Below are 267,355 nucleotides of genomic sequence, written 5' to 3' on the forward strand. Positions count from 1 at the left end.
GAGTGTTTGTCCTGGTTAAGACTGCCACTACCTACTTTTCTACCTTGTACCAGTCATTTAACCTCTCAGGGTCCAGTTTTCTCACCAATAAAATGAGAGAGTTGGATTAGAAGATTTTTAGGGTCCCTTCCAGTTCTGAGATTTAATTAATATATGACTAATGAGAGAAAATATTTTGTACTTGGGGGAAAAATCATTTTATGTATATAGAGAGCTTTTATAAATTCAGATAATTTGGATGAGGGCTAGTGTGAATTGGTTAAAGGTCTGAATTCTAGAATACTAAATCAATACACTTACTACAATTGTTCAAGTTAAGCTTTAACTTAAATTAGCCTAGCAGTATTAACATGTAGAGAAATCTTTGGAAAACCTGCTGCTTTGGATAATTCTGACTTAGAATACAAATTATTTTGGTAATTTAATAGTTTCTAAAGTAGCTTAAGTATTGCAGTAATCTTTACCAACCTTTTAAAAACATGTGGCTTAAAGGTAAACTTCAGCCCCTGAATGCTGAAAAGAATTGAACATGAATTCTAGTACTTGCGAATCACCTTGTATGAGACAAAGGAGTAGCTTCAAGGTTTAGGGTTGTTTCCTCCCCCTAAACGTAAATAAACCTATGTTAATCTTAAAAAATAGAATTCTATTTTTGATAGTCTTAGCTGACATTGGAACTCCATCACAAGGTTATTTTCTTGGCAGAATATGTTTATTGTTTTGTGCCTCTGAACAAGCACATATGTCCCAGTTAACATTTAGTGCTTTTTAATGAAAAAGAACATGTATTGCTCAACGCACATCTGGTTTCTGATTACTTGGCTCCAGATTATTTGAGCTATGGATCTGTAGTGACACCTAGTGGGTGACAAGGATATGAGCATCAGTGATTGAAATGAATTTCAGTCAACTTCTAGGGCCTTTGGGTATCATGCACTTGCCTTACTGTTCCATTTCTATCACAGTTTTCATTGATGGGAATCTGGCTGTTGGGAAATGAAAAGGATTCCCAATGTTGCCACATTATGGTGAAATATGAAAATGCCTATTGCTCTCACTACCTCAGTCAGAATTACTAAGGTGAGAGTGGATCTTCAAGATATGTAATCCAATCTCCCCATTTTTAAGATGAGAAAACAAACTGAAGCCAAAAGAAAAGTGGCTGATGTGAAGTGATACCAGTAAGGGATGAAACCTAAACTTGAGCCTCCGTCATCGAATCCCAAGCTTTCTGCCATACCCTACGCAGGTGAATTTAAGTTTGAGTTTTCTTTTTAGTTTGAGACTTCGGTTTAGATGGAGTAGGTATTCAGTGTATTCTCAGCAGAACCATTACTGATACGTTAAGGCAGATTTTCTTTCAATAATAGGAGTTGGGCTTCAAAATAGAGCTGTTGATAAACGCAATCAAATGCTCTCCCCATTAGTGAACATGCGTGACTAGAGCACACGAGCAGGAAGGGCTGTCGTGGATGTCAGAGGAGCTGCTTGCATTGAGGGAGGGTGGTGGTGGGGGGGGAAGATTGCATTAGACCTTTAAGCACCCTTCTGGGATTCTGTGACTTTTTTCTGGCAAGGTAGAAAGCCTCTCTGTTCAAATTACCTTTATTTTCTAGGGTATAGCAGGAGAATTGGTATTAAAATAAAAACTCATAATCCTTTTAGGGTTTGTGGCACATTGTTTAATCCAGATTGGATACATCAGGTACAGCAGTGGCACATGACTCAGTACTGTAAATGATAGACGTTTTAACATATGCACTACAGTTTCAAAAGAAGACGACAGGAAACGCAAGAGTTTTTCTTCCATAGAAAGTTTTCACATGTTTATCTTCCTGCAGTTTTGTACAGTATTTCTTCTTTGCCCTTGTGATGTTGGTAAGCAAAGCCCATTTATTGTACGAAAATAGAAAAGAACACACTTGATGTTTCTCACGATAACGTTAATGGGAGAGGGGTGACCTCTAAGGAAAACATTACATTGGAATGTCTGATTATCAAAAATATACCATCCCTCCCACCTCCCAGGTTTGTAAAATAGTCTATTGGTCCAAGGAGCCCCCCAGGACTTGGGTCAGTGTCCTACACTGGTTAGAGTGACACCATCCAGTGTAGGTAAGTAACCTGCTAAGATAAATGTCATTCCCACACTAGATGAGAAAAACACAGAACGTTCTGAATAGAAAACAAGACTCAAAAGGAACCCCTTTAAAGCTATTTCTTTTTCTTATAGCCACTTTCTCTTAGTTCTAATGACGCGTTTCATGATGCTGTTTAGGCTCCAAGGGTCACGGGTCATAACAATGGTTTTCCTTCATCCAGTCATTTTAAAGCTTTGCAAATGATGAGATTTCATAAGGGAAAATAGAAGTCTTTCGGGTTCCTCTTTGTCATGGTTACCATGTCAATTAGTTTAGAAGGGAAACTAATATTGCCTTAGATTAACAGCATTGGGATCTTTCTGCCTTGTAGTTACCTGGTAATTGAAGTGAGGGAGCCTGGACAACTAGAATTCATTAATAACCTCAAAATCTAGGTTTAGCTCAATTTCAACCACTACCTCTGCAAAGTTAAAAAAAAACGACAAGGAGAAAATCTAGGTACATGTTTCAGTGTACACCACCTATATTCTAACAAGCGACGTGACCCTGAACTGCAGGAATCATAGTTTGAAAACTGGGTAAAGTCCTCAGCATATCCATGAATTGACTTTTTTGTTAACCATGGATCAGTGTTAACTGTCCACTTTAATTTCTGTTAAAATTCTTTGTTTTTCTTAATTTCACTTTTCTACTTGCTGGCCTTATACTCCTGTGTGATAGTAGACTGATGTGTTCAATTGTCATTGAGAATATCTGTCTTTCGAACAGGAGTGTATGCCGTTGGTCCTGAGCTTGACACTAGCCGTGAAATTTGGGGATGAAGGAGAAAGAGTACAGAGTTTGCTTCTGGGCCCGGGATCAGGGTGGCTCTGAATGTTTTGCTTCCTCCCCCTAATCGCCACCCTTGAAATCCAGGTATTAAAAATATAAGCAAGCCTCAGAGTAATGCAGTGTGATGTGGAGGAACAACCCCAGGACAAGCTGGCTGACCCGGACTGCAATCTGAGATCTGCCACTAACCTGCCATGTGAACTGGCATAGGTCACGCAGCTTCTTCTTGCCTCTTTTCCTCTCTGTGAACCAAGGATTTAGTTGCTTCATCTAGGCTCATCAGAGGTTGTAGTGAGAATCGAAAGGACTACAGAAGGTATCCTTTGAAATGTCATCCCAGCCCTCTCTTTATTGAGAAGAGAGAGCTTTTGACTGAAAAAACCTGACCACTTGTTCACCTATTCTTTTTTTATAAGATTGGCACCTGAGCTAACATCTATTGCCAATCTTTTATTTTCCTCTTCTCCCTAAAGCCCCCCAGTACACAGTTGTATATTCTAGTTGTGAATCCCTCTGGTTGTGGCATGCGGGATGCCGCCTCAGCATGGCTTGATGAAGGGTGCCATGTCTGCACCCAGGATCCAAACCGGTGAAACCTTGGGCCGCCGAAGTGAAGCGCATGAACTTAACCACTCAGCCACGGGGCTGGCCCTACTGTTGACCTATTTTTGACAGCATTGATAGTCCATAGCTGGTGCTACCCAGGGAACGGCAATTTCCAATATATGGTTTGTATTAGTACAATCAGGTGGTGTCCAAGGGCTGTGCCCAAGTCGTGCTGGTATTTACATAAGACGGTGTCTCTAGTTATGGCGTGTATTTTTTGATGGGTCTTCTCGGAAGCATCAGTGCTCTGAGAGGCAGTGGGTATAGTGGAAAAAGCGTTCGACTATTACCCAAGAGACTTGTGTTCTGGTCCCAGCTCTGTCATTAAATGACTGCATGACCTTGAGCAAGTCACTTAATTTCTCTGTCTCTCAGCTTTCTACACTGTAAAATGAATTAGATATTCTTGAATCTCTCCTGGTCCTAATATGCTCTTAATAGTATTTTTTCTAAGTTTCTATTCATTTGAATGTAGCCTATTAGTTGCTTTTTTTTTTTAAGCTCCCTAATGCTGAGTGGGATTGAATGAAAGAGGTGGTTTTGGGAATCTTCTGTTATGCTGAAGTGGTTCGTGAACTATGAAAGCTCAAGAGTCATTGTACCAGAAAGCCATTGCCCCCAGAAAACTCTGATATCCTGGTTCTTCAGTTGCTGGCCAGTGAGTTAGACTTATTAAACTGATTCAGCACACTTTGGTCCTTTTGTTAACTTACAAATGCCCTTTAGCAGTGGAATCTGGCTGTGTTCTGTCGTGTAGGTCAGCCATTTTTCTGGGTTGACATCTTCTTTTGGATCAGGAGTGAGCCGGGTCTCTTTTCCCTGGCTAAGTCTACACTGTGGAATGGAGATTAAGAAGATAGTCTAATGGTCTTCTAGGAACTGACATAATGTGGGATTTGGTAATGAAATTGAAGGAATAGAAAACATTCAGTTCCTTAGGGTAAAAAAATGGGAGGTTATTTGAGACATAATTTTTTTAAATTGCTTCATTAATTTTTGTGGAAACCATGAATATGCTCCCTTGGTGCACTGTCAAACGGATCCTGGGCTGGATCAGTCATTATTCTAACCCTGTGGTGACCTGTTCTTAAACACAGGGAGTTTGTATGTGTAGGCAGCCATGTTCTTATTTACTTCTGTATCCCTTACCCCACTCAGTAGTTATGATGTAAACTTAGATACTTAGACATCCCTAACTTTGTTCTGTTACCCACTCTTTCAAAAGAAAAATTCCTTTTTAGTCCTCTGCTTTCCCTGATGAGATGTGTGTATAAAATGAATGGATTTAGTACTTACTCTTAGGTGTGTTTATGTTGTGTGTGTACATATGTATTCCTCTTCCTCTTAGACCATAAGTTCAGAGGGCCAGAACCACCCCATTCTCATGTTAGGGAGAAATCCTTGAGGCCAGATCCAGAGAAAGGACTCAGTCAGTGGTCAACAAGGAAAAGCATAAGGAGATAAAGGTCGAAGACTCCCTCTCTTCTGCCCTCTCCCCACCTTTTGGTTAGGTGCTGCCTTATAACCCTTTGGCTTTCCCCTTCTACAAGGTCACTAGAGCTAGGGTCATAGGGAAGCCCACTGAAGGTGTGTTTTGGTTCCTGGCTAGTGCAACTCGTCTAGATGGCTGTGGTGGGCAGAGAAATTCTTGGCTTAAAATTAAACAGCTAATGATTAAGCTGTAGAATGGACAAGGAGCTCCTGAGGAACTCTTGTATCTCAGAGCCCAGGCTAGTGAGATTGCAATAGGGGAGTTGGGGATTGGGGAGGGCAGGAAGGGGCTTGTCACTAACCCTGAGGCCCACCTTCTCTGCTACAAGCCATCAAAATGGATAGGAAGATTCCAGAAATGCTGTTCCTGGCCCCCACCAGCGTGCAAGCCACTTGAACAGAAATAATGTCCCGGTTCTCCAGAAATAATATTCACTCCCTCACTTGCATGAAGGTGATCAGGCTTCTCCCGTTTCAGTTATCTTCAGGGACATCAGGCTTGAAGACTTCAGGCCTCAAGGCATCTTTCAGACCAGGTAAGAATCATCTAGAATCTCTTACTTGCTTTCACACTTTGGAGCATCCTTCATGAGGCACACAGGCTTAACCTGCAGCCTCCATGTGGGAGTTGCCTCGGGTGGGAGATAAGTCAGTAGCTTGGTTCCCATACCACTGCCCCCTCTGCAGGAAACTGCTCATGGGGCCTCTTGGCAGAGCTCTGGATGAGCTTTATGGTGGGTCCTGAAAGACGGGCACATAGCAAGGTGCCACGGGGGCCAACTGCTGCTGTGAGCCCTAGGTTCTTCTGGTCTTGCTTCACTGGCACCCACCAGAGTTGACTGTGCTTCTCAGGTGTTGGCTCTTTCCTTTTCAAGATCCCAGTGTGATCAGTCCAGTCATTCCCTCTCTCCCCCAGAAATGGAAACTGCAAACACCAGTGGTTCCAACCACAAGGGAAGCACTTTCTTCTATAAAGTAGACTTCCCTCATCCCTCAACTCTCCTGTTTTCCCTTCATTGTTTGCTCTTACACAGTTGCGTTCACACAATACAGCTCCCAGGCACAAGTCTGCGGTGCCTGGCAGTGGAGAAGCCTTTACTAACATCTCTCAGGATCGCGGGGGTCCATGTAGAGACAGATGGCTGGACACAGAGAAATACAGCCAGGGAGTGAAGCTAAGAAGTACAGAGACACAGAAGACAGGGACAGACACAGGGGAAGTGTAGCTGTGTGGTCACTTGGCAGCTCTGCAGGTCAGCTGGGCAGTGGGGGCCCTGGCTCAGTTGACCTGACCCACCTGGGGGAATGGAGAGAGAACTCAGCTATAACTGACTTCTTAGCCTAAAAGCTTTTGCTATAAAAGGAGAAGAAAAAAAAAAAAAACCTCACAAAATGCATTGTTTTGGTTGAAAGGTATTGGGTCCATGGAGAAAAACATTTCACAAAAATCCATTGGTGTTTTTGTTTTCCACCTTTTCCCATGAATAAATATTATCCATTAAGAGCCTTGAAAAAGGTGCTTAATTACACAGTGTTATATTTTCTTCCTGTTTTGCATGTGACAACTCGGCCTCTGTGCTGCTCTTGGTCTTGGATCTTCCTCACTGGGTCTCCAGAAACAACGTTATTTGGTCTGAGGCTCCCCCCTCCAGGCCCTGTCCTGGCACGCAGCCTATACCCCCGCCATCCCATCCCCTACCCCACCCACCCTCCCTTCCTCTGGCCCCAGTGAGATGCAGTGTCACAGGGCTGTGTCCACGCCAGCAGCAGTGAGCCTCAGGTGCCCCTTCGCTGCCTCTTTTTCCTTCCAGGCACAAGTTTCAGTGCTAGGGGTGCAACGGGGCAGGCAGAAAGAGTGGGGAAGGGGGGAGGGAGTGGTCCCAGTGGCCACCCACCAACATGCCAGCCCCCTTCGCTCCCACTCCCCGCACTGGCCCTCCATCCAGTGGTTTTACAAGGCGGAGACCTTGACGACATTGCTGGCTACAGAGGGAATGTTCGTGTTGGGCCCGGGGCTGGCAGGGGGTGGCCGACTTTCCCCCTCTGGGGTCAGCGCTGGGGGAGTGGGGATGCTGATGATGGCTGTGGTGATCTGGGATGTTTTGCAGTTTGGTCTCAGTCCGTCGTCTGCTTTCAAATTAAGGCTGGATCGACTGGGATAAAAAAAGAGTGAGTTGATGATGGTTCCTCTTGCTCGTGTCCCAAAGCTTCCCTAGCCTCCTACAGCTCTCGCTCACAGCAACTAGGAGGAGCTTTCAGTGTCCTCCTGGCTCTGCTTTTGGTAATCAGCCTACAATGATCTATTCTAGTTGTTATTCCTCAACTACCAACAACTGCAAAGTCATGGATGTTGGGCTTTGCCATTCAGAGTATACATTGTTCCCTCCAGTGGATTTTTACCTATCATTTATGGCATCTGACTTTTGCTTTCTCTGAATTCCTTGCAACTCACTGGAGGTAGTGAGAAGTGGCCTAAATATAAGCAGAGAAAGGAGGAAAAAGTCAGTCTAGGATTCAAAATCAGCCTTGGGTAAGCCATGTGTCACACAATTGTGAAAATTATTTCCTCGAGAAAATGGTTCATTTATTCTTTGCACCAGGGTGGGTCATTTTTGGATTTTTAAAAATTTTTTTCTGGTATCTAACCCCACATTGTGCCTAAACTTGCTGTGGTATCCTCCTAAGCATTTGAAGGGCCTTTGGGTCAACTTTCAAGGATGAGAGGGAAGGTGGAGGGAGGAAGGAGGAGGCTCACGCATTAGATAAGGGAGAGGGAGAGCAAGAGGACCCTCCAGCTTCTCCTAATGCTGAGATTGTTTTGTTCTGTGAATGAACGACTCAAGCCTTTGGGAGTGATGGGGATGGAAGCCACTCACCTAGTAGTGAGGGAGGGCTGCTCGCTGCCCTGGATGTGGATCGTGCTGAGCTCTTGCATGCTGCGCAGGCGAGTGGCCGGCAGGTTGGAATTGGGCAGGTGTGTGGTCTTCTTATTACGACGGGAGCAGCAGGTGGTAGTGAGGCCCGGGTGGCTGGACAGTGAGGGGCTCCTTGTGGACGGGTAGTTCTGCATTGAACTCTCCATGCAGTTCTGCTCAAACATCTGCTCATCTATAAATTCATGGTTCTGTGGGAAGCGGAAGGAGAGGAAGTAGGAAAAGGAGATAGGAAGGAGGGGATGAGCCCCCATACTCTGTATGGCTGCCTGTCTCTGTCCTGGGCCTTGAGAGAAGGGCTCCCAGCTGCCTGGAGCACAAATAAGCATTCAGGAGGGGTGATGTCCCACAGGTATCAAATGAAGAAACAAAGAGATTCCTATTGGCAGCCCTGGCCATCAGATTGAAGGGTGGGCACTGCGGTTGTTAAATCATGACGTGACGTACACTCTACAGCTTTGAGCTTAAGGGACACAGAGGACATGGAGGAATTCAGTGGCATCAGCAGAACTAGAAGCAAAGACTTGACTTTGCAGGCTTTGCACAGGACCTCCTGGGGGTGGCAGATAAGGAGTCACTGAATACGAGTTGTGGGTATGCTAAGTTGTCTTGTCTGGATTTAATGAGTGAGATCCTTATGAATCTTGGGTAAGCGTGAGACTTTTGAAGGCACTGGATTATTCTTGGAATTGGGAGAACTTTGCTCTTGAAGGCCAATGGGGTCAAACTGTTGGGGTTATGATTTCTTTTAACTATTGTTTTTTTCATCTGATTATGAGATATGGATTATTAATATACCTGGAGGCACAGGATTCCCTAAGTCAAGTGTAAGCATGGGAAGGGAATGCTAATAGCCTCCTGACTGGAGGCCATCAGGATGGGGTGGAGCTGAACCCAGGATAACTAAAAAATGTCTGTTTGGCTAAGGTGACTGAATTTATGGCATTAATGTTCTGGCCAAGGCTGCCAGAGTGTGGCGAAAGTCTGAAGAGAAGTAGCATGAGAACAGAGTTCAGAGAGAGACTAACCCTGACAGCCAATACCAGGAGTCCCCAAGGAACTGGGGAGGTGGCACAGACCGATGTGGTACTGGACACTCACAGGATACCCACATTGGTGCCATGTTTCACCACCCCCTCCAAGCCCCTGGGGAGATCAAAAGAGGGAATCAGAAAGGCAGTTGGGTAGTTCAGCATAAAAAACTGTAAGCCTGAGCTGGTACTGGGTGTGGCAGCAGGGTTAGGATAAGCCCCAGAAGAATTGACAGCACATGCAGAGAACCAGACCAGGGGGTAAAAAGAGGAGAATCCACAGACTCAGAAGAATCAGAGAGAAAAACATCAATTGAATTTTTAAAAAGTTATACCTTGATGGTGGAGGTTCGTACAGATAACAGGGGATCATCCACAAGATAGGACAACCCCTACAGGACAACATGCCAACAGAAGATAAAAACACCATTGATTGTACATTCCAGCATTCCCAAGCTCAGTTTTGACATTCAGTCTCTCAATCCCAGCATTCCACCCTTTCAGTCCAACATTCCATCCCTCGTTCCCAGCATTCTCCCCGCTTTGTCCCAACGTTCTACCCCTTGGCTCCAACACGACCCTGCTCAAACCCAACATTCATTCCCTTCATCCCAACATTCTGCCTCTTTTATCCCAACCTTCCACCCCTTGAGTCCAACATTCCTCCCCTGAAATCCAGCATTCCATCTCTTTAATACCAATATCCCACCCCCACAATCCAACATTCTTTCCCTCAAATTCAGCATTCCACCCTTTCAATGCCAGCATTCCATCCCTCAATTCCAAAATCTCATTTCATCAGTGCCAACATTCCAGCCCTTCGAACCCAAATATTTTCACCCATATCCTTTCAATTTATACATTCCACCCAGCACATGCAACTTGGAAAGGGCAGTGGGGTCTGGGCCTATCCCTTTGGCAAGCTCTGAGTCTCTGAGAGAAATTCTAGATAGGTACATACAGTTCTTGACACTAAGAAATATTTGATAAATCCTGGAAACTAGAGTTTTCAGAGTACCTTCCCATTTTGGAAGTCCTCATTGGTTCAACTGCCGTCCACAGTGTTCACATTTGGCTCATATTAAGAGTCATCTAACACCTATTCCCCCTGCATTAGGGAGACCAGGATATGGAACATTCAGAATTAGAAAGCTCCTTCCTTGGTGTGTTGAGCTCTGACTATTGGCTCTTTGGGGAGGGAGGTTCTAGAAAGGGACAGGAAAGGGTTTCACTTTGGCTGTCCACCCTGACTTCTCCTCCCTCCCTACTGTTGCTAGCACTTGTTGCCAAGGGTCCAGGGTTGGCCCTACTGCCCTTCTTTTCAGTCTGTTGATGAGGCACAAGCATCATTCCACATTCCAGCTATGGTACCCTAGACAATGACTCTATTTTAACAATAAGCCTTTCAGAATCTGAACTCCCTGAGAATTGCAGGGTGACTAAGTGGGGGTGGTACTGATAAAATCCCTGGCTAGAGAAGTATATGCACTGCCTCCTTCATTCACTGTCTCCTGTTCCAAGGGGAACATAGGGAGCAAAGAGGCCCACAGATTGCATCAACCTAGATCCAGGGATGGGACAAGAATTAATACCCTTCTCTACTGTGCTATAGCAATGTAGCGTAATTTCAGCCCTAGTTTTGAAGAGTGATGCCCATCATAACTGAGAAACCGAAAGGCAGAGCCCTTAGCCCTCTCTAACCAAGAAATGGGCCGTGGGGACTGGTGCAGGGGTGCACAGGAAGGCTGGGGGTAATGGCCTACTCTATGCAGCTGCGGGACAGAGCTGGCCTCGCGACCCTGGTGACATTGCCCCACTGCTTGAGGCCTTCCTCCTGGGGCTGGAGGAGACCTCATCACTACTTTTTGGATCTGAAGGGGACAGACTTTGTCTTCTGAAACTTGGGTCCAAGGTGAGGATACGAGTACAGAGGTCTCGCTCTGTGAGTTCTGACCCTCCAAAAGGGTCAGGGGTCAGGGAAGAGAAAGGAAGTGGCAATGGGCTGCGACTCACAGTGGTTTTTTCCAGGCAGTGCAGCAGGTGATGGTGCTGACTCTCGATGAGTGAGGTGGACTTGCCCATATGCTCCTCTTCCGGGGTGCCCTAGGAGGAAACGAAGAGAGAATGAATATAAAGCTGGTGGCTCTTCCTCTCTCCATCATCTTCATTTCTCTACAGAAGTTAGGAGGGCACCAGAAAAAGCTAGATGAACCAAATTTATAGAACATGCCAGCCTTTGGCCTGGGGGCCCTTGGTCTAAAGCTGGTTTAGGGGTAGTGGTGATAATCCCACTTAGGGGGAGGTTTGTGGAGAGGGGCGGCTACCTGGGGAAAGTTGGAAACATGTCCTTTTCAGGGTTCAAATTGGGGCTTTGGGGTGGGAGTCCGGTACCCTCAGGAAGAGAAAACAAGCCCACCTTCCCCTGCATCTCCCCCAGCCCGGGTCCTCTGGGACCTACCATCAGCTCCAGGGCCTCGTTGAGGAGTCCATTGCGCTTGCTGTGCAGGTAGGCATTGGAGCTGCCTGTTTTGGCCACACGGATCCTGGCAAGACGGGCCTTCTGTGATCGGCAGAGATAATAAAAGAGTGAGGGGGACTGAGAGACAAAAGGACTGCAAGCCTGGCCATGCCCGTGACAGTGGGCTGTCCCGGTGAGGCTGCGTTCCCAGGTGATGGCTGATGAAGGGGAGGGAGGAAGCTCCTTCTTCCCAGCCTCGTGGGCCCGGGACTGGGTCTGAGACGCTGTGTGCCGGCTTTGTGCAGCCTGGGCACGGTCAGAGTTCCTAGGGCTTCCCACGCATCTCTGCAGCCTGGGCGTGATCCTGGCAGGAGAAATACCACTCGTCAGAGGCCTCCCTCCTTCCACAAGCTTCATGACCTCTGCCTCCTCAGTATCTACTGGAGTGTTTCTCCTCTCTAACTGGACTGCAGGCTCTCCAAAGGAGCACATGCTACAGCTCTCCTGATGCTCCCCTAGGGACCAGTGAGTTCCCTGCATGCGGCAGGGGTCCAAATCCCAGTTAATTATGAGAAAAGCAAGGAGTGTGCACATGTGCCCCTCAACACTTCTTAACTCCTTCCCCTCTTTCTATTTTTCCTCAGCACTTACTACTAAGGGAGTGTATGTGTTATAGATTTATCTGCTACTGTCTCTCTCCCCTACCAGAATGTAAACTCCTTGAGGGCAGGAGTTTTTGTTTTGTTCACTCATGTATCCTCAGTGCCTGGTAATTTTTAAATTAATGAATGAATTTATAATTGCATGCCTGTCTTTGGGAGTGGATTCATGTGTGGATGCATCACTGTGTTTTGTCATGCATGTCTATGGGAACGAGTGTAGGTGCAGGTGCATGTGACAAGTTGGCGCGATGTGTGTGTGTAAGAGAGGGGAGGATGGAACACATTTCCATACACCACTTTGGCTTAACTAGGACAACTGAAAATCTCCCCAGCTCCAACCTGGGGAGCCTTCAGCAGACTTCCTGCAGGAGGGCTGCATGATATCTCAATGCAAGCTCAGCTCTCCTGCTTGCAGAGGCAGCGGGAGAGGCTGGGCACACTGCACATGCTGGCTGCTCTTCTCCTTCCTGATAACCATAATCAGTGTCACCACAACAGCAGCACAACCACAGAGGGAGGCCTAGGAGGAAAGAGTCTTCGGGAGATAGGGAGAAGAGATGAGTAGAGGGTTCCTGCTGGTTTAAAAAAACACAGCTTGAGGTTTGGGCTCTTGTCGATCTAGCCTCAGCTCCAGACCCTTGCTACTGGAAGCAGAAGAGCCCACACGACTCACAGATCCATCCTGGGGGAGAGGGCTCCTCCTGTCTCTGGGAAAGTCCACCTGCAACTTCGTCATGGACTCTGAGCAGAAGAGTCCTTGGAAAATTGTGGAAATTTCCATTTCTTATCACCCTTTCCCCAACACAGGGAAGTGTCTCCTGCAGGTGTCCTGCTGGGCTGGTTCATCTGCTAAAAGGAGGCCAGGGACTCAGATTCAGGCTGTCCACAGAAGCACAAGGACGTACTATATCTCTTGTTTCCTGGGAAGTTCCCCTGTGGCCAGCGTGTCCTTGTAGGGACAATTCTGCTCCCTTCCCTGGCTTCTAAATATGAGGAAGAGGTCAGGACTTGAGCCTGGAAGATCTGCCTGTAAATCTGAGGAAGAACGCTCCTCTAGACGGAGAGCATGAAAAGGGGAACGTGGGAGAGAAAGGATCCTGAGTCAGCCATATCATTTCCCTACTCTCTGAGCAACGAACATTCATTCAAGCTCCAGGACAATTCTCCTCCCTGGGACTCCTGCTCCAGCCCTCCCCTCAGCTGGATGTCTACATTCAAGCTAGTTCCTCATCATCTGAGGATGTGGCTGTTATTGTTTTGGATGAGTACTGGATGTTGAGAGCTGCATATGGAAACCCAATTGTGTCAAGCTCATTATAGCCTTCTGTAATTTGATTGTACCACTTACAGCCAGACCTTTCTCGTGTCTGGGGTCTGTCTTCATTACTTTCTGGAGATGAAAGATTCTCCTGTTCTCCTTTGTGGCACTTCTTTTAATCTTATCTTACCCTGGGCTCTATTAAAGCAACAGATTGTCATATCAAATGCACTATATCATTTAATCATTTCCCACACAGGATAAAGAGGTTTGCAATATATTTACGGAACCATAACCAGCATATGAAATTTGGTGAGGATTTTTGGCTTGACTTTGAGCTCCTGAAGGCCAGAGTCTGTGGCTCATGCATATTTTTATGTTCAGCACCTTGCACAGAGCTTTGCACTGAGCAGGTGCTCAGGCAAGTCTCATGATGGCCCAGGAAGGAAGATGAACCTATGCAGTTGGTCAGAAATCCATGTTAATAAAGGCAGTTAATGGGCTCAATCCTTGTATGGACTGGTCAGCCGTGACACTCTTCTATGGCCATCCATACAACATCAGAGTTAAGAGAGAATGTAGAGGGGCTAGCCCCATGGCTTAGTAGTTAATTCTGGTGTGCTCTGCTTTGGCAGCCTGGGTTCACGGGTTCGGATCCTGGGTGTGGACCTACACCACTTGTCAGCTATGCTGTGGTGAAGACTCACATATCAAGTCAAGAAAGATTGGCACAGATGTTAGCTGAGGGCTAATCTTCCTCAAGCAAAAAAAGAGGAAGACTGAATGTAGAGATCATCTAGGCTATTTCAAAGACAAGAAAATGAAGGATGTGAGGGGAAGCGACTTATCCAGGGCAAGGCAGTGGACTAGCAAGACTTCAGCTCAGGTCTTCCAACCTTCAGGCCAAGGGCTGTTTCCACAGCACCCCTCTTCTCCTTCCCTGAATTTCAACTCCTGTCAGGTAAGTTTCTAAACTTGATGAGCAAAGCCCAGGAAGTTGCACTTGCAACGGGTGTGCAGATTCCAGGGTTGGAGAAGAGGTCTGGAAGGAGGAGGCTGCCACCCGGGGTCCAGTTCCAGGTGGAGTCTCTGCTCAAGAAATCTGTTGGTTCACGAGAAGCCTTTCATGACTAAGCACTTCCTGGCTGTCTGGCTAGCAGGTGCCTTTGGGCCACGAGTACGGACATCTCTTGCCCTGGGAGAGGCAGAAGGAAAGAGAGGGAGAAATGGAAAAGCCAAAAGGAAACATGGGCAATTGCACTCTTAGGCATTTTCCCAGAGAAATTAAAACTTACGTTCACACAAAAACCTGTACATGAATGTTCACAGTAGCTGTATTTATAGTAACCCCAAACTGGAATCATCCCAGATGTCCCTCAACAGACGAACGGTTAAACAAACTGTGATACATCCATATGATGGGATACTGCTCAGCAAGAAAAAGGAGCGCACCATTGATACACACAACTTGGATGAATCTCCAGGAATCCCAAGGAATGAAAACAGCCAGTCTCCGGAGGTTACCTACTGGATGAGTCCATTTATATAACATTTTTGTAATAAAAACATTTTATAAATGGAGGACAGATAAACAGGTAGTGGGTTAAGGACTGGGTGGAGGAAGGGTGGGAGGGTGTGGTTATAAAAGGGCACCATGAGGGATCCTTGTGGTGTTGGAACTGTCTGGTACCTTGACTGAGGTGATGGATGCAGGAACCTGCATAGGTGATGAAACTGTATAAAATTCACACACACACCAGTAGAAATAAAACTGAGGAAGTCTGGGTGGGGTTGGAGGATTGTATCAATGTTCATACTCTGGTTGTGATAATCTCATAACTACTTGTGAATCTACAGTGATCTCAACAAAAATTTCCATTAAAAAAGGCCCCCACGCCAGACGTTCCTCTCTCTCTGTCCGCTGCTAGACCTCCTTACTCCATCTCCAATTCACCCGGCTCAGAGAACACAGTCTCTGAAGCAAACAGTCATGGAGTCATTTTAGTAATAACCCTAAGCGAACCAGTCATGATGGGAAAGGATGCTGAGCTTTTGAGCCTTTCCTTACACCTGAAGCACGGGGGCTGGCGCTCACCTTCATGGCTGTGTAGCTCCTGAGTCTGGGGTGTGGGCTGAGAACTATTAGCTTCCCTGACCTCCTTCCTGTCTTGTTCTCCACTAATCCCTGGACCTGCCTTCCTTGCCTCGCGGTGACAGACTCAGTGCTGGAAGCCGGCAGTATTCTTGGTATTGTACCCTTTTTTTCTTCCCCCTCTCACAGGAAGCCCAAGGTGAAAGAGAAAGGGGCCTAGCAACCTTGAGGAGAGACAGTAACCAGGCGAGGTGCAAACACTGTAAATAATTACCTTGATTTCAAAGGGAGAGTGAAGAGGGGAGGGAGGAGGGTGAGGCAGGAGGCGGAAGGGAAGGAGTCTCATCTTTAGCGGCTGGAGGGAGGAATACACCAAAGCCGATTCCTTCTGGATTTTTAATTACACAGGATGAGCTCTGTAAAGTCCCATGGGGAAATGGTCACTTCTACTTTTTGCAGGGGCAAACGACTGTGGACGAGATGCTCTAAGAGGTAGGTAAGGGTGTGGGCACGGAGAGGAAGGTAGTGCAGGAGCTGCCTACACAGCTCAGCGGGGCTGCTGTGGGCACAGCCGCAGGCTAGCGTGTGAGCTGAGGGCTCCTCTGAACCTCACTTGCTGGCCAAGAACCTGTGTCAGTCCTAGGCCGTGGGGGTGGGGTTGCTCTAGGACCCCTGGCCCTTCAGAACCTCAGGCTCCTTGATTTGGGAAGGAGATCCCAGTTTCTCCCTGCTCCTTTCTTTAAGACTGTATGATGAATTTAGATATTGTTCACATTTGCCAGCTGACCTGAAGAGGGAAAGAGATAAGACTTCTATTTCTGGGATGGCTAGCAGAGGACAGGGGCTGGGGAAACCCCGACCTTGGATGAAGAGGTAGAAAGTGGGTGCTGTGGGGGATAGAGAGGACAGCACAGAGCCAGAAGATCAATCTAAGGCAAACTGGCCAGACCCAGGTCAAGACAAGTCAAAATATATTCCAGCACAAGTAGAGGGAGACAGAAGGGTGAGGAGGGGGTGACCCCAGGGTACACAAGGGGGATGTGCTGGAAGTGGGAACCAACTGGATTTATGATATAATTATATAATGTATATTATGTTGTTATGATATGTAAATTACCACACATTTCTGAGCTGACTCTCATGAACTCTGTGACTTTGTTTCAATCGGCATACACAAATCTGTTCTGAAGTTCTGAATTCCTCTGATATGCCAAAGAAGCCCTGCTACTTGGAGGTTGTCCTTGCAAGTGGAAAGCCAGGACAGGGGTCATGTGGTGAGGAAGTACCCAGCTACAGCACAGGGCAGGACACACAGGAGGTGCGCAGAAATGTTTGTGGAATGAATGAATGAAAGAAAGAAGAAAATAAGGACACCAAATCTCAGACCTCCACAAGTCACTCTTTCAATGAGGTCCCCCTGTCCACTGTACCCCATGGAGGTTGAGATGATGCTGAAGGGGCACCATGTTTCAGCCTAGATCAGAAGAGAGATGAGAAACTTTCCCCTCAGTCCTCTTCTTTCCTGATGGGAATCTGGTAAAAGTCACCTCCCAAGAACCGTCACTAGCCAGACCCCCTAAAAAGGCAGGTAGACGACAGCTGGCTGAGTGGGTGAGTTTTCTGCATGGAAGGCGGAGGGCCAATCAGGAAAGGAGGCCCCTGTCCAGGCACCAAAGCCTCAGATACTTTTCCTCATTCTGTGGGCTGCGGGACCCCTGCCCTGCCTTCTTCCGCAGAGTCCGCAGGGCATCGTGAGAACGTTTCTCAGGCCCAAGGGTCTTCTCCTGACCATCAACTGCAGTTCTGTGCTGCACTCACCCTGACGTGACTAAGGCCTGTTGTGCCGTTTGTCCCTCAACTCAATGGCCTCAGAATGTTCTCCTTTCAGAGTATTCATTTTTCTTTCCAGCAAATTTATTTTCGTCACTATGTTTTGCATAGATTATTATAGGGTATTGAGAAGCGATTCTGTTCCCCGTAAGCTCTTGGCTGTGAGAGGGAGGAGACCAGGGCACTGCCTAGAGTTGGTGGCCGAGGTCTTGGAGGGGGAGCCAGCGCCCAAAGAAATTACAGAGAATAGCCAAAAGGGAGATAATCAGCTTACGGATAATTGAGGGTTTGTTGCATTTTGCAGCTGACTGGGGCTGGAGTGCAGGACACGGCTGTGTAGGAAGGGACATGAGCTGCTTTACCTTCCACAGCCAGAGGCTGTCTGTGCAGTGGTTCTCCGGGGACTCCAGGCCTGGCGACGTGACTGTGAGAGCCGCACAAGGTGAAGGGCCAGGCCCCTCTCTCATGCCCACCCCCTGGGTCTGTGGCTTACCTTCTGTGCCCTGCGTTTATCAGCTCTCTGATTCTGGTGGTAAATCCGGCTAAAGTTGGAAACGATCACAGGCACTGGCAGGGCAATGACCAGGACGCCACTCAGGGAGCAGATGGAGCCGAAGATCTTCCCTGCAATTGTCTTGGGCACCATGTCTCCATAGCTGAGACAGAGAGACAGAGAGATGGGTGTAAGGAAGGGGCCACTTGGGAAACAAGGCAGCCTTCCCTGCCAATCATTCACCTATGCATGCATGCATCCATGCATTCAATGATTAAGTTTAGAGTGCCTACTATGTGTCAGGTATGTGATAGGACCTGGGAGTGAACAAAACAGACAAGATGTTTATGTTCATGGAGCCAACTTTCTACAAGGGGAAGACCGTAAACGAGTAAAATGAATCCATAACAACATTGCGACTTGTGGTTCTTTCTATGAAGAGAGTAGACAGGTGCCAGGTGGGTGGAGTGTGCTCAGGAAGGGTCTCTCTGAGGAAATAACATTTAAGCTGAGATCTGAAGGTAAAGGATCCAGCCATGCAACACACTTGGGGAAGAGTGTGCCAGGCAGAGGGAACAGAAATACGGAGGTCCTGAGGTAGGAAGGAGCTCAGCCTGTTCTAAAGGGCCAGCGGGGCTGGAGCACAGTGAGGGATGGGGAGGTTGAGGCAGCAGGCAGGGGCCAGAGTGTGCAGTGTCTAGTGGCCACGACAAGGAGTATGGATTTCCTCCCAAGTGCAATGAGGAGCTGTGGACGAGCTTTAAGCAGAAGAGCAACACGATCTCATTTATGACGATAAAAATAATAAATAGTAAACCCACCTTCTATCCATGTGGAGGTTCACAATTTACAAAGCACGCTGACACATTTCCCCCACATAAGCCCCATGAACCCCATGAGCTTTCTATCCTTATCCCCATGGGACAGACGCAGGAACCGAGGCTCAGAGACCTGAAGTGGACCGCCCACGTTTGGGTGCGCCTGGATCAAAACCCACTCCTCTTGCTTTTCTCTCTTTTCTGCTAACTGCACTGTCTTAGAGGGAGACCACGAACTCTGAAACTCAGTCCCCTTAGCTGTGAAGCCATTTGGGGATGGTGGTGGCAGCTCTCAGAGCTTGGAGAAACTCTCTTAAGTACTTCACACCCCGGCATTGGCCCCCTGGGGCCCGATTGGCCTGGCTCCCGCTCCACCCCAGGTAGGCAGGCCGGAGCCTCTCTCCTCCAATCAATAAGACACTCTCCACAGCGGTTAAGTGTTTAGCCTCTTCTTTATTGAGATCACTTAAAGGCCTTATTAAGCAAAGATCTGTGATGACTCCTTTGGCCAAAGCCAGAAATACCACCTCCCCTGCCTCTGTGCCCTCTGGGTGTAGGATGAGCAGGAATTGTTGCTGCTGAAATAGTGAGGCTCAAAGTCACTTTTCCTGAGGGAACCCAGGTGTCCCAGGGCTCCAGAGAGGATGGGGACAGGGATGGGAGGAGCTGTTTCAGAAGTATGAGGTCCTCACCTCCTAAACATCTTTGTGGAGGGTAGGCCAATGGCTGATCCGCATTTGCTGAGTGAATGAATGATCTCATTCAGGCCTCTCAACATGCGATGAAGGGGACTCTGTTTTGAGAACTGTCTTCCTTCTCCTCAGTGTCCGAGCCCTTTGTCCTGGCTCAAGCTGTCTCAGTCATGCCACTGACATTAAGGCCTGTAATGTCTCCTTCTGGAATTTTGCTGCTGGCTTGCCTTCTCAGCCATGATGCTCAGGAGTGGCCTCCAGTGAAATGGTTGGGACCTTGGCTTCTGGAGTTAGATGACCTGGGTTCAAGACCCACCAAGCTCCACCACAAAATAACTGCATGACCTTGTGGGAATGTTACTTTGGGCCTGGTTTCCTTGTGTATAAAGTGAAGATAATAAGAGCAACCTGTATCATAATCCTATTGTGACATATATAGCCCTTTAAACAATAAATACTACTACGTTTACCTAGCCATTCTGGAAACCAGGGTATCTGTGGCTGGGAAGCTCTAAAAACACAGCTGATTGTCCCAAGTTCAAATAATCCCAATGATGAAGAAAAGGGCACTAACCCTAGAGGTGAATCACATAGCTGGGATTTTCCGATGATGTGACTGAAATGCGGACATTAGGCACATGACCATAGATGAAAATGAGGCATGGCAAGAGTATGTCAGAACAGTGTCAGGAAGGCTGCATTACAAAGTGACAGAGGCTGGTGAAAAATACTAAGGACAACAGAAAGTTTGCTTTATCCACTGGAAGAAAGCACGAGGAGGAAAGTCATGCCTACTGCTGGGGCAGATGGTCTGCTGGTAACAGATGTCAGAGAGAAAGCAGAACAACTCAACTCCCGTGTGCTCTCTGCTTTCTCCGCTGGGAACACGCTTTATCTTGGAAAGGCTCGCACAAATGCGGCTAAGAAGGATTTGGAGCTTGAGGCGGGTAGAGAGGGGGAAGGCAGGCAAGTGCCCAGCTGTCTTCCATGGATTCACATCACAGGCCCACGTGGATCCCCACCCCCCAGGAGACAGAAGGGATGTGCAGATGGGGTTGTAGAACCACTGCCCACGAGGGTCGAGAAATCAAATACCAAGAGACTAGTGAGGGAAAACTGTCGTATTGATATTTTTGAAGAAGGGGAAAGGAGGTCTGAGAAAGCACAGACCAACAGGCTTGGCATCCATCAATTCTGCCATCAAATCGCTGGCAGCATTCGAGAGCAGATTATTAAGTAGACAGCTTGAGAACATTTGGAAAATAAGCTGTATTGGTTCACTGAGCACACATCTTGCCAAATTAACCTTATTTCTTGTTTTGAGAGGGTTAACTGGCTAGTGGATGAGGAGACCTACTGCATCATGATTTTAGCAAGACGGGTTCTTGGCCCAGTTCTTTCTACCCTTCACGAGCTGGAGGAATGTGGTGTGGGTAGCAGGTGGGCAGCAGTAGGGGTTGAACCACCATCTCTAGTCCTCTGGCGCTTCTTAAAGATTATCAGCAGTGGTCCTATGCCAGCAAAAAGTTCATGGTGTTCATGTTCGAAGGGTCTCCTTTAGTGAAAGTGTAAATAAGTATATGAAATAAAGAACGGATCTAAAGTTAGGTCTCCAGTGGTGTGTTCTAGAATTTTTCAACAACTTATATAAAGCCAGAGGGAGGCAGCATGGCCTAATGATTGAGAGAAGAGATTGGGGTCAGATCTGGGGTTAAACCCTAGACCCACATTATTACTTACTAACTAGTTAAGTGACCTTAGGAAAGTTATTTAACCTGACCCTCTACCAGCATAAAATGGGTCTCATATACCTAACTTACAGGGTTGTTGTGATAATTAATGAGATAATTCAGAAGAAGCACTTAATGTGTGTCTGGGTAACTATAAATTCTCTATAAATACTCAGTGTGATGGGCACCTATTGCTCTGTCACTTAACACCCTAGCCCATCTAGGAACTGTGCTCCTCTTTCCGCCTCATGACATAAACTCCGTCCAGAGGAGCTGGTTCTCAGAGGAGCTGCCATATTCTAACAAACCTCTCCCTGTGCCCCTGCCCTCACCACAGTTAGTAAGTTCAGAACAGGGCACCTGACTCCAGCTAGGTCAATGAGTTCCTTTCCTGGATTCATTTTTTAATAGCTTTATTGAGATATAATTTATATACGATAAAATTCATCCATTTAAATTATACGATTCAATGGTTTCTAGTTTATTTACAGAGTTATGCTACCATCACCACAGTCTAATTTTAGAACATTTTCACCATCCCCAAAAGAAACCTCACACCACACCATTCCACACCCCACTCCTCAGCCCTAGGCAACCACTATTCTACTTTCTATCTCTATAGATTTCCTTATTTTGGATGTTTCATATGAATGGAATCATACAATATGTGGCCTTCTGTGTCTGACTTCTTTCACTTAGCATAATGTGCTAAGGTTCATCCATGTTGTAGCATGTGCCACTACTCCATTCCTTTTTATGGCTGAGTAATATTCCATTGTATGGATATACCACATTTTGTTCACTCATTCATCAGCTGTAGACATTTGGGTCATTTTCACTTGTTGGTTATTATGAATAAATTCTGATATAAAAATTTGCATACAAGTTTTTGTGTGGACGTATGTTTTTGTTTCTCTACAAGTCATATGGTAACTCTAAGTTTAACAATTTGAGAAACTGTCAAACTATTTTCTAAAGTGGTTGTCCCATTTTACAATCCCACCAGAAATAAATGGGAGTTTCAATTTCTCCATATCTTCACCAACATTTGTCACTATCTTTTTGGTGTTTTTATTTGTGAAGAAGATGGTTGCTGAGCTAACATCTGTGCTAATCTTCCTCTACTTTTTGTATACAGGACGCTGCCACAGCATGGCTTGATGAGCAGTAGGCTTGCACCCAGGATCCAAACCCATGAACCCCAGGCTGCCAAAGTGGAGCACACAAACTTAACCACTATGCCACCAGGCGTTTCTTTTGATTCTAGCTCTCCTAGTGGGTGTGAAGTGGTATCTCTGTGGTTTTGATTTGCATTTCCCAGTTGGCAAATAATGTTGAGCCACTTTTCCCCTTCTCTGGATTTTTACCCTTGAGCCCAGAGCAATCTCTTTCAAAGATGTCAAAACTGCAACGAGCAAAGCTCCCGAGCTGCTGGCAGTCATGCTTGCTGCCACGGGAAAAAGCCAGATTGTAGCTGGAGAGCGAGAGGGCTGATACAGAGGAGATGGGAGACGGAAAGGGAGTCTGACGGAGTTCGAGTTCCTGTCCTAATTATTCCTGAGGACCAGTTACTTTCGCCTTTCCTGTGGCTTAGTTGTTCCATCCTTCCTTTGACTCTGCATACCGACAATTATTGTTCTTGTTTAACCTTCTTTCATTTAGATCCCAAGATACTGGGGATGATGATGGTGATGATAACGCCACTGCTGATTATTTTTAAGCAAGTTCTTCACATTTCTAAATGACAGAGCTACTGTGAAATGAGGTCTTTAGGAGTCAAAAGGATTTTTAACAGGTTGTAATCATGGGTGAAGCCAACCTGATTAACTTTAACAAATATAAATCACAGCACCGGTATTTTGATTCAAATAATCAATGACTTGTATAGCTAACGGGAGAGACCAGCTTAAAAGCCATCCATGTTAAAAATCACTGGGAGGATTTAACTTCAACATCAGCCACCAGTGTAATGTGGCTGCTAAAAACTTAATGCCACGTTAGGCTAGATAGATGGGAATACAGTGTCCAGAAAAAGGGAGGGGCTGGTCATACTCTGCTCCTAGAAGCAGACCACTTCTAGGCTGCTGTGTGGAGTTTTGAGCACCATCTATTCTACAGGACAGTGAGTAACTGGATCACATCCACAGAAGGGAGCTTGGGATGGTGAATTGTCTGGAAATCCTTCATATGGGAAACAATCAAAGGGTTGGGAATGTTTAGCCTCAAGAAGAGGGCATGGGGAATGGAAGGATGGAGGGAACAATGTACCAGAGCCTGTGCTAGGAGCTTTATTTGTGTTAGTGGGTCTCTCAATAACCCTGTCAGGTAGGGTTAACCCTCCTTAGGGATGAGGAGCTGAAGCCCAGAGAGAACAGGGACTTGTTCAAGGTCCTCAAGCAGTAAGAGGCAGAGCTGTCAGGGTTAAAGCCCGGGTCGGTCTGTTTCCATCGCCCTGCTCTGTCCTTCACATCTTGCTCCTCTGAGGGAGTGGGTGGGGTCGGGAGAGAATGGTGGTGGGAGACGGCTCTGAGGAGTCAGCTGGAGCTCACCCCCTTCTGTCTGTCCCCGCTGCCTCGGTGGCAGCAGTACAGCACAGCAGTGAAAAGCGTGACTCTGAGTGTCAGGCCACTGGGGGCAAATCCCGGCTCTGCTGCTCGTTAGCTGGGTGTCTTTGGGCACGTTACTCTTGTCCTCAGTTTCCTGCGATTGATAAAAGAATAGTATCTACTTCACAGGGTTGTTGTGAGGGATTCACTGTTTGCAAAAGTGCTCAATTCTGGCATACAGTAAGAACTTGTAAGAGTTTATTAAATAAATCCTGGGCCCAGACCATCATTGTTTCTAGACTGGACTCCTGCAAAAGCCTCTTAACCAGACATCCCACTTCCACTTTTGTTTCCCTTTAATTCACTAAGAAGCTTACCACGTATCCTGAAAACGCAAATCCAAGCCTGTCATTCCCCTGCTCGAAGCACTTCAACAAATGTTGGTCGAATGAACATGTGAGTTAATAAGTAAAACCGTGCTTGCAATGCTGTTGCCGAGACTACATGCCTGTTACACAGTGAACACCCATTAAACAGCAGCTAATTATGACCGTAATGACCAGGATGGGCAGTGGCCTGTATCCCACAGCCCCTCCTGGGGCCCACCTGGACAGGAGCACCGAGGGGCAGGAGCTGATGGTGATCCTCTAAGTCCTAAGGGTGTCAATGGCTTATTTCCTCTGTGGAATTTTGAAGAAAGAGAGGGATGAGGAAAGAAAAAGCAGAAAATGTCTTGGCCTAGAAAATAAAAAGCCATAGCCTTATTTCCATTTTGTCTTCCTCTTCTCATGCAAATAAGGGCTCCCCTCCCCCACCCCCTCTTGGCTCTGTGGGTAGGGGAAAGTAAGGGACAAGAGAGTCCCTCTTGGAGGTGACATCTTACATATAGGTGAGCTATGGTGCTCACCCCAGACTTAGAACTCACACCCAGACCTGCCCTGGGGCCACGTGGAGGCAGCTGTCTGCTGCTGCCCAGGTGGGGCTCAGGGATGCTGTGCTGCTCTGCCTGCTTCTCTCTCCCAGCACATCCTCGGTAATCCGCAGTGATGTCTGGGCTGTGGCAAGAGCATGGAAGCTTACCCTCCTAATATGGAAGGCTAATTAATTTGTATTAGGGCTCAGGAATAATTAAACTTTTTATCTGAACTTAAGCTGCACAAACCACCCGCCTTGTACAATTAATTGCTGCCTTCATTTCCTCCTCCAGGTGCCAAGAGATAAGTGCAAGCCAGGCTCCTCCGTCTGGCTCTGCCTGCCTCTCAGGCAGGGGCGAGGCTGCCCGTTGGTGGGGAGTCCATTCTTTCTCAGAGGCCAGGGCACTGTCCATTCAGGGCCCAGCTGCTGGGAGCTCGGTCAAGGACAGCTGACCTTGAGGAGTTTCTACAAGGAGGAAGTTTCAGCCTCATGGCCACAGCCACTCCTGCACCCGCCTTTTCCACTGGGAGGCCCCCTGAACTTAGCTTCTGCCTCTGCTCCTGGAGCCCTGGGGACAGGGATGCAGCTGGGGGATGGACACTGTCCTGGTGGGTGGGGCAGGGTGAGGAAAGGAGTTCTCAGAGCAGGCTGGGTACCACTGTGAGTTCCAGGGACTCAGACCCCTGTGGCTGCCTCCTTGTCCAGGGGCAAAGGACGACAGTAGACCACCCTGGAGGACACTAAAACACCAGCCCAGCTGATGAGTTCATCCCTTGACAAAAATCTGGTCAGCTTCTTTTCACATGCAAATCCCCTCCCATGGAGGAGCGCTGCTGTACTTTTTTTTTTCTTTTTTGAGCTCTTATAGCATGTCAGATACTGTGAATACATGATCTCATTTGCTCCTCCCAGCAATCCTACGAAATAGATGCAATTATTCTCATTTTATAGAAGAGGGAACCGAGGCACAGAGTGGTTAAGCAATATGCCTGAGGTCACTTGGTTAGCCAGATGCAGAACTGGGACATGGACCAGGTCTTTCAGATTCCAAAGTCCCTACACACAACTGCTAGTTACTACAGCCCAAAGCTATGGTCCCTGAGGAGCCAACATAGTGGCCAGCAGCTCTGTTAGAGAGCAAGGGAGGGAACTTCAGAGGCCACCGGATGTAGGGCAGCAGCCTCGCCAGGCCCTTACAAATGACTTTAGCCCTGTGCTGTTGATTCTCAAGGATGAGGACTTGGGAAATAAAATGAAAGCCCTGTATTACTCCTCCTTCCTACCACATGCACCCTCTCCGAAACAAAACAAAACAAAAAACCCGCATCTCTGATCATGTCCCTGCAGCTAGGCACCCTCCTGGGATCTCCTGCAGAGTGAGCCCCAGCAGTGAGCCAGGAGCCAAAAGGATGAGTTGGCCTTTTGGAACCTTGAGGCTCCTCTGAAGACCCCAGCAGGGGGCGGACCTGGAGCAGGGGAATCTAATAACATCAGAGTGACAATTCAGTAAGAGTTTATTTTTATTTGGCATCAATACGTGCCATTCAATCTTCCTGACAACCTTACAAGGTATTATTAGCCCCATTTTTGAGACGAGGAATCTGAAGCACAGAGAGGTTAACTAACCTGCTCAGGATCTTAGCTTATCCAAGCCAGTATTCCAAATCAGGCTTGTCTGACTTCAGAGCACCCCTCTTTCTCACTATGCACTACTCAGGAAGAGAGAAATGAGCCAAAAGACTTCTCTAATCCACACTAGAAAGAACAGCCTGAAGCAGACAGAGAAACTGTCAAGGTGGTGTGAGCCGAGACATCCTGTGGAAGCTCTCGGGGCTAAGGGAGGTGTTTCTGGGTTCTGCCAGCAAACGGTCCTGAGAAAAGGGGACCGTGACCCTCCCAGGCCATTGCTGTGGTTGGCCTGCCCTGCAGAGTCACAGCCAGTCACAGCTGCATGCTCTTGGCCACTGGGATTCTGTGGTGATAATCTCCTTGTCTTGCCACCTCGATGGCAATTGTGCTGGGGGACAAAGCTCTTCTTCTAAACCAGTGGTTCTCAAACTTTAGTGTGCATCACAATTGTCTGGAAGACTTGCAAAAACAGACTGCTGGGCCCTAACCTCAGATTTCTGATTCTGTAGGTCTGGAGTGAGACCTGAGAATCTGCCTTCTAACCAAGTTCCTAAGTGACACTGATGTTGGTGACCTGGGGAACACACTTTGAGAACCACTGCTCTCAACCATCCTCTCTCCACAGGTTGCAGATCTGCAGACTCACAGAATGTCACGGCTGGAGAAAGGTTGCAGCAACCAGCCTCAGACCAGTCATTGCACCTAGGAGGAAACTGAGACCCTAAGGTCATAAGTCAGGAGGCAGAGCCTGCCTCATTGCCCACAGCGATGCCCTGCCCAACCTGTTTACTCTGCACGCACACAGCTGCCTGGGCCCACACGTTTCCACCCCTGGCCCTCTGGATTGACCGATTCATCAGACACCTGCTGGGTGTTTACTTCATGTCTGTCACTTTGCTAGGTGCTGGGGATACAAAGCTAAATAGACAAGCATGTCCTCTGCTCTCAGGGAGCTCACAGTCTCTTAGGGAAAACAGACAAGTAAATCATGACGACAGTTCAATGTCATAACGCCACGAGAAGCATGGATACAGGGTCCTGTGTGAGCATGAAGGAGGGGCCTCTAAGTCAAGCTGAAGTGTGGTCAGAGGACCTCTCAGAGGTAGCAGCACAGGCTGATTTCTTGAGCTGTGAAGCAGAAGGGCTCACCTGAGGAACTATAAGAAATTACTGGCCAGAGGAAGGGGTAGATGGGAGACGAGGCTGGGGACGTGGCCACAGGAAGGTCCTTCTGGGTTCATCCAAGGAACGAGAACTTTCTCCTGAAAGCTATGGGAGCCAGTGAAGGATTTTAAGCAGAGGAGTAATATGATCAAATATTCATCTTCGAAAGATCACCCTGAAGAGTGGAGGATGGACCAGATGAGGATGAAGGTAGAGGCAGGAAAACTAGTTAAGAGGCCACTGTGCCAGTCCAGGATCACTCATTCCTGTGTCTTTCTGCCTCCATCAGAACACTTAGTCCTTTGTGTCTGGATATACCTCCTGAAACGGCCACTTTCCCCATTGGGATAAGTGTAGTCTGAGCACAGGGCGATCTCTTTCTGCATCCTGGGTGCCTGGAATTTTGCATAATGCATAATAGGGACTCAAGAGTTCAGAGTGAATAAGAGAAAAAGCAGCTCCTCTGGTGTGGGTTCCAGGACTGGAGTGGCCCCCTGGGACTGACTTCTTCTAGAATCAGACTGCAAGCTCCAGGAGGGAGGAGCCTGAATCCTCAGTACCCAGAACCATGCCTGGCTTATGCTGGGCGCTCAGGATGTTTGTTGAATGAGTGAATGAACCGTGAACAGATTAGCAATAGAACCGCTGATGTCAACAGACCAGATCATCATGGAGCCCTTCTGTTGAAAAACATCTAAATCCTAAATAAAATATACTTTTGATGCATTGCTGGGTTCACTTGAAGTAGGGGAAACCTATCTTACCCCTGATATAAAGAAACAAACCACAAGGGAAAACCACAGGTGGCAGGAGGGAGCAGTAAGCAGAGGGAGGAACACTGTTGTTCTGAGGGCACATGCCAATGACAGCCCGGTGATCTGTGACTTGTCATTGGGAACATGAACCTTGGGCCAAGAGCCAAAAGGAACTCCGTCTCAGAGTCTTCAAGTGAAGCCAGGGCCCACATGTGTGCTAAACTGCTCCCAAGATGGTTGTACTACCTGGCTTGTGGGCAAACCAGATTTAAGTTCTGTCTAAGGAAAATATCCTTAACCTTGGACTTCAGGATTCCTACAGATTAAGATCAAGTAAGCATGAGTTTGCCTAAAAAAAAAAGTCATAAGGAAGCAAGCAACCACCAGTGAGAGTCAACAGAAAAAACAAACAATAGATTTAGGCCTCCTAAAAAACTTCAGATACTGGAATTGATAGATACAGAAGAGATTGTATGAAATGTTTGTTCAAAATAAAGGGTGGAGTCACAAAGATGAGCTAGCAATAAGACACTATCAGAAATCACCAGGCAGTTATGGAAAAGAACCAAATGGAGTTTCTAGACGTGAAAAAGTTAAATGCTCAAATTAAATATGACTGAATGTAATTTCTTAAACCAACTGGTTATTCTTAATGAGTTCAGCTTTTTGAGTAAACCTTCTCTTCCCCACCTAATCCTTGAGGATCCTGATATTGTCACTTGGTCCAAAAATCCTCGTACCTGAGTCTATTGCTGTCATGACTAGTAGGAGGGCAGTAAGGACCAAGAAGCTGCCTGCAACAGCCTCGTCACCAGAAGAGGTGATTGCTGTGGCTGTGTCACATTGCTGAAAGAAGCTTGGTTCCTGTAGAGACATGATCCCTTTTGCTCACATGGCTCCCAGGAAAGACACAGTGACACAGATGAGCATATGGAGGGTAAGCAGACAGCAAAACAAAGACAGCAAACCAAGGTTATAACTAGACATGAATGGTGCCAGCCAGTCAGCCACCAGTGTGTAAAAACCAGGGAAGGAGATGTAATCATGTCCACTACTGGTCTCCTGTCAATGGGAAACATTCAAATGAAATTGGGATTTGGTTATTTCTGGTGGCACTTCCTGAATATCCAGTCAGTTGTTCCCTGCACTCTGAATGGGCTTTCTCAGAGCGAGGTCTGCAAGGACATTTATCTTTTTGAAGCCCAAAGTCGAAAGGCTGAGGCCCCAGGGCCTGTGAAACAACGCAGTCCTGACTGGACTCAGCCCTGAGGATGAGCCTCATCAGATCTGGAGAGGGCATGTGTCCTGACCTGAGGCATCTGTGGGCTGGGAGTCACATTGGCATGTCTAAAGTCCTAGCTCCAAACTTGACAGGCATGCTTTTCTGGAAATTGGGCCTTGCTCAGTTCTTCTCCCAACCTCAGACCCCAGGAGACTTGTCCCCGTCTACCCTCTCCACACTCTTGGGAGTAGAGGTTGACAAGAAAGAGCCATGAGGAATAGCAGATGCGTCTGGTCAAACCACGGTGCTCCCTCAGAGACCTTGTCCCACAGGCCTGCGCCATCTGCTTCTCTTTCTCCATATGTTCATCACAACAGCCCTTCTCCCTGGGGCAGAGTCGTGGCCTTCTGCCACCTTGGGCTAGTAAGCATTTCCCAGAAAGGGATGAGCTGCCTCAACTACAAAGTGGAGCACTAGCCATGACAAGCCTTTGCTTAGTGCCAGAGTGGGCACGTATTGCAGAAGAGCAGGCCGATCTTGGGAGAAAGTGGGAAGGGTCCCACAAAGTCTGTACAACAGAGGTGGGGTGTGGCCGGGGCCAGACACCAGATGGTACACCCAAAGGGAATGGAGCACTGAGGTTAAAGCCCATGTCGCTGACGGAGAGCTAGGATGCAGAAGCTGGGACAATTACGGGATAAACCAGACAAATTTGTGTGGACCGAATATCATTGATGCAGACCTCAGCAGGCCCAGTCTTGCCTCGGCTAGCACACCTCCGATTCCCTCTCCGCTGGGATGGGGGTAGAAGTAGTGATAAGTGGGAGGAGAAGTGGGCAAGAGGCAAGGACCGAGGGCTGAGAGGAGTCTTAGTCCCAGCTAGGACAGATGGAGGTGCTGAGTGACTTGGCCACTTGACCCTATATCCGGCCACCAAGTGTCCCTACTCTTCACAGCACTCTGTGCTCTGCTGCCCATAGGGTAGGTCCAAGCTGTCCAACTGCCCTTTCCAGGTCTTACCTGGCCTTCCTCCGCTCTACCCTTGTCTTGGGTGTTTTCCCTTCCCCTCCTCACCCAGCCTCACCCTCAAGGGACCAGGAGACATCCTCCCTCTTCCATGAAGCCTTATCTGAACCGCTCTTGAGTCCTCATGGTCTCAGAGACTCTGAGAGAATCTTGAAGGGTCTTATAGGGGGGCACGCCCAGTCCCAACGCAACATGGGAACTCTCTCCACAGTCGCCTCTCAGCCTCTGCTCCGTCCTCCAGGGGCTCCCCAGCACAGCTTTAGAGTCACACAGACCTGCGCTTACGTCCTTGCTCTCCTTACTCAGCCAAGGGAGCCCAGGCAATCACGAACTTCCTGGGCCTCAGTTTACTCACCTGAAAAATGGAATAGCAATGACCTGCCTCACAGGGTTGTTATGAAAGTGATGTCTGTGAAAACACTTTACAAACTGTGAGGTGGGCTCAGTTATAGCTAGTTTTATATATATACACACACATATTTATGTCTGTATAACCAATTATAGTTATATATAGTACTAGTTCTAATTATATAATTGTATATAACTAGTCATAACTCAGTTATAACTGAGAGCATCGTTATTCTTCTGTATGAAGCAACGTGGGTCATAGGTGGGCTGTTCACCCTGTCAGTTCACCTGTAACCTGTACCTGTAAGTCCTGGCTGTGCCCTCAGGAGCCCCAGACTACGTCTGTCGCTCTGCCAGCACGACAGCCCTCCTCAGGGCTCCTGAGGCACACCCAGCTCCTCCTCTCATGTGGCCTGCGCTGGTGGCCAGTGTTTCACAGCTACCTGTCCTCTCTGCCCTGGCAGGCCTAAGCTTGGGAGAACGCAGTATCATGCAGAGAACACAGGCTTTGGAATAGAAGCCCCTGGAATGCAAACCTGCTTCTCTCTCTCGGGCTGGTGGCTTTGCTCTCTAAGCCTTAGATCCCTCAGGAATGAGGTCTCCTTACAGGGAACGGTTACCCCGCACTCACAGACCCACGGCAAGGCGTGTATGTGATTGTCGGATTAACATCTTTATTAAAGCTCTGTGAGAGCAGGCCTGGCACAGAACTAGGCACACAGGACACAGCAGGTGCCTCAGGAATCTAATGGCATCATCTTGAAGAAGGGTCCTTCATTTCTGTTATTTCAGCACTTCTGTCATACTGGACACGTAGGGGGCTGTTCCAAGGATACTTTTGGGGTGGTGGACTAAATTCAGTCATCATTTCTAAGGCAGGTTTCCCCCAAGCCTGTAGCAGGATGAAAATCCTGGTCCCCGAGACACTTAACTATTACCTCCAACCTCATCTCAGGCACTTAAATCCTGCTCCAGGGCCTGAGGCCATTTGATCATTTCCGCCCAGCTGTGGAAAACCCAGAAGAATCCTTGCGCATCTTACGCATTGCCAGCCCCGGGCTCAGTGCTTCTGGGTTTGGTTTGATTCAGCTCAGTACGTTTGCTGGGCCTTGATCATTCCCCGGAAGTGTGTCTCTTGCTTTGGAAGGTGGAAATGAGCTGTGGGCTGGACTCCATCTTGCCTGACCCACTGGAGGCCTGCCAGGGGGAGGGAAGGGTGAGGAGGCTGCCATGGCGGCCCTCAGCAGGTGCCTGCCTGCCAGGGACAGGAGCCCGGCCTCCTTGGCCTCCATCTTTAGTCTCTAGGTATCTGAGCCTTGCCTCCCTCTCTCTCTCTGTGTCTTACCCTCCACTTCTGGGTGGGATGGCTCTCAGGTGTGATACCAGAACAGCACTCTCCCCCAGGACATACCAGCCCATTTGCTATTTGCCCCCCATTAGCACCCTGTGTCCCCATGTAAGCTGGTGACAGCAGGAGCTTAGCCTGCCTGGGTCACCTCTGCTCTTTCAGTGCCTAGCACTGCACCTGCCAGGTGGTAGGGTTGTTACATGTTTTATGAAGAAATGGATGTTCATCTGACTCATGTCCAAGCTGTTTCAGCCCACCTTGCCTGGGTTGAGACCAGCTAGGATCAGTAAAGATAGTTTTGGGGCGATTAGAGGTGGTCCTCATGGCTGCTGGCTGTGTGTGTGTGTGTGTGTGTGTGTGTGTGTGTGTGTGTGTAAAATAGCACTCCCCACATACACCAACCCCCAAATGGACACCACACTCTCTCCTCCCCTCTTCAGAGAAACACTGTGACATTCTCCATCACACACACACTCGCAGCAGGTCAGAGCTGGAAGAAACTTTAAAAGTCATCTGTTCCATGTGTACTGAAGTATTTATGTGTGAAATGACACATTTCTGGAATTTGCTTTAAAATACTCCAGGAAAAAAAGGCGAGTGAGGAGAAACAAGATGGCACCAGGGACGGGTATGTAGGCACACGGGGTTTCATTTACCACTCTCGCTACTTTTGTACGTGCTTGAAATTTTCCATAATAAAAAATTAAAGCCCAACTAAGTTACGAGAAGAACCACCTCCTCCGACACCCTCACCTTCGGGGCGTTGAAGCCCCTGCTCACTGTCCACGTCTGACAAACGGCCCGCAAACCCCGCTGTTGCTTATTTAATGCTTCATTTGTGTGGGGCTCGTGCTGCCAGCTAGATTCTTGCTTCCTGAGGGCAGGGCTGTGTCCTTTGCTCGTTTATATCTTCTTGCAGAGCTTAAAATAGGGCTGGTGTATTGGAAAGTACTCCATAAACCTCGTTGGTGGGACCTGCTGGCCCTGCCCCTTGGACCAAGGCCTCCTTTCCTGTCTGCATGTCCTTGGCATTTCACCCTCCTCCACCCTCACCCACCCCACCCCAGCTCCTCTCTGGCTTTTGTCAAGGTGACAGGGGACACCGTGGTCAAGGGCTCCCTGTTTCCTTCCTTCAGCCCTGGCAGCGGGCTCTCCTCGTCAATATTTAACTTAATCAGATCCCAATGGAGGGAGGCAGGTGGGCTCGGGGGTGCTACAGGGCTGGCAGGGCCTGTCTGCCAGGCTCCCCCAAAGCCTGGTGTGATTGCACACACATTACGTTGTAACGGAGTCTCTGTACTCCGAACCCTCCTTTTACATTTTTGTCCTCTGCCCTTCAATTAACCTTGGGAGCCATGGCCAGATGGGCTGCAGCCTGCAGGGAAGGGAGCAACAGGGGTCAGTCCCACGGCTCCACACGGCTTCTGGGCGGCCTGCAGCCTCTGTGGGAGACACAATGCTGCTCCAAGTGAAGGCGATGGGGGTGCTTGACTCCACCGTGGGAGGAGAATGTGAGCAACACTAACATGTGAATGCTTACTATGTGCCAGGCACTGGCCCAAGTATCTGTGAGTATTCATTTATTTAATTCTCCCAACAACCCCAGGAAGTAGGGTCTATGATGGTCCCCATTTTGCAGGCTAGGAAATTAAGGCTCAGAGAGGTTAAGTAACCCATCCCCAAATCACACAAGCAGTAATCGGCGGAGCTGGAACCTGAGCCCAGGCCCTCTGCTTCCAGAGCCGATGCTGTCGACCACTGCCTTTCAGTGAGGGAAGTGGCTGGCCCCGCCCAGGCCATCCAGGCTCTGAGGTTCCACTGCCCGCCCCACCTGGCCCCTCTGCCCCTCAGGGGCCTTGTGTGCATGCTGACAGGACGGGCGAGCCTGCTGCAGGGGCGGTGTATCAGATAAAGGGCAGAGGGCTTCTCAGCTACACTGCAGAGCCCTGTGGCATGAGGAAAGGGCGGCCCAAGCTGACAGGCTCGGCTTATTTATGTGCTTTTTCTTCATCGAAGGGCTCCTTTAAAAATGACTCAATCGGCTATTAATCTTGATGGAACATCAACCCCAACAGGGAAAAAAAAAGAGTTAGAAAATCTGCAAGAGGAGAACGCCTGTGGCTCGGCCTCAGGCCACCTGAGAGGGGACACTTGGGGACACTGCGGGGAGGAAATCTTCCAGGGCTTGCCAAGGATCCGTGACCACGACCTGGGTGTGCACCCGGCACCAGGCTTGGTCCTCTCGTCCCTTCCCCCTGCCTTGACTGGCTTCCCAGCTGCTGGGGTTCCACTGGGCCCCATCACAGTCAGACTGACACACACCCTGTGCGTGTTAATGAGACTCCTGTGGGGAGGGTGTGAAAATTAATCTTAGGAATATTACCAAGTGCAAGAGGAAAGTCCTAGAGGGGCATAAATCCATGCCCTTTGAAGAGCTTGGCTCAGCAGAGACCCTAAACTTTAGGGAGAAAGCAAACTTTCCTTGAGAGCAAGACAAGAGCTAAGAGGGTAGGGGGCAGGGGGCTCCTGCTGTCTGCTTGGCTTGGGGGACGTGCCTGAGGAGAAGTTCCCCTGCCACTGCAGTCAAAAAGGCCACAACTGGCTTGTGGCAGAAAAGTAATTACACAGTGTGTTTATGTTTTCACCAACTCCAAGGTCTGGGACCAAGGTGTATTGGAGAGCTTGCTGGGTGACTTCCTGGTGGTAGGAAGAGGATGAGAAGGGCAGGAAGAGAAAAGAGAGAGGAATGCGAGTTAGCAAGCACCCTGAGTTCCCATCAGGTGGAATCCTAAATGCTGGGTCTGGCCTTCCTCCCAGGCCCTTCCACCGAGCGACAATCTGACTCTCCCGTGGGGCACTCTCTGCCCTGGGAGCACGTCTGCTCCACCCTGGGCTCCCAGCTGCTTCTTGGACACGGCAGCTCCAGTGGGAGCATCTGTCTCCCCAAGGACAGAGTCACTTGAGGTGGGCACGTCTGTTTCGACAGGAACCCCTGCTCCATTGGAGAGCGCCTGCTTAGCCTGCTTCCATTTCCATTGAGGATTTTTCTTTGGCTATGGAGGTTCCACTTTGTGGGTGCGTCTGCTCAGGGGCGCTCACTGCCCAGCTCTCTCCTTTTCCTCTGAACTTTGCACATGCCTTCCCCAGATACTTCAAATAGCTTTTCTGCTCCCCTCTCCATTCCCAAGCATGGTAAGCTGGGAAAACTGTGGGCTCTGAGCTCAGAACAATCTTGATTCAACTCTCGAGTCCTTCAATTGGGGAGCACTTGACTTGGGCAAAGTTTCTAACACTTATTTTCTCATCTGTAAAATGGGAATATTCATATCTACTCACTGACACAGTCATTGTGAGGAAAAATGAGAGAAGGGACATCCGCTTCCAGTAATGGAAGCTAAGCAATTTGAATAAACCTTTCTGCTGAGGACAAATAAAAAGCTGGATGAAATACAATAAACATTTTCTTAGGACTGACAAAGAGGTGACAACGTAATGGGGATTCATGGGCCATAATCTCTGAGAGCTCAGAGAGGTAAGCCCGGTACTCGACACCATCCTTGCCTTTGAAAAGTACGTAAATCCAGAAGTAACAGTGACAAAAACGAGCAGTGGTTTTTGCAGACCCTTGCCACCCACCCCGCCCTGCCGAAGGTGGGCAGCCTGAATGAATCCTCTCCATCTCTCAAAGTCGGGATCTTGAAGGCCTTCACCCTCAGGGGAAGATGACCTGGAAGTCAATATGCTCTCTCATGGATCTGCTGTCTTGATTTGGGTGAGGGAATTCGAATTAAGGTGGTCCTAGACTGGCTGCATCCCCAGGTGTCTGGCAGAAGCAAACTGAAATCCCCTTTGGAGGAAGAATATTCATCCTAAACACAGATTATTCCTTCAAATAATGTTCAAATACACCAACCGGCAGAGTCAAAGATAAGCAAGTATACAAGGAAAGGAGACACTATGAGCGAGAACCAGGAGAAAGAAAGCAAAGAGATCCACAAACACTTGAAATATCAGAATTATCACACACAGACAGTTATGTTTACAATTCGAAGAAATAAAAGGCGGGCTTGAAAATTTTCTCAGGGAATAGAAACCAAAAAGTGACTTAGCAATTTTGAAGAAATTCAAATAGAAATTCCGGATCTAAAAAAATACAACCACTAAAATTAAGTACTCCATGGATCAGGTTAAGTGTAGATTAAACACAGCTGAAGAGAAAATGAGTGCTCTGCAAGTTAGAAGGAACTACCCAGAACACAGCACAAGGGACAAGAGAGAAAACACATGTGCCTTGTTCAATGCCTGACATATGGAAGTAGGAACTCAGTAAAGGTTAGTTTCATTCCTTTTCCTCTTTTTCTGGGTCTAGGTAACTGCTGACCAAGAGCCACTGTAAATGCTCCCGGGTTCAGGGTCAACAGGGAACATGTGCAGGTTCTCTTAGGCCCCGCTTTCCTTCTGGTCTAAGCTCATTCTGGAAATTCTGATGAGCAAAGCTGGTGAGTGGCAGTGGCTATAGATCGCCATTAATGAGACCAACAAAATCACCAGCCCCAAAGAGGACGCTGTCAACTCTGTAAGTTGACAACCTCTGTTCTGTAGCTCCCAGCTGCCTAGGGACTTTGAGCATCACAGTGGGCCTCACCAGAGATGCCTCCTGCACATCGGCTTAAAGCGTCTGCCCTTCATTTCCAAGCACTGGAACAAGAGGGACAGAGACGCCCTGAACAGTCCCACCCCTTTCCCTATCTGGGTCATCTCAGACCCCTGGATGCAGGGACACAACCAGACAGAACTGAGGCAGAACCAGGTCCAATGGCTTGACTCCCCTTCAACAGGCCTGCAGTGTAAGGGAGAAGAGCTGGCATTGGCCCTGGGAGAGAAAGAGAAGGGAGAAGCTGTGGAAGCCTGGCTGCTGGGTGTGTTGAGTTGAAGCGAGGCTGGCGAGGCGCCCTGCAGGGGTTTGGGGGTGGGTGCCGGGCTGCTGTAGCAGGTGGGGGTGGGAGGCCAGGGAGGTGCTTCACACAGGCAGCAAAGAGAAATTTTGTGTTTTGATTAGTAAGAGCCTGAGGGGACTACAGAATCCAATGCCCTGATCTCACCTGTTCCATTTCAACAGCAGAATATTTTTCTAGACTTAGAAAAAATTGCGTCACATTTGCTCTGTGTGGGGGGTGTGCGTGTGCTTGTGTATATGTGCTTGCACACGCACTGACCTACTCATTTGATCAAGGGTTCTCTAAGACCAAGGCCGCAGGTCTCAGTTAAAACAAGATTGATTGATGGCCTTTGTGTGTCAGGCCCTGGGCTGAGCGCTTGGGACTCAACAATGATCAAGACATGTTCCCCGCCCGCCCTCAGGATGTTCCTGGGCTCCAGGGAGATGCAGGCGCTCTTGATGGCTCCTCGCTGTGCCTGCTGCTCTAGGGCTCTCTTCACTCACTGATTGGTATCTGGTCTGGACAAAATGGTTTTTCACAGCCCCTCCTTGGCTCCAAAGGCAGTACCGGAAATTTCAAGCAAGAAACCACTTCCTGGTCCAGCATTGCCCAGTGTGGACAGGATATTACTGAGATGGAGGATGGATGAGCTGCTCAGGCTCCTGTCTGCCCCTTCTGCCCAGGATGTGGAGCAGGAGATAACCAAAGGGTCAGGGGGGATGGGCCTCCTGAATGGACTCGTGGCTCTGACTTGAGTAAACTGCGTGAGTGGTATGTCTCTTACTCCCCCTTCTAGCTTTTATTTCCTCCTTCTGATTCTGGGTCTGGATTAGATGCTTGCATCCAGTGCCATTTAGCTTCTTCCAGTTCTCGATCCTTTAGAATCAGCTTTTATCTTGCTGGAGGAGGGCAGGTCCCTCATGCTGAGCCCGAACATGTTGAGAGGAGCTGCTCCTGGTTGCCCTGGGACCCATAGGGCACGGAGGAAGGAGCCGTGCTCGGACTCCATTCACCCACTTTGCCCAGAGGCTGCGCCCAACAGTCCACGCTGGGTATAGGCTGATATGACCTAAACTTCGCTCCAAGTGTCCATCTTGGCTGGGGAGACAGCAGGTGTCTTGGAACTGTCCTTTCTCCTCTCAGTGATGATCTAGAGCCAATTAGTTGAGCCCAGGAAAGGGGAAAATGCTTCTCTCCAGCCCTGGAGCAAACAGCAAATCCAGTGCTTCTTGTAGACATCTCTGCCAAGAGCGAGGATGGAGTAACCTCCCAGGACCCCGGGAGCTGGTTTGCGGCCATCAACCCAAGGCTTTAATAACAGAAACGGCAAAGGAACACTGAGTAGCTTAAAATAAAAGTAAAACTTGGCCATATCGTTTCCAGGCGGTGTCTGGGTTTCTTTGTGCAAAGAGCAGGAACTCTCCCTGGGGTCCAACAAATTGGGGTCTTTGCTGTGAAGGGCTGTGGCAGCTGTAAAAGGAGGCAAGCTAATAACTGGGGGCTAAAATAATTGGTCTCAGTACGTACCCGCCCTCTAGCCTCCGCCTGTCACTCCCTCCAGCTGCTGGGGCCTCAGGCAGCCTGACTCACACACCGGCTGGGCTGTAACACATCCCGACACCACCATCAATATTGAGTTTAAGCAGATTTTATCTGTATACAGCTATTGCATAGAGGGAGTGGGGATCTAGCTGGACAGCGTGACTCGTGACTCGAGGGGAGGTCCTGGTCCTGTCACTCCCCTGCAGTGTGAATTTCAACAAGTTATCTTCCTTTTGTGCTTTACTTCCTCATTCCTCACCAGGTTGGGTGGCCCCTGCATCACTAGTGCACAGGAAGAAAAGGAGATTCATGCTCACGGAGTGGGGCAACAGTGCGCCAGATCCAGGGCCGGGTGTTTTACATACATCGTTCCACTGACAGTATTACAGCGAGGATCAAATGGGATAAAAGACGTCAAGGAATTTAGACAAAATCAGAAAACACTATACAAATATGGGAACTGATATGTTTTTACTGTTTGCTGCCCAAACCCAGGCAACCCTGACAGTGCTTGGCATAGAGTAGGTGCTCAAGAAAAGTGCTGAGTGAATGAGCCCTGGGTTATCTGTGGTGTGTCCATCCTTGCCTTCCCCATGTACCGGGCTCAGCAAAGGGTGACTGGCTAAGGGATGAGAGATGGGAGGGTGGGAGGGTGAGCCTATCCACAAGGTTTGGTCCCCGGGTGAATGCCATCAGGAACTCCCGAGCCAAATGACCTCTCAGGACCGTCCTCTTAGGGGATCGCCAGTCCGTCCCTCTGCCCTCTCCACCAGCACCCAGCAGTCAGTCTTGGCTGCAGAGGACTAAGGCTTGATTGTTTTTAGAAATCGATCGGCTCCATTAAGGTATGACTAAAGTTCTATTTTAAACTTCCCCTGGAGAGATGTTACTCACCGGGAAGAGGTGAGTAACATTGGTATTTTTTCTTTTTTTTGAGAGTTGGGGGCCTAGAGAATTTAGACTTGGACATCTCTTTTCCTTTTTCCCACTTGCCTCCTCCTAGACCCAGCACAGAGTGATTGAAGGCACTGAGAGGCAGCGCAGAGCAGTGCGGGGATTAAGAACTGGCCGGAGCGGCTCTGGCTGTTACCTGCAGTGTCACGTGGGGCCGGTCTCTCTGAATTTCGTTTTTCTCCTCTGAGAATTGGAGAGGATGTTAATTCCTGGGTTGGGTGACGCTCCTATGGTGCCGGTGCTTGGTAAGTGCTCCGTGAGCAGCGGCTGTGCTGTGCCTGGTGGGCTTGCCAAGCTTCACCAACCGTGATAACAAGGAGGGAAGAGGATGTTGTCAGGATCGGTTCCCTGGCTCCACTGGGAGCACTGGAGAAGCTGGTTTTCACAGCCCAAGGCTCAGCAACTCAGTTGGTTTTGCCCCTACACCAAGTGGCCTCGTGTGCCACACCCTGCATTGGGCATTTGGAAAACTCAGAAATGATGATGGGGTCCCTGGCCGCCCAACACGGAACAATCAGAGGCTTCTGTGTTGATGATTAGTGTTAAGGGGCGATCAGATGACCATGCAGCTTTCCTCCAGGGCGAGCCGGGGCAGGACCCCTGCACAAAGTAGGTAGTCAATAACACTAAGGGTAGTGAACATTTATTGAGTGCTTACTGTATGCCAAGCACTGTGCTGGCACTTTCTTTACTTGGACCTCTTACACTTTGCACAAGGGCTCAATGAAGTAGGCTCTCTTATCATCCCCATTTCACAGATGGTGACACTAGGACTCATTTGTTTACTACCTCTACTGAGGTCACCCAACTTGTAGGGAGTAGAACCAGGATTCACACCAGCATCTGATCCAGGGCCCCAGCAGCCCTGGGGCTGTTGGACACAGGCTGCCAGGAGGCGAGCCAGGACCAGTCCCTGCCGCACACACCCCCTGGCTCCCATCCCTCCAACTCCTCTCACTCTGCCCCTGGGGGCATTCAGAAAGGTGTTCTTCCAGCATGCTCTGCCCCTCACGCCCCACCAGGGCAGGGCCTGCCACCTAGAGCCACAGACGCAGGGGCAGCTGGTTCAGGTTCCGGGGTGAAGGGGAGGGTAGGAGTGGGCGCCCCCCATGCAGGTGAAGAAACCTCAGGCTTCTGGGAAGGCAGCTGGAGAAGAGCAGGGTCAGCGCAGCTGACGGCCGCTGGGTGCAAGTGCCCTCCATGTGGAGCAGGAATGGGGAAGAGGTCACATAGGGGTGACCCCAGATCCCCCCCTGAATGCCAGCGAGGATTAGAAGCCAGCAGTTCTGGTGCCAGCCCCATCAGACTACCGTCCCTCAAATTACTGCACAATCCAATTTAATTTCCCTTTAGGAAATTATGTATTTTTAAAAAATACATGAAGAGTCAGAAAGGAGCCATGGCAACCAGGAGGCTGAGCATCAGAGCCGAGGCCAAACCTCTTCTCTCTCAGCTGTGGCATCTGGTCTTCCAGGTCAGAGCCTCCCACCCTCTTCATGTCATAGCACATGTGCAGAATGGTAATATTTGTCCAGGACACTGGGGTCGGCAGGGCGGCTCTCTGCAGCCAGGGGCAAGCGGGCCGAGGCTCTAGTTGGCCTAGGCTGGCTTGGCCACAGTGAGGGTGGAGAGGCCCATGTCCCCGCACACCTGTGCCTGGTGAGGAGGCTCTGCTCTGGGTGTCTCCCCAAGCCACGCACTGGCTCTGTAGCTGGTCAAAGGGTGCTGGATGGGTTCAGCTGACACTGACTGGGACCTGTTGGGAGCCAAGCAGGCTTCACCCACAAGAAACCTGTGGCAGCTGGGATTCCTCTCCCATTTTACAGATGAGGAAACTGAGGCTCAAGGTAACAATACTAGTATTCGTTGTTGTTAGGTGCCAAGTCGGCTCTGACTCCTGGTGACCCTATGAATGAGTGATGGCCACAATGTCCTGTCCTCAACAGCCCCACTCAGCTCCTATAGACTCATGCCCACGGCTTCCTTTATGGAGTCAATCCATCTCATATTTGGTCTTCCTCTTTTCCTGCTGCCTCCTACTTTTCCCAGCATTATTGTCTTTTCCAAAGAATCCTGTCTTCTCACGATATCGTCAAAGTAGGACAGCTTCAGTTTTGTCATTTTTGCCTCCAGCGATAGTTCAGGCTTAATCTGCTCTAGGACCCACTTGCTCGTCTTTCTGGCAGTATCTCTACAGCTCTCCTCCAGGACTATATTTCAAATGAATCCATTTTTCTCCCATCGGCCCTCTTCACCGTCCAGCTTTTGCACTCGTACACAGTAACTGGCAATATGAGGGTGTGGAGAATCTTGGTGTAGGTCTCTAACGACACGTCCTTACACTTGATGATCTTTCCTAATTCTTTCATTGCTGCCCTTCCAAGTCTCAGCCTTCTCTTGATTTCTTGGCTGCATCTCCATTTCAGTTGATGCCTGAGCCAGGGTAAACAAAACCTTTAACAATTTCACTGTCTTCATTGTCTATGTTAAAGTTGTGTGTTCTTCTATTGTCGTGATCTTGGTCTTCTTGATGTTCAAATGCTATCCTGCTTTGGCACTTCTTTCACTTCCATCAGAAGTCGTTTCACGTCATTGCTGCTCTGCCAGTAGGATGGGGTCATCAGCATGTCTTAGACTGTTGATGTTTCTTCCACCAATTTTCACTCCTCCTTCATCTGAGTCTAGCCCCGTTTTTCATATGATATGTTCTGTGTACAGGTTAAACAGATGGGGAGAAAAAAAGGCACCCTAGTCTGACACCTCTGCCTATGGGAAACCATTGCGTCTCTCCATATTCTGTCCTGACAGTGGCTTCTTGTCCACAATACAGGTTACACATCAGGACAACCAAGTGCTGAGGCATGCTTGTTTCTTTCCAAGCAGCCCATAGCGTTTCATGATCCATAGTATTCGGTGAGTGCTTATTCTTTGTCAGGCACCATGCTGAATGCTTTATACACATCATCTCCCTCTGTTGAGGGGCCCTACTCCACCTACACACTGGGATCTGTCTGAGCTTTCACAAAATTTACTGAATGCACCAGTCACTCATCAAATGAAGAGAACTTACAATGTGTTGGGCCCTAGGGTCTCCAATGCAGAGATAAACAAAGGAAAGGGGCCTGCCCTCGGGAGCCCACCATCTGAGATGGATATATAGCCTTCCAACACCAACAGGCATTTATTCATCTGTGCCATGTGCAAAGCATTGTCTAGACACTGGGCACAGAGAGATGGAACAGTAAGTCATGGTGCTTATCCTAGGAAGGGGCAGACTAGTGGAGGGGCCCAACTGATAAATTATGATGCAGCATGCCAAGCTCCATGATAGAGGCAGCAACAAACTGAAGTGGGGCCTAGAGGAGGTGACCCCAAGTTTTCTGGGGACCCCTGGGAAAACAGTGCAGATTCCACACTGTGATAAGAGAAAACAATATGTACTGAGCATCCACTGTGAGATCCATGCAAACAAGACGTGAGCGTGTCTTGAGGACCAGATCGTGTCTGCCTTTATCCAGCCTGAGTTCTGCATACACTGGGTGCCGCACGAGGGATCTGCTGAGTGATGAGCGATTGCGGTGCCTCTGTCATCTTCTTTTCTTATCTCTCAGATTAATCTGGCTTTAACAAATGCTTAAAGCAGAAAATGTTACTAGAGAAACCCCTATTGCTGGGGTAAAGATCTGCTTTGGGACCCTGGGGGTTATTGCCAGAGAACTGATCCTAACATAGTCCCCAGTTTCTTCAGATGTCTTGCTGGCGTAGGTGACACAGGCCCAATTTCTAGTGGTGGCCGACTTTCCCCTCATCTATGTCCCCAGCGCGCAGCTTTGCTGTCTAAGCCACGTGACCATTTATGTTCTTTGCCTGAGTCCCTAGGATGTGTCTGCTCAGCCACATTAGGAAGGCCCAGTGCCCTAATATTTTTATCAAATACTGGAATACCTGGCTATATTTGTACCTGGACTCATGTGGTGCCTTTGTTCCAAAGAACACAAAGCGATTGGCGGACTTTTGGAGGAAAGACAGTTTAGCTTCCTCCTGCCTCTGAGAGGAACAATCAATTCTCTCCCTTTGGCAGAGGGAACAGCTGAGGCTCGGGGAATGTGTCTGAACCCCCAGGGCCTTGGTGGCAGCTCCTGGACTAGACTCTAAGGGGTGGGCTGTCCAGACTGCATTCAGGGAAACTGAGCCCTACCCTCTCTGTGCCCTCTCCAGCTCTCTGGGGGCCAGGCTGACTTTCAGAGCAGCCCCTTTGCCCCTTGATAAAGCTCATTCATCAAACAGCACAATGACCTTCCCTCTCTGTCCTCCCTTCCCCTCTCCCTCCCTCCCTCTTCTCCTTTTTGATCAGTCATTTCCCTTCATGATACCTACAGTTCACAAGCACACTCTCAGAGAGGTCAAGACAGAAGGTGGGAGGAATTTCTGGGTTTTCCTGGATGTGCCCAGCCAGAAAACATCTTCCTCCCTGGGATGCCACCCAGCCCCCACCTCTACTACCAGGACCCTGGGGAGGAAGTGAGGGAAGACCAGGGCGGCTGGCGTTACAGTGGGAATAATAGTAGCTAACTTTGCTGAGCACTTACACTGTGACAGGCAGTAAGAGGTTTTCATGAATTATCCTTGCAGCAGTCTATGAGGAAGGTGTTGCCAATACTCCCGTTTTATAGATGAGGAAGCTGAGGCAGAGAGAGTTTAAATAACTTGGCCCAGCCACACAGCTCAGAGGTGGGGCGGGGATGTGAATCCAGGCAGCCTGGCCCCAGAGCCTGCACTCAACCACTGCTGCCTCCCTGGACAGGTGTGAGTCGCTGCTCCAGCCTCTCTCCTTGAGGACACCTGGCAGCAGTGCCCCACCTGCCCTCCTGCTAGTGCCCAGCCCCTCCCTCTCTCTCAGGAGTATGCATCGTATTCACAAAAGGAGTGGGCCATGTCAGGTTGGAAAGGGTCACCTACAGACCTGGCAGGCCCGCGAGTCCTTGGGGAAGATAAGGCTGATTGGAGTGGAATTAACTTAGAGCCTCTTGTTTCTTCCGGTAGAGCCCCCCATGCACTCATATAGATATTCTTTCACTCATTCCACAAACATCTGCAGAACCTGGAGAATGAGTTGGGCTCTTTACTAGTGACAGAGGACCCACAAGAGGCTGGCATGGCTCCCCAGGAGGTCATAATGGGTCTTTACCAATGTCCAAACATGCCCACCTTTACACCCCAAACTGGGGAGAGACAAGGGGAACTCTTATTGGGGGGGCTTCTGTTGTATCTTCATTGGTTCGTGTAATATTCTCCGCGATCCCATGCCATAGATATTATTATCCCCATTTCACAGATGAGGACACAAAGACTTGAAGGGCAAGGAACCGGCCCCAACTCAGACAGCTACTGACTCAGTAACACAGAACCTGAGTCCGAAAGATTCCACAGCTCACATTCTTCCCTCTTCACTTCCTTGTCTCCCACAAGAAAGGGAAAATAATCACGCATCACAACTACATGCACTCACATCTACAAACGCACAAACGGAAGCATCTGATCTCTGAGATGCTTGTATAGCCCACAAAGTCACACACACACACACACACACACACACACACACACAGAGCATGTTCCACATGCCCACATATATCCATGCACAAATCAACGCTTCTTCTAACTTTTAAATACTGTGAATATTACAACTAGTCAATAAGCACATGGAAAAATATCCAACTTACTATATACTAAAAAATATGAATTAAGGCAGCAAGGAACTACCACCATTTTAGCCTATCAAATTAGCAAAAATGAAGAAAAAAAAGAGAAAACAGTCCTGAGAAGGATGCACTGAAATGGACATTCTCCTACCCTGCTGATTGGTACAAGTCTTTTGGAAGGTGACTTGGCAATATCCAACAACAGATTTAAAAGCGTCCAAGACTGTTGTCCCAGTAATTTCTCCTGAGTGTCATTCAGAAGTAAATACATAAAAATGTTCAACAGCATTATTTTAGCACAAACTTGATACTGACGCAATGACTTACACTAGGGGATTCGCCAATGAAATGATGCAAAGGGAACGACTGAAAACAAACAGGAAATGCAAAAAATGTTCATAGTGGTTGAGTTAGGTGATCAGAAATCATGGTTAATTTCTTTCCCTACCTATCCACTTTATTTCTTCTGGTTTTCTGTATTTTTCAATGAAAAAAGAGCATGCCTCACATTTCCAATAAAGCTAAACTTTAAGATAAAAGTAGAGAGCAGATCCCAACACTGAGTGATAGAAAGCTGAGTGTATGGACACAGAATGCAATGTTGTAATCAAGTGAAACCTACGACAGAAATGATCTATCACATCAATAACGAGCAAAAGCGCCACTGTGCATCGTTATTGGACATAAATAGTGAAGTGTGCTCATAAAGAGCTGTAATTAGTTTGGCTTTTATACCACAAAACCAGTTTTTAGTTTTCCCCTTTGTAGTTAGTTCTTCTAACATCTGTTAACCACATGGGGGCTAACAGTTTAGCCTAATACCAGGTGTGAGCTGTTCCTACAGGCGTATGCACGTGCATACATCCCCTCCCCCCCCCCCCCCCCCCCCCCCCCCCCCCCCACACACACACCGCTACACACACACACATTTCTATAAGGCAATTGTCTTCTCAGCCAGCATTCAGGGCTGGACTTCATGAACCTCTCTCCTGGGCTGGCGGGATCTACGCAGCTGAAGCTGCTGCAGAAGATGCAGTTGGGATGGGGAGGAGGTTTGGTGGGAGGTGGGCTCTGGGCAGAGGGGGAGGAGGACCAGGGCTGGGAGGACCAAAGAGGATCTGCCTGTGCCTGGACTGAGCCCCTGGCTCCTCCTCCCAGGAGGAGAAGAACAAATTTCCACGGGCTTTGGCCAAATGTACACTGAAGTGCAACATGACTAACGTCAGATCAAGGCTAAAAGCAGATGGGAGCCAGGCAGAGAGAGCTGGAGAGTCCCCGGCAGCTGAAAGGCTGAGAGGAGGCCGGGGAGAAACCGCCTGACATTCTACCAGGGAGGGACTTACCTCTCCCAGAGCCTCCTCTGCTTTTCTCCTATGGACTGATCAATTATGCAATCACCGGGCTTTTTCATATCCCTTAGAGACTGGGCTAAGGCCCCAGGGGGAGAGATGTAAGTGAGGGGACTGTGACGTTCTCCAAACTTCCTGGGTGCAGGTGAGACTGTATGCCTTCCCCCTAAATCGCCTGCTTGCCCAAGCCCTGGGCTGGCTATTCCAAGGGGCCTCCCCACTTTCTCCTCCGGGTCAGCGGGACAGGTCTGCGCCTCCTCCCTGCAGAGCCTTTCTGGCTCACACCAGCAGGTGCACAAGCCTCAGGCTCCATCCCACTTGAGGGGATCCTGGGAAGGCTCCGAGACACAAGGCCCAGAGGAGGCCCAGCCCCACCCCATGGCTCCTGGAAAGAAGAGACCCAAGAAAAGAAAGAAGCCCCTGCCTCAACTCAAGACGAGAAGCAACTTCCGGTTTGCATTTGCATCCAGACAGGGCCTCTTTGCTTTCAGGAGAGCTTACACGTCCCTACGTGTGGCCACATGTGTGTACACACAGCCTCTCACTTGCACGCATTCACATGCGTGCACACACAAGTACACACACACCTCTCTCTACCTTCATATGGTTCAATTCTGCCTAGATGGTAGCCGTGAAAAGTACACAGTGGGTCTTCTCAGCTCTGAGGAACCAGGAGGAAAAAAGGTACAGCATGGCTGGAATTCAGATTAGAGATATGAAACAAAAAAACCCCAAGCCCAACCTAGAAAAAAAAGCTCATTAATGTCTCTGTTCCCCTCCTCATTAAGCAAGAGCTCGCTCATAAATATTCAGAGAATTCTAAAGTAAGATCGAGGTGAAAGTTAAGTTAATGCGCAACAATTAAGACTGCTCACAGCTCTTGAGCAGCCTGACCGGGCTCTCACATCCTGAAAGTGCCAGAGATCTGGGATGCTCCTGGTCTCCTAGGGGGCAGCAGAGGAAGGCAGGGGTCAGGGCAAAGGTTTGAGCTGAAGATTCGCCCCAATCCCACCCCCCAGATGCCCCTGTGAAAGCAGTTCCCAGGCACTGCTGGCGTCTTCTTAGGCTAGAATACCTTTCTCCTGGGAGGATCTTAAAGATGCCCAGTGCCCTCATGGGACACGCTATCTTTTTTTTTTGGTTTCAGCTTTATTGAGGTATAATTGACAAATAAAATTTTAAGATATTTAAAGTGTATATTGTGATGATTTGATATATGTATATATTGTGAAAGGATTTCCCCTGTCTAGTTAATTAACAGATCCATCATCTCATATATTTATCTTTTTTTTAGTGAGAACATTTAAGTTCTACTTTCTCAGCAAATTTCAATTGTATAATGCAACGTTGTCAACTATAGTCACCATGTTTTACATTAGATCCTCAGACCTTATTCATCTTATAGCAGAAATTTTGTACCGTTTTACCAACCTCTTCCTATTCCCCCCCACCGCCCCCAGCCCTTGGCAACCACTTTTCTACTCTGTTTCTGTGAGTTGGACTTTTTTTTTAGGCTCCACATATAAGTGAGACCACTCAGTATTGTCTTTCTCCCTCTGGATTATTTCACTTGGCCACCCATCGTATAATGAGGTAGCCGCAACTGGGGAGGGCACACAACTTGTCCCAGGTGGCCATGACAAGCCATGACTGAGTCCCAGGGCACTTTCCAGAACCCACTGTCAGCCTTTAGCCAGGACCAGAAAAGCTCTCACCTCCCATGGGGATCTCCTCACATTTCGAGCCCTCATCTCTCGCTGCTCCAGAGCTCTCTGATCCTGCACGCTGCAGCCAGATTAATTTTCTCAAATGCAGGTTTAATTGCATCACCCCTTCCAAAAAACATTCATTGGCTCCCCACTGACTACGAATTAAGTGCAAACTCCTTATGTTTTGTGGTCCAAATGCTCCTTTACAACTTCAATTAGCATTACTCTTTATTCTTTTCCCAACGTTCCAGCCAAAGGGAACTTGGAGCCCTTCTCCCAACATGCTTTAGACTTTCCTGCCTCCGAGCCTCGTTCATGTAGCCCCCACTTTCTGGAATTCCCTCCCCTGCCAGCTCTACCTGTCAAAATCCTACCATCTTTCCAAGACCTGTTTCAAATGTCATCTCTTCCATTACACTAATCGTGTTTCTCACAGTCTGATGTAATCTCCCTCCAGGGTATCTTGCTGGAACCTCCTATGCTACAGTTGCACACAGCTGCTACATCTTGCAGTTCAGCTAATAATAATAATGATGATGACAATAACAGTTATAACAATATTAGTCACTACTTAACTGAGTGCCTACTCTGTGCCAGTTGCCTTGCATATATTATATCCTGCAAGGGAGAGACTGTTATCCCATTTTACAGTTGGCTACACTGAGGGTCTGAGAGGGTAAGAAGACCAGCTCTATCTGGCCCTAAAGTTTTTGCTTTCTCCTTTGCTCCAGTGTTTCACTCTTGCTTTTGGAAGCTCCTGGGTTGAACTGTGTCCCTCAACAAGTTATACTAGAAGTTCCCCAGAACCGGTGAACGTGACCTTTAGAATTTAGAATAGGGTCTTTGTGGATGTAATCAAGTTAAGATGAGGACATATTGCATTGAGGTGGCCCCTAATCCAATGACTGGTGTCCTCACAAGAAGAGGAAAGTTTGGACACAGACACACAGAGGGAAGATGGCTATGTGAAGACGGAGGCAGAGATCGGAGTGATGCAGCTACAGGTTGAGGACAGCCGACAACCATCAGAAGCCAGGAGAGGGGCCGGGACAGGGCTCTCCCTGAGAGCCCCGAAAAGGAACCAATCCTGCGACATCTTGATTTCTAGCTTCTAGCCACGGGAACTGTGGGAGAATAAATCCTGTTGTTCTAAGGCACCCAGGTGGTGGTACTTGGCTACAGCAGCCCTAGGAAAGTACTCATTCCCCAAGGGCAGCATCATTACCCTTCTCAGACCAGCACACTGTCTTCACATGGCAGGTGCCCAGTGAATGGAGATTTCCACTCCCTGCCTGCAGAGGTCCCAGGAACTGGGAATAGATTGAGCATTTTATTGATGGGCATTAGAGTCCCAGAGAGGTCAGTCACTTTATAGCTAGTTGGCAGTGGAGTTGGTCTCCTGTCCTGGGTCTTGGTAGCTAGGCAATATGGCACCTGGTGTGACCTGTCTCCAGATGTGAGGTCAGCCCAGCCCAAGGCCTTGAAAGTGCATGTGGATTTCTTGGCACCCTCACCTGTAAGCCATCTGAATGTCTGGGCCCCTTGGTGGTGCTGGAGAGAGGACTCGGGAATGCTTGGTTTCCTGCCTGCTCAGGAGGCCCAGGCTGGCCAGCTCGGGTTGTAGGCCTCAGAGTTGCTCTGGGATTCGGGTCTTTCGGGAGACGGCCTGAAGGCTGTGGGGCTCAGGACACCTTCTGGAAGCACCCAGTAGTGAGCCTCCCCCTCCGATTGAAGGTCCAGCTGGTGTCCTCTCCTCCTGCAGCACTGGCAGCCAGGTGCCCCCTTACCTGAGGCTCCTATTACCTCTGTCAGCAGGCAGTGGGCTCCTGCCGCTCCTGGGAGGCGGGCCGGGGAGCAGTCCTGGGACCAGGAGCATCCTGCAGCCCCACTGCTGTTTGGAAGGGGGATGGTGAGCATGGCTGGCTCAGAGGGGTGCCTGTGTGCTGATGGTACAGAAGTCAGGAAGTGGGGCTCATCTCCTGTGTTGTTTACCCCCTCCCAGAACTGTGAGTGTTGAGGGTTCCTTTCAGGAAGTATAAGCAACACTCTGAGTTCCCCCCTAGGGCCTTGTCTCTCTATGCCCTTGACAATGAGCCATGATGAATTATATATCTACTCCCCTCTTCGTGTGAAGTCTCAGGCAGTCTTCTTCTTCTTCCTTTTTCTTTTTCTTTCTTTCTTTTTTTTTTTTTTTGGTGTTAAAAACCATAATCTTTTTATTCTAAGATTTGCATGATTTATACATTTTAATATTCCTGAAATCATGTCACGGCCTAAAATTAAGGTGTACTTTTTTTTATGTAAGCAATTTTTCTTATTGCAGTAAAATATTTATAAAATTTACCATTTTGGCCATTTTTATGTGTACAGTTCAACGGCATTAAATAAATTAAATTTACTTTGTGCAACCATCATCACCATCTACCTCTAGAACTTTTTCATCTTCCCAAACTGAAACTGTATACCCATCAAACAACAATTTCCCATTGCCTCTTCTCCCTAGCCCCTGGCAACCACCATTCTACCCTCTGTCTCTATGACTTTGACTACTCTAGGTACCTCATATAAGTGGAATCATGTGATATTTGTCCTCTGTGTCTGGCTTATTTCACTTAGCATAACATCTTCAAGGTTCATCTATATTGTAGCATGTGCCAGAATTTCCTTCCTTTTTAAGGCTGAATAATGTTCCATTGTCTGTATAAACCACATTTTGTCTATCCATTCAGCTGTCAATGGATATTTGGGTTGCTTCTACCTTTTGGCCATTGTGAATAGTGTTGCTATGAATATTGGTGTACAAACATCTGTTTGAGTACCTGCTTTCAATTCTTTTGAGTATACACCCAGAAACGGGATTACTGCATCCTTTGGGAGTCTATGTTTAATTTCTCAGAAAGCTGTCTTATTTTTTTTTAAGATTGGCACCTGAGCTAACATCTGTTGCCAATCTTTTATTTGTTTTTCTTTTCTTCTTCTCCCCAAAGCACCAACTATATAGTTGTATATTATAGTTGTGAGTGCCTCTGATTGTGCTATGTATGACGCCACCCCAGCATGGCCTGATGAGCGGTGCCACGTCTATGCCCAGGATCTGAACCAGTGAAACCCCGGGCCGCTGAAGCAGCATGCACGAACTCAACCACTCGGCCACGGAGCTGGCCCCTGTCTTCTTTTTATAATCAGAAATAGGGATATGAGAAGAGGAGAAGGGAAAAGAACTAACATCTCTTGAACACATACTTTGTGCTAAGAATTTTATGTCATCTTATCTAAACTTCACAACAAGACTATGAGTGAGATATCATTTCCATTTTACAGATGGGAAAGCCAAGACACAGCCCTTTGCACAAGGTCACGTGGTTTGTAAGTGTGGGGCCACAATGTGGACCCAGGCAGATTGTGGTGGGGCCCAGCTGGTGGCTGAGCTATGGGTGGAATCACAGAAATGGGAGGGCGGGGCTCTTACTGCTCTATGGTCTCTCCACTTCCCCCCCATCACTGCCAAGGGGGCTACTGGGGAGATGGTGAGCTTCTCTCAAAGATCCTGAAAAGTGTCCTTGGGGGCTGGGCAGGGTGAGGAGAGGGAGAGAGAGATGAGTTCCATGATTTGGAGGTTCTTGGAGGAATCCCTAATTCTAAGCAGGCAGTGGCATGTGTGCCATCCTTCAGGTCTTATCTAAATTTCCCAGTTTCTTTCAATGCTTTCTCACATGTGACAGTGGCTAAAGCCCCCACTGTCCCTCCTGTTCTCCCTCCATTGAACCTGCCCTGGTCCCCAACACCACACAGCCTGATGCATCACATCACAGCCCTGCAGATCAGGCCTGATGGTTCTAAGGCACCGAGGGACTGGGTTCATTTAAATAGTGAACTACTCTCTCTTTGCTCCTATTTTGAGCCTTAGTTCTCTTTTTTTAATGGTGCTAGTTTTACACTTTCCAACCTGAAGAACATTTTCCTTGATGGGAAAAGCAAAAGGAAAATAGGAGCTGAATAACGCATTCATTGTGGTGTGTATTATGCCCTACAAAGCCCTTTCTGACAACCGGCTCATCTGGTCCTCACTGCCATCCTGGGAGCTAAGTGGGGCAGTGGCCTTACCCCTTCAGCGAAGTTGAATGACTGGCACAAGGTCCCTCAGCTAGTTAGCAGCCCAGGCAAGACCTGAGGCATGAACCCATGAGACTCTTGAGGGAAATTCTTTTTTTTTTTTTTTTTTCTGCTTTATTTCCCAAACCCCCCTGATACATAGTTGCATATCTTAGTTGCAGGTCCTTCTAGTTGTGGGATGTGGGACACCGCCTCAACGTGGCCTGACGAGTGGTGCCATGTCCGCGCCCAGGATCCGAACCCTGGGCCGCCGCAGCGGAGCACGCAAACTTAACCACTCGGCCACGGAGCTGGCCCCTTGGGGGAAATTCTGATGACACAAGCGCAAATAATCCCAATCAGGAGGCATCTACAGACACTCGTGTGGCCATGCTGGGCAATCTCTGACAAGTCCACCTTTGAAAACCAAAACCAAAAACAAAAGCCTGCTTTCATTGTAAATAGATGAATCCCAGCACTGGGGAGCAGTGTGGTCCCCAAAGAAGAATGTGGAAGATGCTGGCTTTTTAGGAAAAGTGCAGAGGCAAACTAAAAATGTTTCTAGTTGTGCTGACAGCATGATCCTGCGCCTTCCCCTACTCAAAAAAAAAAAAAAAAAAAAAAAAAGCCCAAGAACAAACCAAACCAAACCAAACCAAACAAGAAATAACAACTACACAAAGGACAAGACAGGATAAGTCTGCTGCTTAGAGAAGAGTGGAGAAGTGCTGACCTAGAGGAGTCAGCTCCATGGAGGGCAGGAGACTGTGGGGGAGAGAGTTCCTAGCTGACGGGGGGTGTCAGGCTCAGTCAGCCACTGGCCATCCTGGTGACTCATAGCAAGCCATCCCACCTCCCTGACTCCTCATGTTCCAGATGCCCAGGGTTCTGGACTCAGTGTTTACCATACTTCACCCATCCTTCTGCCCTGGCTTTTTGGCTATGTCCACACACTGCCTGCATCATGAAATTCCAGCCAGATGCTGTTGCCTGCATAAAGTACTGAGCTCAAAGCTTGCTCACGCTTTGTCAGAAAGAGAGATTAGCAAGGCTTAGAGAGGGGATAAAGATATTCTAGCACCGAACTAAGACTTTCTCTTTGGTACAACTGGAAAGATTGAAAGAAGATCGAAAAAGAAAAAACATAGTAATTCCATATCCATGCACCACCTAAATTGCTTCAAGCTTCATTTAGAGTCCTTCTGAGGACCACCAGTGGTCCAGGGTCTATACTTTAGGGAGCAGTGGACTACGTTGGAGATCACTGATGTTTCAATGCTGTTAGGATTTTTTGACCCATAGGTCTGTCAGAGTCCAGGATTCTCCTCACTTTCTAGCACAACGGCCCATTTGCACTCAGGATTTCCTGTCAATTCTGCACACGCTTCCCAGGCAGCACACCCATCCCTGCCATGTTCACGTTCTTGGGAGAACACATTACAAGTCCCTCCTGTTGATCACAGCGCTTCTCACAAGCCAGACCCACTTAAAGCCTGAGGTTCCCCGACCCTGGGCCACAGGTTCACGCTGTCTGTTGGATTTGTCTGATTATGGGAAGCCTCTTCCTCGTCCTTCCATAGCTCCAGGATTTTTAAACAGTTTATTTTCCCCATAATAAAAGTAATGCATGTTCATTGCAAAAAACCTGATCATCAAGCAGAAATGCAGAAAGAACTAATCGTCCATTGTTCCATCACCCAAAGATACCACTGTCAGCACTTTGTTTTCTATCACTTTTTTCAAAATAATAGTTGTTAACATATTATTTATGCAATCTTGTCTCCTGCCTTTTCCCATACTACCATGAATTCATCATAAATACCATTTTACATGGCTGCATTTTGATTATTTGTGATTTTTGCTTGTACAATAACAATATTAAAAACAGTACTTCTGAACCAGCACTATTTCCTTAGGCTAGATTGAAGAAGTGACGTTCCTGGGTGCCATATTTCACCTGCAATGTCTGAATGGGACTATTTGCTGCACCCTTACCAGATTTGGTACTCATTAAAAATCAAAATTGAAATCTTTGCTAATTTACAAGGCAAAAGCAATTATCTAGTTGTTTGAATTTTCATTGTAATTATTAGTAAGATGGGCGAATTTCCATCTTTTGGAAAGCTGGCTTTATTTCTTCTTCTTTTTTTTTTCTTTTTTCTTTTTCTCCCCAAAGCCTGCCAGTACATAGTTGTATATTCTAGTTGTTAGTGCCTCTGGTTGTGCTATGTGGGACGCTGCCCCAGCATGGCCTGATGAGCGGTGCCATGTCGGCACCCAGGATCTGAACTAGCCAAACCCTGGGCCACTGAAGCGGAGCGTGTGAACTCAACCACTCAGCCATGAGCTGGCCCCTATTTCTCCTTTAGTGAATCGTTTATCACATCCTTGGCTCACTTTCCCATTGTGTCTTAGGGGTTTTATTATTGATTTGTAGGAGCTTTTTATATGTTAAAGATATTAACCATTTATCCAATATTTGCTGCAAATACACTTTTCCCAGTTTGACTAGGTTCATTAGAGTTTTCCCATGAAGGCACACTGATTTCTTTAGATGCCCCATTTTCTTTCTCGTTGGAATTATATGTGATTTTTATTGTTACAATTCATTTTTAGAGTCTCTCATTCCTTTTGAGCTGGGTTTTCTTCTCAGGTTTGCAGCCACGGGACCAGAATCACTTTACTTCTAACTTTAAAGTCTAGGAAGCATGACTGCCATCATCCAGCATGTTCTTCCATCAAGTGCCCATTCCCCTCCACCCCGTCAGGACACACAGACACACTCAGGCCTCAGGCCCTCAGGTGTCCTTCCAGCCTTTTATTCTTTCTATTGTTAATGTTTATTGGAGGCTTATGACAGGAGGTTTATGACCACTGGTTCCCGAAGTCATAGTTTCTGAAAGTTTCCTCAGGCTAAAGAGTCCTTTCGGGTTTTTGTAGGACAGTGGCACCTCAGAGCAAAATCCCTACTCATGGAGACGTGGACAGTAATAGTCATCACAGCTCACAGTGAAGGAGCATTTCAAATATGCCAGTTGCGGTTCTAAGGGCTTCACATGAAGGACCTGCTTTGATCTCCAACAACCCTATAAGGCTGGTACTATTATTATTCCCAATTTTCAGATGAGAAAACCAAGGCACAGAGCAGTTGAGTAATTTGCCAAGCGCACAGCAGAGCTGGCAGACAGGCACTTGTAGTGTGTGCTGCTGAGAGAACCGATGAGGATGATGGCAGGAATTTCCCGGAGTGAGTGAGGAACGAGAAGTGCTGAGAGGAGAGAGAAGGCAGCCCTTGGCTTCCGGGGGGCAAGACTGAGTGAGCGTCCCCTGCATCCTGGGGCCCCCCGTGGCTCCTTGACCCTCAGTGGGCTCATACTGTAGGAACTGGTCTTGCACAGGAATCGGAGCTCTCCCCAGTGGCCCCAGAATGCTGAGCAGACAGACTTTGGATGCCTGCCTACATTGCAAGTTAAGTATTGGGATTCCTAAGCACAATGAGGGCAGGGGACAGATAATCATGGTGGCTGTAGCCGAGCTGCAGCGAGCACTTACTACCCAGCAAGCACTGGGCTAAGAACTTTACATGCAGTGTCTTATGCACTCCTTAGAACAATCCTGTGAGGCTGCTACCATTGTTATACCCATCTGAGGCTCAGAGAGGTTACACAGCTCTAATTGGCAGAACTGGCAAGACTCCCAAGTCTATATATCATTTCTGCTTCCCTCTGCTGCCTGCTCCCCCAGGTGGCTGGTGTTGGTCCTATCTAGCTCCTCTCTCCCTCCTGCTCTGGGATACCCTGATGATCAGCCAGGGCTGAGCAGAGTAAGAAGAAAGGGGACTCCAAGGGACCCAGCAGGGGACCCTGCCATTCTCTAGAGCCCTGAGACAGAGAACAAGTAAGAAAATAACATTTTCAGTTTCCAGGTTGTTCTATTTCATCTCCTTCCCATTAATGAAAACTGGCACCTGCTATGGATTCCTGGAGGTGGGGGCACTGTCTTCTGCTCCGGGGCTACTGGAAGCAGCTTCTCCAGAGGAGCAGTGTGGAGCCCGCCGCTTACCCCTCTGCCACGAGCAGCATGTCCTGACAGGGCGTACCTGCGTGTGGGAGGCAACTCCCCCAGTGATCACGGTTCCAGCCACGTTCGCTGGGCTCAGGGCTGTGTCTGGTGCTGGCAGCAAGATCTGACAAAGGCTTTTTCCTTCCCTCACAGAGCTTGGCATTCACACAATGCCCCCGTGGCTTTGTGAACAAAGATGGGACCCAGCCTTTACTTCCATCTACCTGCGGCTGTCTCACAATAATTGTCTCGCTTTATGAGTTTCTGTCTCGGCTCTTAGCTTGTTACTGCTCTGGTTTGAATAGACAAAGAGGAGTGCGTCTACACTATTGAGCTCCGTCTCCCATTAGTCACAATGCGAGGCCTCTGCCCTGGCTGGGCCAGCTCCCTCCCTGTCTCCCCAAGCAACAAATGCCATCTGTGTGCCTCAGGTGTCGTCAGCTGCTGCCTCCCCGAGCCCTCTGCTTGGAAGGCTCTGAGGTATTCATTTTAGGTCACCCGAGGAGGCTCGGTAATCCTGGGTCCTAGGCCCATCCTGAGAGGACACATCTTCACTGTCCCCTCAGGTGAGCTCTGGGGCTATTATGTGCCACAAGCCTGGCGTGCGGGGGCATGGGGGGAGCCTACCCACAAGCTCTGCTCAGCTTTCTCTCCTCTCGTCCAGCCACTCAGCTTTGCTCTTTGCTGTTGTCACCCAGCTCCTCCACACCAGCCACTGCTGGGGGCTTTCCCTGAACAAGTGAGCCACCTGGAACCAGCTTACCACCGCCACCTGCCTTTGAGTGTTGCAATGCTTATAGCCCTTTGCAGCCTTGTCTGCAGCCCAGGCTGGAGGGCCTTTGGCCCTAATGCTGGGTAGCCTGGCTGGGAGAGCCACTTTCTTAGCCCTGGTCCTCGGCTTTCTTCCCATTAAACCAATTAGGTTGAGGTCTTGCAATCAATCAGGAACTACCCAGAAACGAGGGCCACAAAGACAAATCAACATATTTCCTGCTGTCATGTGGCTTTCACTTTAGTAAGGGGGAAAGTCACGTGAACAAATAGTTGCAGGACAGTGTTGTGAACGCTAGAACAGAGTCCTGGTGAGGTAGATTGGGAAGTAAGGGACAGAATGACCAACTACTAATGGTCTGATGGTGTGTGGTTGTGTGCAGCCGGAGGTGGGTGGAAGACCGACAGTGGAAGGGGGTGCTTGGGCAGGTCTTGAAGAATGAGTAGGAATTCTCTAGGTGGACAAGTTTCTGATGAGTGGTAGGGGTAAAGCAAGTGGGCTTTCCTGACAGAGAACAGAGTGGAAGAGTAAAGAAGCAATTTAGGGGTGTAGAGGGTAAGGGAGGGAGAGCTGGGCAGATCATGAAGCCATGCTAGATGAGGACTGAGCAAGAGGGAACATCTGGGGTGATAACAATGACACAGTTACAGTATCATCAACTAAGATGGAGAACAGTCTTCAGGGGTCGGGGGAGACAAAGTGTCTGACTTTGGATATGTTGAGTTCAAGGCAGGTGGCAGGAATAGGTGGATAAGTGTTAGTGCCCCTCGGCTGTCTTCTCTCCTCACTTGGAGCACTGTTCCTGGGTGAGTTATCCACTCACCACCAGAGTAAGTGACAACTCTTACTCTCAATCCCCACTCCAGTCCTCTGTCTTGAGAGTCAGACCCATACAATCCAACAACTTGCTGGACATCTGCACCTGAATGACCCCACTCTCCCAGGCACCTCAAACTCAGCAGGTTGCTAATTGAGCTGATTGTCCTTCCCCACCAAATGCTTCTCCTCGTGGATGCTCCATATCAGAAGACAGGACACCCAGTTGCCTGAGTTAGCAAGCTGGGCACCAGCCTGGGCGCCCTCACAGTAACACAGCCTAATGTTGCCCCTCCTTCTAACATTCTCTCCCACTCATTCTACTGCTGCTCCCTGGTCACCAGCATCTCTTCTTTGGACAATCTTTACAACTGTCTGAACTCTCCTCCCCTTAGCCCGCCTCTCCGACAGTCCATCCTCCATTGCCAGCAGGGTGGCTCTATACACTTGTAGTTATTTATTTCCTTCTGTTCCACTAGAATATAAGCTCCATGAAGGCAGAAACCTTCTCTATGTACTGTTAGCCCCAGTGCTTGGCACACATTAGGAGCTTAATAAATACCATTTGAACAAACGAAGGAAGCTACAAAGGCAAATCCAATCGCATCACTCCCCAGCTTGAGCCTCTTGCGTGCCTCACAGCCTTCAGGATACAGGCCAGTTCCTTAGTGCAGCATATAAGGCTCGCTCAGGTCTGGCCCCAGCTCAGTTCTTCAGCCTCTTGTACTCACTCATTACTCTTTGTATCTCAGCCGACATTCCGGCTTTGACAACCTCCCTGCAGTTCCTGGAGCATCTCTTAAACCAGCAATTTTCAAAGTACGGTCCGTAGAGCCCTGAGAGTCTTGAGACTCTTTCAGAGTCAGTGGATATGTGTAAAAGATCTATTCAAAGTGCAAGAATGACCGGTAGGTCTTAAGGCAATGGGGTATGAAAAATACATTGGTATGGTTCAGATTCAACAATGCAACTAACCCACTACTTGTTGTGTTTTGGTGTGGTATCAAAAAAGAATATGCGCCACTACCTGACAAGGCTATGAAAGCACTCCTTGATCTTCCAACTCACCATCTGTGTGACAGGGCTGGGACTAAAGTGAGGCAAGTGAAACCCGAGAGCAAAATTAAGGGGGCCCTCCCTCTGAGGGCTGACCTCGCACTGGCACAACCCGGAGAGAGGGTGCTGCCTTAAATTTTGTTTCCTAGGTGCCCTGCTTGTCCCACCTGAGTCCTGGCCTTGCTGTGTGGGTCTGGGTCTTCTTCATACACCTCAACCAAAGCCACATACAACAACAGATGGAGTGCAGACGTAGATGTGAGAAACTAGTGGTCTTCTATTAAGCCAGACCTTAAAGAGACTTGCAAAAATATAAAACAATACCACTCTTCTCACTAGTTTTTAAAAAAAATATAGTTATTTTTCATAAAATTTATGTTAACATGCAATGGATTTATTATTTTAAAAGGAATTAAGAATTACATATTTTCAAGCACTTTAAAAATTCGTAGTTTTAATTTCTAGTACTGTATATATCCCACAAAAATAAAAGCTCTTTGGGGTCCTTGATAATTTTTTTGAGACCAAAAAGTTTGAGAACTGCTCCGTTAAACTAGAAGATTTGGGAAAACATTGTTTTTTATGTTAGAATAAGCATAGTTTGCATGAATTTTATGATTAAATAGGACTTCAGAGAAACTTCGGTGGATTGATTGAGGCAGCGCCCCTGCTGGCCTCAAAGGTTTGCGATACTCACTTTCCTCATTGTTGGCTGTGTGAACTCCCCCTTTCACCCTCCCGGAAGAAGGAAAGTGACGGAGGTTTCTCCCTTCCCACAGGCTCAAATCTCTTGCCTTGAATGCTCTGACTCACTCCGCTTCCTCATTTTTGCTCATCCTGTCCTTTGCCTGCTGGCCCATTCTACTTTTCCCTTTAAGGTGCAACTCAGATCTTACCTACGCCAGGAGGTCACTGACTGTCCCAGGCCCCATGTTCCCAAATGTGGGTCGGCAGATCCATGGGGGCCGGCCCATGAGAATCACCTGGGGAGCAATTAAAATACACAAACTCTCTGAGTCCAGCCCAGCCCAGATTATGACTCACACAGGGGCAGGGAGATGTATTTCTGAACCTCTCTGGGAGACCCCTGCAGCCAAAGGTGGGAACCGCTGAGTGTGTAAGTGGCACTACCTTGAAGTTTTTCCTTCAACAAGGCTGTAATCTCCTGGAGCACAGGGGTTAGAGTGGCTCCTTCCTCTGTGTCCCCAGAACTATGAGCACAGAGCTGTGCACAGGGCTCAAGGCATAGTTATGGAATCCCACTGAATCGAGATTGTCAACACAGTGAATACACTCCTGCAACCTCACCTCCTACCCTGATGCCCACATCCCGGGCCTCCCCTTACTCAGGAAGTCTCAGGGAGCTCAGCAAGCTCCACCCTCACTCAAGCTTGTCTATACCTCCCCAGCTAATGGTCGGGAAGCTAATGACAAGGCCTCTTGAAAAGGGGGGTGTATGCAGTCCCAAGCGTGTGCATGCGCAAAGCATAGAGACATAAGGAGGCAGGACCCGTGGCTTTTAGTTCTGGGACTAGCCTGGATGCTGAGTGACAATGTGGGTCAGATCTGGCAATTCTTTTTTTGTTCTTTTCTAGAGACTTTCTAAGTCCCAGAAAAGCTTCCAGGGAGGGTTTTGTCAAAGGTATCTTTAATAAACATGAGTGCAATTCTCCAATCATCTCTTCTATAATGTTACATTTCTCCATTCTCTGAACCCCTTTCCCCTTTTCTGAAAATGTCTCCAACCTCACCCCTCTTCCCTACCCTAAAGGGTAGGGCAGCTAGAGTTATTTCTGAGACCAGTATAGGAAAAAGTGACCATGGAGGGCTCCCCAGGTCCTGCTTTTTCCTTAGACCAACAACTGCTCCATCTAAAAACTGAGGCTTCGATTCAGATAGAGCTTCTCTCTGTGTCACACCCCCCTAACCCCTAAATGCAGTGGCAGAGTGACAGATGTGGTGCTGGAGATAACTAGGCCAAAGGGAGGTGTAGTTCTAATGGAATAAAAACATCTTTTGGTAAATCTTCCCACCAAGATATCTTTATAACTAAAAACAGCCACTCTATTCCCCGTGGTTGCTGTGAAGGCTGATGGGCTTTTGTATTTCTATGGGAGCTATCTCTCTCCCTCCTCCAGCTCCCCACCAGCACACAGGCATCATACTGGGTCCAGGAGGTAATTAACGTTTCAGGGGCAGGTGGGAGGCAAGAGGGGAGAGAGCCAGGAAAGCAGTAAGACTACACATGGGTAGCGTTGCCAAACTGGCCTTGGTCCCTGGTTCCTGGTGACAGCCGAGCACCACATTCACTCATTTTTATGGAGATTAAGAAGAAATGGAGGCTTTGCTTTTTGCCAGTTTTGACACCTCTCTGCTTTGCACATTAACAGGCTTGCCGCTTGACACCATGTCTGATCCATCCACTGCTCTGCGGAGGTGTCAAGCAAACCTGCTACAGATACTAGGGCCCAATTATGGCACCCAGTTTACACTCGGATCTTGACGGATGCTGGAAACCTTTTAGACTCTGGGATGATTAGTGCAGACCTTTCCCTTGCTTGCAAGCAGCCTGGAACCCTTGTACCTGTTTTGTCGGCATCCAATGTATCCTTAATGAGTGGCCTTTCCCAGTGTGGCCCATAGGGGCATCAAAGGCTCAATGACAAGGAGCCCGAGGCCCAGAAAGGAAAGCTGACTTACTTGAAATTATACTTCAAGCCTGTAACAAGTCCTCAGTTCCTTAGGAATCATGCTCCAAAACAAGAAATTCAGACAGGTCAAACAAGAGTAGCAAGCCAGCCATAATTTGTTGGATGAAGAAAAGAGAACAAATTAAGGGGGACACTGTCCAAACATTGGTGGTACTGATTTCTGGCACAAGTACTCTACCTTCTGCTGTCCATACACGAAGGCCAGGGAGCCCAAAATAGAGTCTCTTGATATCATTTTTAAAGTAAATTCCTTAATCCATGTGGGCATATAACCAAACATACAGCTGATAAATGATTGGTAGGTAGGTGTTCAGGGAAGATGGTGGGGGGTATGGTGGTTGAAAACCCTTAAAAGAACAAACTAGTCTGTTTAAAGAAACTGAAAAAGAAAGAGTGAAGAAAACCCAACAAGAAGTGGCACTGAACAGGGCTAATTCAGGAGGGAAATGGACTGGCCAGGGTACAGGTGGAGCGCCCAGGGCACACAGGCTGGGAGTAGGGGGAAGAGCAGTTACCCACAGATGTGGGTGAACCCTTGACAAGGTGGGAAGTAGGGCTCTGCGTCATTTGAGATGGTGATAAATGGCCTAATTCCATTTCTCTGCTCCGCCTTTTCACATGGGCCCAGATCAAGGCTTTGACCCATGGAGGGGATTAGGTCTCTTCATCCAGCTCTCTCCCTGTTCCTGTGACCACATTAAAAGTGGACAAGATGCTAAGGCCCAGGGAATGAAAGTAGCCACTTGTACCCAATGGAATTTGGAGACAGCTTCCCTATGAGGAGCAGGTGTCTTGAACACCCAAACAGAAGCCAAGTCTGGTGCTGAGGCTCAGACTCAGATTTACTGACCCTTCTGTTAAAAAGAGCTTGAAAAACAAAACATGAGAGCTTAAAACCAAAACTCCAGACTTACTAAACTTAAGGATTTTCTCCCAGCTCTACATGCTCATCTCAGTTCTTTCTGGCTGAGCTGTGATTCTCAGTTTCTGCTCTCTCCACTTACTGAGAACACACAAACACATAGTCTGAAGGTTGGAAAGGAATTTAGAGATCTTCTCATGCACTCTTTCATCCAAAGTGGAACCCCTCAACAGCAACCTTGACAGGAGGACATCTAGTCTTTCCACTCTCGCCATAATGAAGAGCTAATTGCTTTTCCAGGCAATCCGATTATCAGAGGCAACAACTGTGAGGAAGTCTTCCTTACGATCGAGCTAAAATCTGCCTCCCTCTAACTTGCATACCCGGGTCCTACCTCTGCCCTCTAAGGAAACATGGAGGAAGTCTATTACATCTTTTATATGACCACTCTGCAGGTATTTGAGACAGCCAGCAGGACCCTCTGACTCTTCCTTCAACTTTAGCTGTATGACATGGTCCAGGCCCCCCACCAGCCAGGTTGCCCAACTGTGGACATGCTTCAGTCTGTCAAAATCTTTCTTAAAGTGCAGGATCCTGATCTGAGTACAGATAACCTGATTTGTCTGCACCCAGTGGGTTCAGACCAACTTGCAAGGACAGGTAGCAAGTTGGATCCCGGTGGCTTAGAGGGTGCTCGGTCCATCTAAGAGTTAAGCTAAGAGCTGTTTCTCAGAGAAACTCTAGGCTGATCATCCTCCAGAGCAACCTGCAGAGAGGGAGGCAGTGCTGGCAGGGGATCTGGGAGGGAATCAGCCAAACCTGACAAGGGTTTAACTCCTGACCTTTGGGCACTCTGTGTTCACACCTTTGTGCAGCCCCTGCTGGGAGCTGCATTTTAGTTGCTGATTTTATCAAAAAATATTCAGAAAATCAGTGTCTATGTCATTTTATGTAAATCCAGATCCATCTGTCACTGTCTATTGTACCTCCAGCTTTGTAAATTTTTTGCATACATTGTCGTTTTTTTCCAAAGGCATGCAGTAACATCTTTAGATGTTTAGAAATTTAGAAATCTCCGGTGTAAGGAGATCCAGGCATAATGTGTGGCTCCGTGGCCTGAATGATGTTGAAATGCACATGGGGGGATGCTAGGCAAGAGACTTTTGCTCATCTGAGATATGTGACAAGTCAACACGAATCCTGAAGGACCAAGTCACTCATACTCCCTCTGCCATGTCCCTGTCACTATGCTGCCTCTGGGACTGGGCACTGCCAGTTTGGGCCACATGACTTCTCTCCATGTTTCCTTCTAAGCCATATTCATCACTGGGTTGTTTTGCCGTGCCTGTCCATCTCTCTAACCAACCCAATCCCTTCCTTCCCAGTAATCTGACTCCCTCTGGCCCCTGATTTTACCGGGTATCTCCTCCACTGTTAAGAGCTCTGTAAAGAGGGGTGTTAAAGTGTCTGGGATGGGTTGTTATTCTCAGTCTGTACTCCATCGACACAGACTCTTTGCTGTTCTCAGGCTGTTTCCCTGCACCTTCTAGTTTGTATCCCATGAGTGTAGGCCTTTCCCCCACTACCTGCAGGAGCCCCCAAGGGCAGTGACCATTTCACCTGACAGGCCCTATGGATGGAGTACTCAGAACACCACCATTTCCCCAGAGCTGCTGGCGGGGCAGGTTACAATAGCAGCCACCACTGAGCAAGCGCTCACCGGGGGCCGGCCCATTCATGCACATCATCCCGCAGCAACCCTGGGAGGTTGCAGCGATGATCTCCATCTCACAGACGAGGATGCTGAGGTTTGAAGAAGTTGGGTAAATCTCCAATGCCTGTGCGTTCTCTCCAGCCCAGCCTCTGCTTCTCCGTGAGCTCATGACACCAGACTCCATCCCTGAAGAGAAGCCTGTGCCCTCGATTTGCCCCGATAGCTTTGCATTTAAAAGAAAGTAAGCGTTTCAAATAGCATTTTCTTGTTCTTGTCCCCATCCCGTGAACTGGCACAACAGGAAACACACATTTAAGGTAGTTTTCATAACAGCACATGTTTATAACAATGGTTGCTTTACATTCAGTGTGCTTTTATATTTATTAACTCATTTTATCCTCTCAGTCACCCTGCAGAACTGACTGAAAGGTGTCCTTAGCTGTATTTTGACAAAAATGGAGCAAAGATCCAGACAGGTTTAGGGACATACTTAGAGTTTTAGTAAATTGATGACCAAGACTGTCCCTTCTACCTGCTGCTCTCACTCTGCCATGAAGCACTAAGTCTCCCGGTCCAGGCTTTTCTCCAAGGTAGACATCAGGAGTACCCCATCACTCCCTCATCTGACGCTATTCTCTGAGATACTCCCTCAGAAATAAGGCTTACTCTAAAAGTAAGGTGCAGGGCCTGCCCTGCCCCCGTCAGACTCTGTCACCCACAGAGATCCAGTACTGAGCAGTCACTACGGGCCAGGGGATTTGCTCTGCCCGGTGGCTCTAGGAGGTAGTTGCCATCATTGACCCACTCTGCAGATGAGGAAACTGAGGAGTAGGGAAGTTAAGTGACTTGACCAGGTTCCGACAGCTGGTATGTGGCAGAGCCTGGACTTGAACCCAGGAAGTTTGGGCTCTAGAGTTGAGACTCTGCCTGTGTCTGAGCAACAGAACCGCCAAGCTGCCTGATCCAGCCTCTGAGGTGCTGTTGGAGCAGCACAGGGTTACCCCTCCTTCCGCATCCACTCTGCCCGGTGCCACAGATTGAGACTGTGGGCCAATTAAATTTCCCATAGGCTGTGTTTCGTTTGGATGTCTCCCAGGGTATATTTACATAATAAGTCATTTTTTACGCTAAATGCAGGAGTTTACACTTATATCTATTGCATTTTTTAAAGAAACTTTTAAAATTTTAGAATAGTTATAGATTTACAGAAAAATTGTGAAGACAGTACAGAGTTCCCATCTATTCCATACCAGTTTCTCTATTATGAACATCTTACATTGCAGTATGGTGCATTTTTTCACAATTAATGAACCCATATTGATATATTATCATGTAAAGTCCATCCTATATTGAGATTTCCTTAGTTTTTACCTAGGATCCCATTTAGGATATCACATTACATTTAGTTCTCCTGTCTCCTTAGGCTACTAGACCGTGGAAGTTTCTTAGATTTTCTTTGTTTTTGATGACCTTGAGAGTTTTGAGGAGTCCTGGTCAGGTATTTTGTACAATGTCCCTTGATTGGGATTTGTCTAACATTTCCTGATAATGAGGTTGAAGTTATAGGTTTTGGGGAAGAAGACCGCAGAAGTGAAGCGCCATTCTCATCACATCATATCAAAGGTACATGCTTTCAATATGACTTACCACTGCTGGTGTCAACCTTGCTCACCTGGCTGAGGTAGTGTTTGTCAGATTTCTCTGCTGTAAAGTTAAAGTTACTCTCCCCCCTCCGGCCCCCGGCTTTTCCCTACTGTACCATTTGGAAGGAAGTCATTGTGCAAAGGCCACGCTTAAGGAGTAGGGAGTTATATTCCACCTCCTTCGGGGGGGGGGGTATCTATAGAAATTACTTGGAATTCTTCTGCATTTCTCCATTACATTTTATTCAGTGTAAGCCCATCATTTCAGGTGGTGGAGACCTTTTTGGATCCTGATATTGTATCCATTTGGTAATTCACCTTTCCTGGGTATGTGGTATCTATGTATCTATTAGCATGACTTCTGTGACACTTACAAAAACATTGAACAGACAAGACCAAAACCAGAGACCTGCACAGACCACCTTTTAAGAGATTTTCCTGACACTTGGGGAGAACAATTGGCATTTTGGGGGGGCATTTTTGAAGTTACATCATTGTACTATTGTCCAGATCACATTTCTCCATTTTATCTACAATGGGATAAGGAGTGACTCCATTAAATGTTTTCCTGAAATCAAACTATATGCCAATCATGTTCCTCTGGTATTCTAAAAAAACCTACTAAAAATCATTTTAGTTTTGTATGATTTATTTTGAGTGATTCCCTGCTGGCTCCTGGGTATCTATTTCTTTTCTAGTGCATACAATCTATTTACCACTGTATCTTTTTAGAATTTCATGAGTTTGACATCAGGCTAATCAATCCAGAACTTCTAGAATCTTGTTTTGAAGAGTGAGATGTTTCCAGTCTTTGAGCATCTCTTCTGCTCCACGTGGTTTCTCAACAATTACCAGCAATGTTTCCGCCATTGTATCTGGAAATTCTTTCACTCCCAGGACATCAAGCATCTTAGTCTGGAGTCTTGAGCTCATATAAGGATGATAGATATGCTCTTCCTGACATGTCAGATCAAAAATTGTTCCCTTTGGTGACAAAGATGGAAGCAAAACAAGAGGCAAGTGGTTCTCTGTCTCGCTCTTCTCCAGGGGCACGGTTCTCCGTGCAGTGCATGTGCCGTATTCCTTTCCTGCCCTTCAGGGCCTCCCCCATTCCCTTTGGTTAGATATTTCTTTTGAACAAAGTTAATATTACATCATCTTCCCCAAGGAGCAGTCCTTTATCTTGCTCATTTTCCTGCTTCAGACATTACTTAAAAATAACAAAAACCACTAAAAGCTAACCTTTATAGCAGGGTTTGAAAGTCAGAAGAGGAGAGCAAGGGCATTACAAGCAGAGACTGATAATAATAATAACAATGGGGAATATGTATGGAAGCAAATGTGCCAGGCACCAGGCCAAGCACCTCACATGCATTATTGAATTTATTATTTACAATAACCCTTTGGGAATAGATAGCACCCCCATTTTACAGATAAGGAAACTGATGCTTGGCAAAGTTAAAGAGCTTGTCCAAGGTCACAAGCTGAGATTCAAACCAGGTGGGTCTGTTTCCCTAATTCTTGCTCTTAGCACTAACTACAGAAACACCAAAAGTGCCTTTTTGCTGTCTAGGTTTTTAAAAAATGGTTTCTTCTGGGCCTAGACCTCTGGACACAGTTCTTGCGGCTGCGGTGCCCTCCTTGCTAGGGAGCCTTCCATCTTCTGACGTGGCTGGCACCCCTTCCCAGCAGGAACTCCTCAGAAGTATTCTCTGCACCTTCATTGGCTCCTTGATGTTAGATCTTCTTAACACGAGGTCTCCAGCCCCTCCTAAAATTACACACAATGCCTTGTAGAGATGTGCATTTTTTTTTCTCTTGGTGAGAGGGTCTATAGCTTTCATTAGATTCTCAAAGTGACTCATTATCCACACCCTCATTAAAAAGTGTACAAGTCGTTGCTTTTGATGTCTCTCTTTTTCCTTAGCTAGAGATGGTCTGTGACTGTATTAGATATTTTAGTGTCCTAATCTCCCTGACCCTCCCGTATTCCATTTCAGCACCTCTGGCCATGGAACTGAACTTACTGCTCCACTGCACTCTCTAGACAATTCCTTTACAAAACTTCAGGCTGAGGTCTGAAAATGCCAGTGCTCCCCTCCCAGGCTATCCCTTGCAACGCTGTGCTAAGATGATGAGGCTATCTCCTCCTGGTTCCTGCCCCTGTTCTTCTTGTACAGTGAACAAATAATTTTGCAGCCACAGTGTGCCAGGCACTGTTCTAGGCAGAGAGGATTCTGTGGTGAACAAAACAGACACAGTCCTTGCCCCTGGGAAGCAGCATCCTTCACAGCAACAAGTACTTCTCTTCTGTGGATCGCAGTTCAGTCTAGACTTCATGCCCCTATTTGCCTGTTCTACCTTTTAAGGGATAAAATTATTAGCAGGTCAAGTAAAAAATTTATCAGCTCTTCTGCTTTTAGCAGAATGATATTTGCAGTCGCCTAATTAGTCAGAGGCCCCATCATTATTCCGTTCCGTCCTGTGCTGTTGGGGCCTCATTCCGGGACCCCATCTGGCAGGCACTTGGTGGCATACTCCCACTCAAATCCTCTCACCCGGGCCGCCCTCTGGCTCACAGGCTTCAGACACGCAGGCACTTTCCTGGCGCATAGTGGTTCCCTCTCGCTACGTGGTTAGAACTTACCTTTCCGTGCGCTCCAGGCATGAGTTCCACGCAGGCGGGGGACCCGTGAGCTTACAAGCTAGTTTGTCCCACTCTACCTGTTAGTAGGTGGATATTGGAGAACCTAACTGCCCCTGAGTCTTCCACTGCTACTTCCTGAGGCTTCCTGGACACCTCTTCTGGAAAGTTCTTCTTTCTCCAGAATCAGCGTGTTCAACTTACTCTCCACGTGACATTGGGCAGGTTGAATTTTCTGAGGTTTCTTCATTTCCACGACAAGGATAATAATGCTCATCTCATGGAGCCAACATGAGGAGTAAATAAGACAATGCTAAGTAGCTAAAGTGCCAGCTGCACAATGAAGCCCCCTGGAAGGGCACAACCCATGTCAGCTCTCCAGCGTTCCCGGCTCTGGCAGACCTGTCTTCCTCTGGGTAGCTGGCCTCTTCTGGGCATTTTACCCCCTCTGCTTTCACTTTAAAATCTTTTTTCAGGGTTTGCTTGTTTGGGGCTGTTTAGATTAGAAAGAACTTATAAGCATGCCCTAAAACGGTCAGGGGGGCAGGGGCTATGCCAAGGTGCCCTGGGAGTCCAGGCCCTGGGGGCCATTAGACATCTCTTCATTCAGACATGCCATTTCCAACAAGTCCTGATGCCCAGCCCTGCCTCTAGGCGAGGGCACACTGGGGCTTTGCAGTGTGGAAACAGCCCGGAGAGAAGCTGGGCAGCTGGGAAGCCAAGCACCTGAGAGGCCATAGAGGTATCAGTCTGGGTTCCAAATGCCAGCCAGGAAAGGGCCCAGGTGTCCTGGATTCAGGATTGCTCCTGCTAAGCTGGGCATTCATGGGGGACACGTACTTTGTAGACTCCCAGCAGAAGCGCCACTGTGAGGGTGAGGCAGTGCCGAGCTCCACTGAGTCAACGGCTCAGACTCTCCACCTGCTGGGAGTGGCCCACCCTGGCCAGAAGACTGCCTGTCCTTTGGTTCAGTTGCCTCATTTTAGTGTTCCCCTGAGGAGCAGCCTTGGGGACAGGAGGGACTCCCTATAGATGCCAGGGCCAAAGAGTGGGACACAGGATGTCACTGTCCATGGAGAGGTCCAGCAAGGCTCTGACCAGTAAATGTCACTGAGAGGTGTCCAGACTGCAAAAGACCCAGCTGACTCTGGGAAGCCTAGAAAAAAGATTTCGGTCTAGGCCTGGGTGACTAGCGAGCAGGGACAGAACACGACTCCAAACAGAGTCTTCACTCTGGACAATGACTATCGGGGCTCCACGGAGCAGCCAATTAATGCCGTGAAGATCTGCCAAGGTGAGTGACACCCACCTCCATCTGTAGAACTGTGTCTGTATGGCAGGTGCCCTCACAATTCAGTTATGTGTAGGGGCCGAGAACATGTGGCAGACAGGATGAACCAGGGGGAGTTGCCAGAGAAGAGAAAAAACGGGGAGAAACTACAAACCCAGGAATTCAGTTCAGGAAGAAGAAATACCAGCTTTTCCAGCCCCATTCCCCACCTCCTCTGCTTTTGGTCCTCGGATCCTGGCAATCCTGTGATTGGTTATGGGATAGAGACCAACAGTATCGCATCTGGAGGGCAAAGATTATGCTATGATCATTTCTGGCATCCTTAGCATCTTTACAGGCATGTGTTCCACCCTCTGCTGAGTGAATGAATAAATGATGCTCTTTATTACATTGTCTGGGTTGAACTCAACTGGGAGCCTCTTTATTGCTTTCATTGCCCTTTACCCTCTGAGTTACAGATTTGTTCCAGTCCTATGGGAAGCTCAAGCTGAGCTCAGAAAAATGCTTGCTGGGATTGCAGAGTCATAACAGCCCCTGGAGTTTGGGGCTCTCATAGCAAGGTGCTTGGAGGCCCCATCAGAGCCAAAGCCCTGGGCATCGGGCTGACCACTGTGGTTCTGGGAGACTCTGGTCCCACTGGAGGCCCCACCACATGGATTTCCTGACTTGGAAAGTGTGGACATGGAGAGGGCTGTGTTCTCCTAACTTTTCATCATGAGTGGCGTGAGAAGACAAGCCCTGCCTACTCCCTTCACTATGGCCAGATGGTGTGGGCCCCAAGCTCTCTGTTTTCAGAAAGTGGGGCAGGGCTCAGGGACCCATAGGGGAGCTAAAAATAAAGTTGGTATGTTTCTGCTCCCTTGGTGGGAATCTGGGTGGCCAGTGGGGATAGATGGGGAGCTATGGTCCTCCTTGCCTGGGCGACCTCTTGCTTCGTTTTGCCCCTGGGAGCTAGTGAAGCACTGTCTGCCCTGCATTTCAGGGTTCTCTGATCAAGCTATTGGTGCCAGGCTGGGAAGTAAGGAAGAAGATCGTGATAGGACAAAATACGTCCAATTGAGAAACTAGATCTCTGGTTGCAAAAAGCCAAGGCTCCTCAAATTTGAACTGTTTCTCCTTACACTGTGTCACCCCTGCTCCTTCGGCTACACATTGCAATGTTACTGAGAGTCACTGAAAACCCAATGGCTGGCAGACCTTGTAGCAATCATTCTAAGTTGGCATAAAATGAGGTTGGGAATGGAGCTGGGTGGGTTGGCAAGTTTCATGCTCTCTGGGACTTTGGGTCTCCCTGAGAGTGACAACAACACCTCCCTTTCCCCTTTCTCTGCCTTCTAATCCCACATATGGCTCCTGAGAAGAGAGTGGCCCCCACACACAGAGGCTTGGCAGGGACTTGTCAGGGACAGGAAGAGGCAAGGTCCAGAGCAAGAAACATGGGTAACATGGAAGCGACTCTCAGGATAGGAGCAAGGGATTCATTCATTCATTCATTCATTCACTCAACTGGCCAATATTTTTAAACAACCTACTAAACATGCCAGATGGGTAGGAAAATGAGGCAAAGGCAAACTTGGCACAGATTCTGCCTTCAAGTTCATCACGTCCCTGCAGACCTCTCTAGAAGGAGATGCTCATTTTCTAGGAGGTAGGGAGGCCCCCTCCTTGATAACCAATGCCACTTCAAAATTATTTGTCTGTTGTCAAGTTTTTAAAAAGCATCCTGCTACTTTGATGCTGGATATACACTTTTTCTATCCTTTTGTTGGTCTCTGTCATTTATCAACTTTGTGCTCACTGAAAACCATGGCATTTAATCTCACTCCACTGAAGCCCTGCCATCATCCCAGGTGATCACAGGATCCACAGGGACCACTGTAACAATCACATGCCTCCCATTTTTCATTCCTAATACAGCTTTTTCACATGTTCACCCTTTCCTCAAGCCTCCTTACTCCTATCCCTTCCCTTCATTGGAGGTCTTGCCTCCAACGTTCCAGAGAAAACGGTGCCAGCTGCCTGCTTGGCACACCCACACAAAGTTATCTGTCTCTCGACTCGTCCTCATCTCTCCCCTCCATCTCACTATGGAAGGCAGCCTTCCTCCTGTCAGAGCTAATCCTGCCAGTATACCCAGCATCTCATCTCCTCCTGCCTCCTCAAGGATTTTCCTCCATCAATTATGCCTTTATGTGACATCTTCTTCAACCTCTCTATCTCTACTGTTCTCTCTCGAGCTCAAAGCTCTACTCCTTAAAGATGAATACACCTCTCCTGACACTACACTCCACTGTGGTACTCATTGTCCCTTTCCTTTGCAGCCAAGCTTCTTAAAAGCAGTCCACACACGTTCCTTCCACTTCCTTGTCTTCCATGCACACTGCAAGCCCTACCATCCACCGTGAAACGCGCCCATCAAGGCCAGCAATGGCCTCTGCAGCTAGATCCAGCAGGCGCTCTTCATCTCTGAATTTCCCAGCCCTGCTGCAGCATCTGCTGCTGTTGACAACTCCCTCCTTGTTGAAATTCAATCCTTCCTTGGCTTCTGGGAAATAATTCTTTCCTGGTTTTTCTCCTGCCTTTCTGATCATGCCTCAGATCCCTTCCTGGGTTCTTCTCCATCTGTGACTTAAAGGCTGCTGCTCCTAGGGTTCTCTGGGCACTTCTCTCCTACTCCATCCACCCTGGCTATGTGTGGATGACGTCAAGGTTGGAATCTTCAGTCCAGACCTTCCCTGCAAGCCAGACTTGGCACATCCAGCTACCCATCCGCTATTTCCCATAACCTCTGACACCTCAACTCCAGCATATCCCAAACGGGGTTTACCTTGCCTGCGTCTTCCATCCCCGCATCTCTTCCTGTTCTCAAGCTCAAGGAATGTGTCCATTGCAGTGACCCAAGCCAGAGACCAAGTCATCCCTGATTAGTCCCAACTGCCTTTTGTATGAACTCTATGTAATGCTCACACCACCCTGTGAGATGGCTCTATATTACACCTTCTTCAGAGACAAAGAAATTGAGATATAGAGAAATTAAATAATTTACACAAGGTCATGTAGCTACTAAGTGAGTGACCTGGGATTTGAACCCAGAATACCTGGCGCCAGAGGCCATGCACTTACCCACTAACCCTACAGCCTCTCTGTAACCAAAGCCTATGGATTCTACTTCCTTAATAATTCAACATCATCGTGCCCCTGGACCACTGCATCCTAAAGGTCTGGTTGGCCTCAGCCTTGTCTCCCTATCATTCATTCCTCAGTGGGTCCCATGTCCTTCAGGATGAAATCAGAGTCCTCGGGTGGGTTAGCAAAGCCCTGTTGTTACCTCTCCAGTACCAGCACGTGAGAATTACGGTGACCATATAATTCATCATACTAGGACCAACTAGGATCATCTGAGAGTGAACAAGGGACTATTTATAATTAAGCTGGGCCACTAGGTGTAACCCAGGACGGTCCCAGGCAAATGAGGATATATGGTCTCCCTAACTATCATCTATTTAGATTGAAATATTTGCTGTTCTCTGAACACATTGTGTTCTTTCACCCCTGGGCCTCTGAACACACAGTTCCCTCTACTAGAAAAAGGCCATTTATCCTCTTTCAGGAATTCTTCCTTGATGTCACTTCCCCCCAGGTTATGTAAGGCACCGTCCCTCTGTGCACCCATGTCACTCTCTGCTGCTACTGCTGCTGCTGATAAAAGAAGGGGAGCCAGCGTTACCTGGGGGTGGGGGTGCAATAGCAGAGTGGTTGAGCATACGGGCAAGGGAGCCAGACTGCCTGGGATTGATCTCAGCTTACTGTGTGACCCCAATTAAGTTAGCCTCTCCATGCCTCTGTTTCCTCGTCAGGTTCTCGTGAGGGTGACATGGGCTAGTCAACATGAAATCTGCCTGGTATACAGTAAACAGTCATGAAGCACAGCTGCTTTACTCACTGAGCACTGGCTGCATACCAGGCATGGCTGGGCACCTGACATGCATCGTCTCATGTACCATCTGTCACAACAGTTCTGTGGCATATGTATTGTTATCATCTTAATTTTGCAACTGAGGAAACTGAGTCTTAAAGAAATTCCTTGTCCTGGGTAACAAAGCAGCTTTGGCAAGTGCAGGACCCCAGGTTTGAACCCAGGCCCTCTGGAGCCACAGCATGTATGGTACTTGTGGTTTTCTACCCGGGTTTCCCTCTATAGTCTCTGAGTCACCTGAGGGCAGAGACGGCATCGTTTGCCTCTGTCTTCTCAGCCTGGCCAAGGTGCCAGGTCCAATCCAGTAGATGTTTACTGAATGAAGGAAGGCACTTACAAGTGGGTGACAATGAGAAGGCACGCTCATGCTCACGCCAAAATCACATGTCAAGAATGTGGAGAGAGGCAGGGCCCAGGGCCTGGGAACCGAGAGGTGGGAATGATGCCTTCCACCAGGTGATGGAGGGGCCATCTTCTCACAGGGTTTGGGTATTTATATCACAGACATAGAGAGAAGAGACACTTCTGTAACTCCCTTCCTCCCGGAATTTAGGTTTTAGAAATACATTTATTTGGGAGGAGGGAGGAAAACAGTACATGAATGTGTCTCTGTGTCTATGTGTGTGTATGTGTGTGTGTGTGTGTTTTGCTGCAATTTGGGCTCCTCTATGCCTCTTATCCAAGGTAAAAATAGCCAAAATAAAATAAACCTCCTTCAACCATTTCCTTGTTTTTTTTTTTTTCTGGAATAAAAGCTGCAGGAAGGACAGCCCAGACTACTACGGGCCTTAGATGAGCATTGATAGTAATTCAGCTACAATGAAGACATGCACGTGCATGTGTGTGCGTGTGTGTGTGCGTGTGTAGGGGGTGCTCTAGGTGGGGGTTGGCATATCAGTCCCCATTCCTGAGGCTAAGCAGCAGCAAATTAACAAAAAAATATTCCTACCAGGCCTCACACTGCTAAAGAGTAAATATAATTATCCTTAATCAATACAGGCCCTTCAGCACTAGCTAATGGCTATGCTGGGCTAATTGTCCGCAGCAGCTGCGGAGGGAGGACAGAGGGAACAGAGTCCTCCAGCTTCCCTCTAGCGGGGCAGGGTGTCCTGGAGCTGCAGGCAGAATCCCCGGGATGGGACGTGTGAAGGGGAAAGATGGAGATAGAGGCAGGCCAGGAGACGCTCTGGACAAGATTTGCCCAGATTGAGTGCATGCAGGGGCCAGCAGCCGTCTCATACCCTTCGGATGCAGCATGTGTCTCGTGAACACCTACTGTGTTCCAGGTGCTGAAGGGGACAGACGACAAAAGGAGGCACACCCTGCCTTGAGCAGCTCTCGCACAGCCCACTCCTCAGTGACCGGCTCTCCTGGCAGAGGGACCCTGCGGGTCCTCAGCGGACAGATGCTGTCTGAGTCTCAACCCTGAGGTCAGAGCTCATGTCACTGCAGCTGCTCTGGAGATTTCTGGGGTCCCTGACAGAGGGCGCCCTGGTGTCCTCAGAGGGGTGTAGTTGTGGGTGGGAGGGTGGTGGTGGGTCTATGAGACCTTCTATATTCCAGAAAGTCCAATGGAACTTCACAGTGTCAGAGCTTTGAGTGCCAACTGCTTGTCCCCCGTGCCTGCATCCCTTCCTGCCCTCCTCTCCCTGGGGGCGGATCTCTGCCCTGAGGTCACTCTCAGGTGTCTGTTGGTATAGCTGCAACAAATGGGCTCAAGCTCACCCAAAGGCCTCAGAAACCCTGGATTCTGTTCCCTGGGCTTTGCACATGCCCAGGAGGGCTACACCCAAACTGTCACCCGGACTCAGTTTCCACGTGTGACCCCTGGGGCTGGCCTGCCCCACACAGTCCTGGCTCCCCACTTCTTGGTTCTGAGAACTTGAGGGAATTTTTGCACCTCTCTGTGCGTCAGTTCCTGTGTCAGTTCCTGTCTGTAAGACATGGATAACAAGAGTCCCCACCTCGAGCCAGGGACAGGGGAAGAACTTCCTACGGGAAGCGCTGGCTGCCCTATCCAGAGGCTGCCAGTGCTGTCCTCCGCTCGCTCCTTCCGTCTTTCCAGTCTCCAGTTCTGGTCTCTACCTCTCCCTCCCTATCCTTCTCTCCTCTCCACCTCCTCTCCTTTCCCCCAGCCTCTCCTCCAGACAAGGCCATAGGAAGGACGGAAGCACACTTGTGCTCCTGCTTGTGTTTATACCTGGCCAGGTGCAGGCGGCCCTCGGAGTCTGGCGGCATTGTATTGATTGAGCCTGAACATGTCTAGACGGGGCAAACCTCTCGAAGTGGGCACTCGCAACACTATCACCAAAAACTCCTCAGTGACTCTCGGCACTTACCTCCCCCTGCCCTTGGCGGACTGAGCGGACCACAGAAGACTGGGGCTGCGATCTGCCAAGCCACTAGCCTCCTGCTGCCCCCAGAAATAGCCCCCAGCCTCCAGCAACCACTGGGAAGGGTCCACAAGGACCTGGCTCAGGGTCCCCAGGCCAGCCCATCCTCCTCCCTGAACCCCTGACACGGGGCTTCTGCTCCCTGAAGAGTCAGATAACCTAGCTCTTGGCAAGGAATACCTGTGGCTCTATGCCTGGGCAGAAGCCCCCTGAGTCCCTCTCCATCAGTGGGTGGTGCCACCCTTAGAGGCAGGCCAGGCCACGCTCTGGGAACGATCTTATTTCTAGACAGGAGGATGCGGAGGAGTTCAAGGTCAACCATTTAGGAGCTTAGGCCCAAGGCCATGTGTTCCACTGCGCAGGTCCTGGCTAGCCAAGGGGCTGCAATCTGTGTGCTGCACCTGTGCGGGCCGGGGGTGTGTGCACCTTTTCTAATCCACATGATGATGGCATTTAGCCTGGCCTGGCCCTGTTCGGTCTGGAGTCTGTTTGTTGGTTCTCCTCAGAACATGGTGGCCCGGTTCCCTGCTTGGACTTGTTTCCTCTGTGACTAGGCTCCTTCTTCCGTCCCTCTGTCCATTCATTTAGGGACCAAGGAGTGCTCCAGCCCCCTTGTTACTGGATTCCTCATCCAAGCCCCAGTCTCCTGATCCCGGCCCTCCGTATCCTCCATCGGACCTACATGTAGTTGCCATCAGACCTCCTGTCTCATTGCTCTTTTGGAAGGCAAAGGAGGGTCTACCTTGTGCTGCAGGGAATCCGCCAGAGAGGCCCATTACTCGTCGGCCATCTCACCATGTTCCTTCCTGCTCGATCTTAGCACCTCTTCCTCTTGTCCTTTTCTCTGCAGGGCTGGAAAATATCTGCTTCTCCTCCGATCAACCCCTGCCCAAGAATGCCATCTTTCCTGGTCCATCCTAACAGGCTCTGTGTAGCATTTCAAATCCCCTGGCACCCTCGGTTGGCCTGTTCTCTGCTCCCTGATTAGAGAAACCCAAATTGCCTGAGTGCTAAGAATAGCAGCTTCATCAGGACTAAACAACCTGACAAACAGCAGCCCCCACTTCCCGCTGCCCAGCGTGTGTGGGGACACGTCTCCCGAGCCTCTGCTCCCTCGGGAATCCTTGGAGGCTGCAGCACTATCTGGGGACCTTCAGAGCTGACCCAAGGCTTCGCTTCCCTTGGGACATACCCCTCCTCGTGACCAGAAGGATAACCAAGGTAGGGTCATGTGATCAACGGGTCTCATCACAGTCACTCTGGGGAAGGAGCTTAAAACACAGAGACCCCGGGCCACAGCCTGGGCACGCTAAATGGGAATGTCCAGGAGAACGGCAAGGAGTGTGCGTTAACAGGCGATTCTGACACAGCTGGTTCAGTCACGGGCCTCTGGGGGCCACTGGACCAGCTGACTTTCCTAGGTTTGCCTTCAACTAATAGGAAGCCCAGGGTAGGGTCACTACCGGTGATATCACTAGGGGCAGAAGAAAGCCAGCTTCATGTTCAAATGCCCCCATAACACATCCACATAGGGCTCAAACCACAGTCGCTAAGACTGAACTGGGTGCGTCTCTCACGTGCAGAGGAAATTGCATAGGGTTTATTCTCCATGACAGTCATTTGGCACTTACAGGTCTGCCTTCAATGCTGGGAGGTCTTATGCATCTCTCATTTGATTACTGTTGAGCTCCTGTATTGCCCAACTGTTTATGTCCTTGTAAACATCCCCACTGACATTATAACCTGCCATTTTTGACCTGGAAACTCCTAATCATCCTTCAAAACCCAACTTGGACATAAGCATCCCTACGAAGTCTTTCCTGAGCTGCTATTCTCCCCACTCCACACAAGTAATTGTTCCTCTCTATATCTTGAAAAGGCTCTTCTTGCAATGGACATATTCCACTCACTTAGAATGTATTTTGTTTGTCTGTCTGTCTCCCCTCAAGACCAGGGCAGTGGTCATATCTAACCATCTTTGTATCTTCTGAGTCTAGCACAGCCTCTGGTATACACTAGGCGCTCAGGAAATGCTTGTTGAGTAAATGAGTGCCATGTGAGTCCTTCCATCTAGAGCACAGGCTCCTTGAGGGACCATACATCTTCCAGGAGCCAGCATAATGCTTAGCACACAGTGCACACATACTTCTGTGGAATAAAGGAAATATTTTGCTCTCGTTCTTCCCCTAAAATCATCTGTACTCAATGAAAATCTCAACAATCTCACTACTGACTCCTGGCAAATTTAGTCATCCCCTTCTCTGTGTTCAAACCTCTGTAAACACGCCAGCATTGTGGTATTTATCCTACTGTATCGCAACCATTTGTTTACATATCTGTCTTCCCCACTAGACATGAGCTCCTCGGGGACCAAGTGTGTTTCTCATCCTTCTTTGTATTCCCCATCCCAGCACCTCGCAGGGGATCTGGCGCCATGTAGGTGCTCAGTGCCTGCGTACGGAGTAAATCACCACTGTGGCTGTGGCTTTGGGACCAAGAGTGGCTCATAGCTCCATGGAGATCCTGGACTGAGACCGATGTGGCTCTGGATTCTCATAGAACAACCTTTCCAAGAGCCATTGCCCACTTGCTGAGGGCAGTAAAGTGCTAGGGAAGTTTAGAAAGATGGCTAGCTTCTTGGTATGGTTCCCCATAACCTCTTCTTGTCCTTGGCCCTTAGCCCCCAAGAATACCTGACCCACCAACCTTTATAGCTGCCACTGTCTGGATAAGTGACTATTTGTGGAGGTCATGGAAAATGTGGGTACAGGGTCAGGTGTCTATCCCAGAGGGTTAAAGGAGCATCCCTTTGTCCTCTTTCCATCCTAACCATCTCTTGCTCAATATTAATCAGGTGCCCACTATGTCTAAGTCCCTGTTCCAGGAGCTGAAAGCACTTTTCTGGAAAGAGAGCCTCAGTGTTCAGTGGCTGTCATGGTTGGAGGGAGGCTGGCAAGGAGAAATTGTGGTGGGGGCTGGACCACCAAAGGAAGTCCAGGAACAACAAATGACAGATGCCAGAAAAACAGCTTCCGCGCCTTCAGGGCAGCCCAAAGCTCTCTGTGGGCTTCGTCTGCAGCATGCCTGAGGCTGGGCGCCCCTTCTGGGAGCTGGCAAGGGCGGGCGGGGGACCCACACTCAGCACTGGGCAATGTCGGTGTCGGCCGGAGCTGGCCCAGACGGCTTCCTGCCTGGTTCTAAGCTCTGTCCCCAGCACCTCGCTTAAGGGTAATCATTTTAATAAATATGAATTGTGGGACTCTTGCCTGCGAGTGAAACTGAAATCGAATCCATAATCCAGACAGAGAGTGCAGCTGCACCGGGTTAATTACGCTCACGCCAAGCATATGGCGGCGCACCTCCAGACCAGCAGGCGGAGAGCGCTCTTTGGGACGCAATTAGCTCCTGTGCATGCATAAAAAATGAGCCAGCGCCTCCAAAAGAAAAACAAAATTGCTGCAGTCGTAACCTCAAAACAGTGTAATTACAATCACGGAGTCGCGCCACTGAGGTTTAAGCAACGTTTACTCATCCACTCACATGCAGGTGGGCTTGCCTGCGGTGGTTCTCTCCATGTTCATCTGCTGTGCTTCCTCCACTTCCCCGACGTCTGCTCTCCCAGCGCATCCTTTCCTTCCCCAGGTCCTGGGCACCACACTGCCTAACCCTGGTCCTCCAGGGGGATCAACGGCATGAATGTGCTGAGTCTGGCACTTTCCATGTATTATCTACTAATCTTCATAGCAAGGCTATGAGGTAGGTAATAATACTCACCCCACTTCTCAGGTGGGGATACTGAGGCTTAGGAAGCGAGAGAAGTTGTACGAGGCCACACTTTAGGCAAAATCCCAGCCCTGGCACTTTAGGCAAGTCATTTCATCTTTTTGAGTCATTTCATCTTTCCTCTCTGGAAAAGTGTGATAATAAAACTTACCTTCAGGGCTGCTCGGATGTGGGGATTAATGGAAATCATGGATGTGAAAGGGACAGGCAGGAAGCAGGCCTGCCATCAAGTTCTGGTGGGCAGGAACGCACAGTGATTAGGAACCGGCTGCTAGAACCCCAGCCGAGTTGAGGGCTGAATCTCCTCTTGGCTTCTTCCTGTCCTACCCTCACTTCCTTCACGTCTTTGCTCAAATGGCACCTGGTCAGGGGCCTTCCCTGACCATGCTAATTTGAGCTACAACTCCCACCACGGGCAGTTCACAGCCTTATACTCTGCTACATTTTTCTCACAACACTTACCACCTTTGCATATGGTAGCCATCATCCTGTGTTTATGCCTGTCTCCCCCAGCCCTGTTCCCCACTGAAGTGTAAGTCCCATGAGGGCAGAGTGTCTGCCTGTTCTGTTCACTATGTATTCCCAGCACCAAGAACAGTGCCTGGCGTCTAGTAGGTGATCAATAAACATTTGGTGACTGAAGGAACCAATGATTAACCTCAACGAACCTCAGTTTCGTCATCTGTAAAGTACCACCCCGACCCTGGGTTTTGTGGGGACAACATGAGATAGCTTCTGGAGTGCTTCACAGAGCCTGACGTTGGGTGCTTGCGGCAAACGTGACGGTTACGAGACAAGACTTTGCTAATTTTCCATTCACCACGGTGACTCAGCACGCAGGAGAGTGAGAGGTCCAAGCAGATGTTCACTAAACGTCTGCTGAGTGGATTATTGTCTGAAGCTCCTCTGAGTCTGAAAATGGGGAGGAGGATTATTCGAACACGAGGCCCCTGAGGTCCCCCACACTACAGGACGGCCTCTGGCTCCCAGAGGGGCATAGCCGAGTGTGTGGTACTGCTCAGGGCACGGCACTCGCCAGGCCAGGCCCCCGCAGCTGCCTCTGTTGGGAGCCTTCTTTGCTGGTGGTAGGATTGTTAGATAAAATACTGGATGCCCAGTAAAATTCGAATTTCAGATAAATGCGAATCATTTTTTAGTATAGGTATGTCCTAGGCAATATCTGGGACACACTTATACTGAAAAAGGTAGTCACGGTCCTGTATTTTTATTTGCTAAATCTGCCATCCTCAGCTGAGGGACCCTGAGAAGATGGAGGCATCAGGAACATCCCCTCGGCTACAGCCACAGCTCCTCCTCGGCTGTGGCTGGGGGGCCTGGGTGGGGGCTTTGATGAGCTCAGAGGGACAGAGAGAGGCAGGAGGAGGGGTCAGGGAAGCATGGAAAGGGGGAGACACTGACCTCTGCCAACGGGCAGAGGCTGCTCTGGGGGAGTGGTGTAAACAGGTGTCGAAAGGGTATCTCCCTTGTGACACAGACATCCCTGCTTTCAGTTGCTGTTGGCTACGGAAACGCCTCCCCCATCTGCAAATGCCGTCATCCATCAGTCTCAGGGTAGGTGTCACCTCCACTGCAGAGATGAGGGAATGAAGGCCTTGAGCCACCAAAAGCACTGCCTGTGTTACCCAGCCGGTTAGCTGCTGAGCAGGGATGTGGCTTCAGTCTCCTGATGCTGAACTCCTGTTTGAAAAGGGGTAAAACTAGCTCACACTGCCTAGTCTGTGCCATGAGTGAACTCTGGAGCACCCAGAGAATTCCACTAACACTTCTTGGGGGCCTCTCATGTCCCAGACACTGTGTCGTAGACAGAGTTGGGTGCTTGCAGCTCTGTGGTGTGGCCAGTCCTACAGGCTGGGTTTGTACTCCACTGTGTTCCGTCTGTCTCCATGCTGGCCTGGAGGGCTGCTCTCGTCATCTCTGGGGGCCATTGTGTGGAGCTGAGGTCCTTAGCCCATGGGGAAAGTCAGGCTGATGTCAAACCCAGACTCAGACCTCAGAACCAGAGACGCAGCCCACACTAGGCTGTGGGAGTGAGACCGCTGTCTCCCCCTCGCCCACCACCATGTTCTGGGCTCCAAGGCCTGGGCTGCTCCTCAATCCTGAAATGCCTCAGAATGTCCAGTTGGGCAGCCTCCAGGACTCCCCAGTCTGCTCCATCCCCCTCATCAGGGCAAGCCCACCTATCTCCCTCCTGAGTATTAGAGTTCTTAATGCCCATTATCCAAAAGTTAACTAATCTTACCCCCCTCCAAGAGTCAGAGAAGCAAGTTCCAGCCAGCGAGACCCAGGGTGATTCTAATCACCAGCCAGTAATTACTTTTCACACCCCAGCTGCATCTTGATGGTCCTCTTTGAGCAAAGAGTCCGTGTCTTATGCTAATGACCACATACCAGGCAGGTGTGGGAGGGCTGTGGTGGGAGCACGGAGGCTGGTGGGACCTTCTTCCAAATGTTGGAATTGGGGGAAGCTGTGAGGTACATATCCTTGTGAAATGGGCCAGAGTCAGCGTCCTCTCTCCATCTAGGTCTGGGAGGGCCATACATCTCTTCTTAGATCTTTTCCATAACCTCCTTCTGCACCCACATGGCTGATTGACGGCACACTCAAATAAGGGTAACTGGGAAGTTTGACAAAGGATGTATGCGCAGAGGCTCGGGCAGGGTCTGCCGAAACCATGAGGGACAGCACGGTATGCCAGGGCAAGTAAAGCAGGGCTGTCACCAACGCCCGCCAAAGGGATGAGGGGAGGGTGTGGCACCAAAACCCAAGGAAAGAATCATGTGGAAAGGTCCCCCTTGAGAGGAGCTCTGGCCTTTAGGTGTGGGACAGAGCCAGCCCCAGCTGCCCGCAGGGCATAGCTGAGGGGACACCTCCAATTTCCTCTCTTCCCTCCCTCCCAGCTTTTGCCAGGACTCCCCATTGGCAAACCCAATCGGAAGCAGAGAGCAGAGAGGAGAGGATGGTGAGCAGCCTGGAGGGAGCCCTCTGGCCCACTCGCTCCGGAAACCCTACCCACCCACTCAGGACGAGAAATAAGAGGGAGGACGGCAGAGAGCATTTCTGTTCTCCACTTTAGATTCTGTGAGGGCACTGATGTGGTGTGGGTAGATGTTTTTAGCAGTTCCAGGAAAAGGAACACACAATCTGCTCTCAGAAGCCTTGGGACCTTGAACTGTGTGTGTGACCTTGGAAAGGTCACTTACCCTCTTCGCGTCTGTGCTCTTACCTGTAAAGAACAATGCTGACCTCCCAGGCCCATTGTGAGGATTACAGAGGATAACTCTCGGCACCGTGCAGGCACATAGTTGGTGTGCAGTGAGCACGACCTGAATCTAACGCCAGCGGAAGGCTGTCTGCTGACCTGTGCCTCCCTCCAGTCCCCAGCTTCCTGTTGGCAATCTCTCCAGCCTCCCTCCTGCCAGGAGCCCCTTGCACATGTGGATCCTAAGCCTCTGCCAGCCTGGGGTCCAGAAAGCTGGTTGCCAGCCATACCAGCCAGTTTCCAGCCTGACACTTGCTAGTGCCCATCCCATCCCAGCATCCATCCCTGTTTGCTGATGAATACTGGCTCCATGCTCCAAGTGACTGGCTGTGTTGCTGAGCACCAGGTGAGCAGGAGGGAAGCCAGAGGAGGGAGGGTGACCCTCCCTGCAGGGTCCTGTCCCTGGTACCCTGGGGGAGCAGCTAAGCAGGGCAGCAAGAGCGAGGAGGGCCCTTCCTGCCAGGGAGAAACCAGCAGCTGCTTGTCTCCCACGTTAACCGGAGCACAATTAAGGCAGTTAGGAGTCGGAGGATATCTCATGTTTATTCATGTACCTTCCACACACTGTCTCTCCATGTTGGTCATTGTCCCTGGGGCGCTTTGTGGCCACTCCCGCTTCTTTAACTTTCTCTGCCTCCACCCAGTTCCTGGGCAAGCATCTTGCACCTTGTCTCATGGACTGATTTACGAATTGTAAATGAACATCTGTATAATGTCTTACAGTTTACAAAGCACTTTCCACATCCATTACTTTGGGTAAGTCTCACAGCAGTCTGCACAGTTCCGTTATTACCATCATCCCCATTTTACAGATGCTCCGCTCCGCTGGGGGCTCCACGCCCGCAGGAAAGAGGGGAGACTGTCTGCTGGCTCAGCCCCGGGGTCTCCACGGGCGGCCAGGAGAACAGAGCCCTCTGCACTATTCTCCATCCGCTCTCTGGATGCCTGGGGCTGGTTTTGCTGATCCAGGTAGTGCAGACTGGAGACAAGTGTTCCGGTGGGCCGATGCAGGGGACGTCTCCAGGCGTGCTGTCGTCCTCCTCTTCTCCTGGCTGAGCTCCGGGGGAACCTTTGCTAGCAGTGCAGCAGGGAGAAGTAAATACCCATCACTTATTGGCGGGGGGGAGGGGGGAGTGAGGGGGTGCTGGCAACCCTCTGTTGGGAGAACAGTGTGGTAATTGTTGCCGCCTCAGCAAAACTCCGCCTCTGACAACCGCTTTGCTTGGTTGGGGCTCCAAGGTATTTCAGCCGCTTTCTCTGCTCCACTCCACTGGGGTCCCCAGCACTCCCAGCCAGGCATGCCCCCTTCCTCAGTGGAAGGGCCGCCCCAGCCATAGGTGAGCTCACCTTTCCCCACATGCCTTTCCTGGGAGGCTTTCTCTGGCCACCTAGCTAAAGAGCCCCCTCCACGACTCTCTATCTTCTTACATGATTTTTCTCAATAGTTCATATTCACCCCAACAATCTATGATTTTCATTTCTTTACTGTCTGTCCCTCCCACCAGAATACAAGTTTCAGGAAGGAAGGGTACTAAATAAGTATTTCGTGACTGAATGTATAAATGAATGAATTCAATTCATATCTGTGAGCAACTGTGATGCACCAGGCATTTTTATTTGGGTTATTTAATTAATTTTTTTCCAGGGAGAGATTTGCCCTGAGCTCACATCTGTTGCCAATCATCCTCTGTTTCTTTTCCTCCCCAAAGCCCTAGTACATATTGTATATTCTAGTTGTAAGTCCTTCTAGTTCTTCTATGTGAGTCACCACCAAAGCATGGCTACTGACAGATGAGTGGTGTGGTTCCCAAGAACCGAACCCGGGCCACAGAAGCAGCGAGAGCACCGAACTTGAATCACTAGGCCATCAGGGCTGCATCTTTCAGTTTGTACAATATTGCCAGGAGACAGCTTTTGGCACTCCCATTTTAGAGATAAGCAGACATGCTCAGAAGGATGACCTGACTTGCCCAAGGTCACAGTGGCTGCCAAGCTCATCACAGCAAAAGGCGCCATTAAACGTGTGGCTGCCCATGTCCCTGAACTGAGAGTGCTGCCCCTTTCATCTCCTCCCCTCCCCCCACATACGCATGGACACAATCATCAAGTCTTGTCAGCTCCATCACTAGAACATTTCTTGGCTCCATCCAATCCATTCTCCCTTGCCATTTTCCTAGGCCAACCCACCGTCACCTCTCGGGGCTGCCTTATCTTGACCCCGCAGGGTCTCAGTTTTCTTCTCTGTAAAATGGGGGTAAGTTCAACCAACCCTGAGTCAAAGTCCCCCCAAAGGCCCACCAAGTAGGTGACTAACCGTCTTGGTTTTCACGGCTGCATGATGACTTTTGTGGGCCCTTTGCCTTCATAGTCTTCTTCCTCCATTAAAAAAAATTAAAAATTATACTTTACAATTGCATTGGTATTAAGATAATATACTCTGGGCTGGATTTATTATTATATATTCATTATGATCATAATCATTGTTTTCTTCTGATTCAAAAAAGTTAAAATATTTTTGTGGGTCTCTAAAAGTATTGTGGCCCCTAAGCACTGTGTCTGTCATGCCTGATGGGTCAGCTGGTTCTGTTGGCTTCAGCACTGAAAGTCCCACATCCCAGGAAATCCCTCAGTCCCCAGCACACTGGGACGGTTGGTCATTCTACTATAAGCCATCCCTTGATCAGGTTCCCCATTGCCTCTCTGACCTCAATGTCTACTCCCTCCCCTTGGCTAGTTCTACTCCAGACACACTGGCTTCCCTGCTGGTCCTTGATCAGACTGGGCACACTCCTGCCTCAGGGCCTTTGGACATACTCCTCCCTCTGCCTGGCATAAACCCTTGGGTAACTTCATTCAGATCTTTTCTTAAATGTCACCTTGTCAGTGTAGCCTTCTTGACCACCAGTGCAATAGCTCTGTCACTGGTCTCCCTTCTACACACGTCCAGTTCTTTCTCCACACAGTAGCCAGAGTGACCTTTCAAAAAAGATCATGTCTGTCTCCTGTTTAAAAAGGTTTCTTGGTTCTCCTTGCTTTTAGAAGATCCAAACTCCCTAACATAGCCTACAGGGCCCTGAGGAGCTGATGCTACACTTCAGGCTTCTGCTGGGAGACATTCCAGTTGGGAGCTACAGAGCTGACCCTTTGAAGTTCCTTTTCTCCCAAGACCCTCCCAGCACACAGCCTGCATGGATAGCCTTGCAAGAAGCTCTCCTGGGGAGCTGAGCCTCAGCATTACCACATCTAAGAAGAGAAGAAACCTCAGTGTGCCAAGGGAAGGCTGGGGACCGGTGCTGACGGGAAGCAAACGGGTGGATGGGATGACCCGGCGAGGCCCTGCAAGTTTGGGATTTTACTCTCCCTGAGCCCAGGTGGAACCTCTGGGGAGACCCTGAGGGACACGGGCAAGGGAAGCAGCGCCACAATTTTGCTTGGAGACATTTGCTCTCTTACCTCTGGGCATTGTTTGAGGCTGGACAGCGCTTTCCAGAAGTCATAGAAGAGGGCATTTATGGGATACAATTAGGAAGTGCTTCCTTGTGCCTGCCCTACATCTTGCATGCTACAATTTCACTCCTCAGTGGAAATGGAAAGCCAGAGATCCTCCCACCACAAAGCCCTTGGTTTCCATGAGAGCTGGGGCCTACCAAAACAATAAAAAGGAACGTTTACCAAGGCTTTATCATGTGCCAACCACTGTCTTTAGTGGTTTCCATGAATACAGTCATTTATTCCTCACAAAAGCCCTAGAGTGGGTACTATTTGGTGAGACGAGAGTTGGGCGCTACAGTCTCCCTTACCCTATGAAGCCGGGGGGCAGGAGGTGTGGGAAAGTCTTTCCCCACCCACAAGCCCTCCTGGGGAGGAAGCCTCTGCATCCTCCAGGAAAGCACCCTAAGGCCAATCGGGGACAGTGCTGAGGGGACCACCTTGTTGGTGCTGTTCTGCCACAGCTACACAGCCCTACAATCTTAGGTACTGCCCACAACAGTGGCCAGAACGGTGCCTGGAATACGGTGGGCACTTAAAAAAATACTCGGTGAATCAATGAATTCACTGAGCATCTGCTTGCTGCCAGGGCTCTGAAAGATCATTGGCACACACCGTCTCATGTAAGCCACACGAAACCCCTACGGAGTAGCTATTGTGAATTCTGTTTAATAGAGGAGGATATAGCAGCTCAGAGAAAATAAGTAGCTCAATGGAGGCCACACGACCAATAAATGTTGAAGCTGGGATTTGTCTCCAGGACCATCTGACCTGCCACAAACAGCTTCGGTGCTTGATTAATACTTGTTAGGTGGCTAATGAAAACTGGGCCGCTGACAGCTCCACCTGGCATAAAGACACCACATCCACGTCGTGCGTCCAGCCCCTGGGGAAGAGGCGTTCTGGGAGTGGGAGAGGGACCTGGAGCACGGCTGCGGCTTCTAGGTCTTCCCACCCCACCTCCCTGGCTTGGGCTTCAGCCCTGTCCACACTGCTAATGGATGACCCACGCTCCCAACTTTCCTCCCAGCCCTACCCAGCCTTGAGCTGCAGCTGTGAAATCGTAGTGACAGATCCAGTTTAGTTCCCAGGATGAGCCTGTGATTATGTCTGCCTCAGCAGGGAGGAGACCCCTTCTCCGTCCTTGCCCTGTGACAAACGAGCTCTCCTTTCTCATTCAGGTAGCTCTGAAACATCATCTCCTCCATCAAGCCTTCCCGGATTGACGAGATGTCAGCTGGCAGCTGATGGAGGTCCTTCTACCCATCCAGAGAAAGCTTGGAGCCCAGATCTCAGCCAGCATCTGTCCCTGTCTTCTTGGATTATTCATGGGGCATCTCTGTGAAGGTTTAGGTCCCAGCAAGGAAGTCTCCCTATTGTTCCAGAGGGGAGTCCTCTTTCAAGCAGAGCCTGTCTCACCAGCTCCCATTTCCCAAGGGCCTCATGGGGTAAACCCAGGAGACGAGGGTGCCTTGTGAAAGCCAAGGGGCAGAAACAGGGAGAGAGGGAAAGAAAGGGAGAGAGAAGGAGAGGGGGAAAGAGAGAAGTAGATGGCATAGAGGCACAGATAACAACTTTTTGGGGAAAATTTTTCTTTAAAAAGAGAAAGCAGAGTTTTCTAGAGGATGCACTGCTGAGGGTCCTGGATAAGGCCAAACAACCTGAGGTTACACCCTGGGTTCCCATGAAAATGCACCCTAACTCCGGGCTCAGAGATTTTGGCACATGGAGGCACTTTATATTTAGATTTTGGGATTCTTCTAGACTTTGGCTGTGCAAATCCCTTTCCTTTCCCTCCCTTGGCACAGTCTCAGAAACTTGGAATAGTAAGGTTTTTGAGATCACTTTACAAGCCTTCTCATGTCACAGATAGGAAAACTGAGGTCCTAAGACTTGCCGCAGGCCCACAGCAGGACCCTCTTTGCAGGCAGCTCACTGCTCCCCATGTTCACGGAGGGAGGCCATCAAGGGGGCCGCTGGGGATGGGACGGAACGCGTCCTCTCGTTCCTCACTTCCTGAGGCAGCATTTCTAGGCGGGCAGAGCAGGGGTGGGGTGCAGGGAGGGCTCTGCAGGGAAGGGGGGCCTGCAGGGCTGGGATGGACACCAGTGACAAGAGCAATTTATTTCAGAGGCATGGATTAGACAGCAACTGAGAAATTCTCCCTCTGCCATCCATCAGCTGGCAGCCTCCGGCAACTTCTGTGGGGTCAGGAAATTTGTCTTGACTGCACTGCTCTGCCACTTGATTTGGGTTCCCGTGGCTCAAGTCATGTCAGAGACCCCCAAACCAGCGGAAGGAATCAAACCCAAAGACCAACCATGGAGCTAGTAGCTTACAAACTATACCTGCCTGCTCCCCGCTGGGCTGCACAGACTCCCGGAGGCCACGATGCATTTCCCCACGGCCTCAGGGAACAAGGGACTTCCATTAGTGCTCTGCACTGGGTGGGCAGGGAGCAGCCCCTGGAGACTGCCCAGGGGTCCGGGATCATTGGGATTTTCCCAGCCTGCTTTGAAAAGCAGGCGTTGGCTAAAAGTACTATGAGCTGAAGGGGTTGGCAAACTTTTTCTATAAAGGGGCAGATACTAAATATTTTAGGCATGCAGGCCATAAGGCCTCTATCACAACCACTGAGCTCTGCCACTGTAGTGCAGAGGCAGCCACAGACAACACAGAAATGAATAGAGTAGCCATATTCCAATAAAACTTTATTTACAAAAAAAACCAAGTGACTGGCTCATGGGCCGAAGGCTAATGTCCCCAAACCTTTGGGAATTTGGAAAGCCTCCACCTCTTAAATAGATTTATCAATTACTATGGGGGCAGCCCCGTGGCCGAGTGGTTAAGTTTGCTCATTGCACTTTGGCGGCCTGGGGTTCACCCGGTTCAGATCCTGGGCATGGAAGTACACACTGCTCATCAAGCCATGCTGTGGCTGTGGCAGCATCCCACATAGAAGAACTAGAAGGATACACAACTAAGATATACAACTATGTACTCAGGCTTTGAGGAGAAAAAAAAAGAAGAAGATTGGGAACAGATGTTAGCTCAGGGCCAATCTTCCTCACTAAAAAAAAAAGCACACCTAAATAAAAGATATATCAATTAATAATCATCATGATAATTTTTACAATGAAAAACTGTAAATCAAACAATGGGGCCATTGGAGTTTCAGAAACCATGGGATCTGTTCTTTTGCCGATTTGGGGCTATTCTCTTTGGCAACACCCTTAATCAGTGTTGGACAGAAGTGTGTAGGGGTTCACAGAACAGGCTCCAGAGTCATTCGTCCTTACTCTCCTACTTACTAGCTGTATGACCTTAACCTCGCCTGTCTCAGTTGCCTCACCTGTAAAAGGGGGACAATAACAGTTCGCCCTCACAAGGTCATTGTGAAGCTGAAGGAGTTATTATAGGTAAAGCACGGGCAGAGTGGCTCGTGGTCAGTCCTCACACGTAACTGCTGCCAGACCCTAGTTGACCTTCACTAAAGGCTGACCAGCGCTGGCTGGCCTTGGGTGGTGTGAGAGGCTGAGGTGTGAGAACACTATTCCCACCAGACGGGCAATAAATGACTGTCCCTACCCAGGCAGCTAGGCATTGGGCATTTGGGATTTCTCTTTTTCCATTGCCGATTTTAATTAAAATAGAATTATAGCAAAGAGAAGACTGAAGAGAAAAGACTTGGAAACTACATTCATTGAGTTGCTACAATGGGCTGATTAGGGCGAAGTGCTTTACATCTTTTATTTCATAAATCTACACAACAACCCTGCAAGGTAGGCATTACTGTCCTCATTTTATAGACAAAGAAAAGTAAGTCTCAGAAAGGTTATGTGACATGTTCAAGGTCACTCAGACTGCCTAATTACAAGTTCATTCTTTCATCAAATATCTCCTTTTCACCAATTGTGTGTCAGACATACATACTTTGGGAAAGAGACATAGATAAGACCAGCTTGTGGTCTAGATGGGTGAGGTAAGGATTTAAATCAATCACTAAGGTGGGATTGATTGCAAAGGAGAGTTTGGGGAAGCAGAAAGTCTTCACCAAGGAGGAGACACACAAGCTGAGTCTAGAAGGATGAATCGGAGTCCACGGGGAAGACAAGGGAGAAGGGCATTCCAAGGAGCCGTCACATCATATGCAAACACACGGAGGCATTAAATAACATCGTGCTCCTGAGAAGGTCATCCACTTGCTCTGGAGGGTTGCAAGGGCACGCAGTGGGCAATGACGGTGGAGAGGCAGGTTGCAGGGGCTCAAGCAGGCCCTTGTGCATCGTGATGAATGGTATGAACTCGATTCTGCATGCGATGGGGAGAGATTAAAAGGGTTTTAAGCAGGGCAGCAACAGAACCCAATTGTGTTTTAGAAATAAAAAATGGAGGTTGGACTGGAAGGTGAATGAGACAGGAAGCAGGGAGACCATCTGAAAGACAACTAGAATACTCCTGGGAAGAAATGGAGGGGGGGGGGTGGTTAACTAAAAAGCGGCAGTGAGTCTAAGGAGGAGGAGATTGTTGAGAGATAGCGAGGAGGTAGAATCAGCTGGATCTGATGATTGAAATTAGGGATGCAGTGGGGAGGAAAGAATGGAGTCTAGGGTGACTTGGAGCCTTGGGTGATGAGATGAATAGATGCAACCTTGACTGGTATGGGGAATAGAAGAGGAGGAGTAGGATTTTACAGAACAATTTCCATTTTGGACACGCTGAGGATGGCTAGTGTTGGAGTTAGATGTGGTGGAGGGTGTGGGAGTCTGGATGGCTGAATTGGAGACAAGAGAAGGACACACATTCTTCTCTTGATCCCATGTGGCCCTCACTGGTAAGAGCCGAGAAACAGTACATTCATGAGGCATACATAACCAACTTTGGGGGAACAGTGGAGTGTACCCCCAAGGTTTCTCTCTGTGGGGTAGCCTCTACCTTCTGCTCTGGAGAAGGATCTTGGAGTGGGAGAAACCATGAGTTGGAATCCTCCTTTCTTAAGAAATTGGTTTGGTGTGGACAACTTCCATTTCCTTTTCACTTCTTTTTTCATACTTCAGTAAAATGTAAATTCTGATGTCATGCTAGGACCCAGTTATCTGGCTTTTAAAGGGCCAAACAAAGATGAACAAATTGACCTTCCTTGTACCCAGCCTTCCTTTCATGTAGCTTGAAAATATTTACCCAACTCTCCCCATCCTCCAAGACTCCAGTCATTGCTGGCTGCCACTGCACTGCCTCCCAGGACATTTCCTGGGACCACAGAAGGCATCTCGAGAGGAACTCCTGACTCATCAATGTCAGGCAGTTTCCCAAACTATGCCCTTCAGAATGACTCACTGCAGTCCTCAGCCCTGACCTCATAGAAGGGCACATCAGGAGTAAGGGCAAGGATTTTCCAAGGACTAACAGAATAGTGTGCATGCTTGTCTGTGTGTTTGTGTGTGTAGGGGGAGGGGAGGAAGGGAAGGGAAGGGAAGGGAAGGCAAAGACACAGGAGACAAATACAGTCAAGGAGAACGCTCAAATACAAGAGAGGCACGATGTGAAATTGTAGACAGACACAGGGTGGTGGAACTAGGAGAAAATAGGAGACAGGAAATAGGAGAAATAGGAGACAGATATGGGGTGGGGGTGGTGGTGTATCAGGGACAGCCAGAAATTCGATAACTAGTCTTGGTCTTAAAGTGTCCTCATCTTGAGCTTAAAGTGTCTCTGGCCATGGTGCTGAACTCTAAGCCCTGTTAGGTAGAAGCAGGTGAACCATGCTACGACTTTAAGCTACTATATTCACCAGATTCCTTATTATAGTTATTGAGTTCCTACTGTATGCCAGACACTCTGATACTTTCTTTCACACATAGTATCTCATTTAATCGCACAACTTTCTAAAACAATAATTCAAAGAACTGCCAATGATTGCCTTCACTTACTCAAACTAAACCATAGTAGGGAGTGGGTACTGACTAAAAGTATCTTACTTTGTTATAAGGACCATAAAAAAAGGCAAAGGAGGAAGGGAGAGACCTGGTCTCTGGTTATATTTAAATGATGACCAAAGGAGTCAGGGCTACTCAGAGAGCAAGCCAGTGTGCATTTTGACAGGGATGGGTCCCACTAGAATACTGCATGTCTGTGCTTATAGGGGCAAGGTTCTGGGGAATTTTACATGTTACCACAAATTACTGTCGTTAAAAGAGCGTAGAAATGATGTATCCAAAAGAGAATCTTTTACAGTAGAGAATCTAGCAGCTCTAACTCATTCCAACTATGTTGCTATATTTCAAAACAGTTTGGACTCTTTTTTTTTTTTGTTTTGGTTTTTTTAAAGACATTTATCTATATGTTTTCAAGTCTAAAAATTCTTCAGTTGGTGGGTGCAAATTATTTTTAAAATAAAATATTTTTTATCATTTTATTTTTATTGAAAAATTGTTAATAGATTTTATTTTTAGAGCAGTTTTAGGTTCACAGCAAAATCGAGAGGATATCATTTTATTTTTCTGTGTTGTTTCTGTGAATTTGTTTGTTTCCTTAAACACACACACTGTGGCTGAGAAGCAGAGCAGTGCTATTTTGGGTCGAAAACAAGGTGTGACTCTAATATATTAAGGCTGACTTTCCTATTTAATTCTAAATCGGCTCTAATGGTCGTTTCCAGAGAGCGTTCCCACAACCTATCAGCAATACCAGGACCACTGAATTAAGTATGCAGCCTCCCAAGGAAGAGCTCTGAGGGGCACTGCAATCTTCTAAATGCACATCATGGAAAGATTCCTATGTGTGCTTGTTTTAAAAAAATCTTATTGCTATAAAGTCCTGGCTCTGCCACTTACCCACCTGCCTGACCTTGGATAAATTACCTAACTTCTTTGTGCCCCTGTTCCTTCATCTGTAGAAAGGGGATAGTAATAGTTGCTAATAAGTTGATACAAGTAAAATGTGCTTAGAACAATGCCCGGCCCACAGTAAGCACACAGTCGACAGTCACTTTCAACCATCCTACCCCACACCTTCTCATCCTTCATCTTCTAGGCACATCCCCAGGTAGAAAACCCGGTGAGTGAAAGCATGTTAGGCAGCTTGGTCCAGAGTCTGGCACCAGGTAGGTGCTCAATATGTGTCTGTTGATCTAACTAGAACTCAACATAGCCCCTTTACAAGCAGGGGGGCTTACATTAGGATTTACTGAAGACAGAAAACTCTCTCGGATAGATTTCTAAGAGGAACATGTTTTGGATATTATTGGAATATGCCGAGCATCCCAATCCAGGGTCACAGATGGGCGAGACTGTGAAGCTGGAAGGGAAGCCTGCCTCAGGGTCCTCCCTGAGCTAACATCCATGCCCATCTTCCTCTACTTTCTATGTGGGACACGTACCACAGCATGGCTTGCCAAGCAGTGCCACGTTGCACCCGGGATCCGAACCGGCGGACCCTGGGCCACCGAAGTGGAACATGCACACTTAACTGCTGTGGCACCGGGCCAGCCCCTAGCATTGTATAAGACATTGTTTTAGTGGTAAGAACACAGGTTGCGGTGTCAGGCAGCCCTTGGTTCCAATTCTGCCTCCAACATACACAAACTGTGTGACCTGGAGGAAGCTGCTCCTTGCTCTACACCCCGTGCCTCATCTCTCAAACAGGGCTCATCCTAGCATCTCTCATTGGGCTTTCACAGGATCTCAATGAAGTAAGGCCTGTAGAGCACTTAGCAGAGTGCCTTGCACACAGGAAGCTCTCTAGAAGTGGTCATCACTATTACTCTAAGTGGTTGACAGCTACCATTTATTGAGCACTTACTGAATGCCAAACATTCTGCTAAATTGCTTTATACACATTATTTTATTTAAACTCCACAATAACCCCTTGAGGTATCATTCCCATTTTACAGTTGAGGAAACTGAGGCCAGGGAATTCAGGTGGTTTTATCCCAGAGTCATACAACTATTAAGTGGGGAACCAGGATTTGAACCCGTGATTCCTTGACCCCAAAGCCCATGCTCTTAAGCCCCATGATGGTCACCTTCCATAAGCCACATGTTCTACCCACAAGCCCTCTGACAACAGGGACACCAGCGTACTTGACTGAAATCAGAACACTTCTTTCCCCCTTTCCTTTTCTTATGATAATATTTCCTCTTGAAAAATCTGCTTAACATTCACAGACTGCAGACCCTTTCAAATGAGCTCATGAGACAGAAAGATATAAGCTGTTAGAATATCCTATAGAAACAGAACTCCTAGGGCCCCTGCCCCAGCCTCCAGCATCCCCAGGAATCCTGATACGAGCTTCTCCCTAGCTTTCATTCCAAATATGTCCACCAGCTAGAATGTTCCTCACCAGCTGGAACAGCATGGCCTCATCCTCTCCCATCCCTCGTGTCACTATAGGATCCAGAATGAGTTGGGGCTATGGTCACTTTACATACACTAGCCCACATCTTCTTCCAGGGATCTTGTAGTCCCTGTTTACAGACTGAAAACAGAGAAATAGAAGCTAAGACTAAAAGTGAACAAGGAGGCAGAGATGGGAGCAGAGCTCTCATTCTGCTAAGCCAAACCTTGTCCTGGACCGCTCCTAGATCTCTCTCATCCCTGAACGTAATCTGCATGATGGCCCTTGTGAGTACCTATTTGCACATGACATTGCCTAGCCGGACAGTAAACAGGGAGCTCAAAGCTCGATATATAATATGTCCTCAGTCAGGAAGGAAGAGAGGAGTGAAACCAACACAGTGAGCAGCCACTGTGTCTTGGACCCTGTGCCAGGCAGTGTCACATGTATCATCTCATTTAATAATCATGCAAGGAGGTAGTGTCAGCCTGCTTTTCCAGATGAATAAATTGGAATTCATAGAGATTAACATGCAGCCAGTGAGTGGTGGATCTAGGTTTTGAATTCACATCTGATACAGTCTGTGCACGTGTGTGTGTGTGTGTGTTTTTTTTCCCAACTACCTTCCAAAAGAATGAATGAACAGGCACACACAGAGTCAGGCACTGAAATAAAGTGATTGTATCAAATCAATATCAAGGATAACTGTGTTATGTGTGTTATTGGGACAAGTGAAATGGGAAGCAAAGTGATCAACTGAGATGCATACTGGCAGAATAATGACAGGTAAAATTTATTGAGCACTTGCTGTGTACCAGCACTGTTCTAAGTGTTTTCTATGTATTAGCTCATTTAAGTAAGCCTCACAAAGATCCTATGAAGTAGGTATGATGGTTACACCCATTTTAAAGATGAGAAAACTGAAGCACAGAGAAGGTAAGCCACCTGCCCAAGATTAAAGAGCTAGCAAGTAGTTGTGCCAGTGATTGACCTCCTGCTCCAGCTCCAGCCATTTTCCATTCTCTATCCTAAGCTGGACTCCATGGCCTCCCTTGATAACCAGCTTCCTATCAGACTTTGCTAACAGCTGGCATTAGAAGGATACTGGAAAGCTGGAGGAAGGGAACAGGCAACTTTTTTCCCCCTATTTTTCCTGTTCCTGTCAGTGTAGCTCTAGCAGTGGCTCTTAGCTCCAGCCACTAACTCTTCTGGGCATTCCAGAACCTCTGTGCTCCATTGAGGACCAGCAGCAGCCCGGTGGCAGCATCTCCTCAGGGGTCTGAACACCAGCTCCTCTGAGCTGTAGGTTCTGGTAACTCTCCCCGCCTGTCCACTGAGTCCTAGTGATGGTAGCTGCTTCCTGCATTTATTATCTCTGGCTCACTTCATTGTTCCCTTTCTGCTCTTCCAGCTTTCCAACGGTTGTGTAACAAACTCCCTGTATTAAATCTCCTCTGTTTGAAATACCGAGGGGGGCTTCTTTTTTCCCTGACTAGACCTTGACTACTACAGTACTTGGATCCAGTAGCTTGTCTCCAGAGCATGCTCTCTTAGCCACTAGTGTCTTACTTACCTCTCGGTAACTGTGGGAATTTCAAACCCCTCCAGGCAGGATCACAGAAGTCATTTTTACTATTTCATATTTTCCCCAGATGCTAAAGTCACTTCTTACGAATAAACATTTACAATTTCTTAGCAGACCACAGGCATAGGCTTCACTGTGAAGATTTTCAGTTATGGGAATCCTGGTTGAGGATACCTGGGCATGGTGGGCACTGAGAGCTGCCAGTCTGATTTTGACTCCCCTTATTCTGATGCTAGGCACTAAAGTCTCTCTTCCACAGAATCAGACTGAGCCCAAAGTAAGAGGACAGATGGTCACTTTGACACTGAAAGAAATTACTGGGTATAATAAAGGCTTATGGCTTTAATTAGAGGGCTGGCTGGTGTTGGTACCATTTTGAAGACATGGGAATCAGGCACTCAAAGTGGGGCACAGCTTGGAGAGCTTTCAGCTAGGGTGCCTTGTTAACAGAGCTTTGATCAGGGAAGAGGGGGCACTATGTCCAAGATTTGGAATGGTAGCCATGTAAGCCAATGAGTATGGTGCTACAGGGTCTCTTGTCTAAGGTGGTACATGGGGTTGCACCTAATGACAGACATAAAAACACAAAAAGAGGAAAGAGGTGGCCTCCATCCAACGGCCTGTCCATTCATCCAATCATCAATCTATCAGTTCATTCATTCTTTAACAAACATCTATTGAGCTACTATCCTGTGCAAAGTGTATGTGGGATGGGAGACAGAGACGAGTCAGACCTGTCCTGAAGGAATATAATCTCCAGCAGGTGAGATCAGAAAAGGAAAAGGTAACCTCTAGTAGAGGCAACTGTGACATCACAAAGGAAGTAGCAACCAAGATGAGGAGGAAAGGGTGGGGCATATGTGAGGCATGTTGAGAAATTCCATGGGTTGTGGTGAAGGCTTTGTGAAGAGAAGTCATGGGTGGTAAGACTGGAAAGAGAGCTGAGATCACATTGTAAAAGGCGCCGTGTCTCAATTTTGTTCCATAGGTAGAAGAGAGTAACTGAATGTTTCAAGCAGGATATGAGATGCTGAAAATTGTTTTTTAGAAGCGTATTCTAGAAGCACAGTGTAAAATGGACTGTAGTCGGGACATCAGTTAAGAATTGTTATGATAGTCAAAGCAATAAGGGATTAATGAAGGAGTGAATCATGGAAGAGTCAGAGAAAATGCAGACAAGGAGATGGAGTTTAGAGCAAGATGGCAACACAATTGGTAGGCTCTGGCAAGAGGAGGGGAGGAATCCAGCTTGGTTTCCTGGTGGTGGAGAGGACAATTGTGTTGCTGAGAGAAATAGGGAGCAGGAAAGAAAGAGCAAAGTTAAAGGGGTCAGGCTGTGAGTTCAGCTCTGGACACACTGAGTTTGAGGGGCTGTGGGGAATGAAGGCTGGGATGTCCAGCACACGGTTGGAAAGAAGGACAGCTTGGAGCTCAGGAGAGGAGTTGGGGATGGGACATTAATTTGGGTACTATCTGCCCTCACCAAGGTGAGCAGATGAAGCTCTGAAATTGGATATGATTTCCCAAGGAAAGAGTGCTGAGAAAGAGCAAAAAAGAGCCCAGAATGATTCTTGGATAAAACCTAAGTTTATAAAGTAGAGGAAAGGAGGAGCCAAAGGAGCAATGGCCAGAAGAGCAGGAGGGCAACAGGAGAGAAGTCCGAGGAGAGGGGTGAGCATCAGGGAATGGGAGAATAGACATCAAATGCTGCCCAAGGCCAAGGAGAGGAGGAATAAGAACGGGCCACTGGACTCAGGGTGGAGAAGTGACCAGTGACTGTCAAGAGAGCAAGTTCAGTGGAGTGGTGAAGCCCAGAGCTAGATTAAAAAGTTAGCCAGAAATAATAATAAAAATAATAAAACATTTATTTGATGCTTAGTAAGTGCCAGGCACTTTCTGAACACATTACACGTACTAATTCACTTAATCTGCACCACAACTCTGTGAGGTGAGTTGTATTAGAATCCCCATGTTAGAGATATGGGAGACGGAGCATTGAAGAAGACAAGACGAAAGGAAAAGACTGTAGATTTCCAAAGTGTGTTCAGCAGAAGACGCACCACAGGTGAAGTAAATTTGCCATCTCTCCTTTTAGGAATGCAGATTAGCATATTAAAGACAGAAACTCTGCTCTGAAGAAACTTGTTTTTGTGAAACCCAGTGTTTTCTAGATTTATTCAACCTGTAAACCTTCAGACCATTACCATTTTATAGAACAATGTTCTACATGGCACACTTTGGGAAATGCTGGTGTGGAAGACTCTTTCATAAAGTCATGGACTTAACAGGAACTTAAGAGGAAAAGACACATGGGACAGAAATGCGAGGAGGCTGGGGGCACTGCTCTTTTTTGCTGAGGAGCAAAGGGTGTTTGCTTTTTATGATGGGGAGCAAAATTTGGGGGCGAGCTAAAGGAAGTGAGTGTGAGAGATAATGGGAAACAAGGAATCTTAGTGCCAGACAATCAATCAACAATACATTTATGGAGCTTTGAGCTGAGATTCTTGGAAGAGAGACAATGAGAGAGCAGATTATTACCAAGTGCACTTGAGGCTCTTTAAGTTGGCCAGTCCACTCCCATGTACCCACTGAACACGCTCAGCAGTTTTACAAAGGCAGATGCCCCCATGGTTTTAAGGAGCAATCTGATTATTCTGAATCTTCTTCCTCATTCATTCATTCAACAAATACAGACTGGACTTAGTCTGGGCCAGGGCCAGTTTTAGACATTGCTCTCACTCTGACACTGCTCTTCTCAACTCTCAGCTCTTGGTTCTGCAGCCTGGATTGTGTTCCCATCTCTGATCCTTTGAACTTGAAGCTGTGTTGGTCTTCCCAGAGTCTGAGATCAGTTCCTAGCTAGCCTCTGGCTTATGCCTCATTGGCTCCCAGTGCCCCATGAAGCTTCAGGTTAAGAATGCTGATCCAGTCCCCTGGGTCATCCACCCCTGACGTTGTCTAAAACCAGTTCTGAGCCATCCACCCCTGACATTGTCCCCTTGTGCAGTGTCCTAGCCTGTCCTGCCTTGAACTGTCCCTGTCCTCTGCCAGGCGGTGTGTGTGCTCAGGGGGTGAGATGGGGGTGGTGCTGCAAAGGATAAGGGCACTCGGACAAGAATAGACCCTGCCCTCGAGGTGACACATGCTCTCCTTAGGATTGTCTGCCTAGCAGAAGATAAACTAGGCATGTAATGGTGTAGAACACGGCACAAAGCAAGCATGGTATGACAGATGGCAGGAATTACTGAGTGAAGACTTCCGAAGCAAGGAGTCTTAAACTAGTAGCCCCAATTGGGGGCAGGGAACTGTGGGCAGAAGGAGGTCTGGTTGGAAATCCTACTTCGTGAATCAGAGACTGCCTATTTGGGCCAGATCTGTTCCATGGAGAAAGAAATGCTGGTCACTCCACCTGGGAAGACAGGCTACGTGTATTTAAATGTGCAGCTGCAGTCCCAGCCCAGGGCCCCAGTCAGGCCCAGGGCGTCTGGCTGGAGAGGGTCTCCTTTAAGCAGATGCTTATTATAGACATTCTGAGCACTTCACATGCCTTCTTTTTCCCAGCTGCTAAATGCCCATTTCCAAGTTATTGAAATTCACCGGGAAGTGTGGTTAATATAAGAATATAGATTAGCCCCCTTGCCACCGATGCAAAGCTGCCTGCTTGGCAGCCTCTGGTACTCAAGATTCATGAAATATCTGGCACAAGCAGGGAAGAACGGAGAAGGACTGGACGGGGGTAGGGATGGGGGGTAGGTTTAATTCTCGGGCTGCTAATGAATCTGACTGCAGCCAACACTTGATTATACCCAGGTGGATCACACACTCAGCAAGTTGTCTGGAGAAAATGTTAAATCCCCTGAGATTTTCCCCATTGCTCCACATACCCAAAAAGCTTTCAAGCACCCTGACCCAGCCATTAATTGCCGTTCACTCACAGCCAGACAGCTCATTTCCATATGGTTCAAGAGAAACATAATTAGGAAGGCAAACTGTAAGATATGGACAATATCCATATATCCTTCCACACATAGGAAGTCAAACAACAGTGAGCTTTTTGGTTATCCGCTGTGTTGAATTAATCACCCCGCTGCTCTTCCCCGTCAGAATGAACCAACGAGAAGGAACTGCAGGCCACGAGGCTGTTTTAATGAACATCTGAGAATCCGAGAACATCCACATTCAAGTGTGTTGTTCTTTCAAAACAGTCACCTTGAGACTGAGCTGCTCCCTTGCTTAAGACACTTCTGGAAGTTCTTATTTTTTTGTGGCTGGACTTGGGAGCTTCTTGCTCATTCGTTTAGGTGCCTGTCTTCTTAGGGGGCAGATCTCTGACTTGGGAGAGCAGGACTGATGTTCAGTGACAGCAGAAAGCATTTCGGAGCCAAGTGTGGTGAGTCTAGCGCCATCTTATAGTTCCTACTCATAAAGGATTTGTTTTCCCACTTCCTTCTTTTCTTTTTTTTCAGGGAAGTAGTTTAAGATGAACTTTGCATTTGTGAGCATTGCCTAAGCAAGGGGTGAGCTCATCAGTACTCCCTTGAACAAAATGAGCGAGAGAAAACCAAGCCCCCCAACAATGACACACGTATCTTTTTTCTCTTCTGAGCACACGGCTCTCAGCCTGGCATCCACTGACAGCCACCCGGGCACAACAACATCTAACTAGCCCCCAGGGCCTCTTCTTTGTGAGCTGCTAAAACACTGCTTCAAACATCGCTCCAGACCAGCTTCCCTTGCCACCCACCCATCTCCTCACCCACCTCCCAGGGCCACTCATCAGCCTGCGCCTGGAAAGGCAAATTCATGTGAATGTCAATGTCCAAAGTAATCAGGAGGCTGAAACCACAGCACAGCCTTCAGTGAATGAACCAAATGTCCCAAGGAGACATTTGGGGTCCAGAGGGGCAATGTGGACTGCTGTGACCTGGGACTGGACACTTTGCCAAAGGAAGCACATCAAAGCTGTTCCAGGAGATGGTAGTGGCTACAATGGGTGGATCCCCAAAAGGACCTCCCAGGGGATTTCAAGCCTCCTCATTGGATTTAGGACTTCTGATGTATCGGGTAAAAAATAAATCAAATGTTTTTGTTTATAGTCAGATGGGCTGCTGTGCCAGGTGAGAGACAGTGGGCACTGTTGGGGTGGCTATATGCTTGGTAATTCTGTTTTTAATTTATCAAGTGCAAGACACCCTAGGTCCATTATCAGGTTTCTAGGAAGACAGGGGAGCTATTCCCAAGACCCTGCTCAATTTCCCTAAATCAACCTCCTTCCCTTTAAAATATCTATGTTGTAGGTGCTACTTTGGGGACTGGTTATTCTGTGCCAAGGAAAGAGTGAGATTTCCAAGGATAAAAATTTAGAAAGCCAGACCCCAAGGGGAAGGGGGGGTCTGCAGATCAGGGAGAATTCTCCGTGGAAGCTACAGCCCCTGCTGTATTCTTTCTGGAGATCTACAACCTCTGCCGGCACCAGTCCCTGGAGATTTTCCCTGACACAGGGGAGAGGCGAATTCTGGGGTTCTCCCTAGCTTCTCCTCCCCCAGGGGTGCTCTACAACCAGCTCCAACAATTTCCATGTCTTCATTTCCCCGGACACGGAGCCTCCAGATTCAGAGAAACCAGAATCCCATTCTTTCCTCCAAGGAAAACCATTAGACCTGCACTTAGCAACCACCAGGAGAGTATTTTTAGCTCCCTGGCAGAAGTGTAATGTACAAAATGTAATAATCTCGGCCTTGAAGTTCCTCACAGCCCCATTCAACATGAAATTGTGGCTGATGGATGTTCATGGAGAGAGCAGAAAAGCAGGGCCAGTGAGCTTGTCTGCTGTTTGCCTTCTCTGTTCAGGATGTAGGGCCCAGAAACGGCAGTGAACTCAGGAACACACAGACTAAGGAAGTCCACTCTTCACCGGCAGGGAAACTAGCCCCCAAGCATCCGTTCCTTCCTTTGGTCAAGTGGGCTACACGCACTAAGCTGACATTTCTCAAGGCACCAGTTTCCCGGACCCCTTCCCCTGACTTGTGCTGCGCCCTTGGACAAATCCCTTCACCTGTCTGGGCCTCAATTTCCACATCTGTAAAATGATCCTTTTCAGCTAGGACACTCTATGATTCCAAGGCATGGAAGTGATTCAAGACAAACCTCACAAGTGGGCAATCAACCCGTGCACTCATAGGACTTATCTGAGGTCAAAGAAAGGTGATTTTGGATTAGTTAGTATTTTCAGACAACCTAGGGGTAGGGAAGGAGACAAATTTTGTTCTCCCTCTTCTGACCATGCTCTTCCCAAGGCAGAAGAGGCAAGAAGATGGGAGGAAGAGGAGCAAAGGGAAATTAATCAGGAGAAGAGGGAGGAGCATCTGGAGCTGTCTCTCCTGCCTGGAAGTGGGGGAGGAGGTAAAGATGGTGAGAGCCATTCCCTGGTTCTACTCCTCCAACAAGCTCCCGGAGATCCTCACCATCTTTCTGTCTCCAGGTAGGATGGCTTCGCATCTACATGGACTGATTGGGATCCTGTCTCAGAGCTCCATCATTCATTCATTCACTCATTTATTCAAATGCATTTAGAAAAGCACCTACTATGTGCCAGGGTCTGTGCTAGGCTTACAAGTTGTCTTTGTTTAGAGTACCACTGATCTCTAGTGGAGTCAGGATGAGGTATCTCTATGTCTTAAATTTGCCTATATCCAAAAATACTTGAAATTCCATCAAACCAGCATCTCCAACACTTTTGATTCTTGTGCGCCTGTGTGTACACACTTGAGAAGTAAGGGTGGGGCTTGGGGAGGGAGAGGCAGGGAGAAGACACTGTGAGTTGCCTATAGGAGGGGAGTAGGTCATTTACTTCTCCTATGATCATCACCAGTGAGGAAGGCCCAAGGAAGACTATGCAGGGCTTCAGGACTGGAGGGGCATGGAGGGAGGGGGAACAGATATAGGAACAGATATGGTTCTAGCTTGTGTATTGAAGACCCATAGCAATTCTTTCAAAGAAGGATCTTATATATTATTCCCAAACTCACCAAGCCCGTGGCTGTTGACCCTCAGCCTCATGAGATGTAATGAGGGCAGTGGGAGAGTCCTTGACCTTCCTCTTGGAATGTGTTCATTTCCCCAGAGCACACATTTGGCTGCTGGGGGAGCCAGCCTAGGACTTCAAATTGTTGTGGATATTCCACTAGCAGAAAACTAAATCTCCAAACCTCAGGAAGCAAAAGGAGGCTGATGGGCATTAACATTAGCTAATATTTATTGGGGCCCTGCTATGTGCCAGGCATTTTTTAAAGCCATCTCTCTCTCTCTCTCTCTCTCTCTCTCTATATATATATATATATTTACCTAATTCTCACAAAAATAATCCTATGGAGTAGGTGTTGTTATTATTGTCAGTTTTTCAAATGAGAAAGCTAAGGTATGGAAAGGTTAAACAACTTGCCCAAGGTCGCGCAGCTGGTAGACAGAGGACGAGATGTGCCGGGGACAAAAGCTCCCCTATGAACTTCTGTGCTCTCTCGCCTCTGGGTTACTGGAAAGGGAAGTTTGTACTTATCTCCTCTGGCTTGTTGCCATTGCCAACTTTCAGACTAGCAGGCAGAGAAGCATGTACATGAAACCTCTTCCTGTCTGTTTGCCGAATCCCATTTCCAAGAGTGTGAAATGAGCTTCCCTCCTGCCAGCCACAATATGGCCTTATTATGCCTAATAAGACACAGGGCTTCTAGTCAGCATGAGCTCAGATGCTGAGCAAAGGGGAGACATGGGGACTCTGCTTGCACTCCAGCGTCTTCCCATCCAGGGCACCCAGGTCTGAGGCCCACGGCCACAGACAGGGCAGGACATATGTGTGGACCCTTCTCCCCATCCCTTGCTTTTCTATTCCATTACCCCTGGTAGTGTGGGGTCTGGGGAGGAAAAGAGCGGGTAAGGAGTGGAGAGAGGTACTCCCACTGTCATGGACTGGGGCTTTAACCTACACAGCTGGCTGCTGAAGATGACAGATGTGGGAGGCCAACGGAAAGGGCAGCCTCATTAGTGGAGCTAATGGGATGCTCTAAGCATTCTCCCACACACCTGCCTCCTAGAGCATCAGTTGGAGGGCAAGGGGTAGGGAATGCAGAGTTGGCTGCACCAGGTAGGGGCACTGTGATGGTTAATTTCATGTGTCAACTTGACTGGGCCATGGGATGTTCAGATATTTGGTCCGACATTGTTCTGGGTGTGTCTGTGAGGGTGTTTCTCAATGAAATTAATGTTTGAATCTGTAGACTGAGGAAAGTAGACTGCCCTCCCCAATGTGATTGGCCTTTCTCCAGTTGGTTGAAGACCTGCATAGAACAAAAAGGCTCACCCTCCTACAAATTACAGGGAAACTACTCCTCTCTGATGGTTTGAACTGGGACACAGGTGTTTTCCGGCCTTCGGACCTAAACTGAAACGTCAGCTCTTCTTGAACTGACACCATCAATGCTCCTGGTTCTCAGGCCTTCAGCCTCAGACTGGAACTACACATTGCCTCTCCTGAGTCTCCAGCTTGCCAAATGCCCATCTTGGGACTTCTCGGCCTCCATAACTGCATGAGCCAATTCCTTATAATCATGGATCTGTCAGTGTTAGTACGTGGATGATTTGAAGACAGACATGTACGTAATCCATTGACTTTTAAAGAACAAAGAGGTTGGCCTCAGTTTAGGCGGGGAAGAAGATTGCAGATCTATTGTATTTTCTACAGATTTTATATTTTTAGTAATTTTCTGGTAGAAGGAAACTGCACAATACAATGATTTGGTTTGCTAAAAACTTAGATATATATGTTTTATATATATGTACACACGTATTATATATGTATTTCTATATGTGTATATACATACACATACATCCTATTGGTTCTTTCCCTGGAGAACTCTGACTCATACAAGCACCATAAATATTCAGTGGTGGGGACCTGGCTTGGAGCTTGGGGGTTTGGGTTTATGCATGCAGCTGAAGGTTCTGAGTCAATGCATTTACACTCTTGCCTCTCAGCTCCCAGGGATTACTCTAATGGGCCCTGAAATGCAGCCTTGAGCAGGACTCTGAGCAAGAAGGCACTTCTCTGGCCAAAGGTTCCTAGATATGACCTGTTCTTCAAAGCTTGAAATTATAGAGTCCTTGTGCCGAGCTCTTCATTCTTGCCCAGCTCTGCATGTGCTACAGGGCTGAAAAGAACAATATGGCATGAAAGGTTGAACATGCTTTATCTCAGCCTTGCAGAGAGAAGCTTGCTTGGGTGTCCAGATGCAAGTATAGCCTGGGAGGACAATGGCTGGATTCAATGGGGCTGTCTTCGCCAGCTTCCTGCCTCCAAGAGGAAGGGCTCTCATCCGCACAGGTAGCCTGTGCAGTTCCTCAAAGTCTCCGAGAGAAGTACCACCACAAGCTTCCAGGCTCACTTATTCCAGTGTTGGCCTATCCAGAAGATCTCAAATGCTTTAATTCTAAGGAAAGTCAACGGTTCTGCACTGCGGACTTGAGCAGATGAAGCCAAGACAGGCTGGCGAGCAGTGTGGTAGTGAGGAGTCGGCACTTGGCTGGAGCTATGCTGTCTGAGTCAGTCCCAGCTCTGACACTTACCACCTATGTATGAGATCTTGGGCAAGTTACTTAATCTCCTTGGACCTCAGTTTCCTCATCTGAAAAAGCAGTAACCACTCTTACGGTTGTTGTGAGGTTTAAATGAACTAACATATATGTATGTATGCACATATGTATATAGCTTAGTAAAATGGCTGGCCTATAGTAGCACCACATACATTTTAGCTATTATTGGATATCTAAAGGTTGGCAGAATAGTTTACCCTTCTTTGTATGCCCCTCTAAGCCTAGAACTTGCCTAGTATTCAAAGAGTTATACATATGACAACAATACAGGGAGATGCTAAACATTCTGATTTCAGACATTACCCACTGCCAGGATCCCAGCCCAACCTAGACTCAGCAAGGGGATACTTGAGACATGGTCTCGATCATCAAGGACTTATAAACTGGGTTATGGGAGCTCATCCACTCTCACAGGGTTACAAATTGGTGACTACAACTGAAGGAGGTGCAACTGAGAACATGGGGGCCCGAGAAGAGTTGAGCCAGCCTGGCTGGAATCTACCCGGGGCACCTTTGGGATGCAAGGTGAGAACCCATGCCCTCAGGTTAACCCAGCTAATGTCTCAGGTGAATGCAGGGCACCCATCTCCTCTGGGGCATGGATTAGAAAAGCGGCATTCCGAACAGTAACAAAGTTTTGAAGTTTCCTGCTGGGACTTCTTTGCTGGTGCCATATAAATACGGCATAGGAGCACAACGTCTTAAGTAATAAAGGAAGAGGAAAAAATAATCCAGAGAGAAATCAACTTATGGTTCATTTAAACCTTATTGAAATTTCTACTGTGGAAACATTTAAATATCATAGTTACTGCCGTGTGTCTTCGCTCCTGCTATCCCCGGGTGGATGTTTCGTTGCGCATTTGGTTGGGAAGGAGAACAATAAAGCTGCTTGGAAATTGCTTTCCCACTGCTAGGTAATTACAACAGGTTTTTATTCCAAATGTAAAGAATGAGCTGTTATTTTTTTAATAAAGGGAGATCTCGGTTGGTCCAGCCCCCTCTGCCCCCCAGCCTCAGGCTGCACTGGCTCCCACATCCTCTGCTGCATTCCTCAACGTGCCTCCTCTGTTTCCTGCCTTTTCCCTAAGAGAGGCAGCTGGAAGGAGCTCTGCGGGCTCGGCGGCTGGCCCCGCTGTCTCCCAGCCCGGGAGCCTTGCGTGTTACTGTTTAGAGAAAGGGACGGCCCCCTCCAGGTCTCTGTCAAGAACATTAAATATTTAGCCTGACTCCATCCAGGCCATCAAACACACTCCTGTCTCCCTTTCCTACCCAAAGTGACACATTTCCCCACCTCCATCTATTTTTTAATCCCAAGCAAGCGATCCGGGATTAACTCGGCATTTGTCAGCTCTGTCTGAGCACAGGCGTGAGCTCACTGGCTCTCTTTCACCAGACAGAGCACAGAAAGTGCCTTTTGTGCTCTCAGATGCACAGTTCAGCCTGGCAGCCAAGTGAGCACCTGCCCAAGGCCGCATCAGCTCAAGTCCCCACCAGCTGCCTACATGTGGCTGCTCTCCTCTGGTTTCTCAGGGTTAACTCTGGGCCAGCTTCCCCCATCACCTGACACGCTTCTTTCTTTCCTAACCCCTCTGACTCTGGCTACTGTGTGCTGGGAAAACAAATTATCTTTATGCTATGTCACCTCCAATGTCACCTGGAGGGAGAAACCATGGTGGTTGTATCTACACCTCATGTGACATAATGGCAGTCCGGGTGGCCTCCGAGGCAGGGCAGAGCACAGGGCCCTCGAGGTCTGCCCGTCGTTCCACAGCCGTGTGGCTCTGAATGACCCCTTCCCCTCTCTGGGCCTCAGTTTCCCTCTCTGTAAAATAAGAGAGGTAGGCTAGATATTTTTGCCTCCCTTTGAACTATAATACTTCACGACTTGACATTTCAATAATATCCATTTCGATCCATTATCTGCTGTTTTGCCTTATTCATGCCCATAAGCCCTTCCCTGAGTCTAAAGGAGCATGGCTGGAGCCAGACAAAAGCACTGTGCTAGCCTCAGAGTCACATGGCTCCGAGGGGGCAAGTGTCTGCAATGATCAGGTTTATTCCAGGGAAAGGAGGAGAGTGAGGACTGTCATGGTGCCCCTATGGACTGAAGAAACAGGAATGGAGACCCAGCAGCTTTGGAGGGAGGCAGGCGGGTGCCTCTTCAGGACAGACTAGCTGCTGCTTTTGGAGCTGGCTCCTGCACTCAGTTTCTGGCTCTGACCTTTGGGGAAGCCACTTAACCTCTCTGAATTTTGGTTTTCTTCATGGGTTTAATGGGATGACATTATCCAGGCTCCCAATTTAGGAGCATCAATGAGGAAATTAAAAAATGTTCTGGAGGAAGGAAAAGAAGCCAGAGGGCCAATGGGGAAACTGAGGCATGGGGTCTTCCACATAAGTCTATGTGGAAGAACTGACTAACACTCCACCCTGGAGCGCTCCGGTGCCCAGGTTATATGTTCATCAGGCAGGGTCCCTGTGCTTCTGGAGGTCAGGGTCAGTGAGCAGAGAGACCATCTACTGCCAGTGTCTCCCTGCCCTGGGCCCAGAACCCTCAGGGGAGGAGACCACTGTGGTGTGAACGGCCAAGTAGGGGCCTGGAAGAGAAGGTCTGCTGTCTGCTGTGGGTCTGGAGCGTGTGTGGGTGACAGCGAGGAAGGAGTCTCAGTGTGTGAGCCAAGGCAGTGTCCCAGGCCCAAGAGGCCCTGAGGCTGGTTTTGGAGGTGTGGTCGGGGAGGGGGTGGGGGATGGGAGCAGAGCAGCGGCTGTGCTGGGGGCGGACAAAGGGAGAAGACAAAGATTATTTTAAACCTGTATTAATCACTGCTCCAAACAGGGACTGGGGGTGGGAGCCGCAGCTGTCACAGGCAGGCTGGTGAGGCTGGGGGAAGAGAGTCCAGCAGGGAGCGGCCGGAACTCATCCCTCCCCACCAGGACCTTGGCCGGGGCCGGCCCAGCTGTGAGCGTGGCCTGGCCGAATCTCTGTGGCTTGCTCCAGGGTCCAAAGCAAATCAATGGTAAAAACTAAACTACAGCCCAGTTTTCTGGGCCAACTGGCCTCCCTGCCTCCAGGCACCCTCCTCGCCAGCCTACCCTCCACATTGTTGCAAAGGGTTAGCCTAAAACAGCTGGGATCATGTCACTTTTCCCAAAAGCTCGTAATGGCTTCCCATTGCCCAAACAACTGGCCTCCTCCTTGGCCTGGCATATAAGGCCCTTGACAACTGCCCATCTGGACCTTCCAGCCCGAAGATTAAGCCCTGAGCCACAGGTGTAACAGTGACTGTCCATTAAGCACTTACTGTGAGCCAGGCACTGAGCTAAATGGTTTCATACATTACTTCACTGAATACCCACAGCCACCCCACAGGTTATTTTTTACAGTTGAAGAACCTGAAGCTCAGAGAGCTTAGATAACTTGACCGAGGTCTGCCTGACACCCAAAGCTTACGTTCTTAACTCCTAGAGAGTTCCACCAACATTCACGGCTCCCTGCTTTGCTCAGCTCCCGCCTCACCCTGAGCAGTCTTCTTGGCCCTTTCTGCCCTTACGAACATCATCCTCATGCCACAGGGCTGGCCTCAAAGTCCACCTATTTCAAGAAGTCTCCCTGGTTGAAGTCTCCTGGACTCCATAAGCATTTATGTAACATTTACTGCTGTTTAGGGAGGTCTTATTATCTCTATTTTATAGATGAAAAACCAGAGGCTTAGTGAAACGAAGCAACGTATCCACGTTTACACAGCTACTAAGTGATAGAGGAGGGATTCAAAGCCACGTCTTCCAATGATTCCAAGTTCGGCGTTCTTCCAAACACTTTCAACTGTTTTAATGACCCTTCCTTTATGTGTCCACAGGCCTGCCTTTGCGCCTTTATTTAGTGCTTATCAGATTCTGCGTGTCTAATATCTGTACTAGGATATTAGAGGACTCAATAACAACTACAATATTGACTTCTTACTATGTGCACGAGGCATTTCAGACGCCTATTCTCATTTCATTTCACAACCATGAGATAGCTATTGCTATCTCTACTCTTACAGAGCAGAAACTGACACTTCAAGGCATTAAGTATTGTGTCCCGTTAACACGGTCTCACCATCTCTGTGGGATTCGGATGCAGGTCTGTCCCAAGTTCACGCTTTCCCACTATACAGGCTGCCTCTTGTAAGCTCTTCAAGAGCTGAGCCCATGCTTTATTTATCCCTGAATGAATAGGGCCCTAACAGCGTTTTGGATGCAGTAGGAGCTCAGTGAATACGGAGATGGACTACCTCTAGCTCGGAGGCCTGGTCACTATGGTCTTCTGGACGAACCTGGGGCTCTGGGTTCTGCTGGACACCAACAGCTCCTTCTTCAAAGTTTCAACTCAATTTTCTTTACACTTAGTCTTCTAAAGAGGTGTGGGAAGTGCTTTTTAAATTTTTTTCCATTTGTCAAGGTTTTGAGATGTGCATTTGGGAACACTGACACCTCCCTAAGTGGGAAATGAGCACATTTAAAGAGGAAAAGAGAGCTACTCTCCCGGGCCTGTTCCCTTGTTACTGACATTTTTGTATGACTTCCTAATTTTCCATGGATTCTGTGCCATTCCTGATTGGGGCGGGGGCATTGGAGGGAGAGAAGCCAGAACTGAAGTCACCACCAGGAATGTGAGCAGTCCTGCGAAAGAGGAGAGAAAACACTAGAGAGGAAACTCTCCCGCTGAGAGATCACCACGGAGCAGGGCAGGCCTGCAGGAACTTATTCCGCACGACAGGAGCAGTCCCCCAGATCTGGGGAGTCTCTCCACGACACTGGAGAGTCCAGATGATTTTTCACTCCATGAGAGGATTCTCTCTTGCCCAAAAAGAATTGTATGTTAATGTAACTTTTGAGAAGTGATGATTATTAAGAACCAGTAAGAATTTATTAAAACCAGGCAACACCAAATTAATCTTTAACATTTTTTTTATTTTGGTAAGCTTCTAGATCAGGTTTTCTCAACCTTGGCACTACTGACATTTAGACCTGGTAATTCTCTGTTGTGGGGGTGGGGCGGGGGCTGCCCTGTGCCTTGTAGGATGCTCAGCTGCACCCTGGCCTCTACCCACTAGATGCCAGTAGCAGCCCCTCCTCCGCAGCACACATAGTCGGTTGTGACAATGAGGAATGTCTCCAGACATTGTCAAACGTCCCCTAGGGGAAAAATCTTCTCTAGTTGAGAACTACTGTTCCAGACGGATAAACCACAAAGCTTCTATACACCTAGTTGTTTAGTGAGGTATGTGACACATCTGCATGTTTTTCCTTGAAAAGAACAAGGGGAAAAATGGGCTGGGAATCAGCCCAGTTAGTTGTCCCAGTAACTGGTAGGACATTGTGCACAGTAGCGTTGACTTCTCAATGGATATCGGCCTGGGGCGTGTCCATGGTGACAGGGCTCTGGGCTCCAGACATTCCTATCAACAATTTGGATAAAGACACTGATGACATGCTTGCTTTATGTACAAATGTCACAAGTCTGGTAGATGTGAAACTACGTCAGATTAAGGACTGAGGATTCAAAAGGATCTCAGACATGGTTAGGTGAAAAAAGCAAGCTTTGGAGCAGTGTGTACCATAGGCTACCCTTTGTGTAAAAACCAGGTGAACTATAAGAACCGATATTGGTACTGGCTTGTACCTGCATCAAGAAACTCCAGAAGGATACATAAGAAACTAAGAATGTGGTCACTACCTATGTGGGGAGAGAGAAGTTGGGAAGATGGGGTGGCGTGGGAACTCTTCACAGTTTACCCTGTTACATTTTTTGATTTCTAAATATAAAAGTGTATTATCTATTCAAATAATGAAATTAAAAACAGATTTTCAAGCTACAGTAGGGGTCAAAATAAATACAATGCAACTGAATAGACACAACATCCATCCTGCATTAGTTCAAAAAATTAATTCGGCACTTAGGATGAGAGCAGGCTTGAGAGGTTCATGGGAAAATCAGGCATTTTTAGTTGGTCACAGGTTGCCAAGGCAACCAATCAACAAACAGACACACCAATACTCACTAAGGAAGGCTTTGACTGTCCACAGCATCCTGATCAAGGGCGACACAGTCCCATTTGCATCCTGGGTAGGTCAGATCAAATTCATAGTCACACCGTCACTTCCGTATGTTTTATTTTTGGAAAGGCATTGACAAGCGCGTACAAAGGACAGTGACCTAGATGGCAAGGGGCCTGGAAACCATGAAAAATACGAGGCATAGGTGATGAAACTAGGGGTACTTAAATTGAAGAAGAGAAGATTTAGAAGGGGCGTGAAAGCTGTCTTCCAACACTGAAGGGCTGTCCCATATAAGAGGGAACAGGTGCCTTCCGTGAGCTCCAGACTGCAGAACAGGCCTCTTCAACGTCCTGGAAGGCCAAGTTCAGTTCAGAGCCATGCAACCCTGCCTTGTGAGATGAGAATAAAATAGCTAACACTTATGAGCACTCACAAAGCATCAGGCCCCAGGATAAGCACTTCCCCTGCATTATCTCCCTGACTTTTCACCACACCCTGACCAAGGTATTTTTTTTCATTGTTATTTTAACAAAGGAGAAAACTGAGACTTAGAGAGGTTAAGTAAATGTGCCTGAAGTGACACAACCAATAGATGGTAGATTCGAGTGACCTCAAATATGCATATACTTGACCACTAAGTCTACCGCCTAAAGGTAGTGAGCTGTCCATCGTGACCAGCATTCAACAGAGATGTAAACACTGCCTGGCCATGATGCTATGAGGCAACTCCTGCTGCATGTAGGAGAGGCCTGTTTTATGCCCAGCGCACTGTAGTCCTGTAAGAAGATCAGCGCTGTGTGCCTGAGAATGCCAGGGGCCGGAGCGAGGCACATAGAGAGAGAGGCAAGCAGACTCCTGTTCATATCTCTCTTGTGGCAAAATTGGGGGTTTTGGTGGGGGTGGTATGAGAAGTCAAAGAGGTGAGGGCCAATGAGAAACACTGCCCCAGCACTGGACAGCTGTGCCTTGTGTCCAAAGAGGCTGTGACGGCACTGACACACCATGTGTTACTATGCTTTCCAATTCGCCAAGCCCCTTCATGGACAGGATCTCATTTAAGTGTGCAACAGCCTTGCAAGAAAATACCCCTCTGACAGGTGGGGGTGAGGAGGGATGGGAAGAACACCTCCAGGGACAAGGGGAGAATGACAAAAATAGAGACCAATTGAGCAGTGGTCATACTAGACCTGCTCTGCTGCCTTCTAGCAGTTAATATTTCCAAATGAAACAAGCCCCCAAAAGGAAAGGAGCCCAAGCGCCCCATGCTTCCTCCATCACGGAGCAGCAGAGGTGAACATTTACTGGTTGGAAAAAAGAAGAGCCAGCAAGTGAGCCAGATTTAAAACTGGCTGAATTGAAGCAAATAAACCAGAGGCAGGGGCTAAGTTTTATAAAGTTGTCCAGCATGCTGGCTATAACACAGAGAGGAAGGCAGGACTTCATATGACAAGGAATCACTTTGGAGTGCCCAGAAATGGAAGATCCATGCTCAGTGGGGAGGAGCTGCAGAGAAGGATTCGTAATTCGGAGGGGGCTTTCCCAGGGGACTCACGTACAAAAGAGACTCAAACAATGAGCACGAAGTCTTGAAGGAAAACCTCGTACCTTAGACCCAACTACAGGGTCAGCCCTGGCGAAAGAAGGAAATTCTCAGGTCCTGGCAAAGGCTGTGGGCCACCAGACAAGCCAGTGCAGTGGGGCTGGGACAAGGCCACCCTGAGGGGGTGGACGGCAGCTTTGGCAGAGCAAGGTGCAGAGAGGGCAGAGGAGCTGGGAGGGCCGGGATTGACTGCAGGCTCTGCTCAACCCCAGGCAGTGTCGCGGATGGAAATCCTAACTATGGGGTTGGACGGAGAAGACGAAGGACTTTCCAGTGGACAGTTGGTGAGGGGACGCTGATCATTGCCCCCCAACGGCCAGAGGCCAAGAGAAGAAGCCAGAGTGTGTGTGTTGGGTAATTATAGGAGAGGAAGGCGAGGATTCTGAGGGAGAGGACAACAGAGAGAGAGGCTGTGAAAAAGGGAGAGTTGGAAAGGAGGAGGAGGGCAAAGAACAGAGAAGGAGCCAGAGAAAAGCAGTCAGTGAGACTGAGCCCCAGATACAGAGAAACTCAAAGATAGAGAGAGAGAGAAACCTCTTAGGGGGTACAGAGAGAAGGGACAATGGAGAAGCAGCAAAAGAAAGAGGCAAACACACCTATAGAGAAAGAAGAGAAGAAACTGGTGGACAGACACAGGAACCATGGGGTCTGGCGCGGTGGGGACTGCAGGCGAGAGGATGAAGCCCTTTAGCTGTCTCAAGTCCCATCACTACCCATTTCCCCATCACTCACTGGCAGCAGCTTTGCTGACACAGGGCTTGTCTCTGGTTGTGTCTGTGAGGGAAGCGGGGGACGTGCAGAGGTCCGTTTGTCACTCTTTAGACCATGGCTGCGTGTTTATCTCAATGTAATGGGTCTGTGTGGGTAAAGGGAGGTGGCATGGCCGCTGGGCTGGTTTTACTATGCTGTGCTCAGTGCCTTGCTGCTGAGCCTGAGCCAGGCCACAAACACCACCCCATACATGAACAGAGGCCTGCCAGGAAATGCGGTGGGCAGACAGTGCAGCCTTGCCAGCGGGTCTGCCCCATGGGCAAACTCATGGACCCTGACCCTGCATGAGCAGGGAAGGAGGACGCGACGGGACCCTGGCACCCAACGGTCCCCCTGCCTCAAATGCCTTCACCCAGATAAGCACTCAGTAGGCATTTACGGAGCACCGTCTCTGCCAGGTTCTGTCCTAGGTGCTTAGAATATCGCTGCACCAAACAAAGATTCCTGCTCCCATGGAGCTCACATCCCAGTGAGGGGAGGTTTACTTAAATAAGTAAACCATACCATATGTGAGAGAGCGAAAGTGCTGTGGAGAAGAAAACAGAGCAGGGGAAGGGGGAGGAGGAAATCTGGGGAGGTCGGGGAGGCTCCATCCAAAGGGTGACATCTCAGGGAGTTGGCCCTGAGGGCATCAAGGGGTGAACATCTGGGGCAAAGGGAACAGCCAAGAGCAAAGCCCTAAGGTGGGAGAGTTCTTGGAATGCTGAGGGACAGCCAACAGAACGGCTGACACGGAGGGACCCAAAGGGGAGTCACAAGAATTCAGAGAGGCTAGGGGGATGGAATCATGAAAGGCCTTGGGGACACTCTAAAGACTTTGGCTGTGCCTCTGGATGAAATGGGGAGCCATCAGAGGGTTCTGAGCAGAGGAAAACATTCTCTGGCTGAAGTTTTAAAAGGGTCACGTTGGCTGCTGTGACGAGCAGACAAGCAGTCAAGGATGCAGGTGGGAGGCCAGTTAGAAGGACATGACAGAAAGCCAGAGATGAGGGTGGCCGGCACCAACATGGCAGGAGTGGAGATGGCAAGAAGTGGTGAGGTTCTGTATGCACTCTGAAGGAAGAGTCAGCAAGATTTCTTGACAGATGGAACGTGGGGTGTGGGATGAACAGAGGAGTCAAGGACGACTCTGAGGCTTTTGGCTTGAGTATCTGAAAGGATGGAGTTTTCCATCAACAGAGAACATGGGCGGAGCAGGTCGGGGCCAGGCAGGGTAGGGGGAGGAAATAGGTTCAGTGGACACGTTGAATCTGAGATGTCTATCCGATACTCAAGTGGAGATGTGAAAAACTCTGATGGATCTGGAATTTTGGGGTTTGGGGAAGGGGTCTGCACTGGAATTATAAATCTGGGAGTCTTAGCGTGCAGAGTATCTAAAGCCAAGAGACTAGATGAGATGACCAAGGAGTGAGTAGAGATGGAGAAAAAGATGAAGGACCCACTTCTGGGCTCTCCCATATCCAAAGGTTGGGGAGGAGGGAAGCCAACAAAGGAAACTGACAGGGAGTGAAAGTGAGGTGGGAGGACCAGGTAAGAGAGGAGTCCTGGAAGCCTGGAGAAGAAAGCGTGTCAAGGAGGAGATGAATCAGATGCCATCCTTGCCCTTGTTCAGTCGACTTCTTGTGTGTGTGTGTGTGTTTGTGTATGTCAGGGGAGAAGACATAAAAGGCATTCCAAAGCTGTGTGATAAGTCTTACAAGAGATGGAAGTCCAGGGCCCTACGGCCTTGAGCCTGTGGACAGGGAAAAGCTTCCTGGAGAAGGAGCACCTGGAACCCGGCAAGCAAACCCAAGATGGCCCAGTGCGATGAAGGGGTAGAGTCTGGTGCTTCAGGTGGAGGAGCAACACGGGCAAAGCCCTGGCGACGGGAGGGAGGGTCCAAAGCTCGCCTCAGCCCTCTGCCCTCCATAAAGCCTGCCCTGCCACCGGCCCCCACACCCCTCTGCTCCCACCCTCCCACACCTGTTGCATCATTCACTGGGCATCGCCCTGACCTGTGAGCCAACCACGCAAGGTGTGAGTCTTAAGACCTCCGGAAAAGGGTTTGCCTCCTAAGGGAAGGGGTGATGGAGCCCACAGCAACAATTTATACATAGGAAGAGCTCAGGAATGACTTGCTCACAAAATAATTCCTAAGGGCCCACCACATGTCAGGCACTGTTCCAGGCACTCGGGAGGCAGCCACGAGTGAGACAGACCAGGTCCTGCTTCCTGGAACTTACGTTGTATTTGGGAAGATTATATAATAAATAAATAAGCAGTAGGTGAAAGCTAATACAGAACCATGCAGAGAATAACCATGGGTGGGAGTGTGGGGCTCCTCGAGACTGTAATGGGGAAGACATCTCTGACATTTAAGCTGAGACTGAATGATAACCATCTACTGAACCGTTTAATGAACAAAAGGGGAGTAGGCAGAAAGACCTTCCGAAAACCACTTCCAGGGAGGGATGGAATTCAAACAGGGAGCCCAAGGGCTGAGAGGACACAGCAAAGTATCCTCTAAAATCAAAGAAGACTTCCTGGAGGAGGTGAGTTTTGCTCAGGCCTTCACCTGAATGGTGAGCCTCAGATTTGCAAACATGATTAGAGAGCTTGGCTTTTAACTGAAATGAAGACCAAGAGGGAAGGTTGTGTGTCAACAGATGCTTGTGGAGTAGCTGCTCTGGGATGGGCTGGCTGAGGACAGGAAGATGGTGAAAGAAGCCAGTCGCTGCCTTCTGGGGCTTCCCGGTTCTGCAGAGACGGGCAGGCAAACAGATGATTACAAAGCAGAGTGACAAGGGCTGTGGCAGCTACACAAGCACAGGGCAGCTCTGAGCAGAAAGCTACAAACTCTACCTGGGCAGCAGGCTGAGGGAGGGGAGGTGGGGTCTGAGGACACTCAGCAGAGAAGGTGACATTTATGCTAGTCCTTGAAGGATGACGAGAAGTGTGCCGGGGACTGGGGGAGAAGCCCCTGAGGAGGTGTTCAGAGAGGGGGAACATGGAGGAAGCCTAGGAGGCGTGACACGGCCTCCCACAGGAAGCTCAGGACTTATAAGGAGGTGAGGCTGGAGAAACAAGGAGTCTGTGTGTTGGGGGGTGATATTTAAAAAGCTCCCTCAAATCCTTAAAGAGTTCCGATGCAAAGGGAGCCCTTTCTACAGTAAAGGCAGCCAGAAACCCCAGCAAATGCTCCTCTGGCCCCTGCTCTGCGCCCCAACCCATGTCAGGCCTCCCAGGGGGTCGTGTCTTCTCTTGCGAAGACTAGCATCCAGATGGCCAAGCCGAGCCAGGCCTCACCCCTCTGAGAGGAACACCCCAGGGCCAAGGGGCCATGATGAGAAGCACTCAGTCTGGGGGAATGTTCAGAGGTCAAGCCGGTGTTGGAGCTGGACAACAGAGCAACCTCTGGGAACGGACAACAGGGGTGAATGGTGGTACCATTGACTTGGGGCTCAGTCAGATTTGGGGAGGTGGGAATCAACAGCTCCATCCTGGACCTGTGTGCGAGGTGGGAGGTGCCTGAAGCTCAGGGGAGGGAGCCGGATGGAAGCGCGAGGTCTAAGCCCCCCACTACATCTGCAGCAGCCTCCTCACTGGGCACCCGCCCCTCCCACTCCCCACAACCCATCCTTCACTCATCAGCCAGAGTCAGCTTTTTAAAACACAAACCAGATCAAATCTCCCGCTGCTTCAAACCCTCCAACGGCTTTCCGTTACATCTAAAATACATTCCAAATCCTCCCTTGGCCTCTGAGTGAGTGGGTGCCCTGTGGTCTGAGGCTTGGGGCCTCCTCACTTCACTCAGCTCCAGCCCCATGGGCCTTCCTCCAGTCTCTCAGACTGGCCACACTCCTTCCCATCTAGGGCCTCTGCTGGGTGCCGTGTCTTCTTTCTGCCTGGAATGTCCTTCCTCTGAATCTGTGCAGAACAAACTCCTTCTACCAGGGCCCCAGCCCTTGGTCGGCAGCCTAGCTAAAGCTGTCTTTCTTACTCTCCCCTCTTCCATCTCCTTCATAGCACTTTGACATCCCGCCCACCCATCCACCTATCACTAGCATGCAGGAGCAGGAACGGCTGCTCCCAATCCCAGCATGGTCCCTGCCACACAGTAAACTCTGACTGACTCTCCTCAGGAGCGAAGGACGGCAGGAATAACAGCTACCAGACTGGGCTGGGCAGTGGCGGCGTGGGAAGCTCCTAGTTGGGGTTGGTGGAGGCTGCCCTGCAAAGGCTGGCCCAGGGTCACAAGGCCAGGAACCATCTAGGTCCTGAGTCTATGGGGAGAGAGATCCTTCTGGCTCCAAGAATGTGCCCTTGAGGCAGGGTTCTGGGTCGTGTCTGCCTGACCTTTCTGAGGATTCTTTCTCCTAAACAATTACCCAAAGAGAATCTTCCTCAGCAGCAAGACAGAGCAGTGCCATGGGGGGCCTTGGAGACCTCAGTTCATGATGACTTCCAACTGCCACAGGGCAGAAGCCACAGTCAGAGCAGGTGGAGGAGGAGGGAGAGGTGAGGGAGGGAAGACGGAGAGGAGGAGGGAAGAGAAGGAGGGAAGAAGAGGAGGAGGAAAATGAGGAGGGAGGAGAGGAGGAGAAAGAGGGAGGGGAGCAAGCATGAGGAAGGAAGAAAGGGAGGCCAGAGAGGGAAGAGAAGGCGGAAAAGAAGGGGGGGGGAGGGAGGGGGAGGAGGAGGGAGGGGTCTGCCCAGCGATGGGACGAGGCTGTGGACCAGACTGGAACCCTGGGGGCTTCTTTCCTTTACTTTGAAGGTCAGAGCAAGCAGGACACGCATGTACCCTTCCTTGGCCTCACAGAGCAAAGTGCATACCAAATGGGGAGGTGGAGAAAGGGGTAATAAAAATTAAATTAAAAAAAATTTTTGAAGTTGGAAGAACAAATTATTTGGAGACGAAGCAAAAATATCTGTGACATACCGAGCACTGTTTTAATGACAGCCCGTGTGGGAGGACAGTTTAGTCATATTTTTCATTTTTCTCTTCCCCGGGGAGCCGCGTTCCAGTGATCAGGCCCTGATATCAAACTGGCATGTTCCCTAAATCAGTCACCTCCTCGGATTATTCAGCGGCACGATGAGTCAGGGGGCTGCCGAGTAACCCCTTCTCCATATGCTCAGGATGCGGCTGTCGGCCCTCTGTGGGGGGCGGTGGGGGCCCGGCAGCTGAATGGGGAGAGGCCAGGGCCCAGTGGATGGGCAGGAAGCTCAGGAGGAAGAGCTGCCAGCTCCCAGCTCCCAGGCAGGGCCAGGTGAGGCTCCTGCTGGTGTGTCCACGCCTCCTGCAAACTCCTGGGGGTAAGGATATGACTAGCCCCCCATCTGGGGCCACAGCAAGTGTGGGAAAAGATTTCTTCGAAGAAAGCTTGGTCAGATGCCAGAAGGAAGAAGTTCAGGAAGCAGTCGCGCCATCCCCTCAGGCACGAGCATTTCCAGGACTAAAGATAAAAATAATGAGGATAATTTTAAGCAACTACCAGGATGCAAGCGCTCACTGTGGGCAGACACTCCTCACGCATTCCTTCACGTCTGCTCACAACAGCCCTGGAAGCAGGTATAGCTCCCCCAACTCCCATGACACGTGGGGAAACAGGCTCAGAGGGTGAAGTGACTTCCCCAGGAATGGAGCTGCTTCGTGTCAGAGCAGAAGAGGAATCCAGGTCTGCGGGGTTCCAGAGCCCCTCGCCTGCCTGCAGAGCATAGTGGTCAAGAGCTCCCTTCTCTTCTGAGTCAGATGTGGTGAAAATACAAGACAGGGGCACTGGGAGGGGACCTATTCCTGGCTGTGGCTCCTTGAGGAGGGTTGGGTCTGTCTTGTGCACTGTGACACCCCCAGTGCTGAGCACACTGGTAGGCCCAGAGGTGGAGTGTGCATACGCTGGGTAAGTGGAGGGGTGGACCCCAGCACGGGCCCTCCTTCAGGACGCGCCCTGCGCAGCATTCCTGAAGACCTTCTGAAGTCCTTGCCAGCAGTTGGCGTTTGTGCAGTTCTTTGGGTTGCCACCTTCTCAGCTGTAACAGTTAAGTGGCTCCACTGCCCCAAAGCCCTCAGCCCCAGGGCCTGGCTGCCAGCCCCCTGGTGGCCCTGAGCCCAGAGAGGTGAAGGGAGACCTCTCCATCCTCCATGGTTGGCTCTCTCCTTAGTCTCACCTCAGAAAACTGCTGACCCTGAGTCCTGGGTAAGGTGCCTGGACCTGAGGCCCAAATGTCCTTTAGACTTGGCCCTGGTTTTGTGTGTGGTGGGGCATATGTATACACCCATGTGACTGTGGGGGGACATTGGGAGCACCAGGGGTGGGAGAGTGTGGAGCTGGGTACCCGTGTGCCCACAGATACGGGATCATGTGGGCCGTGCATGTGGGGCTGGGAGGTGTGCACTGAGATGAGGCAAAGACAGATGGGCCCATGTGTAGGTGTCTGGGGTGCAGGAAGAGGCTAGGTCATCTGTATGCAGGTGAGGAGGTTGGGTGTAGGTGCAGGTGTGTATATGGAGGGGAGGGGCAGGAATGAAAAGAGTGTTCGGTCCTGGTCCCCAGAGTCAGGTCTACAAGACAGAGACAGACACCTATTATTTTATTTCCATAAGGAATCTGAAGGATGGATAAACATGGGTCAGTCATAAAGCAAAAAATACTATTTCCAAATATGCCTTAGACTGCCAAACCCTTTGGGACATCAGAGATCTCATAAAACATAACATCTCTCCCTCCCTAGCCTCACCAGTCCTTGGGCATCCTTATAAGTTCAGCCATGAAACCTGACTGCCTGGGTTTGTATCCCAGCCCCACGCTTTACCTGCGGCCCCAGGCACACTATTGATCCTCTCTGGCTCAGTTTCCTGTCTGTTAAATAAGGCCACAATAGCACGCCTCTGGGTGGGTTGTGGGGATGAAGGAATTGATCCATGGGGAGCGCTTAGAGAGTGAAGGACTCACATCTACTTTATCTCTTATTGTCTTAGTCTTTATCTCGATTGTACACCAGGGGCAGGAAACAAAAATAGACTCCCCAAAGTCCAGCCACCTGCTCCAAGAAGGCTTCCTCAAATCTACTAGCCAGGGCTAACTGCTCCCACAGCTCAAAGCCAGGACCTCCATGCGCCTGGCACAGAGGACGTGGTCGAAAAGTGCAGCCATAATTATGACCCTCCTCTGACGTTGATTGCACAGATTGCAGCTGGAGGGGTGTGTAGCCATCTACACTGGGAGACTAAGCTTCCTGAGGGCCAGGACTCTTTATTCGTCATGGGGTCTGTGGGGTCTGGCATAGGTGACTTTCAGTAAGTACTCAGTGAATTGAAAACTCGAGTACAGTGGCACTGTAAATGTGTTTTTACTCAGTTATTTCTTGAGTGTGGGGCTTCAACTGTAAACAAAGCATAGGCCTTGCCCTCTAAGAGCTCAGGGGCCCAGGGGAGGGGCAAAAGGGCGACAGAGAGGGAAAGAGCAGAGACCACACCATGTGGGGTCAGGGACAGCTTCCCAGAGGAAGCCAGGTCTGAACTGAGGTCACAGTGAGCCGAGGGCAGGGAGGGGAGGGGACTTACTCCAGGTCTCGCAGGAGACGCTCTCCCCACACGGATGACCACAGCCGCCTCCAGCCCTTGGGAATGGGGACCACCAGACAGTAGAATGTGGTCATCCCCTGGTCCTCTATTTCAGGACCAGGGTTTGCCAGGGCTCAGCACCATTTCAAGCGTTCCCTTCCTGTGATCAGTGATAGTGGCTGTCATACTAGTGCCCGAAGGGGCGGGACAATCCTGTCCCCTCCTCCTAGCAGCTGTGGTAGCAGTGCCCGCTTCTCCCTCTCCCAAACGTCCAAGAATAAGGGCTCGGGCTCCATTCTTCTCCCAAAGGGCTTCTAGCCGCTGCTTTGCCCACGCAGGGCTCACTAGCGGACCTTTGTTCAGTCTCTTCCTCGCTTCTGGCTCAACCCCTAGCTTATCGCTGTTCCAACCACGACCCCACCAAGCAGGGACTCACACTGATCCCTCAGCGGTTCTTGTGAGGACTAAACAAGCACGGACCAAAAGGCCTGAGGTCAAGCCTACAAGAAGCCTCGGCAACGTTAGCCCCTCGCCCTTCCCTCCTTTGTCCCCCCCCTTTTCCTGATGTACATCCATCTGAAAAGGCCTTTCTGCCCAGTTTCTTGGCCTGGGGCTGCGGCTGGGGTCGGGGAGGACAGGGTGGCCCTGGCTCTCTGCCTCTCTCCAGGTGACAGGAATGACATGTCTGCAGTAAGACCTAACCGAGTTCCACACCAACCACATACCTCAACCCCAACACCTGCGGTTTCCCACTCTCTCAGCCAATTGCAGTGGGTCCACCACAGCGGGAGACTGAATTCCATTAGCTGTACAGACCTGGGAAGGTTGAGTCAGATCCAGGAAGGTTGTTTTCAATTTCCCCTTAGAATGTGTGTGAGCACACATGTGTATGTGTGAGTGTGGGGTGTGAACACACATGTGCATGTGTGAGTATAGGTTGGTGGCAAAGGGCAAAGGAGGACAGAGGGAACTGGAAGAGCTGGACACCCCCATGTGAGCCACCTGACCGTGAGGGTGTAGGTATGAGTGGGCACTTAGATGGGTCGCGCCCTGATGACAGGGAAGGGGCAGGAGCGCTCACGACACAGCGGTCTGGGACTCCACAGGCTCCACGGGAGTCCCTGGGGGACCACCACATCCATGCTATGCCTTCTAGGGACTTTGTTCAACATGGCCTGGAGCAGGGGGAAATCAGGCCATTGGCAGTGCTGCTGGTCACCTCACCCGTGCCTCCTTGGAGCCTCTGCCCAGAGACCCCCACCCAAGCCTTCCCTTCCCTCCCCAGCACATGATGCGGCTTCCTCGTGCCACCTCAGGCAGGAAAGAGAAGCTCTATTTCCTGTGAAAGCCCTGCTGATGCTGTATCTGAGAGCAGGGTGCAGCAGCATTTCCCCAATCCCTTCACCCGCCCCCCGGAGAGAGCATTCCAGGCACTGCTGGCAAGTGTGTTTACTGCTAAACATCCATTTGCACGAGACACTGTCAGTTTCTAGAGGAACTGAACAGCACTCGCCACCCTGTAAACTAGCTACAAACTTGAGTTGGCAGAGGGGGCCCCATTTCCCTGATGCAGTGATGGAGAGAGATGATTCAGATGCAGTGCTGCCACTTAGGAGCTTTGTGATCGCAGGCAAGTGGCTGAGAGTCCCCGAGTCCATTTCCTCATCTGTAGAATGGGGAAAATGAAACCGTGTTTATCTCGTCCGGCACTGCGTGCTCACAGCCTCCAAACCGTGAGGGCTCCAAGGAGATCGGCCGACTGGTGAATAAATGAATGTAGAAGGACTGGCCCTGGGATTAAAGGAGAGGACGGAAGTACCGCATGTATCACAGTGACGTCACATATGAAGCATTCAGTCCAAGGTAGTTATTACTGCTAGTGATTATCCAGGAGCAAAATCTTCTCATCCAGTCAGCCTGGTTCCCAGAGCTAATATAAAATCAGTAATTAAGGCTAAATAGTGACTTGCCCTAAAGATTCTAAGCAATTGCCCCTAGAGTCCAAAGGGTGATATGTTGTATTCCATCCTATTTATTTTAACAAGTTTACATTGAGCACATCTTTGTGCCCAGAACAGGTGAGATCCTATGCAAGATACAGAAGAATTAAGCCCAGCCACCCTCCTAAAGGAGTTACTTTCCAGTTGGAGAGGCAAGATCAACACTCATTAGCATAAATGGCTTCCAGTTTGAGCCAGACACAGACTGCATTCTAAAGGCCACTGAGAAACTCATTTATTTCTTGGACAAATATTCACAGTGCACTCACTGTGTAGTGGCAGGCCCGTGGCTAGGCACTGGGGACACTGGGATAAAGACAATGAATTAGAGAAACCGCTCCCAGACCTGAGAATGAGATCTCATGAAAATGGGTCAGGACATCAATGCTAAAGCAGAGCGCTGAACCCAGAGCCCCAGCTCTGAGTAGGGTGGGGAGGTTCGTTCCCAGGACTTTTGGGGAAGGGGTTAGGAAGAACGCTTTCTCTTCTCTGGGAGATGTGCTAATACAGACCCAGGCCAACCCTCTTGACTGGGGCCGGCTCCAAAGCCCCAGCCTGACCTCACGCTGGCTGGAGAACCAGGCTGTCAGTCCAGGCACCCCATGTGGACCCCGAGAGCAGCCTCTCCCATCGTGGCCTTTTGGCCCCAGGTTCCAGGGGCCCCGGGACCAGGAGAATCCTGGAGCATCCATGCCAGAGAGAACTCAGAGACCATCCTAATGAAGGTGGAGCCTCACAGAGGGTGAGGACCCCAAACTACTCCATCAGGTAGTGACAAAGCCCTGTATGTTCCCATGAGTCTGATGCCCAAGCGAGTGCTCAATTTCTAAAGCACTAAAATGACTGAGGGTTCAGAATCTCCCAGAGTGCCCCCCCACTCCCACCCCCTATTCACTCGGACGGCCCCTGTCAGATGCAGCAGGTGATTGAGGAGCGATGGGTCCCTGCTCCCAGCGCCTCGACAGTGGGCGTAAGACAGGCATGGACACAAATGAGCAGTGAGGGGGAGGCCAGTCCCAGGATGGGCCTCTGCCTCTGGATATCTAATATGTGGGGCACCTTGTACTGCAAGTCAGGGAATCTAGGGTGCAGGGAGGAAAGGGGTGGAGGAAAGAGCAGATGAGGGGTCAGCGACTTCATGAAACACTTGTTTCCAATAGCAACTGCCCTGCATTTTGACAGGACCCTGGAGTAACAGACTGCAATTTGGTGAGAGAAGAGGTGCCGTGGGACAAAGGTGAGTACGGATGAGAGACAAGGATGCACGGCCAAGATGGGCCCCCAACACCGTGCTCACTGGCGTCCTGGCCAGGACCCTGGATCTGGCCTGCACTCCTTCAGAGACAAGATGACTCTCCCCTCCCTCCTCGCCTCTCTGTGATTACAGCGGGTCGTGACTGTGCCTGTCTATGCTCAGTGCACACTAGTGTGAGAGCTCCTGAAGGCAGGGCCATATGTAATTCATGGCTGGTGGTTCAGGGCTCCCAGCCAGCAGAGGCTTTGGGTTCAAGTCTGAGGTTTGCCAGCCACTTTCCAGTGTGTGGCCCTGGGCAAGTTTAACCTCTCTGATCCTTAGTTTCCTCATCTGCAAAATGGGGTTAACACCTCGAGGTTGTTGTGAGGCATAAACTAAAATGCATGGGTGTCAAGCACCTAACACAGTGCCTGGAATATACTAGTGCTCAGCAAATAATGTGATGACTATCTTTGTAGACTCCCCTGCCCATTTTCAACACACTTTGGAGAATAGCAAAGTGCTTTGCTCATAGTAGGTGCTCAATAAATATTTTTAAAGATACATATTTACATGTACACAGACATATGGTTACATAATAAATATACATATATGTAAATGCTTGCACATATACTTAAGTATAGGCTGCAGGAGCTCAGAAATAGGCCAGAAGGAATTCTTCCACCCAATACGCTTTGGGGCAGGGCTAGGCTGTCCAGAGAGGGAGGTGGGACCCTTTCTCTTTGGCTTCAGTCTGTGACATACGCTTGGCCTGGATCACTGTCCCTGAGAGGCTGGTGACCATCAGACCAGGGGGAGCAGAACGGAAGTGCCAGTTCCAGGGCCTGTCTGTTTTCGGCGGTCTTCCTTGGTGCCTACTTATTGCCACCAGGTAAGAGTTAGGGCAGGAAAGGCAGAGCAGGTAGCAGGTGGGCAGGGGAGGGTCATGCAACATGAATGTACTGGGGGAGGGAAGATGTCCAAACGTCCCAGCTCACACAAAACTGAGCCTTCTGGAGACTACACCCATTCGGTGCATCCCGGGCCAGCTGCAGTTCAGCCCTCTGCAGGCTGTTTCTCCCCAAGGCTCACAGCGACTCTACGGAGCAAAGACTCCAGGAGAGAAGCCATCGACTTCTGATCTGTCTTTTAACTTGCTTAGTAAGCAGCAGGGTCATTTGCATCTGCTGCTATTATCTGAGCAAAATTTGAACAATGATAAGGAACTCGGCATGAACCCCTCACCTGGCATCGCTGACATCCCTGAAGAATGCCAGGACGGCTAGATACTCCCCATACAGACTGGCTGCGGAGGGGGTGCAAGACCTGAGTCAGGGCGTCCCCCACTTTTAGTCCCAGTTCTCTGGACCCACTGGCCGCTTCTCCCACGGCCCCTCCTGCAGTTTACGTTACACTCATTTGCACCAGCGTTTGTGTGTCTGTCCTTCGGTCTCCTTTTCATGCCTGTGTTCCTGGGAGCTCAGGAACCTCGAGGGCCAGAGCCTTAATTTCTCCTGTGCTTCTCCCTCCACAGCTCCCTGGACTGAGGGAGCTCAGTCCAGGCCACTGGATGGGCCACAGCCTGGGCAGCAGAAGCAAGGCAAGGGACATGCAATTACCTGGTGAATTCAAGCAAATAAACCATTTGCTGGCCCCCAGCTTCCCTGGTGTGCTGAATCCCTTTCATGTGTCGTTGGAGGGCTCTGGGGTGGGAGGGGGAGCAGCTCAGAGCAAATCCCCAGGCTGTCAGGCCACTGACCTGAATTTCCAGTGACCTGAGTCCCTCTTGTGCCCCCTTCCAAGCGTGGAGCTCCTCCAAAGGGTCATTCTCTAGGGCCCTGGGGCAAATACTCAATTGCCCCAGGCTCTGCCTCTGCTCTGGGACCAAACTGACTGCTCAACAATCCGGAGAATCCCATTCCCTGACGCTCCTGCCCAACGCCTGCCCCCTCTACCTCCCTCCACCGTCAGCGGGTCCAGGCACGGGGCTGGGTTGGGGGGCGGTGGAGGAGCTGTTTAGGGGCAGTTCCCTTGTTGCTATAAATCAGCTTAGCTTTGTTGTTTTCTTCCCTCTTGCTTTCCTTTTTATCTTTTTTTTTGAACCCTCTTTTTTTTAACCCTCTCAATGGGCAAAACCCAGCCCCACGTAGAGCGTACCTAACTGAGGAATGTTAAACCTTCCCATGCTGGGCTGGATGTTAGCCTCTTTCGAAGCTGTCCACCGGGATGTACTAGTGCAGGAGCTAAATATAGAAAGGGCTCCCTCCTCCCCCAGCCTCTCTCGTCCTCTGTGGGCACGGGCACAGGCGAGAATCGATGCTGCGCTTGGCAGCGGCAGGCTGCGTGACAGCCGCCCCTGCTTAGAGACCCTTATCTGCACCTGCCGCCGATTGGCTCTGATAGAGCCCTGACATACCCGGGACAGGAAGTCACCATGGCGACCTCGCACAGCCGAGGGGGGAGGGGGCAGGGGTTTGGCTGTCACGAGCAGACTCAGGATGCACCCTCGTGGGCTTGTCCCTCTGCCCTGGCCACTCCAGGCTGGCAGCTTTGTGTCCAGGCCACTTGCGGGGGGCAGCCCTCCTGGCGATGGTGGGGGAGGCAGGTGGTGTTATTCATGCCGGAAGTCCACGACATTCTCAGGGGCCTCTTCCGTGTGCCTCCCCAGAACACAGAGAATGTATGAATCAGTCCCAGCTCATCAGAGCCTTTCATGCTAAACCAGCCCAAATGACTGATTTAGAAACTGCGTGGTCTTGTTCTTTCAGTGGATTTCTGAGGCACACTCCAGAGAGGCCCAGGTCTTCATTATCTCCGTCCACACCCTTTGATTAAGCATCTGTGACCGCACAGCACTGAGTGCTGGGTGCTGGGTGCTGGGTGCTGTACCCAAAGAGGCACAGAGCGGGATACACTGATGTGGAATCACGTACCCAGAACACTCAGGCAGCAGGAAAATAATAAAAACAGTAACACCATCTGTACCAATGTCTCAGTTGATCATCACAACCCTGTGAGGAATTGCTGTAATTCTAATTTGACCAGAGAACAGAGGGGGTCAGTGTGTTTCACAAGGATACCCAGCAAGTGATAGAATGCCCACATTCAAGTTTTGCAACTCCAATGCTGGGTAAGAACACCTGGTGTTTTGCCAACTCTGGACTGTGAACCTGGGGCATCAGAGACACCTGGGGAGATTCCTAAATGCAGATTCCTGGGCCTTCCCCGACCTGGAGATTCTGTGTCAGGAGGTAGAGGTGGTGTTTATCAGTCCCCAGGTGACTGTGCTGTGAAGCCCACTGGGAGTCACATGTGAACCTGGCAATGCTTCCAGTCGGCGAGCACGTGGTCCAGTGGTTCTCGGCCCCAGCAGCACGTCGGAATCCCAGGTCAGTTTAAAGCAACAGTAATGCCCAGGCCCTTAAAGAGGATCCCTCGTGATGGAGCCGGGGCATCACCCACTGCAGAAGATTCCTTGGGTGACTCTATCGAGCAGCCAGAGCTGAGAACCACCTTTTTAGGCCCCTTCACTTTACAGAAGAGGACCCCAAAGCTCTGTGAGGGAGAGTGAGTTGTCAGCAGTCATAACCAGCTGGGTAGAGAACCAGGAGAAACCCAGGTGTCCCGTCTCTCATTTCAGAGGTCTCACCACTCCAGGCTCTGTGTTCTTGGGGCTGTGAGCCCAGAAGTAGCCATGGGAATCCCATACTTGAAGGAGCGATGTGTGGGGAGGATGCTAATTTTCCTTTCCTGGACTCAAAAATTTGAAGAAAGAGCTATCAGGCTAGGAAAGTGGGTAGAGACAGACACATGGAAGTCTGCTCTGAAGTGCACATGGGAGTCTGAAGAGCCCACCCTATCAGTGCCTCTGACCCCTAGCCTCTGGGGGCAGCATCTGTGATTAGAAACACATCTGACCATTTGTGCTGCTTCCCCTGCCTGGGACACAGCACCGCATCCTGCCTAGGAAACCTCCTGCCCATGCTGTGGGGCCCACGCACAGAAGCACCTTGTCCAGACCACTCTGGAAGGAGAAGCTTCATGCTCTCTGATCTTATATGACCCAATGTCAGCATCAGTTATGTGGCAGTTGGCCATTTATCTGTGGCTTATGACACCTGGCATATCGCTGTATTATTTTTAACAACCCAAACATAACTCTGTTCCTGTCTTATCAAACCAAACTAGCGACTTATTTTTGAATGTTGCCATAGCCTTGCCCTGGTTCTTTCAGGACACTGCTTCTTACACCTTGCTCCTCAGCCGTACCCTGGGCTGAGGGACATCCCCTCAACCCTAGCTGTTGGGGTTGGGGGATCAGGTGGTGCTGATCATTCATTCTTTCCTTATTCCAGCTCTGCCTGTGCACAGGGCATCCACTCAATCCAGTTTGACCAAAGCCATCAAGATGGAGCCAAAGGGAACCAGAGAATTAGCTCCCCACTTAACTCCTGGGCAGCTGTACTTCCAAAGTTTTCCATGCTCCTCTGACTCTCCCATATTCCAACAGCCTCAAAGCCTTTGTTGTCCCCCACACATGACACCTTTCTTCCTTATGAACTCCTTTCACTGTCCCCACTGACTGAACACCCACTCCCACTTCTGGCTAACCTCCCCTTGTCCTTCAGGACCGGTTCAGGATTTGCTCTATGGGATGACATCCCTGACCTCATTCCCTCACCCTGGGCTCCTGTTCCCTTGTGTTCAGCCATCTATCATGATCTCTGCCACACTTCAGAGGGCACAATGCTCAGTAAAGATTGATGAACTAAACTGATCCCCACAAGGGAAGAGACTTGTCGCTGAGGTGTGCTCAGGAAGTCCCAGATGCTGTCCTCATACCCAGAAGACTTAGCAGACAATGTTTGCTTTATGCGTGTGCAAAATAACAAAGGGAAAAGGACTTTCAGTCCAGCGTACTGTAGTTCTCCTTTCTGATTGTTGGACTTGGAAGAAAAAGCATCCTGCGTCCTATGGTGGGCAGCCTCTAAGACGGTCCCCCATGATCCCTGCCTCCAGGTATTCACATTTTGTGTATTGCCCTTGCGCATGGGCAGGACTTAAAGACGTGCTTCTAACTCACAGAATATGGCAGAAGTGATGGGATCTCACTTCCAAGATTACAAAAAGACTGGGGTGTCCATCTTGGGCTCTCTCTCCTAGATCGATTGCCCTGGGGAAGCCAGCTGCCATATCAAGAGGCAGGTCACCTGCTGAGGGACTGAGATGGGCCAGCAACCACATGAGTCAAGCCTTTAGATGAAAACAGCTCTGGCCGACACCTTGACTATAACTACATGAGGGTCCTTGAGCCAGAGGCACCCAATTAAGCCATACCTGGATTCTTGACCCACAGAGTCTGTGAGTAATAAGTGTTTATTGTTTTAAGTAGCTAAGTTTTGGCGTCCTTTGTTATGCAGCAATAGATAGCTAATACATATCTTCTGTATTCCTCCTCCTATATGCACATATGCTGTGGGCATGGCAAGAGTAAGGGGTGCCTGGTGGGGCTCAGGGCAGGCCGGTGGACTGGGAGAGAGCTTCAGATCCCTGCCCTCTGGGGACTCAGTACTCAGAAGCAGAGCCCGGATGAAGACGAGCAGGTACAAGTCTACTTTGAAAGCCTGCGCACATCCCGGCTCCTCTACCCACCTTTGTAATCATTCTAGCGCTCCCCCTGGATTCCACCGCTCCGTAACGTCTCCAGCACACACTGCCTGTATTAGCACTTCACTGTCTTTCTCCTTGAAATTCATTCATTGATTCATTTATTCAACAAGTATGTGCAGAATACCTACTATGGACCTAGCCCTGGTGGCAGTGCAGGGGACTCGCGGTTCACAGTGCAGACGGCATTGTTTTCCCTGCTTTGTTCTGCTTCCCTTGGATACCCTGAAAGCACCTTCGGGCAGGACATTCTCTCTGCACTTGTGGACTCTGCACAGCACCCAGCCTACTTCAGCACTCTGCAAATATTTGATGATCGAGGAGGAGACAAATGAAGAATCGCCTGTCAGAGGGATTTTAAAAGTATGTATTTGTGTGGGATGGGAGAGAAGATGGGTGGCTGAGAGTTTTAAGAGCCTCTTTACTCTTTTCTCCCTTTAGAATAATAGATCAAGATTTGACTGACATTTATTTGGCACCTACTGTATGTCTGGAAAGCAGCAGCTAGGCACTCTCCCAACATTAGCTTATTAAATCCTTACAAATATTTGCCTGTGAGACAAATATAATTCCCATTTTACTAGTGAGTAAATCAAGGCTCAGAGAGGTAAAATCACTCTGTGCAGTTCAAGCTGCACAGTAAAAATAACAGCTACCGCTTATGGAGTGTTCTGAGTTAGCTCATCTCATCGTCCTCCAGCCCACACTGAGGAGAATACATAGAGGTCACTTGCCCAGGCTTACACGTGTAAGCAAGGAATGGAACCTGAGAGTCTGACTCTAGAACTCTTACTATTAACCACACTAACGGTCGCAGCGGAACTGAAACTCACACTCAGTCGGAGCTGCTCCTGCCGCTCCCGCCCCGGCCCCCCAGCGTCCACACAACACATCCCCCAGCTTCAGGCTGCTCCATGTTCCAGCTTCTTCCAATTTGACGATGGATTCACTTGAGTCTTTCTTTGATTTAATTCAACACTTTTTGTCTCAAAAAGTAAAGAAATCAGAGGTCTTATTCTAAGTTATCATGGAAATGCTCCCCATTGCCTTCCCCAACGTTTTGGAGGTTGTGCTGTTGTGTGTGAAGAAAAGGAGAGGGAGGAGGGAAGCTGAGAGAAGAATTCAAAAAAACTAAAGTAACAAGGAGTTTCTCATCTCCGAGGAGAAGTTTTGGTTCAAAATGAGTCTAAAGCCCTGGTCCTGTGTATTTTTTTTTTTTTTGGTAAGACTGTGTCAGTAGGAGAATAATGTGACCTGGCAAGTAATAAATAAAGTTTCCACTGGCATCGGGTAGGAACTTAAAATTCAGAAGGCAGGTTCCTCAATTCTGAATTAACTTCCTTTCTTCTCAGGCACAAGAAGGTCTGTGTTTCTCTCGTCTTCTCTCCAGCCTCACACATGCTCTTTCATGCAAGTCAACATTGCAGCCCCACAATAGGTGTGATTGCTTCCCATCACGTTGTCATGGCAATATCTATCGCCATGTGGGGGTGGGGAGGTGGCAGCTGACACCAATGAGTGGCCAATCAGGCTTTCCAGGAAAGTCTCATAATGGCCCACTGCTCATTGCCAGGTGCTGGAGCTGCACGGAATAAAGGTTAGTGTACGAGGACCCTATTAATGAGGCACAGTGATGGTCCCCCCTCCCTATCCGACTGAGGCGCAATGAGTCCACGTTAATGTGCATTTGCTGATTGATGGATTATTGATCAGTGTGAGAAGGGAGATACGACCAGCAAATAGCAACAAGAAAAGCAAAAGGCCCATCAATGTTGTGTTACATGATTTGTATGAAAGACACATGGGGCTAATTCTTTGCTCTGCCAGGATATGTGGAAGATTATAGAACCTCAGTGTCACTATGGTCACTGCCAACCCCCCTGCCCAGAAAGAAATGGAGAAGTCCTATTGTCAAGACCTCTGAAGACAAGAGTGAGTGAGGCCTTGGCTCCGGTAACAGACATGCTGTGTTCTGAGGGATCGGCCAGTTAGCAGCTGCATGGCCTCTCGGCTATTGACATCTCTCAGCTCCAGTTTTCTCCTTTATGAGATGTGGATCATAACACCACATTGCTCATGGGGTTGTTGTGAGGATTAAATGAAGTAATGCACAGGTAATGCACAAGTAATGCCTGCCTCATGGTAAGTACTCAATAGATGTTAGCCATTATTATTATGAGGGACCAAAGATGCTTGGTGCTGTCAGGGATGGTGCAGTGTCTCCTCATCTCCATTCTAGGTTCTGTGTTCTGGTGAACACACACAGCAGGAATGACTTTTCAGTGGCCCACGAGCCATAGCCATAGCCCTTCACTATAGACTCCAAAACCCTCTTCAACCCCCTAAGTGGGAGACAGCCATTGTCATTCTCTCCTGGGAAGAGAGGAGGTTGACAGCTTGGCATTCCTCTTTAGAACAGTTGTTGATTTCAGATCACCATCAACTGAAGAGTTCTTTTAACTCCACCTGGGGAAGGTCTATGGCATGGAATGGGCCTTACCTTAAAAATGAAGCAGAGCACCATCCACGGTACCTCTGTGAGCGTTCATGGGAAATCTCTCAAGGCTCAGATCAAGATGTCTCCGGCTCACGCTCCTGTCCCAACGCCCAGTGCCCGACACTGAGCCCCTGGGGCTTTCTGATCAAAACTGGGGAGGACAGTCAGCCAGAGGAGGCAGCTGAGGTCGACTAGAGCAATTAATCCTAAAGGTTATCGGAGCCTGTCCTGCTGGGGAGCAGGAATCCAATTACCCACAGTGACAGCAGCTTTGTCCCCAGGGAGACACTTGTCTGCAGGGTGGCCTGACAAGCTGTCTGCTTGAAACCTTCCTGACAAGTAGTCTCCTACCCCCTCCACATACCCCAGCTGGGCACAGACCTCAGTGGACCAGGCCCTCACCCCACCACAGTGCACAGACTGTGGAGCAAAGGAGGGAATTCTGGGAGGCCGGACCAGGAGCAGACTAAAGGCCTCCTGAGAAAGCCCATTTGCCCTGTAGAAACAAAGACCAGAGGAACTAGTCATTCTCCCACGCTGAGCCAGACCTGTATGATACATCAAAAGCAGGAGGTAAAGAAGGAGTGAGAGAATCCAAATAACTTTACTTGGCTATAAAATAAATATGCAAAATTATGCAGATGTGGAAATGGGCATATAATTTTCAATCAATTGCTCTGCCATCATCCGAAACAGAATTATAGTCCTGGATAAGGCGACCACTGAGAGGGAATTCTGGCTCCTTTTCCTCCACCATGCCAAAAAATGCAGGGTGGGGAGCAGAGAGGTTAGACGGAGGTGTACTATTCCAGATGACCTTTTTTTCTCTTTCTCATCTCGGCCCTGACTCAGACCAAGATGGGTTCCTAATTGTCCAGGACTTCCAGGCTGGACAAAAATGAAAAAGAGGCCAAGTCTTTTGCGTGGCTGCCACTGGGGAAAGGAATTTGACTTTTGTAATGCAAATTGGCTTTCTGCTTGAAAGTGCATGATTGAAATGATATGTTTCAATATCAGAGCCAGGCAGCAGATTTGGTATTAGAAAGCGGCAGCTGCTGCTCACACACAGGAGTACATGCAAGGTGCGCGCAGAGGCAGGTAAAGAAGTATTTGTTGGGGCTTGGAGACCCTAGGACTTGCTAATCAGCATACACCACTCAAGTGGGATTATATAAACACATCCTGGGTGTATTAGAAGAAAGGCAAAGCACCTTCTCTCTCCTTCCTGGGAGGAGCCCCATTCAGTCCCAAATTGGTCAATCAATTATTCATTTATTCAACAGCATTTATTAAGTACCAACCCTGTGTACCAGGTACTGTGCTAGGTGCCTAGTTTATAGCAGTGAAGAAGACAGGCAAGACCTCAAGGAGCTGAAAGTTTAGTGGAGAATGCTGACCAGGACTCAAATCTGACTGCCACCTAAGGATAATGTTACCTTGGGCAAGTTACTTAACCACTCTCTGCCTCAGTTTCCTCATCTTTAAAATACGCATAATGAAAATATATACTGCCACTTCAGCTTCCAGCCATGATAGAGGGACAGGAACTGAATTTATCCTCCTGTCTTAAACAACTAGACAATCATATAAGATATATAAAACAAATAATTCTAGACATCAGACAACAAGCAGTACAGGACTGTGTTCCCAGAAAGGAAGGAATCAAAGAAGGAGGTGCCTACAATTTCCCCACCTTACTGCCTGGACCCAGTTTCCAGGCTGCAGTACAGGGAAAGGAAACGCAAACAGAGGCCAGCCTCTGGGAGTTCAAGAAGTCTGAGGCAGCTAGAATGTTCAGGGCAGAATACTAGAAAGACCTCCGGATATCTGAGAGAGATGCTCTTAAATCTTTAGCTAAATACCGATTTGCACATACAAAGAATGAAACTCCCTGAGGCTGGGGAAAGAACCACCACAAAGCAGCAGGCTGAACAATTTCCAGAGCTTAAAAGGGCTGGGAAAAGCTCATGTTCCCAAGAGCCAGGGTAGACAGATCTTACAATACATGCACAAAGCATCAGGTAGTGTCCTCAGAAATGGACCATCTTAGTAGTGGGGCTAAAAGGCAGCTCCAGTATCACCCATGAGAGCTTGAAAACAAGCCTTGAAAGGATCAAACTGATCCCAAGTAATTTAACTATATGCCAGAACAAAGTCCAGCACTGTTTAAGGAAAAAAAATTAGCACCCAACAAAGTAAAATTCACAAGGTCTGGCATCTAACAAATAAATAACAAGGCAAGCAAAAAAGCAGAAAAAATGACCAATAACCAGGAGAAAAATTAATCAATAGAAAATGACTCAGAAATCACAGAGATGATGGATTAGCATTCAAGACTATTAAAACTACTATAACAAATACACTATATATGCTCAGCAATGTAGAAGAAAATATGAACACAATGATGCTAGACATGGAAGATATACATATGACCCAGATGAAACATCTAGGAATGAAAAATTACAATAAGTAAAATGAAAAATATAATGAATGAGATTAACAGCTGAGCAGATACATCAGGAAAAAAAGCTCAGCGAATTTGAAGATACAGCAATAGAATATATCTGAAATAGAGCAGAGAGAGAGAAAAAAAGAACATGGCATCAGTGACCTATAGGACAATATCAAGTGATCTAACATATGTGTAATTGGAGTCTCCAGAAAAGAAGGGGAGACAGAAAATAATATTTGAAGAAATGGTCGAAATTTTTCAAAATTTGGTGAAACCTATAAACCCACTGATCCAAGAGGCTCGTTGAACTCCAAGCAGAGTAAAGATAAAAAAACAAACACCTAAACCAAGACACAATATAAATAAGTTGCTGAAAACCAGTGATAAAGAGAAAATCCTAAAAGCAGCCAGTGGGAAAAGGACATTACATACAAAGGAACAAAGGCAAGGTGGCAGACCTCTTGTCATAAACATAAAGCATGCAAACCATAAAATAATGATAGCTTAACCACTGGAAAAAAAACCTGTCAGCCTAGAATTCTATATCCAGCAAAAATATCTTTCAAAAATGGAAGCAGATTATACATTTTCAGATCAAAGCTGAAATAATTTATCACCAGCAGACCTGTCTATAAGAAGTGTTAAAGAAAGTTCTCCAGGATAAAAAATAAAATGATAGTAGATGGAAATGTGGATCTGCACATAGAACGGAAAAGAACTTGGAATAGTAGATATGCGGGTAAATTGAAATACATTGTTACTCATTTTTGAAATCTCTTTAAAAATGCTAACTATTTAGAGCACAAAAATTTTCACTGTACTGTGAGATTTATAAATTTAGAAGTAAAACGTATGACAACTGTATCACAAAGAACAAGTGTCAGAAAATAGAATATGTAGCTACAAGATTCTTTGTACTGTGTGTGAAGTCATATATTATTCTAAGACAGATTTTGACATGTTAAAATCAATAAAACATTTATATTTATAATAAAATATGTTGTAAACTATAGATTAATCACTAAAAAATAAAACAAAGAGACACAGCCAATAAGTCAGCAACACAGATGAAATGGAATCATAAAAATACTCAATTAATACACAATAAGGCAGAAGAAGGAGAAAACAGGAACAAAGCGCAGATGGGATAATTAGGAAATAAATAGCAAGAAAGTACATAAACTCAACCATGTCAATAATTACATTAAATATAAATGGTCTACGAACTTTAATTAAGATGCAGAGATTGTCATATTGGATTTTTTAAAAAGGCAAGATCTAACTATATGCTCTCTCCAAGAAACAGACCTTAAATATGAAGACAAAGATAGGTTAAAAATAAAAAGATGAAACAAGACACACCAAGGAAACACTGATCAAAACAAAACTAAGGTGACTATACCAGACAAAGTAGACTCTAGAACAAGGAATACTATCAGGGATAATGAGGGATATTTCATAAGGATAAAGGAGGAAATTTACCAAAAGGATATAACAACCTTAAATGTACATGCACTATTAATAGAGCTTCAGATCCATGATATAAGCAAAAACTGATAAAAGCAAAAGGAGAAATAGACACATCCACAACTATAGCTGGAAATTTAAACCTTCTTCTCCCAGTAATTGATAGAAAAAGTAGACTAAACATGAGTAGGGATGTAAAAGACTCAAACCCATCAAGCGTCCTGTGCCAACTGACGTAACCAGAACACTCCACCCAACAGCAGCACAATGCACACTGTCCTCAGGTGCATACAAATCACTTACAAAGACGGGCCAGATGCTGGACCACAAAACAAGTCTCAATATATTGTAATGTATTGAAATCATACAAAGTCTTTCCTTTGACCATAATAGAATTAAACTAGAAATTTTTTTAAAAAGGTATGTGAAAAGTCCTCAGATATTAGGAGATTAAACAATGCACTTCTAAATAACCCATGGATCAAAGAAAAGCATCACAAGGGAAATTAGAAAATATTTTGAACTGAATAAAAATGAACACAACATACCAAACTTAGTAATAGCTAAGCAATGTAATAGCTAAAGCAATGATTAGAGAGAAATTTATAGCATTAAATGTTTATAGTGAAAAAAACAGAAGTCTCAAATCAATGATCTAAGCTTCAACCATAAGAAACCAGGGGGAAAAAAAAGAGAATTAAAACCAAAGTAAGCAGAAGGAAAGAAAGAATAAAGAAAAGGGCATAAATCAATGAAATGGAAAACAGAAAAGCAAAGACAGATTCAATGAAACTGAAAGCTCTTTGATTAAAAACATGAATATAATTGAAAAAGTGCCAGACTGATCAAGGGGAAAAAAAATCACAAAATCACCAACATCAGATACAAAAGACTGAAGCACAGCTTCTACACACTTCAAAAATAAGAGAATATTATAAACGAGTTTATGCAACAAATTCAAAAATTTAGATGAAATGGACAAATTCCTTGAAAGACAGCTACTAAACTGTCAAAACTCACTCAAGAAGAAACAGATAACCTGAATAGCCTTATAGCTACTAAATAAACTGAATTCCTAGTTTAAAATAGTTCCACAAATAAAATTTCAGGTACAGATGGCTTCACTGATAAATTCTACCAAACACTTAGGTTAGAAACAATACCAATTTTATACAAACTCTTCACCACAGTAATTCACCACATCAATACACTAAAAAAGAAAGATCATATGCTCATCTCAATAAATGTCATTTTAACAAAATGTAACACCCTTTTATAAGTATAAAAACAAACTCTCAGCAAATCTCCTCAACTGGAAAAAAGGCATCCATAAAAAAACCTATAGGTAACGTACTTAACAGTGACAGACTAGACTCCCTTAGACTGGTAACAAGGCAAGGATGTCTGCTTTCACCATTTCTATTTCTTTCAACATTTCTTTCATCTTTCAATCACCATTTCTTTCAACATTTCATTCAACATTGTACTAAAAGTCCTAGCTGGTATAGCAAGGCAAGAAAAAACATAAAAAAGCATACAGATTGGAAATGAAGAAGTAACACTGTCTTTATCACAGCCTCCATGCTCACCTATGTAAAGGTACCCACTTCCTAGGGAAGGTGGAAGGACTGAGCTAATCCATACAGAGTGCTTAGAATGGTTCCAGGCACACGATAGAGGCTCAGTCAATGTTCACTATTATTGTTCATCCTAATGATTACAGAACAGAACTGAGCCCATAGGATGGGGGTCTAGCCTGGTTGGAGGAGGGGGTTGTGAGAAAATGCCTGGTTGCCTCAGAGGCAACAGATGCTCACACATGTCGGGGGGATGGGGGGGTCACTGCAGGACAGGGAAAAAATGATCCCTCATATTTGTACTCCTCATAAACGCCTTTGGGATGCAAAATCTTATGTAATCCCTTAATGGTCTTGGGAAGAGACAGGCAGATGAATTCTCTTCATCCTAAGGATGGGGGAATGTAGGTGGAGAAAGACAGCACAGACCTAGTCCTGAGGTCTCCACCCTAGACCACTGCGCTTGCCATTGCACCGTCCCTCCTTCCACTGGACAGGTCACATCCAGGGTGCTTCCTGCTGCCGCAGATGGCGTTGGAATTTTGACAGTCTGCGGGGGCACAGGTATGAGAAGGCTGGTCTGGAACAGAAGTGGACCTTAATATTGAATGGCGGGCTGGGGAACTGGGAATAGGGGGCCCTGGGGATCTGCCTTCTTCCCTTTGCGAGGCTGTCCTACCCTGGATGGTCGGCAGGGCTCCCGCCAGGAGGCGGCTGGAAGACTAAAACGTAAAACCCCCAAATCCAGTCATGACAGTAGTAAGTGCTCAGCGAGTGTTTGCTTAGAAACTCCCACTCGACTGGGGCCCAGAGGAGACACAAGTGGCTTAGAGATGAGGCAATGATTGTGCACAGGAAAACTACTTTGCAAACTGTAAAGTGCTGTACACATGCTGATGTCTATGCTAGCAATTGCCTGAAAAGATGATGAGACCGAAAAAGAAGACCTGAGCAAACTGTCATTTGGGTGAGTGTGGGAGTAGAGTGGGAAGAGACTTGGAAACTTCTAGAAAAATAGGGTTCGAAAAGCATGTTGTAAATAGAGTGACGGGAATGGGGTTTGGGGAGAGAAGAAAGTTTCCTGGCATCTCTTGGGGATGGGTCTGCCCTTAGTGCTGGGCAGACAGAGATAAAAGGCACAGCCCCACCACTAAGGAGCTCATGGCCTGTGGAGGCAAGAGGCACACGGGCACTTTGCACACATTACAGTTAGTGCAGCAGCGCTAGCAAGTCCACAGGGCTTGGGAGCAGAGGCATTCTGGGAAGGGCAGCAAGAAGCTGCTACTGAGATGAGCAAAGAGCACAGGTAGAAAGAGCAGGTTTTTTTGTTTGCTTTTTGGTGAGGAAGACTGGCCCTGAACTAACCTCTCTTGCCAATCCTCCTCTTTTTGCTTGAGGAAGACTGGCCCTGAGCGAACATCTGTGCCAATCTTCCTCTATTTTGTATGTGGGATGCCACCACAGTGTGGCTTGATGAGCAGTGTGTAGGTTTGCACCCAGGATCCGAACCCACAAACCTGGGCTGCCAAAGCAGAGTGCACAAACTTAATCACAACGCCACTGGGCCAGCCCCAAAAGAGTAGTTTTAATATGAAAATGTGGGGCTGAATGGAGCCAGATGAAAAGCAAACAAAACCAAAAACTTAATTCCCCTTGTTGCCAAAAGGAACTATGAGGAAGTACTCTCCCAGGCTGGAGGCAGCGAATGATGAACCAGGAAGCACAACTAGAGACGACAGCACGGGTTTGTCAGTCATGAGATTATTTTTCTGTGTATGGGTGACACCCTCAAGATGTTGCCACCGAATGTTCAGACGTTTTCTGCCTTTTCAGTGCTGTGTGTAGAAGGCACTGCGGGGGAGAGGCAGCCGAGGGAGGGTGAGCAGGGAAGCTGTCCAGCAGAGATGATAAATCGGATGAGAGCACCCGGAGTGGAGCGGCGCTAGCCCCAGAGCCTAAGCCCAGGGAATCGTTGGACCACAAGGCCCCATTCATTCATTAATTCATCAGCAAAGATTTCTTGAGCACCTTTGTGCCAGGCATTCTCGTAGATGCAGGGGAGGTGGCAGTAGACACGACAGAGTCCTTGTCCTCAATATGCTTAAATTCTAGATGGGGGAGACACAGTAAACAAATACACAAATCATGAATAAGATAAATATAGATATGATAGGTGCTATGAATGAAGAAAAAGAGGGTGATAGGACCAAAGAGAGCCTGATGGTGGGCACACGGCTGGGTGGCGTTCAGGGAAGGCCTCTCCAAGGACAGGATATTTGCCCAAGACCTGAATAAGGAGAAGAGGCAGCCCTGTGAAGGTCTGGGGGAAGTAGAAGCAACAGCCAGTGCAACGGTCCTGAGGCAGGCATGAGACCAGCATGTGCAAGTGTGCAAGGTCTGGAAAGAAGGCCAGAGGGGCTAAAGCCCTGAGGACAAGGGGGCATGGTAGGAGACGGGTTAGGAGAGGAGGCAGGGGTCTCATCAGATAAGGACTGGAATGCCAGGGTAAACGGTTTGGATTTTATCCTAAGTGCCTCATTTTGTCCCTCACCAAAGTGGCCCTAATCCTGATTGGATGATGTCCCTCAAGCAGGCCGGGCAAATTCACACATTAATAAATACAAAATCTCACAATTTAAAGTTCTTCTAGTCAAACCCATGCTGGAGTCCCCTCAGCCACAGTCTTACCAAGGGACTAACCCAGCCAGAGCTGGCACCCACTGCATCCTGAGACGGCATCTTTGGACCATTAGGACTGGAATTGATTAGAAACAAGTGCCACTCTGGATTCTAGGCAGTGTCAGAAGGAATGACATTGTCTTTGAAGGAGCCAACCCGGATGGAGGGGAACAGGGACTATTCCAAGGTTTGTATTGGGAGCTCAGGTTGTTGCTGCACCGTCCCCTCTCCTCTCTGCATCTAAGCCTCCTTGGGTACAGGGAGCGAAGGACAGCTTTGCCCCCAGGCCACTGGACAAACGCCCATCTGACATCCTGGAGAGCGTGAGGGAGGGGGAGGACTCCACCAGCCCCTCCGGCTGGTGGCTAAAACGGAGGCCCTCGCTCCCTGCCGATGTTCCATCTGGGAAAGGTCACCCAGACCCTGGACTCACAACCAGCTGGGCAGAAACAAACCCTGCGGGAGAGTGGAGTGCACAGCGTGTGGGCGCTACCTGCACGTGCGTGCTGACCCAGGCAAGGAGAGGTCGCCCTCCCACAGCCCAACCTCACGCATTCCTTCAGCATCTCTGCGAAATCATCACACTCCCCACACTGAAGAAACACAGTCAACAGATTCTGGTTTCCTAGATACGCCAGTGGCTTCTAAAAATAGCCAGGCAATGACAAAGCAAATTGGCATATGGACTGCAAATAATTCCAGTACCAGCTTGCTTGGCAGCACTCAAGCCTCCCCGTGCTGGGCGCTTCCTCCTCTTCCCTCTCCTGTTTCTGAAACAGTGTCTTGTTGCTGCATACCCCAGGCCAAGTGTGAGCTGGAGGGGCAGCTGGAGCCCCCACAGTGGGTCCTGCTGGGGGCTGGTGCATTCTGCTGGGCCAGAGCCGCCCCTGGCTCCTCCCTCGTCCCTCATGTCCACCTCATGCCCTCTGCCACTCCACACTCACCCTGCAGGGCCATCCTGGAGCTGTGTGCCCTACATCCTCCTTAGCAATCAGCCCTTCCCTTTTTGCAACCACACGTGGCTGCCCTGGCATTCCCACCCTGGCTCCTCTTCTGCGGATAGGTCACCATTCATGGCACATCTCACTTTGACCCAGTCCCTCTCCTGGCCCCAGGAGGGAGACTTCACAAAGTATCCTCCTCGTCTCAGCTCCTTCACTCCCCACACCCTGCCTATGGGTGACGCTGACTCCACCAGGCCCTGTGGTGGCACACCCAGCGGTGAGGATTCCAAGAGGAAAAAGACAGGATCCTCCGTGCCCGAAAGAGCAAGGAAGACCAACAGGATTGAGCTCCTGCTACAGGCCGCTCTGCTCAGTGCCCTTCACAAGTCATCTCATTAATTTCTCATTCAGCCTCTATAATGACCCCGCAATGTGGGGATTCTTATCTCTTACCATCTTCTTATCTCTATCCTTATTCTTAACTCTGTAAACCAACTGAGGAAAGCAGCTCAGAAGTGTTGAGTGATTTACCCAAGGCTACAGCTGGAAAAAGTTTGGCTGCCATTTGCTTTGACAGCCCTGTGGCCTAAAGGCACTCACAGCCGCCACTGAAGGACACCCGCTCTTCAGGGAGGAGGCCAGGCAGTTAACAGAGCCATTTCAGAGAGGCGAGAAGCACTGATGAAAGGACCATTTACAGAGGTGGGAGCCGATTACTGGGCCCAACAAGGGCTGCTAGGCACCCAGGGACTAGCAGAGGCCAGAGGCTGTCATTCCCCCCAGGCGGATGGGACAGGGGAGGGAGCAGGAGAGCCAGGGTGGGAGGAGGGCTGCCCCGCAGGAGCTAACCATGGAGGGGTGCCCAGAAAGTGAGGAATTGGGGAGGACAGACCCCATCCTCTCTGCCTGCCCACCCTCAGGCCGCCTGCTGTAACTCAACTGGATGCCAGACAGCAAGGGGACACTGGGGACACAGCCCAGGGCACAGAGCAGCCGAGGAGGGTGGAGGAGGGATCCTCGGGGAACAAACAGAACGACCTGTACATGAACGAAGTAAGATACCCAACAGCTCAGGCCACAGACCCTCGATGTTCAGAGCTCAAGTCAGAGTCAAGATAAGGCAGGGGAATCAGGTGTGGATTAAAAGGAGAGGAATGAAGAGAAGGACACACAGCAAAGCTCGGAAACACGAGCTCTGGTCTGGGTCTCTTTGGACGAAACCCTCAATTTGGCAAATAATTAAAAAATTATTTTAAAAAATCATTTGACTGCAAAAACTACCATTTAATCTGCAGTCTATGCCTGGATCACATTTTTTGCATCTCTGTTTCCCTTGGGCTTAGCACGGTATCTGTTATTTAGTGATATTCATCGTTTGTTGAATGAATGAAAGATCTTTTTTCCATGCCTTCCCTTCTCACCTGGGTCTGAGAACACAACCTCTACCCATGGCAAGTGCAGCACCCAACACACAACCTCGTCAGTTATAAGAGAATCAGAGGATCTTAATGATTAAGAGTTCTCCTCAATCGATTGTTACCATACATTATCCAGGACTTCACATACATTATCTCTGATATTCAACAACACGATGGGACAGGCAAAGTTGTCATTCCCATTTTACAGGTGAAGAAACTCGGGCAAGGAGAGAGTGCGGGTCTTGTATCTCTTGGCCCTCGGATGCACGCCCGGCGATTCCCTCACATGCTACGTTTCCTGGGTTCCCGTACCAACTGGCTTCCAGCTGGATTCAGCCAATGGGAGGCAGTGGCAGAAGACTGGAGGGTGGGAGGAAGCAAGAAGCCAGGGTATTTCTCTCTTCCTTCTCCGCTGTGTGTGGCGTCTCCCTCCAGTCGGGCCACCATAATTCCACTTCCAGCTGAGTGATGACAACTGGGAGGGCTCCTGTGACACAGCCTCCCCCTAGGAGTGGTGGCTTCCTGCTGACCTCTGGTTACCTCCACCCCAATCTGGCTCCTCATTCTTCATCACCTGGTTACCAGTTCCCTGTATTAAATTCCTTCTCTGCTTCCTTGGTTTGAACTTGAACTTTGATAAGCAAAGTGTAGAATGCTGTCCAACGCCACACAGGCAGGAGGTGGCACAGTTAGAATTCAAGCCCCTGTTTCTGAATAAAGTGATTCTAACCACTCAGCTGCCACATCTTAATTCAGAAATCATCTTAGTTCTTACTTCTCACTTTACTGAGGCCCAGAGAGGTGACTTGCTCAAGGTGACACAGCTAGTTAATGGCAGAGTAAAGGTTCAGAGCGCAGGTCTCCCAACTGTTCCCCGTGACATCTTCCCTCTATGACACCACCAACCCCCTGATTTCTCCAAGCCCTCGGATGGGAGGAGTCCCTGCTGATTTTCAGAGTTAACTTTTCCTTCTTGCATTAGAGCTGAAAGAGCATCCTGGTCTCCCCTCTCTCAGAGCCCTGAGGAAGATCAACAGGATAAACCAGGGCTCTGAGCTCCTGCGCAGATAACGCGGGTGCTTAAATACAAGGCATTATGGTGGTGATGACAGCAGAGATGCGCTTGTGGGTGAGGAACAATTTTTTAAAAATTTAAAGTTACTGCCCCAGCCACGGGTGTTCTCTTCTCAAGGCAGCTGAAAAACTCACTCTGTGAACATTTGTGTCTCCAACTATTTGTTGCCTTGAAGCCCAAGTGTGCTTCCAGGCATCCCAATTTGCCCGAGATGAATATAAACGAGGCGATGCCATTACGAACCCACGGCCACAGGCAGCATCTTTAATTCCTGAGCAGGGCAGCAGTAGCAGGAGGAAAGGGGGATATGAGGAGGAACTGCCTTGAGGCTCTGCCTTGAGCTCAAGGTAAAGCTGAGATTGCAGCTGGTGCCGGCGCAGCTGAGCGGTTTTCAGCTTGTGTTGGGAGGAGAGGTGATGTGGTCACGGTTGGCAGATGAGGGATTCTTCTGACACCCCAACCCACCATGTGCGAAGAGCAAAGCAGAAGACCCACCGGCAGTCACTCCTGTACTTTTATTCACTCAGCCAACAAGGGTGTGCCCAGTGCACACAGGACAGTATTAACAATGAGTTCTTCTGAGTCGGAAAGTCTAGGGTCAAGTCCTGGCTCTGCTCCTTACTGCTGTGTGATTTGGGGAAAGACACTCATCCTCTCTGTGCCCCAGTTGCCTCCCCTTTAAATGGGGATAATAGCAGCATTTATCTCAGAAGTTGTGAGGAGGATTAATTAAGTTAGTACACCCAAGGCTCAGATCATACCTAGCATGTAGGAAGCTGAAAATTTGCTAGATACATTTTGACTCTGAAGCCAGATCCGGATGTAAGTTCTATTTCTAACAGTTAGTAGCTGTGTGACAACAGGCAAGTTACTTGACCTCTCTGAGCCACAGTTTCCTCATCTATAGACAAAGAGCCTCTGTGTTACGTGGCACTTCTGAGGATTCAATGGGATAGGGATAGAAAGCATCCAATCAGTGTTGACTGACAGTCTTCTCTGTAAGTCAGAGACAATGGCCCTGCCCTTAAGCCTGATGTCTGGGGAGGAACCCCACACACACGCCCAGGTCTGATCATCCTCGCCGCTCTGAACAGACACTGGACCACAAGTCAAGAGGCCTGCTTCTATCCTGGCTCTGCCTCATCGGCTGGCTGACCATGCACAAGTTGCCTGACCCCTCAAACTCAGTTTCCCCACCAGCAAAATGAAGGGGTTGAAATATACAGCCTCTAAGCTCATTATTGCTCAACCGTTCCAAGTCCAGGCACGTTCTCCAGGACTGTGCAGACCTCCGGCCCAGACGCCGTCTAGAGAACCAACGAGGTAGAGTGGAGAGGGTGGGCTCATGGGTGTACACCAGGGTGCACAGAGGCCAGACAGCGCCAGACACACAGCGTGACCCCCAAGGTGGGCTCCTGTCTGCCTGCCCCACACAGCCATTACTATCCGACTCCACAATGCTGGGCTGAGCTGGGATGCATGCCCAGATCATCCCATATTCTTCCTTCTTTCTCCGCCCCACCTTCCCCAGAGTGACTGCCTCTGGTTCTCCACCACCCTGCAGGTCACTATCCCACCGGGGCTCCCAGGCCAGGACCTTGATATGCAGTCGTCCCCAAGCCGGGAGTGTGCAGAGGGGTCCAACCTGGGCAGCAGGGCTGATGGGAGGGAGCGGGGTGAGCGCTGATGCAGAGTGTGCATATCTGTGTATGCGTGTGCGCATGCGTGTGTGAACTTTCCCCTTTCATCTCCAGGACTCTAATCTCCCGCGTTATAACACCTGGGTCAACATCTTGGAAACGTATTTCTGTACCTCCAGCTAAGGGAGCAGCACGTGTTTCTGTGTCAGTGAGAAACCGTGGGGGCCTTCCCACCTCCTGGAGGTGCAAGGGTAGGTCACAGGGCGGTCAATGACCCCTTCTTAGCTCACTCCTCCTCCTGAAGGCAGTGGGTGGGTAGAGGTGCTGCTGCGAGTACTATTGGCCAGAGTGGGCTGGACAGAGGGTGTGGGGTGTCGGGCGGCCACGCAGATGCACAGGGCTTGGGATTTCAAACCATGGAAGAATTCAAGAGTTGTCCCTCTAGCAAGGGACATGCCCATGGGCCAGGACCACCAGTGCAGCCCTACCCAGGCTTCTCCTCTCACACGAGCCGTCACAGGAGACGACTCACGCTGGCACTGACCACAGACGGCTATGCATGATGCTTCCCTCCCTCCGTCCACTCACATCCATTCCACACACATCCACCAAGCACTCGTGTGCCAGGCACGGAGCGCGGACTGCAGAAACAGAGGGGAGTAACATGGGCACCCTCCCTCTGCAGAGCCAACAGCCTCGAAGAGAAGATTATGGACATAGAAACAAATAATTACAACAGCATGCCGTCTAAGTGCTATAATAAAGCACTACACTCGATGTTCGGGGAGCATGGGAGCTTCCGGGGAACATTAAAGGCCCCGCAGATCACTCAGTCAAAAGAGCCAGAGACCCGGGCTCAGTCAGGCCCGCGTATCTCCCCGAAGCATTGGCGGCTTGCGCTTCAGGCATGCAAGCTTTTCTTTTCCGGCCGTTAACATGTGCGTGGGAGACCGAGCCACAGGCTGGAAGCTCAGCTCTGGGGCTGCCCAGTGGCACAGCCATCCCAGCAGAGCGGCCCAGGGCCCTTCATGCTTAGAAAATGCCTCCCCACAAGGACTCTGCCAGCTTAAAGGGCCAGGGCCAGCGTGTCCTCGGACTGGCTCAGTTTATCAGACGCAGAGAAGCCGGGGCTGCCGCAGCTCTGGGCTATTTCAGGACATGAGGCACTTGAGAAATAACAGCCTGACCTGTCTTCCCCTCAGACACGGGCTCCCCTGCACCTGACTCTCTAATTTCCCTGGAGAGGAAAACATATTGCTTCTGGCTATGACCCTGAGAGGGACAATAGCGTCCTCCTTCCTGACGCTGTCTCCTACTGGGAGAGGAGCCAGCCCTCACAGGCAGCGCACCCCGCAAGGGAACACCTGTGAGGCAGGGATCTGAGGAGCCAGGTCAGGATTCTCGAAACTGAGGCCTTCACTGCTCTCGTCTCCACATCCTGGGCCACCCTCTATGTCCAGGGACCAGCATGAAAGATTCTGGTGATGCTTCAGACCTTACATTAAAAGCCCCCTTGCCCACTCTGGTCAGCTGACTGGTGGGGAACCAGGTAGAGGGAGGAAGCGGCTGGCTGGCCTCGCCCCCCACCCCCAGGGCTGCCCCTGCCTCTTGCTGCCAGCACAGGCTGTGCGAGTCCTTTCCTCTCTGCACTGGCATTAGGCAGCCCCAGAACGTGTGCCACGTCATGCCAGACACTGCGATGTGCTGAGCAAGAGCAGTGGCAAATGGGGTCTCTGCCCTGGCCATGTTTCAGGTTTCTCTGGGGGATGAGGTCACCTCTCCCTCCACAGTGGCACACTTCGAGCCAGAGTCTGAGTCACATTCTGGTGCTGAGAGGGAGAGGCAGCAAGGCCCACCTGCTCCAGAGGGGGTGCTGCCAATCATAGTCCAGGGGCCAGACTTAGCCCCGGGACCTGCCCGGGGAAGGGGCCCCCTCAGAGAAAAGTCCAGCCAGATCACACTTGGCCTGCCTGGGGTCACTCTTCTAACCGGTCCGCTGGCTGTGCCACCACAGGAGGGGCTGGGCACCAGGCAGTCCTGACTACACTTCTTGATAATAACAGCTGGCACATATAGTGCTTACTCTGCACCAGGCAATGCACTAAGTGCTCATTTAAGGCTCACAACAATACCATGAGAGGTTACTATTACTACCCACACTGCACTGACAAGGCACTGAAAGGTTACGAGGCTTGCTCAGGGTTACTCAGCTAGTAAATGGCCTGGCCAGGATTTGAACCCTAGGAATATGAATTAGAGCCTGGACTCTTACCCACTGCATTACTCCCTCAAATTCCTCATTTAAATTTGGAGGCATTGCAGTGGTTTTTTTTTTACCAGGAGTTTTAGTGGTTAACAGGGCAGGCTCTGGAGTCAGACACAAGCAGACCTGGGTTCTAACTGTGTGACCTTGGGAAGGTCACTTAATCTCTCTGGGCCTTGGTTTCTTCATCAGCAAAATGGGATAAGAACATCTGCCTTAAAGGAAATGAAACTACAGTAAGGTACTTAAAACACCCCCAAAGTGTTAGCAATTATCATTTTACAAATAGGTTTTCTTGGCTTTACGTGGGTGATCTGGCCAATACTTAAGTGATTACAAAGCGACCTTGAGCAGGTCAATTCATACCTGTTTTCCATCTGTGAAACACGGGGATGGCAGGACACCTTCCCCAGGCAAACCCAGGCTGGGCAGTGGGGAGAAAGTGGCTCTTGGCTGGCCTGGGATTTCAAACTTCGTCACAGAGAAGCCACAAGTGAGCATCCACACACACAGAGGCAGGTGCACGAAGACTGTGACCTTTCCATTCTCTTCTGTCCAATTTGGTCCCCCTCCCCCAGGCTCTCTTCATCCCCCTCCCACTCGATTCTTCTTCATAGCACCCAGCACTAACTGACACTGCATATCGTATCTGTGCTTGTTAACCGTCTCCCCCACTGTATTGGAAGCTCCAAGACTTGCCCGTCTTGTTCGCTGCTGTATCTCTGGCTCCTGAAGTAGGGCCTGGCACACAAGGGCTCGGGAAAGGCAAATGTGTGCTTGGTGAATAAGAGAATGAACTCGAGGCATGGATGCTCCCTGTCCTGCCTCCCCGCCAAGGGCCCCACATGTCAGCACTGCCTCCTGCTGCTCCCTTCCATCTGCCCATCTCGCGGCTGCTCAGTTGCAGAGAAGCAAGTGACTAGGCTTCACGAGGCACCGACGTTTACAGAAAAGGCCACCAAAATGGCTAATAAATGGCTGTATTTAGCACTGACGAGGTACCCTGCAGTGGGCTCAGCACATTACATGTATTAACTATATTAACTCATTGAATCCTTATCACAGTTCAACTGTCTCCAATTTGCAGGGCAGGAAACTGAGGCACAGCACAGCTAATTGCACAGGGACTCAGTCTAGTTTCAGAACCTATACTCTGCTTTGTTCTAGGGCCTCCCAAGGTCCCTGCCCTCCCTGCTAGCTTCCTTTCTTCTTCCCCCACATTTTCCCGTCCTCCCATTGCTTCTCAGTTATAAACATCGCACCAAAAGGAATTTCCATGCATTCACTTGTTCATTCAGTAGATACTCGTTGAGACCTTCCACATGCCAGTCACCGGTCCAGGCACCGACTGTCCTAACAGAGAGAGGAGTCCTGTCCACCTGGGCACCCCGAGACTCCCAGGGCCAGTCCGCTGTGTTTTTTCTGCTGTTGTCACAAGTCCAGTGTTTGAAGAGTGCCTGGCTAAGTGGTTTGTCAGGCCCTCGTGTTGGAACCTGCAGCAGTGCAGCTAACAGGGTCTGGCCCTGATGTGGCCGGGAAAAGGGACCAGCCCTCCCATGTGGGATAAAAAGATGGGATCTGTGCCTCCTCCCCCATCCTAGCCTCTTCCTCAGCACTAGTACCCTCTCTCCTCCCAGCTGATCACAAAAATGCCTTCTCTGCCTAATTATTGTATATACTAATTATTTTCATTTACATGCCTAGCTTACCATTTATGCCTAATTATTGTGCAGCTCTGAAACAATTATGCATCCCATTAAGAATGTATCAGGCTAACTTTGCAGTGAATTTTATTTAACTTCAATAGCAAATGGTTTGTGTGTGATTAATATCCATCATCCATGGTTCCCATAACATAAAAGTTCCCTAAACTCAGTTGGGGGACATTAGGGTGGGTCACATTGCTCTGCGATGGTGCATAACAACAACGAGAGCAGCAGGAGAAGGAGCAGTCGTAACAGCTACAATTTACTGAGAAATTACGTGCCGGACACCAGACACCGTTAAGTGTCTTATATACATTCTACCATTTAAACGTCAAGATTATTCTTCCTATTGTTACAGATGAGGCAAGCAACACATCTGAGGTCACACACCTTGGAACCGGGAGGTCCAGGGTTCAAATCCAGATGTGTCTGGTCCGAAGCCTGACCCCTGTCCCGCCTCACAAGTGCCTGTCCCATGGGAAGGCCATCCAGTCTGCTCCCCTCATTCCCCCGAGGAGAAAATTAAGGCAGGAGGAGGGAAGTGTCCTGCCCAGGATGGCCCAGCCAAGCCAGGCCAGACCGGGACCAGGCCCCGGTTCGCCCCACACTCGGCTTTCCCTCTGCTGCTCATGGAGAAGCTGCCCTCGGAACAGAAGCAGCATCTCTGGATCGCTGTGCCTCACTCGGGGCTGACACAGGCGACGAAACACATCTTGCTGCTGGATCATCACCTGCTCGAGAACAGCATCTGCTCTAATTCTCGGGAGCTGACCTGCTTTAGGAAATGCTCCCTTTGGAGGACGCCTGGTCTCTTCCCCTCCAGTCCTTTCTTTTCTAAACATGCATCTCCCCTCACTCCTTCATTTATGCTCCCTCAAAAGGCAACAAACAGCATTTAGTGAGTACTTACCATGGGCCAGTTCTTACGCTAACTGCTCTATGCCTATTTTCCCATTTAATCCTTACAATACCTCTCCCCACATTCCAGCCAAGAACTCTGAGGCTCAGAGAGATAAGTGACCTGTCCAAAGTCACACAGCTGGTGATGTCAGTGCACAGATCCAGGGCCAGGTGTCTCTGGTTCCAAAGGCTACTTTCTTAGGTCAACTCACAGCATGATCTTTCTTAATATCAGTCTGCTGGCTGCCAGGTTGACCTCATATTTCTTTTTCTTTGCTAAGCAGCCAAAAGCAAACAGCCAAGTTTTTGGAGCTGGAAGAGTCAAAGTGGCTCCAAAACTGACTTCCTTCCTGGCCCAGAGCTTGGGGCTCTGCCAACAGCATGGACACTCCAGGGACCAGCTAGATTCTGTGAAGTGTTTCTGGAAGATGCCTGCAGGGTCTCTGCTTCCGGGTACCAAGAGATGGGGCTCCAGAGACCAGGAAGTCTCTTCTTATTCTAACCCATGGTGAGAATTATCAAAGGCAGAGAAGAAGAGCAAGAAAATAGCATTCCAGCTAGAGCTGGAAACAGTCACAGTTCTAAAAACACTCCTCGTCTCTTGGGCCTTCTGGCCCCTGACCTCAGGCCTGCTCACAGGACCCTTCCCATTTCCTGCCATCAGTTACCAACGCTTTCCAGGACTCTCCCCTCCTAGGACTCATGAAGGACCAACAAGATGGGCCAACCCTCCACAGGGCACTGCAAGGGAGCCCCTGGCCGAGGAGCCTGGAAGGCTGGGGCAGAGTACCTGCTCCCTCCATCTCCAGTGTGGGAGCCTGCTGACTGTTCTCACTCTGGTCTGGCCTCTGGCTCGGCATTCCCACCCACAAGTGAGGAAGGAAGCATTGTTTTATTGTCCACTTTGGAAACCCATCCCTGAATGGGCATGTTCCTCCTTCTGGCTATAAGCCACTAAGTAGTAAAAGCAGGGTCAGGAATGTGACTGACAGCCAGTGTAGACCAGTGTAGCTAAATCGACTACAGGTGAAAGAGCAAGGTCACTACTTCCCAGGTGGGCAGAGGGAGAGAACCCTGGGTGGACTTTCCAGGATGAAACGTGACCGGTGTGCCTATATTCATTACTCTCTCTTTCCTTTTTCTCCCTGCCCTCCCCCTCCCTTCCTCTCTCCTTCTCTCCCTCTTCCTTCCTTCCTTCCTTCCATCCAACAGCCACTGAGACCTTACTATACGCCAGGCCCTGTGCTAGGCACCAGAGATACAGATACAGATACTCTGCCCTAGGGGAGCAAAAATTCATCAGAAAAGAGACACAGCAAGCCAGAAATTATAACATCATTATAAGTGCTACAACAGGAAGGATGGGGCAGATGACAGGGGCCCGGCACGTGGTAGCCTCCAAGGCCCTATGTGACCCAGTCCTCTTACCTTCCTGACCTCATCTCCTCCCCGTCTTCAGCCACACTGGCCTTCCTGATGGTCCTCAGACATCCCAGGCCTGGTCCCGCTTGCACTTCTGTTCCCTCCGTCTGGAATGTTCCTCCTCCCAGATGCGTGCATGGCTCACTCCCTTGCTTCCTTCGGATTGCTGCTCACCTCTCAAAAGGATGCCGCATGGGAATGCGTCACACCTGTCACTCTCCACCCTTGAGCCCTACATCAGTGTCCTCCATACAGCACTCAGCACCACCCGACAGATGTTGGTTTTTGCTTCTGTGTCTGGAGGTTATCAACTACACTGGAACACGGGCTCCATGAGGGTGGGAATTCTATTCTCCTCTGTTCATTGCTATATTCCCTACAATTAGAATAGCCCCGGTCCTGTGGCCGAGTGGTTAAGTTTGCGCGCTCTGCTGCAGGCGGCCCAGTGTTTCGTTGGTTCGAATCCTGGGTGCGGACATGGCACTGCTCATCAAACCACGCTGAGGCAGCGTCCCACATGCCACAGCTAGAAGGAACCACAGCGAAGAATATACAACTATGTACTGGGGGGCTTTGGGGAGAAAAAGGAAAAAAAAAATCTTAAAAAAAAAAAAAAAGAATAGCCCCATCACATAGGAGCTCAACAAACATCTGTTCAGTGAACGGATGGCACAGAGGGAGAGGGGTCACAGTGCACAGGAAGGAGCATGGGCCCTGGAACGAGGCTCACCTACCCCCATGTGGCTCAGCTTGGGGGGATCCCTGCTCTCCAAGATCTCCAGGAGAGCCTGTCCCAATGCCTTCTCCCCACGGCACAGGAAACACGGACAGTCAGTGCCTAACGCTCCGCCTCAGTGGACAGCAGCAGTGGTGACGCTCCATCGAATCAGGGACCTGGCTGTTAAGTCCTTTATGGCTTCAGAAGGCACTGAGTTTGGTTTGGGGACAAACTCACCATCCTGATCGCGTTTGTGCAGGTTGAGGTTAAGATGAGTCCTCCCTGTCTGAGCACAGTATGCAGGCACGGAGTAGGAAGCCCCACGGCTGAGCGGGCAGCAGGCAGGGACCAGCAGGAAGGATGTGGCCACGAGGCAGAGTTCTCAGAAAAGCAGCTGAGTCTCGCTCACAGGTGACTCCAGGTGTCCTGGCCCCAGGGCCTCAGGGCAGCCCCACATGGACCTCATAACACTCCCTACACAGCTCTTCCTGGCGGCAATGTCCCTGTGGGACGTGGGATGTGGGATGTGACAGCCTCCCTCCCTCCACCTCCCGTCCCTGCCTTCCAGTGTGCAGGAAAAGGCTACAGAGTCTGGGACCCGGGGAGGAAATCTCTGCTGTGCAGACAGGACCGTTTCAGAGGAGAGATAACAAGGCTGTGTGGCATCGGGGTTAACAGAGCCGCCTGCAAAACTTGGAATCCGACCGGCTCCAGCAGCTGCATTAAAATCTAAACAGTCTTTCCTGTGGATTTTTCTGATTAATGCAAATTTGTTTTGCTTTGCAAATTGAAAATCAGTCACAAGCACCTGGTGTAAGAATTCCAGCAGGGAGCGGAGAACCCTGAGGCGAAGGCAGGCGTCCTCGCACCAGCCAGCCAGTCCCGGACCCTGCCCACCCCTGGTCCCTGGGCAGCCAGGCCTCCTCCACAGTTCTGGGCTGGGTTCCACCCCACCCCCTACTCAGGCAACCGTTCCGCACCGAGCAAAACCAGCTGCACAGTGGTTTCCAGATGCTGGGACCCCAGACCTCTTCCTTCCCTGCTCACTGGAGGAGGACAGGTACAACCAGGGAGGTCATTCTAGCCCTTGTAAGCAGCCCGCCTTGGGATCTCCCCGGGGGACATCACTATAATTATGAGAGTGGCACTGCTTCATCTTTCAGCAAAGGAACTGACAGAGGGCCTCAGAGATGCCCCTCCTGGTGGAAATCCTTCCTTTCTTCAGTGCCTGTCCCAAATGCATGGCTACTTCTCAGCTTGGAGTAAGCGCTTCCTCCACAAGCACCAGAGAGAAAGCAGAGGACCCTCCTGGAGGGTCGAGGGAAAGCTGGGTGATGAGGAAGATGCTGCTGGTACCCCACCACTGCCTCTCCCCCTGCCCGGCCCATCCTGCTTGGGCCTCACTACCTGTCAAAGCCGTGCTCTGGATCAGGAGCTGAGCAGACAGGAACGCCCCTTCCCTGGGTCCCCTCCTCCACCAGCCGCGCATTGTTCATTCAGCTCCGAGATAAGTCGGGAGGGACGGCAGTTATGAACGGGCCTCATTATGCTCCCCCTTCCTCTGCTACGCAATTTAAAGGCAGGAGACAGAGAAACGCTCTGGAAATCCAAATTAAAATGTATTCCTGCAGCAATCCCGCACCCAATTAACGTAACCCAGAGCCTATTGTCCTTCGCTAAATTTAGAAAATGCTCAGGTGTGTCTGATCCTACTCTGCACAGATATTTTTAATACAGATTTAATCATATTTTGGGTTAGGAGAAGAAGCTAATTAGGTAGGCAGATTTAGAAAGGCTGCCGGAATGCGGGACAAAGCGAGGTGATTTGATGCAATTCACTGGTTTTTCTTTTAAACAGCAAGTTGTGTTGGGTCTGGATTTTGGATTCACAGCAAACTGCCTTGAAAACCGAGGTGACAATGAGCAGGAAAGCTGCCCGTGTTGGTAGTCAACGAATCCTGGGGCTGGAGGGGACCCCAAAAGAGGGTCTTGTTCACTCTCTGCCCCCGAGGACTGCTGAACCCAACACGTCAGGGGCAGAGGGCCTTCAGGGTTTAACACGACACCTAAACTGGCCTTCCTCACTTGTGCAACAGGAAAGCGTTCGTTCAGTTCTCTCTGCAGGAAGGCATGAGCTGCTGCTCAGCGAATGCTGGATGGAGGGATAACTGAATCAATGACTGAGCCAACGATCCAAGAAACCAGCCAGCCCCTACATGCGGGCGAGGGGCTTCTGGCTCCTGCCCACCTTGTCCCTGGGGCACGTACCCACCTTGGGTCCTCAGTTCTCGGCTGGGTTCCACCCCTACTCGGTAAACAGGTCTCCACAAAGCACCACTGATGACATCCAAGTGTAACAAAGAATACAGGAGTCTCGGCTTGACTCTGTGCTATAGTATCACCACGTGATTGAGCAAATGACTTCAAAATTCCTCTGAGCCTCAGTTTCTCCTCCAGCAACATGGGGATTCGGGTCCAAGGATGGCAAAGGGACAGCGAGACTCAGTCGCGGCATGCAGGACATGTCAGGAAGGCTGGCACGGCAGGGCAGACCCCAGACAGCTCAGTTCTGTGCACGAGAAAGGTTGTGACACGAGTTCATTTTGCTTTAAGCCAAGGCATGAGTGTGCTGGGCGGAGTGGGTTCCCCCCAGGGCCCAGCCCGGCCTCCGCCATTGTGATGAAGGAAGCTGAGCCCAGCACACTGTCGCTGAGCTTTCCAAGTTCCTCTTGAACATACGACAAGCTAAAAAGAAAAGCGCTACAGAGTATCTGTAGTACACTACCCCTGGTCAGAAGGAAAGGGACGGAAGAGAGTGTGCAGGGACCTCGCCCATCTGTGCCAAAGGAATACAGGAGGGATAAACCAGAAACTTAAGAACTGGTCACCTACATCCTACATGAGGTAGGTGGGAACGGAACGGAAGGAAGGAGCAAGGGGGACCGGGAGCAGAGACAAGGAGGGAGGGAATCCCATTCCCTCTAGCTTTGACTCGCAGAGCCTTAGTAGTCTTTCATAGAGCCTTCACACACCCCAAAATAAACAAGTGAAACCAAATGGATGTGGAGAGACCCCAACCCCCAAAAAAACCCCACAGAGTTCCTCCTGAAGGCAGACTCTCTCCTTCTCAAGGAACAGGTCCCGCAGAAAGGAGAGCCTATTATTTTCATAGCAGCTGAAAGCAAAGATTCTGGAGCCTGGGTTCAAATTCCAGCTATACCACTTGGGGCTGTGTGACTCTGAACAAGTCACTTAACCTCTCTGGGCTTCAGTTTCCTCATTTGTAAAATAGTAGTTATTATGAGGAGTTTAGGACAGTGCATGACACATAGTACTGTGTAAGTGCTTGCTTTTACAATTATCCTTATCTTAGGGCTCGATGGTTAGGGGTCGTTTCAGTAACCCATCTTCTGTCCCATGGGATGAGGGCTCTCTTCTCACCCTAGGACATCTCTCAAGCATTGGGAATGGGCCAGCCTGACAGGGCATCTTCCAGTGGGGGGCTCGCTGTGGTGGCAGGAACCCCAGAGCTCCAAATACCCCTGCTCAGAGACTGCGTTAGTTTCCTATCGATGCTGTAACAAAGTCAGCGGCTTAAATAACGCAGCTGGATCATCTTAAGCTCTGGAGGCAAGAGGTCTGACATGGGTCTCGCTGGGCTAAAATCCTTGGCTCACAGCCCCTTCCTCCAGCTTCAAAGGCAGCAATGGTCAGGTCCTCCTCACACAGCATCACTCTGGCCTCTACCTCTGCCCCTTTACCCACATTTCAGGATCTTTGTGATTACACCGGGCCCACCTGGATAAGCAGGATGCCCTCCCTTTCTTCAGATCAGCTGATTAGCAACTGGAACTCCCATCTGCTGCCTTAATCCACTTTACGACACATGCGGAAGGTGACATACTCACAGGTTCGGGGGAGGACAGGGACATCACTGGGGGCCATTTTCCTGCCTCCCACAAGGACCAGCTCCTGACCTGCTTCACCATCTACAAGAGGTGCTGAGGGCTTGGTTTCATGGGGTTTTCTGTTTTTACCATTTTAACCATTTTTAAGTGCACAGTTTCTGTGATGTTAAGTACATTCACATTGTTGTACAACCATCACCATTATCCATCTCCAGAGTTTTCTTATCCTGCAAAACTGAAACTCTGTACCCATCAAACAACTCCCCATCATCCTACTTTCTGTCCCCATGAATTTGATGACTCTAGTGCCTCATATGGATGGAACCAAACAGTATTTGTCCTTTTGTGACTGGCTCATTTCACGTAGCACAGTGTCCTCAAGGTGCATCTATGTTGGTGTCTTGGTTTTGCAGCAACTGTACACTCTGGTTCCACACGCCCATCTAAAAGCTGGCACTGTAGGAGGACCCCACCGGGAATGGCATTTCAGGCTAAGAGTTTGCAAACAGGCAGCCTGGAGATTTCAAAAGAAGGCAGTGGGATGTGGCGTGATGAAGTGGACTGTGGTTGGGAGGGCTGCCATGGGTCCTGGGCACTGGGTTCCAATCCGGGCCCAGCCATTCATTGGCTGCGTGCATGACTGTCATTCATCAGCCAACGTTCAGGGAGCAGCTATGACGCATCAGTCACACTGCGTGAGGCACGTGAGGCACAGAAACCACTTAACACCGTTCTGATCACTTAGTAAGTACTCAGTGGACACTAGTTCAGAAAGGGGGTCGAGGAAGGGGCAGAGTTGAGAGGAGGACGTCCCCCTAGGGTTCCATGTGAGCTTTCTGTTAGGAACCTCAGGGAGCTGTGGTCAGGAGCTCTGAGTCCTGGCAGAAGAGCATACACAAAATTATAGCAGCAGTTCATAAGATGTCAGGGGAGGCTGCTCTGGGGACGCGCCTCTAAAGGTAGGGGGCTGGAGAGGCCCTCAGGAAACAGGACCAAGTCGAGTGGCATGCGTGTGGGAAAGGAGGCAGAGAGGCCAAGGTTCCTCTTTCAAAGCTGATGGGCTCCTGATCCTGGTTGTTAATCTCCTCCTCCAGGAAGCCTTCCATGATTAAACCCACAGAACTCTAGTGACTTTCACAAGCCATTTCCTCCATATTCCGCTCAGGAGTCTCTGCTGTATTAATCTGCACCTGTTTATCAGCCACAATATAAAAGCACTTAAGTAATTTGGTTACAGTGTTTGATGTGTCTGCACTGCCAAGCGCTTTGAAAACTCTCCCCAGTCTCCCCTCACCCAGATGCTCTGCTGCAGGCACGAGGCACTAAGCAAACGTGTGCTGATGGGTTAGACTGCAGGAGGAAGGCTCCCCTGTGTCCACTCACTCGCTTAGCACTTGCCCTTTACCCTCCCAAAAGGCCCTGGGAAATGGGTGCAGGGGCGGCCAGGCTTCTCCTTGCGTGGCTCTGGGGAAGTCACTGCAAGTCTGCAGGTGGCCGTCCCCTCACCTGCACAACCGGGAGGGGGAGGCAGGGCCGAGAGCCAACTCTAACAGGCTGCACTTGTAGTTCTTGCTTTTCAAATGGACACAGAGAGGTCCAGAGGGCAGGGGCATTGCTCAGCCACACAGCTGGTTTGGGGTTGGGACTCCACAGTTAGGGGTGTTCTCCCTGGAAGTCACAGCCCACCCCAGCCGCCAGCCCCCAGCTCCAGGGAGACCACACGGTGTTGTTAGTTACATACGCTCCGTCAAACTCCTGGCCCTGCCATACGCCAGCCGTGTGATCTCAGGAAGACACTTAATCTCCCCAAGGCCCGGTTTCCTCCTCTGTAGACCGCGGTGATGACAGCACAGTACAGGATCTGCACGAAGGGGAAGGAAAAGGAACCATGCGATACACTTAGAAGCCTCTATCTCAGCAGGTCTCCACCAGGGTGGCTGTGCTCCCACGATCAGCAGACGTGCACAGTGGGCTTTCACAGGCACAGGGTGACAACGTCGAGAAGGTCCTTAGAATTCACCCAGGGGTCCCCTCACAGCTGAATCCACCTGCACCACTGCTGGAACATTCCAGCGAGACCCAGGGTGTCCCCATGGAAATGCCACATCCAAGGGACAAGGAAAGCCTGCAGCCTGCGTGAGGGAACAATGCGGGTGGAGGCAAGCCATTGTGGCACACCACGCTGGCATGGCTCCTCGGGCCCCTGCCTCCAAGCTGGGGGCCCCCAAGGATGAGGCAGCAGCAGAGCTGTAACTAAAAACTGGCCTTCGTCACTGTCATAGTAAGGAACTAAGGCCACACAGTTGTCATCGGAATTCTCTACTTCATTGGCCTGGGGCATTTTGGCGCTCCCTCCTTCCCTTCCTTTCTTCCCCCCACTTTTTTTTTTAAAGGTACAGAGGTGAATGTTCTGGAAAAGTCCAGGCCAGTCCAGCCGTCAAACATCCTCAGCTTAGCCCGGTGCCAGGGTTTTCCAGCTGGGCCTCCCTCTACCCCATCTGTAGATGGGGACTAGGCCAATGCACTCCCCCATAAGGACACTGAGACAAGGCAGTGTGATGACAGACATCCTTAATCCTGCATCCACTCAGTGTATTGCCAAGGCCCCCTCTCCCTCATCTTCCTCCCCTCCTCTCAGTGGCTCTCCTGTGTTCAAGGAAGTGAGATGGAAAGCCCACACTTGTCTATGCTGCTGCTGTCACAAAAGGGGACGAAGTTAAGCCTTGGTGAGTTCTGACTGTGTGTTCGACAGTTTACAGCTATTACTGGATTTAATTTCGTCTCACACCACAACAATTCTATAGAGTTATTCCCATAGTACAGATGAGGAGATGAAGTCACAGAGGGCAAATGACTCGTCCAATGTTGTTCACTGGCTCAGAGGAGACAGAGGGAGAATAGGGCAACCGGCAACAACGGGGTTCAGGACTTCCATGTTGCCCTCCCCTCTGTAGGACAGGAGGCAGCTGCCCTGATCCCCCCAAGGCTAAGGAGGCCCCATCCTGAAGAAAGCAGTCAACTCTCATTCATCACGTCCCTGTAGAGGTGTGGGTCGCCCACATTCCTCTGTTGGCTCTTATGTTTAGGATGCGTGTTACGATATTTTAGGGGCATGTTTACCCTCTTGATTATATACTTCTGAAGGCAGCTACTAAGATGAATTTTTATTCTGAGCCCACGTGCCCCAGGTGTGTGGGAAGGTGGCCAGGACCCAACAGGCTGTGGAATATCCTCCCATGTCAGCAGAGAGTTGTCAACATCAGCATCAAAGGGGTGAGTGAGGACGGAGGGCAGCTTCCGAGGTCAAGGCTGCCCTAGCCGGTCCTGGAAACTGGCCAGCGTGGACTGGCCAGGCAGGCCTGGGTGGGACGAGAGCAGGCTGAGAGCTCCTTGGTCTCCCCTCACCCCAGGCACCACCTCCCCCTCACCCTGCCCCCGCCAGCCATCCAGAGAGGTGGGGAAGGCTGGAAGCTGTGAGAACAGTGTGTCAGTGCCCTGGGCCCTGAGAACTCTGGCTTCCGCAGGTGGACACCATCTTTAATCCTGGTGAGAGTGTGCCATAATCACAGCTATCTTCCCGAGTAACCAGTGCTTTCCAGCCCTGTAATTGGGCCTCTGCTGGAGTGAGAAGATGGTTTGGAATTGATGCAAAGGGCACAGGAGGGAGGGCTATTTTCCAGGGGCTGCATGGTCTGGTCAAGTGCACCGACTCCCACCCATCTCCCAGGACTCCCCAGCCCCCGTGCCCATCCCATCTCTGGCCTTGTGAGGGGTAACTGAGTCAAAGGCACGGCCTGATCAGGGTGGGGCTCAGCCCAAGCACACGTTTTATGTTCCTTAAAACCATGGCCAACCAAGAGATCAGGGTGGCTGATGACCAACAGGATCAGGGAAACCACAGCTGGGAGATGTTGGCCACAGGAAGGAGCCCAGCCCAGGCGTGGAAGCTCTAGATGGACCAGATGAAGGCAATCGTCCAGCCCACAGGGAATACGTACATTAAGGCCAGACCACCACTCTGACAGACGTGCGTGTTCTGGAAACACCAGTATCATTCTTAGCAAGAAAGAAAAAGGGATGTAAATCTGCCAAAAAGCGTGCAATGAGTATGTGTGTGGTTTGTGTGTGTGAGCACGTGAGTGCGTGTGGTCTGTATGCGTATGCATGCGTGTGTGTGTGTGCACATGTGTGTAAGTCTGTGTGGTGTTTGCCTGGGTGTCAGCATACATGTGTGCATACACGAGCACATGTGTGTGTGCATGTCCGCCCCTGTGCCTGTGTGTGGCCAGCGCAGGCAGAGACGCAGCTGCACGCACAGGCTCTGGACTCCGGGTCTGTGTCCTCGTTTGGTCACCTTCCAGGTGCTGAACTTGGGCGAGTGCTTCAACCTGCTCCACCTCAGCTCCTCATGCACAAAACGCAGACGCTAATAGTACCTGATTCATGGTCTTTTGTGATCACTAAAGAGTTACACACAGCGCACTTAATGCCTCATGCTCGGTAACTGTGAGCTATTCTTATTTTTGCTTATTTCTCCAGGTCCATTGGCTGGTAAGTATCACCTCTTCGTGACTTCAAAGTGATGCATGAAGGAATCCCTGGAGGTCACCAGACCTGAAGCCAAATCCATTCGGCATGTATGTAACCCAGAGCATGTACATAAACACAAGACCTGTGCCTTTAAGAAGATTCTCAAATTCACAAGAAGGCCGTCACCGAAAGGCCATCCCTGGAGCCCATGCCAACGGGACCCTTTTACACAGCCAGCCACCTCGTAACAAGGTCCTTTGGATACTTCATCAGCCAAAACTTCTAAAACCAACCCGACCCGACCCACCTCCCGCTCTCCGGCCTGACTGCAGAGAGCCGTCTGAGTGGACTGGGCAGCCTAGACCCTTGGCTTTGGACTATTTGTGTGACCACTTGCTCCCCTTACTCCTCCCAGATAACTGAGTTGCCTCTTTTTACTCATTTATGTAGAGAGAGATCCACATAAATGAAATCATTTTAATATGGTGTCTTTATTTGGTTGCAAATGCTCAGAAAGAGAAAATCACGTCCTTTGCCCCTGGGAGATGCAAATCTTTACTATGATGGGTACAATGAGTGGAGGATTTTGGTGATACAACTGGTGATGGTAATAATGAAATAATAAATAATAATTAAAATGACACTGATACTTATGATGACAATGATGAAGTCGGTGCCAGCCTCTCTTTTGTTGCACACTTGGTGAGCCAGGCACTGTGCTCAGCCTTTTTTTTGCACAGGAGCAGAACTGCCTCTTTGCGGCAAACTGATGGGCGAACTTTGCCTGTTCAGCCATGTGGAAGAGGGGCCGAGGGTCCAACAGCCATGGCTGCAAATCCAGAGAGTGTGAGCGCAACCGCCTGGAACCCCCACCTCATTGCCACCGCAGGGAGAACAGCATGCCTGCCTTTGGCACAGAACACCCCCGATCCACTTTTCAATTATCCACACACACACACATGCCCCCTATGTAATTATCCCAACAAATGTGCTAAAGGAAAATAAACTCCGCAAGATTGCCTTATAAAAATAGCAAAATGCACAGCACAGGCCTGCTCGGTATAATTCATGCAGAAAACATGGAAACATCTTATCCTGATAAATTGTGCTTTCTGTGAATTTGCTGATTATACACACATGCACGCACACTCGCTCACACGCATGCACAGACTGCCTCCGTTTGGCTTGTATTTTAATAAAGAGATGGGGAGAGCCCAAGTCTGAAGAATGGCTGTGCCCTCGGGGAGCTGTCAGCTTAGGCCTGGGAACCTGAGTGACCGGGCTGGGGAACACTTTCTGGCAGCCTGGGCATGTTTTTCAGTTCAGGTTGTTCAGCTTCATACTATTTCACAAGTCCCTGTTACTTGCCAGCACCAGTGAGCAAAGGGGTCACAGGGAGGAATAAAGGTCCAGCGGAGGGAGCAGACCCCTGAACAGATAAAAATGTGACAAGGTAAGTGTGATCACAATGCTGAATGAGAGGATCAGGTGGGCTTCCTAGAGGAGGGGTCCGAGTCTTGAAGGATGACTATGGTCAGGGGAGGAGGGAGAGGATGGCATTCCAGGCAGAGGGAACGGCAGGAGCAAAGGCACTGGGCACCGGGAAGCAGAGGGTGGACAGTTGGTTTGTTGTCACCAAGGTGTGCAGAAGGGCAGGCCCGAGCTGAGGCTGGAGTGGGAAGGGGCAGCCAGAAATGAAGGGAGGTCCCGGCCACCTCGCCAAGGAACTAGAAGGAACTCAGTTTCACCGCGTAAGTAAGTGGCTACCGCTTGAAGCCTATTCACCCTTCGGGGCCTGCTTCCATGCCACCTCCTCAAGGAGACCGTCCCCCCTTCCCTCCTCGACTGGATTAGAGCCTTTGCCAACACCCTCACCCCTCCTTCCCTTTCCATGATAGTGCTTCCAATTCCACCAGGCACTACAGAACCACCATGTGATTTTGGGTCAGTGTCTCCCCCACTAGATACTGTGGGTTCACTCGTTCACCCAGTGCCTAGCATAATTCCTGGTACATATGAGTCACTCCATAAATGCTGGTTGAATGAATGAATGGCTAAGGAATGGTTCTTGCAACTTATCATGGGATGGTGGATGGGGGTGAGGCTGGAGTCGGGGAGACCAGCTGCAAGACTAGTGGAATAGCTTTGCCTGAAAGACGATAAGGGCCTGAAGGAGAGAGCAGGGCGTGGTTGTGCCAACTGAGTTAGAAGGCACAACAGCAGGCAGGCGTTGATGGATCTGGATGTGGGGGAGGGAGAAGTTGTCTGGATAGGTCCCAGGTTGGGCTTACCTCCTAGACAGGTGGTGGGCCATCTGTCAAGGTGAGGAACAAGGGAGAAGGAGCAGGTTTGGTTGAGGGGGGTGGGGTGGGGATGAGTACATTGTGGCCACGGTGAGTCAGAGTTCCCTGAGGCTTGGGACATTCCCTTCCTGGAAACGGACACTGTGACCCCTGTGACCACCCCAGCATCCCCCCCACAGGCAGCATTAGCATTCACGCTGACCCTGCTGAAGCCTGGCCAGCTCCTGCGCTTTTCCATTCCACCAGCCCTGCCCGGGAGCACAGGACTCCCTGGGGGAAGGTGGTGCAGGCCTGGCCGACAAAGACTGCTGGTCTTACCAGAAGGATGAAAAGGATGTCTGCAGTACAAATGGAATTCAAGCAGACTCCCCGGACAGGCTGGCTGGCTGTTCCACACCAGTGCTCACCCTTTCAGAACCTTCTCCCTCATTAGAACAGGTCTGTGCCTGGAGGCATAAGATGGGACTGACACCGCAGCAGCCAACAGAGGGACGCAACAGGAGGCAACAACAGGGTGGGGCTTCCTGACCTCTTGGACTGATTCTCAGGAACTTACAAGGAGAAGGGACAGGTTTCTACCTGGGATTCAACTCCCAGTCTGGAAATGGGTCAGCCAGCTTCGCCCTCCGTGTCCCGGGCACCTGAACACTCACGTCGACAGAGGAGCCAAGTCGGAGGGCTGGATAGAGGTCTAGAGTTATGGCCCCCAACCCCACCCGGCCTGCTCACCCTGCCGAGTTACTCTTGCTAAAGCACCATATTTCATGCCACTCCGGAGCAACATGGTGAATAAAGGTATATGTCAGCCGGTGATGGGTGCTGTGAAGAACCACGCAGGGGAAGGGGATGGAGGCGATGGTGGAGGGGCAAATTTCATCAAGGGTGCTAACAGGAGATCTCTAGATAAGTGGGGATTTGAGCAGAAACCTGTAAGAGGTGAGGGTTCCTTGGGGAAGAGTGGTCCAGGGAGAGGAAGCAGCAACTGCAAAGGCCCTGAGGCAGAAGCACCTTAGTGAATTAGGAGTCCAGAAGGGAGGGGAGAGTAACGCCAACGACATCAGAGAAGAAGTGGGGAACATTCCAGCCAGAGAGAGGACTTTGGTTCTTACTCTAAGTGAAATGAGGTGCCACTGGGTTCTGAGCAGAGGAGGGATATGAGCTGACTTGTACGAAGGAGGGAAGAGTTAGACAGACACAGTGCAGGGTGACAAGTGCATAGCATGCCACGGTGGCACTGGAACGAGGTCAGGGAAGTTTCCCAAAGCAGGATGGGCAGGTGTTTAGGCCAGAGAAGTGTGTGTGTGTGTGTGTGTGTCTGAGTGTGTGTGCGTGCATGCATGCATGTGTGCTTGGTAGGAGAGAAGAGAATAATAGCTAAAAATAATACCCAACATTTATTAAGGACTCTGCCACGAACATATGTGCTAAGTGTTAACTCATTTAATACTCCATTCCTTCATTTTCCACATGAAAAAACTGAGGCTCAGAGAAGTTAAGCAACTTGTTCAGGAACACACTTCTGGTACTGACAGAGGTGGCACATAAATGCAGGAATCTGGCTCCAGGGCCTCTCTAATCAGCACATGATGTCACAGAGCGGAAAGCGTTCCAGGTGGAAATGAGAGAGGCAAGGAGAATGGGGGCCCGTCAGGCATCTGGAGCAAGGAGGGCCCTGGCACTGTCCCTTCCTTTAACAGCATCCAAAAGTAAGGAAGCCCAGGCCAGGGCAGGGTCAGAAGTGCTGTGCGTGGAAGAAAGAAAGTCTTAGCAGGCCTGGGGGGCCCCGAGCCTGAGGGTGGGTACTCGCCCCCACAGGTCCCCATGCTGCACCTGCTCCCCAACTGCCTATGTAATTCCTAACCATCCTTTAGATCCTGCTGCTGAAAGGGTGGTCCCCAGACCAGCACCATGGGCATCACCAGGCTGCTTACTAGAAATGCAGACCCTCCGGCCCCACCCAGACCTCCTCCATCAGAACCTGCATTTTAGCAGGACCCTCAGGAGATGGATAGCAGACCCACTCACATTTGGGAAGCCCTGCTCTTAATCTCAGGCCAACGTGACTTCAAGGAATCCTGTTCCGACGGCCCCCCACCCCACAAGATCTCAACCCACGATTTCATTCTCTCAAAGGAGCTTCAAATCCTCCTTCATAGCGTTTACCACATTGTCATTCAATCGTGCTCAAACTTGCTGCAAGTCGTAATCACCTGGGGAGAGTCAAAAAGGCGAGGGCCAGCCCAGGTATCTGTAGTTTTCATCTCCCCCCCACACCCTGGTGTGGTGTTTCCAGTGTAGGATCACGTTTTCGAAGCTCTGTAACTGAGCGCTGGCTGTCTCTCTTCCCCGAGGACATCCCACGAAGGCAGGGACCATGACTGCTGTCCTCAGCTCCTACAACAGCACCTGGCACTAAGTAGGTGCTCGAGGAAAAGTTCTCAAAGGACAGCAGGAAGGCGGGAGAAGGAGGGACGGTATCTGCTCCCACAAACCTCCCTCTAAGAGCAGCAGCGGCTCTTTCAGGGATGAACGAAGAAAAGCAGGGCCGCTGCAGAGCCGCCGACCAGCTTCACCCAGAAAATACTCCCCCCTCTCCTCACGGACCCCCGGGACGGCAGCCAGCCTGGCTGGGCCGGCTCTGCCTCTCCCAGAGAGAGCGCTGAGAATCAAGACTCAGCATGGAGAGGAGGAGAGGAGGCCTGGTGCCCGCTGTCTGTAGAGCCCCCTTCTAGGGCCCTCATGTCCTGGCCACCTCTGCACACAGTGGGGCTACATAGTCTCCATGCATGAGGACCTGGGAGTGCCTGGGCCCAAACCCTCGGCTTGGCAACCAGAGCCCAGGGGTCCGGCTCCAGGTTTCTATCACAGAAATAAATCAGGGCCATGTTTGACCCCAGAGTACACATTACTTTTCCTCTCCCGCTAAAGCAAACTTCTCTCTCATCACTTCTGGAGAGGTTCACTTAATAGCGTGTGATGTGAAATGTCAACAAGAATTAGAACAAATGGCATCATAATCCCCAGCAGAGGACAGGCGGCCAGGGGCAGGCCGGCTCCGACAGCCCCCAGACACAGGGAGCCGGAGGGAGGGGGACCTCTAGGCACATTGTGTCCCTGTTGCACGTGGAATACGGTCTTGAGCTTCTGACGACAGAACGGAAACTGCCTTTGACATAGGAAACAGCTTTCCTTTGACATACAATTAGCAAGGACAAGTGTTTCCCGGGGCGAGGCCCAAGAGCCCCATCGGTCAGCCCATGAGGGGTCACGTGGACAGAGGCCCGTCCTGACCAGAGCCTCGATCTACGGCCAACAATCATCGACTCACCTCGCCTTGCCTCTGCCGGCCGCTTTTCACAGGCCCCCGCATCTGTCAGCCCTTCTGGCCTGGGGACTCGGAGGTGAGAGAGAAAGATATCTCTGCTCTCTGCCTCCCAGGACCACAGAAGGCACAAGCCATGCCGACTTAATTTGACAATGGACACAGCGAGTGTTTATGGAAGGCTTACGATGATCCGGGTCCTGTGCTAAGAATTTTATGTGCATTATTCTTTTTAATCTGCTCATTCACTCATTCGAACACATATTTATTGAGTATGTACTACCTCCCAGGCACAGACTAGGCACAGCAGGAAACGAACAGATACAAACCTCTGCACTTGAGTGCAGTGAGTGGGGTCAGGGGAGAAAGGCAGACAGTCAATGACTAGAAAAATATCTAGCAGTTGATCAAATAATGTGGCTCCGACTGTGGGGTGCGGTGCCACACCCCGCCCACTTCACTTCAGAGCATCCGGTGTGATGCCAGAGTCCAAACTGAGGGTGGCTCTGCTTTGCTGTTTAGGGCTTTCTCTGAAGTCTGGGGAAGCTGCTCGGGACTCACAGAGACACAGCCAAAGGGAGACAGGCGTCAAGTGCACCAGGCTCCACCTGTGTCCTTGGGGTGACAATTCTGAGGCATGCCTACGCAGTCTCTCCGAGGTCCCCGGGGGCCGAACCCCGGCTGCCCCAGGATGACCAGTTTGCCAGCCTCCGTGGTTGGCCCTTCTCCCCTCCTGAGTGTCTCTCTCACACCTGCCGCCAGGGCTCACAGCCCACACGCAGTGGCACCCAAGGCTTGGTCTCAGGCTTCGTTTTCAGGGGAACCCAAACTAAGACACAAGGTGATACGTATTAAAGAGAGAAGAAGTGAGAAAGGGAGTGGAGATTCCATTTTAAGTTGGGAAAGAATGACAGCATTTCCAGTTTCTAGATGAGGAAACGAGGCTCTGGGTCCGACTCTCTCCAGGTGAGCTCATAGGTGGTGGAGCTGGGACGCCTCGCCTTCTTTCCGGTGTGAAGGTGGGCTCTCCTAAGCTCCCCTTGGACCTCAGCTGCTTGAAGAACCAGTGCTGAAAGGGCAAAGGCGTGGGGCAGATCAAGTCTGCCAGGCCGGAGAAGAAAGGAGGAGGTGCTCAGGGAGAAGGCTGGCAGGGAGAGCGTGGAGCAGGGAAGGGTGCAGACTGTAGGGAAGAAAGGGGACCTAGGAAGGGAGTCCCAGGAGAGGAAAGGAGCCTTGAGCCTGGGAAGAGGGGAGGCACATTCAGGCTGGCTGGCGGGGAGGGACGGACCAGACTCTGCTGCAGCAGAGGACGCTGGCTGAATCCTGGCCAGTAAGGGTGGGTGCTAAGAGGGCAGACGGGCCCGGGCCTCTATCTCTTTCCACTCAGCTCCTTCCCCACAGAGAACACCATGCTCAGCCTCTCCTAACCCACAGGTACAGCTCTAGCACCTCCCGGGGCACACAGCACTGTTCTACTCTCCTCTGCCTATCAGACTGGAGGCGGTTAAAGTTGGAGGAAAGCTGGCTCATGGAGTGCCCTCATTTTTCAGGGAAAGAGACTGAAGCCCAGAGAGGGGGAGCAACTTGTCTAAAGTCACGCAGTAAGACTGGAACAGAGCTCAGGCTAGAACCCTGACATTTACTCCAGGGCTGTGAGGCCCTTTCCCTTTCTCCCAAGAGAGGGGTTATACTTGCATGACATGTTGCCTGCTTGTGCCCCTTGTGCGCCACCTGGACAGGCTGGAGCCTGGAGGAACGAGGCTGGTGAGGGCAAGGGGCCACCCAGATGCCTTCAGAGCACTCAGAGATGCGTTAGAATTTGCACAGTGCTATCACTCTGTCCTGTGGGGCAGGACAGGGCAGGTGTTATTCACCTGGCTTTACAGGGGAAGAGGCTGGGCCTCAGGGAGTTCACCAGCCCAGGAGTGGGCTGCCCCATCCCAATCTAGAAACTCTGACTCCAAGTTTCAGGCCTTTTCCAGTCACTCTGAGTGAAACCCACCGGGCTGCACAGTGATTACCTTTCATCAGCCTCAGAAAAGCCTCTGCTTTGGCGAGTTGCATAAAGGACTAACTCTGTCAGGAAAACACAAAGACGGGGCCCTCATCCATCTTCTCGACAGCTATTTATTAGACTTATTATTATGTAAATACAAAGGACGAGGGGGAAACTACATTAAAAATCCAATCTGGCGGCAGCTGCCTCTGCAGGCAGAGGGTAGATAGCAGGGGAGGTGGAGGGAGGCCTGGGTCCCTCTTTCCCTCATGGAGGCTCACGGGGAGTCCAGCCGAGTGGCAGCTGGGGGGTGGGAGGCATGGGACGCTCAGAGCCCGTGCCTCCTGCCCGCTCGGCCCCTGCCACTGTCATTCCATTCCCAATGAATGAAAGGTTAGGACACAATTCAAAAGCCAAGTGGTGCCCTTGATTGCTGCAGTGGGACAGCAGCTTAGTAGGGCCTCCCCCGTCTGTTCCTGCAACAGACCTTCTAGGGAGAGGAGCTCAGCCTGTCTGGACACAGGGTGAGCCCTAGCCACCGCTCCTTGGCAGCCCCTGCCAGCTCCTCGGGTCACCCAGCGGCCTCGGTGAGGGTGCGTGTGTGACTGCCCTGTAATGGATCTCGCGCTCTCTGTTGACACGACGTTGGCTCATTGGTCTTTGTGTGTCCCCCGCAGTGCCTGGCACATACACGGAACTCGGTAAATGTTCCTTCTTGAACATGTGAATGCATTCCCTGGAGGTGATAATGCTCCAAGGGGAAGGAAGTGAAAACAAATATGGGTATTTCAGCCATTACCATTGCCGGAGGCCCAGGGTGAGCCCCACAACGCAGGTAGCAGTGAGCTCCGCGCTCCGCAGTGCCCTGCCCGGCCTGCCTGGGCCTCTGCACACTGCATGCTGTGCTGTCAGCTGTCTGCGGGCCTGCCTCCACCGCGCGACTCAACAGTGAGCACCATGATGACGGGGCCAGGTCTCATCCTGTGCCAGCACCGTGTCTGACACATAGTAGGTCCTCAACAGGTTTTGTGGAAGGAAGAGAAGGAGGGAGGGAGAAAGGAGCAGTGGTGGGCTGAGTCCTGAACCAAAGCAGCCCCTCCCACCCACACACGCTGGGCATCCCTGTGCGGAACAGAAGTTGGCTCAGGATGAGTGAAAGGCAGCACCACAGGGCACAGCCAGCACTCTGTACATAGCAGGGCGCTGCTGGCCTCTCTGTGCACATCAGAACAAGATACCTGCCACCAGGGTGGACACTGGCCCCCACTTGCCCCCGTCCTGGTGCCCTTTTGCAAGGCACACTGGCTCAACCATATGTAGCGGCCTTGTGAGGTTTGGGTGGTATGGGAGGGATTTCTAGGGAGATTCACAGAAGACAGATTCACACTGGATGACTGGAGCAGTCTAGGACACATGGGTCAGCCTTCAAGGTGAAGGGCATATCCCATGGGTCCTTCCAGGGTTATTCTACAAGGGAGTACTGCCAGTTCTAGATACTGTACTGAGAGATCGACACATAGATCTGCCCACTTTAATCTTCACAACAATCCCGTGAAGCAGGTGCTCTTATTACCCATTTCACAGATGGGCCAACTGAGGCTCAGAGAAGATTAAAAGCATGTCAAGGTCATGGCTGGTAATCCCGAGCCCAAGTGGAATGAGGAGCTCGGAAACTGTGCTGGCTGAACCAGGGAGGCTATTTGTACAAAAATAATTCAGCCCTCATCCAGGTCTCAGCTTTGCCCCTTCCTCACTTCCTCAGAACTCTGAGGCTCCGGGGGTCTGAGGCTTTGGCTCGCAGGTCCCTCGGCCTCTCTTGAGGTGTACGAGTGACACGAGGAACATGGGTTTTGGTGTCAGATGAACTCGGCTTAAATCCTGGCTCCACCACTTCACTTACTGGTTCTGTGACCTTGGACAAGCCTCAGTTTTCTCATCTGAGAAAAGAGGAGAATACCACTCACTTCACTGGTGTTGCGAGGATTAAATGTACTAGTATGTGTACAGCTCCAGGCCCAGTGCTTGACACATAGTAGGTCCTCAATATATGGTAGCTGTTATTCTTAATAAATTATCAGTTCAGCTACCCCATGGAGTCAATAAAGTGAAACAAAGTGTTTTGGAGGCTGTGGTGGACCCACGCTGAGAGTGCAGTGGGGACACAAAGGAGACACACAAATGTCGTGTGTGGGGTGTGCATGTGAGGGCAGGGAGCACCGGGGATGGTCAGGAAGGGCTCCACAACCCCTGATCTGAGTTGGTGGTCCAGTGGTGGACGAGGGGGAAGATATTCCAGACAGAAACTGAGCAGAGCTGCGAGCCACCGTTCCACATACCCCACGGCAGTGGGCTCGGGACTGGGAGCGGAGTCGGTTCTCCCTGTGGTCCTTGTTGGGTAAAGAAGATGGGAGAGAGGTTGTCTGAGTCCTTCTCACCGTCATTAGAGAAAGGCAACCAGACTTTTCCTGGCGACCAGTCAAGGCCTCCAGCGCGGGGGCTAGCTGGGGCTCACCCCATCCCCTGGTCCCTCTGACTTAGTGCATGCCTCTTTCCTCCTTATCTTACTTCCCCTGACTGAGAACAACACATCCTCCTTGTAATGCTCCCAGAGACTGGCAGATTATTATTAAATACTGAGAAGCGAGGACTCAGAAGGTCATATTGCTCTTCATGTTTGCAAAGGGCTTATCCACATACTGTCGGAGCTGTTCTCCGTCCCCACTCCCCAGCCTGCAAAGGATGCAAGTCATGGGGACCCCACTGGATAGGCAGGCCAAGCAGACAGCTGTTTACTGGCAGATTCGTGCATTCAGTCAACCAATTGATAACAAATATGTCAGGTAGGACTGTATGAGTCATGAACTCTGCAGATACAACGGCACACGGAGGATGAGTCCTGTTTTCTCAGAGGGCGATTGGGCTGTGTTCTAGATGAGTGAGGCGACTTGCTCAATTCCTGTCTTCTGGATAACCAGTCATTCAGTTATTAATTTACTCAACACGTGAGTGATTACTATGTGCCATGAATCATTCTAGGTGCTGGGGATAAAGTAGCTAAAAAACCAAGGTTCCTGCCCTCAGGAGCTTACATTCCAGCAGGAGAGACAAGCAATACTTAAAAAAACATTTGTACAGTGCTTTAAAGTTTATAACACGCTTTCTCAAACGTCATCTCAATTCTCACTTCAGTCCTGTGATAACTGTATTTTTATTATTCTCGTTTAATAGATGAAGAAATTAAGATGCAGAGAGGTTAAGTGACTTGCCCTAAATCACACAGCTAGAAATCGGTGAGACCAGGAATCAAAGCCCAGTGTTCAGACAGATGAGATCACGTGTTCTTGACGCAATACTCTGTGAGGTCATGGCATTATCAGAGAGCTAATAGGAGAAGAGGTGCTCATTGTGGGGGCTTTCCTTCCTCTGTCTGGGGCTTGCAAGGAGAATGCTAAGGTTTGGAGGAACTCCATATATTCTCATAACGGCTGACAAATGACCTCTGGTAGACCAGCTGTCTAAGAACTGTCACAGGGACTTATGACATCTGGGCTGGGATAATATAATGTGATTCGCTTTTTTGGTTATTTGCTTGTATTATTTTGTTTTGCCTTGTAACCCTTGTCTTGGGTATGACGGCACTTCTCCAGTGGGGACTGAGTGCATGCGTTTGTATGTGAGGGGGGCAGGTGAGCAGATGGGAAGAAGTGAGGAAGGACAGGAAGTATCAGCCTGACCTCCGGGGAACCTTGTTCGGCCACCACTCATTTCTTCCAGAAACGTTTAGTGAGTTCCTAGTAGTGAAGGATGACCAAGGCCAGTCCGGACTGCCTGCCCTGGGGAGGCGGCCCCACCATGCCCACTGGACAAATGGCTTGCCCTCTGCCATGTGTGTGACCTGTGCCTCTCACCTGCCCGACCTCTACAGAAAGATCTATTTCAAAGCACAGGGCTGGGGCTGGGCATGGGGCTCCTCTGCCGGAGATGAGTGCTGTTTCCATCTGTAAATGGCTCCAGCGCCTGGAAAAGCAGCCACTGATGAGCGCTTAGCAGCAAACAGATCACTGTCCCCACGGAGCCCGTGATTCATCAGGGCAGAGAGCCAGCCTCCAGGGAGACGCCAGGAGGGGCACGAGACTCTGGCCCACACTGAAGGATACGATTTACTTCTGCCACTCCCCACAGCCCGTTGGGCTCTCCTGCTAGTTCTTGCACTTATTTCATTTTTTCCTCCGGGCTGGAGAGAGTTTCCATCCCGCTGAGCAGGGCTTTTCTCAGAGAGGCTTAAAAACCCTCAGACCAGTTAGCTGAGAGTCTGGCCTGAGTCCTTTCTGCTCTCCCTCCTCTGGGAACTGGCCTCCCTGGTGCTGATCCAGGGCTGAGTGTGTGTTGCAGGAGAGGGGACGGGTGGGCAGGGGAGGAAGAGGAGAGGGGAGAGACGAGGGGGGGCCCAGAGCCCAGGGAAAGGGACTCTGGAAGGCGAGGAGGAGGAGAAAGCAGAGAAGAGAGGCAAGCACAAATGGAGAAGAAAATAAAAAAGGAAGAGGGTTTGATACGGCAGTGGCCCTTTCCTTGGGGCCTAATGTCATGTTCCAGTGTGGGAGGGAAGTCACAACAAGAATTTCCAGATCTCATTCCGGGTGTCTAGGTTTGTGGGAGATGCACAAGTGTAAGATGCGGCCTTCGTCCCAGAGGGGCTCACATTTGGGGGGAAGGGTTGGTATGAGCATCATATCCCCAAGGTCCAAGAGGATAAAAATTAAAAAGCTTTTGTCTTGGAGCAGAAAATTCAGAGACAATGCTGACTCTGTCATTCACAGCTGGGTGAGCCTGGGCCTGCGCTGGACCTCCCTGTGCCTTGGTTTCCCTTCTGTAAAATGGAGACAATATGACATGTCTCACTGACCTTACATGGCCATGGGGACAATCCAAGGAGACACTGTGAGTGAAAATGAACTGTAGATTCTAAAACTGGACAGTGATGCAGGAAACACAGAGCATCAAGGGCTGGATACCAAGGGACTGAGGACACTCGGAGGGAAGTGCCGGAGGCAGGGCCTTCGTCTGGGCTGGGAAGAGATAAGGGGGAGGGAACTTGGAGAGGAGAGAGGAGAGGACACGCAGGGAAAGGCAGGAGGCAAGAAACACTTGTTTTACTTGTGGGACAATTAAAAATAACTCTCTTTGCTTGTTCTCTCCTCCCTCCTTTTCCCACTCTGGCGTTTTCATGGGATTCCTTCTGCCTAGAACAGGCTCCTTTCTTCCTCCCCTTTTGTTTGATGGACTTTCCTAGTACTTCTGGTCTTTTTTAGATGTCATTCCCTCAAAAAGCTCTTCCTGCTTCCCAAAGATGGGTGTGCCCATAGACCTTATGTTAGTGTTTTCTAAATATTTTTACTATGACCCAAAATAAGAAATATAGTTTACATCACACACACACTTATACACACATCAATATGTAAAATGGAAACAAAAGCTTTAAAGAAACACTTTTCTAATGGGTGTGATTCCATAATATCATTCTGTGATATTTCTATTCCGTTCTATTTAATTTTTTTAAACGCTGGTCGTGACCCACTAAGTTAATTTCATGACCCACTAATGGGCTGGTAACCCGCTGTTTGACAACACTGCCTTCTGCTCACCCCTGTCATCTCATTTACTCCCCGCACTGGATCACCATGCACGTCTGCATCCCCAGCCGGACTGCAAACTCCCTGAGGACAGACATTTCATCATGCTGTCCCCTGGACCCAGCCCCCAGCACTGTGCCTGGTGCCCAGCAGGTGCCTTACAAGTGCCGACTGGATTAGTTATTGAACGGAGGGATGTCAGACTGCGGCACAGGAGTGCACAGTGAGAGCAGGACAGAACAAGGAGGGCCTTGAGAAGCAGGCGAGCAAAGGTGAATTTTACGAGAGCATGCGAGGGCAGCAGTGCAGAAAGCTCAGGTAGGAGAGGGGAGGGCCTGGCCCGGAGCACTGGCTGCAGGAGCCACGAGGAACAGCTCTTCCTTGAGGCCATTTGAAGGGAACGGTGGCAAGGCTTTATGGCGAGAACTCTAGGGGTGGCAGAATTAGCGGCAAAGAAAACCCCAAGTCTCTGGCCTGGAGGCAGGACACATTGTGATCGTTGTTCTGCCCAATCACTGCAGCTTAGGAAAGACGCACAGTCACAACAGATTGCCTTTATTGATCACCTACTATGTGCAGGGACTGTACCAGATCCTTTGCTTGCATCCACTGTTTACAACCACAGGCTCAAGTAACTTGCTCAAGGTCATATCGCCAGTGAGTGGCCCAGACAGAACTCAGGTCACATCAGTCAGAGTCCACAGTCCATCCACTTTGCCCACAGCCCAGTCTCACTGCACCTCCTGTCCATCAGTTTCTATGGCTGACATAGTCTATGAGCCCCCAATTTCTGTAGAATTTGGAGCCACTTATAATCAGAAGGGGAGTAGATACATGTACGGCAGGGGTTGGATGGGTGGGTGGGGTGAAGATGGCATCTGTATCAACTACCCTAAGTGTGGGAACATCCAAGGGATGAGGAGCAGGGCACCATTCATTCATTCATTCATTTGCTCATTCATTCATCATTTAACAAATGTCTACTGAGGGCCTTCTACATGCCAGGCACCGGCCAAGGTGTTAAAGATACAGTGGAGAACAAAGTGCCCAGCACCTGTGGAGTTCACATTCTACATAAAAGAGGGAGCCAGACAATATTCAAATAGACATGTAAAATCATGCCAGGTGATGATGAGCACTAAGAAGAAAAACAGCAGGGTTGGAGTTAGGCTAGCGTCCATAGGGCCATCCGGGAAGGTCTCTTGAGGAGGTGACATCTGGACAGAGACCCAGGGAAAAGCTCCACAGGAAAACCCCAGGCTGTAGGGTGGGAGGATGGAGAAGCAGGAGCAAAGAGAGTCGGGGAAGACCCGTTAAAGAGCACAGGTGCCTCCAGAAAGACAGCAGGGAATCTGTTGGGGAGAAGACTGTCTCAGAGCCCAGGAACAACATGAAAGCCAGGAGGCATGAATGTCCTTGGGGAAACACTGAGATTCCTGACAAAACACTGCCGAGCTGGAGAGGCCATCAGCCAGGGCTCACCTGCACCCAGGCCCATACTTAGCCTTTGGAACCGTGGAATCTTCTGAAAGCATACTTGGGTCCATCAACAGGATGGGACCCCTGTCTCTAGCCTCTGGGAGTCAGCCAGAAGGAGTCAGGAGACACAGAGAGCTGAAAGCTGCTCTCAGCCTGGCCTGGGGAAACAACAGCCTCCTGCAGACTCTTAGGAGGTGGCTGCTTGCTGCGTGTCTGGGAGTCTTTGCTTTCAAAAGGGTCCTGGCCTCACTCCCGACCCCACCCTCGCAGGGCAGGGCTGACTCAGGAGCCTCTTCCACAAACACAGGTGCCCTCGCCCTCTCCCTCTGCCTCTGTCTCTACCGTGTAGGGTCTAAGAAGAGAAGGAAACCCTGTGGCAAGCTCAGGGGGACTCGTGGCCTGGGACGGCCCCAACAGGGTGATTCATCTTGGCCCAGCTCATGCTTCACCATCTTGTATCAGAGCTTGCAGCTTCTGGCATCCAGGTAAGGGTAAGGCATTTCTGGGGCTCAGCTGCCACTTCCCTGCCTTCCTGCTCCCCCCACAGCCAAGGTGGGTGGAAAGGAGGGAACACCCCTCTTGGCTTCTCCCATCCACATGTCCAGGGCAGGGGAAAACTCACTCCTTCCCAGAGGGAGATGCTGAATGCTGGACCAAAGCCAGCCCAAGGTTACTCTTAATGCTGAATATGAGAGAACCCAGAAACTTTCACACTTGCCTCCTTCTCTTGGCTCAGGGGCCCAGTATCTCCCAACCATGCTCACTGGGCTTGAAAGGCCAGCAAGAGAGGAGGGAAGAGGGGCCCTCGGGCTCCCTCCCCTCAGCTCTTCTTCTTGCAGAAAGAGATGCTTCCCCCAAGCCATCTCCCAATCATATGCAAAAGAAGATAATAAAAGATCAACCACAACATTTTATTGAGCACTTACTATAGTCCAGGCATTATCTAAATGCTTTATAGGAAGAAACTCATTAAATTCTTACGAAACCTGGTGAGGTACTGTTATCCCCACTGTATAGATGAGGTACTCGAGCACAGAGGGGCTAAGTAACTTTTCAGTGTCACAAAGCTGGTGTAACTGATGGTGGACTGCTTTAATCTCAGTTTCAGATGAGGCTCTACACCAATATCATTTTCCAGTGAAGTGTAAGGCCACCACGCAGAAGCTGCGCCCACCCACCCACCCATCGGTGAGGCTGGAGAGAACAAGCAGGTTTTGGAGGCTGGCAGAGGATCAGAGAGGACAGCGACTGTGTGCTTCGAGTGCTCCCCTTTCAGGTCAAGCCTAGAGGGAGGGGCTTTAAGGAGACCTCCCAGAGAGTTTTCACGGGTCCTCTGCACTTGGGAGACATTGTGTCTGATTCATGTCCAAATAATCTAAAGGGAAAGTGATGTATGCGCTCACTGGCAGCTCGGTTGGTGGAGCAAAGGAAAGTGGCTTCAGAGGGCACTCCTTGTTTTTCAGGCAAAGGAGGGTTTCCTGGGGGCTGGAGTGGACCACCCCTGGGAGAAAGCCAGACTGGAAGGCTGCCCGGAGGGCAGGGGCCACAGGGGGGAAGTGGAGGGCCTGCCCAATGCTCTGGGCTGAGCAGGCAGTTGAGCACAATCAAGGAGAGGACATCACACACATCAGGGGAAATGCAGGGGCTCCCCAGTGGCCAGGTCGGGCAAGGGTCTCTGAAGAACCCCTAAAGCGCCCCCCACGGGAAAGGTTCAGCTTTATACATCAGCTGGGCCCAGAGAACTCAAGGAAGAACTTCCACGCCCTGCCCCCTGTCCTCCCTTTCCACTGTTCCAAACTGGGAGGAGAGAGGAGCCCTAGGAGGGGCTTTCCTCTGCCCCCCAGATCCCCTGTCTACCCTTTCCTGGCTCCCGGGAGGCCGACCTCCGTGGATGGCATCAATGGGCCCCCTTGCCCTCCAATGAGAGGCGCTGTGGGCTAACAAGCCTGGTGGGTGAGGGGCGAGCATTCCCTCTCTCCCTGCCCTACCGGGTCACCGTGGGCTGCTGCCCCCCATCCTGAAGATGGCAGCCCCCTCAAGTGGCCCTACCATATGGCTCCCTTCTCTTAGTTCTAGTAACTTCTCCTTCCCCTTGTCCCTGCAGGCCCTGGGGTGGTCTGCAACCCTAACCCTGCTGACACCTTTGTAAACAGCCCTTTTATGAAACTCCCCTCAACTTTCCAGCTTTTGAGAACCTTTTGCTTCCTGTCAGACCCTGACTGATAGAGAAGGGAAAGAGAAAAGAAGCCAACGGTGCCCTCCACCCCCATCCCCGCAGTGGCAGGCGGGCCAGGGGCCCGGAGACATCTTAACTTTAGGTGGAGTTTAAAGCTGTGATTATTGGACTGACCTGGACACAGTGATTATGGAACTGAGGCTGTTTGTGTTACCTAAAAATGACCTGGAAAGTCATGGGACTTAGCCCAGTTTTCATCCAGGGCAGCAGAAGAATTGGCTCCACTGAATAAATTCACAGGGACAGCGAAGATGAAGTGAAGCTGTTTTCTCATCTTAGGAGGGGGCGCGCTTGTTCAATGTCCTCTACTCTCCCAAGAGCCAGGGCTGGGACTCAAGCCCAGGCGCCCTGACTCCAGGGCCCATGTCCTAACCACCTTCCCATATGACTTCTTGCAGGGTTGGTCATTGCAGAAGTGAGAATCTCTTTAATTTTCCATTTTTGTCTCAAGCAGGAGACCCTAGACTTCTCCTCCAGCTCCTTCGTTCAGAATTTCATCCCTCTCTTCTGGGTTTCCAATCCAAATCCATGATTCGGGGCCTTTCCTTTGGTTGCCCCAGGGAAGATACTGGTTTATGTACTTTGAGCCGAAGCACTTACAGAGAGAGAGGCTGTTCGTGAGATGCGCCCTCCTCCTCTCTCACTGATCCATCCCTCCAGTTCTGCCTTTGTTGTGAGCCTGGACAGAAGCATCTGGCGGTGGCCCTGCGGTTGTCCTCAGGTTCTGGTCAAGATTTTCACGGATGATGTGAACACTCTTTCACAACTCCAGGCCTTTCTCTGCGCATAGCCCTCCCTCCACCTAGAACCCCCATACGCCACGTCCTGTCCTGATCCTTCAAGCCCTACCCTACAAACACCATCTACTCCTGGGCCTCCGCGGCACAACCGGAAGGTTAAATCACCCCTCCTCCGCGCTCCTGCAGGCTCTGCGCCACACTGCAGGTCCTGCTTTCACCCTGCATCCCAGTGATCCGTTTACACACGTGTTTCCCTCACTAGGCAGCGAGCAGCCCAACGGAAAGTTCATCTGTGTTGAATGATTTTCCTATCTTCAGTGTCCAGAAAGAGGCCTGACACATAAGGGCTCAATACGGGTTTTTAGAATAAATGAATGAAAGAATGAATTCCTTTAGCTTTCGAATCAGATGGGTAAAGAGCCAACATTTATTAAACACCCTCTACATGGCCAGCACTGTGCTAAGCACCGAGGGAGGTCACCTCAAGTACCATTTCTGCCCTCAAGAAACCCAGTCTGGCTAGGGAGACGACGTTACTAACACACAAGTACAGTAGTGGTGGGGGTCACAGCGACCAGCATTTGAGTGCTTGCCATGTGCCAGGCTCAGTTCTAAGTGAGTTACAAGGTGGTAACTCACTTTAATCCTCATAACCACCCTGTGAAGAAGGGGCTATTATCTCTAATTTACAGATGAGGAAACTGAAGCTTAAAGCCACCCAGCTAGGAGGTGGCTATGGAGTCCCAACCAGAGAATAAAATATGTAGGACAGACTGTAAATGCTGCAGGAGGCCTGAGAGGAGGGAGATACCTGTGGGCTGGAGTAGTCAGGGAGCGCTCTGACGGAGAGACTGGACTTGAGCTGAGTCACCAATCCCTTCACCTTAACCTTCCCTCCCACCCTGCTGGCATCCAGGACCCTCACCCCCCAGCATCTGGAGCCCTGGGAGAGACCAGCGCACGTCAGATGACTCTGCGAGGGCATCAATATCATGAGCGCTCCTGGGGTGGCCGGTGCCCCAGCTCCCGCCAGGCACCTCCCCAGTTCCGGAGCCTGAGGGGGCAGGAGCCCACAGCAGCCGCTGATTAATTTTCACTGACAAGAGGTTGCGTCTTCAGCAAGCACGGTATTAAATAGCTCCTTTTGATCATAATTAAGTTTCTCTCGGGCTGATGCTATAAATAGCCATGCCCTATTGATTGGAGGGTCTGGGCTGTGAGCTCAGCATCCTCCGGGAGTGTTTCCAGGCCTGGCCTGGGCTCTCGAGTCCCACTTTTCTCTTCCTGACACGCAGCATTCCTAATTTCAAGGGCAGGTGCAGTCAAACACCAGGCTCGGGTTCAGTTCATTTTCCCAACCCTCCCCCCACCACTGCCACGCCAGCTGAAACCACGGTTGACTCACTGGAGCACTCAGCTTCCCAAGGGAGGGCCAGGCAGAGACCTCAGGAAGCAAGACACCTGGCCTCTCCTCCTGGGCCCCTCAGGACCTGAGTTTTCCCCTCCTTTTGCAATGAGGACAATATCCCTGCCTCTCCCTTCTATTCCTGGACACCTGCCTATTACACCATTAGGGAAACTGAGTCCCAGACAAGTGAAGATCCTGTTAAAAGTCTCCAGAGAAGAAACAAACTCACAACTAGGGTTGGCCCTTCCTCCTCCTCTTCTTAAAGAAAGTATAACCAATCTGGTTTTGCTATTCTCAATTCTATGTCTAAGAGAGGATGAGAGGATGGGCCTGGGGCCTCCAAATCCCAGGGTCACGATAAGAGGGCGGGCATCCAGAACAAAGCACATTGATTATGATGTTCCTTCTGCCCAACATATTTTTATACTGGTAAAAAAGCCCCAGGCAGAACACCCTCCTCCTCCCCACTTGATGCCTACCAGAGTCACTTCCAAGAAAGCAGCAGAGTTCTTTCGCCAGGACTTCTCCCCAACTCCCCAGAGGCCCCCACAACCACTAACACACACAGTGCCGCTGCTTAGCCCAGGCTGTGATTCCTTGGTGCTCGGTGCTGTTTTCTTCTGTCTACTCTACCCATGTGATGGGCTGGGGACAAGGCAGTATGGTAGATAGGAAAACGCTGCCCTGAAGTTGCCGGGCTCTGCCTGATCCCACCTCTGCGACCAACTAGCAGGATGGTCGTGGGAAAGTAGCTTAACTTCTCTATGCCTTAGTTTTTCTCATCTATAAAATGAGTGGGTGGAACAAAATGACCTTTGCAGCTCCAAGTTCTACAGCGGTATGATTCTAAGTGAAAAAAGGGTATGTGCATATATGCACCAGGAAGGGGGCATGGAAGAGCTATTGCTAAGTTTTCATTTTAAAGCAAGACATTTCTTGGGCCCAGAAAAAAGGAGGGTATCTGCAGAGGGCAAGCCCTGGTGTCAGGCTCCTGCCCTCCACTCTTTATGAAACCATGGTTCTTGGACCAAATCGGCCCATCTCCTGTTTTCATAATAAAATGGGAACACAGCCATGCTCGTTCCTTTACCTATGGTCTACGGCTGCTTTTGTGCTACTACAGCAGAGGTGAGTATTTACAACAGAGAATGTATGGCCCATGAAGCCTAAAATATTTATTCTCTGGCCTTTTACAAAATAAGTATGCCATTCTCTGCTAGGGCTTGTCAGTGGGTGGGGAGGAGGAGGAAAATTCCTCCCCATTGAGGAATACGTGCCTGGGGAGATCCTGGACAGAGCAGACTGCCTATACCCCACTGTTCTGCAAATCAGGGTATAGCAGAGGTCACTGGTACTTTTCCAGGGGACATGCATAAGAAGCCTTGAGTCCCTGGGGGTTCTGCCCAGTGATTTGGCAGCCTAGAGATAGGCCATCCCCGAACCACCCAACATACACACACAGACACACATATGTGCACGTTCACACACACACACGGCTGGGCTAGGGAATATCTGTATAAAGACATCTAAGCTGACCATGCTGTGCTCTTCCCTGCTGGGGTCTCTTGGTTAATCTGCTCCAGAAAACCTCCCCAGTCCCCTGCAGAGCCCTGCACTGAGGCCAGGGTAGAAGCAGAGCCATGCCCCAGGAAGAGGAGGAAAAGTTGGTCACTGACAAACAGAGCCGACTGGAGGCCCTGTGAGCTTCAGTTAGCAATCTGATGCATGAACAGAGCATCGAGCTGCGGGGAACTAGGGAGCAGGAAGCGGCTGGAGCCAGAGTGAAGGAAGAGAGTCTCATTCAGTAGAATCAGCATGGACGAAATAAAAACACGATGCCATTTAGCCTCCACTCTCCGTGCTCCCCAGAGCCCCCTGAAGCTCTCCAGGCTCAGCCTGCTCAGCTTGGGGTCTCAGGGGTGCTCCCATTGCTGCCCGTTCTTCTATGCCCTCTGAAGCTGGCAGGCCACCTCCGTCGGGCCCTGTCCTGGCAGTCAGCATCACAGGACAGCCCTTGATCTCCACCCTTGAGCCTCCAGCAGCCACCTGGCCAGCTGTGGGGGGGGCTTTGATGGTCTTTTCTTCCTTAACGTGAAGCCGGATCTGGTTTTTCAGGGTGGTGGTGGGGGTAACAAAATCTCCCTATTAGTTCTCACATGGCAGCGGCCCGAAGCCATATGCCATGTTCTCCAGCTCTGCCATTATGCATCTTGCTTGTAATTGCTTTAGAATGACACTCATCATGTTCTATTTTATCACCCAATGACAGATCCATACAGAGGAAGGGAAACACACTCACACACGCACACTCATAGAGGAAGCAGGACTGAATAACGGTTAGGCAGAGTGATCGTTCTGAAATTCCAAGAGCTGGACTCTGTCCACTTGTCTAAATAGAGAATGTGCTGCGTTCACTGTTATGGCCTCTGCGTATCAAAGGGGGCAGTCCATGGTGGCCAGCCTGGCCCATGCTTCCAGGGCACTTTCACACTCTCACTGCTCCCTTTAAACTCTCCACAAAACCCTTGGCTTTCTTCACCGTAATTACTCAAGGGACGAGGATTTCTTTCTAGGAGGAAAAGTCAGCTATAAACAGAGAGGGAGAGATGGAATTATTCCTCCGTATTTAAACGCTCCACCTCAAGCACCCTGGGGTGAACAGCCCTCCCTTCCTGCCACCCGGGTCTGCCTTTTATTCCCCCTGCTCCAGATGGCTCACCCCAGCCACTGCTTCCCACCCTCAACAGGCAGGGGCCGCTCTCACCCTGAAAGGTCATGGGGGCTTGGAAGCTTCCAGGGGCCACCGTGAACTGAGTCACAGACACTTTAACTTCTCTCACTGACTCCTGCTTCCTGGGGCCCGCTGGGGCGGGAACATCTATTTCTCTCCCCACCCACCGCTGGGAAGGGTGGTAAACCCAAGAGACAGGCAGCTGTGACGAATGGACAGAAGCATCTTCTGTGCCATCACTGTTCCTGCCAGGTGCTCTGCGGCACACAGTCAGGACAAAGTAGAACGCCAAGAGGGAGTCCCTTCCCCAGAGCCCTGAGGTGCAGAAACGGTTGGGTGTGAGAGCCCCATAGTCAAAGGGTCCCACAGTCCTAGCGACTTCTCCCTTACCCATCTTGGACCAAACCCTCCATGCCCCACTGCTGGGACCTGTCTGCTCCACCCGAGTCGGCTTCACAGTAGAACCCAAACAAATCCTCCAGGGCCCTACCAGTCCAAACCTATTTAGGGATTGAAATCTGGGCCCAGAGAAAATACCCCAAAGCCCAAGATCCTTTCTTGCTAAGGATGCTGGTCCTCAGAGTGCTTGATAAAGCCCCACTTAGCAGCCTTGAGGAGGACAGCTCACGGCCCTCGGCCCTCGGCCCTTGGTCACCCTCCACACGGAGAAACAGGATCTGCCATGGGGGGCAAGGAGAACACTACCGGGGCCAAAGATCAGCCAGGGCTGGGTAGCCCGTGCCCCCCTCCCTGCAGGATTGGTCAGGCCCAGAAGGGCTCCCAAGAGCAGGGCCTCTGCAGCCCCCTCCTCTAGCCCAGAAAGTGCTCAGGTACAAGACCCTGCAAGATCCTTGGGGAAACCTGGAGACAGAGGTGGGGAAGGAGAGAAATCCCACGTTGAGCCCCCAGGCTGAGCCAGGAAAGAGGCCCGGCTGAAGCATAAGCAGTTACATACAGAGCTGCCTCAACTCCAGGGGAGACGCTTCCCCTCAAACCCCTTCGCACACCAAGATGGGAATGAGACAGGGGAGAGAACACAACAGACTGTTTCAGAGCGCTTTCCATCAGCACTCACCTTTCTGCTTCTTACCGAGGAGCCCGAGAGGAGCCTGGGGCTTCAGCAATGGGTGAGGTGAGCAAGTGATTGGGGGAACCCCATCCACTGGAGGGAAGGCCCCCAGATCATGCCTTACACCCCCACACGCCCCAGCAGTGGGGCGTTTACCCAGGAGCCTGGGGAGGGGCACAGATAGGTCAGCCTGGCCTCTGCACCCTCGTCCTGGGGAGGAGGGAGGCGCCGCAGAGGCCGAAGCTCTCTGCCCAGGGACCTGGGCTACAGGCCGGCCTACTTTGCTCCTCCCCGACTATCCCGCCAGGGGCCGGCAGCCAGGATTCTGGCTGGCCACGGAGGGCCTGTCCACCTGCATTCATCACATATGCAGTAGGCGTCCTCAGCTGTCCTTCAGACAGCAAACCCTGACGCCAGTGAGGCCATTGTGCTCCAAGCAGCCCCATCACCCCCGTCAGACCTGGTTGGCACGATGTTTCCTGGTCTTTGTTGAATGTGTCCAATTTCCTGACCATCCCTGATAAATAATCGTTTCCTCGTTCACTCGAGGCGGCTCCAAGCCAGGGAAGGGCGGAGGCTGGTTTGATGGGGCCGACTCTTTCTTTTGTTTCCTTGGTGTCGGAAAGCCAGGGCTGACTTCGGCTTAGCGCAGAGGGCACAGGCTGCTCGGCAAAGGCCTGTCTCCTCCTCGGTAGCTGCCAGCAGTTACCAAGCTCCCTCCTTGCTGCCTCCCTTTGTACCCGCTGTGTATCTTCTCTCCTCCTCCCTACACTGAAGCTCTGCATCCCAGCGTGTGAACCGGATGAGGATCCAGTAGGATGAGGATCTAGGGAATTGGGCATTTTGAGGGAGGCCAGAGGGAGACTTAGAGGACCTCATGGCATGAAGGAAAGAGCATCAGCTGGGAAAGAAAGTGATCTGGGTTCCAGGCCCACCACGGTTGCTGCTTGGCTAATATGGGGGCTGTTGTCTCAGCTTTCTCATGTCTAAGACACAGTGGCTCCACCAGAGCCCTCCTTGCCTGGGTGAGTGGTGCCCCCAGAGTGGAGCCCTTGGGCAGCAACAGTCCCGCTTCTGTTCTCCCTGCGTTTCCCTGGCCCAAGCTGCTGGCACACCATCTGGTATTTCTGGGTGAGCCAAGAGTTATTTACCAGTGACAGCTCTGTTCATCTGGCCATCCCCGCCCATGTGCAAGGGCACAAGGGCCCTCCAAGCCTCAAGGGTGACTAAGATTGGGCGCTCACACCTGCCAGGCATGGGCCCAGGCACTTCAGAAATATCATTATTTTTAAATGTCACAGCAATCCTCATTTACCAAAAGAAGAAACTAAGGTCCACAGGTGGACTTCTGTTTGGTCACACTGTAGGAAAGTGGCAGAGCTGGGGACGGAACCCAGGTCTGTCTGCTTTCAGAGCCCATGCTCCTTCTAACCCCTCTCTCCAGTGGGGGCCTCCTTGGAGGAGCCAGGCCTAGCTGCCAGCAGCAATAACGATTCTCAGGAATGAACAAGCCAATGGCTTCCTCCCCTTTGGCCTCAGCACAGGAGGAAGTTAGTGCCGCCAGAGAGGAAAAGCCATTCTCTTTACAGCCTTCCCCAGCCCCGACCAAAACAGCCTGATGGCTCCATTACATCCCACAGCTAGGGACATGAAGCCACTGCCGGTGTGTTGGTATCATGGAAACAACCTGGACTTTGACCAGGCTGAGGTCCATGTGGACCTCCAGCCTGTCGATACCTCCCCACTCTCGCCCACCATGAAATTGAGTCCACGTAGCTCACACTAAGGACCCTGTGGGAGGTTACAAAAATGGCCACCAATTCTTCCCATCCCTTTGTATTCACACCCCTGTGCAATGTGACATTGCAGGTCCTCCCATCAAAAGGTAGAATCTATTTCTCTACCCCTTGAATCTGGGCTCGCCTACGTGACTTGCTTTGGCTGTTGGGACATCAGCAAATGTGAGACACACAGAGGTTTGAAAAGTGCTTGTGCGCTGGAGCTTGACCTGTCTTGTAGCTCTGGGAACTCTGTGACTGCCATCATTTGAAGGATCTGGGCTCTCCTGCTGGATGATGAGAGACAAGAGCCGTGTCACCCATCCCCGTTGCTCCAGCTGATCTTGAGCCAGCCGCCAGATATGTGAGTGAGGCCATTCTGTACCATCTGACCCCAGTGGAGCCACAGCTACCTGGACAGACCAGCTGAGCCAGCCCAGACCAAGAGGACTGCCCGCCAACCCACAGAGTCATGAGAAATAATCAATGTTTATGTTTTAAGCCACTAGATTTCTGGGATGGCTTGTTATGCAGTAAGAGCTAACTGATATGGAGGCCCACAAAGGCAGAGAAGAAGGTCATAGAAAATAAGTCCCAAAGGAGAATATTATAAGCATGAGAGTGGCAATCTAGTGTAGTGGTTAGGGGGCTTTTGGAGCCAGAACGCCTGGGTTTGAAACCCTTCTTTGCCATTGAGTAACTTTGATGAGTTACTTAATCTCTCTGTGCCTCAGTTTTCTCAGCTGTAAAGTGAGGTAATGATAATGCCTACTTGACAGGACTGTCACGACAACTGAGTTAATAAATGTAGACCACTGAGAACACTGCCTGGCTCACTATATGAGGGTTTTGCTAGCATTATTATTAGAATAAACAGCCCTACCAAGGTCCCAAGTGTCAAAGAGTGTTACACAGAGGAAAGGGGCTGACTAGCAGATGTCCAGCTCCGGTGAGGGCTGACGTGAGGCAGTGAACGGACCCTATCATGAGGGACAGAGGTTAGACCTCAGGAAAGACTTCCTGATAGGGAGCATTGCCAGATGCAAAGAAGGTTACAGGAGACCTTCCAGCCAGATGGTTTTTTGTGGCTGAACAGAACCCCAGGCGGATGGCACTCCTCTCCTGCCATTACACCAACACACACACAGGATTTCTGCTCTTCTGAAAGGTTTCCTGGCAAGGTGAAACCTCAGCTTCTCTCAGATCACCTTACTGCCCTCCTTGAGGCACTGTCTCGGGGTTTGGAGGGAATTAGTCCTCCACAAAAAAGGAGAGGAGGACTCCTCCCTTATCCCACTCCTTAACCCCTGTCCCCACCACCACCAGTCAGGGCTTCTGAATTGCCTTCTGGTTATAACCGTACTGCAATCAGCAGGAGGAGAAAAATAGGCACTAACAGACCAACATGGCTGCCAAGGCTCCTAGCCATAGCTGGGCAGGAAGTGGAGAGGGGCCAGGCTCCACCTGCACCATAGGACTGGGCCCTAGGATTTGACCATCCTCCCTGGCTTGGCACACGATGCTGGCCCAAAGCAGACCACCACTGAGGATGGCCCAGCTGGGCCCCTGGGAGCAGCAGATGGGTAGAGGTGAAACCAGGGATGCTAGCTTCCTAACCTGTGGACCATGGTACACAGGTGGGTGAGGATGGATTACAGGCATGCAGAAAGATACAGACCTTCTCAACCCCCAGGGCAGCCCAGTGGGGAGGGGAGAGCAGAGCCCCCCAGGAGGTCAGTAACCTCCTGCCTCAAGCAGCCCTGCCAGCCCCAGAGAAGCAGGCTCAAAGGAACAGCTAGGTGACCAAGCTAGGAAGCACAAATCTAAAGGAAAAGACCGTCAAATTCAGAGCGAGGAAGGAAGCACAAATTCAGAGGGGCTCCTCTTGAAGCAGAATTGACATTTATATGGTTGAAATTCTAGCTGTTATGAGGAAGTAGACACAAGAACAGGATGGAGAACAGAACCATCTCTTACTCTTGCAAGGTCAGGAAAAGGTGGGTTTTGGTTCTCCCCACCAGGGTGGGACCACCACTACTAAGAGATGAAGCCTGCAGTGCTGGGTGACCAGAGAGGGCTGCTTCCTTCGCCTCTCTCCCCAACACCCATAGCGCATGGTCTTTAACTCTGCCAAGCAGCATAATTATACATGTCATCGCAGTTCAGCTGATTCATTTCTGTGCCTGGTGACCACACCTGGTGAGCTTTTCATCGCCTTAAGAGCAGGCACACATGGTCAACACAACAGGAATGTTCATTGAATGAACAAAGAAAATGCACAATAGTGGATTCAAATCAGCATCTGCTCCCCCAACCATTAACACATTTTTGTGTAAAGGGGACTACAAATCCAAGGACGGCTGAATCTCTCGTTCAGGTTTAATTTTAAACAAACTGGTCTCTGATCTCTGGTTTAATTTTAAACAACCAGGAAGAAAAAAGATTTTTAACTTGTTTTTTACAATGAAAATACACATACCTTTGTGTATATACAAGCCCCCCTCCCATTAAAATAACGTTATCCCCATAACAGAAGTTTCATTAAATAATACTGACACATCAATGAGAGGCACTCGCATCTATGGGCAAAAGGGAGTTTTACAGATGCTGCTCGAAAGATAAGGTTTTTTCCTTTGTATGTTTGATATATTTCACAGTTCTTTGTTTTGTTTTGTTTTGTTTTTTGCTTTATCTCCCCAAATCCCCCCTGGTACATAGTTGTATATCCTAGTTGCAGGTCCTTCTAGTTGTGACATATGGGACGCCGCCTCAACGTGGCCTGACGAGTGGTGCCATGTCCTCGCCCAGGATCCGAACCAGCGAAACCCTGGGCCGCCGCAGCGGAGCGTGCAAACTTAACCACTCGGCCACAGGGCCGGCCCCTATTTCACAGTTTTTTAAAGTAAAAGATCCAAGATCTTCACTTATATGAGGTCCCTAGAGCAGTCAAATTCATAGATACAAGATCCCCATCAGTTCCTTCTAGATTCTCCAGCTACAGAGTCACTTTCTGGGAAAAAGGGGGTGGCAGGTGAGGGGCTCATCTAAGGACCAGAAGTCCCCGCCTTGGACCAGGATGATGCTTCTGGTGTGGGAGAAAGGGTCCCCTCTCGGCAGGCCAATCTGCCAAGAATGGAGGGACTCCAGATGGCAAAAAGAGAATTTGGACCCAGAGGTTCCTGTGTCAACCACGGCCCAGGGTTACACTGAGAACCCCGTCCTCTCTCCCCACCTTCACACACACACAAACACACATGCACATGCACGTGTGCACACACACCATGAGTATGGTGCCTGTTTCTGAGTCTCTCCTCCAACTTCCACTTTTTGCCTGGCACATTTTCCCTTCCCAGTTCTCCAAGCCAACCCTCTCACACGGTTTACACACTCCTTGAAGATCTCTCTCTTCCGTGATATCTCCAGGTTGAACAGATCTGATACTCCCCTTGGCTCTGCCCTATCTAGATAGGAACTGTCCCAGAGCTACACACCCGACCCCAAATTTGGACACATTTGCCCTCACTTCAGGACATGAACTGCACAAATCTTGCCCCTGACTCACTAGCCAGTCCTGCTTTGTTTAAAGTTTTATCCTTCGAGTTGTCTGACTCACACATGTGTGGGTGCTTCCCACTCTAAGGTGAACGGGCAGGACATGACGGGGCAGCGATGGGCCAGCACCTGACACCTGAGCCCCCTCTGTGTCCCAGGCACTCTGCTGGGAGCTGGGGCCCGGGACCACAGTGCGTGACTTTGAAGGGTAAGGGCTGCCTATGTCAACAGGGGCCCTTTACCCAGCCTTTCAGATGGTGGTGATGGGAGGGGGAGAGCCTCCCAGGAGAAGACTCGCCAACCCGGCCCATTTCCACCAAACTTCCCCTTTACTGCCACCACCCTGCTGCCTGCTCTGCAGCCCGCATCCTCTCTGCGTGTTGGAAAGAGAGCCCATGAGATACCCACAGCCAGAGAGAGCCCACACGCTCACCCTCTCCCTAGTCCTCTGTGACCATTTAACGGTTGGTTTCATTCAAATAACTCAAGGTAATGTAAGCCATGCTGCCCACACAGATGCTAATAGCAATATACAGATTCCCCTGCATTCCTGTGGGGAACTCAGTAATAAACTAATGGGAGTGGAGAAGGGAAGGGCCATTTACAGACCCACAGGATAAGAGGAGAAATGAAATAAGTTGGGTATGGGATGGGGCAAGTAGGAAAAAAGCCCCTGGTGGAGGTGTCAGTAGGGATGGAGTGACGGGGGACAATGGAAGGGGTAGAGACTCTATGTGCCACAGAACCTGCCCATCTGGCTGCACAGGCCCTTCCCTGTTCCTTCCAAAGGGCCTGGTGAGGAGCTGGCTCACCTAGGAAGCCTCCACTCTCTGAAGGGTTTGGATCTGCCACGCCTGCACCTGGGTCACCCTAAGTCTGGGCCAGGACAGATGTCCCAGGGTCTTCTTGCCACTGAATCCCCTAGTGACTTCCCTGATCATAATTATACTTGACTTCCAGAACCATTTCCTAAGAGAACTTTCTTGGGTGTGGAGGAAGTAGGTTTGAGTTCGGTACACAGAGGAGGGTCGTGATCACTGACCCTCTCCAAAATGGAATGGACTGCAGCTGAAGGGTGACCTCCATCCCTGAATGTTCAGGCAGACCTGTTGCCATCTACTGGGGAGGTTGCTGAAGGGAGTCCAGCTCTGAAGGGTGACAGCAAACTAGACCCTTTCTAAATCTAGGATTCATGGGGCTTAAATAGCTGTTTGATGGTCCCAGGGTTAATATCTTATGCCTTCCCCTCATCCTGCCCATCCAGAGATGCTCAGAGAGCTGAATTCACAATTCCATGCTCTCTCCAACCCAGGATTGTGTGGTCGAGGGCTGCTGACCTTGATCTGTGTCATATGGGCTCACCATCAGGTCCCCGGGAGCCCTCTGGGGGAGTGTCCAAGCGGAACCTCCCAACCTCTCTGCAGATTTGCATTTCTGCGGCCACTATGGCCAAGGACTCTTTTAACTTCTGCCTCTTTGGAAGCAAAGAAATGGAAACGTGAAGGTCCCCAGTGCCCTACCACCCAGGGGCTGGCTCTCCAGGCTATGGATCATCCCGGCTCCCGGGCCAATGATCAGTTCTCCTTTGAAGAGTGAGAGACTTATAGCCTGCGAGACTGGGTAGGAGTTGAGAACTCACTAAATCTGACCCTCATCATCCAGGATAGGATGCTGAGGATCAGAGAGAGGATCAAAGTCACACAGCCTGTCGAGGCTGGTCCCACAACTCACATCTCCTGACTCCTAATCCAGTGGTTTTTCCATTGTCCTACAGGGCCCACCCCAGCTGATGGTTTTGGTCAACCTGCCTGAGCCAGCTCAGGCATAAAATACCTAAATCAGGGTAGGGACACAGCAGCCTCTGCTCCTCAGATGAGAAGCTGACCTTAGGCGGAAACATTAAGAAAGTCAAACACGATGCGTGGGGGTCAGGGGTGGGCATAACACTTTGTCCTCTCTCTCTAAGCCATGCCCAAACCCTGAGCATGGCTGTCAGGCTGCAGGCTGTTTATTAACCAACACAAGCCCTCTTGCCAGCCCAGAGAGAAGCTTCCACTGGGCAGCGGAGAGAGGGGAGAGGTAGGGGGCTCTGGCTCAGAGGACCGGGACACAAGCCCTCAGCCACAAAAATCTCAGGAGAATTTCTAGCAGCTTCTGGAGGCAGAAGCAAAACAGGCCAGGGAAGAAGGGAAAAACAAAAACAAATGTAGGGTCACATATGGCAAATTGCGCTTCTTCACCTCTCGGGAAGAAACGGCACAAAAAAGGCAGGATGAGTCCAACACCACAACGCCAGAAAAGCCAGAAGAGCGGAGAGGAGGGTCACAACGCATGAAGAAAGAGCCGCACCTGGTGACTGATTCCTCACGGAGGGCAGGGGTGAGGCAGCGCTGTGACCCCCCTCAGGGGTGACGTTCCCCGGGAGACTCCTCACCCCCACCCCCACCTGCCCCATCTCCTGGAACTTAAGACCGAAAATCACTGTGAGGGGCCTACAGCTGAGGGACATGAAGGACAGGGCATCCTGTGCTCTGTCACTGGGTTCTGACTGGCTCCCCCATCAGTGCTGCTTCCGTCCTTTACTGGCCTTGCAGCTCTCTGCTGAGCTGAGCTGTGATCTCTCTGGTGTGCTTGGAGGGGCTGGTCAAAAGGCTGAGTTATGCCCAAAGGCTCACTGTGGGGGTGGGTAGGGATGTCGCCAACACCCGGATGTAGGACACTGGCAACAAAGCCTCCGGGGACCAGAATCTTCCCAGAGAGGGAGATGGCATGAGATTTTAAAAAGTTATTCTGAAAGATATTTACATAGTATGCATATTTACAACTTTCCCTCTTCTTTAAATCTTTTTTGAACAAACTCTACTATATACTATACTAAAATTTCCCATCTCCTTCTTTTTTTGTCTTCCCTCCCTTTCACCAATATGTGCTTCGCCTGTTGCTGAACTCGCCCCCTGCCTGTCGCATGTGTTCACATCTCTGTTGATCCAGACGAGCCTGGATCCCATACTGCGTGCCTGCTGGCCTTGGCTCCCGGGACTCTGATCTTTCCTTCATCGCCATCCTGTGTTCGCTCTTCGCCCTCATGACCTTTGCCAACAGGCCGGAAAGGCTTTAGTCCTGGCACACCAGGACACTGGGGGCGCTGTGTCTTCCCCTCTCTGTCCAAGACACAGGCTGTGGGAGGAGATATCTCGCAGATGCCTCTCCCATGGAAATCTGGGTGGTTGGTGATGGGTGAAGAGCGGACCCTGGTCAGACCAGTGCAGGTGTGAATCCCAGGGTCTCCATTTCCCAGCACAGGCTCTGAGCAGGCCTCAGTTTCCTCAGCTTTCAAATAGATAATAGTAATCTCTCTCTTATGTGGTTAATGGAAGGTTATTGGGAGGGTCAAATGAGCAAATGCATATAAATAATTTATATTTAGCACACTACCTGGAACTTTGTAAAAGCATGATAATATGAGCTATGATTATTGTTTTCGTTGTTGTTGCTGTTGATGATGAGGGACATGGTCCCCCACGTGTCAGGGTGACCCTATTTCTACACATGCAGTCTTCAGCAGAAATGGCAAACAGCTGCTTCTCTGTCTTCTGGACAAAACCCGAAAGAAACTCAAACACAGCTATGAAATCGTCATTTCTGTCCAGGGGCCAGCCTCTCCCCGACTCCTAACCGACTGTGGAGGGTGCTTTCCTGGGGGAGGAGCTCTCACGGCTCTCGCATGCACGGTGACTCCTCATGTCTCCCCAGGGTCAGGCTGATGACCTCACTCTCTCTCCCCTTACCAGATTTCTCTCTTTCTTCATGGCTGTTAGTTCAACCTTTCCTTCTCATTTTATACATTCCTTTGTTTATTGTCTGCTGCTCCGACTAAAATGTCAGCCCCAGAGAATTTGTCTGTTCTGTGCATGAATACATCTTCAGCCCACAGCACACTGCCTGGCACATGGAAACCCACAATATTTGTTGAATAAATAATATGAATGAATGAAGGCATCTAACTTTTCCCCCACAATCTTTCAAGGGTCAGCTGAAATGCCACCTCCTCCAAGAAGCCTTCCCTGATTCCTGCCTCCTTCACCTTCCCCTCATACTTTCCTGCCCTTATTCGTACCCCTGGGCCTGCTGAACCTAAAAACATAGCTCTGTGTGCACACGGCATCTCTGATACTGGCCAGAGGCTCTCTATGAAGCAGTGGACTCTGAAGAAGTCAGAAGACCTCGATCTGAATCCAGTCGTGCTCCGACAGCATGGGAGCTTGTTACCTATGCTCTCAATGCCTCAGTCTTCTCATACGTAGAAGAGGAACCTAACACTTGCTTCACAGGATTTAGTCCTCAGCCCCTTCTTCTCTTGTAGCTCCTCACGTCAACTAGGACTGTGTCTTGCTCACAGGCAGAGCTCAAGGCACGTGTGCTGAATTATTGACCCATCACTTTCCCCAGCTGCTGACCAACGGCCCAGGACAGGAGTCTCTGAGAGCCACCAGGCCAGAGGAGGCTCCCAGTGATGGCAGCGGTGCATCTGACATTTCTCTCTAGGAGAAGGGGGGAGTGAGTGGGACTAGCAGTGTCTTCAGTCCCTGAAGGCTCTGCTCAGGGATCTGGCCCTGCAAGGACCAGGACAGTGCCATCCACGGAGGCTGTGCCACTCTGAGTCAGCACCACCCTTGGCCAGCCACAGACGTTGTTGGTCTGTGACCATTTAGACCCCATCTCCTTCCACACAGCAAGGTAAGGATCCTTTTATTAGTAGTAGTATTTTTTGGCAAAGCCCATAAACCAATTCTGCTTTCCTAGGTCAGTGCTGTTTATTTAATTATCATTGTAGGAGACTAAAAGAAAACCTTGTTTTACTCAGAAAACCGATATGACCTTTTAGCTCCAGCAGAAACACAATATGAAAGGGAACTTGCACAGGCCAAGAAGAAAGGCTGAACTGAAGCGCCAGCAAAGCTGTTCACAGGGGACAGCCACATCCCTAAAGGGGCAGGTGCAGTGACACAGGGCCTGGGCGGGAGGTGTCCCCGAGGCCCTCTCCTCTTCCTTGCCCTCATGCGTTCCTTGGCAATGTCGCACACTTCCCTCCTTCAGCTCATGATTTTGAAAACTGCTGCATTAGCCCCTTCTCTCTTCTTCCACCTACCTGCCTGGGCCACCTCAAGGACACCCAGGGTTAACTGCAAGCACCCCAGGTCCAAGGCTAAGTTCATTGTCCCTGTCTTCCCCTTGACCTCCCGCCAAGCTGTTCCTCCCCTAATGGCCGACTCCACATCTCTCATCGTCCTGTCTGTCTTATCATTCCAGCTCCTTCTCCTGGATGTCTTTCCACTCTAGTCCTTTCCTTCTTTTTTTGCTGTGACTGCCCTAGGTCGGGCCTTCTTTCCCTCTTACCTGGATCAGTCTTCTGTCTGACTACACCATGTCCAAGGGCTCCCCTCTAACACTCTTCCGGAAGACGACTGCCAATTAAATCTTCCTAATCAGTACATCCCTGGCACACCTGTAGTGGCTCCCTAACGCCTACCAAATAAATTCCTTAGCCTAATATTTCAGGCCTTCCGTGTCTCCAGCACAACCTTTTCTTTCCACTTATCTCTAGCCATTTTCCTCCTAGACCCTAAACACCAGCAAATCAGCATATTAGTTAAGCTCCCCAAGCACAATGCCCTTTTGCAATTTACTTGGATTTCTCATTTCCGCAAATCAAAATCCTACCCGCCGTTGTTGGTCTAGCTGAAATGTCACCTTTTCCATGAAGTCAATCATGCATTCCTCAGCAAATATTTATTAAGCATTTATTCTGTGAAAACACTTCCTGATCATCTCAGCACATGCCCCCACTCTTTCTTGTATGCTCATAAACATACTCAAATCCGCTGCTTTACTATCAACTTCTGAGGGACAGGACCAAGGTCTTACTCATTTCTATAGCCCAACACCGCCCGACAGAGTGCCTTACAAATATCAGGTGCTCATCAATATTTGTTGAATTGAATCCAGATTTATGCTGTCCGTGGTTTTGATATCATTTCATTTAGTTTAATACTCCTAGTTTTTTTTTTCTGCTTAAGTATTCGTGACCAGGAAGAAGTAAAAATAAACTAATGATACTTCTCTTCAGCTATAAGCCTGTAATTATGGTTAACCCTCAGTTATCCATGCCACTGGAGAAACAGTGTTGGAGAGAATCCCACACCAGAAGCATAAAAACACTATTTCTGTCAGTCTTTGACATGCATTGTCTAATTCTTAAGGAGCTGATTTGCCTGTTTAATTCTGTTTGGCTGATCAGGTTGCCATTTGCGTTCACAGTCTCTCAATAACTAGCTGGGTCACGGGGATGGGAGGAGAGATGGGGGACTGTGCTGGTGGGAGGCATCCAGTCCAGAATGAAATGTGTGCTCGCTACAACCTCAAAGTCAAGGTTGGACAATCAGGACGTCACAGGCACTCGGGGTGTGTCAGCACGGCCCTGTGGTCTGGCAGATTCTCTCAGATGACTGCAAGGGTAGAGATGTCCCAGTCTCTTAACAGCCCACTCTGGTGTCTGGAATTGGTTTTTGTTTAAAGATGATGACAAAGTGCCACTGGGACTCAGTAAGGTCCTAGGATGGAGGAGGGCTGTGCTTCCAGTCTTGTTGGCATCAGGATGGTGCCTTGCTGTGCCACCAGGAACCACTGGATGCAAATCAAAGAAAATGAGATTTGCAATTTTGCATTGATAGCCAGATAATGTAGGGGGGAAAGTTCCCTCTTTCACTTCTGAAGCAAACAAATATCACATGTGGTGATTCGGCAGCTGCATTAGTTGGGGAAAATTGATGCACATTTCATGTGTCAGGGAGCTGAATCCCAGAGAATGGAGCCAGCCTCCCAGAAAATGGTTTCTTTATATAGTTCCATCCATTTATTGTTTGATTGGACTTTCTGTATATTAAATTCAAGCTGTTCTGCTGCTCATGGGTATTAGGATGCGTTGGCTGGGTGGGAAATAATGAAGGTGATGGGATTTTACAGCATCGCATTACAAAGGAGGCGGCCCCAGCCTCATCCATCTCTCCATCAACTAGCTTGTGTGTGAGGTGGCACTTATATTAAAACGATTTTTCTGATTCAGTTTAATGACACTCATTTGAGTCCTGACACCTGGAATATGATTACACGAGCTGGATGCAATCTCCCCCCATCCAGTCACGGTCAGCAAAGGCTGAGTTATCTTCCCTCCCCCACCCCACTCCCCACTCACCCATTATTTGCATTGAGCTGGGTGGAGGGAGGTGGGGGCTGGGGAGAAGAGGCCTTGGTTCTGGCCTAACAAAAGCAGGCTGGAGGCACTGGCCCTGTGGCACAGCGGTTAAGTTCACACGTTTCGCTTCAGCGGCCTGGGGTTCGCTGGTTTGGATCCCAGGTGTGGACATGGCATCGCTTGGCACACCATGCTGTGTGTGGTAGGCGTCCCACATATAAAGTAGAGGAAGATGGGCATGGATGTTAGCTCAGGGCCAGTCTTCCTCAGCAAAAAGAGGAGGATTGGCAACAGTTAGCTCGGGGCTAATCTTCCTCAAAAAAACAAAGCAGGCTGGACAGAGGCAGGAGCACTGGACTCAATCTGGAGACCACAATAGCTGAGCCCTTTGGCTGAGAACTTTGGGTGCTTGAAGGCACTGTGGTAACTCCTTCCTCCTTGTCACAAACAAGTCCCCATTAGAAGTTGGTTTGAGGTCACTACTGTACACTCCTTCCAAAAGAGACTGCTGGGAGAGAGGGAGACCTGGTCCCCACTCCCCAGAAAAGAAAAACTGACTTGGGTATCACCAGAGGATGAACACTTGAGATATGAGTAGAGTGTCAGCTTCCTGGAAGGGGCTGGCTGTGTTCAGGGCCACCTGCCCGAGGACGGGCGGTAGGGGACTCAGAGCTAAAAGTCTCTGCTCCTCTCCCTGCCAGGGAAGAGCTCCCAGCCATGAAGGTTCATGGATAAGAGCCCTGCATGGCCTGGGACAGGAGCTCCCTCCTGGGTGAGAGAAACAAAAAATAATCCAGTAATTACTGAGGGGCTGTGCCCCGCTCCCGAGGAGAGGGAGGGCCAGGCTGCCTTTTATTTACACTATTTTCAGGCAGAATAATCGCTGCTCCTCAGGAAGAATCAGTTTATGTTTATGGGTGTGTTTAAAGAGGGAATTCCAAACAAAAGCAAACACAGAGAGAGATTAAGATTGATTTCAAAAGATTCTGGAAGGGAGCTGTAAAATGGGCATCAGCCTGGAAATCCCTTTCCAAAATTTTCTTGCTGGATCAGAAGACCAATCTACCAGGACGTCCCCGGTGCGAAGCTCCCAGATGGCTCACATCCCACCCGTGTGAACTAATCTATCCCTCCTCTGCAGCCCTGAAGCGCTCACCTGCCACTCTGTTTAAGCAGCCACCATGGGCACTGACTTTCAGAGTGGCCTCAGTGTTTCAGTTTCTAAGCTAAGACTGTCCCCCCGTGGTGGCGAGCACCGTGAGCAGCCCTCAGCAGACGCTCAGTAGACGCTGCCTGGGTTCAGAGGAAACCTCAATCCAGGTGCAGATGCTCCTGCTTACCGCCACCCAGCCCTACTCTTAACGTCCATGCTCCCACTTGGGCTCTGGGGCTTGTCTGTTCCATGCTGGGGTCTCTGCTGCCCTGGACCTTGGAGCCATCCTGCAGGGCCTGAAGGCCTCTTCTCATGAAATGCTTCTCCCAGGGTGGAGAAGGTCTTCAGGACTGTGTCTTCCAGGCCAGGGCCCTGCTGTGGGAGCTGGTGAAGCTTTCAGCTGGCATGGTGGGAGCAGGACAAGCAGATGCTTTTTGTTGCCTCTACCTTCACATAGATGCAGAATCTCTCACTTCTCCCATATCCACTGCCACCATCCTTGGTTCCACTACCATCTTCACCTAGCCTACTATGGTGGCCTCTCTCCTACAATGTATTCATTGTACCCAGCACCCAGAGTGATCCTTTTAAAACATAAGTCAGGTCTACTCAAAACCCTCCAGTGGCTTCCCCTTCCAAGCAGAGGACAAGGTAAATGCCCAGGTCCTTTCAGTGATCCCAAGGGTCCTGCATGAGCTGCTTCCCAGTTACCTCCTTTACTTGCCCCCTGCTCATGCAGCTCAATCATGAGCATCTTCTTTCTGGCCCAAGAATAGCACACCAAGCCCCCTCCTGCCTCATAGCCTTCGCATTTGCTGTTCCTCTGCCTGGAATGCTCTTCCCCCAAGCTTCCCACATTCCTCCAGGTGTCTGCTCAAATATCATCTTATCTGATAGGGCTGTCCTGACCTCCTAATATAAAATTGCAACTCTCCCTTGCTCCACCTCCCTTCCACACTCAGCACTCCCTGTCTATCACAGCACGCTTTATTTTTCTCTGTAGCATGAATTGCTGCCTGATAGGATATATTTGTTTATCTATCTTCTATCTGGTCTTCTCCATCAGAATGTAAGCTCCACAAGATCAGTGAGTACCTCTTTTCTTCGCTGCTTTATTCCCAGTGCCTATCAGGTATCCCATAAATATTTATTGAATAAATAACTGAATGGAGGGAAACATCATGGGGAGGGGGGCTTATCTCTGCCTCCCTTTCTGCTCCGTCCTGGCCCCAGAGCCTGCAGTGGGGAGTATGGCCAACTAGCCAAAAGTAGTGAAGGACAAGGGTTTCAACTTCCCTTGCAAGAAAGCCCCAACCCTGCTAAGGCTGAGATCAGAACTAGAGAACGCCCTGCTGGCCTCCCCATCTTCACCCTGCCCACAAAGATCCTGACACGAAAATACAGCTAACATTTTGATGGCACTTGCCTTGGTTTGTACAATGGCCAGGAGATGATCAGCAACCGAGAAAACCAAAGCTGGGTAAGCGGGGGTACAAACCTGTTAGTTGAACAGATATTTACTGAGGCCCACTAGATATCAGGCCCTGGGCTAGACACGGATCATACAATGATCTTTGGAATAGAGATCTGCCCTTGAAGAGCTCACATCCTGGGGGAAAGACACACAGACAGATAAAGTTAATAAAATGTGGCAATTGACAAGACAGAGGTGTGAAGGGCTGCAAAGGGAAGCGAGAGGAGGGGTACCTAGCTCCTAGAGGGCCAGGAAGGCCCCCTGGAGGAGAGGGTACAGGGCTGAGCTTTGAAGGAGGACGGAGTTAGCCAGACACCGAGCAGAGTGAGGGCAGCTCCTGGAGCGCCAGGAAGAACATGAGAACAGGCCTCTTTCCTGACCCTTGGTCTACTGCTCTTCCTCGTCTCTCATTTTGTTTCAAAAGAAGAAAACTGGGTCTCATTCAATTCATTTTGTCTGTACCTTACATTGGGCTGAGGTGCAATTACAGTGCCTGTGTCTTCTCAGAGCCTACCATGCTGCATGACGCATAGCAGATATTCAATCAATGTTGAATGAATGAAAGATTCCTTGTTGGGATGTGGGTCTGTACCTTCTTTTAAGAATTCTAGCTCCAGAGAATTGTTGGTTAAGAAATGTCAAACCAAGAAAAGACCTTGGGGTCATTCATTCCCAGTGAGTGCACTGTCATCAGATCCCCCTGGGCAGTTTCCCACCACCATCCAGGTGGGCATGGTGGCCAGGGTCCCAGGCCAAGGCGCTTGAGAGTCGGTGGAGAGCTGGTGGGCCCCAGAGGCAGTGGACAAAGGTGCAGCCAGAATTTTGGGAATTGAAGGGTTAATAAAACCAGATCTCAGATTGGTTCCACCTCTGGCACTAGGGGTAGCCTGACCAAGTACCCCACTCCGTGGTGTGCCGGTATTGATCTCCCAGGCCAAGGTCCCGGTCTCTGAAAACCTCAGGCAGACCCCTTCCAGGATTACGTTTTAAAGGGAAATGCAAATCACCTGGAGGCTGCTTCGTGCTTGGAAGAAGTAAAAATCAATTCTGTTTTCATTAAAGTGATTTTTGGACACTGTCAAAAGCTCTCTCATCTCAGGGCATGGGGTGACAGATAGGCTGCCAGTCTCAATTATACAACCAAGCCAACCAGGCAGCAGCGGGCTGTCTCACCAGAAGTAATGCTACTCCGTGCCTTGCCCAAGCCCTAGGCCCCCTCCTTAAGATACCAAGAGAGCCTCAGTCCAATCAGCCGGAGCTGCCCTCCAGGGCCCTCGTGGATGCTGGCTCACAAGGCTTTCCTCCCACGTGCTCCCCTCTTCCCTACACCCTAGCCGAGCTTCACCCACAGACTGGCTCCGGCACTCTAGGCTAAGGGTGATGCCAAGCAAAGTTAAGCAAAATTAAGAAGAAAACTCTGCTTTGAAAAAGTCTACAACACACAATACATTCCCAAACTAGATACGTTGGTCTTATTTAATATTGGGAGTCCTGTGTTATCCCTTCCCTCTGTTAACCGGGATAATTGAGGATCTATTTTATTTATAGCATCAATTATGAACACAGAAATTAATCCTTTAATGGTGCGTTTGGGAGCTCAACTGTCAAGGGGGCATAAGGGAAACCTGGGCTGGGCACAGGGGTCTCCCCCGCCAGCACAGGAGGCTGCAAAGGAAAGCCATCCTCAAGCCTTGGTGGCAGTTGGGCTGTTATTGTTCTGTGTGCTTAAGGTATTTTGAGATATTAAATAAACGGGAATAATTGGCTCCAGGAGATCCCTCCCTGGAGGACACCTGAGAAACTCGTCAGCAAGTCCTGGGAAAGCAGACAGAGATGGCAACCAGAGGCCGGGAGAGCGAACTCTTTCACTCAGTACAGCAGCGTTCGGCCTGTTGGTTAGCCCTGCTCTGCAAAGGAGCTGAAGACAGTCTCTCCAGACTGAAATAGGAACTCAGGGAAGGATTAGGGCAGGGAGGATCTAGAGACAGGAAGAGCCGAGGGTCTGCTGGGAGCTGTTGGAAGCAGCCGGACAGAACGTGGAACATGACAGAATATTGGCTTTGGTATTCCATGGCTACTTGGGGCTCAAATGCTAGTGAAGAGTAAGAAAAAGACAGGCTTTCTGGAATGGTTAACAAGCCCACAACTAGCCGGTGAATGTTCTCAGGAAAGAAACCAGCCAGGGGAAAGGAAAAGGTTTCCAAAGTTGAATTGGTAAGACCTCAAATGAGGGCAAGAAGACCCCAACAATGCTGCAGAGCATCCCAGAGGATGGACCAGACACCACATGGAGGCTGCTCTCATCTCTCTCAGGGGCCAGGGCTGGGGCAGAGCACAAATCTTGGGTCCACCCTAGAGGGAGGACAGGGAGGTGTGGAAGGGATTGAGAACAGTATCAGAGGAAGTAAATGGAAAAGGCGCCCCATTCACGTTGACTCATCCATTAAAAAGTGCTTTGCCAAGCACCTGTTAGGCATAGCCAAGCAATGAGCCTTGTGATGGTTCCAACTGCTAACTCAGGTCAAAGTCAGTTACCTGATCCAGCATGGAATTACACCAGCCAGGGTAGAAGGGAAGAAAAAGCCTGCTTTCCTGTTACTTATCTGAGATTAAGGAAGACTCTTCTAAAGGCTTCCTTTCTTGCCCATTAGTTTCTCCTCCCAGAGGCCAGATATTTTGATGCATGGGGAACGGCAGGGCGAGGAGCCCACAGGGCCCACAGCCAGGGGAGCCTGCTTCTCCCATCCTTCCCTTCCTCTCTGCCTTCCTCCTCCAGCAGAGTCCTCTTGCTCCCCTTCAAGAAAGTAAATGTGAGGCCAAGACTGTCCACCCCTTGATCCTGGACTCACCCCTTGTTCTACGGGGCGAGAGTTAAAGGACATCAGTGGTCTTTCCAGCCACACTAAAACACTGGATTTTGCTATGAGAGCAGCCATGAATTTTGAAGACAGTACTTAAAGTGGGCAGAAGGAAATGTTTTATATATAAAAATCCCTGTGTGCCTAGTACAGAGCCTGACATGTAGGACTCACGGCACTGATGCTTTCTTGAATAGCGACATGACTAGAATAGACTATGACACCCCAAGCATATAATAAAAAAGGAATAACTCTGAAGGTCTGATTTCTACCTATGGGCCCAGCTGGTATGGGGCCAAGCAGAGGGGTGGTGAAAAGAGAAAGGGTACTGAAGACAGCTAGACTGGATTTGAAAATCAGCTCTGCCCCTTATCAGCTATGTGACTACAGAAATTACTTAACCTCTCTGAGCTTTGCGTTCTGTATCTTCCAAGTTGTACAGCATTTTTCCTACCTTGCAGGGCTGTTGTGAAGACTTAAAGAGATAATATTTGCAAAGTGCTGAGCACACTGCTGACACATAGCAGACACACATATGCTGCTATACTAATAATAAAAAGCAATGGGCAAGTGGCCACTGAAGCCTCCATTGATCTTCTCTGAAATAATCCCATTTTAACTCCGACACCCATCCATTTGCCCACGTTCTTCCCCATGGCAGTCCTGAGGCACCACTTGGATGTCATGAGTCCCATCAAGGGGCACCTGAGGGTACTGGACAGTCAAAGCCATGTCAGAAGCGTGTCCAGGGAGGTCCTGGACATGGGTGTGGCTCCTTCAGGAAAGTGAACAGATGGCCAGGGTTGGCCTGGAAGGGGCAGTGTGCCTCCTTCTCCTGACATGGTGGCCAGCTCTCCAGCCCATTTGATCCCTAAATATCCCACTGTGCCCAAAAGCTCACGTCTGACATCTGAGCCAAGAGGACAAGGTCAGATGACCAGATATTCTTACCTATTCTGAGTGGGAGCGGTATTTGAAGAAGTGCGCATGCAAGTGTGTGTGTGTGTGTGTGTGTGTGTTGAATGGGAGGAAGGGGCAGGATGGCCTCCGTCAGACAGACAAGAGGTAAAGGGAATGCCCCCATCAAACGTGGCCTTCACAAATGGACAAGGACACCCCTTGCTCCTCCCTCCAGTGTGGCAGAAAGACAAATGTAATCATTTTTAAAGGTCCCCTCACTTGCTCAGTCATTCCCAATAAGCACACGCAGCACTATGGAAGAACTGAAACCAGCGCCACAGGGTTTCGGCTAGGAAAAAAAATCGACTCACCAGGATGCCACCAACCGAATTGTCAAAGACCAAATAAAAAGCTTCATGAATTCTCCATCAGCAATATAACGCTTCCTGGCCTAAACAAATATAGACCCAGCATATGAATTGTGAAGGGATTTTGCATTAGCTTCAATGACTCCCAACAGCTGAAGCAGAAGCCCCTAAGAAATACATGTCTCCAAGAGGCTGCCTCCCTCAGCTCTAATCCTGTTAGGGTGAAGATTGTAATCTCCTTCCTGAGCCCCCTTCCTCTGATGGAAAGCTTCACATCCCAGCACCATAAATACACTTCCGTGACCTCAGCTGGAGAGGGGACCTCAGGGAGATGGAAGAGACGGAGTCAGCCATAACCTCGCCGCGCGCCTCTCCCTCCCTCTGATGACATTGCTGCTTCTGTGTCTGACCACATGACCCATTCAGACCATCTCACAATCGTCCAGGTAGGTTGGGTCATTTAATCACAGAGTTGGGCTGAGAAAGCAAGGCTGCTCCTCCTTGAGCGAGAGAAAACAAATCGGGTGTCCTGCTTTGCAGAAAACCCAAGTTGAGTCACTTAAAGAAAGTCTGCTCGGAGCTACTGAGCCCTTGAGCATCTGCGGCAGCAGAAAAGAAAAGGGAGGCAAAAGAGAAAACAGCCTGCAAATATACTACAAAGAAGAGATGAAGATGGATCCAAAAAGAGTGTTCCCAGTGTCTTCTGTTAATGGAAATCTGTACCCTCCTTACAACGCTCACCCAACTTATAGCTGTCTTCCTCCCCGCCTGCTGCCCTGTTTATCTCCCTGTGGCAGCCCTTATATGCACAGATACATATAAAAATGCAGCAATCCCCACTCACCCCCACACACACATACACAGAATGCATGGCTGAAAAAAGAAACGGTGACAAGTTTCCATGTTTCATAAAATACACAGCCCTCTCCAAAAAGAAAGCTCAATGCAGAGCAAGCCTCTACTCCCAAAGTAATCACTCATGCACCTTCCTCTTCCAATGAGGCAACTTCCCTTGCTCCCACAGCCCAGGTAAGTGACTCCATCCCCCTCTGCCCAATCCTGATACCATCCAGGGCTTCGCCCTCTGATCCAGCCTCCGCCCTTCTCCAGGCCACCAGCATGGACTTACCCCAATGTGGTCATGGTGACAATGGTGTACCAAAAAGAAGCAGGGATGCTCGTGAACTTGCTGGCAGAGGAGCCCTTCTCCGCATAAAACATCACAGTGGCAAAGATGATGATGGCCATGGTGAGGGAGAAGAGGAGAAAGCCGAGTTCAGAGGCACAGCTCTTGAGTGTGTAGCCCAGGATCCGCAAGCCCTGGGAGTGGCGGGAGAACTTGAAGATCCTGAAAACGCGGAAGACCCGGAGCGTGACAAAGGCACCGGACACGTCCTCGTTGTTGGTCATGACCAGGCCAATGTAATAGGGCATGATGGCCACCACGTCGATGATGCTCATCACGCTGCGGATGAAGCGGTAACGGCTAGGCGCCGCGAAGAGCCGGAGCAGATACTCCACGGTGAAGATCATCACGCAGGCAGTGTCCAGGCAAAAGAAGGCCACCGAGTAGCGCTCGCCGCACGGCAGCTCCTTGCTCCCAGGCACCGTGCCGCACGGCACCGTCTCCACCACGTTGGTGATGACCGAGACGGCGATGAAGAAGCCAGTCACGTAGTAGAAGACCAAGGCCAGGGTGCTGGTGTGCGGGTTCTCGAAGGCCCGCCACATGGTCTGGCGGAAGCTGAGCGAGGGCATGGACTCCTGGTTGTTCTCCGAGTCGTTGTCGTCCATGAGCCGCTCGGCATTCTCCCTCTTACGGTCCTTGTACTCCTCATAACAGCAGTCTCCGATGATCTCGGGGAGGATGCCGTAGAAAGCCAGCTCGTCGTCGTAGGCGGAGATGCACTCGTAGCGCGGGTAGTGCAGCTTTCCTGTGCGGTAGAAGTTGAGGACACAGCGGAACACTTCTGGGTCCCGGTCAAAGAAGTACTCCTTGGTGTCCTCGTTGAAGAAGAACTCCTTCTCCGTGCTGCCCAGCAGCGTGTCGGGGTAGCGCTCCAGTGTGGTCCGCCAGGTCTGGAACCTCCGCCCGCTCACGTTGAGGACGATCAGTTCATCCTGCCGCTTGTTCTTGTCCGCGGGGGCAAGGGGCATGGGGCAGTTGGCCACCGGCATCCAACCAATGGCCGCAGCCCGCGCAAAAGGCAGCCAGGCTGCAACTCCCGCCGCCATGGTGACTCCAGCTCTCGGGCCGGCCACTGCTCAGATACTTTGCACACCAGCTTGGAGTTAGTTCAGCGACCCCTGGGGGACAAGAGGAGAGAGCAGAGAGCTGGGTGAGTCCATGATAGACTCCCAGGTAGGAAGTGGGACATAGGGAAGGGTCATTGGTGAGTGAAACAGGAAAAGTCCTGAAGGCAAATTAATTAAACTGAAGTCATCACCAAAGAGAAGGGACTTGATTCTTTTGCCTCTCCTGGTAGGGAGGGCACTCAGCACCAGGCAGTGCAACAGTGCGGGATCACCAGATGTTGCTGACTGCCTGACAAATTGTCAAGTTCCAAGAAGGCTCAGGGGCATTTGGAGGGAAAGCCTCTTTAGCGGGAAGATCTGGGGAGACGCGGGCAATAATCAGCTCTGAAAGGTTATGGCGTTATTACAAATTTAAATTGGGAGAGGGCAAATGAGTTCTCATTAAATGAATTTAAAGGTGGGATAAACATGCTAATTTTTATTTCGCTCTTCACCCACCAGGGTAATCAGGAATGGGGTGTGGATGAGGGAGATCACATAAACACATTCCTTCAACTCCTCACTGGTGAGGAAGAAGCTGGGGCTACCCATGTTTGGAAAATTCTCTGAGATGGCAGGTGACCACAGTAGGCCGAGGGCTTGGTGGAGTTCTACCCTCAAGTCCCATGGCGAAGGCTGTCCTGGTGGAGTGCTACTCTCTGGGACATCTGGCAACCTAGTGTCCCATCAGGGCCCTCAGATAGAAAGATGACATCTCTGATAGAAAGATATGGGAGAGGTTGTGAGGCTAGGCAGTGTACCTTCCCCACACTGTATAGGGAGTCTCGGATTCACCTGCCTTCTGTGCATTGTCCCTCTCCCTCCCAGAGGAAGTTGATCCACGCTCACTGCCGTCTCCAGATTCCTTGCCTCGCGTCTCCATCTGCCCACCATCCATAGCTCCCTCGGGTTACATAACAATACTCTTTCTCATGCCAGCCCCTTTCACCTGGCCCCGCTCCACCCTTGGAGGTTCCTCCAGAGCTGGGCCACCGTGTCCCTCCGCCCACCACGCCTTGACTGAGCCACGCCGTGTACACACCTCCCCATCACCTGCATGGATGGAGAGAACAGTGACACAGAGAATTATTTTTGGCTCTGGGAAACAGATTTACCTCCCCAAATCTGGCTTTTTAAAGATGATAGTGAAATGACTCTGAATCCCCAAATGTATACCATCTGTGGGAAGACATGTGGTGACACAGAAACATACGTAACAGCAACGGGAAATTGTTTGGGGTTGACACACTCATTTGCACCAATCCTAAATGGACCACCCAGAACCAGTCCTACCTCTGGATTATTTGGATCCTCCGGAATTCAGTGGATTTGACTCTATGTTTAAATAAATGAGGCAGAGGTGAGTCTTGTAATGGGATTTGATCTTCGTCTTTCCCCATAAACCTGCTTCCTTCTCCTGACTCCCAGCTCGTCTAGGCTGTTCAGATCCCTACCTCCTCTCATTCCTGAGCCATCCCTGGACCTTCCCACTTGGATGCCTCTGAAACTGGACAGATTTAAACTGAATCTACCTCCTTGCAAAAAGCTGCTCTTCTCCTTTTGCTCATGCATCCCTAACCTCAGGCCTGTCCCTTTGGCCATCTTCCTCACTGCTTCACCCAAAGAGTTGCCAAATAATGAGACAATTGCCTCATCAAGGCGCGAAATCCCTCAGGCCTCCTTCCCACTGGTCTGCTTGTCTTTCATCCCACTCCCCAGCCCTGTTTCTCCTATTCCCCAAAAACCCTTTCTGCTCAGAATAATCGCCCTAAAGCATGGTTCTGACTGCTTTACCCCACAGCCTACAAAGTCAAGTCCAAACTCTTTGGCCTGGCATTTCAGCATTTGCACAAATGGATCCCGGCTTACCCCTGCAGCCAGATGTCCCATGCACCCATCCAAGCCCCCAGCGACAGACCACAGACGGGCCCCTGCACAGACCTTGTGGGGGTTGTCTCTGAGTACTCTTCCCTCTGCTGGGAATATCCTCCTGTAAGAGCTCCACTGTTCCTCACCCTCTCTGTGATGCCCCCTTCTCCCCACTATGGAATTCTCCCCTCCTTTGGGCTCTCAGCACATTGTGTGCCCCTCTTCTCTAGCACCCGTCACCCTCTAGCCTGGATCACAGACAGTTCCTACATGTCTTACTAATAACCATGGCAAACAAAAACTGAGCATTTACTCTGTGCCAGCCACAGCACTCACTGTCTCCGTGGATCATCTCACGTAACCTTCACAGCAACCCAAGGAAGAAGTCTGAAATTCAGCATTCTGCCAGCCAGAAAGGGGTGAAACAGGGATCCCACCCCAGACAGTCTGACCCCACACCATATGCCCTGCAGCACTGGGCTGCACTACTTCTCAAGGCCTTCCTGCAAATACAAGAAGAGCAGCTGATGATTACTGAGGGCTGACCGTGTGCCAGGCACAGCACCACCTGCTTACATGGACCATCTCAACTGACCCCATCGACAACCCCAGGAGCTAGACACCACTGTGGTTCCCGTTTTGCAGACAAGGAAGATGAAGCATGAGGAGTTGTAATAACTAGCTAAAGGATGTAATAAGTAGGCAGAGAGACTTCAACCCAGGCAGTCTCAATATGGAGTTCAGGGGTACAGTTCTGTGTTCCCCATCCCACACTAAGCTCCTTAAGAGCAGAGGACATGACACCTCAATTTTTATATAACAACCCAGGAGGGAGCAGAGTGCCTTGCATCAGTAGGTGCTTAAACTGGGAGCCCTGATTTTATAGACACCATTCATACCCCATCAGCTTCACTCCCTGCCTCGCTAATGAATTTCAGGAGTTTTCAAGAGTGGGCATTCTCTCCACACAGACAGTAAACTCTAAAGACAGCTCTGGATCGAAAGAAGCCAATTGAAGTGCCTCCGATACACCGTGCTCTCAGTTGAGTTTTCTGAGGGAGCCTGTCTCTGCCTCAGTTTCCTCATCTCCATTCTAAGGAGAATATTCACAGGTCCCTCTGCTCCCTCACACAGGGAGTTGAATCAGATGCCACAGAAGACAAAAGGAATAGCAATGGCATTCCATATAAATGTCACCACTCAGAGAACAGAAAAAAAGCACAGGCCTGATGAGCTCTTGATTACAGGAACCGAGGAGAGAACAGGGGATGGTTCACCCATGGTGGTGGGTAATCCACATGCCGCTGGGAGAAGATCTGGGAATATCCTGTGTATTTTGTATCTTTCCTCAAGATATGTACCTTTATAACTTCCTAGACTTCCTTCGGCTTACTAGAATTTGCAGCCCCTCGGCACACAAGGAGCAAGGTAAGTTTGGGAAGCAAGCCCACAATTTAAACATCGGTCACAGATAATTCCCAATTCAGCTTTAGTGAACTTTTACTGACAACGCTCTGGGCATTGTTTTAGGTACTTTTACAGCAACACTTAATTTATCCCTACAAAAGTCTCATGACGTGGACATTTCTGCCCACAAGTTTCGGATAAGGAGCTGAGACTCAGAAAGCTTCCTTCAAAGTGGCTAAAGTCCATATACATAGGAGTTGATGCTTTTCCAATGGACCATTGATCAGCTCACTGCCAAAGAGCTTTCCTGACCTAGGTGTAGCCAAATATTGATGTTCCGCACAGAAGAGAGCAGGATGCAGACTCCCCTCGCCCCGTCCCCAGGCAGCAAAGAGCACGGAGTCAGGAGGCCCTGCATTCCAGTTTCAATCCTCTCCTGAATTTGTGAAAGCAAGCCACCATTACTCTCTGGGCCTCAGAATCCTCATCTGTAAAATGAGAGAATTGGACGAGACAGTGAGGAGTCCTTCAGCTCAAATAATCCTTGATTCTACTTGATCCAGGACATCAAGGCTCACGTCTCACTGAGACCTCTTCATGACAGTCACCCAAGCAAAGCACGAAGCAGAGCATCCGGGTTTGTTGCTGTGGGGACTGAGGTAGCCTGAGCCTCCTCTTAGCAAAGAGAATTCTGGGAGTTCCTGATGAGACTTGTACCCAGAACAGGGAACACAACCTGCACCACTCAGAACTTAAGACAATCTCAGGCTGGGTTCACCCACAGAACCCCAGGTCACCCCCCGGGAGGGTAAAGGGGGCCAGGCTCCCAGACCCTGGGCCCTGGACCTCTGAACCTCAACATCACTGCTTTACCCCAGAATAGAGCTCAGAGAGGCAGGACCTTGAGGGGGCACAAGTGGCAAAGAGTAAGAGACTACTGAGTCAGGAGGACGCTGAAGCCTCCTGCTTGGGCCAGACATGCAGCTCTGCACCCTGCAAGGACAATGCCCTTCCCTTCCACTCTCCCACTGCTGCTCCACCCTCACTCCCACGCCTCCATCCTGGTACCTGTCCCTGCCAAGCTGAGCCCCACCACCTCCCCTCTCCACGCCACACCAATCTCCCCTTCTCCAAGGGCCATGGGTATTTTACAGACAGCTTTCAGATGACTAACTGAGAGATGAGGAAGAAAAAACAATAACTCTATCTATCATAAAAGCCTCTGGTCCCAAGGCCAATCCTCCATCCTATGCATTAATCCAGGACAAATCTTCCCAAAGAAGGCCAAGCAAGAGCCAGACTGACTCCAGAAGCTCAAGCCCTGTTACCCTGGTAAAAGGTACCAAAAGGAGCAATTACCCCACTGCTTCTTTCTGTGTGCCTGTGTGTGTGTGTGCACGTGTGTGTGTGTCTGGGTTTGGAAGGAGAGGAAGGGTGTCTCCCCGGGTTCCATGTCCAAGACCACACCATCGCACCCTCCACACAGCCCAGCAGGCATGACCTGGCTCAGGTAGAGCTTCACCGGGGCTCTCACCACAGCACCCCCACCACCCCCCTGCCCCAGGCACCAACACCTCCTGGAGCCGACCTGGGTATGAATTCCTGCAACAGGCACAACAGTGCGGCCCCATTTCCAGCCAATGGCACGGCACATGCCTCAAATGCCAAGGTTTTACTAGGACGTGGACGCCTTACAAATGAAAAATCTGAAGCTATTTTTGTTTTTGGCAGAAGAGTTTGACAGTGGGAAAGATGGGGGTGGGGGGAAGCTAGGGAAGAGACATTTAAAACAGGTGAGTGCTGAAATGACAAAGGCGAAACATCCCTGAAAAGGGAAATACATTTTCCCACTGGAAAAACTCAGCGCCGTGAAGCAGCTTCTGTTTGGGAGATAGAGGGCCAAAAGTGGGCAAAGTGACCAGACAGCCCATCCTGGGGATTGACACCTAACCTGAGCACAGGCACAAGGCAGCAACAAACGTCAGGTCACCGAGGTCTGCCCTTTGATGATCTCCGCAGAGTGCTGGGTGTGCAGAGTCTCCAGAAACTTTTACTTTCCATAATTTCACATCAAATCGCTTAGCCCAGAATGGGGCCAGTCTGGGGGGAGGGGAGGGACCTGACAGTCAACAGGGCCTTCTCCTGTGCCCAGAGGGTTTGGGTAGACAGGCATAAAATTGACAGGGTGCTAAGCTGGGGATCCTTGGGGTACAGGCTTAGGCCACACACATACAGATCCTCTTCTCCCAGTGCTACTTCTAGGTTGGCCAGGGCAATTTCCTGAACTCTCTTTTTCTCAATCCTCCTCAACAGCAAAAGGGAACAAGCTACTAATCTTTCTTCCTCTGGAGGTCCCTTGTGTACTTGCATTTTGTTGCATTCAAGTAGCAACAAGGAAAAACAAACACATCAATTCTGGTGCGCCAACATGTCCACATAAGGAAATGTACACATGCTTTGCATTGAATTCATACATGCCCAGGCCCCCTTTCTACAGACATTAAATATCCAAATTTCTTTGAAGTAATGGTAAATACGGTGTAAATTTAACCATCACATACGTTCATGCAAAACACCAACATGCATCACATAGCAACCCGTGCCCGGTCTTACAAACAGATCGCATCGTGCCTAGGATCACGAGAAAGTTCAGACATCCTCTCTTAAGATATACAACGGAGCTTTCTCTTCGCTATAAGATTCCAGGGCCGGAACCTCAGCCTGTTGCTGACATGTCAGGGCTGCCCGGGAGAAAAGCAGAACATCTTGGATTTCATTCAAATGTCAACAATAAGCAAGCGCAGGAATTTAGTTGATTTCAGGTAACTTCTCTGGCCAGTCCCTTCCGCGTCCCATGCCCGATGTACACATCTTGCAAAGGGAGTCTTTCGAACCCCCTCCCCTGGGCCGCATTGGCCCCGGTGTCACTTAGAGACCTTTCCCAGAGGTCTCTGGGTGGGAGCAGCGTCGGGCAGGACCAGAGGTGTGGGCCCCCAGCCCACCGCCGACTTGCCGGGCTGGAGAACTTTGCGAAGCGCCCCAAACCTGCTTCCACCCTCAACCATTTCTCTTCTCCCCTCACAAAGAGCGGGGCGACTGAGCAAGCCGTCGCCACCTGCCGCCGGATCCCGGGGCGCTGCCTCTGGCACCCCCGGGGAAAGGCAGGCCAATGGAAAGAGGGCAGAGGTTCACACTCCCACCCCTAAACCTCACAGCGCTTTGCTGCCCGGAGGTGGCTCCACAGCCCGAGGGAACCGACGCCCCCGGGCCGGCTGCCTGCTCCCCCTGCTCCCCCACGGCGCCGGCCCCACCCCCAATCCTTCCGGCGCCCCAGCGCCCACCCACCCGGGCGCGGGAGTGGGAGGGTGCCGCGTGGGCAGCTGGAGCAACAGGCGTGGGAGCAGCACTCCTCGCACTTCCTGGCTCCAGAAGGCTCGGTCGCGTCCCTCTTACCTTCAGCGAAGCAAGCCCCGGGCCCCGCGCCCCGCGCCCCGCGCGCGCTAGGAAGCTGCGGCCGGGAGCCGGGGGCCGCGGAGGCGCCGAGCGCCCAGCAGCGCGGGGAAGCGCCCAGCCACCGCCGCTCGAGCGGCTCCTCCTCGCCGGCGAAGTCTCGCTCGCTCCCTCCCTCGCTCGGTCCGTTTGTGCGTCTGTCTGTCCGTGGGGCCCTCCTTCCCCCGCCGCCGCCGCCGCCGCCGCCGCTCCAGCCCCGGCTCGGCACCGCGTCCTCTCCCCGCCTCGCCGCTCCGCTCGCGGGCTCGCGGGCTCGCGGGCTCCCTCGCTCGCTCCCTGCCCCCGCCGCTGCCGGCGCCGCGCGGAGCGGAGCCCAGCGGGCCACAGGCTGCCCGGCGAGGTCCCTCTCCCGAAGCGGGGGGGGGGGGGGGGGGGGTCAGTGGGGGCGCGACGCGGGCGGGGCGCAGAGGAGAGTCCGGGGGAGGCGGCGAGGCTGCGCCCTCGGCTCCCTACGGATCCCGGCCGGCCGAGCGGCTCCAGGCCTGGTCCGGGAGCGCGGGGCCGCCAGGCAGCGGAGGGAGAGATGAGGAGGACCCGGAGGCTCGCCGCGGGAGGGTGCCCAGGGTGAGGGCGTGCGAGGGGGAGTGACTCCCTGCGCGAGGGCGTGTGAGAGTGTGTGTGTGTGTGTGCGCGTAGAGGGGCGCGCGCGTGAGCTGGGGGTGGGGGGCGGGGAGACGAGGCAGAGCCTGGTGCGTCTCCCCGGGCGAGTGGAGGAATCCTAGGGTGTGCCTGGAGGTGGCGGAGTGTGCCGACGCGGGTGTGAGCGCGTGTGCCGGCGAGGGTGGGCACGGGGTGAGTGTGGCAAGGTGAGCTCAGCTTGGGGCTGAGGACGGAGCGGGGAGTACGGCGTGAGTGTGAGATTGAGGGCGTGTATGCTGGGGACCCGGGGAGAGGTGGCAGGGAGCGCCAGTGTGTGCGCGCGTGGGGTGTGTGTGGACCGAGCTGGGTGTCTCTTTCACACCGACTGTCCACGCGACACCAGCACTTGCTTGCGGCGGAGCCCGGCCACCTGGCAAGGTGGAACCCGCCACGGCGCAAGCTTTCCGGCTTGCCGCGTCTCTCGGCTCCGTGCGCCCGGGCTGGAGAGGTCCCAGGGGGGACACACACTGCCCTTGCCCCACGTAAGAGCCGCTCTCCTCCCAGAGCGCGAGGGGCACGACCCGAAGGTAGGGATTCGCTCTCCTATGCTTCCACGTGTACCCAGTACCCAGATCCGAGTGTCTGGACTTGGGAGTGTGAACTCTCAACCAGAGTCCGCCCAGTCGTTCGGTCGCTGCCCCGAAACCCATGGATACCCACTGCGCGGTGCCTCGGCCCGGGATGGGGAGCGGGCGGTCAGCACGTGCCCACACGGCCGGCCGGGCAGATGGAGCCCCGGAGCATCCCCGGAGAGTGGTATCCGGTCCAGACTCCCGCACTCCCGGCCGCGGCGCGCTGAGGGTTCAGTCTCCGCAGACTGTGCCGACCGGCGGCTCCAGCTTTCCCCGTGTCTCCGGCTTCTGTGCCCGGAATCCCAGGATCTCGGCCTGGCGCTCGGGCGGCGAGGCGGCTCCGCGCCTCAGCAGGGACCGGAACGCAGGGCTTCAGCGATCACAGTTCTGGGTGTGGAGAGGTGTGTGCCTGAGACAGAGACCCAGAGAAAAGCAAACTGTGCGGTGAAGGGGAGGGTGTGCTTGAAAGGGTAGTTTTAGCTCAAGCTGGAAAAAGACCTCTCCGAGTCCAAACAGGGCTTCTAGCTCCTGAGAACCCCAGCCCTGTTCCAGAATAAGGGGTGGAGGGTCAGTCATTGTGGCCTAAGCCCCTTTGGGCCCTGGCAGCTGGGGTCCCCTCATTCACTCACTCCTCCCACTCTCCCCAAAACCCCTTCAGCGTGTTAGTCTGAAAGGTGTACACTTGGCTCTTCAAGAGGTGGGCGTGGGCTCCATTAGCATTTGCCAGGAGTCCCAGAGCAGTGTGGTATTTGCATACTGATTTGCATACGGTAATAATGATTAACAACACTGCCACTCCCTGGCAGACAAGGGAAGGATTCAGGGAAGGCCCTGGCGCTGCTCCCACCTCCCTCCTCTCTTCCCTCCAGGGAAGAGCTAAGTTCCTCACAACTGCCATCTCGACTACTCTGACCCCTAGGAGGGCCTCAGACTCTGGGTGGGCAGGTCCAGGGAGAGGCCCTCTCCTTCCCTCCTCTACCCCATGTCCAACTTGGGAGAGTTCGAAGCCAGTGTTTTATTTCTGCCCGTGTTTGAACTCCTGTACGTTCCCACCTTTGTTTTGCATCTTGGTGTGTAGCTCAGGGGCTGGGTCTGCCCCAAAGCTTGGAGGCTTCCGGGAACAAACTTGGAGCCTTCCTCCTCTCTGAGACAACTGTGCTCTCCTGTGCCTTGTGAGCCCTATTTGAAGACAGGACACTGATTCAGATACTCCCCCCCCACCCCTAACCCCCCCCACACACACACCTGGCCCCCATTCCTCCCAGGCTCACCTCTCATCATTTAAGTGAAGTAGCTGTAGACTCTTTTCTCCCTTCTGTCTAGAAGATCTAGAGGAAAATATGAAAGACCTGAATTCTAGTCTAGTCTAGTGTGGTACTTATTTACCAACCCTTCTCACAACCAGGTGACCTGGAAAATAAGAGAGTGCAAGTGATGGGCACAAAGGAGGCCCCTTGACTCCAGCAGCAGGAGAACCCACAGCCCCTGGGAGATGCTGCCCCTCCCACCAGCTCCCCACCCTCCGTTGCATCTTTCCAGCGCTGCCTGGCCTCGCCTTCCCCCTCTCTGCCTCTGGCCTGGCCTGGCTGGGATTTTCACTTGCTTTTCCCCCATGACACGGCCGCTTTTCCTTTAACTCTCAGCTTCTATTTAAAAAGCTAATTTGGGAGCTTGTCGATGCTCCCAATTCAGACATTTTAAATAGGAACTGAAAGTCAGGAGCTGGCAGGGCACTAGATTGCCTCCCCTTGCTACCAGCACAGCTAAAGCATTTGTTCAGTCACTCCACTGGCCCTGGCCGTGTGTGTGTATGTGTGTGTGTGTGTGTGTGTGTGTGTGAAAGAGAGAGCGTGAACGTGCCAGCTTACGGCATATTTCAGGCTATCTTTTCTATTTAAAGATGGGGCTCCTATGGATGACTGTTCTCTGCGTGTGTGCATCCTTTCCAGGCTGTGCACACATGAGGATTCTTCTTTAGTCCCGTGGCTCCAGCCGCTGTTTGCAGAGCTTGTCACTGTGCGAACTGTGAGGGTGAGAGGCAGCCCAGCTCCAAGTCTGCAGCCTCTTTGCTGACACGCCAGGCTGGTGTGTCTGCACGGCTCTTTCCCAGGGCTGCTGCGTTCAGGCTTGCTCCTTGAAGCTGTGCCTCAGAGTGTCCTTAAGGGTTGCTCTGCTTGTGGCTGTTCTACTTCAGCAGCTTGCCCCTCCTGGGGCAGGAATTTGGAGGGTGAGGCTGCACCTCTGAGTGTTGCAGGCTTTCTAAATTCAATGTTCTGTGTGCCGTGGAAGTAGAAAGCACAGACTTGGAGGTCAGACAGCCTGGGTTTGAACCTGCCTCTGCTATTTACTAGCCGTATGATCTTGAGGAAGCTAGTTAACTTCTCTGTGCCTTGACTTCTTCATCTCTAAAATGGCAATAAATAGTAGTGTCTACTTTGTAGGGTCTTGTGAAGATAATTAACACAGATAAAGCACTTAGAACAGTGCCTGGAACATAGGAAGTACAATATAATTGTTGGTTGTTGTTGTTGTTCAAGGTGGGAGTGGTGCAAGCAGCCTGCCTGGGGAGGAAGGTAGAACTGCTGGATTGTACACAGAGACACAGGCAGACACACACCTCCATGCATGTAACAAAAATGCCGGGCCACAGCCCACAGTGGGTCACGTTCCCCTTGTTGAGATAGTTGATTCTCTAAGCCCCAGAAAGGGGAGACTTCTGATGAAGGGAGAGAGGAAGAGCCACAGGGATGGGGATGAGGAAGGGGCTGGACCCTGTCGGAAGCCCATGGGGCATGTCTAGGGGGCTAATTTTATGCTGGAGAAGTAAGTTCCAGGACCCTCAGTGCCCGTGGACACAGCCTCCCGTATTTACCTAACCACGTAAAGCCAGACTTTGTCAAAGTGGAGCTCCAGTGAGGACTCAGGAGGGGTGCCCCTCATTCTCCCTGAGTCTCTCCTTGGGCTTGGGGTTCTCTCACTTTGATCTTGCTCTTGCCTCCTGTCCTTATTCCTACAGCTGGGCATATGAGCATTTACTCGGCAGCCATCAGAGTTCATTTTGCCTTCCTCCCTGAGCATCTAATCAAGGCACAGAGAGGTTAAATGGCTTCCCCAAGGTCACACAGCCAGGGACTTAGGAGGCCACTAACAAGAAGGAGAGCAATAAAGGACTGAGAATAGGAAGGCTGTCCAAGGGATCCAAACAACATTGTAAGTCATTGGATTGTATCAGGCTATTATCCACTTCAGTTGAGGAGCCACCATATGCTGGACTCCTTGTTCGGTCTCCAGTAATCCTGCACTGGAGGTATTATCACCATTTTTTTAAAAAAAGAATGCCTTTATTTATTTATTTATTTATTAGGAAGATTAGCCCTGAGCTAACTGCTGCCAATCCTCCTCTTTTTGCTGAGGAAGACTGGCCCTGAGCTAACATCCATGCCCACCTTCCTCTACTTTATATGTGGGACGCCTACCACAGCATGGCTTGCCAAGCAGTGCCATGTCCACACCCAGGATCCGAACCGGGGAACCCCGGGCCACCGAGGCGGAACACGCGAACTTAACTGCTGCGCCACTGGGCTGGCCCCTATCATCATGTAGATGGAAAAACTGAAAGTGGTTGAGCATAGGGACGCATCGCAGCCCACACACCTAGAGTGAAGCTCTGAACCCTCCCTCTTGCCACTCCCCCAGGCTGTGGTGTTTTCTCTTCTGAGAGTAGGGTGGCCCCCACAGTCAGATAGAGGGTCTGCCCTAAGAGGATGCTCTTGACCTGGCTCTGCTGTCCTCTCCTGTGTTTGGCCTCTGTAGGTTGAGTATGAGGGGAGGGCTCTGTGTCCAGGCTGGGGTTGTATCCTCTGAGTCTTCCTCAGCGTGAAGTCTTCCTGAGGAACTCCAAAGCTTGGTGGTGCCCCGGTCTTCTCTCGTTTTCCAAGGTGAGGTAGGTGGTGGTGTGGTAAATGCTGAGGAGCTTTGCCCCAGTCCCAGAAGGCTGCTAGGTACCAGCCCAGATTGTCCAGCTTGACCAGGCCAGGATGTACTGCCCAACATTGGTGGCCCTGATGGTTGAACTCTCACAACCATCAGATACTTCTGGTCCCTTCCTGAGAGAGTGGGGGAACCCACACTTCCTGCAGCTCTAACCCCATTTGGAAGGCCAATAGTTGCCTGGGTGGTCATCTCGTTGGTCAAGATGCTTAGACAAGTTATGGCAAATGAGAAGTCGTCAAAACTGGTAGGCTCCAGTGGAGCTTCCAAAAGTCAGTCCTTCCAGAGGATCTTTGCCAGCCCAACACCTGCTCCAACCCCGGCAGATCCTGGGGAGGCGTAGTCCTGGTGGGGGACTCATCAAGACCTCCCTCAGAGGGAAAGGCTAGGTGAAGGAAGAGGAGAGAAGGGAAGAAGGAAAGCAAATAGGAGAAGGGGACAAAGGCACTGGAAGGAAAAAACTGCTAATCATTGGTTCAGTTTCTCACTGGAGACAATTTGGTGGGATGGGTAGAGGCTGGAGGTGCAGTTTGTAGGTGCAGTGACTGTTTTGTTCTCCTCTGGTGGCTCCTTGGGCTTGTGTGCAGATGTTTTTCAGGACTCTGTCCTTGGTCTTCCCTGCTTCTCCATCTTCCCTTTTCCCTGGGAGTTGATGGGAGCCCCTGGTTTCCCATGCAGGTGCTGGCGATCCCTTCCTGAGCTCTCCCTACCCCCTAACTGTCGACTGTGCATCTCCATCTTTGCACAGGCGCCTCTCTGCTTCATCTCACCACCCTCCTTCAACCCTCTGCAATAGATCGTTTCCTCTAAAAAGCCTTGTTCTGACCATGTCACCTTCCTCACTTCCTTTCTGGCCTTACCTGCTTCCACTCTCACACACCTTTCTTTCCAGCACATAGACCTTGTCTCTGTTACCTGACCAAATCACATCCTTTCACACATTTATGCCTTTGTACGTGCTGTACCATCTTCCGGAATTGTTCTCCATCACTTCCCCCATCCCTGTCTTCCTAGTAAACTTCCATTCAGCCCCACATCTTCAATACCGAGCCCAAAGGTCACGTAAGACCACATATTGGTAAGTCCACCTCCACACCCCAGGAGAAACCACCCATTCCCCACTTGGGCTTCCACAGGACTTCCTCAGACCTCAGATATAGTTCTTATCACGTCAGTTGTTTACATGGCAGTCTCCCTCTCTGGCTTTAAGCTGTTTAAGGCAAAGACCACGTCTTAGCCATCCCTGAGTGTGCTAGCTCAGTGCTTGGCACATTTCAGATGCTCAACAAATTTGCCTTAGGAATTTATGTTAACTGTCATTCGCACGTCTCCCACAATTGTGTGTAACTGAAAGAATAGGTGATAAATCTGTCAACTGGTCAGTCTCCAGGTCCTATCTGAGTGAGCTTAAGCACCAGCATGAAGACAGAGAGGAAGGAGGAGGGTGTTCGATTTTTGGCTGATCCTAGATGAAAAGAGCCCCAAAGCTCCCCTCCCCCAGCCTTTTCAGATCTTCAAAGTGAGCCTGCCTGCAGGCACCTGGCCAGTGTTCTGCTCTTGAACCAGACTGGTTTTCAGGGAACTCTCTTCTTTCCTTTCTGGCAGACTGTCAGTCACATCCCCGGAATATCACCACCTCGGGAACAGCCAGGATGTGGTCAGTTGGAAATGTACCTGATTGCCTGTAGCTATGACTCTGCTTGCCAAAAATACCAGCGTGGGTGCCTGTCAAAAACCCATTAGCCAAAACCCTGGCTTGGCTTGAGGAGGTGCCAAGACCAAAGCTTGCTGGACTTGAAGTATAAAGTTGTGTGAAAACCACATTAGGACACAGCCTGGGACAGTGGAGGCTTAGTGGTGAAAACATAGCCTCAAGATAGACCTGGCTTCAAATCTTGACTCTAATTTACAAGCTGTGTGACCTTGGGCAAGCCACTTTACTTTACTGATCCTCAGTGCTCTCACCTGTAAAATGGCTTATAATGATGGTATTGACTCACAGGATTCATGAGGATTGAATTAGATAATGAATATTACACGTATCAGTTCGAAATAAAAATGTTGGCTGTCATCATAATATTGTAACTGAGTTTACATGCATTTGAAACTGGCACTTTTAAATCTCGGGCACAGCTCTCTGCAGTGCCTGTTTGTGAAGAAGTTTAGACAGGTCACTCACGTTCTTTCTACATGGTTATTGTTCATACTGAGACCTCAGGAAATGTGTGAAATCAGAGAAGTTTGTCTGCAGATACTTTTTGTCTATTGGCTCCTTCCTCCATTCTGGGGCACACCATTTCTGCAGCCTTGAGCTTCAAGCGTCTGTTTCTCCCCCTTCCCTCCTCATCAGCAAGAACTGATGAAATCATTTAAACTGAAGTGTAAGTGACTATCTTGTCCAGAGATACAGCATTTACATTTTAACAGGACACAGCCTTAAGCCAGGGCAATGAAATAGAGTGGGTGGGATTCAGGCACCCCTCAGAGAAATGGGGGAGGGTTGGGGAGACAGGAGCCTCTTCTCAACTCCACAGAGTCCATGTCCACCCATAAGACTGGCTATAATTAATGTAATTGTAAGCACCATGATGGGCTGTGTCTGAAATCTAAAGCTAGAAAATCAAGCCTCCAGCCTTTGCAAAAGTGTTGTAATAAGGGGATCTGTGCACCAGTTTTTTATACCAAGCTCCTCTTGGTGAACAGACACAGCTCATGAGTGCCCAGGCCCCTTCCAGCTCTGCGTACTATCATCTGCATACTCAAGTGCATTTTTTCTTCAGAGCTCAAGGCTGGGCTTGGTGTTCTTGCCTCACTGGGTTTGCAGGAGATCCAGCTGCAAAACTGTTAATGGCTTTGGTGAGTCAACAAGTAAACAGAGACAGTCCAGCTACTGTCCCCACACTGCAAGGTCACAGGAGGCTTCTGGATTCCTCTGCAAAACCTTGTTAAAGAAGGATCCTCATGGTCCTTAAAAAATTCTTTACTATGGAAAATTTCAAGCATATACAAAAGAAGAGAGAATAGTATAATAGACCCTCCATGAATCCATCACTTAGCTTTGAAAATTACCAACTCAAGGCCAATCATGTTTTATCTATACCCCTACTCACCACATTTCCCCCAGTAATTTTGAAGCAAATTCCAGATGTCATATAATTTCATCTGTAAATATTTCGGTAGTTGCACCCTCCTTATGGCCAACAAAACCCATCTCTCTGGGGGTGAAGTCCTTGCTTCCTTCCCCAGTGATGCTAAGAATGTTTGGCCAGTACCTGCATCTGTGGCCCAGGGGTAGTCCTTGGGTTAGGTAAGCTCAAGGGCCTGCTGAATTCTGTCCAAAGTCTGTCCTGCTCCTTGGGGAGAAAGGGGCATGCATAAAATGCTATGCAGTGGTGCCTCCATGTGCAAGCTTTTTGGTGTCAGCAAAGCTGCTGCCCAGTAACTGAAATGAGACCCAAACTGAGAGGCAAGAATCATAGTCATGAATCCCAGAGGGACTCAGCATTTTTCACATGCATTATTTCATTCAGCCTTCACCAATTCTTATTTTGCTCCCATCTTACATTTAAGAAAACTAAGGCCTAAGGTCACACAGCTAGTAGGTGCCTGTGGCAGAGACTGACTAGATGTTAATCAGACTCAGTTCCTCTTTTTCATGTACATAGCTGGATTACATTTCCCAGGAGCCCTTGCAGTTAGGTTTGGCCATATGACTAAGTTCTGGCCAAGGTAATATAAGCCAGTCCCATAAAAAACACCCAGGGCAATCCTGCTTGCTCTCTTTCTTTCTCCATCTACTGGCTGAGTGGAGAGAATTTCAAGGAACTAGAGGAGGGCGGAGCCACAAGAAGGAAGGAACCTGGGTCCCTGGATGACTGTGTGGAGCAGAGACCCTCCTAACCTTCAGTAGACAGTGAAAGGAGTGAAAAAACAAACTTTTATTATGTTAAGCCTCTGAAATTTGGGTCATGTATGTTAAAGTGGTAAGTCTACCATAACTAATACAGTGGCACAGATAGGATTTAAACCCTAGGTCTGACTACACCAATGTTCAAAGTCTTGCCCTACAGCACATTGCCTCTGGGTGCAAGGAATAAGAATTGCTCATAAGAATCTCATACGTGTTCAGCATTTGATAGACTGTCTGTGAGGACCTCACATCTTAGATTTGTGCAGTCTAATACAGTAGCCACTAACCATGTAGGGCTATTTAAATTAAAACTAAAGTTAATTAAAATTTTAAAACCCATTTCTTAATTGTACTGGTCACATTTGAAGTGCTTAATAGCCACACGTGGCTAATGGCTACCGCATTGAACAGCACAAATGGAGAACATTTCCATCGTCACAGGAAGTTCCACTGGACACTGCTGTCTTAGACAGACCTGGCATTCACAATGCACCTCTCCCCAGATCCTCACAGGAAAGCTGGGGATGCTGTTCATGGGAGAACTGAAGGTGGTCCAGCCAGCCATCAGGCTGCCTCAGGCAGAACAGGCCTCTCCCCTCACCCAGACCTTGGGTCTTTGCTCCTGCCTCCCCCAGTTACCCCTCCAGCTATAATCTTGTGTCTGTACTCACTGGTAACATGCTTTGCCATGACTTCCGCAAACAGATTAGCCTTGCCTGTCTTGTTGGACTGCATCTCCTGAGAGCAGGGACAGCATCTCATTCCCACCTCAGCACCTGTACAGGTACTGAGCATCGGACACCAAGACACTGGCAGAGGACCCAAGGCTATGCTTCCTGGCCTAGGCTGGGGATACCCAGGGAATTTTCCAGGAATGGAAGCCCAACCAAGGAGGCCAGTACTTCAGTCCATTTTCCACACAGTAGCCAGAGCTATCTTTTCAAAATACAAATCTAACCGTGCTGCCCCTTGGTTGAAATCCTTCCATAAATCCCCATTGCCCTCAAAATTAAGTAGACCTACCTTCACGTGTCTCGTGTTGTTATTGAATCCTTGCTTACTTATGGTTTCCCACTTTCTGCTCCTGTGCCCCATGAACCTGTATCTGGCCGGGTTGAAAGTGCTGTAGTTTTCTAAACCACCAGCTTTTCTTTCAGCCCTGAGTGTTTGACCAGACTCTTCTTTCTGCAGGAGCTCTGTCCTGCTTCCCCACCTCTGCTTACCTCTGTCTACTTGGAGGGCTAAGCTTGGAAGCACCTATTCTCCCTGGAGGCCTTGCCTGCCCCTCGGCCTGGGACAATCTTCCCTCTCTGCCTCCCTTGGCCCCCGCCCCACGAGCTATAGACCTGCCCACTCATCCACGTCTTCCCTAGGGAACAGGAGGGAGATGCTGGCAATTGCTTTAGGAATCCAAAGCGGAGACTATCGTGCAGAGGTTTTTCTCAAGAGACTGACCCTTGTGAATCCCTTTAAGTTATGTCTTGTTCCCTCCCTCCCCTCAACGCATACACATGCACGTGCACCCACACACACACGCAGAGGCACACGGAGCTTTTCCATCCATTTAATTCCTCTGCAGAGTCGCCAGGGAGGCAAGTGGAGCCCTGTAAATCTCTCACAAGCTGCAATGCCAGGAGACCTCTGCTCCTTGACCCCAACCAACTGCTCAGAACACATGCCACTAAATCCACAGGACAAGCCCTGCCCCTCCTGCATCTCTCATGGTCTCATCATCTGGAAGCGGGGCCTGATACACAGACTAGGGTGCAGCAGTTACAGTCCCAGCTGGTGCCAAGATGCACCATGGGTCTTCCCTTCATTGGATGATTTTTATGGGGATCAGAGCAGACGGAGGTGTGGACTGCAACTCCTGAGACAGCATCGCAATAAACTGCCACGGCAGCTCTTCCAGGGCTCATAACTAGTAAATCAAGTCTATTGAACAATACATTTACTGCAAATTTAAGAAGTTGTTCTTCCATTTTTTAAGTGTATGTGTTAAATCATGCCCAGAGTCATAAAGAATGGAGACAGCCAGGCTCAGTGTGAAAAAAAAACAAACAACCACATGCTTAAAGAAGTTGGAAAATTCCTCCTCCTCTTTGATGAGAGTGTATACCTTTTCTGATGGCTCCATGGGTCGCTCCTCCCCCGAAGACAGACTAAATCCCCAAAGTGGTAAGCTCACAACATCTTAACTAATGCCTGAGTCAATTTTGCAAATACAGTTTCAATGTTAGCAGGCTGGCTCTTTGCTACAGATTCCTGAAGTGGACAAAAAAGGAAACACACAACAGCCTTCTTAGTGAATTACAATGCTGCTTACAGTGGTGGCAAGGTGATAAGCGGGATCCCACCCAAGGTGGGAAGGAGATATGGTTGGGGAGGAGGAGGTTATAGACTATCTATCCCTAGGAAGATTCCTTTCACTTCCCATTCTGCCCTACTCAAATACTATGGAGTAGAAGGTTTTGCCCAGGACACTTGAGTGTGCTCTTTCTTGTCTGCATCCCTTGTTCCACTTAAATATTAACAGGGGAGCCCTAGCCCTGAGTCTGGCATTCGATAAACATTTTAATTGCACTTATAGGTCTTCTTCCACTAACATTAGCTCAACAAACATTTATACAACCATTCGTTCATTTAACACTTACTTACTGAAATCCACTAATTGCTGTGCTGGGCATATGGCGGTGAGCAAGAGACACAGGCCCTGCTTTCTTGGAGCTCTGTGCTGATGTTTAGGCTTACTAACCTCATCTGGGGGTCACTGAAGCCTGAGGGGTGAAGATAAGCTAGATATACAAATTCTCAAAACAATGTCATGAAGTACATCTATGATTATTCCCACTTCTCAAATGAAGAATTGGAGGTGAGCATCACATGACTGTGGTGGGGACGGGGCCAGTACGTGTGACAGGGGTGTGCGTGGAGAGCTAGGGAAGCACAGGGGGGAGGAGTTTGGTCCAGTCTGAGGGGTCAGTGAAGATACTCTGGAGGAGGTGACATCTGAGCTGAGTCTGGAAAGAGGACAGGAATCAGCCAAATGACCGAGGAGATAAAGCGAACACCAGACGGTAAAGACACCAGGGTACCAATGAGCTCAGCTTGTGCCTGGAGTGTGAGACCAGGGGCAGGGCACAGCAGGGGCTGAGGCTGGGAAGCCAAGCCAAGCAACTGGATGCTATCCTAAAGGCCACAGGGAGCCACCGAAGGGCTCCGGGCAGATGCATGGTGCAGTCGTATCTGTGTTTGAAAAAAACACTCCAGCCTGGCAATGTGGAGGATGGATTTGAGGAGGACCAGATGGGAAGCAGGGGGACCAATTAGCAGGCTATTGCGGTATTCCAGGAGAGAGATGATGAGGGCTTTAGCTAGGGCAGTGGTGGACGGATAGAGAAGAAGGGGCATGAGAGAAATACGTGGGAGGTGAAAATGATCAGGACTCTGATTGGTTGGATGTGGAGCAGCACAAGAGGGTCCCAGGTTGGGCTGTACTGTCTGGCCAGATGACGGGGAATGCAAAGCAGAGCTGCTGGGGGTGTAGGTGCAGCCCTTCCTGGAGGGAGGGGTGGTCAGAGTTCCCTCTCAGGGCCCTTTCCAGACAGTGCTGTTTATGCTGGGCTGGGGGAAGCTGCCGTCTGGGGGCATTCAAGACCTGTGAGCAATGTGGACCCTAAAAAATGCTCAAAAACTCCTTTGGTTATAAGGGAATGAATTTTCAAAATAAGGCTGAACAAATTCCAGCATAGCAGGCCACACAGTATCTAGAGGCTTACAGAACTGCTGATCTCTTGAGAGATAAGAGGACAGATTAACTCTTGGGTCTCATCCCCTGCCATTCTTCTCTCCACCCCCTTACCACCCCCTAACATGCGTGTACACGCACACAGACACACGCAAAAGCACACACACACACATGCATGCGCCTTATCATCCCTAAACTTCTCACCTCCCCCAGACACACCAGGCCCTTTCACACTCCCTCTTTGCACCTGCTGTTCTCTCTGCCTGCAGAGTCCTTTCTCCTTCTCCACTGGGCAAAATGTATTCCTCCTTCCTGCCCAATCCAGATGCCAGTCCTTGCTGATGCCCCAAGCATCCTCACCACGCTTCCTCCTGTCAAATAGCACCTTGTGGTGTGTTTCTCTGAGGTCTTTCTTCACCACCAAACTGAACTTCTGAGTCTTATTCGTTTTGGCTTTTAGCTGCGCAAGGTCTGACCATCACCAGTGCTCGAAAACTGCTTGTGGAATGAACGAGCACATCCCTGGAGGTGGACTAGACGCATCTTCTCCAGCCCCAGTCCCAAGTCCTTTGCATCACTGAGGAGGATCGTCTCTGCCCTCCGGATGGATGCTCACTTGCTGCCTGGGAAGAAAGCCTGCACATACATGAGACGAGGGCCATAAAGGCAGGGCTTAGGTTTGCCCTCGGTTCTACATAAACAGGTCTATTAATTCTCTGAAACTGGCCTTTTATCCCCATTTTACACATGAGGGATCCGCTTTCAGGGAAGGCAACAGCTTTTTTGGGCTGAAGATCACAAACTTGTTTAACATCTTTGGGGCAAAATGAGTAGATGAATGAGATCACCAGCCATCTGGGGTTCTGGACTTACCAAGATTCCCCAGGCTGACCACAGCTGGCTGATGGTAGATGGTGAAGGCCCAGAGAACAAGGCCTTCTATCAGTCACTTTCCAGGTAGCCTGTGCAGTCCCTCTGGGTTTCTGACTGGCTTCCGGAACAGGAGGGGACTGACCACTGTGACCGAGTTCGTCAGCCCCCTGGGAATCTTCTCTGCCTCCCTCAGGCTGGGCACCTCGATCTGACAAAGGTGGTGCTCATAGCAGGGAAAGGGACAAAGGCCGGGGTGTGGGGGCTGGAATCATCATCATCATCATCATGGAATTAATAACAGCAGTGACAATAAACTCTTGCCTGCCACACACTGTGCTGAGGCTTTATATGCAATCTTATTTTTAGTCCTTAAAGCACTCCTATGAAACAGATACTACCATCCCCATTTATCAGATGAAAAACACCAAAGCACAGAAAAGCTCAGCAATTTGCTCAAGATCATTAGCAGAACTGGGATTTGAAACCAAACAGTCTGATTCCAGAGCTTCTACTTGTAAATATTACTCTGCAGAGAGATGCAGAAGGCCGGCCAGTACCCTGCCCATCCATGGAAGGATGCAGTAGGAAATGAGAAGCCAGCAGAAGGCCGGCACCTGCTCATTGCTCTAACTTTCCCACCCCTTCCAGGCCTCTGCAGCTCCTGGCAGGGATGGGTGTCTCCTCCCCAGCAGTTTAGAGCTCTGGGGGGGGGGGTCCCAGAAAGTGCAGGTGAATGGGGGAGGTGCTGAGTAGATGAGCAGGGGTGCCCCTTCCCTGGCCCAGGCCCGGTCTCCCAGTGATGGCCTTTGGATTGCTGCCTCTCTTGGATGCCTGGATCACTGCTGTCTGGAGCCTAATCTCCGTTCTGTTGGTTTTGGTTGCTATGGTAATTGAATATACTTAAAGTTGTCTCCAAGCTAGTCTGTCTACCTCTTTCTGTCTATAGCCTGGAAGGGCATGAGCCTAGGGCTGAGGGAAAGAAAGAGGAAGGCTTGGTGGCCTGTCAAACCTGTATGCTTTTCCTGATCTGAGATCCTCCTCAGAGGCAGACAGAGGAGAGAACCATGGAGAAGTGTTCCTCCCAAGTCTCTCTCCATCTTCATCTTTGCTGCCTCATTCCTTTCTGCATAGAGATTCTGGAATTAGCCAGGTTGCAAAGGCAGGGACTGGCAACACCAGGGATGGGGAGCTCTGAAAGCATCTTCCATTCCTCAGCATTTTGTTACTCATTCAACAAACATTTACTGAAAGCTGACTGTATTCTAGGCACTGCTACTTGCCTCTGGATGTGGGATCTCTCTGAGGGCAGCTCAGGACCCAGGGCCACAGGAAATGCCCCCTGAGAGTGCATTTCCATGTGGCTACCACTCTGAGATTTCAGGAGAGTGGCCAGCCAGGATCAGACCCTGACAAGGAGAATAGGGATTGTGAGAAATTGCTCTTTCCTCCTTTCTCTGCTGGAGGGAGTTTCATCAGACTGAGCTGGAAGTAGAATGGGACCATCCCTGGGTGAGACTCAAGGGGCAAATCATCTTCATTCCGTCCACCATTCAAAGCCAGGAGCAATGCTGACATATAGGATAAATGACAAGGGTGGAAGCCAGTGTCAAAGAGCTGCCTGAGGAGTGTGGGAATGACAGACCCTCCCCCCGACCACCATCCCTTTGCTTGGATGATAAGGAAGTTGGGCAAAACAGTAGATCATGACTGATTGTATCTTTGTGGGTCTCAGTCTTTTAAGTAACAGCTGGATGAAGCAAGCAAAAAGAATATTTATATAGCTTCAACTATGTGCTGGGAATGGTGCTCTCAACTGGGAAGACAATGGTGACTGGGGCACAGCAGAGACTTCTGAGGAGTTCACAGTCTGGGAAGGGGACCAATGAACAGTAAGAAGGGTGTGTCCTATAAGAAGGGCAGGAGCAATGCACTCTGGGAGCCCAGAGCTGGAGGTCTGGGAAGAGTGCATGCAGGTGGGGTGTGTTGAGTTGCAGTTGTAGGGCTGAGAAGGAGCTCTCAAGACACAAAGTCATTCTATGCAAAGACAAGAGCATGAGCCAATGTGCAGAGGTGTGAAAGTGAGCAGTATGTCTAGTGGTGGGCGTGCAGGCTGAACAAGGAGGGCGGCAGGAATGGAGCAGGCAAGGCCAGGTGATAGAGAGCCCAGCAGGGTTGTATCACGTTGGCCATGAGGAAGCATCATGGTAAGAACCACTCTGGCAGCAATGAGACGGGAGGTAGAAGTGGGAGATTGGGGACTGAACCAGGGCTGTTGGACTAGCAATGAAGACAGACCCAGCCAAGAATGGGGAGCAGCAGGCGCTGGGCCCTGGTGGACTGGCTAGTTGTGGGAGTGTGTGCAGGAGGGAGGAGCACGTGTTGAAAGAAATGGAAGAGCAGAGAAGTCTCTGTGCAGAGAGCTGGGTGGGGAATGGACTGAGATAAGGAATCCTAGGCATCAGTCTGGGGGATCTCTGTTTGGGATGGGTGAGTAAGGTGTCTGGTATAGTCAAGCTCAAATGCCTGATAGGCAGAAAGAGGTATACTTCTAGCACTTGGGAGAGAGCTGCTCATTAGAAATGTGCACGTGGGAATCATCAGCATAGAGGTGACAGCTGAAGTTGTGAGAAAAGACGACATTGCCCAGGGAGAAGGCACAGAGCAGGGATGCGAGAGGTGCCAAACACAGCTCCCTGGAGAATGGTCAGAGGCAGGCCAGCCAGTATCCTTTGGGAAGGTGGGGAGTGATCTGGCATTCGTGACTGGGAAGAGAAAGCAAGTGCGTAGATGGCATGGGCCTCAGATAAGATGCTATTGAGAGAAAGTTGTGGAAGATTGGTCCAGAGCAGTGGCTGTCAAACTTGAGTGTACATCAGGTCTTGTTAGAACACAGATGGATAGCTGGGCCACCCCCAGAGTTTCTAATTCTCTAGGTCTGGGGTGGAGACCAGGAATTTGCATTTCCAACAAGATCTGAAATGCAAATTAATGCTGCTGGTCTGAGGACCACATTTTGAGAATCATTGAATCAATGGTCTATATTGATAAACCCACATTTGAGAGGGTTCAAATGCAAATTCATTCACTCTTTATCACGGCCCAAGCTGGACATGAAAGGAGAAAGCCGGACTTTGGTTAAAGAGCAGAGGTGGAGGAAAAGGTGGAGAACGTAAGCAGCTCCTTGTAAGTAGAAGAGATGCTACTGAGGACACAGGGATGGGGACAGGGAGGAGGGAAGCTAGAGAGTTGGCAAGGGAGTGGCAGGCCAAGGAAGGCTCAGGATCTGAGGACACAAGAGGAGGGTGGCCTGGGGGGTCACAGCTGTGGCCGTGACTGTGGGTCACATGAAGAGGATGATGGTGAGTTAGGCAGAGGGGGGTATGGGGATTAGAACCAGCCTCGGGGTTCTGTTGGAGTCCTGACCTAAATCTGGAGCCTCCCTCCTTGAGATCCTCAACCCTCTCCCCATCCCTCGATTGTAACCGTCTAGTCATTGTCAGCCTCAGGCCTTCCCAAGCACAGCAGAGTCAGCTGCCTTAGGCCCCGGGTCATCTCTCATGGGGGCTGCTCTGAGGACAAGAATATCTGGTGCCTTTTTCATTTTCCTTCCTAGATCTCAGATCAGAGACCCTGAGACACTATGAGGAGGCTCCTGACCTCAACGCTGGACACTGTCCTGGGACTGAGCGACCCTGCCAGCGGAGGTGCAGAACTCGAGTCTTATTTTCTATCAGTGGAGCAATTCCATAAAAGAAAATCCAATTCATTGGTGTCCAGGAGGACATTACCAAGATAGACGAGACACCATGGGCAGTATTTAATTATGAGCAGGCAGAGCAAATAGGAGGGACGCAATAAAAATGCTAATCAGGGAGGAAAAAAACCAGCCTTCATTTTCTTCTAGAATAGACTAAAGCTTGTCCTCCCCCCTCCCCTCCCAGACCCCAAATGAGTGCTACAGGCCTGGTTCTGATTTTGACTTAGCGACAGGTAAGTCTGCTTTAACCCCAAACCTCATGACCACTTCCATCGTTCCAGCCTCCCAGTTCCTAGAAGATCTGGCCCAGAGAGAGGGAGGCTGGCTTTCCTTGCAAGCACACAGCCTCCACTTCAGCCAGGGAGAACTGGCAGGGAACTTGGAAAGTGAATGAAGTTACTGTTCAGGGCTCCATTCCATGTCCCAGGGATGAGAAAATGTCCAGGAGTGGGGGATTAGGGAAAAGAAGTAAAAGGACTGGATAATCCTCAAACCTCCCCTTTCAGTGACACATATAGAATCTGCACCAGGAGGGAGCGAGGCTGGAGAAGTGCCTCTAGACCAGCCTGAATTCAGTGCGCTGGCTCAGACTCTGGCCTGGAAGTCAGTCCAACTCAGAGCCACTTAGGAAGGGATTGGGGACACGCAGCCAGGCCCAAAGCCTTGTGTTCCTCATTCCATGCGACTTGGCTGAGCTCAGCTTTGGAGTGTGGTTCAGGATTTTGCAGGCTGTCCCTGCCTCGCTCGTGAGTTGGCTGACTCCTCATGTAGTCAGATCCTCTCGGTCACGTGTCCTTCCTTGTGAGCTTGCTCAATGTCCACCCTGCTGCCAAAGACAGATTTACTTCTCTCATTTCCCTTGGTCTCTGAGATGCCCAGGCCCCAGGCCTCATGTTGGTTTTAAGTAAAACTTGCTTTCTTTGCAGCCCTGAGGGTCCTGACTCAGCCCAGGCCCTTTCCCTAGGCTGGCCTTTTCTCTTTACTAGGCTCACCTGTCACCCTGGCTTGTTTCCATGCAATTTACTGCTGTGTTGATTCGTTTCTCTCTAGCCTCCTTAAATTGTGTGCAGCTGTAAGCTCTTCCCAACATCACCAGGTCAGGAATTAGCCTGAGGATTGTCTGGTACCTCATTCTGGATCATCTCCCCTCTATGCACCTCACAGGGAGACAGCACCCAAACCTTCAACTCCTAGCTACTTTCTCTTCCTAGAAAAATATCTGTTCGATAAAAAGTTTATATACCAGCTCACTTACCTGCTGCAGGACCTTGGACAAGTTACTTAACTCTGTGCCTCAGTTTCCTCATCCAACAAATGGAGATAACATTACCTGCCTCGGATTTGTTACAAGAATTCAATGCAAATGTATGCAAAGAGCTTAGAAGTGCCTGCCACATAATTAGCACTCAGAAAATGTCATCATCATCATCATCGTTATTGCTATAATATTTGTTATTAAGGTCAATGATTATCTTATTTGTCCATATGCCCAGGTACTGGGTAGAGTGTCTGGCATGAATAAACACTCAATAATCATTGAATCAATGAATGAATGTTCTTTTAAGCTAATTCTTCCAAAGAGATTACCCTTCCCAGGAAAATTTAAATTTAAAGAGAGGATCTGCACATTGATGACAATGCTTAACGCATAAGTGGCTAATGGTGCGATTCCAGGCGTCTCTGGGGAAGGGATTTAGAGTCAATGGTTCTTTTCACTGTCCTTCATATTGAGTCAGACAGTCAGTTACTAGAAATATAGCCAGCCCTGGTCAGTAGCTCACAATTATCTTCTCTAAGGTGGAATCGCCCTCTTAACTCTAAAAGCAATAAAATCTTAGAAAGCAAAACAGGAAGAGGATAAAGGAGACAAAAGAAACCCTCTTAGACAGAGGGACAATATTCCTGGGTCCTCCCTACGCTCCGGGTCACCACAGCCTGTGTGCGTGTAGAAGCTGGAAAGCCCGCATGGGCTTGTTCACCAAGAGATGAGGAGAGAGAGTGCTGTAGGCCAGCCGACCTCAGACCCTGATCCTTCTAGACTCCCTCTAGACTCTGGTCCTAGACCCTCCTGGGACAGGCTCGCCCCTTCTACATCTCACCAGAGATTTCTGATAATGAAAAATGGAAATATTTTATCTCAATGTTGCTGAAAGTCTGTACTATGAATCTGCTATGGGTGATTGGGACAAGATCTTGGTTGGAAAAAACCTATCCACTTCCAATTCAGAGGCGAGGGGTGAACACAGACCTGGCAGCAGCAAGAGTCCTGCCATGGGGTCACGCCCTGCGGCTAACATCTACTTTCATAGCCATCATCACAAGTGCTTCTCACAACAGATGAGTGGGAAGGACCTTTATTCCTTTTTCTTTCTTTTGGTATTCTTTTGAAATATATTATTTATTTTCATATAGTTCAAAATTCAAAAGATCCTAGCATCTGTACAGTGGAAAGCTTCCCTCCTCTGTCCACAGCTATCCACGTTCCTCCCTTGGTGCAACCAAAGGTCACCGGTTCCCTGAGAAACCTTGTAGAGATATTTTATGCAGATACAAGCAAATACTCCCTCCTTTACACAGATGCAAAGCTTGCTTTACTCACTGTTATGCACCTTGCATTTTTTTCACTTAATATATTTTGGAGATTATTAGATATCAGTGTACATAGACATATCATTCTTTCCTTGGCTGCAGAGTATTCTGTTATATAAACTAGTTTATTTAACAAGCCCACTTAAGTCTTTCCAATCCTTAACTTTTACACATAATGCTGTAATGAATAACCTGTGGGCAAGTATATCTGTGGAATGTATGCGAGTATATCTGAAGATAAATTTCTAGAAGAGAAATTGTTTAGTCAAAGGCTTTATCCATTTGTAAATGTGATAGTTAATGAGAAATTGCCTTCCATTGATAGCCCATTTTTTAAGAAATGACAAAACTGGAGCTTAATGAGAGTAAGTGAGTCTACTAAAGTCATATAGATTGTAAATAAAGCAACTGGGATGAGAATTAAGGTTTTCTGGTCCTTGGCCCAAGACTCTCTGGGTCCATGGGCCCAGAGAAATCAGAAATGTCTATGAAACATCAGACAGATTCCTGATCTATAGTAAAATCCAGAGGTTCAAGTATTAAACATTAAACACTGTGGATTCAACTTTGAGAGAGCCCCAGTCCCACCCTCAAGGAACCTATTGTCTAGAAGGAGAAAGAGACAAGTAAAGAAGCACTTTGGGTTTAGCATATGGGCTGAGCGTGAGATATAAGGAGATACAATGAGAACATGGGAAGGGCCACTGATCAGCTTTGGCTTCCTAGAAGAGGAAGCATTGAAAGTGACTTTAGATAATCTAAAAATGTCCTCTGTAGCATTATTATGACTTCCTTCTTCTTCAACCCTCACTATGTCCTACCCCAGGTCTTTCATCAAAGTTACTGATAAGTAGCAGACTCGATTGCCTTGTGAGAGCATGGTAGAGTTGCAATAACAAGCAAGGCTCCCACATACTGAGTTCCTGCTATGTGCCAAGCATTGTGCTTTCTGGCTCAGCCATTAACTAGCTGGGTGTGTGTCCTGGAGCAGATGACATCTCCCACATGCACATTAATGCCACACCTCTAAAATAAAGTAGTTAATCGGATAACTTCTGCCTCCCCACCAGTTCTCACATGCTATGGCTCTGTCTCTTTCTAAGAGCACTGAAGCCTTTGCTGGGGGTGATGCATGAGAAAATGTCCGGGAGTGGGGGATTAGAGAAAAGGAGTAAAAGGACTGGATAATCCTCAAACTGGCAAATCAGCCTTGGGAAATTAGGCTTTGAGAGAAGATGCTACACATATCAGATCGATAATAATACTGAGGACACCTTACTCTTCTATTTTTCCAAGGTGATTTCATGTGCTATCTCATGTGCTCTTCATGCCAGTGACGTGAGGGAGGGAGTTAGAGGGGCACTGGTCTCTTCAGGAGGTGAGGAAACTGAGGTTGGGGCAAGGTAGGCTACTCAGCTCAGGTCCCAGGTCAGGATGGTTCTAGCCCAGGCTAGAACCCAGGTCTCCTGTCCCAATACCTGACTAGTTCTATTCTGTGATTCCATATGGAAGGCAAAATTCCAGCTGGGAGCAATCCAAAGTCCTCATGACCCCAGAAGCCTAAACTTAAATGGCCTTTGAGGTGCTGCCCCTGCTCCCGCACCACCCTCCCAGCAGCACACTAAGGCTTTCCCTGGGTGTTGGAACCAGATCTTTATTTCCACAGAATAAGGCTAATGAGTGGTTTTGGTGACTCGGTGCCAATTGATCTGGCTGCTCGGCCTTTCACTCAGCTGTGGTGGGATTTCTGCCTGGTTCTAGTGCCAGGCTCGTCTCCTTGATAGGCCTCACCCCCAGCTCCTCTGACCCTGGGCCTGCCTTGCTGTGCTTGGTCCTTCCTCTCTGGACCTGAACCATTGCACATCTCCTGTTCTGAGAGCCCTGCCCAAGGCTGAGATCCCAGGACGTCCCCCAGGACCTGAACCATTGCACATCTCCAGTTCCGAGATCCCCTCTGTCCTGCTCTGTTCAACAAGAAGCCACCATCCGCTGGACCTCCCTGATGCTGACCACTTTAGGATGGCTGTCTAGCTCCCATGACATCTTCTCCAAATAATTCTCTGCTTGCTGGAATGCCCGCCTCCCGTGGCCTACAGCTAGATTTGTCCCTAAGCTGCTCACCCACAAGGGTATGTCCCAATTCCAGGCCCAGTCCTAGTGATCTGGTGATGCAGTTGTCTGCAGGTTCTAAACTCTGTTTTGACAGCTCCCCCTCCCTGCCCATCAACGCTGGAAGCTGATGAGCTGGGTAACCCAGGGCAACTCACTATTTGCCCCTTTCTGGGGGCCTGTTGGCCCATCTATGAAAGTGCCACTTAGGTTCCCTTTCCTTGCAGGTACGAATAAGAACACAGCCATTTGGGGCCCCTTGAGGGAAGGCTCCGTCTGAAAACACACATGCTTACTATTTCCATCACCTTTCTAATCCTTTAATCACATGTTTGCAGCAGGGAGCCTGGGCAGGGTGAGTCCATTTATATAAACAGCAGGAAAAAATGAGGCTCTGTGCCATATGCGAACCGTGCTTAGTGGAAGCATAAGGATTGCTGGCCTTTTGTGAGCATAAAAGTGAATAATCCAGGTATTTACCCCTAAACAGCTCACATCCAAGCTGTTGGGACCTGTGCTCACATTAGGAAGGCCTTGAGAGAGACATGTCACTCCTCCAGAGCCAGTGGGGATGCTGGCCTGAGCTCTCAGCTCTGCCAGTGGGTTGAAAGGCATGGAAGGACAAGGTCTCTTGGCAGCTGACTGCCTCTGACCATGAATCTCCCATGTCTCTGGCCCTTGGGTTCTGGAAGTCTTAATTTGGAAGCTTACCCCTCTCCTGAATGGGATAAGGAGTCTAAAGGAGGTTCCAAAACCATTGTTTGGGATGGGTCCCTAATAGATAGAGGATTGTTTATTCCTTTTTGAGATGGGGGAGGATGGGGAAGAGCGTGGGGAACGTGCCACCAGGGCTTCTCCATGTGAAACTGAGGCTTTTAACCAGTGGTCTAGGTGGCGGAAGCAAAGAGAGGCCTTGGTGACAGTGTAGTGGCCTCCACTCTGAGTAGGGCATCAACATACCCTGATTCTTTTTTTTTCTTTTAGTGAGGAAGACCAGCCCTGACCTAACATCGGTTGTCAATTTTCCTCTTTTTGCTTGAGGAAGATTGTCACTGAGCTAATATCTATACCAGTCTTGCTCTATTTTATATGTGGGACACTGCCACAGAATAGCCTGATGAGTGGTGTGTAGTCCATGCCCCTGATCTGAACCCGCCAACTCCGGGCTGCCGAAGTGGAGCACGAAAACCTAACTACTATGCCACCGGGCTGGCCTCCCGATTCTCTTAATCTTAGATAATTCTTCAAGTAGAAGTCAGTCTTCCGCTCCAGAGGATTGTTCTACTTGTATATAAGAATCTCTTTCCTGGTTTTGATGGGGCGTTATCATTTGCCATTGCTGCATGACAGACTACTCCAAAATTCAGCAGTGTACAATAATAAGCACTTATTTAGTTTGTTGGTCTGTGGATCACCTGCAACTGGCTGATCTTGGCCAGACTTGGCTGGACAGTCGAGATACAGTCTGCACTATGTATCTGTCATTCTCCTTCTGGGACCAGTGGAGATAGCAGAGGCATCTGAAGATGAGCAGAAACACACAATGCCTCTTAAAACCTAGGCTCAGAACTGTCACACTCTGGCAAGGCTAAAGACAAAGTTAAGGAGTGGGGAAATATACGCCATTCCTCTATGAGAAGAACTGCAAAGCAAAGGGCGTGAACAGAGAGGGATGATGAATTTGGGCTAATGACACAAGCCTGTGTAACCAGACAGATGTCAGAATCAGGCTCTGTCGCTTGAAGCTCTTGCAGAGGTCTCCCTCTCCCCACCCCTAATCTGCTCAGGCTGGGTTCAGAGCCTTCTGTCTGGAAGATGAGATGGATGAGATGACGGGGGACCCTCTGAAGAGGACCCAGTAGACCCAGAGTAACTTGGCTCATGGGTAGAAGGTGGGCACATAAAGAATGGAAAGACAGAGTTTGCACTGGGCCAAATGATTGCTTCAATCCCGTTGGTGGTTAGGTCCTGAGTTTTAGTTTTCACGTCTGAAATTTTCCTGGGAAAATAAAGCAGCAAAGGAATATACAGCAAGGAGTGGAAAATGGAAACCACTACAACTTCAGGTCACGTGTCCCACGTGACTGCTAAATGGGAAGTGCGAACCTGAGAGATGAGTCATGGTGTGCCCAACCTTAACCGGAGACCAGCGAGTGGAGAGGAGATGTTGCAAATGATCTGAACAGAAATTTCACAGAATCTTGATAAAAGAGCTTGGCCTTGCCCAGACCCTGGACTCTTCAAGCCAACAGGTCTAAAACACAGTCTAAGTGTCTTTCAGCACAGAGTGGCAGTGAACTGCACTACGGTGACAGCAGCTCTTATGGTTTTCCAAAAATCGGTGCATGAAACATTCCCTTCCCAGCCCTGCAGCCATTCCTATCCCCTAAATTAAATAAACCCTTGCTTTCCTCCCTGCCATAAAGCATATTTTTTCACAATGCCTCGTTTACAAAAGGTTACCAAAAGAAAGCTAAAATGGGATTTCGTTCAGCGGCTGCTGACTCTCTCTTGTTACCCTAGCTCGTTTTCAGTGGCATTTCACCACTTTGGTAATGAATTACCTCTACCATTTCTGGCGCAAAGAAAAGAGAGTTTAAATTAATTTTCAGCAAGGGATACTATTGGTCCAGGCAACCTCCCTCCCACTGTGTTAACATCAATGTCTTGTCTCGTTAAATGCCGATAAACAAATGTAACACTCTAACAAGCCACAAATTGGCTTATTGACACCTCCATCAGCTGTTCTCTGCTTCTAAAATCCCCTGCTTTACAGACATACGGTGGTTATACAAAATGGGGGCTCTAATGGAACATCAGAATGAGATGTTGTTAGCATCTGGGCTCCCTGGCTGCTGATTTTTGCTGTGTCTGACTTTCATCTAATAATGGATTGTATTATTTTGGTTTCTCCACCCTCTGGGATTCATTTGGGGCCCATGTGTTTGTGGCTTCTTCACAGAGGGGATGGGCCCACTCCTCTTCCCAAGCCTCCCCAACTTCCGCAAGGAATGCCCCATTGGCTATTACACTGGGCAATCCTCACCATTTCAGCAAATCACACCACAAAACAGAGGACAAAACAGCCAGTAGCCCTTTAACCTGCCCACTTTGTGTGCTGCTGGGACCTGAAGAGAACAGGACACAGGAGAACGGGTAATGTCCTATATGATGCCCCACCATGGACAGTCAGCCTGCCAGGCCTGAGGATGACCAAATGGCCAGTAGCAATTCAACAGGCACTTTTTATTGGAGGACAAGGCAGAGAAATTGGCCTTAACCCACAGCAAGAGAACGTTCGCTGAAAGATCTGAAGACCTGTGTGAACGTGTCTTCACCACGCTACAGCCAATGCCTGGCGCATGGCACATGGTCAGGGCGATCAGTGCTCTCCTGCCTGACCCCTCCTTGAGAGCCCAGGAACAGAGTAGACAGCAACCTGGTCACCTGGGACAGGCTCAGGTGTCCCCAGGGGCAGAGAGATGGATGAGATGACTCATTGTTTTGGTGTGAGAGTGCCATAATTTTTCCAGTGTTCAAAATTAAACACTATTTTTCAAGTTCATATTGCTATGAGTTTACACAGGAAATCTCTCCTCTTAGTTCTCCCATAGACATAGCACTGTTATCAGTGATCCATAGAATCAACAGTAGGAAAAGAATTTGAAAATAACAGTGCAAGGTGCTGACCTCCTGGGAGACAGCTCTCCAGCCCCTGACCAAATCTGTGCCTCAGGCAGCGCTGCTGGGGAAGGTGCTCCACACTCTCCCAGCTCTTCGCAAAGGCGTGGAGCTCAAGGAGGCAGGAAATTGGGTTTAGTGTATGTGAACGTATGTGTGTGTCCACACGTCGGGCGCCGGACGCAGAGAAGGCTGGGGACAGTTATTAGAGAAAGAGCTGGAAAGGACGAGCGTGGACCCCTCAAGGTGACTTTGATCATAGCTTCCTCTGCAGTTTTCCTTTGCAGCTTCTTCCTCCAGGGACCCCTCTCTTCTCAATCTACCCTCACTCCATAGGGGAGCTCATCTTGTCTTCTGGCTCTAAATAGCTGACAACTCCTACGTTGTTTTTATCTCCTTCCAGACCTCTCCCCTGAACTCTCAACTCTCATCTCCACTGCGTGTCTAGAGGCGATCTCCAGCTTAACCTGTCCCCAAACAATCTCCTGATTTCTCCCTCGGAACCTGCTCCTCTGACTGGCTTTCCCATCTCGGTAAGCAGCAACTCCATTTTGTCAGATACTCAGGCCAAAGGCCTTGGTGTCCTCTTTGCTCCCTCTTTCTTTCACGCCCCACATCCAATCCATCATCAAATCTTATTGGCCCTACCTTCAAAATATATCCAGAACCCAATACTTCTCAGGACCTCAGTCCCTCTGTCCCAGTGCAAGCCATCAGTCTCTTATGCGGCCTTCCTGGGTCCACCCTTGCACCAGCCCCTACAGTCTATTCTCAATAGCAATCAGAGAGATCTTTTTAAAGTGCGTGCCAGATCCTGTCACTCCCCTAATGAAATCCTCACTCAGGGAAAAGCCCAAGTCCTCACGATGGCCTCCAGGGCCAGACAAAGGCTGGCCCCACGGCCTCCCTGGCCTCATCCTCTCACTTGCTCACTTTGTTCTGGCTGTTCCGGCTTCCTTGCTTTTCCTCAAGTCTGCTAGGCACACTTCTGCCTCAAGGCCTTTGCAATTGCTGTTCCCTCTGCAAGGAATCCTTTTCCCTTGAGTGAGACAAAGTTCACCCCCTCAACCTTTCACTTCCCTGACCACCCCAATACAACATTGCACACTCTACCTCCAGAACTGACACTCCCTATATATTATTTTCTATATTTATCACCATCATGTTTTACTTATACGTTTGTCTTCTCACTGGAACATAAGTTCCTTCGGGCAGATTTTTTTTGGAGGGTATCTGCTTGTTCATTGCTATTTCCCAGCATATCACAGGAACATGATAGCTATGAATGAATGAATGAATGAACGAATGAAGGAGTGCCGTTCTCCCTCCACAACCCAGCTGGAACCTCAAGGAAACACGGTGGCACAATGGGAGGAAAGTCCGAGAGAGAGTTCCTCCCCTTCTCCTCACAGCTCTTCCCTCAGTCCAGAATATTCTTCTCTCTTCATCTAACTCCAACTCATCCTTGAGGGGTCAGCTTAAATATCACTTCTTCAGCCTAGAGGACTAAATTAGGCTCCTTGCTAAATGCTTCTGTAGTTCCGGGTATTTCTTTTTGTAGCACTTTGCATGCTCAGAATCTCGTTATAAATTATTCATAGCTGTTGTTTAATGTCTGTTTTCCCCATTAGGCTGTGAGTATCGCCAGGCAGGGACTGCATCAGTCCTTGCTCACAGCTGGGTCCTGGCAGGCAGCGTGCACGCCTTGGCACACGTGTGTGCTCTGTTAGTGACGGTTGGCAGTTGAGAGAGTATGGAATTTAAAAGGAGCAATTAAAGCTTGAAGACAGGGGGAGACCCCCCGTGTCACACCGTGTCACAGGGTAGGCCCTCACAAATTGTTAGTGAAATCTAAATGAGAGATGGACAAGTTCCAGGGAGGGGCCAAGGCCAGGCTCACTGTGAGAAGTAGCCAGATTTGACTCCTTAACCCCTCGGACTGGGCAGCTCCTTGTCCTATTATGGGGTCAGTTTGCAAATCCAGCTCTCAAGAGACCTTTGGTTTGCCTAAAGTAGGATCTAGGACCTGTAGATAAGGAATGCCCTGCTGAAGACCTTGGCCCCTGCTTTCACCTTGTCAGGCAGCCCATTAGGCGTGTTAACTGAGACGGAAATAGATGTGTTTTCCACTCAATTAAGAATCCATACAATCTGAGAGCCAGAGGAGACCATTTAATCCTGTGCTCTCATTTCACAGAAGAGAAAACTGAGGCTCAAAGAGTTGCAATGACTTGCCTGAGGTCACACAAATAATTAGTGACAGATGGAGCTAAAAATCCAGAAATCTGACATCAACACGTTCTTTTCACTATACCTCAATTACGCTTTTTCCCTTCTCCCCTGAAACAAAACTCCTCTTAAAAAAACTCTTTTTAAAAGAAGCTTAACAGTAACATTAAGAGATGAAAGAGTGTCTTAAAAAGCAGACTTTTAGGACCAGCCTGGTGGTGCAGCGGTTAAGTTTGCATGTTCTGCTTCGGCGGCCCAGGGTTCATGGTTCAGATCCTGGGTGCGGACCCACGCACCACTCATCAAGCCATGCTGCGGCAGGCGTCCCACATAGAAAGTAGAGGAAGATGTTAGCTCAGGGCCAATCTTCCTCAGCAAAAAGAGGAGGATTGGTGTCCAATGTTAGGTCAGGGCTAATCTTCCTCAAAAAAAGCAAGAACCAGAAAGCAAACTTTTAAACTTTAAACTAGTACTTTTAAAAAGTACTAGTAAACTAAGTACAATGTATTACCTTCATTAACACTTAATTATGGATTTTAATCCAACCTGATTTCTTTCCCTTAGGCTTGAGTAACAGCTTTCTTTCAGCTCACCCTGACTCCTTGTTTCTCAGCATCACAATTCCAGACCAGGTCCAAGATTGCCACATCCACTCAACTTTCTGACTTAAGGCTCTTTTCAGGCATGGGCATCTACTCGGCTGATGAAGTGCATAGATGAGCCACATTTTCTGACCTTCTGGTCTCCCTCTCTTATCCTCTCTCCCCTCCTCCTCCTCTTCCTTCCCTCCCCTTCTCCTCCGTCTTCTGTTGCTGTTGTTCTGCTGAAAGCCTTTGATTCCATTTTCTCCAAAGTTTCCACTTGCTTCCTTAACCCTTCCATTGCAGATCTATTTGGTTTTGCTTGAAATTTGCTGGTAATTTGAATATAACCAATAAATTTTCTCGATGACTTCCTTGCAGCTGCACCTCAAACTTGGTTTAGATGCCAACTAAATGACTAACAGTTATTACTGAGGAGGGTACAAAGAAGTGGGAAACATCCTGTCTGCCTGTCAGTAGGGCAGTTAGTTGGTGAGTTGACGACCAGATCTGTATGGTGACACCACTTCTCGTCACTCCACTGCCAGCCCCTGGTCCACCGCTGGCTCTTGCCTGAATTATTGCAATAGGCTCCTCACTGGTCTCCCTGCTCCTACCCTCGCCTCCATCGCCTGCAGTCTATTCTCAACACAGAGGCCAACATGATCCATTTAAAATGGAAATGTCGTCCCTCACTGGGCAGCCCTGAGCCCTGTAACAGCTCCCCGTTCCTCAGAGAGGAAGCAGAAGTCCTTCCAGAGCCTGAAGGAGCCCCTTCTCCCTCTGTGAATTCTCTGATTTCCTTTTCTACTGCTCGTTACTCTTGTCCTCACCCTCTTTGCTCCACCCACACCAGCCCCCTTGCTAGGCCTCAAACTCATCAGACATCCCTGTGTTAAGGCCTTTCTACTGGCTGCTCCAGGCAGTAAGTCCACTTACCTCTGTCAAGACTTTGCCCAGATCACACCTTCTCAGTGGGGACCGAGCGGCATGGACCCCTATATAATATGCCATCTGCCCCTAGCCAGTGTCCCCAGTCTCCTGAACCTGCTCTACGGACCACCGTCGAACATTCTATACAGTCTACACACTGGTGATGCTTATCCTTCACTGTCCGTCTTCCTAGCTAGGATGTTAGCTCTCTGGGGGTAGGAATCTACTTTGTTCCCAAGCACCTAAAGCAGTGCCTGGTGCAGAGCAGGCACCCACGAAATGCCTGTTGAATTGAACTGCTCAGATGCTAAGGTCCTAGAAGTTAGTAGCCAACACTTTTTGAGCACTAACTCTGTGCCAGGCATCATTCTAAGCTTTGCAGATGTAACTCATTTAATAGACAGTAAGTGCTAAGTTGTGTCTGTTTGGATCCCCTCTAAGCTGTGAAATGCTCCTTTCTGGTTTTGCAAGTGACTCTCCACCAGGTAAAACTCGTGGTCCTGGACGAGGCGGGATGAGGAGGGGCCAAAAGGAGAAGAGGCGGGTGCTGCCATTGGAAACAGTGGTGCAGGACGCCGCGTTGTTTTCACAGTACAAATTCATGCTGCAGGTAAACAGAAGCACCAAGGTCAAGATACAACTGACCTTGTGTGATGCTCAGAGTTCAAAGCACATTTCAGTTTACACTAGAATATGACTTTGAAAGATACACACGTAACCTGAGCTTCCGGAGACTCTCAAGAAGTGGTCCAGGGCTCTCTCGTGCATGGTAATAACTTGGATTTCTCAGGCTCTCGCCTCCGTCTGCTCCCCGCCCTTGGCGCCCGGGGGAGCCCTACTCCCTGGAGTTCCCAGAAGCCCTCAGAATCGTCGACTTTTTTCTTGAGTGGAGCGGGCTGGGGCGAGCCCTCACACATTCACAGTTGCTTTGGTCACCTGAGTGCTGCTGTTCTGATGACCTGTGCCATCCTGAGGGGGGCTGTCGGGCACTGAAATGCAGCTAATCCAAATGGAGGGGTACCGACGTGTAAAATACATACAGGATTTCAAAGATAATACAAATGACGTAGAGTGGCTTGGTAATATCTTTTTCACATTGATTATATGTTCAAAGGATGATATTTTGGAGATACTAAGTTAAATTAACTACAATTAAATTGTAAATTAATTTCACTTGGGTTTTTTGTTGTTTGTTTTCTTCTTGTAAATGTGGCTACTAGAAAATTTAAAATCACATCTGTGATTCACACTTGTGGCTGGCATTTTATTCGTGCTGGACAGCACTGCCAAAGGTGCTGCCATTTCTCCTGGGCTCCGCTGGGCCTGGGCACACTCTTGCTGCCGTGCTCATTTCCATACTGCTGAATGTCATTGTCACTTATGCTGGGCAGAATCTCTGCTCCTCCAGTAGGTCCTGTATCAACTCCCAGACAGGACCACCAACCCTCTGTTGCGTCTCCAACCCCTGCCACGGTACCACCACCAACACAAGTCCTTTCATGTTGGGCCAGGATTTTTACTTTGCTAGTTTTCTATATACTATTTGCTTTTTGTTTTATTTTTTACCTTTAAAGTCAACTTTATTGAGGTATAATTTACGTACAATAAAATTTACCCATCTTAAGTACATAGTTCCATGTGTCTTGACAAACGACAAATCTGTGTGACACCACCCTAATCATGACACAGAACTTTTCCACCACTCCAAGAAGTTCTCTTGTGCCAGCCAAGATTTGTGGACCAGCTAAAAAGCTGAATTCAGAAATTTGCCTTATTATAACATTATCAGGTATCACCTGTCAGGCCTGGCTGTCTCTCTCTGTAGGATGATTCCCCCAAGAGACTCCGGTTCTCATTTGTTCGGGGCAGGAACTTTTGCCACTTCCCCAGACTACTTGAGTCCTAGCCCAGCACAAGGCCCTGCAACACACAGGCTGAAAGGTTTCTTGTTTTCATTTTTGTTTAAGGAAATATAAAGTGACTTCAACACCTTGACCAACCTAGGGCTGCTTCCAGGAGGCGGTGTTGTCATTGTTTTCTTTAGCAGCATTGAATAAATGGCAAAGCAATGGCTGGTAGACTTGGAAAAGAGCAGTAACAAGTCAGCGGCTGCATGATCTTGCCCCCATAGGCATCTTCAGTCTTTGCTCACACTGTCTTCTCCTTCATTGCACTCTAGCCACACAGGATCTTATTCCAGTTCTTCAACCATACCAAGATTGTCGCTTCCCTCAGGGCCTTTGCACAAGCCACTCTCATTGACTGGAAAGTTCTTTGTCCTCTATCTACATACCTGGCTCCTTTTTTTCCTTCAAACTTCAGCTTAAAGGGTACCACCTCACAGAGGACTTCTCAGATCACCCAGTCTAAAAGTAGATCCCTCATGTTATTTATTTTCTTTGTACCAATTATTCTAGTTTATCATATTGCTTGTTTGCGTGTTTACTATCTATGTCCCACATTAGACAGTGAACTTTATGAAAGTAGAAACTGTTCTGTATTATATTGCATATATCGTTCACAATTTTCCTTCATTTCCTGCACTTGCCCATGGCTTAACCATGAGTAGAGTAATCTTCCCTACCTCTCTAACTTTCAACTTGGCCTTGTGACTTGCTTTGACTAGTGGTATGTTGGTGGGAGTAAAGTATGCTACATTTCACCACAAGCTCTGAACCTGCTTGCATGGTTTGGCTTCATTTCTTGGCGCTACTTCTCCCTGACATTCCCTACATAGCCATTGTTTCTTCTTCTTGACTTAAAGTGAGACCCTCTGAACAACTAATCCCAACCCTGAACCCTAAAGAAGAGCTTTCCCAGCCAACCTGTAGCTCTGTGAGCAAGAAAAACAAACGTTTGTTGGTGATAGTTACCGATATTTTGAGTAGTTTCTTATGCAGCATTATTGCAGCATTTGCTGACTTTTACATGGCCTACGATATAAAAGGCATCTAAAAAATATATGCTGAATGAATGAAAGAAACATTTTCCTTTGGAAAGCCAAAAGGTAGAGAGTGTAGAGTATCTTGGAGGACTTTGGAAGCTCATACCCAAGAAGAAAGGGAGGGGTTGGCTAAGACACAGGAGGAAAAAAGAGCCCAAAGATTCTGTACGACAAATCTCAGGAAAGAGCTTTGCAGTCAAGGGAAGAACTTTGAACGTGGTCCCTAAAGCCACACTAGCATTCAAGGAGTCCTAACCAAAGTTCCAGACAGAAAAGGTATTTTTGGAAGGTAGAATATTGACTAGAAGTGAGCCAGCAACCAAGATTTAGACATAGAATCTTTGAAAGCATAAAACCATAGAACAGAAATAAAGATCTAATCCAGCACAGAAGAGCAGCTTGCCTCCAGTCAGCTGTCTGGGATAGCATGGAGACAATATTCCACATCTTTATTGTCCCGGTGTCCTTTCCACTACTCCATGTTGAGTGTGACAAAGTTTGATGAGGGAAGAGAGGAAGGGGCCTATGTGGGATGACATGTCATAAAGATTGGGATTGAGGACTATCACCTTGTTTCCCTCCCAACAACACTTTGGTGGGAGAGGGCTGTGGGGCACGCACCAAGGTCTGGAGCAAGTGGTTCCCTGTGGTTTGCGTCTTAAATCACCCCTTTGAAACAGGGCAAGTTACCGAGGTCCCTGCAAAGACTCAGTTGCATTGACTCAAACCCAAATATGGTCAGGTTTTTAGAAAAGCAAGTCTCCTGCTCCTGTAATCCCATTCTGACCATCCCTCTCTCCCCCACCAAAATAGCATTCAGGCTGGGCTCAGGGCATTTCATTAATGCAGCCCAGAGATGTCCTCTCTTTCCAGAGGCTGATCCTTCCCTCTGCAGGCAGTGTGGCGCCAGGCAGGGATGTGGGGGGGACGTGCCTCCTCTGTGAGAGAAGACTGCTCCATCAGCTGCTGCTGCTGCTGCTCTCCTTAGACCTTGCCAGCCTGGCGGGCTGCACAGTGGATATGCTTGTTCACCAGCAACCTTGTCAGATGTTCCCAAGATAGCCTGTGGCTGAGGGAAGTGAAAAATATAAATATTTTCTCACTTTCCTGGGCTTTGCAGAGCCTGGGATCCCAAGGGGTCCAGCAATGACTTGGAATTAAACTCTTCCCATTTGCATCTTCTCTCTGTTAACTCTTCCTCCTGCCCCAACCCCAACACATCCCTTTGGCAGAGGCCCGGAGAAAGAACATGCTGCTGGGGAGTATCAGAGCTCCCACAAAAATGTCAGCAGATTTTTACCCAACTTTTAGGTGTCTTTCTCCAGAAAGAGTCCTGTTATCAAGAAGACTCCACCAGTGAGAGAGGCCGAGAAGGTGCCCAAGTCATGCTGTTGAATAGGAGTTCTCCATGGGCATTTCTTGGGATCTGGCCTAGTAACTGCAGATAGGAGAGTGTGGAACGTGCCAAAGTCTAGAGTCAGATCTGCCCACTGAGATGGGGCAGACCTTGAAGGAACAAAACCAGAGGCTGATGTCCTGTCAAGTAGGTTGAATGTTGATGTCTCTGGGAAGGTAGAGTCAGCTTAGGGAAATGGGGTCTTAGGTGTCTCAGCTCCTACCATGTCTGCACATCTCATCCTGGCTGGAGTTTCCAGCCACAAGCAGAACACCCCGGGAGACAGAGCTAAGGTTTCACAAACCAGGCTGAGTGGGCAGTGGGGCTTCTGCCAGCAGAACCTAAAGTAAGGTCTGAGTCTCAGTACATACCCCTGCCCCATACCTGGTCCCTCTGCAGTGCCTGGAAGGAATGTCCTGCAGGCCCCATGGTTCACTGAAGCCTCTGGAGACTGGGAGCAAGATGGCGCTGACCAGGAACCAGCCTGGTCTGCGAGGGGCCAGCTCTTTTCTGTGCTGATAGTAGGGATTGGGGAAGGAGGGACAGAAAGTTTAGGCCGCGAAGAAGTGGGAAGTAGTGGCCTGAGCTTCTAGAAAATTTGCCTACTGGCTGGTCATTTGCCTGAGCGGCCATGTGGACATTGCCACATTTTGCCAAGAAGGCAGTGAGTGTCCACCTAACCTGCGCAGATAATGAACCACCTGTCTCTCTCTCTCTCTTCATAATTGCTGGGCTTCCTACTGCAGGCAGGCAGGGCGTGCTCTTTACAGATTGTAGTCTCACTGCATCCTGGCTGTAGGTCGAATTCTTGGTGGGACTTCAGCTTTTGTTACTCAAGGAACTGAAACAGAGCAGGCTGGAGGTGGAAAAACACCACAGTTTAATACGTTTTGAAGGACAGTGAAAAAAAGACCTTGGCCCCAAATCAGATTGTTCCTGATCTAAAATTAAAAGCGACTTAAGCCTTAACATTCGAGAAGAGCGGCAGATAATGGTTGTGAGGGTGGGGAGAACGATTGCTTTTCTTTTCACCTTGTGGCTGGGAGCAGACCTTTCCAAGATTTCTCTGGACAGGATTTATTTACTGTCTTAAAAAAAACTCTGCACTTTGCATGAAGATTTGCAAATGCCAGGCACACGGCATGCTGGGTGCCCAGCCAAACCTCTTGTGGTTAGCCTTGAAATGAGATCATTTCACAGTAAGAAAGAGGTCAAGTTGCAAAGAGGGGAATTCATTTGGCTGCATCAATATGTAGGCTGAGCAAAACCACAGAACAAAATTTTGTTGCCCTGCCGCAGCAGCAAGCCCTCGACACAAACCTGAACTCCTAAAGCCTCTGCTCCCATCTCCTGCAAGTCCCTCCCACGTGCTTCTTTCACCTTGCAGCCTCTTCTTAGAGTGATATGATTGGAATTCCACTTTGCAAGGCAGGTGGATCATAAGAAACTTCCAAAAGTATCTAATACACTCCTCTGAATTCATAATGTGTACATATAAGAGGGTCATACCTACCTCTCCTAAATGATCCTCTATTTGCCCAGGCAACATGAAAAATGAGGGGTTTTCCTTTGCCAGCCAAACTACCAGAGGAGGAGCTTTGTCCACCTTTGCCACCCAATTCAATTCAATCAAGAGTTACTGAGCCCCTACTATGTGTCCAGGGCAGAGCCAAGTGCCCCAGGAGCAGCAAAAGCACACGTGCCCAGTTGCTTGACCCAAATGCGTTTGGATCCTCACTGGAGAGACAAATAGATGTGACACGATTAGAGAGCAATGCAAGCTAGTCCATGAAAATAAGTGGGAATCTAAGGGAGCCGCTGGCCCAGTGGGACGTGCAGCAGCTGAGGTGCAGAAGGGCTCTGTGGGCCAGGGTTGTGGAGGAGACTCAATGAAGGGGCATGCCTTAGGGTGGGATCGTTTCCTTTCCATTGCCATCGACACTGATTTCTATTTTGTCTCTGATAAAATTCTACCCAGCATCATGCCCAGGGAATGAGGCTTAATCCAAACTTTGGGGCTTCCTGAGGTCTACCAGAAGGCTTTTCTGATGCAGACAAAAATGCCCAGTCTTGGGGCTGGCTTAGTAGTGTAGTGGTTAAATTTGCATGCTCTTCTTCGGCAGCCTGGGGTTCACAGGTTCAGATCCCGGGTGCAGACCTACACACTGCTCATCAAGCCATGCTGTGGCAGCACCCCACACACAACATGAAGGATGATAGGCACAGATGTTAGCTCAACGACTATCTTCCTCAAGTGAAAAGAGGAAGCTTGGCAACAGATGTTAGCTCAGGGCCAATCTTCCTCACCAAAAAAGAAAAAGAAAAAGCCCAGTCTCTCGATCCTCCATAAAGCAGAGTTAGTGAGGTCTGCCCTTGCAGGCTGGAGACCTAAGCACAGCACCACATTAAGTCAAGGGGCTTCTTTAGGCATCTGACAGCCCATGGGTTAAGTGTCAGCTTGGAGTAACATATTTAAGTTCTCTCAGCCTCACCTTCTCAACTATAAAGTGGGTAATAATAGTCCCTATTTCGTAGGACTGATGTGAGGATTAAACTGAGTATTGAACTTCATGAGTAAAACGAGTATCTGATACACAGTGGGTGCTCAATAGCTCTTCACTATTGTTATTCCTTTACCTTTTGGAATTCCAAACGTTAGTCCTTTTAGGAGCAGAGTGTCCTAGTGTCCAGAATATAAGTGATAATAAACAAATAGGATAGCAAGAGCTTATGGACTGTACTCACCTGTTGATGGTCACCCCAGATCATTGGGCTTCCCTATTCATTCGGATCCTGCCTGGGGGATCAATTTCTGGCTCTCTCCCTAGGGAGGATAGAGGTATGTGACCCCCTCCAGTCGTTTACCCCTATTTGTCAATTCTGGCCTTTTAATGGAAAGAGCACTAAAACCAACTACAAAGTATATTCCCTTTCTCCTTGGTTTGTTTGTTTGTTTGGAAGCAAAATAGAAGAGACAAGCTTGGAGCACATTTCAGATCCATAAAAGACAAATTAATTATCCCCAAGCAGAAGCTGACCTTCAGCTGGCCCCAGCTCCAGCGCCTGAGCCACAGCTGCACCTGCTTTGAGGATGACAATATCCACTTGCTAAATACTAATAATTAGTCACCAAAGCAGGATAAAGAATGCAGAGCAAAGTGAACCTGCAATTACTATACTCATGTGCATCCCCTGCGCCCTGGGAGGGCCAATTACCCCAGCACATTACCATAATTGGACTGACATCTTAACAGCTTCCTCCATTCTTTGAAAGTGTCACTGTCCCCCATTCTTGCCCCTCACACCCCGGAGCCCGTGGACCGTTTGCACTGTGCCTTATGCCTACGACTGACTGAAGATGTCAAAACTGTGCATCCTCTGAGGGTGCAAGGGGTTTACCAGATGGCCCGTGTGCAGCCCAAGTACATGCACAGAGGATTCTGGGATGAAGGTCCCTGCAACCCCTCCCCCCACCTTCTCCCTCCCTCAGGTCCACCTCTATGTCTTAAGGAAAAGAAGACAATATGCAGGTGGCTCCACTGACCAATGATAAAATGTCCCATTTCTCCCTCTGGAATCCTGTGCTGCTTAAACTCTACCCAGCAGTGGCCTGAGCCTTGGGAGACTGAGGTGGGTGGCCTGACTATGGGGCCCATGGCTGCTCAAGGAAAGGTGCTCCCAAATTACAATAATAAGCAAGGATGGCTATCGATGGAGCTCTGCCCCTGAAAATGAGGAGTGGGTGGCCCTTGGCTCCCAAGGGGCAGTGGGAGAGCTCGGACAGGGGCAGGTTGGGGTAGCATGGGGATCAGCCTGCTCTAAGGGAGCTGAGAGCTGGTGGAAGCACTCCTCCCTCCAGCAACCTCCCCGGCCCGGCTGCCTCCGCACCATGTCATGAGGTGATCAGTGTCCCATCGATCGAGAGGAGGCTGCTGAGCAGCAGCACCAGCTTTGTGTTGGCGAGGAAGCAAATCTCCACCGCTGACCTTTCCAAAGCAAAAATCAGTTTTTTAATTTTTTTTGCCTTCTTCCCCCTCTTTTCCATCTGATTTCTTTCCTTGTTGAGCAGAAACAGTCTTTTTCTTACAAGCCACTGCAGCCTTCCAAAGGAAGAGGACTTGGTTCTGGCTGTGCTCCCATGCCCTGTGCTCACCACACCTGGGCGCCCCAGCCACCGGGAATGTGTTCAGGCCTTGTCCTGCCCGGCGGTGGCTCAAAGAGCTGTAGCAGGAGAGGCCCTGGGGCGGCATCACTGGCTCAGGGAGGGAGCTGAGCTGGGTGAGATGCCAGGACTGGAACAGGGGTGTGGTGGGAAGGAACACTGCGTTTACCATCCCGCCCAGGGCCTCTGTGTCACACAACTCCAGGGGGCACCAAGCACACCAAATCCAGTGTGCTTAGTGTCTCTCGGAACTCCACAGAAGACACGAAAAATGGTGCCTCCAGGGTTGGGCAATGTGGTAGCATTGAATATTGCAACACATGCACACACACACACATACATGCGGGCCCTGTGCCTCCGCCTTCTCCTGGAGCTGCTCTGGACCTTATCGGCCCCCGGCTTCCTGGAGTTCATGCATGAAATGGTCCACAGGGACAACTTCTGCTCTAATAAGCACCACAGCATACCCTTCCCAACTCCATCATAAGCACACAAACAAATGTAGTCTCTGGTTACCTCTGCTGCCACGATATTACCCCGGGGCATACCAGGATTTTAGGCTTAGGGAATTAGTGGATACTCCATAGTGGATGTTACCATGTTATGTTAGTGGATGCTCTCATGTTACTATAGTATGTTGCTGTACTCCATTGTGGCTGAGGCTCCATGGGTGGATGAATTGAGTCACTGTGCAATCTCCTGAACTCTAAGATCTAGTAAAAGGAAAACAGGGAGATATATTCTGAACTCAGGAGATGTCTTGTCCTCACTATTTGCACTAGTCACTCACACACATAAACTCAAACAGAAAGCTACGCACATATACTCACACCAAGACAAATACAGCCACCAGCACAGAAAGATATACAATAGCCAGAGGCACACACACATTCCCAGAGACCGTCAGCCCCTGTGCACAGAGACACCTGTGGCACAGACAGACCCATGCTGTCTCAGAAAGCTCACATTTATGTCACACAAAAACACTTTCATATGTAAATCAACATATACATTCAAAAAGGTAGCTGCAGAGACCCATCCATATGTGCAATGTTCTTGGGCTGAAAATGTGCCCTGGAATGTGCCAGACTCAAGTCTGCTCCATCATTTTATGGTCGCAGCTTTTGGACTGAGCTCTGCGGTAGGCATTCCTTTCTGGGTGGCCCATTCCTTATTGCTTGAAATACGCAGGGCCAGTCGAATGTAGGGTGATTTACAGGACTTTGCCGGACTCCCCACAGCGGCCCCTGCTCCCACCTGCCCATCACTTCCCCTTGAAGAGGTCAAGAGTTTCAGTATCTTCCTGCGAACGGCTGCACACAGCTGGGAGCTCCAGAGACCAAGGGATTCCAGGCAGTGTTTTCTTTTGCCCAGAATGTGTGTTCTGGGCTTCTCAGAAAGGAGCTAGGTCCAGGCGCTCTGATTCTGCTCCCAGATAAGGAAGGTAGAATTCAGATTCTGGCTGCAGAAGGTAATTCTTTAGAGCCAAAGGGAGAAGTGCTTGGAATTGAGGCTTCGATGTTGGAGGGGAACAGACAGCCCATGTGTCTCCAAGTGGGATCTGACGTCACTGGGCCTAATTGCTTTGCCTCGAGCTTGTCCCTAAGTCAGCCTTAGTAGCAAGAGACTAGTTTCTCTTAAGATGGATTCCTAAGAGCAACCGCAGGGCTGTATGGATGTGACAAGCCCAGGCTGAAGAGAGGGCCGGTGTGGCCTCGGTCATGCATTAGGGAGGGAGAAAGGGGAGATTTCCGGGGGAAATAGAGGTCCCGCAGCTGCTATTTTAAAAATGCTGCACAAATTTTGCTTAGATATCAATTGTTTAGTCTGAAGTGAAGTGAAGCTAGGCTCCAGAATGGTGGCAAAACCCCTGGGCAGAGGGATGCTGAGAGGAGGAACAGGAAGAAGATTCCTCAGATCTGAGAGCAGGCAGATCTGAGTGGAGGCTCAGGAATCCTCCCCAAGGGCAGAGAACATGTGATATCTCCCCATCTCCCGACAGCCTCCGCCATACTGAAAGGCTGCTTTAGGGAGACAAATGATCCCCATTAATTCCATCCAGGTAATGAGCCAGTTGGTGCCATCGTTAATTATACTAATTAAAACACACTGGCCTTTGAGGTTGGGACATCCTTCCGTGCCATACCCAACATTTCACTTCACTCTGTCTCTGCCTGGGGTGACCGTTTGGCCAACACAGGCCCCCAAGATCCTGCAGAAAGAAACCACAGGCTCAGCAATCTAACTTGAAGCATTCATCTTCCACCTTATTCACTCATTAACTCATTTGACGAACAAGCAATGAGCAACTACAGCAGTGGGTACTGGGGACACAGAAATAAGACCTGGGACTTCCCATCAAATCAAAGAGACAGACAAGAAACCAAATAACACAAGATTCTACGTAGGATCTTATGTTGACGTGTACTTTACCATTGATACAGCATTTCCGCAAACCTCATCCCATTTGATCTTCAAACCCTGTGAGGAAGGTGCTGCAATGTTCTCCATTTTGCAGAAGAGAAAATCGAGGTTGTGAACCATTATGCAGCTTGCTGCCCGAGGAGAGCAAGGCTTGGCCTTGAATCCACCCTTTGGCTCACACGTTCTGTGCAGCAGAGAAGAGCAGAAGAAGCTGTCTGTATTTTGACTGGTGGTTTCAGGGATGGATTCTCTAAGGGGATTGCGTATGAACTGAGCTTTAGTAGACGAGCAAGTTGAGTCAGTGGAAAGTGAAAAGAGCATTTCAGGATGAAGGGATGGCACGAACAAGGCCCATGATGGGGAGGTGCCTAGAATAGTCCATGAACAGCCTCACCCAGCAGCCTGTGTTGCAGAGTACACAGAGAAATGCATTAGTGAGGCAGAATGGAGGTAAATTTAAAACATCCTAAAATTTTAAAAGGCAAAAGAAGCGATTCTGGGATATTTCTTTGAGGCCAAATGGAAAATCAGGATGGGTTTAGAAAAGGCCAGATGAAAGTTTATCCTCCGCATCTGTCATGCTGTCAGGGCTGCGAGCAAGAGAGGAGGATTTCATTGTTCAGACCTCTTTTTCCATAGCCCACTTTATCATTCTGCACTCTGTTTTTCCATAAGCTAAATACACCTTCCCCTGTCTAAACACTGGGCTCTGGGCCCCTCTCTCTGCCAAGAGTCCTGTCTTCTCCATCTCCCAGGCTGCACCCTGTGTGGGGTTTTGGCCCAGCTCCAACTGTGTGTGTTCTTGCCTCCTCGGCTGTCTGCCAGGCTGGCCCTTGTAGCCCCCTTGGTACAGAAAGACCTCCTGCCTTGCTCAGCCGAGGGCAGAGAAGAGAGAGAATGTGATGTGTGAGAGTGTGTGTTTTGCAGAGCGAGATTCACTGCTTCAGGGAGCAGCCCCTGTATGTGATTGTTCCCCCAACTTCTGCCCCTACCCCTCCAGCACCCTTAGCACCTCATTGCTTCTTGAGAGAGCTGGATGCTTGGCCCATTCTGCCCTCTGCACCCTCATCCACAATCGTGTCTCACCCCGAAAGGAGAGTACATAGTGGGCACAAGCCACATTTATTGAATAAATCAGGATCTCAGACGCCAGGGCACTCTGTTTAACAGGGCAGGCTGTGTGACAAAGGCACATGGACCAGGTCCTGGCTGTATCCTGTGTCAGGGTATTCATATTTAATGGTGCCTCAGAGCCTCCTTCAGTCATTCTTCCCACCCTCAGCCACCACTGCCACCAGATGCACATCCACTTAATTACAATTCATGAAGTGCTTGCTATTAATAAAACCTAATTAATCCAGTCACGCCACCCTGCAATGCCAGCAGGGACGTGGCGTCCATCGGTCACCTCAGCAGCAGGCCTGAGCAGAAAGGGGTTAAAAGGGACCTAGCCCCAGACCTGGCCTCCCTCCACTGGAGGGCTTTGAAAGCAGCACCTGTTCAGAGTCTGGCGGTCTTGGCGCTGTCCCCATCCCCTGCGTGCGCAGCCTCACGTTGTCGTATCCCATCTGCCTGCCGCAGGGGATGGGAAACTCCTTCGAGGACACAGTTGTGCTTATTGATCTTTGTAACCTTCCGGCCCTCCCCCTTCCACTCCTCCCCGCATCCTGGCCCTCCAGCTCAGGTTTAGGATTGGCATTATGCACACCTGTGCGTTTGCAAGTGTGGGCCAGGTGGGCTGAGGGTGAGGGGGTGCCTGAGGAATCACCTGCCTCAGCACAGTCCTGGGGGGAGCTGGGGGTGGGGAGAGAGCTCCAGCTTTGAGGCCGTTTCTTGCCGTGTGGCTCTGGACAAGTTCCTTCACCTTTCCTTGCCTCCATGCCATCATTGGTAAAATGAGGCTAGCAGCACCTGCAGTGTAGGTAGCTGTGAGAATTAAATACAGCAACTTTTGCCAAAAAAAGTTCTCTGTTTCATACAGTCATGTGTCACTTAACGACGGAGACATGTTCTGAGAAATGCTTCGTTAGGCGATTACATCATTGTGTGAACATCATAGAGTGCACTTACACAAACCTAGATGGTATAGCCTACTACACAGCTAGGCTATATGATACTAATCTTATGGGACCACCGTCATATATGCAGTTTGTCATTGACTGAAATTTCATTTTGCAGCATGTCTCTGTACATATATATAAGAAAAGTTCCGTGTCCTAAGTATTCAGTTGAACACATTTTCATGACTTGAACACACTTCTGCAATCAGCATCCAGAATAAGAAATAAACAATACTGCATCCGGAAGACCTTGCTTTGGATCTCTGTAAACAAAGGAACTTCTGTGAAGGGCTTAGTAAGGTGCTTGGCACACATGTCATAGACCTTAATGATTATTGCTCCTCTTATCTCTCCCTCATTTCCAAACACCCTGATTATACCACCACCACCACCACCACAAACCCCCATCAGATAAAACCATCAGCACCCTGGTGGCAAGAGCCTTCAGGAACAGCTACTGCTGTTACATCGACCTACCCTTCCGGTCAAAGTTGGCACCATTGGATTGAGCGTTGCAGACAGGTGGAATAAGACCCAGACCTCTGCCCAGGGGCCAGACATTCTGGTTGTTTCTCAGTGCTCTAGGGGAGTGATTCACAGGCTTCCAGACCTGGAAGAAACCTGGAGATCATCACGTCTAAGCTCCTCCTGATGCAAGAATGACACGCTGGCTTTGCAACATGGGCCTCAAGCTTCAGCCTGATCCATGCGTAGTCCTGGAATATGCCTAAGATCATAAAACGATACAGCTTGGAAAGCATCTAAGGGATCCTTTAGTGACTAGGCCCCTCATTTTAAAGATGAGAGACCTGAGCCTCAGACAGGGCAGAGACTTGCCCCAAATCACACAGCCAAGTAGCGACAGAGAAAGAATGGAAGCCAGATCTCTCAGCCCTACATTTGTGTTTTCCCTCTTCATTCCTATTGCTGGGCTTTGGGAAAGGACACATTTGCAAGATGGTAGACCTGCAGCTTGATGCCCCAAGGTTGTGTGGGGCCTCATTTTCCTTGTTGGATGGAGGGGTTTTCAGCAGGAGTAGATTTAGCAGTACAGCTGGGGTAGGAGTTGGAGAGGGTGTTTATCACTCTCCAGCACCACACACAATGAAAGGGGGATCCCTTCCACCAGTTACGTGCTAATTACCCAGAGCCCAGTGATGAGTGGGCTGTGATAGGAAGGGTCTTCCAGGTGGAATCCCAGCAGCCAGCTGATGTGCTGGCGATGAGAACAGCCTTTGTGGGCAACCAGACAACCCTGGGGCAGGCAATTGCTGCTGGGACTGGTTGGTCCACTGGGAGGGAGAAGAATAACAGATGCCTACATGGGGTGAGGTGAGGGCTTCTCCTGTTTCTCTATCTTTGAATTGCGGAATAGTAAACCAGAAAGGAATTTCTTAGGCCTGAAATTACACCAACAAAGTCCAGTCATTTTTTCAGATTCAGAAAGCATTTGGCTTTGAAACCTCGTGGAAAGGGGGTCCAAGTGGAAGAGAGCCCCAGCCTACTGGATGTGTTCCAAGGTGAGACAGAATGGGATCTGATGTAAGAAACCACGTTCCACCTGTGAGAGCTGTGCAGAGATGGGGTGGCTGTTACGGAGAGAGTGAATCCCATTGCTGAAGATGCTTACAGAAAGGCGGCTTGATTGCTCCACAAAGGTGCTGTAGAGGGATTCCACACTTTCGACAGGTCCTTGATCTTCTTTACTTTAAAATTCTCTCACCGTTGGGATCCTGTGTCTGTGAGCTGGACCCAGACATACATATATGCAGGATCTCAGGGCCGATGGAACTTCAGCGGCCATGTGGCCTGAACTTCACCCAGCAGGGACCATCCTCCATGATCCTGCACCATCTTGACCTACTTTCACCCATCAGACCGGCTCCATTCCTGGCAGGGTCACTTACAAAGCAGGTGTTCAAAAATGTGTGCTGACCTAATGACTTTGGATAACCCATTTAACTTCACTGAACCTTGGTTTCTTCATCTGTAAAAATGAAGGAAGATAACACCTACCTTCCGGGTCCTGAGGCTAGAACGAGATATCTGAACCCATCTAGCACTTAGCAGACCCTCAGTATCAAGGTGTCTCCTTCTCTCCACCTTCCTTCCCATGGTCTGCCTTTCTCCTCTTCTATAGCCCATTTCACAACTTGTCAGTGCACTTTTGGTTATTTCTTACTTGTTTACTGTCCAACTTCCCCTCTTGATTGTGAGCTCTCTGAGGGCAGTGTTGCCCACCCTGCCTGTACATAATGAGTACTAGATAAGTACTAGTTGAATAAACCAATGAACCAAACTCTCAAACACCAGGAAGCCCATCACTACTGGGGCTGCCCTGTTGGCTGCTGGACTGGTCTCCCCAACCAGAAACTTGTGCCTCGGATGAGCAAAATCTGCCACTGAGTCTCTTCCTTTTAGACCTCAACTCTGTCCCCCACCCCACCCCTCCGTCCCCTCTTCCTAAACCCAGAGAACTAGTCCATTTCCACCTACACAAAAGTGCCCTGTGATGGTTGATGGTTATCTCAATTCTCCCAAGGCTTCTTTCCTCTGAGTTAAATGTTAGACTGTGCCCCCTCCTTCTGCCTCTGCTTCTCCTTTGCTACTCATTTCTAGAGCCCTAAGCAGCAGGTGCCCACAGGCTTCCCTTGACTGCATGTGGTCATTGCCAAGGGCTTAGTAATTTCTTAAAATTGGCCTGGGATTTGGCATTATATCTACTCGCCACCCCTCTCTCCCCCTAAATAAAACCGTCAACAGCTGAATCTATTGATGGCCCTGATGCCGTTATATCTCTATTTTCAAAAGGCTTTTCTGTTTAACCTTTCAAATGGAAAAGTCATATCTGTGATCATGTTTGGAAAACTATAATGCCCTATGCAAATGGAAAAGTCTTATCTTAACATTTGGGCTGACATTTATGAATCCTTGAGACATGCTAGGAGAGAGTGGGTGTTAGCTCTGCTATAAAGAGGGAGGTTCTAAACACAGCCCTCTGAATCAGGGCAGACTGCCTGGAGGAGGAGAAAATGGTGGGGACAGACTGCCTGGTCCCGTGTGAAGTGAGTTGTTTGGGTTTCACAACAGCTAATAGAGGCCTGTGTTGGAGAAAGGCTTCTGTTTCATGCCAAGTGGTTGGAATTCACTTATTGCTCAATAAATCCCACTGAAGGGCCTCACGAATTAACACAGTGATGATATTTCTGCCTTTTCCATATACATGAATTCAGTAAGAACTGTAATTATTGTGAAGTTATAATAAAACATGATGTGTTACGCTCTTAATTCAATGGCAATAAGGATGAAGTATGGGGACCTCCCTGTCTCTGCATTCATCATTTCTTCCCCTTAATTATGGAACAATTCCCCAGGCTGGAAAGCAGGAGAAAGAGGCCTCATTCTGCCTTGATGGGGCTTCTTTCTCAGCATCACGGCCTTGTTTAGGTGGCCCCAGGCTTCTATTCTGGTGGGACAGGAGGAGGGGACAGGTCTCAGCAAAGCAGCTCCCACCACTCTCACAGATTGAGTAGAGATCAAGCAGGAAGATGGATTTCCTCCCTTCCCTTTATCCACCCCCTATCCCTCCATCTGCTCTTTTGAACCACCAGTGCTTTCCTTCTCGGGCAATACCTGACTGGGCTACAGGTTGACATCTGAACCCAAGGGACCACATATTAGGACAGAATCTGTGTTGGGTTCTGGAACTGGAAGATGCCGCAAGGGCAGGGCTAGGCAGCCACTTCCCGCTGTGGTGGCGCTGACACAGAGTGTGCAGGTCAACAAAGAGAAGGGACACATCATCCATTCTGGGAACCTCGAGAGCGACCCTCGGGTCTGACTCTGCGGGGTCCCAGCGTCAGTCTTTCCTGGGTCTTGGCTGTGCCTCTTGTCCTCAGCTGGTATAAGTTATACCCGCAGCACTTCAACAAACTCTCCTGGATGGTTTTATCTAGTTTTGAGTCAATTTCTAGCTTTGCATCTAAACAGTTCTCAAGACCTTGCTGAGAGCTCCGTGAAGAGAGGAGCCCTTTCCATCTTGTTCATCCTTGCTTTCCTGATACTCTGAACAGTGCCTGGCACACAGAAGGTGCTTGGTAAAATAGTCGAGTGATTGAATGGAAGGAAACCACTAGAACTTTGACCTTGTAAGGGACAATCTTCCCAAAGCAGGCCCAGTCTGTTCCAGTTGGACTTAGGCTGTTGCCCTTCATTTAACCCTAAGAAAGAGCAGTTTCCCTGCAGATGCTCCTTCCAAGAGGATGTCCTCCGGAGCAGGTGGAGAAAAGCACTCTGGCCCAGTGCCAGGGAGTTTTCCCGTGGGAGTCCTAACCCCACAGCCCTAGCCTGAAGAGCAGACCCTTTTTCTCCGAAGCATACCTCTAGCACAGGTCGAGACTCCTCAACCTGAAACCAGGGGGTGGGAAGAGGACTCAGAAAGCCCTTCAGTCTATTCACCTGCTTCCGGGCAGATCGGCCACTGACTGCATCGCAACTCAGAGGCAGCACTTCGTTCATTTGTTCAACACTAACGTTAAGCACCGGTCTGGGCAGGCACTGGCCACCTGCCAGGGGTATAGAGGCAAACGTGTCAGACACAGGCCCTGTGCTCAGGGAACCTAGCGTCTACTAAAGGAGACTCTAGACTCTTCTCTGTCTCCTTAATCTGTGGAGAATGGGCTTCCGGGGCTTGTTATGCCTGCCCTTCTGGTCAGTTCCAAAGTCCTCCTCCTGCTGTAGGTCAGACTAGCTTCTCGAAGGAGCATGGAGAATGACAGAGGAGCCAAGTGCAGGCCTCTCTCTTCCTGAGCCTCTGCCAGCCACTGCTCTGGGCTCTGCAGCCTCCATGCTTTTGGCTTTCCCTTAGCAGGAGAACTTTCCATTCATCATCCTCCCACACTCTGAGGGACAGGATTGGAAAGTCAGTGCCAGCCGGATGGAGAAAGCAAGGGCCCTGGAGATGGTCCTCTCCAGGCTGGTAAGGACATCAGATACGGAAATGTGTAAACTCCTCTTGATGGGATGAGGGCCGGGAAGATGCTGTTTCTCTGGGTGATAGATTGTCTCCGTGCTTCTGAGGGTATTACAAAGTGATAATGATCTTGTTCCTCTCTCCTCGTGCTACTTAGCAATCAGGGCCTGGAGGAATCCTCTATTGGATCCAAGTTGTGTGTCAATTATGCTTCTCAAAGGAAGGGGGAGAGCCCAGCAAATTGGTCCCGTGTCTAGAGTGGAGAGTAGCTGTGGAGAGTGAAGACAGGGAGAAAATTCCCCAGTGGTCCCGAGGATAGTAAAACCCAGTTGCCCTCCCTCCCACCTCCTGTGCTCCTCAGACCTGTTCTTCTTGCCCTCCTTGATGTTGGCCACTGACCGCTTCTTTTTTCCCCAGGCCAGCCATCTCCCTAGCCAGCCCTGGTAAAGCTGTTGCAGCTACCCAATCACTAAAGGCAGTTCTCTTGCCCTCTTAACCCTCCTGCCCATCACCTCCCTGGTGCCCTCCAACTGCGGGACAATGGAACGTCAAGGGTTTTCTGCTTCTGCTCCCAGTCTTCTGCAAGTTGCTAGAGACAAACCTCACTTGCGTGTTGGCGAGCTCCATTGTGCACTAAGGGTTTCCATACTCAGCTGGCTCGGAGGGCCGCTTGGCAGTACCTTACATGCAAGGAGCATGCTGGCAGCTGTAGACCCTCCACACTCTTTTCTCCTTTGACACTCTCTCTACTCTAATGTGGGGCCCTCTATTGCCATGTCCATCCTCTACCACCTTGAGTCCAGCATCCTTCCTGGATTCAGGAGACCCCAAACCTCGACCACCTCTGACTAGACCAAGGGTGATAACCTGTCCCAAGCTGAGAACCAATTGGATTCTGTCTTCTGAAAATTAGAAATTGGGACACAGAGCCTCTTATTAGTCCACGTTGGACCCCAGGGCTAAACAATTGTAGACCAGCAGAGAAAGTCAGAGAGCAACAGGTACACAAAGACTAGAGATGGGATAGAGATGGGACTCCATGTGGCCCTGGAGAGATGGTCAGAGCATCCCCACGAGGCTCAGCTGTCTTTCCTGGCCTTTTTATCCATGAGATACTTGTTTGCCTCCCAGTAAATGCCCACTGGTACTTAAGCTACTCTGAATAGGTATCTGTCCCGAACAAACATATTTGCTGACTAGGACTCAGCAAGTGACCCCACCTCCTACCTTGCTGATGAAGCTGAGACCATTAATGGAAAACTTCCCCCAGCTTCAGTCCTTTGGCTTCAAAGTACATCTGTCTATTCACACACACATTCCCTGGCCCTGCAGTCCAGAGGAGGATGGGCCTGACTCTTTTCCAGGCTCATCCGCATGCACTTGATTCCATTCCCTCCTGCCTCTGGATCCATCAGCAATCATTCCCTGCTCATTTAGCACCACTCCTCTGGCTCCTTCCTAAAAGCCTATAAACATGTTGAATACCTTCAATCCTAAAAATCCTAAAAATCAAAACATTATTCTTTGACCCTGCTTTCCTCCTAAGCCACAAAGTCATCTTCTTCTTTTCCTTTTGTCTTAAAAGGAAAGGCAGCAAGGCATGGTGGAAAGAGCACAAGACTGAGAGTCAGGAAATGAGGGTTGGAGTCTCAGCTCTACAATGTTTTAGAGCTGAGTGACATTTAACAAGTTTCTTACCCCCTCTGAGCTTGTCTCCTCAGCTGGAAAAATGGTGATGATGAAAATCCCATCCACTTTGTAGGCTTATTGTGAGGATAAAATGGGTTAATTGATGTGGGTAAAAAAGGGCTTGAAACATTCTCCGGCACATTGTAGCTGCTCAATAAATGTTAAATGAGAGAGCAATTTATCTTATCATGCCAACTTTCTACCTTCCATTCAACCCTAAATCATTTGCAATTTGGTGCCCAGCATCCCCCATCCCGGCCCCAGCACATTGTTTTGTCATTTACTCTCTACTCCCATTGAGGTCAGTGATAACTTCTTACTGGCTGCCTCCAGTGTGGCTTCTTTTCTGTTTTGATTCTACTTACCCCTCTGTTAGTAGCTGGGTTGAACTCTTCCTGCCTCCTCCTCCCGGCTGTCCTCCCCTGGCTGACCCACATGACACCCCACCACCCTCGACCAGGCTTTCTTGGCTGCTGCCTCTGCTTCTTGTCCTAGGTCTGCGTGGTCTTCTCTCTTAACTCATGCTGCACTCTCTCCTGAGGGACCTCACCTCCCCTCCCGGCCTCCCGTATGGCTAACAACGAAGGAGAGCTGGATCTTCATCTCGAGCCCTCCCTGCTGCTCAGAATTCCCCTCTAACCATTGCCACATGGAGTCTCGCATCCCTTCCTCCCCTCGACCATGCCAATCTGCCTCCCTTCTGCGTCTCCAGCCTTGGCACCATCAGGCAATCAGTCACCCAAACCAGAAAAACTGATGTTCACTTGCTTCTCCCCTCAGCCTCAACCAGCCAAATTCTGTGAGTTCCTAAAAATATTCTTTGATTGGTTTCCTTTTTCACGCTTTGTGCCATTGTCCTAGTCTTGCTCTCACTGGCTTTTACCTAGATCTCCAGCTGGGCCCTCCGACTGGTCCCCCAGGCTCCAGTCTCTCCTCGCTCAATCCCACCTCAGCACGCTCTCTGTTTTCCCTCAGAACATCGTCCCCTCCCAACACACACACACACAGAGCTACAGTCATGAGCTCCAGCACTAACCTATCTTTCCACCCCCATTTCTCTGCGTTCCCACTGACAAATCTCACCTTCCAGCCACAGTGGATTCCTTTCTCACCTCCACGCCTTTGTCTTAGTTCTGTCTTGGACTAGGCTGTTTGCTCCATCTTTTGCACCTAGAAATAATCCAGTCACCTTTAAGCCTCTACTCACGGTTCCCTTTGCTGGGGAGCCCTCTACTACTCACCTCCATCTACATTCTCACGTGGAGGAACACCAGGCACGTGCCAGGCCTTTCAATACTGTGGGTCTTTAACTGTCTCCTCTGCCAGAAAAGCTTTTGCCCCAGCTCTCGCAAGACCAATTCCTTCTCTGGTGTCAACCCAAATCCTGCCTACAGGAGACCGCAAGCCCCATTCCCCTCTCCCTCGGTTCACTCTCTATCACACAGCCTCATTTAATTCCCTTCTTGCACTTATTATCAATCCCGATTCTCTTCTGTGGCTGAGTAGGCTCTCTGGGAAGCAAACCCTGAGATGGAGTTCACCCTGCAGGATGTGTAATAAAGAGGGCCCTTGGGATCAGCACCAATGGAAGGAGGGAGGAGGCAAGCAGGAGTAGACAGAGGGAGGTCAATCTCCGACACCAAGCCAACGACAGCCTCGGTTGACCCCCATAGGAAGCTCTGGAGAAAAGATGTCCTTGCTGGGCTGAAGTGGCTGGGCTTTTCTGCCAGTCTCCATCTGTCACTGGCTGGGGGCCGCACTCGGAAGAGCATGACCTCAGGCAAGGCAGCTGTCCACACGCAGTGTCAGAGGCCCCAGGTTTCTACAGAGCCTTGTCTCGCTTCTGCATTTAGTCCAAAACTTTTTAAAAAAATTTCTGGAGCTAGGAATAAACATAAAAGTACAAAGAAACCCCCTAATTTGGGGGATAATTAAAACTGTGGTTTCCTTTCTCAGGAATTGTTTGAAGCTGTCTGCTCCACGCCTTTCTTTCAAGTTCCTCATCTCCACTAGCCTCCTCTCTGGCCTCCGGCCAAGGTGGAGAGAAGACAAACAGGACTTAGGCGTCCCTCCAACCCGCTGCCCCTCGGCCCGGCCCTGGAGCCTGACTCCCACTCCTTTCTGTAACTCGAGGCCCCAGCAGTTTGGAGCCCACCGTATAGGGGCAGATGTGCAGAAAGAGAAGACTCACGCCAGGGCCTCTGGGAGGACTGGAGAGTTAAGGCCCTGGCTCCTGAAACTCTCCCCACCCCCCAACAGATGGAGTCAATAAGGATTATAGTCATATTCTGATTGGTTCCAGGGCTTATCGGAAAAAGGAGGGTGGAGAAAATCTTCTTTCCTTCCTCCCCACCCTCAAAGCTGGTGAGAAATCAGCTAAGCCGAGTCTAGGAGCTCTCGGCTGTCTCCCCCTTTTCTCATCTCTGAGGCACCCTTGGCCTCCCTTTTTAAGTCTGTACCTGTAAGTGCCTCCCAACATCTTCCTGTTTACTTTCCAGGCCTCATCTCACCTTGAAACCTCCGGAGGAGTGTGTCAGACTCTGTCCCAAGGAGCAAGACCACGGGCAGGTGACTTGTCCCCGTCCTGGGCAGGAGGAGAGAGGAGGCTGAGCCTGGGGCAGGACTATGGCAGAGGCAGGCTAGGCTGCCATCTCACATGAGAAACCTTCATGTCCCTGACCTCCTCTGGCCACCCTGCTCATTGCCGCCGTGTGAGGCCTGTCTCAGCAGGTATTGCATCTTACACATGTACACACACACCCCACACAGACCCACCTGCAAAAACATTGATGAGCAGTGTAGTTTTTTCCTGAAGGTTTGCTGGGGAGACAGAGGGGGTTACATTGTGCACTACATGCCAAAACTTCCCAGACATCTCCCTTTACCATCTCTCTGCTCCTTCCCCAAATTTCCTCTCCCCACACCAACTACTTCATCTCTCTCTTGCCCTCTTTCATCCTGCCTCAGACCCCTTTCCTCATAACTCCCTCCAGCCCCACAGATCTCCAGTCCCCCTCCCACACAAGCCTCTCAAAATGGCATGGATGCCTGACTCAGCGAGGCCAAAGGGAGCCAAAGAGGAAATCATACCCAGAGCCTGGTACATGACCTCGAGGAACTCAACTCGTTCCACCCCCACCCCAGGGAGGCAGTTTCCTGGCATTCGCAGGGCTCCCTAAGCCCCAGATTCAAAGTGCCTCCCTACTCCTGACTGTTCACTGAGGCCTCTGCTTCTTCATTCCAGGAAAGATCTCCAGACTTAGAATAAGAAATGGAGCTTAGAGTCTCAGTTCCACTACTTTTTTGCCATGTGATCTGGGGTAACAAAAGGGACTATATTCCCTCTGAGTTTGTCTCAGGAGCCAGTAGGGGAGAAGTGATGACCCAGCAGATGCCCACCTGGTTTGGGAGCCATCAGCGTAGGCATGCCGGAGGAGACAAGCTTCTGCCAAGGATTCCACTGGGTAGGAGGAGTCAGATGGCGAAGCAGGGTGGGAGAGGGACAAGGAGGCCACTGGAGAGACAAGGGCCTCTCCAAGGGGTCACTCCTGATCTCACCCAGCACTGCCTTGCAGGAACCAAAGATGGGGCTTTTCCCTGGCGGTTCTGTCTGTAAGAGGGAGATACCCAAATTAGCTTCAGATGTGTAGGCCCAGCCCCTGACTTGAATACCAGTGGGGACAGGATGAAATCTCTCCTTCAGGCCTTTCCTGCCCAGTGGCTCCCACAAATGCTTGGGCTCATGTGAGCTAACTAGCCTGAGGCTTCTGGGCTCTGCTGATTTGTGCCCGAAGTTGCTCACTCTCGTGTGAAAGTTCTCACTCCCCACTCAGATGGACACTCCTTGGTGGCAAGATGGTCTTTCCCATCAGACCAGGAGATCCCAGTCGACAAAGCGGGTACTAAGCAGGTACTAAGGTACTAAGGAGGAGGGGGTACTAAGCAGAGGGCAGCTCCATGCTGGGTGCCTCTCCCAGTCCTCAGCCTTCATCTGTCCGGCGGCATCACTGGGTCTACGGGTCTCCGGACAATCACACTGGTCACGTGGGGCTGCAGGAGGCGAGAAAAAGGGCCCACTCTATGGAGCTTGTGGAGTCTGGAGGAGCTCTCGGCGGATGCTGCCTGGGCCCCATTCCCCTTTCATGATGGTACATGTGCTTTCCTGGTCCTTGGGACCAGATATCTGGCCTGTCCCTCCCCTCCTGCTCAAACCAACTCCAAGTAAAGATTCCACGTCAATAAACAGCAAGCTTTATAAGTCTTTGTTGGGCCATTGTTTGCAAACAGTGTGAAAGTTAATGTGTTTCCCACCCCAAGGATGTTTGCAAAGAGCCTGCTCTCTCACGTGGGCTGGGGGGGGGGGGGGGGGGGGGGGGGGGGGGGGGGGGGGG

The 267,355-nt window shown here is 49.8% G+C and overlaps 1 protein-coding gene and 2 long non-coding RNA genes across 4 annotated transcripts; 2 read left to right on the forward strand and 1 right to left on the reverse strand.

Moving 5' to 3' along the window:
- Nucleotides 1-6,783: 6,783 nt before the first annotated feature.
- Nucleotides 6,784-213,947, reverse strand: KCND3 (potassium voltage-gated channel subfamily D member 3). 2 transcript variants are annotated; one of them, XM_046645152.1, is made up of 8 exons: nucleotides 213,650-213,947; nucleotides 205,755-206,932; nucleotides 17,788-17,950; nucleotides 11,453-11,554; nucleotides 11,008-11,097; nucleotides 9,330-9,386; nucleotides 7,907-8,154; nucleotides 6,784-7,183 (listed from the first exon to the last, which is right to left on the reverse strand). In XM_046645152.1, the coding sequence occupies exons 2-8, from the start codon at nucleotides 206,858-206,860 to the stop codon at nucleotides 6,982-6,984; spliced, it is 1,968 nt and encodes a 655-aa protein (XP_046501108.1). In that variant the 5' UTR covers nucleotides 206,861-206,932; nucleotides 213,650-213,947; the 3' UTR covers nucleotides 6,784-6,981. The 2 variants fall into 2 exon arrangements, with proteins under 2 accessions (XP_046501108.1, XP_046501109.1); XM_046645153.1 differs by lacking the exon at nucleotides 213,650-213,947 and adding an exon at nucleotides 212,810-212,935.
- LOC124229765 (uncharacterized) lies at nucleotides 174,923-178,700 on the forward strand. Its single transcript, XR_006885983.1, has 3 exons — nucleotides 174,923-174,935; nucleotides 177,456-177,591; nucleotides 178,209-178,700. It is a non-coding gene; the product is annotated as an uncharacterized LOC124229765 (long non-coding RNA).
- Nucleotides 213,948-214,132: 185 nt separating the features above from the next.
- On the forward strand, nucleotides 214,133-232,382 carry LOC124229702 (uncharacterized). Its single transcript, XR_006885952.1, has 3 exons — nucleotides 214,133-214,270; nucleotides 231,052-231,142; nucleotides 232,246-232,382. It is a non-coding gene; the product is annotated as an uncharacterized LOC124229702 (long non-coding RNA).
- The last annotated feature ends 34,973 nt before the right edge of the window (nucleotides 232,383-267,355 follow it).

This window comes from Equus quagga, chromosome 18 (assembly GCF_021613505.1).
Source record: "Equus quagga isolate Etosha38 chromosome 18, UCLA_HA_Equagga_1.0, whole genome shotgun sequence".
In the NCBI taxonomy this organism is placed as follows: domain Eukaryota; kingdom Metazoa; phylum Chordata; class Mammalia; order Perissodactyla; family Equidae; genus Equus; species Equus quagga.

Coding starts and splice junctions, on each gene's coding strand:
- KCND3 (XM_046645152.1), bottom strand. CDS start 206,860: ATGGCGGCGGGAGTTGCAGCCTGGCTGCCTTTTGCGCGGGCTGCGGCC. Junction 17,951..205,754: donor GTCACCATGACCACATTGGG/GTAAGTCCATGC, acceptor TCTCTGTCTCAG/CTATGGAGACATGGTGCCCA. Junction 8,155..9,329: donor TACGAACCTCCACCATCAAG/GTATAACTTTTT, acceptor CGCTTCCCACAG/AACCATGAATTTATAGATGA.